Here is a 288358-nt window from a genome sequence, read left to right on the forward strand (position 1 = left end):
CTGTGGACTATTAAGGGTGGGCAGAGTTACCTAATGAGGCTGTTAAATTCATTAGCCGTGTGCTTTGTCTGTTTCCACCGTGCACGTGAACAAGGCCTCGAATAAGGTTGTCAGAGGTCATAACAGCAACGTGGTCACTCCGTCCTGAGCCTTCATGAAAGGCTGAAGTCTCCTCCTAAACCATTTCTTTGAAAATAGGATTGGATTAATTACCATCATTTGCATCCGTAGCTATGCAAACTATGGTAATGATGTGCTCTAATGAAACCTATGCCTCAGGCTATAAGCTGATGACCTGAGGGGTTGGGGGAGGACTGTCTCCCCCTGTGCACAGGGATTTCACAAGTCCTAAAGTCTGTTAGAAAAGTTGGGGAATGGTTCATAACTTGGGAAAAATTCCTAATGGTAGACCAGCTACCCCAGGTCTTATTTTCATAACTCTCAGAAATCTTCCCATGCCAGTTTGTTAATCTACATACATGTTGCCAAACACTGACAACATTTATTTGGGTGAAATACCATTTAATCATGATTAGATCTCAACCGATTTCAGGCTTTACCAAAACACATGCATCTAGGGCACCTTGATCCAAGTCTAGTTTTCCTATTACTAGGAAAAAAGCACCCCTCCTTTCTATACCTTTAAAAGTGTAATTTTAAAATAGGAAGAATCAGTCCCATTTAAGTCTGTTTCTGGCTTAAACAACACAGAAACACATGTTGATAAAAAAGACCTAGGCAGCAAAGAAAATGATGAACGTCAGTTATCCTAAAGACAAAAGACATTAAAACAAATGAAGATGAAAAACTGCCTTTCCCAGACATCATTTTAACCAACCAGAATATAATTGACTCCATGGTATTCTGTTTCTTAAATATGATATATTAAGGTCTTACTCTGTTCTTGGCAGAAGGCATAATGTTTATAGGAAATATGCTTAAAGATTGTAGGAGCTAGGTGATTCAGAAGTGACAATGCTGTATTTCTAGGCAGACGACCTAGACAGGATTGGTCTTAAGAAGAAATCTGGAGCTGTGTGGAAATGGAAACACTCCACGCACAGAGCTGAGGGACCACTAACAGAGACCATTTTATTTACCCTTCAAAGTATCCCTGACGTCTATCTCTATCAATTCCTTTCCCATTGCTATTGTCAGAGAAACAGTTTTCTGTGTGATGTAATGCTGAGTAAGCCCAACTGGAAGCACTAGGATTTGTCAGGGTCTTATATTCAGATTAAAAGTTTCTTCTGCTGTAATTATTATTCTAGAATCCTGTAAGCAGAACTGTCTTGAGAAGGAAAAACTGAGGTCACATTCACCTCAGACCTACACAGTGTTTGGAAAAAGATATGAGCCATGATGCTCTCCCAACCCATCCTTGGGAAAGTGCAACAGCCTCTGGTGTATAAACATGGGCCATTCCCCTCCCCATGTGACTTATAGAATGAGTGTTCTCGTAAATAACACATGAAAGATGCTGCAACTGCATTGTTTTGAAGCTGAAGGTCATCAGTATTCTTTCCAAATTATCACAGCAGCCACTCTGTTTTCCTAGAACTTGGCTGTTTAAAGAGGCTATTCCAAAATTGTTTGCATCTGTTAGGACACGGGGATCATGTCTGACCAACACAAACAACCAAAGGGCAGGTCATTTATTAGAGATAAAACCAGACTAGGGGAAAAACTCACAATATTTAATATAGGATATCTTCTCTATGTAACAATATGAAACAGAAGGCACTCTTGTTATAACATAGCAGCTCTAGGGAATCTAAAATCTGTGGCTCTTTCTGATTGACTTAGTTATTTAAATAACTGAGTGTGAAAAATAAAACTTCCTTTTCTTTCTTTAACTGTCTCTTTTTAATTCTTCAAAGTTCCAGTATGCCTGCTTATGACTCTCTAGGAAAGGCAATGACCATCTTACCATGAACTTGGCAACAAATTAGATCCTATGAGGTATAAAAAGATAAACAAAATATAATCCTTGTCCAGGCAGAGTTTACCCTTACACTCTAGCAGAGAACTGGACTACAAAACAGAAATAACTATACTACAGATTAGAATGTGGTCAGTGCCCACGGAGAGAAATAAATAGCTATGAGAACATACAAAAGGAAAAGTTTAATTTAGGGTTTCCAGAAAGATAGCTTCTGAGTCTTCGTAGTCGGTAGGATTTCATTTAGCAGGTTTGGGGGGAAAATAAAAATTCCAAATGTGCATCAGTCCAAAAGCACAGAAGTAATACATGGTGGGACAGGGTCACAAAATGGTTGTGGATAGAATGGCTCAGAAAGAATAGTAACGATAATTATGAGTATAGATTATAAATAACAGAGCGTCCATTGTGATAGACTTCTAGTCTGGTTTTTTGGAATTTTTTGTTGTTTAGTTTTTGTTCACCCAAGATCTGCTTATTTTGGCAACAGTACTGAGTTTTGTTTTTTTTTTCTCTAGAAAACAGTCTGTTGTGGTTCCAGTAGGGATAAAGGCAGTATAGTGTAGGAAGAAAAGAGGTCTAGGACGGAGCCTCAGTATATCCCGATATTTAATAATTGCATGAGAGAGGAAAACCCATAAAGGAGGCAAAGAAAAGATGGCAAAAAGTTGGAGTGGGCTGGCAAGAAGAAGGTGAGGAAATTGAGACTGCCAGAAAAGTCCATTTTTTCAAGTCTTTAAGGGAATTTGGCTGTAAAAGAAAGATGACTGATAAGGACACAGAGGGAAATGAGGAATCAGGTGAGGGTTTGTTTGTTTTTAATTGGATGTACTTAAGCATGATTAAAAATTGATGGGAAGAGTCTGAGAGAAGGGTGAAGATGCTTGAGAAAAAATAAATAATACTTTAGATCCTATATGTGATCCTATAAATTGCAGAAGTATCACTGACCATCTAGTAGGTTCTCAAATTTTCTCAAATCCAATCAATGAAAGCAAACAGCAGAACACTTTAATAATAAGTACATAGTGGTGTTTCTTTCCATTTTAATTGGCTCTTTGGTGTAAAAATAAATACGTAAATTAAAAGAGAATAGAGGGGCGCCTGGGTGGTTCAGTGGGTTAAGCCGCTGCCTTCGGCTCAGGTCATGATCTCAGGGTCCTGGGATCGAGTTCCGCATCGGGCTCTCAGCTCAGCAGGGAGCCTGCTTCCCTCTCTCTCTCTCTCTCTGCCTGCCTCTCCGTCTACTTGTGATCTCTCTCTGTCAAATAAATAAATAAAAATCTTTAAAAAAAATAAATAAAAGAGAATAGAAATAATAAACAAGGGTGCCTGGGTGCCTCAGTGGGTTAAGCCACTGCCTTCGGCTCGGGTCATGATCTCAAGGTCCTGGAATCGAACCCCGCATTGGGCTATCTGCTCGGCAGGGAACCTGCTTCCTCCTCTCTCTCTATCTGCCTCTCTGCCTACTTGTGATCTCTCTGTCAAATACATAAATAAAATCCTAAAAAAGAAAAGAAAGAAAGAAAGAAGGAAATAATAAACAGTTTGAAGTTCCTGGAAGGTGGGAGGTGATGTGATGTGCTCCAGAGTACAGAACTGGCAAGCCCTGGCATAGGATGGGAATAACAATGTGGTACAGAGGAAGAAACCCTCAACAGCTTGTTTGGTATCAAGAAAAGAGGGCCTTCTCGGACAATGAATATTTGCTGTCTATAGTAAGAGGCACACGCGTGATGTGAAGCCAGGGACCAAGGTGGACAACAGATAAAAGGGGGAAATAAAGTTGAAGGACAGGAATAAGGTGCAGCAAGTATGACTATAGGTTAATTTTTTAAACACAAGTATTTACTTGCACATTCACTTGGCACACCCACGAAAGCAGCTAAATGGAAGAAATAGATCTGCAAATACTTAAAAATGCCTCTTTCACTCTTGAAAATAGGTTAAGGGAATTACAAGTAAAATAATGCTCTTAAACCTCCAGCTTTAGACTGGATAAATGCAAGTTTTAAATGACAAACTAAAAATGAGTTTTGAAACCAACAACTGAAATCTGTGCTACCAATTGGTTAATATGCTCATCGTGAGAACCATTCATTTATATAAATTATGCAAACTACAGTTACTGATGACCACACCAAACATTCAAATTTAATCAGTATATGGATAAATGGATTGTTTAAATAAATAAATAAATAAATAAAATAATGGCTTTGTCTTTGCTGCTTGGTTATAAAAGCCTTATTCCATCACAAATATTTTAAAGGTATCATAAACAACAATCCACTAACATAAATCAGAGCATATACCTTGCAAAGCAATATCACTGATGTCTATTATCTGGCTGTGATTGACTATCTGCTTATCCCAAACTCATCTAAGTGCCAATCCAGATTGTACACAGAAAGCAGGTTTGGTTCTAAAAATAGAGGAAAAATTTTTTTCAAAGCCAATGCATTAGTGGTCTAGAATTTTTAATTACTCATCTTAAACATATTCACAATCTGGAATAAAAGTCATTGTTAAGTAGTAGAATCGAAGTAGCCAGAATAACATGGGAGATAGGCAAGATGCCTGCATGAGTCTTGAGAAGAAAGTTCCTGGTGTACAATTTTAAAGGCAGATTTGTTAAACCGGCATTTAGTAAAGGCCAAAAAGGGTCTATTGAGAATTCCAAGATCATATTTGTCTTTCTGTATATCTGTTTTTATCAAAGCAATCATTTTATCCCTAGTTTTAAAAAATGTGTCAATGATTATGTGCTATGTTTACGTGTTCTGACCTTTATTATCCTCTCGTTCAGATTCTTTAGTCTCCCTTCTCATTCATGATATAATTTCTTGTGCATATCTTCTCATCATCTGTCAAAATCTGGTTTAAAATGCCACCTCCTCAGTGAAGCCCTTCCAAACTGCAGTTAATAAATTAATCCCTCCACTCCTCACATGCCATTATATAGTTATACACCTACCTGTCTCTGTCGCTAGACCTTTTTGTATCCCTAGCACTGAGCACCGTTCCTAAAACTGTAAGCATTAGATTTCGAAAGTCACTAGAATATTGGTAGGCACTAAAATAACAGCAACAAGGGGCGCCTGGGGGGCTCGGTCAGTTAAGTGTCTGCCTTCAACTCAGATCATGATCCCAGGAGCCTGGGATGCAAGTCCCATGTCGGGCTCCCTGCTCAGTGAGGAGCCTGTTTCTCCCTCTCCCTCTGCCTGTCCCTCCACCTGCTTGTGCTCTCTATCTCTCTCTGTCAAATAAATAAATAAAATCTTTTGAAAAAATAAATTAAAAAAAATAACTATAACGACATCTCAAGCAGTTCCTTAACACCATCCAGGTTGTTCTCTGCAGACGACACTCCAAATGCAAGCCCTTCCACTCACCCATCCTGTCTCGGACTCCTCCTCAAACAATTCTGTATTTACTTGTACTCTCATACTTGCACGCATGTCCCAATCTCTCTCCCTCTCACCCCACTCTCTCACTCTCTTTTTCTCTCTCATCAGAATTTCTATCTCTGCAGTAGGAGACAATGAGAAATGTGTAGTCTCTCAGGTGATTTTTGCTATTTTCAGACTGTTCTTCTAGCACTTTTACCTGCAAAACTCTCTTCCCTGGAAGTTCATGCTACCTTATTTACTACTAGCTTCTCCATCTCCTTGTCCATTTCAATCACCTGTTTCAAGACCATTACCTAAAAGTCATTGATGACTCTGGCACCCAATTCACATGTTTCCTTTCATGTCTTACACTATTACAGGCAACTTCAACAATTATGTGGAACTGTTTTAAAACAGTAAAAATACTACCTATATTTTAAAGCACCTTCTATATGCTAAGCACTGTGTAAGTGCTTTCGAGAATTACCTTGTTTAATCCTCCCACTGATCCTATGAGGCATATGCTACCATTAAGCCCAAAGTTTTATAGATGAGAAAAGGGAAGCTTAGACACTCTTACTGACTCTTGGCCAAGATCACACAGGTAGTAAGTAGCAGAGTTGAGACAAAAACTCAGGCAGTCTGACCCCTGAGCTGCACTTTTTTTTTTTTAAGATTTAATTTATTTTTATTAGACAGAGGGAGAGAGATCACAAGTAGACAGAGCAGCAGGCAGAGAGAGAGAGGAGGAAGCAGGCTCCCTGCTGAGCAGAGAGCCTGATATGGGGATCAATCCCAGGACCCTGAGATCATGACCTGGGCTGAAGGCAGAGGCTTAACCCACTGAGCCACCCAGGTGCCCCCCTGAGCTGCACTTTAAACCACTAGCCTCGACTGTCCCTAGATGAATGGGAAAACCGCAGTTCCTTGATTTCCCAAATATGATAGCTTCTCCCTTCATAACTACAAACCTCAGTGCCAAACCAGGAGTTGTGGACACTGGAAACTGCTCCTATATGAAATCTTCCAAATTGCATTACATCTCCCTTCACTTCACCTGACTGCTTACTCCCCTCCCAAATGTTCCTCTGCCTCGTGGAGATTTCAGTCCTATTTGCCCCCCAGTAATCTCCCTTACTCACACTTTCTAGACTGTTAATAACCTTCTAGACAATTAATAAACATTTAATCTGCACTTCCAACAAGCTAACTCCCTGCTCGCCAGCCTTCCTGGTCCCCAAATTTCTCATCATGATCCACTTTAATCACATGCCTTTCCTGTCCTGTATCTAGCCCTCGCATTACTTAGACATTCAGCAGCACTGAACTGGGATGTTGTCTCCTTACCTTGTAGTGCTTGGGGTTGGGATTTCCTGGTTTCTCTACTTCCTGACCTCTTTCTAAGAATCTCTATTGGCTTTTCTGCTCAACCTTTTGATGTTGATTTCCAAGGATTTTCTCAATGGCTCTTCTATAACTTTATAATTTTAAATAACTTTTATTATGACATATTTTAAGAGCACAGAAAAGTATAAAGTGTAATATGACAAACAATAAAAAAAGTTTTGTCAGATTTTTTTTTTAAGATTTTATTTATTTATTTGTTAGAGAGAGAGAGAGAGAGAGCATGAGCACAGGCAGAGTGGTAGGCAGAGGCAGAGGGAGAAGCAGGCTCCCCGCTGAGCAAGGAGCCCGATGTGGGACTTGATCCCAGGACGCTGAGATCATGACCTGAGCCGAAGGCAGCCGCTTAACCAACTGAGCCACCCAGGCGTCCCTGTCAGATTTTTTTAAAGAAAGAAATTACAGGGCGCCTGGGTGGCTCAGTGGGTTAAGCCACTGCCTTGGGCTCAGGTCATGATCTCAGGGTCCTGGGATCGAGTCCCGCATCGGGCTCTCTGCTCAGCAGGGAGCCTGCTTCCCTCTCTCTCTCTCTCTCTGCCTGCCTCTCTGTCTACTTGTGATCTCTCTCTGTCAAATAAATAAATAAAAAATCTTTAAAAAAAAAAAAAAGAAAGAAATTACACATACAACAGAATCCCATTCTCACGCCTCACTTCTAGAAGTAAACATCATCCTGATTTGGGTATTCATCATTCTCATGCTTATTTCTTTAATATATGCCAATTTTTAATTATTTATATACACATATAATTTTGCAGTTTCCAAAATTTTATGATATTGGTGCTAAAAAAAAAATGAGCAAAAAAGTCCCAAAAAGACATGGAGGAACTTTAAATAAATACTAAGTGAATTTAAATAAATACTAAGTGAAAGAAACCAATCTGAAAAGACTACATACTGTTTGATTCTAACTATATGACATTCTGGGAAGGTAAAACTGTGGAGACAGTAAAAATATTAGTGGTTATCAGGGTTGGGGTGGAGAGAGAGGAAAGGTAGAGCACAGAGGATTTTTAGGACAATAAAAATATTCCATATGATACTATAATGGTGGATACATGTCATTATAAATTTGTCCAAATCCATAAAATATACAACACCAAGGGTGAGCCCTAATGTCAACAATGGACTTTGAGTGGTTATGATGCGTCCGTATAAGTTCAATTGTAACAAATGTACCATTCTGTGAGGAATGTCGATAAGGGGGAGAGGCTGTATATGTGTGGGGACAATAGGTATTAAAGTCTAAAAAAAGCTTTACGGTATAAGCTGTACATCTTTCTATAATTTTATCTTTCTAAAACTTGTTCTTTTCATTCAAATTTTCAACATTATTTTTGGAGATCTAAAACAATTCCTCTTTTCTCCTACTAGTGGACACTTAAGCTCTTCCCCACTTTTTACAACTGCAAATAATACTGTAGTAAGGATTCCTTTTTCTTGGTGCACATGAGAATTTCCCTAAGATTTTCAAAGTGGTTATAATCAGGACACTTTGACACCCTTTTTTTTTTAAAGATTTATTTATTTATTTATTTGACAGAGAGAGAGAGAGATCACAAGTAGGCAGAGCAGCAGGCAGAGAGAGGAGAGGAAGAAGGCTCCCCACTGAGCAAAGAGCCCGATGTGGGGCTCGATCCCAGGACCCTGAGATCATGACCTGAGCCGAAGGCAGAGGCTCAACCCACTGAGCCACCCAGGTGCCCCAACACTTTGACACTCTTAAAAATCACTGAGGACCCAAGGAACTTTTGTTTCTGTGGCCTATTTCTATCACTATTTGTCATATTGGAATTTCACACAGAAATATTAACAACACAAGACTTCACAAACACACAACACATTAGCCATCACAGCAATTGATGTTATCGTGCATACTGTAGTCTCTGGGAACGCCACCATACTTGAGGAGACTAGAGTAAAAATCGAATAATTTCATAGCATTATTATAAGACATTTTGACCTTCCAAAATCCCAAAGTGTTTCAGGGGCCACCAGGGGTCCCAGATCACATTTCAAGAGCCACTGCTTTTGGGTATATACAACATGTCAGCATTAATGTAGCCAAATTGCAATTGTATTTGGTATAAGAATACCAAATACACTCGCAGCATATTTTTGCCTAACTGGTGGGTATGATTTTTAAGGAGGTTGTTTATATATGTGTATGTGTAATAGATATATATATTTCCTTGCTGTCTTGATAGATCTCAAAGGCCTTCAAATGGCTCTTTAAATATTTAGTCAGGTTTTTCTAGTGAGCTCTGCAGAAGATTTTTTTCTATAAGAATGCCTATCATTATGAGGAAGTGGAGATGCAACATGGGGGGGTTGGGGGGTAGGAAAAGAATAAATGAAACAAGATGGGATCAGGAGGGAGACAAACCATAAGTGACTCTTAATCTCACAAAACAAACTGAGGGGTGCTGGGGGGAGGGGGGTCAGGAGAGGGGGGTGGAGTTATGGACATTGGGGAGGGTATGTGCTATGATGAGTGCTGTGAAGTGTGTAAACCTGGCGATTCACAGACCTGTTACCCCTGGGGATAAAAATACATTATATGTTTATAAAAAAATAAAAAATAAAATTTAAATTAAAAAAAAAAAGAATGCTGTTCTCCTTCTGAACAATAGAAGAACCTAAAAACACTTTAATACTCTTCCTATTGTAGCAGTTGTGTTTATTCAGAATTTTAGTATTAACTTATTTTTATGTTTTCTATTATCAGTCATAGTTGCATGTGTATATATACATATATATGTATACATACATAAATTACATATAATTTCTCTAGTTAGGGAAATCATATCTATAATAAATATACATTCTATTTTTATAATTATATATTTATATTATATAATTGTATTCTATTATTTATTTTATACATACATATATTTTATTTATCATATGTACATTACATATATAATGTATATAATTTCTCTAAACTGTTTCCTGGGTTATTTTCTCAAAAAGTATCTTCCACTTCACTAATTTTCTCTTCAGCTGTGGCTAATCTGTTATTTAACCCCTCAACTGAGTTTTCTATTCCATTGACTATATCTTTTATTCCTAGAAATTACTTTTTTCTTTTTCAATCTACCTGGTCTTTTCTTAGAGTGTCTTATCCTCCTTTACATTTTCAATAATTGATTTTATGAATTTAGTCTTTCCAAAAATTCTTATTTATGGTTTCTATCAAATTATTTCTTTATTCAAAGTTCTGTGGAGTAGAACCCTGAGTTTTTTGTGTCCAAGGACTTTACCTTTTGATGGTTCTTTTTTTGGAATTCCTTTGAAGTTTTTTTTTTTTTTTTGAGGTGTATTAAATGTTCTATATCTTGATTATTTTGGCAAGTATATAATTACATACATTTGTCAGAACTCATCAAACTTTTCACTTTAAAAGACTGAAATTTACAGTCAGTGAATTATACCTCAACGTGATTGAAATTTTTTTTTAAGATTTTATTTATTTATTTGACAGAGAGAGATCACAATAGACAGAGGCAGGCAGAGAGAGAGAGAGGGAAGCAGGCTCCCTGTTGAGCAGAGAGCCCGACGCGGGACTCGATCCCAGGATCCTGAGACCATGACCTGAGCCAAAGGCAGCCGCTTAACCCACTAAGCCACCCAGGCATCCCGACTGAAATTTTTTTGAACCCCAAACCACAATGATACAAATTTTTATTTAAAAATTCCCACATGGGACCTTTTTAAAAAAATCTCAAAGGCAGAGTGGAAGAGTTTACTTGTCTTCTTTCTGCGCCAGTGGGCATTTTGTTCTCTAGTCCACCATTTGAACTGCATATATCCATTCAGGGATCCCAAATGGATTTGAATTTTAGCACTCTACCTCACTGGGGACAAAAGCTTCATCTCTTGACCACATGTGTGTTACAACCCAACCTTCTAGGTTATTGAAAGTTACAACACCTCCACTTCATTCAAGCAGGCAGACAACATCTCAGCTTATTCATTAACAATTATGGTAATTCTGAGAGAGTCATAATTTAGAGGAAGTGAAGGAAGGTTTCTGCTCCTTCTTCATTTCTGACCCCTGAAAGTACCCATTACTTTCTGAGCATTAAGAGTTGCTACATTGTATCTTAAATTTGTATGTGTTTGCAGGGGGTGGGTCCTCAACTTTTCTGGTCTGTTGTATTTTCAGAACCAGAGGTGCCCTCCTTTTCTCTTATTCTATAAAAGTCAGTAAGGGGCACCTGGGTGGTTCAGTCGTTAAGAGTCTGCCTTTGCGGGGCGCCTGGGTGGCTCAGTGGGTTGGGCCGCTGCCTTCAGCTCGGGTCGTGGTCTCGGGGTCCTGGGATCGAGTCCCACATCGGGCTCTCTGCTCAGCAAGAAGCCTGCTTCCCTCTCTCTCTCTCTCTGCCTGCCTCTCCGTCTGCTTGTGATCTCTCTCTGTCAAATAAATAAATAAAATCTTTAAAAAAAAAAAAAAAGAGTCTGCCTTTGGCTCAGGTCATGATCCTAGGGTCCTGGGATCCAGCCCTGCATTGGGCTCCCTGCTTGGCAGGAAGCCTGCTTCTCCCCTTTCCATTCCCCGCTTGTGTTCTTTCTCTCCCTGTGTCTGTCTCTGTCTAATAAATAAATAAAATCTTTAAAAAAAATAAAAAATAAAAAAATAGAAGTCAGTGAGTAGTAGCATGTGTTCCCATTGTTTCAACTGTTATTTCTAGGCTGATTAACTCCCAAATGCATACTTCTAGCATGGACATCTCGTGTCAATTCCAGTAATATACTTCTAATTCACAAGCAGATATTCCCACGTGAATATCCCATAAAAATCTTGAACTCTATAATATGTTCATATTTAAACTCCCTCAAAACTGTATCTTCCCCCCCCAACTAATGGCATCACCATCCCATCAGTTTTCCCTGCCATACATCTGACATTTTTCCGCTCTCTTATTTCCTGTCAATACTACAATTCGATTCCTTAATGACCCCCAGACAAATTCCCTCCTCTCTGTTCTCAATGCCTTCATTCATACCTCTCTTTTTAGTCTCCCCAAAACTATCCTCTACAGTTAATCATTCATCTTTTGCATTTATACCAGAAAATGACAAACCCAAATGTCACTCTTCTCTTTAAAATCCCAAACTAGGGGCATCTGAGTGGCTCAGTGGGTTAAGCCTCTGCCTTCAGCTCAGGCCATGATCCCAGGGTCCTGGGATCGAGCCCCGCATCAGGCTCTCTGCTCAGTGTGGAGCCTGCTTCCCCCCTCTCCCTCTGCCTGCCTCTCTGCCTACTTGTGATCTCTGTCTGTCAAAAAAATAAATAAAATCTTTTAAAAATAAATAAATAAATAAAATCCAGAACTAAAAATAAATTAATTAATTAATTAAATAAAATAAAATCCAAAACTGAGCAAACAAAAAAATAAATAAACAAAATTAAATCCAAAACCATTCTCCCACTGCATATATAGGGAAGCCCATACTCCCTAATTTAACGTCACATCCTTTCATGACCTAGCTTCTTATTTCTTCCAGTGTCAACTCCTGTTAGCTCCCCCAAAAGCTCTAGCCTTGTTATATGTTTTACTTCCCCAAATGCAATGGGCTCTTTGACACTACCAAAACTTTGCACATAAGGATCAAGCTGCCTGGGCCTAGGAATTTTCCTGATATCTTTGTCATCCACGTCAGTTCGAAAAGCAAGCTCTCTGTGACACCTTCCCTAAGCTTTTAGAACCCTGCCCCAGCCATCACATTTACCCCTCCAAGCTCCCAGGGCATGAGATGCCAAATGCTACTTAGCACATTGTTTTGAAAAACTATTTAGACTTCTGTCTCCTCCACTATACCATCAGTTCCTTGAGGGAAGGGGGCCCTGTGTATTATTTATGTTACCACTCCTAATTCCTAGCAGTCCCTGGCCCATAGTAAATATTCTGCTGACTCATCAATAAAAATTGTCATACTTGCAATTTTGGAAAGACTACATGATCTCTTGGGTCTTTTCCAGATGTAAGATCTATGATCTTCTATCATCAGTCAAGAGTGAAAGTAATTTTGCCTAAACTATACAGGCAATATATGCCTATTCTCCTTCTATTTGTAAGCCTTATATTATAGGCATTTTGTAATGTACATGTCACTGTAAGCTGTCCCAGAGGCTGCCACTTCCAGCTTCAGTCTATTTCTTTTAGAATTCATAGGGATATGTGTACATTATCCTCTCTTAAAGCAAATGGCACTTCAGCTTGACCAAGTTTAATGTCCATATAAAAATCAGAAACGCTACAAATGGAGGCATATAGAAACATTTTTCATCTCTCCTTCAGGCTCTGTCTGCCATCTGCATCCTACGTCCCCACTGCTAACCTGCATCTGACCACTTTCAATCTAGAAACCTCATTCTCTGTGGAATACTTGAATCAGAACTAATTATAGCAATAACTAAAATGGTCCTATGAATGCAGGCACTGCACAACAAGAAGACTTTGACTGGGTTACTTAGCCGTGGCATGCTAGGTCTGCTAATGGGCTCTGCCTGGCTTCACTACAGACACACTTCACAAAATATAAGGCTGCAGTTAAAGTAATCGAAGGCCAAAGAAACCTGAAGAAATAAAGGATCAAATTCATCTCCTTGGGAATATGTTTTAAAACAATCTCCAAATAGGAATAAGGGACTTGAGAGGTTCGTTTCAGAGCAGATGTCAAAATGGAGCTGGGTCAGTTTTGTAGTGTTTGTTCACTAGGTGGCTTTCTGCTGCATCCTTCTTGATTGAGTTTGGAAGAGGCGCCAGAGACCGCGCTCAGAGCAAGAAGCTGAGCGGGGCTTTGTGATGCTCAAACTCCCTTCGAGCGCCCTGAGAAGGAAGGCATGGACCAGGCCATTCCCTGGTGTTCTCTCTCTCTCTCTCTCTCTCTCTCTCTCTCGTGCTAAACAAAAGGCTCTTGCTCCCTGAAGAACAAGTGGAAACTTAATTCAGTGTGGTACTGCCAAAGCATAAAAGCAATCAGCTTGGTCTTCCACCAATTCCATCAAAATGGAAGGAACTGGAATAAACAGGCAACAACTGGACAAAGTCTCAAGACAGAGGGCATACAGCTTGGCAGCTAGTACTTTGGAATCAAAAGGGACCTGGGCTTAAAATTTAGCTCTTCTGGGGCACCTGGGTGGCTCCGTGGGTTAAGCCTCTCTGCCTTTGGCTCAGGGTCCTGGGATCGAGCCCTGAATCAGGCTCTCTGCTCGGTGGGGAGCCTGCTTCCTCCTCTCTCTCTCTGCCTGCCTCTCTGCCTACTTGTGATCTCTGTCTGTCAAATAAACAAATAAAATCTTATAAAAAAACAAAAAACTTAGCTCTTCCTTTTATAGCTGTATGACTTACCCTCTCAGAGCCTTAAGGTTCCTTCCTATAAGAGAATAATGAAGATTTAACTAAGCTCCAAAAAATGATATTCACCATTATAAATTTAAATTATCTTAACACTTACTCCTCAGTAGTACAAGATAGCAAGTGGTATATGAAGAAGTTGGATCTATTATTTCCTTCTTTAATGGATACTACAGAAGAAATTTTAGATGTTGGCAACTTGTTCAATGACCAATGCAACAAACATCTAAGTAGGTTCCCTAGGCACTGTCCACCTCTTCCTCTGACTCATCACTTCACCTTCCACAGACCCTCAGTGAATGTAGTCTATGACAGGATTTTCCACTTTATACTATAATGATAATATATTTAAAGTGACATTTCAAATCTTCAAATACAAGATACCATCATGTATCAAATTACCATCACTGCTAAGCATGTAGAATGTTACAGAAAGCATTATAGCTATAAATGTCGAAGTCAGGAGCTCGAACCAAATTTAATTTAAGTTTGATTTGAAAACATTCTAGTGTTATGGTTCTGTGGTTTTAGAAAAAATACTCATGGCCGGTTCTGGTTTGAATAGGTTGACTAGGTTAAAACTAAAACATTTCTCCATTGGTTTGTGGTTAACCGATTAATTTATTGCTTCAGAAACTGAAGTTGGTTAGCCAGCCCCAGGTTTGGGTTCCTGGTTCAATTCAGTTCAAGTTCCCGGCAAATGTATACTCAGAAAACGGTACAATTCCTGAGTTACCATGTGCTAAATATGCCAACTTCCTCAAAAACCACAAGTCCCCCACAAACCACAAACTCTTTTACTCTCTGGTAAGATAACAAATGTGCTAGCAAAACACTGCACAGAGTACCAACCCAAAGTAGAGCAGAAGGCAGGCAACACTTCATCTGAGAACAGAGAGGATCCCTACAATGCTACTTAGAATGGTATCTGAACAAAAATGAGTGCCTTTCTTGTCTATTAGAAATCTTTATGTTGGCAACTCTCGACATGATATGTGGGCATAAAAGTGTAGCTCTTTCAGTTAGAAGACGTGTCGAGTCTTCATTTACAAATAATTGTTTAATTTTTTTTCAAATGGATATATTAATATGCAGACATGTGCATTCATATATATAATGATTGTGTGTATATATGTATGCATTAATGAATTATTCTCAGTCACATGCATTCTGATATGCTTTCTTGTCTAGGAGAAAAAGGCATGGGGCTACAGGAGGTACACATCTGGGAATGTCTTCGCATTTGGGCATAAATTGTATGTGGCAGCTGAAAAATGTGACAGCAGGTACTTTAGCCATTCCCTTATTTCTGTTCACACCATAGGATAAACTTGGTAATGAAGACATAAAAATTTGGACAATGGGCTAAGGGTTGAGGTATATCCACAGACATCACAGGTCCTGGATTCCCTGGAGCATTTGGAATGGCTTTGAGAGGATAAGTGAGGCCCATTAAAGCCAATCTGCACTGAGAATAACCAGCTCTAGCAATATGACGGGCACCTTGATGACATCAGTTGACCTTGGTTAGTGCAAATTTGCATGAACTTGGGCAATAAGTATCAAAACCAGAACCTTCTCAATATTCCAAATTTAAATTCTGGAATGTGCAACAGAGAGGGAATTTAGAAATCTCCTAATCCAGTGGTCCCTAAATTTAGCTGGCCATCAGAATCAGTTGCAGAGCTTTACAGAAAAGATCTATTGAATAAAAATTTCTAGTGCTGGAAACTGGAAATCTCAGATCTTAGGAAGCACCTCAGAAAATTCCGATGATCAGTCAGCTTTGGACACCACTGATCTAGTCCACCCCCTTTCTTCCATTTAGAATAATGTAACAGCAGACAACTCCTCAGTTGTAATAATCATGGCTAATGTGTAAAGTGCCTGCTGTGGACCCCTTTAACGTACCTTCCCTCTAATCCTTAAAACTACTCTTAAATTCATGCTGTGAGTAAACAATCTTTCTATGATCCCTTCTCTCTAGAAGTTCTGCACCCTTCCCATGCAGTTTATCTTTTCACATGCTTTTGATGGACATTATTAGGTTTCCATGTGGTGCTTCAGAAAGTCCTGCCATCTTGAACAAAGAAGATAAATTGGTTGAATGTCATTTTTCATCAACAGCAGGTTCTCAGGGATGTTTCCTAGGAACTTTAAAGTATACACTATACTCTTCTCAGGGTTATGGACTGTCAAAGCCCATAATGATCAGGGAGATTAAAAAACTCTTAGGAAATTAATGTCTTCATTTTTCACATGCAAGTATAAATTACCCAACACAAATCCATGGTGTTTGATCACCAGGCATTTCCAGGACCAGGACTCCCGGATTTCAACCTCTTCTTCCCACCTCTGGCCATTTTCATGTTGGACCAACATATGACTTAGATTGATGGGCCCACACAGAGCATTAAGACACTTGGCTACATGATTAGGTTTTCATACACAAAGTGGTTTGGCTTTTATTTAAAATATCCATGACAAAATAAGTTTAACTCCAAGAAATCTTTTGCTATGTTTCTACCACTGCTTATTTCCAAGATTTCTAGCAACAAACATTTTGACTTTAATCAAAATCCACATAAATGTTTCACTTTTGAAATGACTGTTTGGCATCCTATAGAGAATTTACCTGTTGAGCACAGTTTTGGATAAAATGAAATAAGATAGCATCTGACAGCATCTCTGGCAACACTGCCACCGGTTTGTGCCACTGGCCCTCAGCTGCCGTCCATCATTTCTGAACCCCAGTCAAAGCCTCCCAAAGGAAGATTTTGGAAGATATAGCTAATCCCCTTGAAATTAGTTTTTTTTCAGGGGGTGCCTGGTTGGCTCAGTGAGAAGAGCATGGGCCTCTTAATCTCAGGGTCATGATTTTGAGCCCCATATTGAGTGTGGCGATTATGTAAGTAAAAAAAATAAATAAATACTTAAAAAGAAAATAGTTATTTTTCTAAATTGCCAGAAAATTGAATGGATCATATCACAATTGAGCTAAAAAGTTAGAGCCTCCATAATAAATGGCAGTTACACTTATGATTATTTCATCTGCTTCAGTCAATCATGTAAATGATGTTACCTAAACTAACAGACGACACAGGAAGAAGATACAAGAGATTCTTCTACAAATTAAGAGCTTGAAGAGTTTCATTTACGGAAATACAGGTATTTGGGGAACTTCAGAGTCAGAGTCATTGGGTCTTAGCTCACTTTACAGTCTTCCAAATCCATTCATGGGCATTTTCAGGTGTGTCCCTCACAGAAATTACTGAAGGAAGCAGCCATGCATCAGTAGATGTGTCCTCTTCTCAAGGTAGTCTGAGTCCAGGTTCTCGACTTAACTAGCTGTCTGATAGTTATTGAAGCTATCTGAACCTCAATGTCATTACCTGCAAAATATGCCTGATGATAGCTACTTTCACCTGCTGAAAAGATTAAATGACATGAACACATAAAAATATCTACCTCAGTTTCCAACTTATGCCTTCTTTCCATGCGTATCCCAAAGAATATTTTTCATCTTGACAAAAACGGTTCTAAAATACCACAAATCTGCAGGAAGAGCCAGTTAGAGGTATTAAAAAAGAATAATGGAAGACTATCATGGTGGTACGTGAACTACATTAATGGATTCCATTTCTCTATCTTCTGCGTGATCTTGTTTGCAATGTGACTCTGCAGTTCCTTCTAGGAAAAGTGGAGTGTTTTTCCGTGCACCTCAGGTGTGAGGTCATTTGTGTGACTTGTTTTGGCCAATGACATGTTAGCAAACTTGCCTCAAGCAGAGATTTGAAAAAGTGCTTTTGCATTTGTTTCTTGTCTGCCCTCTGCACTTCACCATGGAACATGTCTGGGCTAGCCTCTGGTGGTCAAAAGGTATGTGGACCAATCTCATGCATCTCCTTAGTCCACAGCCAACAGACTACCAGACTTAAGAATGAGCCCAACTAAATCCAGAAAAACTGCCCAGCTTAGCCCACTCTAAATTACAAGCTGCAGATGCATGAGCTAAATAAACATTTATTGTTTTTAAGCTGTATTTTCTAGATGGGGTTTTCATAAGAAAATTAAGCCCTATAGAAAAAATATTTGACTATTTTCTCAATTCTCCCAAATGGTACGTAGTTAATTCGTTAATAAATGCCTTAGGGCATTAAGGCTTAAATATCTTCTGGAGTCCTACTAAGAAGGGATGTTTCAAGCCATTGCATTTTGGATGGTTGTTAGATACTCTAATTCTAACAACAGATAACTAATGCAACCATATATTAAAATGCTTTACAAAGTCATCATTCTTTTTTTTTTTTAAGATTTTATTTACTTTTTTATTTGAAAGAGAGAGAGCAAGTGAGAGAGAGAGCATGAGCAGGGGGAGAGGGAGAAGCAAGGAGCCTGATGTGGGGCTCAATCCCAGGACCCTGGGATCATGACTGGCCAAAGGCAGTCGCTTAACTGACTGAGCCACTCAGGTGCCCCTAAAGTCATCATTCTTAAAATAATGTGTCACCAAAATGATAGATCAATGGACCAAAATTAAATATTTAAAAAGTCTGAAAAATATGTAAGGTATAAAATAAAAGTGGGCATTTTAAGAAAGAAAGGGAGCATTCACTGTAGTCTGCTGGGACAAGTGGCTGCTGCATGGAAAACAGAAATCTCAGTACCTGACATCTTGCCCTCAAATACACTCCATATGGTTAAAAAGTTAACATTTTGTTAGAAAGAGCTATATTATTAAAAAATAGATAGTAATTCATATCATCTTCTATTAAGAAAAGCCTTTTCAAGCATGATTACCAATCAAAGAAGCTATAACAGAATGACTGATAGATCTATGTAAAATTTGTAAACACCAGTATATGTTTAAAAAGCAAAAACATTAACTTTGGCCCAAAAGTTTTACATCTTGATATACAGTTAAAAGGTAAATGAAAAATTAAATTTGGCAATAGCTAGATATATGTTTTCATAGCAAATATTTATTGAGCTTCTTCTGTAAGCCAGAACTGCACATCTGCAGATTAAAAAGAAAGCAGAAAAAAGAAAGTAGAAATGAGCACAACCCCTATTCTCATGGTACTCAAAGTTTAGTGAATGAGTCAATATATAAGCAAGTAAGTAAGTACAAGAGAGCATTCCACTAAAAGGAAACTTCAGGTGCAAGAATACTGGGGTAGGAGAGAATCTGGTGATTTAAGAGACTGGAATAAGGTCTAAGCAGCAAGAACACAACAAACAAATGAGAGACTGGCTCAAAATGAACTGAAAGGAAAACGGGGGCCAGAATTTGCAAGGCCTTATAAACCCTGAGGAATACATTTGATATTTATCTTAAGAATAAAGAAAGTTGGGGCGCCTGGGTGGCTCAGTGGGTTAAGCCGCTGCCTTCGGCTCAGGTCGTGGTCTCAGGGTCCTGGGATCGAGCCCCGCATCGGGCTCTCTGCTCAGCAGGGAGCCTGCTTCCCTTCCTCTCTCTCTCTGCCTGACTCTCTGCCTGCTTGTGATCTCTCTCTGTCAAATAAATAAATAAAAATCTTTAAAAAAATAAAAAGAATAAAGAAAGTTACTTGAAGTGAAGGGTTTTAATCTGGTGGGTGACATGATCCATATTTGGTTTTGCAAAAACCTTTTGAATAGATGAGTTGATATAGATGATATAGATAAATGTAGATGATTCAAACATTTGGTAATGAGTTACTCTATTGACACAGGCAAGAAGCACTAGGAATTTGCTCCAGAATAGTGGTAATGAAGATATTGCCAAGCAAATGGATTCAAAGATACTTTAGACACACACACACACACACACACTCACACACACACACATCCACACTGAAGCTTGATGATGGGTAGGATTAAGGAAGTAGAGGAAAGATAATAATCTATTATATCAGAATGTGGTAATAGCATTCACTAGAATAAGAAAAATTAGAGGGGCGCCTGGGTGGCTCAGTGGGTTAAGCCGCTGCCTTCGGCTCGGGTCATGATCTCAGGGTCCTGGGATCGAGTCCCGAATCAGGCTCTCTGCTCAGCAGGGAGCCTGCTTCCTCCTCTCTCTCTGCCTGCTTGTGATCTCTCTCTGTCAAATAAATAAATAAAATCTTTAAAAAAAAAAAAAGAAAAGAAAAATTAGAGAACCAGGTCGGGAAGACATGGATTATAAGTTTTATCTTAAACATTAAACATACTAAGGCTGAACTGCCTTTGAAACATTCACATAAAAGTGAAGTAAGCAAGGAAAGCCTGGGTGGCTCAGACCATTGTGTGCCTTTGGCTCAGGTCATGATCCCAGGGTCCTGGGATCAAGTCCCCCATCAGGCTCCTTGCTCGTCGGGGAGCCTGCTTCTCCCTCTGCCTGCTGCTCCCTCTCTGCTAGTGCTTTCTCTCTCTCTCTCATTCTGATAAATAAATAAACACAAAAATCTTGGGGGGGAAAAAAAGAAGTGAAGTAAGTGGTTAAATATGGAGTAGAGGTGTGAGCTAGAGAAGGAGACCTGGCTCTCATCAGCATTTAACAGATACCAGAAGCTACGAACGTGGATATTTGAAGCTGTGGGAAAGGCCCTCAGAACAGAGAAGTAAGATGACAACAGAGAAGTAAGTTAAGGTAAGTGCCCCTAAGACTTAGCGTTTAGAAGCTCCCAAGCTTGGGGAGCCTGGGTGGCTCAGTCATTAAGCACCTGACTCTTGATTTCCGCTCAAGTCATGATCTCAGGAACGTGCTATCAAGCCCCAGGGCAGGCACTGTGCTGGGAAGGGAGCCTGCCTAAGTTTCTCTCTCACTCCCTCCCATCCCTCCCTGAAATCAATACTCCCCCACCCCCTACCTCCCACCTACCCCCAACACCTCCACCCCTGCTCACGGGCACCTATGCTCTCTCTCTCAAAATAAAAATAAACAAACATTGGGGCACCTGGGTGGCTCAGTGGGTTAAAGCCTCTGCCTTCAGCTCAGGTCATGGTCCCAGGGTCCTGGGATCGAGCCCCGAGTTGGGCTCTCTGCTCCGCAGGGAGCCTGCTTCCTCCTCTCTCTCTGCCTGCCTCTCTGCTTACTTGTGATCTCTCTCTCTCTGTCAAATAAATAAATAATCTTTAAAAAAAAAAAATAAACAAACAAACAAAAAACCAACTCCCAAGATGGATGGCCAGCTGGTGAACAACAAAGATTTGTGACAGAATGATGACTGTGGAAGGAGAAAAGCACAGAAGGAGTAAGGTCGCCAAGGCCAGCAGAAGAGAGAACGTCAAGAAGTAGTGGTCAGCACATCCAACCCTGTAGAGAAGTCAAGTAAAAGAAAGACCTGACAAGGTGGTGTCCTGAGCAAGAGCTACTAAAGGTATTGAGACATGAGGAAATGAAGACATTGAGGACAGTTTTCTCCCCTTATCCATGGGGGATCCCTTCCAAGAACGCCCCATGGATGCTTGAAACCAAGGAGAGTCCTGAACCTTATCTATCGTATGCTTTTTCTATACATATGTACCTGTAATAAGGCTTACTTTATAAATTAGGCAGAGTAAGAGATTAACAACAACAACTAATAATACAATAGAACAGTTATACCAATATATTGAAATAAAAGTTACTTGAATATGACCTCTCCCTTTCTCTCAAGGTATTACACTGCACTCACCCTTCTTGTGACGGTGGGAGATGATGAAATGTCTGTGCAATGGGATGGAGTGAGGTGAATGAGGCAGGCCCCTTGCCATAGCTAGGCTACGATTGACCTTCTGATGATTCGTCAGAAGGAGCGTCATCTGCTTCCGGACCATGGTGCATAGCAGGGAAAACAAAACCATAGATAGGAAAACTGCGGATACGAGCTAGCTACTACATAGGCAATTCCTATAAGAAATCAGGCTGTAAAACAGAAGGATTATCAAGGGAGGTGGACAATCTTTCCCTGCTCTCTTCCCTTTTGGTTCGGTAAATTTTAAAGGTTATTGGGGTGCCTGGGTGGCTCAGTGGGTTAGGGCCTCTGCCTTCGGCTCAGGTCATGATCCCAGGGTCCTGGGATGAAGCCCCACATCGGGCTCTCTGTTCAGTGGGGAGCCTGCTTCCCCCTTCCTCTCTCTCTCTGCCTGCCTCTCTGCCTACTTGTGATCTCTGTCTGTCAAATAAATAAATAAAATCTTTAAAAAAAAATTTTAAAGGTTATTAATATTATCAAATTCAGTACTCCAAAATCTTTGTCAGTAAGCATAAAATACATAATAGTTTAAAATATACAATGATTTATATAGCAAGCAGTCTATAGTAGTCCTCTAATATAGTCCATACACTATTATGGTTTGTAAGAAATAAAAACAAGCAGAAAATGTAATTTAAATATCAAAACGAGATTAAATAATGTGTGCAAAGTTCTTACTTCAGTGCCTGACACAAATATACATTTTATTCTTTCTGCAATGCAACAAAATTTTATAGAAAGATTCTGTGTTTATTTTTCAGTCAAAAAATTTCTGTTTCCACATAATCCTCCTTTACCTTAGAAATCCCAGAGACATATAGATTAAATAAGAAACATATTCTATAAATTATCACATACTTTATACTTGCTATCTTAGTCCTGAAGTTAGTCCAATTTCTAGACTTTATTTCAGGGTAAAGGGAGAGAGAATCTTAAGCAAGCTCCATGCCCTGCATGTAGGCCAGTGTGGGGCTCAATTTCATGACCCTGAGATCATGACTTGAGCCAGAATCAAGACTCAGCCACTTAATCAACTGAGCTACCCAGGCACCCCCCCTCTTCTTTTAGATAAATAATGCTAAAATCTAAGACAATTGGAAGATATTGTGCAATTGATGTTGGATATTCTGCTTTATCAATATTAATTTTCATTGGACAAATTCTACTTATTTTTCCCCTTTCTTATTCTGTTAGTAGGTATATGCTTGTACTATAACTAATTAGGATTAAATTAATATAGATTTAATAAGCAACCAAATATTTTACAAAGTACTCTCCAATAGTTGTAGTTGTGGTGTTTTTTTAGAAAGATATGTAACGGTCCCTGTGTGGCTCCCTTGTTTTGAGTGTCCGACTCTTGGTTTTGGTGCAGATCATGATCTCAGGATTGTGAGATCAAGCCCCAAGGTGGGCTTGTGCTCAGCATGGAGTCCGCTTGTCTGTTTCCTTCCTTCTCTGAGTCTCCCCCCATGCATATGCATATGCAAGCTCTCTCTCTAAAATAAATAAATAAATAAAATCTTTTTTAAAAAATAAAAAAAATAGAACTTGAAAAAAAAATAGATATTTAGGACCCGATTTGTGAGTACATACGTGTTATAATTAAAGAAGGGTACACACACATATTTAACTTGTTAAAGATCAAGAATATTTGATTACATGAAGTAGTGAATAAATTCTTTTCTACCAAAAAATTCGCCTGAGCCTGAAAAGCACCAGGAATCAGCGGTTGGCCCTCTGGATGCCTTTTATCATGTGCCACAGGCCCATAAAAGTTGGATATTCCCGCTCTACTCATACATTGGACCTAAACCAACACCACCCTGCCGCAAGTTTGCCTACAGAAGGAACTCCGTCTAATCTCTTCCAAAACGTCCTAAATAAGAAAATAAAATAAGTAGAAGTGAAGCTGCACTACTCTAGGGCACATTTATATTTCTGACAACTATGGATTATTCAGTAATACCTCTCAGTGCACCAGTAAGCAGGGAGCATAGGAAGCTAATAAAAGTAATGAAGTCTTTGTAGTACATGAACTCACTGCTATTAAATCTCTTCTGAGAAATGGGATGAGCCTGCCAAGTTTGTTGGGAGGACAGCTGAATTTGTAAGCTGGTCAAGTGAAAATAAGTTGTGCCATGTGGCAACAGAGGCTGAAGATAATGGGCGTTCAGGCTCAGGAACTGAATGCTTTGTCTAGCCTTCAATTTCATTGAGGAGGGATGATGACATAAAGCTGGATTTATCACATCTGTACTTGTCAGCAAAATCTAGAGGGAAAAAATCACAGTTTTATAGTATGCAAAGCTTGAGCATATCACGTTGCTAACAATATTGAGCCACATAATGTAAACTTAACATTCTTCATCCGATGACTGATACCATTTGCCATCCCTGTGGCCTGTGGAAGCGCCTTAGTTATCCAGAGCTCCTGGAAAGCCATGATGATGTTGAGGTCTATGGGAAGGGCTACTCAGGTGGTCAGTCAGACAAAGACCCAGCAGGAGACAGCCCACTCTAATTTAGGAAAGCTTACTACATGAAGGTGCGGCCAAGGCCCACGGAATCCACAAAGATAGTGCAGCGCATACCCCGAGGTAGTATTGGTGGGTGCACTTATCACCCCTGGAACAGAAGCATCAAGTGTTACTAAAATCTAGATACAGAAAAGGCTGTGCAGAAAATGTCACCTTACAGCAACTCTGACTTTCGAAAAGGGACACAGCCTGCCTGAAGGCATCCTGCGGGAAGGGGATGGAGGAAAAATACCCCAGCGTCCTCTTCCCGTACTCTCCAGCAGGTGCCGCTCATTGACTGAACCCAACCAACAACCAGGTTTCTTCAAAAAGAACCCTTTGAAACTGTCTCTAGGACCCAGGGCAGGGTGGAGTAGCAGGTAGTGTGATCTAAAGGGGCAAATGGAAGACACCCAACGTCAGTGGAAAGACAGCATTATTGTCTCAAGTAACTTCTAGTTTTGCCTAAGTCTTTACCGGTAATTCCCTCGATGATATTATTTGCTTGCTTTCCTCTCCAGCACGAACAGGTCTAACATAAGAGTAGACGAAGGACATTAATCCCCAGTAGTCAATTTCCTTAAGCATGTCCAGGTAACATTATCTCCTGCCTCCCCACAAAAATCAAGAATTCTCACCTTAATCCCCAGGAGAATATTTATTTTCATTTTACAAAGAATGCCAGTTGTTGAGTGGTGACTGTTTTTAAAGAGAGTAATTAAAGCTCTCAGTTTTTCCTTTTACAAATCAGGTGAGCAATGTACTTACTCTGAACAATGACAGTTTTTTGGCTGCTTGTGAACTCTGGAAATATTGATCAGTTCAAAATATTCGGACGCTTGCATCTCCTGGATTTGCTTACCGCAGCCCTTCTTCCTGGTCGGTCAGGAGAGCACCAGCAATTTTGTTATCATGATAAATTATCCTCCCTGGTAGGTCACTCTTTTTTACCTAAAGTCACAATTTGCTCTTTCCTCTAGGTCACAACCTGATTTTTCAGGGTGACAGATTTATTGCTTGCTCTGTGCTCCAAAAAATCAACGTTGCTCAAAATACAGTACTGTCACAATAACTTTGGTATTTCCCAATGGGAATAAAACCCAGCATTTATATTCCTGTTTGAATATGGTAGAGAGAGAGAGAACATATCCCCATTTCTCCAAATCTGGGCTGGAGACTGTAGTTAGATTTAAGCCAAGCTGCCAATTTTAAACAACTGATGAGCAACTACTTGTTGGCATAGTCTTGGGGGAGCATTTCTTTTGAGGAAGCACAAAAAAGCAGAGCAAACAGGCTACTTCTGACCTCCAAAGCAAGCCTTTTCACTGATGGCACATTTCCTTCAGCTATCATAAAAGCCCAAGTCCCCCATAAAATTTCCCTAAAACATGACAATAAAGCTGTGATGTTAGGTAAGGTCATGTCACAGACCTCTCACGTTGGAATGGGCTAAAGTGATGAACAGCACTACCAGGACTGTTCATTAAAAAACCCCACACTCAGTCCTCAATGCTTCCTTCCCCAACCTGCCATCCGGATATGCTGCAAATCTCCAACCCTGCATCAGGCCCCGCTCCCACACTGTATGCTTCTAAATGCTGTGTGACCTTACAAATATTACTTAACCACTCTGCGCCTCCATTTCCTCATCTGTTGAATAGAAATAATTATAAAACATATTTTATAGGACTGTTGAGAGAAATAAGCTACTGCTTATAAAGCATGTAAAACAAGGCCTTCCAATGCAAGGATTAGAAAATTTTTATAAATTTAGTCTGGTGAAAATAAAGCGGTATCTTCTTTGCGGTTTTCATTCCCCAAGATGACTGCTCACATCTTTTGCCATTTTTCTACTCTGGTTGTTAATCTTTCTCTTTTCATTTGTTGAAATTCTCTATATATTCTGGGCTGAACATGTGCTATTTGTATGTTTTGCAAATATGGCTATTCTTTTTATCGGGGTGGGGGAGTGATTGGCAGAGACAGCTGAGGCTTTATTGGGGAACAGACACTTGAATTGGCTTTTAGTTGGGGGCAAGAGCAGGAGGTACCCAGCGCTGTAGGCTCCCCACCAAGGGTGGACTGAGGAATGGAGCTGAGTCTCAGGTGAGTCTCCTGTTTCTGACGCTGCCCTGCACAGCTCCTTCCCCCAAAGGCTGTATGGCAGCCACAGGAGTGGGGAGGCTGGGAGCAACCACACATGACTCCAACACCAGCTTCCCATCGCGGGTCTCTTGTCTTCTTCACAACCATAGCCTTGGAGGAGCTGACTCAGCTAAAGGAACTGGCGGCCACCCGAGGCTGGACTGGAAGAGCTCGGGCTAGTTGAGGCCAGCGCTCCTGAGCCACACCCCCAGTGGGCGGAGCTTGGCCCACCTGAGTAGCCGCGGGCAGTCCTCGTACGGAGACTTAGGTTTGGGTCCTGGACTCCAGCCGGCTCTCCCCTCCCTCCAGCAGTGTCCAGTAGGTGACATCCTCCATGTCCAGGGCCAGCGTCATGTTCATCAGCTCCCGAGGCCACTGTCGCGCCAAGTCCCACTCGGCTCCACGACAGCACCTCCAGCCCGGTCAGTTTGGCGTCAGCATCCTTAATGGCCTGCTGCCTACACTGCCCGGTACCAGCGAGGGCAGCCTCCAGGGAAGTCCCCTGGCCATTGAGGCCATCGAGCTCAGCCTGGAGTCGGCTCACGTTCCGGTTCATCTCACAGGTCTTCGTCTTCTGCGCTGGAGGTCATTCCGGTGCTCCCCAGCCAGTGTCAGCAGCTCTTATGCCTGATCTGGTACATGGTCTCAGCCACGGCCTGGCTGCGGTTAGTGATGTCCTTGTGCTGGGCCTTGACCTCCGTGGTGATGCCATCTGGCCCGGGGAGCAGCTGCTGTCTACCGAGGGGAGCGCGGAGGTCCTAGATCTGTGACTGCGGTTCCCGGTTCCCCTTTTCCCCGGGCGGCCAGAGGAAGCCCATCTCACCAGCCAGTCCTCGCAGCCGGACTCCAGCTCCGCCTCATTCATGTAAGCCTCACTCACAGCCTTCTTGACAAGGACAGATGCATTCTCCAGCTCTGCACGCTCTCTGATCTCCTCCACCTACTTTTTCTTGAAGTCCTGCGCAGCCTCTGCCTCTGGACAGACTCCACCTCCGGCCTCAGTGTCTTCTGGGCCAGTGCGATCAGCTGCCACCCAAAGTTTTGATATAGCCCTGAACATGCCCACGTTACTGCGAGCCGCTTCCACTACTGCAGGAGGCTCCATTTAGTCTCCAGAATCTCGTTCTACTGCTCCAGGGTCCGTACCTTGGGTATAAAGGACACAAACTTGCTGTTGGGAGTCTTGAACTGCTCCTTCTCCTGGCTGGGCACAGCCTGGATGTTGGAGTCCACCTCCAGCTTATGGGGGTTCAGCAGGTTCTGGTTCACTGAGACGGCTGCCATGCCCTCTCTACTCCCTACCCCCGCTCAGCCTCCAACCACATTCACAGTGCCCAGGCCGCTGGGGAAGCTGTCGCCGCTGTCCACCAGGGAGAAGGGTGCGCTCAGGTGCAAGATGCTGCTGAAGACCCAAGGGCTAGAGGTGGACACGCTCTAGGACTTTTGGGGCCACCCTGATGGACGTGGTTGGAGGCTGGTGTGGAGGCAAGTAGGCTGAATCAGAGATTGGTGAAGGAGCCAAGAAGCTGCTTCTAGGTGGGGTGTTCACTCTTTATTATATGTATAGTATAGATTTTAATCTCAGGAAGACAAGAATTTTCAAAATAGATCCCCCAAATACTTGAAAGTCAATGCCTTAATAATTGGAGTAAGCATTCCAAATAGACTGACAGCACCTTCATAAGACAATTGCCAAATCCTTCCCTTGCTTTTTGCTAAGTCAGACTGGCCTAAATGTTACAGCAAATTCTTAAATCAAAGTAAACTTACAGGGGCACCTGAGTGGCTCCGTCGGTTAAGCGTCCATTAAGCTTCCATTCTTGATTTCTGCTCAGGCCATGGTTTCACCGTGAGATGAGCTCTGCCTGGGACCGCACTCAGCAGAGAGTCTGCTTACGATTCTCTCTCTCCCTCTGCCCCTCCCTCGCTCACTCTCTCTCTAAAATAAATAAATAAATCTTTTTTTAAAAAGTAAACTTATAATTGATAATCATCAATGATTACATACTCAGGGGTACAGAGAATAATAAGCACAATTTCTGCTTTTATCAGGTTTAACATCTAGCTATGATGACAGAGTAAACATATTAAAAAATATTTAAGGGGTGACTGGGTGGCTCAGTTGGTTAGGCAGGTGGGGCTCCTGATTTTGGCTCAGGTCATGATCTCATGGTCAGGGGATGAGTCCCGCCTTGTCTCCCTGCTCATCCGAGAGTCTGCCTGAGATTCTCTCTCCTCCCTCTCCCTCTGCCCCCTCCCCCTGCGCACCCCCCTTAAATAAATAAGTAAATCTTTTTCAAAAAAAGTAAAAAAAATTTTTTTTAATTATAAGGTAAATATAAATTTCAGGTAGTACACACCACTGTATATATCACTATAATTCATTCCTATATTTGGAAAACTCATTTTCATAAGTCACACCAACAAAGATAACAAAATGGTGAAAACTCATTTTCTCCCTTGTTGATGGGAATCCTTGAAAAGTCACAGTTTATAGTGTTCAAACCATGAAAGAACAGGTTTTTGTTATTGGAATTAGTCCATGGATAGAAATATTGTCATAGGCTCAGTGTTTAAGAGGATGTTCAGGCTGCAATAATTCCCTGTTCTCTTTCTCTTATTCTCACCATCTGCCAGTTAGGTATGGTTTCAAACATATCATGCATATTGGGCAGCTCTTAGCCTTTAAAAAAATCTTATTATACCATTTCTGTAAACATTCTTGAGTTTTTTAAGGATCTTTCTACATAAGTCTCGAGTGATAAATGCAAGTTGGTTTTAATTATTCTTATTCTAATCATTTTGTGATCCAAATATGGCCTTTGTGTACTCAAAATATTTAAAGTCTAAGGCGTTTGTTTCAAATCAATCCAACTTCGGTCCTTAGCTCACTATCAGTCATCAGGGAACAAGAAATATTTTAAAACACAGTTCTCCCTGGATATTAAAAATATTATATTTTACGGGCACCTGGGTGGCTCAGTCAATTAAGTGTCCAACTCTTGATTTCAGCTCAGGTCATGATCTTGATGTCGTGAGATCGAGCCCTGCGTCAGGCTCTGCACTCAGTATGGAATCTGCTTGTCCCTCTCCATCTCCCTTCCCATTCTCATGCTCTCTCCCTCTTAAATAAATAAATAAATCTTTTGGGGCACCTGGGTGGCTCAGTTGGTTAAAAAATATGTATCTTTCATTTTAATCATCAAAATTTATTCTTAATTCTTAGAACTGTTACAAGTCAAAAGACCAGTTGGCAGAACAAGTATTTAAATTCTGATTTATTGTTTTAATTCAGTAAATGTTTATAATAATAATAATAAATGATAATTCATAGTAAATGAGTGTCTTAGTAAATAGTAAATAGTAAATGAGGCCTTCCAGGAAGCTCTATCTGAATTAGGGCTTATCTATTCAAGTCAATAAATGCTTCTTGAGTACCTGATATGTGCAAAGCACTGTCCTAGGCATTTGGGAGTCTATAAAGATTGCAACACAAGTGATTATGCTGCAAGATAGTATAGACCCATTAGGTATCATAGAAAAAAACACAATTGCTTTGGTAGCTCAAAGACAGGAGTTAGCCTATCTCTAAAGGAATCTGGAAAGGTTTCATGTGCAGATATTAGCACATTATGGCTTGAAAACCCAGAAAGCCCTCCCAGCCTCTGCACACAGACCACAGGGGCTGTCCTACAGGCATTAAGCAGAGGCTCCCGTGAACCAAAACACTGCCCACAACTCCATCCCCACTCCCAAACAGGTGTCCTAATCTCTACCGCCCTGTGGTTATGCTCCTTTCGACTCTGACATTGTGTTTCAATTCTGCTTGTTGGTGGTATCAGCTGCTCATGAAATTGGTTTGTGGTCATGGAGTATTCTAAACTCAGCCTGTCCCACACCCCCTGGAAAGATCTGTTAGGACCCAACAGATCATGTCCATTATCTCTTGAAGCTTTTCAGGGTATCATCCTAGATAAGGAAATGTATGGAGATTTAAAGGTATGTCATTATATTACTGAAACTATGTCATAAAAAATAGAGATAGCAAAAAATATGGGATTGTACTCAGCAGTAGTTAGGAACACACAAGCCATTTGGGGGAAATAACTCGGGCACTTAATGACACCCATGACTTCCACCTACCAGTATTTTTTCAATTTACATTTTGTAAGATGATCCGTAATGACATGCCATCAAAAAAATAAATACTTCCACAGGAATCAGCAGAATTTTCCAAGGTCCCATCCAAACCACTCTGTACACAGTCATAATCTGAATAACAGAATTCCTTTTCTTCTGTCAGTCACTGTGTTTGTTTTCTTTTTGTGGCCATCAGAAGCTACCAATGAGGTAACTCAGAAAATATCATGCACAGGGAGCTAATTGGAATGGACTTTGCTACTCCTTGGCTTGCTTGAAGAAGCTGATCAAGGGCAAGAAACTTCAGAGGATGGGGAGTAAATTCACAAGCCATGTGTCATAATTCCCTCTAACTCCATTCCCAACTCCCCCTCTTCTGTGCATGATGGACCCAGAGGGAAACAAAACCACAGCTGGGCCTTAATGGTGGGCACTGAGAGCTCTGTAATGAAAATATTCTTTCCTCGTCATCACTTCAGGAGACCAAGGAGTCTAACGGGAGATCCGGTGAACTTCAAGCAGAAAGATGGAGATCTATCTAATCTGCCATTGATTTATCATCAGTCCTCACCTATGTCAATCTTTCGGTTTCTTCTGCTGTAAAAGGGTGGGGAGTAAACTGACTGTTCTCTGAGATTCCCCATAGTTTCAATATTTTCTGATTCGATTGCTCCCCATTCTAGGCAAGCAGGTTTTCCCACACTAATCTGTCAAGTTAGTTTCCCTATATACAAAGGAAGGAATTCTTAGAAGTGGCAGAAGTTAGATTTCAGGTCAAAATTGTTGTTAAAGATTATAGAGGGTCACTCTGTGAACTAAGATAAAGCAGGCACCACCTCTCAATCTGACAGCAGCAAACTGACTCCCTCCATGACAAACTTAAGTCAAAAGCATAAAAACTTTGAAAGTTACATTTAAAGGTTTTTTGGTCAATCCTCTATGGGGGTGTCTGGCTGGCTCAGTAAAGCATGCAACTCTTGATCTCGGGGTTGTAGGTTCAAGCCCCACATTTGGCAGAGAGATTTCTTTAAAAAAATGAATTTATTTATTCATGTGACACAGAGAGAGAGCAAGCACACAGACCCTCTGCTCAGAAGAGATGTATGGCTTGATCCCAGGACCCTAGGATCATGATCTGAGCGGAAGGTAGATGCTTAACTGACTGAGCCACCCAGGCGCCCTAATAACAGGATTTTTTTAAGGATTGAAAAAGAATTTTAAGGATGCCTGGGTGGCTCAGTTGGTTAAAGCCTCTGCCTTCAGCTCAGGTCATGGTCTCAGGGTCCTGGGATCGAGCTCGGGGTCGGGCTCTCTGCTTAGCAGGGAGCCTGCTTCCCCCCACCACCACCCCACCCCCCTGCCTACTGTGATCTCGGTCTGTCAAATAAATAAAATCTTAAAAAGAAAAAAGGAAAAAAAAAAGAAAAAGAATTTTAGGAAATCTGTATAACCGGGGGATGCCTGGGTGGGTCTGGGATCCATCGGGGAATCAGGTTCTCTACTCAGTGGGGAGTCTGCTTCTCCTTCTCCCTCTGCCCCTCCCCCTGCTTATACTTTCTGTCTCTATCTCTCTGTCAAATAAATAAATAAATGAAATCTTAAGAAAAATCCTGTTATTGTATTATGGAGGCATTCAAATACTTAACAGTAAAATGTGTCAATAGGGTACCAGATAGAGATGCCTACTGCAAGACAGCCTGTACTTCCCATTTATTCTCAGCTTGCTTTTCCAGGTGGGGCCCTCCCCAGTCACCCTATCCAGAAACATACCCCAGAGGCTCTATCTTCACCCCGACTTGATTTTCTTCTTTAGTACTTATTGTCATCTAACATAAAATATATTTTATTTACTTAACTCCTTCTGTCCCTCTATGAAAGCAGAGTTTTGTCTATTTGATTCACTGCTGTATTTGTAACATCTAGAATAGCGCCTAGCACTGGATGAATGGACAGTCAGCACTCAACATTTTTTTGTTGAATGCCTAAATAAATGGTATTTACTATTATGATATAACAATTGCTACTTTCCTTTTTGTAAAGATTTTATTATTTATTTGACAGACAGAGATCACAAGTAGGTAGATGGGCAGGCTCCCCGCTGAGCAGAGAGCCCGATGCAAGGCTCGATCCCAGGACCCTGAGACCATGACCTGAGCTGAAGGGAGAGGCTTAACCCACTGAGCCACCTGGGCGCCCCAACAACAACTGCTACTTTCAGAAGAGTGATACATCTATCAGGCATGTAACGAGAATAAAAACCGCCTTGTTTTCAGGATGTTTTTTCCAGCTCTAGATTACAAGAAAGGTCCACTTTGGGTAGGTCCTCCCTACCAAAAATAATAAATAAATGAGCATTCCACATTGGCAATTATGACACAGTCTGCAGTCTGACCTAAATCAGGGGATTTAACTTCAGGATGACAAGAGGATCAGAGAAACACATTATTCTCAAGGGGTTTCAGCCTGGTGTTTGGGCAATCCACGGAATAAGCAAAGATCTTAAAGGCTTTTTTGCTGGAGTAGCACTAGTCTGAACGCAACTGGTCTTCTGCTTTTGCTTCTTAAGCACAAATTATAATGAATAGCTCTAGATAAAATATTACTCTGGTTCTAAACTACATTCCAGAAGAAACTCCAGAATCTCTCTCTTGGGACTTCTCCTGAATTACCCCGGAATTCCAGTGGATGTTGCAGGGTGAATGTGGGGACGGGAGAGCTGTCAGGGAGATGCCCACTCCAGAGCAGGAAGGGCTCTATAAGATCGGTTCTATAATTCACCTTCATGGACCAAAATCACTGTCTTGTTTTTCCTTCCAAAGATCAGAACTTTTTCCAACTATTGATATAGGATCTTTCTATGCCTCCTTCCCTTGTTTAGTCCTGGTTGATCACTTCCAGGAAACTTAGACTGAGAAACTCAAAGGTCCTGCGACCCACTTTCTCTCCCCATCCCCTAAGCCCACTAACACACACGCGCACGCGCACACACATACACACACACACACACACACACGGGTGCACTCATTTATTTCACAAGTTTCCTTTATTCCTATATCCCAAAACTGAAGTATTTTTGCTTGGCAGTTGTGTTAAGTTGGCTCTCAAGTAGCTCCACTTACCTGTTTGCTCTTTGGAACTAATGGTTTCTTGTCTCATTATCAATTTTTCACCTCCAGTGTTTCCCCACCCCACCCCCACCTCTAGGCTCATCCTTTTTGTTGGCAGAATTCAATGCCTTGCAATAGTAGGACTGAGGACCCCATGTCCTCCCTGGCTGTCAGCCAGTCTTGGCTGCTAGGGGTTGCACACATGCCTTGTGATGTAGCCCTCTCCTTTGTCAAGTCAACAAGAGTGCAAAAAATCCTCAGGTTTCCTGTGATTGGTAAGTGGCAATCAACCACAGCTTGCCTATGCCAAAAATTTGGCAATCTTTCCTAACTTTCAATTCTATCTCCATAATATGTATCAGATTTATTCAATTAGCCTCCTCCCAACTGTCCCTATTCTAGTCCAAGCTGCCATCATCTGCCACCTGATATTTTGCAACAGTTCCTTAACGATCCTCCTTGCTGTTCCACCTTCCTGTAATGGAGTCTCCTCACTGCATCCGGAATGGTTTTTCTAAATCTTAGATCTGGTATGATTTATTTTAATTGCTTTCCTAAATACAAATCAAAACCACACCTCACCAGTCCGAATGGCTAAAATTAACAAGTCAGGAAACGACACGTGCTGGCGATGATGCGGAGAAAGGGGAACTTCCTACACTACTGGTGGGAATGCAAGCTGGTGCAACCACTCTGGAAAACAGCATGGACGTTCCTCAAAAGGTGAAAATAGAGCTACCCTATGACCTAGCAATCGCACTAGTGGGTATTTACCCTAAAGATACAAATGTAGGGACCCAAAGGGGCACGTGCACCCAAATGTTTATAGCAGCAATGTCCACAATAGCCAAACTATGGAAAGAAACTAGATGTCCATCAACAGATGAATGGATAAAGACGTGGTATGTATACACACACACACACACACACACACACACACACATACACACACAATGGAATACTATACAGCCATCAAAAAGAAATGAAATCTTGCCATTTGCGACAACATGGATGGAACTAAAGGGTATTATGTTGAGCGAAATAACTCAATCAGAGAAAGACAATTATCATATGATCTCCTGATATGAGGAATTTGAGAGGCAGGGCGGGGGGTTTGGGGGTAGAAAGGAATGAATGAGAAAAGATGGGATCAGGAGGGAGACAAACCAGAAGAGACTCTTAAGCTCACAAAATAAACTGAGGGTTGTCAGGGGGAGGGGGGTAGGGAGAGGTTGGTTGTGTTATGGACATTGGGGAAGGTATGTGCTATGGTAAGTACTGTGAAGTGTGTAAACCTGGCGATTCACAGACCTTCACCCCTGGGGCTAATAATACATTATGTGTTAATTTTAAAATTTTTTAAAAATTAAATAATTGCCTTCCTAATTCCCTGTTATCCTCAGGATAAAGATCAAATTCCTTAACATAGTTTACAAATGGCATTCCTAATCTAGACCGTATGTATCTCTCTGATTTCATCTCTTGCTCCTCTCTCTACCAGATCCTCAACACAGAATAGAAGAAAATCCAGAATCTCCCTCTTGGGGCTTCTTCTAAATTATTCAAAAATTTTCTCCTTATTTCTCTGCCCCAGCCTTTCAGAACTCGTTTTTATTCACCCAACGTGCATTCCCACCCACCACCAAGCCTTTAGGCAGGCAATTTCATTTTCCTGGAAGATTATGTCCTCCCCATAGGCTTCCTTTGATATCACTTTAGAAATCGTGTCTTTAAGAAATCTTCCCTGACCTGTCAAAACCTTCACTAGTCCCATCATGTTGTCCTTATCCCACCAAACTGTTCATTATGTTCTGTTATCAATGCGCATCTACTTGTGTCTGCATCAGACTACAAGCCGTTTGAGGTAGGGACTATGTCTTGCTCTTTAGTACATCTCTAATATTTAGAAGCTGACAATGTCTCTGCCAGCTCAGCAGGGAGTAGAGAGCAAAGATTTCCCACGTTGGACAAAAAAGCTGGACCACATATGCCTTGCTTAGACATTGGTGGAGACCCCTCCAAGAAGAGTATGACCTCAGCTTGAAAGCTGAAGCCAACTCTGAACAAGCCAACAAGTGGGCTGTCAGGGCAGCACACCCCTGGCAGGCAGGTGACCAACAAGTCCTTTTTTGAAGGGGTATCCGAGCAGCACATCTCCCCAGCTATCATACCAATGAAGGTATTCAAAAGCTTGTTCCTTGGCTTTGAAAACAGTATAAAAAAAATAGGTTCTAGGGACACCTGGGTGGCTCAGTCGGTTAAGCATCTGCCTTCAGCTCTGGTCAAGCCACACATGGGGCTTTCTGCTCAGCAGGGAGTCTGCCTCTCCCTCTCCCTCTGCCCGTCCCCCTAGCTCATGCTCTCTCTTGCGCTCTCTCTCTCTCTCCCTCAAATAAGTAAACAAAAAAAGTTTTAAATGGGTCCTAAAAATAGTTTGAGATTGAATAACATCAATAACAGTATATATTAAGACAATACATATTAACATACGATCATCAATATATATTACCAATATTTATCAATAACGTCATGTATTAAGGATATATCTCCCAAGGTAATTCTTTTTGAGGAAAGGGTATTCGTTCTTTGAATATATCAGTTCTGGCTTGTTTGGTTTTCAAAAATTTAATCATATGACTTCGGAACCATTACTCCTACATATACAGGATATTGATTTATTTTTCATTTTATTAACATAAATTTTTAGAATTTCTAAATGGGCTGTTCTTAACACAATATTCCTTGTACAGGAATAGTAAAACGTAAGTCATTGTCCTAATATGCTAATATAATCTTATTTGAACTCGTGTAATCCAGACTCTGCAAAATGTCGATCACTTCATGGCACTTTTTGATAAACTCAGTAAAATGAACAAATTCCACTAGATAAAATGTGAAGGAAATGCTTGAATTTTTACTTTTAGCATTTCATGTGTATATTCAATTTGCTAACTATATATTTTAAAATGAGATTTGACAGACTCTAAAAACAAGTTTTGCCAAATTTTCACAAACTAGAGTAGTAGAAACAAGCACAAATGTTCAGGAAAATAGTCTATGTGAGGCAAGTTGTTTCATGAAGCCTAGATTAGAAAATTCCATTTTAAATATCTTATGCAGAGACACTGTGAGCGTACACATGCAATTTCAGTAGACTTCTTAATTTATGGAGCCAAATAGTTCAACTATCCCCAGAACTTTTTTCCCATATTAAATGTTTTGTGCTCCCCTTCCTAGATGGTCTTTATAATGTATTCATTTTTTTGAAATTTTAAATTCTTGACTTTTCTATATTCCATACTCATACTCAAACTTTGCTTCTAAAAGCACAAAGTCCATATCCTCCCTCACAAGGGAAGAGTTCAGTGGGTTACCAATAATATTTGGGAGACAAAAATTATTGATGAGAAAAAAATTATTGGTGGGGGTGTTGCCAAATTGATTCAATCCTGCAGGCACACACTGAACAATGACTGCATACAGAACTCTGTGCAAGGTGTTTGAGATATCGGGATGTACAAACTAGACTCTTGCCTCTGATAGTTTGCATTTTAGTGAAGAAGAAAAGGACATATGGAAACTTTACTGAGGGAGAAGCCCCACCGTGAAGAACGAATGTGGCGTGAGCATGACCTATCAGAAGTAAGAAAAGGAGATTCTAACAAAATGGGTTTACTTTGTGTATGTATGTGGTAAGAACACTTCTCATGAGATCCTCCCTGTTCCCAGATTTTTATGGGTGCAACGTAATGTTGTTATCTGTAGACGCAGTGTTGTACCGGCCTTGAAACACAAAGGCTATAAATTGCCTTTTGAAGTTGTGGTTGAAAAATGGATCTTATCATGGTCATCCTCTTCATCAAAAAATGATCGCTATGTTGCTATCAGTCCATGACTACCATGTCAGATTCCCTGGGATGTTCACACCTGTAGAAGTGTACAGGAGTCGAGTCACCTCTTTCAGATCCCTAACCTCTAGGTTTACACACTTCAAATAGTTCTCCACATAACAGTTAACTTCCTCCAGAGCCATGTGTATCAGGAGAGGAGTAGTCATGCAGTCAGCACTTACGGAGAGACTACTAGAGGTCAGGCTTCCAAGGGAAAAACAAAATCATAAAACTCTCAAGAAGTTCATCTTTTCCTCTAGAGCACAAATCCCAGTCTGCAATTAAATATGTGCTTGTATGATTATCTATTTGATAACTTCCTTGAGGCAATGTAATATATCGGCTAATATAGAGGACTGTGAAGTCACACTGCTGGGGTTCAAATCTTTGCTGTGCCTCTTACTTGCTGTGTGACCTTGGACCAATTACTCAACCTCTCTGCACCTGAGTTTCATTATCTGAAAAATACCTATCTTGTAGGGCTGTTGTGAATATTAAACAAAATAGGGTCCATAAAACCCCTAGTATATAGTCCTACCACATAGAAATGCTTGATAAATGTTACATATTTCTAGGGCAGGAGTCATTTCTCCTTTGCTAGCCAGTTCATTCCTTGTTCCTGATACCCACTGGTGCTCAATAAAACAAATTAGTTCATTTTCGTCCCATTAGTAGAACCCAGAGCACAGTTGAATTCTTTAATTCATTCAACAAAAATTTGAGTGCCTACTATGTGCCAGGCAGTGCCGATACTAGCAATCAATAGAACAGTGAAAAGAATCCCTGTTCTTTGAAGCTTATAATATAATGGAAGAAAGACATACCAAAAACATGATGTGTGTAGAAATGCTATACTATGTGTAAAGGTAGCAAGGCCTAGAGGACAAAATAGAACAGAAGGGAGATTGAGAGTGCAGAGAAATGGGTTGCATGTTTATACAGGGTAGTCAGGGTAATCCCCGTTGAAAAGTGACCATTTGAGAAAAGAGTTAAAGGAGTTGAAAAAATAAGTCACGTGGGGGCGCCTGGGTGGCTCAGAGGGTTAAAGCCTCTGCCTTCGGCTCAGGTCATGATCCCAGGGTCCTGGGATCGAGCCCCACACCGGGCTCTTTCCTTGGTGGGGAGCCTGCTTCCTCCTCTCTCTCTGCCTGCCTCTCTGCCTACTTGTGATCTCTCTCTGTCCAATAAACAAATAAAATCTTTAAAAAAAAAAATAAGTCACGCAATTATCAAGGTAGAGCACACCCCATGCAAAGGACCTGTGGCAGGAACATGCCTGGCCAAGGAACAGCAAAGGGACTGGTGGGATCGGAGCAGAGTGAGTAAGGGGGAGAAGCACAGCAGATGAGGTCAGAGAGTTAATGGCAGGACGGGAGGGGGCACAGATCATATGGACTCCATAGATACTGTGAGAAATTGGGCTTTCACTGAGTGAGATGGGAGCCAGTGTTGAACAGAATACGATCTGTCAGACAGACACAGGTGTCGATATAGATTTATTAATCAATCTGGGGGTGCCTGGGTGGCTCAGTCATTGAGTGTCTGCCTTGGGCTCAGGTCCTGATCCCAGGGTCCTGGGATGGAGCCCCTTATCGGGGTCACTGCTCCACGGGGAGCCTGCTTCTCCCTCTCCCACTCCCTCTGCTGTGTTCCCTCTCTCTCTGGGTCTCTCTCTGTCAAATAAATAAATAAAATTTTTAAAAAACCCAGAATCAATCTGGTCCAGGCACCTGGATGGCTCAGATAGTGCAGCGCCTGCCTTTGTCTCAGGTCATGATTCCAGAGTCCTAGGATGGAGTCCCATATCAGACTCCTTACTCATCGGGGAGACTGCTTCTCCCTCTATCTGCCACTCCCACTGCTAGTACTCTTTCTCTCTCTCTCTCATGAATAAATAAAATCTTAAAAAAAAAAAAAAAGCCTTTGGTCTGAGCAACTGAAAGGCTGAGGTTGTTATCGAGGCTGTGAGTGGGCAGAACTGGGGATATAAGGAACATCCAGAACTCAGTTTTGGATACACTAAGTTGGACTTTCAAGAAGAGAGGCTGAGTCGGCATTTCGGAATATAGGCATTTTGGCCCTCCTCTAGATGAGTAAATCTGAACTCTCTCAGGACTGTCTTCTCTGAAGGGAAAAAATCATATGGAGGACTTGGAAAACAGATGTCTTTTAGATCCTCTACTCAGCTGGTATTTATTTTATTGAGGGCCTTGTATGTGTCAGGCAGCCCTGAAGGTTCTGATACAAATGCAAAGAAGAAAACAAAACAAAACTCTGCCCTTACCAGACATGTCTCATCTTCTCCGACTCCATGATTCTGCAGAATGACCCATCCAAAGGGAGAGCTAAAAATCTGAGCCTTCCTAAGGGTTAGTCCTGGAATAAAATTAATCAGTGAGCTGTTACAAAGGTTTTTCCGGTATTCTGTTTGTTTGTTAACCATCCCATGGAGAATGAGAACCAGGTAGTCAGTATTCCTGCTTGCTAGAGCATCAACAGGGGAGAAATCAAGATGGAAGAAAATTGTCACCAAACTGTCTTTTCTAGGGAGCCCCCTGGAAGAAATTGCCAGAACGCGAGTTTTCTAGTTAAAAGGGAAAAATGTTGCAAACACTCAAATCAATACAGGGCTACCTCTATCTCTATCATCCCTGTGGCCACATATGTGGAAATCTCCTGGCAGCGCAGCCAGTATTTGTGCTAACATTAGCACACTCAAGGAAAATCAGAATGTGCTGTTTAAGGTGGTCAGGCCCTCTTAAAAGCCTCCCCCCTCCCACCACCTCTTAGATGAGATTGACATATTTGCTGGGTAATGGAGAGAAGGCAAAGCCCTTTTGCATCTGCAGGGACTATGGCTAAAACAAGTCTGTAGAATAAGCTCCCCAGATAATTGTATATCATGTCTGCCTGGATTAACAAATAGAAGATTGAGTAATGAGAGGAAACCCAGTAGAGGACACAGACAACCTTTCCGGATCTCAGGTCCTAAGTACTTGATGTTCCCTCCACCTGATTCCCCATTCCCTTAGATATTTACTTAGCTGGCTGCTTCTCACCAAAGCTCCAGAAGCTCTTTACCTCAGAAAGCCCTTCCCCAAGATGGCGTGGGTGGCTCAGTCTGTTAAGCGTCTGCCTTTAGCTCAGGTCCTAATCCCAGGGTCCTGGGATCAAGTCCCGGAATCGGGCTCTCCAATCAGCAGGGACTCTGCTTCTCCCTCTGACCCTCCCCGCTCTATGCTCGTGTGCACTCGTGCTCTCTCTCTGACAAATAAATAAATAAAATCTTTAAAAGGAAAAACAGAAGAAAAGAAAAGAAAGACCTTCCCTGATCATATCTTCTAAAGCAAGGATCTGACACCCAGCCTCCCAACAGTCCACAGTGACAGAGCCGCACTTCTGATATGACTGCATTTGTCACTCTGAAATGATCTTGATTATTCATTTTCTTTCAATCTCACTTGAATACAGGCTCCATGAGGGCAAGAGTGCCAGTCAGCCTGACTTTCCACGCAGGGCTGGGGCCCAGAACAGTGCCCAAGAAATATTTCTTATCCAGTGAGCAGATGTTTGACCGGGATTATCTGGGTGGGGGTCTACAGTGCCTGAAGCCTGAAGATCATTTTTCAGTTGCTCCATTTCCATGGGTTAAATCCCTCATAAGCAAGTCAAAAGTAAGAATTGTGGCAAATATCCAGAGAATTCAGGTGCAAAAACCCACTTTGACCTCAAATATCCATTTCAAGAGAAAGTGAATCTTCCCAGTTCCTTCAGTTCTCAACTTGACTTTGTATGTGTAAATCGGGCTATAAACAGGCTTTTCTCTTTCCTCAACAACTCAAAAGTTTCCAATTAGTGAAGCTGTAATGAATTATGGATTTGGGTGCAGATGGTTTTAGGTTTTGTTTTTGTTCTTTACTCTTTAAAAAAAAAAGAATCAGACCACAGAAATCTTGGTTCTAGACTCGATTCAGCTGATTCTCTGTTGTGAGATCCTGAGTTTTCTGCACCTCAGTTTCCAATGTTTTGAATTTGACAAGCTTTAATATGTATTCTAAATTCTAAAAATTCTAGGGGCGCCTGGGTGGCTCAGTGTGTTAAATCCTTTGCCTTCTGCTCAGGTCATGATCCCAGGGTCCTGGGACGGAGCCCCGCATCAGGCTCTCTGCTCAGCGGGGAGCCTGCTTCCTCCTCTCTCTCTGCCTGCCTCTCAGCCTACTTGTGATTGCTGTCTGTCGAATAAATAAATAAATAATCTTTTTAAAAAAAATTCTAAAATTCTAAAAATTACATATCTTTCTATAATGCTAAAATGATTTATGGGAAAGATTCTTTCTTATGGGGAGCGGGGGGGGGAGAATAGTTCTTTTAAAATCATTTATTAAGTACATTTACTCATCTGTTGAATTTTATTCACCACAAAGTATTGGAGATTTGTGTAAGCAATGACTTTAACTGAGAGGATGTTGTAATTATTATTTACAAACCAAAACGCCTCGATTGGATTAAAGAATTAAATATACAATAACAACAGCGAATATTTATTTGCATAGCATGTACTATGTGTTCCAAAGTATCTGAATCCCTACATCAGTTTCATAAAGTAAGTAATAATACAATCATTGTACAGATGAAGAAACTGAGGCACAAAAGTGGTTCATGATCTTGCTTCCAGTCACACAGCTTGGAAATGCCACGTGAAGATTTGAACCGTATGCATGGCTCCAGATCTCACCTACTTCATCACCCCATTATACCAACTCTGAGCACAGGATTTTTCCAAATCCCAAATGGAGAAAGATAATGCAAGTCTTAAAAAAAAAAAAAAAAGGAAGTAAACAAATGTTTTGATATGTGGATTCTTCTACTTAAAAATGAAAATGGCTCTATGTCAGAAAACAGCATACATATTAATTTAAAAGACAAATAATATCTTGGGAAAATCCTTGCAACATTTATGACAGACAGGCTAATATTCCTTTAGATAGGGCCTTTTAAGTAAGAAAAAGGCCAACACCAGAAAAAAAATTGGACAAGGAATATGAATGTACAATCCAAAAAGAATAAATACTCACTGCAAACAAAATCTGGAAGTATCTTCAAACTCTTGGCAATCAAATAAATGCAGAAAAAAAAACCACAACAAAACAATTTTTTGCCTATAAAATTTATGTGCTTCACATTAATATTTTTATGAAGGTAATACAAACAGGGACGCACACCTTTCTTGATTTTTTTTTTTTCAGGGACTACCTGGAAAAATAAAAGTAATCATTCATGAACGTGGGAAAATATTAATATTTGTGAAAATCTGGATGAATTTTGAAACTCAGTAACAGGAATGTGGGGGTTCATTTATTGGGCTCAATTTCTGTGTTTCAATTTTTTCATATAGAAATATTTTCAAGAGAAAGATTTTAATTTAAAAACATGTGATACTTTCTTTAAAAAAAATTTAATACTTGTAATGCAACAACTCAAATAGCTTTTGTACAGGATTACTCATCTTAGTCTTATTTATAATAGCTAAAAAAAAAAAAAACCAAAAACACATTTCTAACAATAGAAATGTGTTTTTAAAATAGTAGAACCAATTTGCTAAGATGGAATATTAAGGGACTTTCAAAAAACCGTATGTACAAAGAATGTTCCATGATACAGGAAGATATTCCTGGTAAAATATCAAGTAATAACAAACAGAAACCAAAATATTTTGTTTTTCAAAAACATATCTATGTCCCCAACAAAGCTGAAGAAAAACATTCTCAAGTTATGCACACATTTTCTTTGATGGTGGGATTATAATTTTTAAAAAATTTTACACTTTAAAAAACATTTTTATATTTTTTAGCAGTATTCATACAGTAATATTACAAGGAAGACAAAATAGAATCTAAACATTGAAGATAGAAAAAAAAGAGCAAGAAAGATCGAGAATTACAAATGAACAAGTAATTCTATTTGAATCCATTTAGTTGAGTTTCCCTCCAGGGGCTACTATCCTATAGAATATGTACCCTAAACATGATCACATCATGAGAGAAATCATTTAGAGTCCACAGATTTGGAAAGGACTCTCCCCTTTATCAAATTCTAGCATTTCAGAAGTCCTGGCATTTGAGAAAACAAAAACATTTCAGACACTGAGCTCAAAGGCCTTCGGGTCTACCATCTGAAAACAACATGTCAAGCCGGGCAGGAGAATGGAGTCAAATTGAGGCACAGGTGATGTAATCTAGCCTGAGCAGCCTTCCCAGATCTGAGGCCCAGGGAGACCACTGACCAGCAGCGCATGTGTGAGCCCAGCTGGCTTTTCCACTGAACACATTGCAAGATTATAGAACGTTCTCTGGAGGACCCGGGCTTTCTAAACTACAAAAATAATTTTGACAGCTGATGATAGAAATAATCATTCCTCCTTGTAGTTCATTAGTATCAATTCCCTCTCTCTCTCTCCCTCTCTCTCTCTTTTAACGTTCTTTCAAGATGGAAAATCTGCATGACCCAACTCAACAAGTATATGTTATGCTTTTTTCCCATGGTCAGCAACTGAAGGTTCCGGTTTGAAGATCGACAAGATGTTTGCAGTTGCCTGATACATACTGTGCTTCTCCAGATGGAAGAAATTTGAGAAAATTCAACAGGATGTCAAAATGTTTATGAGAAATACGAGATGAGAGAATTTTGTGATACAGAACAGGTAGACAAAATAAATGAATTTAGTCCTTTGCCACCTCTTGGTTCTCATTACAGATCTTTTAACTGCCTCAGCTGTGTGCCTGAATGTCTTCAACCAGCGGGAGAGTTGAGGTCTATCCAAAAGCATTCACAAAGAACGTAAAGGGGGCGCCTGGGTGGCTCAGTGGGTTAAGCCTCTGCTTTTGGCTCAGGTCATGATCTCAGGGTCGTGGGATCGAGCCTTGCATCAGGCTCTCTGCTGGGCGGGGAGCCTGCTCCCCACCCCCCTCAGTCTGCCTCTCTGCCTACTTGTGATCTCTCTCTTTCTCTGTGGAATAAATAAATAAAATCTTTAAAAAAAAAAAAAAAAGAACGTAAGGAAATCTTGTCCTGAATGATGTAAGACATAATTCTCCCTTCTGGTCCTGCACATCCCACTCCTGGGTGCCCAGGTGCTTCCTTCTGCACCATTTGCCAAGGGTAGTGCTGTAAATGCCCAGCTAGCAGGAGCTACAGCCTGTACCCTGCTTTGCAGCATCCAGCGACATAAACATGCATGACTGCTTGACAAATAGGACTTGGAGACTGAGGGGCTATATTTTAAGGCACATTTGAAGGGTGACCACCCAGTTGACTAATAATGGGAATGTAGTTTTTAGGATACAACCAGTCAAATTATTTCTGAGAGTGTAGCATTAAAGAAGCAGGGGGGCAGGGGAGAAGAAGAAGGGAGATTTTATTTTATTTTTAAAATATTTTATTTATTTATTTGGCAGACTGAGATCACAAGTAGGCAGAGAGGGAGGCAGAGAGAGAGGGGGAAGTAGGCTCCATGCTGAACAGAGAGCCCGATGCAGGGCTCGATCCCAGGACCCTGAGACCATGACCCGAGCAGAAGGCAGAGGCTTAACTCACTGAGCCATCCAGGCACCCACCCCCTTTTTTTAAACTCTCTCATGTTCTTCAAAATCTAAATGAACCCTTTGCTGTTACTCTAGCACAGAAAAATATTCCAAAATTCCAAATTTTTCTACAATGATATCTGGCATTCAGATTTAGAGCTCTTGAATATCAACTGATAAGTGAATAAACTTACTTTTCTTTATTACTTTGGCATTCAAGGCTGTTCATAATCAGACTCAAAGTTTTTCCCTCGAATCTCTTCTGTACCAGCCTGTCTTGTTCAGTCACTGCTTCCTCAGCACATTTTGTCCATTTAAATTCTATGCCTTTCTTTGGGCAGCCCTCACCTGAATGCTCTCCATTTTTCACTCATCATCCATCCATCCCTTCGGGACTCAGTTGTGTCCTACCTTGCCTAGGAAACTGCTACCGATTGCTCTTACCAGCAATGATTTTCTCCTTCTGAATGCTCACTCAGTGACTTTTCCATCATTGGACTCTTTTTCTAGTAAAAACTTGTTTTTCCTGCTGTTTTAAGGTTTTGTATGTGTAGGTCTTGTCTCCAAAACTGAATTGTAAACAGCTAAAACATAAGAGCTCTGTTTTCCCCTTAAAAGAAAGCAAAGTTTCATGAATAGAGATGCAGTTCACTTAACTCTTTGATTTTTTAAAAAATATTTTATTTATTTATTTGAGAGAGAGAGAGCATGAGAGAGGTCAGCAGGAGAAGCAGACTCCCTGCGGAGCAGGGAGCCCGGTGTGGGACTTGATCCCAGGACTCCAGGATCATGACCTGAGCCGAAGGTAGTCGCTCAACCAACTGAGCCACCCAGGCACCCCTAACTCTTTGATTTTTTTTTTAAGATTTTTATTTATTTATTTGACAGACAGAGATCACAAGTAGGCAGAGAGGCAGGCAGAGAGAGAGGAGGAAGCAGGCTCCCTGCTGAGCAGAGAGCCCGATGCGATGCGGGACTCGATCCCAGGACTCCAAGATCATGACCTGAGCCGAAGGCAGAGGCTTTACCCACTGAGCCACCCAGGCGCCCCTAACTCTTTGATTTTTGACTGAATGGCATCAAACCAAACCCATGGTGTTTCCATCATAAGAAAAATAGGTACGGTCAGAAGAGCCTAAAGGCCATCTCTTTATACTTCAATTGAACTAGAACAAAACCATAAACCTGGTTCAGTTCAATTCACTATGCTTCATCTAGATTTATCTCCAAGCAAAGTTTTCCAATCAAGAAAAAGGTAGACTGATTCCATGTTCACTAGATGATTAAATGATTTATAGCTAACCAGGCTAGCCTTCCCCCACACTCCACATCCAAATGGTTCACCACATTTTTTCACAGATAAGTGGAATTTGTGTGACAAATTATTAGCAGTAGTGTATATTTCCTCTGAAGCCAACCTGCCCTGATGTACCTTAATGAAATTCAGATCCTGGTCCTTCTGGAAAATAAAGTAATTTAAAATATTTTTGTACAAACAAATATATATTTTCAGCATAATTTCTCATGGAATTCTATAGATGTGGAAACAATTGTAACACAAAAGGACTAAATTGAGAAAGGTGTGTTTGTATAATGAGAATAACCTGTCTTGGTTGACATAAGGTTATTTTCTGCTTAAAAGCTGTTTTAGTGCTGTTGTAAGAATCCCCCAACACACCCTTTTCTTTTTCAAGTCCATCCCTTAGGAGAGAAGAAATATGGTTGGTGATCATTAGCCAGTTTTATTTTATTTACTAAGATAAGATTTATAGCTTTCAAGTAAGACTAAACTCCTGTACACTACCCACAATTACCTTGAGACACAGAATACGGTGACGAGTTTCTTTGTAAATGTTGGACTCTCCCAGGACAGTGAAAATTCCTGGAGACCATTTGCCCCACTAACCTCAAAGAAATGGTCAAATCACAGCTCATAACTAATTAGGACAGTCACATAACAGAAGGTACTGTGGGGAAAATAAGTTACCATAAGACAATGGAAAAAAGAAGATAATTTTTATGTAATATTAGGATAACTAGAGAACTCTACAGGCAGGAAAAAGGAGGCCAGACAGTGATTTATATTAATGCATGAAATCAAACACCAAAATAGAGTACAGTAAATTGTTTTCAAATCACTCAAAATTAGCAAATAGGTCTTTGGGAAAGTGACAATAATATGTTCCTAAGATTTGACATAACAGAAGAAATATAAACAAAGAGATAACAAGATGACATAAATAATATATTTAAATTTCTTTTTTTTTTAAGATTTTATTTATTTGTTTGATAGAGAGAGTGAGCAAGAGTAGGAACACAAGAAGGGGAAGTGGGAGAGGGAGAGGCAGGCTTCTTGCCCAGCAAGGTGTTCTAGGTGAGGCTTGGTCCCAGTCCCCAGGGATCATGACTTGAGCCCTAGGCAGACACTTAACGACTGAGCCATGCAGTTGTCCCAAAATATTTAAATTTCTGTGCAATAAAAAGATTAGAAAGGAAAACCAATATAAATATCAAAAAATTTGTATTATAAATACCTCATCTTAATGTTTAAGAATAACAAGACCCCAAAAAACAAAAAGACAAAAGAAAATCACACAAAAGAAAATGAAAATTATAAAATAGCACATGAAAAAATATTCAACTTGTTAGCAGTTAAGGAATTTAAAATAAATATTAATAACAACAGTAACAATAATGAGCATTTATTATGTAGTAGGCACTGGGCTAAACTGTAGATATTATCTTATTTAATCTTAACAATAAACACAGGAGTGTACATTCTCTTTCCATTTTATACATAATGACACTGAGGTTTAGAGATATTAACAACCTTTTCAAGGTGACATAACTAGTATTTCGTTATACAGAAATGTGAATCTGAAGATGTTGGATCTTCATATATTCAGGATAACTATGTACAACCAATTATTTGCAATATGGATGGATGGTGGTGAAACCAGTCAGCTTATATGCTGATGGGTACAAACTGATACAACTCTTATGAAAGAAATGGCAACATGTATTGAGCCATAATGATGTTCACACTATTTGTACTGATAATTTCATTTCTTGGGAATTCATCCTAAGAAAACATCAAACATCCTAAGAAAACTCATCCTAAGAAAACATCAAACATCCTAAGAAAACTCAAAAGACTAAAAGTAGAGGGTCACCTGGGTGGGTCTGTCGGTTGAGTGGCTGACCCTTGATTTTGGCTCAGGTCACAATCTTAGGGTCATGAGATTGAGCCCTGTGTGGGGCTCTGTGCTCATTGGGGAGTCTACTTGAGATTCTCTCTCACCCTCTCCCTCTGCCCCTCTCTTCCAAATAAATGAATACATCTTAAAAAAAAAAAAAAGAAAAAAAGATGTCATAAGAATGTCTATGCATATTAATTCAAAATAGCAAATAATTGAAAACTACTATACCTAGAAAGATAGAAATAATCAAATAAATACTGGCATAAAAACGTAGTGGACTATTAGGCAAATTTTAAAATATCTTTATAAATACAAAATAACATCATAGAACAAGACAGAAAAAAAGTTATAACACTTAAAGCTAAGTAAGTGTTAGTTTTGTTTATATTTAATTTTTAATGAGTATAATGACCTAAAATTCAAATGAAGATTGAAAGGGAATACAGAAAAAAAAAAATCTAGATTTGGGCGTTTCACAATAATCTGAAAGCAAATGTGTCCAGGTTGAATTTATAATCTTTATCCAAATTTTGCAAAGTAAAAGAAAAAATCTACATTAAAAAGTATTTTGAAAGTTTGCATAGAAACACAAATATGTATGATGTTAAATCCTAATCATCCCTGTTCCATTTGAGCCAGTGCATTTAAGAACTAGCTGGAATAGAGTTTGAAGGTCCCACAAAATGCCTTAAATTTAAGCAAAACCTCTACTAACAGCCAAAGCAATGCTAGTTTGAAGTACAAATTGCAGAGGACATTCTAGTCCACTCTTCCAAGCATAAGATTATTTGCAAAAAGCCAACATATTATTCTTCTACTGCCCTTTACAGGAAAATCTTGGCTTTGAATTTGCCATAAGAGAGGACATATAGTATCTAACATCACTTAATAGATCATTTTTTTTAATCACTTGATAGATAATTTATCCCTAGAATCCAGGAAAGGAAAAATGGCTGTAACAGTATAAACACAATATTTTCTTTTTTCCTTTTTTTTTTTTTTTTGCACAATATATTCAAATAGCCTCCAAAATTACTCCAAGAATTTCAAGACCAACAGCATTCAACAATCCAATCAAAGCCATCATATGTTAGATCTTCTTATACTGGAGGAACAATTCTCATCAGATTTGATTCAGGTTTTAGATATATAACTTGAGCAGAGTATATATATGTCTATCCAATGTATTGTTTCATAATAAGCTCTCTTGCTCACATTCTGGTATAGTACCTTGACCTCAGAATCTCTTATTCTGATATCATGATTCATCTTCATCAACGGAATTTATCTAATCCTTTAATATACTATTTTAGCAATGATATTAAGCAGATGCAATACATTCTCTGACTATTTCAGCTTGGTTCTCACTCATATTGGACTTTCTGCGATCACAGAAACATTCCACACCTGCATTGTCCATTAATGTAGCCACTAGCCATCATGGGATATTAAGTACTTGAAATGTGGCTAGTGCAACTCAGGAAATAAATCTAGTTTTAAATAATTTAAATTGAATTAGCTAGTGCTTACTGTATTGGACAGTACAATTTTAGAGAATCCTTGTCCTTTGTTAGATTGGTTATTTGTTATCTTTTCACACTTGCGCTTCTTATCTCTGGAATCAGAAAAGTCATCTTCAATATCAAACAAACTTATGTTAGAACAACCTCAGTTCCCATTTCAAAGACACAGCAGCAACTGCTTGAACCAAGGTTCCCAGATTAAGTTAATGATATTATATTAACTTCAGTTTCCTCCGAATTCTGTTGACTTGTTCAGTCTGCTGGAAGCACATTAATTTCGAGGGTAGCATCAAATTTAAAGTTTAGAAAGCCTTAGAATGATCATTGGAATACACAGAGAACTAACTTCAGCGTTAAATTAGTACTACCAACGTACCCGTCTCTACCTCACCATCAGAAGCCCCCATCTCTACTTCACTTCTGGCCACATACCACACTTAAATTAAGACAGTGGGTTTGCATAAGATTGGCATAGACTTGTAAGTTCCCCAGAGAAAGCTAATAAAACCGACATTAATAAAATTGGGAAAACTGCTTCTGACTAGAATCTAAAGTTTCTCTGGAAGTCAATAAAATGGGAATCTAAGACACGGAATGCAAAGCAAAGCTGTTTTCAGGTTTATGGGACGGCAATTCTCTAGAAATTCCAAATCTTATTGAATGCAATATTAGGACTTTGCTCTGGGAGCAGCCTTTGATTTGTAAATATTCTTAAAGTGCTATGGACAATCCAGGCAAATCCCATGGAGGGGGAAACATGTGGCCCAGTGCTCAGCTAGGTGCTTCCCCCATCGACTCCACTGAATTTCCCTCCTGCCTCCGTCTGTCCCTCTTTCCCCATCAGAGGAACAGAGGGCTCCTGGAGCTTGAGGCTAGTAGTCATGGGCCCGTGGGAGAAAAGAGATCCTGAGCACAACTGTAATTTGAATCTGTGTTTGTTTCCTGGCCCCTCCCCCGGGCTCTAAACTCCATTGCAAAAGGGACTATAGGTGGGTTCTTTACTGAAGCATTCCCATGTTTAAACTGTGTCTGCTTATAAACATTTTTTGGGAATTTTGCTCATTTACTCATGAATTTTAACTGATTAACGAACGACAACGTATGGTGGGGAGATTATGTGTGTTATTACATTTCTTCTTTTATGAAGTTATACTATTCTTACAGTGTTAAGATTGGAAGCTGGAATTCACTTGGGTAATATTTTTCTGGATAAAGCAACTACTATGAGAAAGAGATCACATTTTTCTCCTAGAAGCATTTATTGAGTGGCTGTCACTTACTAGGAACTGAATTCAGTAACAGAGGACACAGGGATAAATAAGACAAAAAAGTCCTTGCCCTCTAAGAGCTAGTGTTGGAGTAAGGGCAGGGGTGGGGTGGGGGGCGGGGAGACAGGGACACGCAGAACCTCTACAGGGCAGCCGCTGACAAGTTCTGTGAAAGAGGACAGAGGATTTACTTCCCTCGAGGGTTGCTGCATGTCTTCTACGGGATTCCATTTCCAGTGACCTCTCGTTTCTGATTAACTGCCTGTTAAATTGCTTGAATCTTATACTGAACTAGAAAAATACCTGGAAAATCAGGGTTTGTGCCTTATCTCCCATAGTATCTCCAAACCCAGCATACTGATTTAGAAGAAGCGCTCAATAAATATTTGTTAACTAAATAAATGAATGAACTGAAAGGCAACAAAGTAAAGTTTTTACTTTATATCCTCAGTCTTTGCCCCTCTCTTTTTCATGAATAGTCGTAGTGACTCCCCAGAATGATGACCAAACATGATCATTAAAGCCAGTTTAGGTTAGAAAATTCCATAATGAGGGGCACCTGGGTGGCTCAGTCAGTTAAGTGTCTGCCTTCCGCTCAGGTCATGATCCCAGGGTCCTGAGATCCAATCCCACACCGGGCTTCCTGCTCAGTAGGGAGCCTGCTTCTCTCTCTCCCTGCTGCTTGTGCTCTCTCTCTGTCTCTGTCTGTCTCTTGCTACTCTCTCTCTGTCAAATAAATAAACAAAATTTTTAAAAGGAAAAAAAAAGAAAAGAAAATTCCATAATGATCACAAACTCCAGTTTAACAAGAACAAAGCCAAATGTTTATGAAAAAATTTTTCAGAAAGAACTGAATGGCAAGAAAATATACCTCTGAGTGTCCCCCTGTGATAGCCAACTAAGCCAAAAATTCAACTTAAACAGGGTTGCTCTGGCCTGGAGGTATAAATGTCCCCAAGCTTTACAGCCAAAATGTAAATATCTTCAAGATAGTAGAGGAGTCAGTCTTCCTCCCGCAGATACCAATCCAGCCTTCAGAATAAAGAGTGAGATTTTAATCACTTGATTTTCACTTGACATATATTTAATTGTTTGGTGAACTCCCATCCAAGTTCTAACCAGGCTTCCGAGATCAGGCAAGATGGGGCGCGTTCAGGGTGGTATGTTTAGACTAAAACAAGAAGAGAGAGATGAAAATAGTGACTACACTAGTTCATTTCTATGTACACCAAAGGAGAATATGAGCTTCTGGAAAATTTCCACTTTAAGGAACCAATTGTGTACAATCTTTTACTCATTAAAATTAATATGAATAAAGTTACAATACTCATTTTCTACGTGGGTTTGGTATTCTGTACTTATTACAAACTTCTAGATATATTCTTTTTCTCAGAAATCAAAAGACAAAGAGAGATGGAATAATTTGTGAAGGAGTTAGTAGAAGAGGATTTCCATATAATACTCTTTTTTTTTTTTTAAGATTTGATTTACTTGACAGAGAGAGACAGTGAGAGAGAGAACACAAGCAGGGGCAGTGGGAGAGGAAGAAGCAGGCTTCCTGCTGAGCAGGGAGCCTGATGCGGGGCTCGATCACCAGACTGCGGGATCAGGACCTGAGTGCAAGGCAGACACTTAACCGACTGAGCCACCCAGGCATCCCTCCATATATATTCTTTTTTTTTTTTTTAAGATATTATTTATTTATTTGAGAGAGAGACAGTGAGAGAGAGCATGAGCGAGGAGAAGGTCAGAGAGAGAAGCAGACTCCCCGTGGAGCTGGGAGCCCGATGCGGAACTCGATCCCGGGACTCCAGAATCATGACCTGAGCCGAAGGCAGTCGTCCAACCAACTGAGCCACCCAGGCGTCCCACCTCCATGTATATTCTTGATCCTTCCAAATAGCTCTCTGCAAATGTAAAATTTCACAAATCACTGTCTTAGCAAAAACTGCTTGCCAGCATCGTGAAGATCCACAGTTAATAACAGCAACAGTTCTGGAAAGAACCACTGTGCCGGGTGCTTTAAATATATTCTTCCTAATCCATTTGGAATCCCACAAGGCGGGTATTATTATCCCCACTTTACAAATGAGGAAACTGAAGTTCAATTGGGGCAAGAAATTTTCCCCAGATGAGACAAGTAAGTGCCTGATTAGGATTTGAACCCACATCAGTATGACTCAAAAACCCATGCTCTCTGCTCAACTTTACTGTATAAAGGAAAAGTTTCATATGCATGACCAGCAGCTAGCGTCCATGTAAGAATAACATCAGTAGTGATGCCTCTGTTACCTGTGTTTCATCACCCTGGGTCTGGGGGTACCATCATCATCCCTTCCTCTGCACTTTTATCCCTCCTCTCTCCTGTCATTCATGAGGTGATTCCCTTGAGCCCTTCTCCCACAATACATTCAAGCTCTTCAAATCAAGAGAGGTCATGTCTAGTTATCTTTGTACTCCCATAGCTCTTAGTGTAGAGATAAACTCGTCGCATTCATTAGGGGCTGTTATATCTTGTAAGTATCTCAAAGAAAGAATCAGACATAAATGGAACCCTCTAAGCCCATGAATATCACCACAAATGTCATTTGCTTCCCATGCTGGTTTTCATACCAATGCCTATTGTTTCCAGGCATTGGAAGACAGCTAATATATATTTTTTAAAGTAATCTCTTCACCCAACATGGGGCTCAAATTCACAACCCTGAGATGAAGAGTCAGATGATCCAATGACTGAGCCAGCCAGGCGCCCCAAGAAGGGCTAACATTACTGACACCCACTGCGTGGCCATCACTTTGCTAAGTAATACTCATTGTCCGATGAATTTCTCACTGCAACCCCATGATGGGAGTTCTGTCACTGACCCATTTCATGAAGGAACTGGGACTGAAAGAAACATAAATGGTAAGGCTGCCATTTAAGTCCATATTCTTCCCCACAATGGTGGGCAGTGTGGACAGTGTGGACACGTCTCCCCAATGTTTCTCATCCGTCTACATCCTAACTAAACTTCAAGTCCCAATTCAAGACTTAGAGGCTGTTAACACCAAACTCACATCTCATAATGTTCATTATTGTTTGATGTGCTTAACTCCCCTCAAGTAGACTCTGAATTCCTTCAGGACAGGGTGCATGTCTCACCCAGCACACTTGGCATGGTGATAAATACACTGTAGGCACTCCACAGAATGAGATCAATGGCTACTTCTATTTTTTTTAACGAACTAATTTTTTTAAAGTAGGCTCTACAACCAATATGGGGCTCAAACTCAGAACCCCAAGATCAAGAGTTGCATGCTTTACCAACTGAGCCAACCAGGCACCTCTCGATTACTACTTTTAAGCACTCTGTGAGTCACACTGCTTTAAGTCAGGCAGTGCTGTGTAATGGGAAAAGAAACCAACAAACATACAGAAACTTTAGAGCTAGACATGTTTGGGAGTGACTCTGGCTCTCACTAATTGAGTAAACTTGAGAATTTACTTACATTCTCTGAGACTCAATATCTTCATTTGCAAATGAATGTAGATGCATGCCTTATTTGGGTCATTGTAAAATTAAATTATTAAATGAGAACATAATCCCAAATGCTTATCATGGTGCCTGACCCCTAACAGGTGCTCACTAGTATAGTTAATACAGATTCCTAAAGCCCATTTGTAATAATTAGGATAGGCTAGATTATGCTGCAGCACCAAATGAGGTTATAATCTTGGTGAATTAAAACAACGGTGATTTATTTCTCAGTCACTGAAATACCTGGTTAGTATCTCAGGGTCTGGATGACTTTCCATGGACAACTGTTCTCAATGCAGCACCTCAGCCATCCATGCTGAAGTCGCATCACCATCTTGTATCATCTGGAAAACACAGCCTCTTAGGTTAATGTGGAAAGGGAAGAGAGCTCTGGGAAGTCTCACACTGACAACTAAATAAATGTTTCATCTCAAAAGTATCACATGATTATCATTTCTGCTTGTATTTCATTGGTCAAAGAAATTCACATGGCCATGCTCAACTTCTAGAAGGTAGAGAAATACAATCTTCCTGTAGGCATGAAACACTTATAAAGAGTTGCCTTACCACTCTAGATAGGAAATTACTTCATGCTCAGACAGGAAATAAAATGGTACTTCCGGGCAGCGGGTGACTCATTTGGTTAAGCATCTGCCTTCGGCTCTGGTCATGGTTCCAGAGTCCTGGGATGGAGTCCTGCATCGGGCTCCCTGCTCAGTGGGGAGCCTACTTCTCCCTCTGCCTCTGCTGCTTTCCCTGCTTGTGTGTTCTCTCACTGTCTCTCATAAATAAATAGATAAATAAATAAATAGATAGATAGAGAGATAGATAGATAAAATCTTTTAAAAACAAAATAAAGCAATGGAATTAAATAAAATTAAATAGGATTTTCTATCAAGACAGAGGTAGCGCAAACACACCACAATGGACACTCTTGGCTAGTTTTAGGGTGGAAAAGGCACTGAAATGAGATAAAGGTGGTTTGGTTTTAGTGTCAGTTTACTTACTATCTGGGTGTCCATTGCTTGTGGATCACATTATTACTCTGTGCTTTGTTTCCTCCTACGTAAACAGAGGAATAGATAGATAGAGCCTCTCCCCGATGTTTTATTCAGATCAAATAGGTTTGGACACTTTAACCAAAATTTTAAGTGAAAAATTAGAGCAAATAAGTGAATTCACCTAATTGCCCTAAACACTTCAGGATGGACTTTTATTTATAGGAGTAGAAAACAAAAATGAAATAAAGAGAAGAGGAGAAAAACCCGATTCAAGTGGCAAGTTCTCATTATTATTTGCTAAGATTGAACAGTAACAGTCATGAGAAGACGAGTGCTCCGTGCTGATTGATTCCTTCCACTCTGCCACGTACTAGATTCCCATATCTGGAACTTTCATGCCCAGCTGAAATGGTCTTGCTACTTAATCATTTAGCTCTTTTTGTCTTCCCTGCCATCTCTGCTGGGCATAGGACCAGAAGTGGAACCAGAATCTCCTCCTTGGGTCATTTACTGATACTTCTAAGCAGCAAGAATTTTATTGCTAATAAAAAATATATTCTGGGGGCGCCTGGGTGGCTCAGTGGGTTAAAGCCTCTGCCTTGGGCTCAGGTCGTGATCCCGAGGTCCTGGGCTCGAGCCCCGCACTGGGATCTCTGCTCAGCGGGGAGCCTGCTTCCTCCTCTCTCTGCCTGCCTCTATGCCTACTTGTGATCTCTGTCTGTTAAGTAAATAAAATCTTAAATATATATATATTATATATATTCTGGAAAAACCCAATTTCTTTTTACCACGTGGCTTCATGTATCTTAAGGCTTACACTGAAAGAATATGTCATAGATAAAGGTCTTTCCCTCGACAAAATTCTAAGGACATTGAGAGTAGGACAAGTCTTATCTCTACTGTCAGCATCCCCATTCCCTATTTTCTCCTGAGGAGCTTTCTTCCCAGCAAGTAAAGCTCAGGTCCTGGAACCAAGCCATCTGATTTCTAGTTTTGTCATTTACTAGCAATGTGACCTTAGGTAAGTTGCTTAGAATCTCTGAGCTTTTGTTCCCTCTCATGTAAAACAGAGAAATAACTTGTACATACCTCATAGGGATATTGTGATATAAGGATGGAGTTAACAGTTGTGAACAATGTCTGGCACATAGTAATGATTGAGAAATGTCTATTCTCATAATTATCAATAACAGTAATGGTAGTAGGGGGTGCTTGGGTGGCTCAGTCAGTTAAGCCCCATGTTGGGTATAGAGATTACTTACATACACACATATATACATGTGTGTATAAATTACATAAATGCAATTTTAAATATATAATAATAAGTAACAACTCAAATGTTGAATGAAGAAAATAATAAATAACAATACAGGATGCTGGGGGAAAAAACAAAACCTTGGTACATTATATAATTAATTGTTAGAGGAAAGGCACATACACAATAAATTTTAAAAAGCACTGATTGATGAAGCCAATTAAATAATGTAATCAAAATCAGCACTGTGAGTCAGAGAATTCACTTTATTATTTTTTTTTTAAAGATTTTATTTATTTATTTATTTGACAGAGAGATCACAAGCAGGCAGAGAGGCAGGCAGAGAGAGAGGAGGAAGCAGGCTCCCTGCTGAGCAGAGAGCCCGACGCGGGGCTCGATCCCAGGACTCTGAGATCATGACCTGAGCCGAAGGCAGCGGCTTAACCCACTGAGCCACCCAGGCGCCCTGAGAATTCACTTTAAAAGTAATTACTCAGGCACTGCCGAGTGGCTCAGCAAGTGAAGTCAGGATTGGAACCAAGAGACTGTTTTGCCGACTCCTGGATCATGCTGAACTTAGTCTAACTGTGTTTCTATTTCTTGATCTGAAAATTGAGGCCAGTAGGTTGAACCAGCCTATAGATAGATTCTGAAAAATAATTAATCTACGAGAAGGATAGGAAAAGGCTTTTCTAATGTTATAAAAAAAAATTTACCCTATAGAATGAGTTGAAGTGATTCAAAACAGCATGTGGAATTTAAACCTCAATAAAAAAGCAAAAAGTGGAAACTATGGAAAACCCTAAATGAAGTCTTAGGTTACTAACAGTGTAGGTGCAATCCCAATAAGGTCCGTTTCACAACTCCAATGAGACAAGCCCTCTATTTTGCATGAAATATTATTAAAATTAATTAAATATTCCAACATTGCCAAATTGTATAGTTTTCTGGAAAGTTACCCATATTTTTTGATTATTGCTCAACTGAAAATAGAAGAAAAAAATTCATAAAGATAATTATGAACCTGTGGGGGCAAGACTTTGGTGAACATCTTCAGTCTTTTGGATCACATGAGAAAACAATGTATCCTTTGTAGTTTAGAACTTTCCAAGACCCACAAGGAAAGGCCCAGAAAAGAGATACTTAACATCAAATCATGCCTTGCTGGACACTAAGTATTGGCATAGATTAGGGGTTTTTCCTCAATGAATATGAGGCATTGCCACAATTTAACTTTATGCTCAACCAAACCAACTTTAAAAAGCCTTATGTTTTTCAGGGACACTGGAATGTCAGCTAAACAGTGTTATCTGACATGGTCAGGTCAAGGCAAATTATCTGCTCTGTCTAGGGACATCCTGACCATCAAGTCCTCATTCCTTAATAACCTAGTTCAACCTGAATCCTTTTCTTTGACACCCTAAGCAACCATTGGGAGCCTATATAATTGTCATCTTATAAAAGAATTCATTTAAAGGCGGTTTGAAAGTTAATGGTTAAACCCATTGTTTGTGGTTCCATGAATATAGGTCACAATAGTAACAAGCCTTTAGACAGAAGGTACATAAAGAGGCAGTGAGCAGTTCAGGACCTTATTACAACATGTCTGTCAAACCCAGAGGAACAAACAATGTGTCTGATTGATTAAAAAAAAAAAAAAAAAAAAAAAGTCTGGCAGACCTCACTCATTGTGCCATTAGCCCCAAACCTTGCCTCAAATTAAAACTGGAAGTTGAGGTCAGAGCTTTCCTGACTCCACTCTCCAGGACCAGCTCCCTTTAAGGCAAACCTTTCAGTTATATTCAAGATTCTCATCTTTCCCTTCACAGGTTCAGCTGCTGGTGACCCAGAAGTGTCCATGTGTAAACAATGGTCCCAAAGATGGAAAAATCTGTGGAGAACAAAACGAGACCCTCCCACCCTGCCCCCCAACAACACACCACAAAAAAGTTGCCTTTCACTTTTCACACTTCTGTTCTAGTTCATCTCCTGTCTCGCTGTGGGAAAGGACAAATACTAACGCTGCAAATGAACAATAGGAATGGCATTTTGAGAATAGTTCAGGGATAGGAATATAATGTCTGAATGGTCATTTTTATTTCTTAAACGAATATCACATCTACAGTCTCTCATTACCCGTTATTGGGGCTCTCTGAAGCCCATAGTTAATATGATGGTGGCTCTCAGCACACGACATTATTGTCCCTCACGTGACCATGAGACCAAAGACCATCTTTGCTCTTCTCATTACCAGCTCCTTATGCAGTGTGTGTTATTCAGGAGGCGCTCTGGGAAAGCTCTGTGGGCTACACTGGTTTCAACACAGCTAGTCAAGGTTTCAGATCAAAGATACAAAGCATGTAGCAGATTGTAACAGAAGATTTTAGATTAAAAAAAAAAAAATGAAGGGACTACAACTGGAAACTGTGAGAGCATAATTAAAAGACTATATAGGACAGTTCTAGCAATCACATTTAAGATTTATAAAGCCCAGACAACTGAATCACAAGAATTGGGTGTGGAATCCTGGAAATGCAAATCAAAACCACAGTGCGATATCACCTTATATCATCAGAATGGCTAGAATCCCAAATAACAGATGTTGGTAGGAATGTACATTGGTGAAGTCACTGTAGAAAACAGCATGGAGGCTCCTCAAAAAATTAAAAAATAGAAGTACCACAGGATCCAGTGCTTCCACTACTGGGTATTTATCCAAAGAAAATGAAAACCTTGAGTTGAAAAGATATATGCACCTCTATGTTTAATGCAGCATTATTTACAATAATCAAGGTATGGAAGTAACCCAAGAGGAGTCTATCCATAGACAAATGGATAAAGATGTGGGGTGTGTGCATGTGTGTGTAAAACAGAATATTGCTCAGCCATAGAAAAGAGTGAAATATTGCCACTTGTGAGAATGTGCAAGGACCTAAAAGGTATTATGCTAAGTGTGTGTGTTTTGAGGGGGGGGGAGTTCATTTGGTATTTAGGTAAACTCATTAATTCCTTTTGCATTCGGTCCGGACTCAGTGTGAAAAATAAAATTTAAGTACACTCGAATATACCATTTACTTATTCTTGTATCTCTGGTTTATAATCTTTTGACTCTTAAAGTATAATAACATGATTCTTCATATGAATAAGCATGAATACAGACCTTTCTTATACCATATAGACATATGTGGTATATTTATAAAACATATACGATTTCCACATTCTTTTTTTTTTTTTAATTTAAGTATAGTTAACACGATGTTACACATTAGTTTCAGGAGTACAATATAGTGATTCAATAAGTTTATACATTGTGCTATGCTCCCCTGGAGTGTCGATATCATCTGTCACCAAACAGCACTATTACAATATCATTGACTCTATTCCCTATACCATACCTTTTAACCGTATGACATTTAACTGGAAGCCTGTACTTCCCACTCATCTTCACCCATTTTGCCCATCCCTCCTTCCCTCTGACAACCATTAGTTCTTTGTATTTATAGTTCTGATTCTGCTTTTTGTTTGTTTCTTTATTCTGTTTTTGTTTTTGTTTTTTAGATTCTACATATAAGTAAAATCATATAGTATTTTTCTTAATTTTTCTGACTTATTTCACTTAGCATTGGAAATAATTGTTTTATGAGTAAATTTAATTATGCCAAATACATTTGTCTGTTTCTAAAGTAACAAGAAGGCTTTGATCTTAAAATATTCTAAATTTAGTTATAACTGTGCTCACTTATCTGCAGCACTAGGCTTTTTTTCTGTCTACATTCCAAAATAGATTATTCCTCAATAGCTTAAAAATTCTGGGTATTTTATCTATGCCTAACTTTTGACTTATGAGGTCAAAATTAAGATATTGTAAAGAATGAGACCAGGGCAGCAGGGGTTGTGGGGGCTGGGGGATGCCTGGGGGGCTCAGTCAGTTAAGCATCCTGTACTTGATTTTGGCTCAAGTCATGATCTCAGGGACATGAGATGGAGCTCCACATAGGGCTCCACTCTCAGTGGGGAGTCTGCATGAAATTCTCTCTTTCCCTCTCCCTCTGCTCCATCCCCTGCTCTCTCTCTCTCTTTCTCTAAAATGAGTAAATAATTTTTAAAAAGATTTTATTTATTCATTTAACAGAGAGAGAGATCACAAGTAGGCAGAGAGGCAGGCATAGTGAGAGGAGGAAGCAGGATCCCCGGCTGAGCAGAGAGCCTGATGTGGGGCTTGATCCAAGGACCCTGAGACCATGACTTGAGCCAAAGGCAGAGGCTCAACTCACTGAGCCACCCAGGCGCCCCTAAATAATTTTTTTAATGATTTTATTTATTTATCAGAGAGAGAGAGAGCACAAGCAGGAGAGTGGCAGGCAGAGGGAGAAGCAGACTCCTCACTGAGCAAGGAGCCTGATGAGGGAGGGACTGAATCCCAGGATCCTGGAATCATGGACCTGAGCCCAAGGCAGACACTTAACCAACTGAGCCAACCAGGCATCCGTAAAATGAATAAATAAATCTTTTTTAAAAAGGGGGAGTACCTGGGTGGCTCAGTTGGTTATGCAACTGCCTTTGGCTCAGGTCCCAGGATCGAGTCCTGCATGGGGCTCCCAGCTCTGCGGGGTGTCTGCTTCTTCCTCTGACCTTCTTCCCTCTCATGCTCTCTCTCACTGTTTCTCTCTCAAATAAATAAAAAAAAATATTAAAAAAAAAAAAAGAGGGGATTGAGACACAAGGTTCTGGATATGCTACTGTGCTCAGTTTTCTCTTCTGAACAGGCAACAAACATGGGCACTGGCCACCTCCCTCCAGCTTGGCCTTATCTCAGAGAGAAAATAGATCCTGCTGTTAGCCAGTCTCTCAGGTGCCAAAAGACTCACTTGGATCCTGAAGAACAAAGGCAGGCACAGATGGTCTCCTCTTGTTTTGGTTTCTTTTCATAATAGAAAAAGAAAAAGGAGAAATCTTAAACCAAATGGGACACCAGCTAATCTCTTGCTAAAATGATTGGAGGACTTTGGGACTATGGAGATGCCTTTAACAAGTCAGAGTAGTCTTTCTCAAAAGCCTAACACTTGATATCTCGAACAAAGATTCAAATCACAGGCACAACAGTGATGTTTTTACTAAGAGAGAAGTTGAATTGCTTAAACGTATTAGCGGTGCAGAGGAATTTTGTTTTTAGGGGGTAGTTCTGGAACAGGAGATTTGATGGAGTTTGCTTTTTGAAAGATGTTAGGAGAGGACCAGGATTCACTAGTTTTCAGATGCGAAACGAGGAAAGAGAATAACCAGATTCTTAACATTAAGCCAGTGTGAACATAGATCACATCGATTTCAGGCTATGGGCTTTCCATGAGGCAAGGCAGGTTTCTCTGGAAGGCCGTCCACCTGTGGATAGGCTGCCCCGGATCACAGAGGCGGCTGAATGTGCCCATTCCCCTTTGGGGTCATCACTTACGCAATCTCAGACCTGCTATTAATTTGTTACTCTGACTTTCACAACACAACCATTCATGCCTGAGTTTTTCCACCTCATTAAGTAATAATAGTAATAATATTTGTGTTTACCTCATGGAAGTGTAAGTGAATGGAAAGGAAGTGTTGAAATCTTCACCATCTGAAGAAAGATATTCTTCAAGTTCCTTAGAACACATCTCAGAAGAAAGGACAAACAATATATAGAAACCAAATCAACAAGCCATTCTGAGTAACAATAGGTGAAGTTTTTATTCCAAAATTAAAAATAGGGAAAAAAGGGGCGCCTGGGTGGCTCAGTGGGTGAGCCTTCGGCTCAGGTCATGATCTCAGAGTCCTGGGATCAAGCCCAGCATCAGGCTCTCTGCTCAGCAGGAGAGATGTGATGTCTGTCTCTCAAACAAATAAATAAAATCTTTAAAAAAAAAAAAAAGGAAAAAAAGCAATGATAAAAATTCAACACAAGCTAGTTTTCAAAATGATAAAAATGTAAAATTCCAAAAAGTGTTTTCAATACTTTCAGAGTGAGTCTGTAGCTATCAAATTATATTTTAAGCTAAATCAAAAAGAGTAAAATATTTAATGTAGATTACAGGAGCTATAAAGAAAAATTCCTTAAAGTTATGAAGTGTAACTTTTATGTTGAATGCAGAAAGGTAATGAAATAGTCCCCAGAGGGTTCTGGAATAATTTTTCTTTCTCATTTCTTCCAGCGGTCTGATAAGGCAGGTTTATAATTGCAACCAGTTTTTATAGATGAGAGAACTGAAGTTGAATAAAAGAAAAAAAAACACACACACAAGAAAGTTCAGATGTAAGATCTTAAAATTCTATTCCTCAGTATTTGGGTATAACAAAAGAATTTGTTTTCAAATTGACAGGTTTATTGCAAACTCAATTAAAGGTCTTTAGATGTTTAGATCAGAGTTCAGAAAGGTTTTAGAAAAGTATATTTCGGGGCGCCTGGGTGGCTCAGTGGTTAAAGCCTCTGCCTTGGGCTCAGGTCATGATCTCAGGGTCCTGGGATCGAGCCTCACATCGGGCTCTCTGCTCAGCAGGGAGCCTGCCTCCTCCTCCTCTCTCTCTCTGCCTGCCTCTGTGCCTACTTGTGATCTGTCAAATAAATAAAAATCTTTAAAAAAAAAAAAGAAAACTATATTTCTTTAAGAAGCTGCATGTGAAAAGTACATTTCAAATTATCTAATAAAACATTTAGAAAGTGTCAACATAATAGCAATTCCCATAAAACTTCAAAAGTTTTCAACACAATAGGTCCTTTGTACCTCTTAGTGACTTTAGGACTAAGGCAGATCCTTCTAGTAATTCAAAATTGTCCAATCACCTTCTTGAACAATGAGTTGTTCAGCTCAGGCTTAAGATGAGGTAAAAGTGTTGTGGATCCCTAAATTGGGCCAATGTTTTTTTGGGGGAGGGCATCTTTTGATGATGCTTTTACTCATATCAAATAAGAGAAAAACAAGAATGTTTATTTAGTTATTTGACAGAGATAGAGAGCAAGCACAAGCAGGGGGAGCACCAGGCAGAGGAAGAGGGAGAAAAAGAAGCAGGTTCCCCACTGAGCAGAGAGCCTGATGCGGGGCTTGATCCCAGGACTCTGGGATCATGACCTGAGTCAAAGGCAGTCGCCTACTGACTGGGCCACTCAGGCACCCCTGCCTTCTTCCACTTTTGAACTTACATAAATCTCACTTGCCTTTATTGATCAAATAATTAAGGATGGGTACTTTCTAGAGAAAATATACCATCAGTATTTATAGATATGAAATAGATGTATACTTCTAGGCTTTGGCAATCTCACTCAGTTCTCTCAAACTGAAGCCAGTCAGCAAAATCAATGACCCTACCCTCTCACCAAAAGAAAAAAAAGAAAAAGAAAAGAAAAGAAAGAAAGAAATTTCTAGCATACATTGCCCCACGTCACCAGACCACTTTCCATACTTCGTAGTATGCCAAAGCAACTCTGTTGTCAAAAGAAGGACCACAAAGCGGATTTTACCTAACTGAAAATGCCCAGCATTCTTCCCAAGGGAACAGTAGGGTTGTTTTTTCTATTAATATAGATGTAGAGTTCTTTTTTTTTTTTTAAGATTTGTTTATTTGAGATAGAGAGAGAGAGAGTGCACAAGTGAGAGGGGAGAGGAGCAGAGGGAGAAGGAGACAGAGAACTCCAAGCAGACTGCCTGCTTAGCACGGAGCCCAACGTGGGGCTCAATCATACGACCCTGAGATCATAACCTGAGCTGAAATCGAGGGTCAGAAGCCCAACAGCCTGAGCCACCCCAATAAATATGTAGGTTTAAGAAGAATAAATGATTTTTAGAATGAATTCCAATCAATATTTGATCATTATCTAGCTCCAATCAAAAACTTTCACCTTGGGAGACTTGAGTGCTGAGGAAACAATGGGAAGAGAGTAATAACTAAGATACATTGTTACTGGGGCATCTGGGTGGCTCAGTGGGTTAAAGTCTCTGCCTTTGGCTCAGGTCATGATCCCAGGGTCCTGGGATCAAGCCCCACATTGGGCTCTCTGCTCAGTGGGAAGCCTGCCTCCTCCTCTCTCTCTCTCTCTCTCTCTGCCTACTTGTGATCTCTGTCTGTAAAATAAATAATAAATGCTTTAAAAAAATACATTGTTACTATGTACCAGGTTTTCAGCATAATTAATTTATTTAATCCTCACGATAACCCTAGGACATAAGTATGACTAGTTTCTTTATTCCATAGATGAAGAAATTGAGGCACAGAGGGGTTAAGTAACTTGCCCAAAGTCAGTTGAGCTTAAATCAGTGTAGTTGGCCTTTGGGGCCTGCACCCTGAACCCCAGCACTCTACTGCCGACACACACACACACACACACACACACACACACACACATACACACACACTCACATACATACAAATATTTCTTTAACTCCAAATCTGCATCTTCTCTCCCATTTGGTACTAGGAATGTAGCTTCTGAGTGGATGTGCAAGGAACAATGTGACCTAATAACACACCGAACACAAGTAAGGAACTAAAACTGTGATGACCCTTCAGATCCAAAGTCCACTGTTTTACACTTCTGATTCTCTGTTTCCCCCACAAAGCCTAGGACAGTTATGGGAGGACATCACCTCAGTACTGATTATTACTTTGATTTTAATAATACTGAGGAATGGATGATGAATTTTTTTTTTTTTTTGACAGAGAGAGAGATCACAAGTAGGCAGAGAGGCAGGCAGAGAGAGGGGGAAAGCAGGCTCCCCACCGAGCAGAGAGCCCAATGCAGGGCTCGATCCCAGGACCCTGAGATCATGACCCGAGCTAAAGGCAGAGGCTTTAACCCACTGAACCACCCAGGCACCAGGATGATGGACCTTTTTTTAAAAAAAAAGCCCGACTGCTGAAATTTTGTGGCTGCTAGGAGTCCAGTCAGACGGTCCAGATAATAGTCACAGGGTGGACAGGATAATCTGGGAGCAAGGAAGTAGGATGTGATTGCAGGGTTGCTTTTGTTGGAGTTAAAAAAATTTTTATTAAAATTTTATTTTTATTGAAATTTTATTTTGTTAAAATTTTTTATTTTTTTATTTCTTAAGACTTTTTAAAAACAATTTTATTTATTTATTTGACAGAGAGAGCAAGAGAGGGAACAGAAGCAGGGGAGTGAGAGGGAGATACAGGTTTCCCACTGAGCAAGGAGCCTGATTTGGGGCTTGATACCAGAACCCTGGGATCAGGGTCTGTCCTGAGCCAAAGGCAGACACTTAATGATGGAACCACCCAGGCACCACTTATTTCTTAAGACTTAAAAATTTTTTTTCTTATTATTTATTTATGTTAGTAATCTCTGTACCCAATGTCGGGCTCGAACTCCTGGCCCCAGGATCAAGAGTCTCGTGCTCTTCCAAGTGAGCCAGGCAGACATCCCAATGAGGTGAAAAAATGTTAGACTATTGCCCAGTGGTCAGATTTATGACTATCGGTCTTACGGGAGTTATTCAGATATATACTTTGTGTGAATACGTGTGTGACTGAGCATGGAAGAAATAAGTTGGAAAGGGATGGCAAATGGGAGAAGAGACCGAGTAGAAAGGGTCTACACCACAGACTTGACATCCAAAATGGCAAACTTCAAAATGGATCAACTGGAGAATGGGTATCAACACTGCAAGAAGACTTACCATTTCACAAAAGGAATGTAGGTTTGTACTGAACAGCAAGTATAGCATTTTTGTTTTGCTAAATTTGGTTTGCATCTAATTTTTTAAAAAGATTTTATTTATTTGACAGATCACAAGTAGGCAGAGAGAGAGAAGGGAGGAAGCAGGCTCCCCACTGAGCAGAGAACCCGATGCAGGGCTTGATCCCAGGACCCTGAGATCATAACCTGAGCCGAAGGCAGAGGCTTTAACCCACTGAGCCACCCAGGCGCCCCTACATCTAATTCTTCTTTAAAGATTTATGTATGTATTTGAGAGACCACAAGTGAGTCTGCAGGTGCACACCCAGAGAGGAGCAGAGATAGAAAATCTTCAAGCAGACTCCCCTCTGAATGTGGAGCCCGACATGGGGTTCCTCTCAAGACCCGTGGGATTATGACCTGAGCCAAAATCAAGATTTGAACACTCAAATGGCTGAGCCACCCAGGTGCCCCTAAATTTTTTAAACAAATCTATCAAATAAAGCAAGGTATGCCGATATTTAATTACACTTGCAAGTTTTGATCTGCATCATTTCCAAAGTTTTTGGAATAAACACCCCAAGTTCCATGCTCTGGTTCAGTTTTATTGGTAGGTCATTAGGATGTTAAGATTGACCTTTTCTAATTAAACGTCTTTAGGATACAAGAATAAAGGGCCAGTTTGTGTGTTTAAGGGTATTCTAGGAAAACAGTGACTTAAGTTCTCAAATATAATCATCACTGCCTCTGTTATTCATTATCAGAGAGTACACACACACACACACACACACACACACACACACACAAAACGTGCAATGTATGATTTCTAGCTCTATATTTGAGGCGCTAACCAAAGTCTCTCTTGGATTTCCAATTTAAACTTAGGAGATATTGTGAGATGCAAAACAACTATCAAAACAAAACAAAACTGAAAACTACTAGTGAGAAAACCAATGGTCCAAACATTTTTTAATGTTCCCCTGTACGAAGGTTAAGTGAAACCACTTGATAAGGCAAAAATGTATCAAAGTGGCATCTGTGGCAGGTTTAAGCCTCCTGAGAGCAATAGGAGGGTGGAGTGGCCAAGGGCAAACACAGTGAAATCACTGTCTCTTCCGTTTGCAATGTCTTCAACCTTGTGCAAGTTACACAGCCGCACTGTGTGTCGGTGCTTGATCTTTAAAATGGGATAATCACACCTCGCAGGATTGTTGAACAAATGAGTGAACTCATTAAGTTCATGGCACAGTGTCTGGACATAGCAATTTGTACTTAAATGTTTGCTACTATTCGTACATTTGTTTTGGTTCTACTCTCTGCCAGTTTCCCCAGGGATATTCTGATGAGGCCAATTTTGTTTTCTCACTACAAGAATCTCTGAGCATCACAATGATGACTGCCCAGATCAATGAGTTGGCAGAAGTTGCTCATATACAATCTCTAAGGGAACAGGGAGTTTCTAAACTTCTGTATCTCTTTGGACTTGTCTTTGGTTCTCAGGATTTTTACCTCCTGTACAGCTTATTTTAATACAGTTGGGTAGGAAATAGGGGCTGATTGCCCGATGGGATCCACAGCTAACCCTCCCTCCGACCGGTGTACATTTCTTTCACCTCCTTGCCTGTGAGTTTCCTTTCTCCCTCAGGCTGTTAAATCCCCCCCACCCCTCCCCACCATTCTAACTTTGCAAACTCTGTCTTGTCTATGTATGTGAAATTAATGATTGCTAAAATGACATAGGTATTGGGGCACCTGGGAGACACAGTCAGTGAAGTGTCCAACTCTTGATTTCTGCCCAGGTCTGTGGGGAATTTGCTCTCCCTCCCCCAAAATAAATAAATAAACCTTTAAAATGATATGAGGGGGCAGAAGAGAACAAAATTTAAGGAACATGACAGACATTTTTTTTAAAGATTTTATTTATTTATTTGACAGAAAGAGATCACAAGTAGGCAGAAAGACAGGCAGAAGGAGAGGAGGAAGCAGGCTCCTCGCTGAGCAGAGAGCCCAATGAGGGCCTTGATCCCAGGACCCTGAGATCACAACCAGAGCCAAAGGCAGAGGCCCAACCCACTGAGCCACCCAGGCACCTGACAGACATTACTGATTGCTTATCCCAAACCATTCTCTGTTTCTTCCTACCAATAGAACCCTACTTTTTCCCCACGGAACAGATGATCTTATTGTGAGCTGACCTTGAGCCTAAATCCTGAATATTCTAACTAATTATGGTTATTCCATTTTCCTTCCCAGACTGGTTTAAGGACAGGCATGTGGCTAGGATCTCATCAATGATATAAAGAGGAATCTGCCAGGGTGTTACTGGGATGATTTCTTTTCTGATAAAAGGATAGAAAATGGGACACCCTCGGGGCGCCTGGGTGGCTCAGTGGGTTGAGCCGCTGCCTTCGGCTCAGGTCATGATCTCGGGGTCCTGGGATCGAGTCCCGCATCGGGCTCTCTGCTCAGCAGGGAGCCTGCTTCCCTTCCTCTCTCTCTGCCTGCCTCTCTGCCTACTTGTGATCTCTGTCTGTCAAATAAATAAATAAAATCTTTAAAAAAAAAAAAAAGAAAATGGGACACCCTCATTTCTTACACTGGACGTTATTGTGTTGTCTGATGTGATACCTAGAATTTCTGCAGCCACATGACAAAAGAGAAAGCTACCAGAGGCAAGTCAACATATTGGCAATGATGGGGACAGAAAAACTAGGGTCCTGATGATGTCACCAAACCATGAGTTAACCAGCCCCAGAGAGGCTCCATCTCTGACTCTCTTATGACGTCGGAGAGATTATATATTTCCTCATCACTGGAGCCGGTTCAGTCTGGGCTTTCTATTGTTTGCGGTTTAACTAAAACGAGGGGAAATCAATGTGGTCAAAAGGAAAATAACCTAAAGATATGCCTGGAGAAAAGGGAGTAGAGAAAGGAGGGAGAGGGAGGGGAGACCACGAGTTGCTTAATGATGGATTCAGGATATACTTTCATCTATTTTCCAATTATAAGAATAGCCTACCCTTTTACTTGCATAAAAGCTGATCAACTTTGAATGAAAAAACATTTAGTGCTGTACAGACTACAGGACTGTGGCCTTTATCTGCGGTGAAGACCAAAATCACTTCCTTTTTTTTTTTTTTTTTTTTGGTCAAATGCCTTAAATTTATTGGAGAGTCAAATTGGAAGTCCAATCTGGCATCTATCCCACATTACAAAGTATGGAGCTTACCTTAGGCATTATCACAAAAAGAAAAATCAATGCTAATTGTTTAAACCATTAGTTCCCATTAACTGACATTCCAAATCTCTGACACAATGATTAGCTGCAAACAACCTGAAGCAGCCATGGTAACTCCTCAGGAGACTGAATTTGGGAGAGAATGTAAGTGTATTTTTGCTTCTGATGAATGAAGGAGAAAACATTCCTCAAAACTTTTCCTAGCTGGGTGGGCTTTTGGGAATGATCTCAAGTCTAGTCGTATCAGAAATGGGAGGCTCCAAAGCTATGATAAATCCTTAAAAATTACATGTTCAACTCAGAATTCAGAACTAAGAGAGGCAGTATCAGGGCCAGTAAGAACACAGGAACGTGTAGTCATTGGTCGTTCTGGGGCAATTAGCCAGTCATTTACTGAGTACTTACTACGCGCCAAGCTTAGTTATAAGCAAACATGTCTTAGTCATTTTACTCACCAGAATTATCCTCTACTAAAACGACTCCATTTTACTGAGGAACAGAAGATTAATAAAGCCAGTTTATATTTGCATTTTTTAAGTTGTTTTAATCTCTTTATTTTATTTATATCCATATTCTCATGTATACAGATTTTTACATAAATGCATAATATGATTATATTCCCATACTTGTTTTCTTCATTTTTGCTTGGTTCTCCCACTCACATAAGTACCTTGCTTTGCTCGTGCAACAGTAAACGCTTCACACGAATCCCTCCAAGCCATCCAGTAAGGGTCTCCTTAGGCAGTTTTAATGGCTGCATTATACCCTACGAAGTGGAGAGAACTATAATTTACTCATTCCCCAGTCATTACCATTCCCCAATCATTGCCCAATCCCTCTATTTTTATTTCTTCCCATTCATTTGCCACTATCGAAGAAATGCTTCAAGGGTATATATACATTTTTTAAGATTTTATTTATTTATTTGAGAGAGAGAGAGAGAGACCGAGGGAGAGTGAGCATGAGCAGGGGAGGAGTAGAAGGAGAAGCAGACTTCCTGCTAAGCAGGGAGCCCGACATGGTGCTCAATGCTGGAACTCCTGGATCATGACCTAAGCAGAAGGCAGATACTTAACCAACTGAACTACCCAGGTGCCCCTCAGGGTATATTTTTAAACACAGTCCTGGGGGCACCTGGGTGGCTCAGTGGGTTAAGCCTCTGCCTTCAGCTCAGGTCATGATCTCAGGGTCCTGGGATCGAGCCCCGCATTGGGCTCTCTGCTCAGCAGGGAACCTGCTTCTCTCTCTCTCTCTCTCTCTCTCTCTCTCTCTATACCTCTCTGCCTACTGGTGATCTCTCAGCCAAATAAATAAATTAAATCTTAAATAAATAAATAAATAACATAAACACGGTCCTGGCTCAGCTCCAGTGGAATAAATGTGTTTAGGTCACTGCACATGCCTTGGCCCCTCGAGCTTCCATAGCTTTATAAGTGTGGCTTCCTCTCAGGAATGCCCTTGATCCTTGGCAAACTCTAATTTGCCTTCAAGGATGCTGAAGTACCATCTCCTCTGAGGTGTTCCTCTTACCATTCACAAAATGGATTAGTGACCCCCGGGTGCTCCCCAGCCTCCCAAGGTTAGCGCTGATAAACAACTGTCAGTCAATTGTCTCTTTTATCAAATTGAATGGCATGAGATTGACTCTACATCTCCAGGACCAACCATAGACTCCAGCACATTTTAGTTGCTGGAACAAATGGATGGTTGGATTAATGAGCAAATGAAGAGATAAACGAATAAACAGAGACATGACATGTTATGATGTTTTGAGGAGCTACAAATAGTATTTTTTAACTAGAGCATAGAATGAATATGGAAGATAATGCTTTTTTCTTTTTTGAAAGGTCAGATTGTAATGTGTTTTGTGTATCAAATTTAAAGAGTATGAGTTTTATCCTAAAGAGCATGACAAGCTATTGAAGAATTTTAAGCAGCAAATATCATGAATTTTTAAGAAACTCTTTGGGTTGAGTGTGGAAGATGGCCTAGATTAAGCCAGAAGAAAGACCAGGAACCATTAGAAGGCAACAAAGTGAGAAATGATGAAGGCTGTGTGTCGGCTGTTGCCCTAGACATGTCGCAGGTGTTTTCATTTAATTTTCCCATCATCCCAAGAGTCATGGTTCATGCTAGTCCCATGCTAAGGAAACAATGTTAAAGGGAAGAGCTCACCAAGGGTCACACTGTTAATCAGTGATGTGCCCTGACTGGACCTCAAGTTCCTCTGGCTCAAAGCCAGTAAGCTCTCCATGGTGACATTGCAAAGCAAAGGCACTGGCACTACTACAGAGGAGGGGATGCCAATTAAGACGTTAAGGATGAGGTTCTGGGTGGCTCAGTGGATTAAGTGTCTGCCTTTGGCTCAGGTCATGATCCTGGGGTCCTCGGATCAAGCCCTGTATCAGGCTCCCTACTTATCAGGGAGTCTACTTCTCCCTCTCCCTCAGCCACTCCCTCTCCCTCTGGCCCTTCCCCTCACTCATGCTTCTTTCGCTCTCTCTCAAATAAATAAATAAAAATCTTGAAAAAAAAAAAAAAGAAAGAAAGACGTTAAGGAAGCAGAATTTAGTGGTGTCATTCAACAAAATTTTAAAAAAGGGGGGCATTTGAAAAGGCAGATAAAAAGTTCCATTTGAGGGACGCCTGGGTGGCTCAGTTGGTTGGACGACTGCCTTCGGCTCAGGTCATGATCCCGGAGTCCCGGGATCGAGTCCCGCATCGGGCTCCCAGCTCCATGGGGAGTCTGCTTCTCCCTCTGACCTTCTCCTCACTCATGCTCTCTCTCACTGTCTCTCTCTCTCTCAAATAAATAAATAAAATCTTTTAAAAAAAAAAGTTCCATTTGGGACATGACAGAATTGAAAGGAACTCAAAAAATCTAAAAAATGTATTGGTATGTAAAAAATAATGCTTGAGGGAATAACCTGTTAGACTCATGGTAACAAATAAAGCAGGTAGAAAGTGAGCTTACCTTTGAAACTCATTTTTGATCTTCAATTTCATATAGTATTAAATGACCCTTCTAAGAGGCTTTAGCTTTTTTTTGAGTAATCCTTTCTTTTTTAGGTTTTATCCTTTCTCAAAACATAATGAAAAATATAACATATTTGCATTTATGCACTCTTTCCACTTTGTTATCTTTTTAAAAAAGAATTTAAAGGCAATCTCTATGCCTATAATGGGGCTTGAACTCACAACCCTAAGATCAAGAGTCATGTGCTCTACTGACTAAGCCATACAGGCACCCCTACTTTATTATTTTTGATTAAAAAATTTTCTTTTCCCACAAAAGGATTGAGAGGGCAAAAAACAGTGTCTATTAAAATAACTGTAACACAATCAAGCTAGGTTTATACAGCCACATAAAAGATTCAGCCATATAAAATATTTCATTTTAGGGGCACCTGGCTGGCTCAGTTGGTGGAGTACAACCCTTGCTCTCAAGGTTGTGAGTTTGAGCCCCACGGTGGTTGTAGAGATTACTTAAAAAAATAAAATATTTTTTTAAAATTTCCATTCCAGAAGAACAGTTATTGTTTGAAAAAAACACTTTATTCACATGATCTACTAGACAATGTGACGTGACAGATAACATTCGGTTTCATGAATTCAGATCTATTTTGTGGCTCCATATTTTAAAAATAGTTATGTGATTCCTAGGGAAATCACTTCGAATGCTCTACGTGTCCCTCTTTTGAAAATAGTTTAGATAATTGAGTTATTTGCTTAAAAGTTTTAAAAGGTTTTAAGTGGAAATAAAATGGTACTGAGTATATTTCTTTAAGTAAAGATATGAACCATAAGTCATCAGACATAGATTGCAGATTGTGATAAACGTGGGGAACTCAACATAAGCCTACAGAAGAGTAAAGTCTTAAACATTTCAATTGCCAAAAGATAGACTGAGGCTCTGTTTAATTATTAGTGCTATAAAAAGTGAGTAATATTTACCTGGCCATAATAGTATGGCATAAAGACCACTTATCTTTCCTGCCAGGTGCCACATTTCTCACAGTTATTAAAAATAATGAGAAGAAATCTTTAGTCACTTCTTTTCAAAATCTGACATCTCACCATCTTATATAATTTGGGGGTTAGAGGGTTGCTAAGGAAGCTGATTAAAAAAAAAAAAAATGCCCACCTAAGCCTAGGTCCTAAATCAGTGACAAATCAGTGACAAATGACTTTGTTAGCAAAGAGTTGAAGCAACGATGTTCCAGTAAGCTATCCTTTCACAGGAACTATCCCGTTTGGGATTTCTGTCTTCTGTAAACTCCCCAACACGCAGTGCCTCAATCAGTTTCAATGATGAGTAATTTAGGGTGCTGGTTCTTATTAAACCCAAAATATAAACAAACCTAAAGGGCTTTTCTGGTATATGTTCCTGTGCAGGGTTCCCCAGAAACCCCATTTTGCAAGAATCCCAGTTCCTAACAGACGTGTCATAATGTCTTGGTAGAGTATATTCAGGAAGTTTACAGAGACTGTAACTCATTAACTGAACTTTAACATCATCATGCAATATGGGTTCAGATGACATTGTTGAATGCCTTTTGGATTTTGGCAAAGATGCCTTGGGAGTCATTAGTTATCTGTCAATCATTTACAAATCCTTTCTGAAATCAGTTAGCAAATAATGTTTTATCATTATAAACATGTATCTTTGTAAATGTGAGTCATTATAAGTATGCCATGTGGGGTAGTATCTGCTGAGTTCAGTGGGATAGTGAGTTTAAAACAGAATGCCATAAGGGAAAATGCCCACATTTGCCAAAAGGAAATGGTTAGACTGAGACTTGATTGAGAAAAATAATGACCCAAAACTGAGGTTTTCGTTTGTTTTGTGTTCTTCCCCAGCATAGCTGGAATGTAAATTGCGTACTGTCACTAGGGCTGAGTTCTGAGCACCTGTTACTTGGGTCACATGTGAACGTTACTCCACTCCCTCTTTCACAAAAATATGTTCATTTCTCACAAAGTACTGAGTATTTATTTCTATTAAATTAACCAGATAGATAAGATTCAAAAGGCTAAAGTAACTCATTAATGTAATGTTTCCTCTGCATGCCAGTAAGTTCTACAGAAAAGAGAATGACAAATAGTAAATAGTATTTTTTTTTTTTCTGGAAGGTTTTTTAGGAGTTATTAGGAACCTAGTAATGCTATTCCTCTTCAACTTTTGGGGTGCATTATTTATTTGTTTATTTATTTAATTTTTTTAAAGATTTTTTAAATTTATTTTTATTTATTTGACAGGCAGAGATCACAAGTAGGCAGAGAGAGAGAGAGAGAGAGAGGAGGAGGCAGGCTTCCCACTGAGCAGAGAGCCCAATGCGGGGCTTGATCCCAGGACCCTGGGATCATGACCTGAGCCGAAGGCAGAGGCTTTAACCCACTGAGCCACCCAGGCGCCCCTTATTTATTTATTTATTTATTTATTTATTTATTTAAGATTTCACTTACTTATTTGAGAGAGAGCGTGTGCATGAGCAGGGGGAGGGGCAGTGGGAGAGGGAGAAGCAGGCTCCCCACTGAGCAGAGCCCAATGTGGTATCGGATCCCAGGACCCTGGGATCATGACCTGAGCCAAAGGCCGACAGTTAACTGACTGAGCCACCCAGGGGTCCTGACACTGAGCATTTCTCTATTATCTCATTTTCTCACAACAACACTATTGGATTCCATTGTCATTTTTACTTCTGAAGAACCCATAAGCCTTAAGGAAGTCAAGCATTACTTTGCCCCTGAGTAAAGGACAAAGCAGGGACAGGAGTTGTGAACTTTCTGATCCCAAATCTCAGTCTCTTAACTACTACCTTCATCTGTGCTATGTTCTCCTAATGTGTTCTCATGCTCAGGTGGTTCCATCACCAAACACAACTGCACGGTTTCTCAGGTAATCAATGAAATCTACAGCCAGAGAGTGAGGAGCTGATGGGAAATGCTATTTTATGGATTGAATAATATGCAAAACCTTAACAAATGTGTATCCCACATTTGGGCATGTATAAAAGAAGACCCATATATTTCAAAGTAGTTACAGGTATAAAATACGCCTATAAAAACATATGCTCTTTCTGAATTTTCATCTAAAATTAGTAGTCATTGGTTGAGGCGCCTGGCTGAGTCAGTTGGTATAGCATAGTAGGGCTTATGAGTTTGAGCCCTACGTTGGGTGTAGAAATTACTAAAAAATACATATATATATACTAAATAAACAAAATTAATAGTCATTGGTTTCAATAAAAATCATATTTTGAAATCTACCATATATTTAAAAGAAAAAATTAAATAATACCTACCACAGTGTTAATGCAAAGCAGACTGGGTTGGTTATGTGTACACAAGAGCTTAAATAAAGCTCAGAGGAAAAACAGCATATTTATCAAACGCCCTCCCCACTGGCAGCCAGAATGACCCGCTTCCTCACTTCATGTGAACCAGCACCAGATTTAAACTACCTACATTCCATGAGCAGGTCTCCTCCACAAAATCTCACCTTGATGAGGCTATGTGAATATTTAACTGAGGACATTTCCAACACCCATGAGGACCACAGTCATGGCCTTGGCCTCCTCTCACCCTCACTTCCAGGAGTCGCCCAGACCTCAAGTCACCCCATCCCAGACAGAGGTGAGTCTGCAGGGTTCAGAGCCAACAGCACAACTAAAAGGCAGGGGGACAGGCAGAGAGGATAAAGCCTTTCTTTATTCTTATTCCCTTCTATCCAGTCTCTCTCCATAAAGCATGTTTATCATTCTGAGGCTATATTCCAACATTTCAACTGAAATAAAGTAAGGCAAGAGGGAGAAACGAAAACATAACAGTAATCAGAATAAACAACAAAGAAAAAAAGGATCATAAATTCTGTAATGCGAAACTTCAGAAAATGACTGCTGAATCTATTCCATGATGTGTGAAATTATGTAACAACAAATGTCCATATATGAAGTTATAAATAACCTGCTGAATACATATACACTCCATTTACTTAATTCAAAGGAAGTGTCAGTGTTAATATTGTTTAAAACCACATGAAGGCTTGAAAGTATATATACAGGGGCTTTGACCACTGATAGCGGCAGATTCTCTACCAGAAACTTAAAAGAATAAAATGAAATTTAAAATTTAACAGTGAAACTAGCTAGAGGCATAAACTTATATTCTAATTGACCCAGTATCCTTATCTAATTGAAAGTTCAGAAAAGATCCCTTACCTCTTTACTAACAGCACAATGAGCGTATCGTGCCGATCCCTTCCTAATCGAGGCACTACTCTCTCAGTGTTAGCTGGAGATAATACGTGTCCGAATGAGCTTGCAAATAGCTTTTCCCTTTATAAAACTTCTTCCATAAGAGGCAAAATCTGGACTTTAGCCTCATTAACACTCTGATTTAAATAACTGATCTAATTAGATTATAATGTGATCATTAAGGGAACATATGTAGTCCCTTTATATATATGTGGGCACCTTTCTATTTACTTATCTTTTCCTCTTAAGTCCTGGGCCAGAGGTACAATTACTTGGGTACTACCCCTCCACAAACACCAAGTCTTTCTATCTAAAGAGTTTCAAAGTCTCGGGGAGACATCCTTGAGTTTACTAACGTTATGGCCATAAAGACAATGAATTAAACTGTTTATCCAGAGACCCGTCTTTTTTTTTTTTTTTAAGATTTTATTTATTTATTTGACAGACAGAGATCACAAGTAGGCAGAGAGGCAGGCAGAGAGAGGGGGAAGCAGGGTACGCACTGAGCAGAGAGCCCAATGCGGGGCTCGATCCCAGGACCCTGAGATCCCTGAAAGCATGTTTTTAAAACAGATGAAATTAACAGACCCTTTGTTTTATAAAAAATTCCTAATGTTGTATTCTGACCCTAGAACAAGTACTGTGTTGAACATAGGAAGTGCGTTATAAAAAGTAATTAACATGTTACTCTTCAAGAACACAGCTACTGGGGCGCCTGGGTGGCTCAGTGGGTTAAGACTCTGTCTTTGGCTCAGGTCACGATCTCAGGGTCCTGGGATCGAGCCCCACATTGGGCTCTCTGCTCAGCAGGGAGCCTGCTTCCCCATACCTGTGATCTCTCTCTCTCTCTGTCAAATAAATAAATAAAATCTTAAAAAAAAAAAAAACACAGCTACTTCATAAAGCAAAACATATCTCTAATCAAGCTGAGCCATATGACTTAAATTTCCCCCTTAATGTACTGCCCATAGTTTTTAAAGTTCTTCAAGTGTCTTTAAAGGCTTAAGTCAAAATATGATGGCTGATTCCAGGAAAAGCACTGATAGGATTATTCAGGTGGGGAGCTGAAATAGCTGCTTTTCTTTAATAAAATGCTATTTTTACATTTTAGGAATGTCAGAAGACACACTGCGTTTATTTAGACACGGTTATTTTGGGGAAAATTCTCAAATATGAAGTGAACCTGTTACTTCATGGAAAAAAACTGGTGGTACTTTTTTCCATTGATAAATTCAGGCTTACAAGTGAAAATTTGGATTTAAGAAAATTTGTATATTCCACTGTGAGTTTGACAGCTTCCCAGTATTTAAAGACTTCGGGTGATAAGTAATAATATTCTTAAATAGAATTTTTTTTTTTTAAAGATTTTATTTATTTATTTGACAGAGAGATCACAAGCAGGCAGAGAGGCAGACAGAGAGAGAGGAGGAAGCAGGCTCCCTGCTGAGCAGAGAGCCCGATGCGGGGCTTGATCCCAGGACTCTGAGATCATGACCCGAGCCGAAGGCAGCGGCTTAACCCACTGAGCCACCCAGGCGCCCCTTAAATAGAATTTTTGATACTATATAATGAAATGTGTCAACATTTGGCAAATTTGCCATATTTGATGAACTTACATTTTCCAAATTACCAATGTGAGATGCAACAAAATCATTCATAGGCAAAAGATATATTTTAATTATAAAATAAGCCAATGAATTTTTGTGTAATAGGGTACAAAAAGTTCACAGATATGGTTTTAGTTTCCACATTTCAACTAATCTTTTTTTTTTTTTTAAGATTGTATGTATTTATTTGCCAGAGATAGAGAGAGAGAGAGAGAGCGAGCACACCCACAAGCAGGAGAGCAGCAGGTAGAGGGAGAAGCACACCCCTGGCTGAGCACAAAGCCCAATGGGGGACTGGATCCCAGGATGACCACAGCCAAAGGTCAATGGTTATCTGACTGAGACACCCAGGTGCCCCTCAATTCATCTTGAAGAAGATAGTACTTGTGGAGTTTTGGTGTAGCATCAAAGAAAAAAATCCATAATTATTTGAAAATTTTATTAGGATATTCGTCCTTTTTCTACCTTCATATCATTTTTTTTTAAAGATTTTATTTATTTATTTGACAGAGAGAGATCACAAGTAGGCAGAGAGGCAGGCAGAGAGAGGAGGAAGCAGGCTTCCCGCTGAGCAGAGAGCCCGATTCGGGGCTCGATCCCAGGACCCTGAGATCATGACCTGAGCCGAAGGCAGAGGCTTTAACCCACTGAGCCACCCAGGCGCCCCTCTACCTTCATATCTTGAAAACCATATTTTCTTATATAGATTTCAGCTGAAACAATATATTGCTACAGAGGGAATGCAGAAAACAGATATGAGAATCTAGCTTTCTACAAGGCAGACATTAGGGGCGCCTTCGTGGCTCAGTTGGTTAAGCATCTGCATTTGGCTCAGGTTATGATCCCAGAGTCTTCATATCGAGCCCCATATCAGGCTCCCTGCTTCTCCCTCTCCCTCTGCTACTCCCCCCTGCTTGTGCACTCTCTCTCTCTGTCAAATAAATAAATAAAATCTTGGGGGGGGGAAAGTTAGACATTAAAAAGACTACTGAAAATGCTACTTTTTATGAATTATTTTGTTTTAGAAAATAGTTATCTTAATTAATTAATTTTTTTAAGATTTTATTTTATTTATTTATTTGACAGACAGATCACAAGTAGGCAGAGAGAGAGGAAGAGAAGCAAGCTCCCTGCTGTGCAGAGAGCCTGATGCGGGGCTCGATCCCAGAACCCTGGGATCATGACCTGAGCCGAAAGCAGAGGCTTTAACCCACTGAGCCACCCAGGCGTCCCTAGTTATTTCAATTTAAAATGCACTATGTATATTAACTTATTTTAATAAAAATAAATTGGTATATTTATAAATAAATAATAATTTTTTACTTTCTCAATTTTAATTTTGAATATAATAAATACTCATGGATATAATTCACAGAAGAGGGATGCCTGGGTGGCTCAGTGGTTAAGCGTCCACCTCTCGCCATCCTGGGATCAAGCCCTGCATTGGGCTCCCTGCTCCTCAGGAAGCCTGTTCTCTCTCTCCCACCCCCCCGCTTGTGTTCCCTCTCTTGCTGTATCTCTCTGTCAAATAAATAATTAAAATCCTTTTTAAAAAATCACAGAAGCAAATATATTTTGGGGTCCTCATGCTTTTTAAGAGAACAGCTGATTTGCAGAGTCTTATGTCCTTTAACACCTGTATTTGGTATATTTCTAGTATTCTGGCATATTATTGTTTGATTATTCATTATTTTTTATAAAATATTTTTAATTTTATTTTACTTTTTTTTTTTTAAAGTAAGCTCTACCCCCAACAATATCAAGAGTCACATGCTCTACTGATTAAGCAGCCAGGTGCCCTAGTTTCTGATTATTTAAAAAAATAACAGCAAGGGTGCCAGGAGTGGCTCAATCCGTTAAGTGGCAAACTCTTGGTTTCTGCTCAGGTCATGATCTCAGGGTCCCGTGATTGAGCCCTTGAGCCGAGTGGAGTCGAAGCTGGGGTCTGTGCCTAGAGTGGGGTCTGCTTGAGATTCTCTCCCTCTCCTTCTCCCCTTCCCCTGGCTCACTCTGTCTCTGTCTCTCTAAATATGTCTGTCTAAAATAATGAATAAAACCTTTAAAAAAATAAAAAGAAATAACAGCAAAGAACTGACATGGATGATTATAATCACCAAATTCTTTTTAGTTTGAATACTTGCCCATCTAAAGTACTTCACTTCCCAGCCTCCCCTGAAGCTGGGTAAGTATGTATCTAATTTCTGCATAGTGAGATATAAGCAACATGTTTATGTGGTACTTTTAGGAAATATCCTTAAAAAGAAGTATGTGTTCTCTGCCCTTCGTCCATACTGCTTCCTGGTATCGAAGGATGGCTGGAATTCTAGCAGCCGTTCTGAAATACACAGGCAAGAGATAAAGAATGGGAAAATGGAAGGAACCAGCTTCTGCTTAACTTTGTAGACCTATTGTACCATCCCTGGATTGTCTACATCTGAACTTCTAAGAGAAAAATAAAGGTTTTATTTAAACCACTGTTATTTTGACTTTTCTATTATATAGTGAAATCTAATCCAAGAAAATATAATTTTGATGGGTAAATGCTGTACATAAACATTTCGAGTTTTCTAAATAGAATCTCGGGGGGGGGGGGGGAGTTTGCTCCATTACAGAAATCAAAACAAACAACTAACTCACAACATGGGAAAAGATATGCATTATTGTAAGAATCCATAGTTTATTACTTTAAAGAACAACAGAGATACTTAAAAAGAACCTAAAACTACTGTTGGGTCATTTTAGTAATGGTTCTTTCATGGTGAAGAGTGATCCAGATTTTTCCCATGGATTCAGGCGAAGAATAATAACTTAAAGTTATGGAAAACGTATTATTCATCATTTTGCCAGCACTGACCTCAAAGCATAAGTTTTATTTTATTGGGGGTAAAGAGGTAGGGTGCCCTTTTAACCAACTAATGAACAAACAATTTAAGATTAACTTTGCAGCTAATGAATAGGCATGATTAAAAAGTTGGTTGACAACACATGAATAAATAAATGACCATAAGCTTGGAAATGCTACCATAGTATTTTAAAGTGTCAATCAAATCTCCCGTCATCATTTAAAGAATTAGTGTGTGCTAATGTTATCATGTAAAATATGTTTACAGAGGTCAGAAGAGTTTCGTCTGTTCTCCTCTATGCAAAGAGGAGATGACATCAAGGGGATATGTCACAAGCCTAAGTTTAGTTAGTAGATTTAAGTTGGTTTGGAGTTTTATCCACTAAGTATGATCTTCTGACCCCTCAGTTTTACAACTTTCCACTCTCTGTGCTGCATCGCACCTCTCCACTTCTGAGTTAATCATTTCTTTGCCATTATCTGCCAGGAGTTCTTATCTCTTTTTCTGTCACTTTATAACAGGGTCCTCTTATCAACTTGCATAGAGCCATGTGATCTGTCTAAACCTATCAAAAGTTTCCATTCTTCTGATTAGAAACCATCATGTAACTGGATACATGGTTTACAGCAGGCACTAATGCTGGAAAAAGTACAGAGTTCAGGGAAAGACTTAACTTGTAACTTTCTGCATTCTTGGATTTTTTTTTTTTTTTGCTATTTTTTTAACTTTCACTGAGGATTACTGTAGTCTCATGTGTCCTCCCAAGGGTCACAAAATTTGACAAGCTGTACTTTTTCTTGTGCTCAATGATTTCTGCTTTAAACCAAAGGACCACCTATAATTTTACTAAGAATGTCTTCTAATTCGGATACTGGAAATTTACAAGATTCTCTAAAGCACGGATTTACGCCTATTGGTAAGTAGGAGTTGCTCTATTTATCATCCATTTATTATTCTGCTAGTAGATTAAGTCACGTAATTTAATCTTATTGATGTCTTTTGCATAGTAAGTCATTGCTTCTCCTATTGCCTATTAAAAGCACAGAAGCCCATGTATCTATCACACATTTATCTTTCTTGAAGTTAAAAAAAAGCAAATGGATATTTCAGTATTATTCAATTATCCACTGTTTTTGGATGCCCATGCCTTAGTCTAAAACAGAATAAAAAATGTATAATGTATATATTTCATCACTAATATTTTCTGATAATTTCTAATCAGATATAATAAGCTAAAGTTGGACCAGCTTGAAACAAGTTAACCATATGGAGTCATCATTGATCAAACTTTAACAAAGAGCTTTAAAATATTTGTAAGCCACACCACAGGATGGTGTCTCTCATTCATTGCAGATACTGTAGAGTCTCTTTTATTTCTCTGATGAATAAAAGCCATGCAAAAAACCCATATATTTTGGGTTTAATATATATATTACACATATAATATATATACTAATATATTTAATAAATATATGTATGTATGTATGTATACACACACACACACACACCATGGTTAGTTAAGGATTACAATTTAAGGGTTACTGTCTGTTTTCCAAAATACTGAGCATGGCTTATTTTTATAAACAGGAGTAAATAAAGCTAATTTTCACTTCTAAAAAGAACAAAAAATGTTAGTGTTACAGCAAGAATACATGCAGTTATTCCTAAAAGTAAAGGACTAAAGGGAAGTGATTTCCAGTGGTCTGTAATTATTAGTCTGTTGGCAGTCATTTTTTTCCATTCCCGTAGTACTTGAAGGACCTGTGCCTTTCCTTGTAAGCACTTTCTTAGGCTTTCGAACTGGAATTTCCTTGAGAATTCGCAGAGGTGTGTCATGAGCTCTGCGTTCTAGCTTCGCTGGAACAAGAAGGAAAATCAAGGCTTGGGCTTTTCCTCTTTTTCCCTAGATAACCAGCTGACTCCACTGAGGGCAGTGATTGCTGTTTTATTGGGCCAACTACACCCTCTGGTATATCAATTGAGGAAATGATGACCTCACCCCCCCACCCCCAAAATCTGTACTTAGGAAAAGAAAACGAGGAAGGCAATCAGAGTGCAACAGAGAATCAATTGCTCTGCAGATAAAAATATGAGCACAGGAAAGAAGGTGAAAGAGAAGCACAAACGATTTCTAATTTTTTTTGCCTGCAAAACCGCGGCAGCGCGCTCAGGAGTCTTTCCAGGCAGCGACCGGCTGGGCGTCCCCTGGGCTCGGCGTCCCCTAGGCTCCCGGCGAGAGCGCGCTCAGCCGGGGACAGGGGCGGCGCGCGCGCGTGGCATAAGCCCGCGCTCCCGCCTCACCTCGGGTCGCGCGCAGCGCGCAGCGGGGACTGGGAGGCTGCGAATTAAGAAGGCGTGGGATCCCAAGAGCACACACGCCTCCCCCACCCCCCACCGCCTCCACGGCGTCCCTGAGACCCTTGGGGGTGAATTAAAGAGGGTAAGGTGGTAGAAGGAGACACCTTTGCATTTCTCTCTGCTATGTTTTACCCATGGTGGGGCGAAGGGGGTTGGTTCCATCCTGAGCATAAATGGAGATCTAACCACCCTCAGGTCTGGGATCAGTCAGGTTCTAGAGAGCCTGAACCGGCGGAACGTCTGTCTAGCCTGGGAAGGACTGCTAAAGACTGAGCCTCAAAAAAAAAAAAAAAAAAAAAAAGTACGGAAGGAGGCGCTCAGCTAATCTACCCCAACACCCTAAACCTCTCCAGGCACTTCCGGCGTCAGATTCCGGGATGGCAAAATTCCAGTCAATTTTCCGGTAAAAGAAACCTTTCCGGATCTCGTTCGAGGCCGCCCTTTCCTAGCCCTTGCTCTGCACTCTCCAGGTGGCTGGGAGATGTCCGTGTTTGCAACATCTTAGGCACCCAGAGGCCACTACTGGCACTGAGAGTTCCATCTCTTCATGGGGTAGCCTCTGAGGAGCGTGGAGAGTCATTCCTGGGGGGTTCTTGGCTAGACAAGTCACCCAAAGGGCTGGCAGAGGAAAGGGGGACATGTGAGCCTTCTGACCCTAACCCTGAAGGTGAGTTTCCTCTTGGATTGGATTCTGACTGCCCAGAGCACGCCCACTGAGAGAACCCATAGGTGGAGTGGAGAGTGTTAGGTCCTGGTGTGGCTTTGAGGGAGCAAATTGCAAGTTAGGATAGGAATGGGGAGTGGTTCACAAAACTGAGGCCAAGACTTGTAGAGATGGGTCAGGGTTTCCAACTTCACATTAATTCAGTTGTGTTGTACTAAGAAGTGTGCCTCTGTTTATTTTGAAAGCTGTTCCTATGGGTCCTAGGTGGGCATGACATTTTTCTTCTATGCACAATGGGGGTTACATGAAAATTGTGTATAAGTGTCTGTACTCACATAGAAAAGTGGAAATAAGATGACATTGTTCCTTCTGCCTACCTACAAGATAATCACACAGTGTGGTGTAAGAGCAGCAGACTTGGGATTATAACCAGATTGCTCCCTTAAAGTTAACTAGCTCTGGGACACTATCCTAATTCTTGGTTTCAGGCTTAGGTTTTTGTTTTGTTTTGTTTTGTTTCTCCCAAATGAGGCAATTCTACTGATGATATACAGTAGTAAGTAAGAGAGAAAGAGAAATAGAAAAAGAAAGAATTATTTGTCTGTATCTACAAAATAGCCAAATCTGTATGGAGGGAAGCATGTCCTATAACAAATATTCATTAACTCTTTTGCAATGTGCTCGACATCACTGCTTTGAGTTCTGTGAAATTTATGTAATTCTTTAAGTGCATTTATGGAATACATTATCCACATTCGATATATTATTGTCTATTACCCATAGGAAGTTATGTCTATTACCCACAGGAAGTTATGTCTGCATAGTTAGGGTACATAATATACAATGCAAACATTCTTGAGACACTATATATAGTTTGTTATCTAGTCTCCTTAGCACTCTTGGAGTCTGATTTTATTCCAGCAATAACCTCCAGTAAGCTCTGTGCCCATAAGGATCTCTGAAAGTAGACATAATGCAGTGGAAAATGAGATAGCCCCTTCTGTCACCCTAAATTCTGGCCAGCTTTATTGGCAGTGCAGTTTCGAATGCCAGTCACGCAAATCCATATTCTGATTTTTGGCTGCTGGGCTTAGGCGGCCAGATCCCTCCAGGAAGCTAAGCTCTGGTGCCTCTTCTCCTTCCCTGCCTCAGCCCAACTCCAGAAGAGTGCTTCTCAGACTTTCTTTACTGGTCTTGATCTACAAGTTCTGACTGGAGCTAGAGGATTTCTTTAATGCCTCTTTTAATAAACCAGGAGAGATTTATGGAGGAAGGGAGAACAGAGGCTTCGTAGTGTTTTTTGGTTGTTTTTTTTTCCCGCCCCTTTACTTAATGCCTCCACCCAGTCACAATGTATAGAGTTATCTTAGATTCAGCCTTGAACTTGGGATGAGCTAGAGAAGGGCTCTGGGACAGACTCCCACCTGGAAGCCCAGCTTCCCCCAAGCACAACTAGAGATATTTTATGAAATGCAGGAGTCAGACATCTTGTTCCCCAAGACTAGAACCTACCTCAGGATAAAGCTATTTTTTGGAGTTGCACTTCCTCACTCTTCACCTTATTGGAACAAAAATTTCCCTGAGAAATACTGTTGGCCTCAAGGAACTTTTGGAGTATGGGGGCCTTGAGGTCTGGGAAAACCCTGGGGAAGACTTGAAATATGACCAGTATGAACTTGAGAGTTTAAGCCTGGAAGAACCATGTGGACTGAACTTGACCGGACAAATTAATAAAGGCTGCCTCTGTTTTAGTCTTTTGGGAAGCTCTGATAGGTGTTTTGTGTAATAAGTAACAAAAGACACACTTAACTTTTAAACTCCAAATAATCTGAGTACAGATGAACATAAGCATTTTGGTGAGCAGTTTTTACCTGGGGGTATAATTAACTCCCTGAGGACTACGTCAAGCACTGTGAGATAGTCAAGTTAGCAAGTCCCTCCCTCCCACTGAAAGGATCTTATTTTTAGTGGTTCTAGAATGGTTAGTGATTCCCTTCCTAGTTATTTTCTTTACAGAAAGTTGAGTGTGGGTGCAGTTATGGGAAAAGAGATACAAAGGAGAACTGATATTAACGGTGTGATGTATTGCTTTACTAGTACTATCTCATGTAACTATAAAGTTGACTTTGTTCACCCTATTTTACTGATGACAAAATTGAATCAGAAAGGTCAAGTGATTCTCCCAAGATCACTCCCCTTGTCAAGAGAGTGAACTGTAAACAGAAACCCTGTTCTGTGATTCTGAAATCCGTGATCTTTCCTTAAAGTAGTGATTATTTGTTGCCTTTGTTGATATAAAGGAATTATGATTAAAAACAATGTTGATCTACTGACATTCTTCCCAAAGGCATTTTGGGATTAAGAAGACATTTGTAAATGGCTCTTTAATTCCTTTTCATTCCACAGTGGAATCAGATTTAGATCCCCGTAGAATTCAGAAGGGTGGGATGAGGAGAGGTGTAGGGGGCCGGGTGGGGACAGCACCCAGGAGCCTTGGAGGCAGAGCGAAGCAGGTAGGAAAAAGCACTTTGGGTCTTCGGCTCTGGTTTCCTTGAAAGGATCTCTGGAGTTTGGAGGGAGTTTTCGTTTGCAGTTATGGGGTGTATGCTGGCAACTGGCAGGACTACTGACAAGAATTGAGAGAAAATTCAGATCATGTGTTTGTTATGTGGGGTTGGTGGGTATGAGGAGGGCAGAGAAATCACCCAAAATGAGTGGCTGAATTTATTTTTTTAAAGATTTTATTTGTTTGACAGAAAGAGAGAGAGCACAAGCAAGGGGAGCAGCTGGCACAGGAGAGGGAGAAGCAGGCTCCCCCCTGAGCAAGGAGCCTCACATGGGGCTTGATCCCAGCCAAAGCAGAGGCTTAACCGACTGAGCCACCCAGGAGCCCCTGAGTGACGGATTTAGAGAGAAAAGGACCCTTTTTACCTTGAGGAACAAACATCTGTTGTCTTATAAAGGGAAGAGACAGAGAACGAGATAGTTTAAGCACAGGCACCCTTTTTAAAAAAGTCCTATTGACAAACCCTGGTGTGTTTCTAGTGAGATGCTGGTCCCACGACCAGCGCTGACATTTTTGACAGTAAATGCTGATTCCTTCCTCGTGATCTGGACGTCCCCAGCCAGCCTCAGCCCCATCAAGCTCCACCTGTTCCACCAACGGTCTATATTGGATTGAAAAGAAAATCGGTCGGAACCCTCCACCAGGTCACCGAAGCATCTACCCAGTTTCCAGAAAGGAAACCTTGGGGGAAAAGCAAAGAATTTGCTCCACGCCCATTGCGCTGGCTGGCCACCACCTCTTAATCTTAAAAGTTGTCTTTAGGTCGGAGGAGGAGCCGACACCCTGCCAAACTAGCGAACTGCGTAACCTCCCAGACCCTAACACTTTCCATACTTTCGCACCGCAAGCCGGAAGGTGACGGTATTATCGCCAAGGCCCGCTGGCGCCCCTACTTTCTTTTCTGTCCCAAAGGGGCCCAAATCGGCTGACAAACACAGCTCTGCGCGGCCCGGCACTCTTTGATCTTAAGAACAGAAACCCCTAGTGCGGGGGCTTTCCTAAGACAAGAGCCTCCTGACCACCCACCCCCGCGCTCCAAGAACAGAGGGATTCGAAGAGAGACGGCACGGAACCCCTTCTTCCCTCAGGACACTTCCAGTCTGGCCGGATTCTCGTGAAGGGCAGCCCAGAGTAATCTAGTGCTGAGGATTTAGCTCTAGTCTGGGTTGAGGAGGCGGGAGGGGATACAGGGAGTGGAATTGCCACTCAAGCGCTCTGCTGGTTCCACTAAGCTCTTGGTGGCCTGCTGGCGCCACGATCGTCCTCGAGAACGTCACTCACTGTTCCGGTTTGTCCCGAGGATGGGCAGGGGTGGTTCCGAGAGTGGAGTCTCCGTCTCCCAGTTTGGAGTTGGAGCTGACTCACATCTCCATTTCAATTACAGAGGAAGAGATAGATTAGATCGGACCACCTACCCAAGATTATTTCCCCTGCCCGCTCCTTTCTCAAGACCGGATCTCTCCGCCCACTTCGAGGAGGGCACCGGCTCTACCGAGGCGGGACGCGCCTGGACCCCCGGGTTGGGGCAGCCGTCTCCAAAGAAAATGAATCCAGAAAGCTCTACTGAGAAGCCTTTTTACAGAGATGCAGATTCCGATAATCCAGGCCAAACTCTCGGAAAACCTCACCTTTCCTTAGGGCAAGGGTGGGAGGTTGTTGGGGGAGGGGCTGGAGGAGCCTGGATTACCTGGATAATTACTTCATCCTGTATTTTCCTCCTTAGTAAAAACGGGGCCGTGATCTCTGAAGATACTCTTGTAGTGATTGTGCATCAACCCCCACTTGTGGCTACCCCGAGACACGAGACTTTCCGGAGTAGACTGTCTAAATTGATAGCAGTTTTCCCTCCTGCTCTACAGGCTGTGGTCGATGATGTCTGAAGTAGTTATTTACACAAGTAACGGTGATTTTTTTTTTTTTTTAAACGAGGCACGACTTCTCACCTATTCAAGTTTATTTTTTTCAAAGCTTCGGCCAGTACGGTGCTCCTTGGTAGTTCGTAAGTCAGTACTGAAATTTAACCCTTCTCATCTTAAAACAAAGTGGTTTGGAAGCCGGCTGGGGGAGCCTGGAGGTGCGGAACTCTGGAATTCTTGCTAAACTTAATTTTCAGAGAAAGGCAAACGGGGCTTCTGATGGGCTTTTTGAGTGGGAGGGGCTGAAAAATTAGGCAGAGCCTAGGCTGATAAACTTGCTTCCCTCTCCCCTCCGGCTATCGCGGCCGCTTGGTGGAGACTTGCTGGGAAAAGAAAATCTAGGTTTCTTCTGAGGCTGGGAACTGGACACGTGCTACGAGAAAAGTAGATTCTGTTTTCTTAAAAAACACCAAAGAGTAGAAATAGAGGAGGCGTTAGAAATTGTTTCCAAGAATGTAGATTTGCAAGTTTCTTGAGAGGTTGGGTGGGTCGTGTAAGGCTTCTCCCACCCAGGAGCGCGGGAGGGGTGGGTCTTCTACTTGGGGACCTGTGTTTTCCTGTGTTTTCCGACCTGTGTTTCCCAAAAAACTTGAACCAGTTCTAAAAATCTTGACATTTTCACTCCCTTTGCAGCCTGCATGCGTTAAGCGCGCGGGGCTGGCCAACAATTCTCAGGTCAGGTCAAGGGCAAGCTGTTCCCGGCGCGCTCTCTGAAATGCGGCGCGGAGCAGCGGAGAAGTGGAGGCGGGGGAGGAGAGGGAGGCAGTTACGTCCTCGCGGGTGGGGAGTGCCAGACCTCCTCAGCTGCAGCCCGCCGGGTGAGTGGGGCGCACGGCCCCGTAACGCTGAGCCTGGATAAAATATGCCAGGACTGCGCTCCTCGGGCTCATCAAGGCTGCGGGAGCCTCCCCGAGCCATCATCCTTTATAATTGCAACCGTCAATCAATGCTTTAAGACAAAGTCAGAACCGGGAAGGACGAGCCCTGGAGACCAGTCTCGTCGGAAAGAAGGTGGAGGCGTGGGGGAAGTGAGGGGAGAGGGGAGAGAAGTTTGCCAGAAGTTGGCAGAGGAATGCAGGGAAGAAATTGAGAACGAGCACGGTAGCTAATGCCTGAACTGCCTCCCTCTGCCTCCCGACTTGTGGTCTGTGGTCTTTGCCGCTAGTTAAGTTTCCCGCAGACGGGGTGGATTCCTAAGTGTGCATCCCCTAAGAGGCGGAGTGGCAATAGGTTAAGATGTCCCTGGCGGAGGATGGGATGCGTCTGCCCGCCTGCGGGGGCTTTATCGTTCCAAGACGATTCGGCATCTGTCAGACGACCACGGGCATCAACGTTTAGACCACACAGGTCCAGTTTCCCTACTCCTATCTCAATTGCCTCCCCCTTTCCGCGTCCACACTTGTCTTTCCTTCCTCACTGCTGCCTCTGCAACCTGGGACCATTCTCAGGTAACCGCCCCGAGTCACGGTGGGTGGCTCAGGCTCCTCCTCCCCCAGCTCTCTTTCGGATCCGGCGTTCTGGGCAACGCCCAGGCCGATCCCAGGTCACAGCGCTAGCAGGTTGTTGGATCCAATGAGGACCCTGGCCCGGCAGAATTGAAGATCAAGGAACCAGAACATTCGGAAGGAGGGAACACATAGGGTGGGGAATGGATGCACTTATGGGGTGCAAATGAGTGTAGCGCGTAGAAAGCCTTAGTGCCGCCGCCCCTCCCTCTGCGACTTCCCCAGGGTTGGGAACCCTTGCTGCTCCCCCTAAACTCCTTGAGGAGAAAAGGGGGAAAGATGAGTCTGTCATCCAGTCTCTGAAAAGAACCAATTCCAGTGGAAGATTTCCCACCTTGTCCATGGCTGGTAGGTGTCTCGGAGTCCCGGAGGGGATCTGGGATAGGATTGACCCTGAGGCACTCCTCTCTCCCTGGAGCACCAGTTTTCTCTCTGCTTGAGACCTCCTGTGTTTGCAGTGCCCCTTCCATTCCCTGAAGCCAGCCTGGACTAGAGCCTGAAAGCAGGGCAAAACGCCTGGGGCCTTTCTGTGATACAACCATGGTTCTTCTTCTTCTTCTTTTTTTTTTTTAAAGGGTGTTTTTTTGAAACCTGATCTCCAGCTCCTGTTTTCCCCTCACCACCTCCTCTGGTTTGGGGAGGAGATAAATGAATGTCAGCTGGCCCTCTGTCACCATCACTACTGGTTTAGGTTGTGTGAGGTGAAGGCAGACTGGCTTGGACTGAAAAGATGCTAGTGTGGTGTAAACAAGCCCTTTTGGGGTTGAAGCTGGGTTATGAATGTGATCACAAAGTTTGCCTTGGCCACATCAGGCTCTACCTCAAGTCCAGGCAAGGAGCAAGGATTTCTCTGTGCTACGAAGTATATGATCTGTCAGACCCTCTCTCTACTTCTTTCAATTCTCCTAACCTCTTCCTAAAGCTCTACCAACCAGAGGACCTTCCCTCTGGATCTGAGAGCTGGAAGGTCCCTCTGAGGACCAAGAGTCTGGAGTTCTCCATAGCAGCCAGCCTGGTGTTTGTAAAGGTGCCACAGAAGTGTCCCTACAAGCCCTTTGATTGTAGTGGAAGGACACTCCTAAATTAATACTTTGTAATAAACTGATTTTCAAAGTTCCATCTGAATCCATATAGCACTGCAAGACTGATTTGAGATTTAATTCCTTTCCTTTTCTGAACTATATATATATATATACATATATATATGTGCACTTATTCACGATGGTATTTAAAACAACTAGTAGTATTGAAAATGGATTGACAGTGTTGCATGATACTATCAGAAATCTGAGCATCTTTTTTTTAAAAAAGGTTTTATTTATTTATTTGTCAGAGAGAGAAGGAGAGCATGCACAGAGGGAGAAGCAGTCTCCCAGCACAAGCAAGGTGCCCAATACGTGACTCGATCCCAGGATGCTGGGATCATGATCCTGAGCTGAAGGGATATGATTAACCGATTAACCTAACCATCTGAGCCACCCAGATATCCCAAAATCTGAGCATCTTTAGGGTCACTAATTTGGGTAACCACAGCCCCCTGCACTTTCCAAACTAATGGACAGTCCCTCTCCCCTCAAGTTTAAACATTTCTATGAAATTTGATGATGCTACAAAACTGAGATTTAAATAACTTAGATTCTGAATGTATATTGAACAAAATGACAAAAAAGAACAGTTTAGAGAGCCAGCAGCCTCTGAATTGCCAGACATGGGTAGGCGATGAACAACCCGTTTCATGTAAAAGTGTAGATTAATCATGGCGATGATTGGAGTGTTTGTCAATTCATCAAATACTGGACTGGGTGGTTTAAATGTGTGATCTCCATGCCATTCAAATAGAATAAATTCAGATCTTTTGAGATTCAAATTCACCCCCTTGTGGGTGGACTCTGATAATTACCCAGTCTCACAGCAGACACTGAATATGAGGCATTTCATATGCAGTCATGAGGCTGGAAAAAATGTTTTTCATCTTGTTGGGATGAGATCTGAAAACTTTGAAGATGTGGCTGGGCTGGTGGCCGAAGAGCTTACATAACAGATGGTTCTTTAAAACTTTATACTGAAGTGCTGGGCCTCTGGGCCTCATGCGGATTGTCCCACCAGAGACACCAGAATGAAAGAGGAAAGCCTAGTACCCTCTTTGCATTCTACTTGCAGACGCAGTTCACTAAAATTTAGTAAGGCTGCCACCAATATAATCTTGGGCTGGAGGGGGTGGTGTGTTTATAACCGAGTGAAGGAACTGGTAGAGAGGGGAAAACAGTGATCGCTGTTTCTCAGATTTCCCCCAAGTGAGTGCACTTGAAGCGGCGTTATGGCTGTCCCTTGGGTGGGCTGGGACGCTCGGCCAGTCCCACACTCCCCGGGCCCACCATGGGACCTTTTCGGGCTGAATGCCGAGGGAGTAAAGGAAGCCAGGAGCCCCTTGAGAGCAGGCCAGCTCTTTAGAGAAGAGCGGTCAACTGAATTCACCATTTCTTTTCTCCTTCGTTTTGTTTAAGTGGGTGTCTAACCCCTCCACCCAGCCCCTGACCCAACACGCTCGTGGAGACACGCATGCACACCCATGCACACCCACACACTCCCGCGTCCCTTCTGGCTTCCCCCCAGCTCGCAGAAATAAATCGCCGACCTAGCCTCGCGTCCCCCGCCACCGCACTCAGACAGAGGTCGCCTCTCACTAGCTGGAGGACCCGGCAGCATTCACATCCCCCGCCCCAGGTCAGGGTGGGGTGGGAGGGGGTTAAGGCGGGGTGGGGAGGTTGGGGCTGGCCTGGGGACTGGAGCATGCGCCTCATCCTCATTGGCTGGCGGTTGGTGTCCGACAGATTCCGGAACCCGCGTTCCCATTCACTGTCATCACCTCTCATCCCAGCCTCCCCCTTACCCCCGTCTTACTTACCTCTCCTCTCCTCCCCGTCTTCCCCCTTTCCTTGCCAGTACAGTCACTCTCGGGGCTGGAAGGACCGCTCTCGGACACGCGGGAGGGGTAAACGAGGCAGGAGAGGGAGGTTGGAACTTCACAACTCCGCACTTGAGATAGTGAGCGCGAGGGAAGCAGAGACTGGGGAAGGGGCGGAGAGGAGAAGTGAGGCGAGAGAGAGAGAGAGAGAGAGAGACCGACCCCTGGCGATTCTGAGCCAGAGGGCGGGTGGAGGGAGGGGTAGAAGTCGCCCGAGCCGTCCGGGAGCAGCGGCTGCAGCGGCACCGCCGCGGCGGCAGCAGCAGCAGCTCCGCGGCCGCCTCCGCTGCCCTCCCGGAGCTCGGCCGCACACGGATCCGCGCCCCGGGCAGCTGCGCCCTCGCCACCGCCGCCGCCTCCGCCCTCGCCGAGCCGAACCAAGGCGCCGGGGCGCAGTCTTCACCGCATCTCTAGCCCGCTATCTCCTCCCAGCGGCTTGGGGAAGGCTCTGGAGTTGCGAGACTGGACGGGGCTCAGGGGTCCTGACCCGCGGCCCCGGGAGGAGGAGGAGGCGCGCTCCTGCGAGCGCGTGGGTGAGCAAGCACCCCAGTCGCCCCTCCCTTTTCCCCGCCGGAGTTGAATCTGTGCTGCGGGTGTCCAGGTGCTGGGCTTCCGGACGGACACGGACCCCCTATCCCCGTCCGCGGCCGCCCTGTCATGCTGCCCAAAGTGGAGACGGAAGCCCTGGGACTGGCTCGATCGCATGGGGAACAGGGGCAGATGCCGGAAAACATGCAAGGTAAGGAGACGCTGCGCGGCGCTCCGGCTCCCGCCGCCACGCCACCCCCGGGCTCGCCCTGCGGGCTTCAGTTGCCCACCCCCTCGCGGCCGCTGGGCTGTGGGGCAGCGCGCGGGCGACAGGCCCCCACCCCAGGGACGGGCATAAAAGTTTATGGTTCTTGAACAATGCGGGGCGGAGGTTTTCCAAGCAATGCCTAATTGGCCGCTTCTAATTAAGAAAAGAGAGGCTTCGAGCTCTATGGCAACCCGAGGAGGGGGCACAGCTTCAGGCTAAAGATACTTAAGAATAGTATGATCCTTCTCAGAAATGGAGTGCCTCACTGGAAACCGGAGCAGGTTCTCGGTCATTGAATCGGTGGGAACTTTAATCAGTGCTCTTGTGTGGAGGGAAAACACCCTGCCTAGCAAAGCCAACTACAGAAAGAGAAGATGACCCCGGAAAAGCTTGTCTTAGCGGCGTTAGAATGCATGTGGGCATCCCCCAAAGCCCATGCGGACCCTTGGAGCCGGCTCTAATTGGGACAGCTTCAGAACTGCGGGCAGAACTGAAGACATCCAAAGTTAGCCCAATCCCATCTTCCGCGCGGATATTGCAGAGTTAGCTGAGGGAGGGGGCAGCCGCGGTTTAGCTTAGCGACTCCGCTTGGGTCCGAGAGCTGGGAGTATGGAAGTCCTGTTTGCTTTCCCAGCCCTTGATTGCTGACCACAACAAAAAAAGCAAACTCTGCTGGCTTTTTTTTTTTTTTTTTTTTTTTTTTTTTTGCCGCGTTCCAAAACAGCGACTCTACATCTGGCTGTTTGAGCCCTTCAGAAGTTTATCGCAGTTGCTCTGGGCCGGGGAGGGAACAATGCTAGGAAAAGTCACCGGTGCTCTTCCATCCTCGCCCCTGCCAGAGCGCAGGATGTGCGGGCAGGCGGGCCTGTGATCCCGGGACGCTTCCTGCCATCCCCTTGAGCGAACTTGAAAGGGCCGGGGAGGTGTTGAGAGCAGAGTCTAAGCAGAGTTTGGGGTTGGTGCACGCCGCGGTGCGGGACAGGCGGCGCGCCTGCAGCACTCGGCCCCGGGGGCCCTGACGTCGCCCGGGTGGGCTGGGGGCAGGGGGGTGGCGGCAAAACGTGCGTTGTACCTGTGGGGTCGCTTACCCTCCATGATCCTGGGGTCCCTCCAAGCCTCCAGGAAGGGCTGTGGAAGTACCCTGGGGGCTGTGGCCCCTGAGACTAACTTGAGGGTTGGCTGCTGGAGGAACCCGGTTGGCCCAAAGAGGCATTCTCGCCGGCGCCTGGGATTCCCGCGAAGGCAGAACGTGGGGGACACCCGCCCCGGGAGCCGGATCTCGGAACCCTCCGCCTCCAGCTGCGGAGAGGGTCTACCCTTTGGGAAAGGAAAGTTTCTGCTGCTCGTTCCGGCGCGCGCGTTTCTGAGACTCGGGAAAAGATACTCAGAGAAACGCTGGATCAAGAAGTAGGGGAGGCAAGAATAAGGGTTCAGGGGGCGGGGGACATGGGAAGGAAATGCCACTGTAATATTTTCCCTGTAAAGTTCGGGAGGGGCGTTCTTGACACGATCTGCTGCCCCAAAGCAGAAAGTTAGCCCTCCGTTGTGCCCAGGGCTCAGGAGAAGCCGCCGGCTGCTCGATCAGCTCCGGGTTCGAAGACAGCGTGGGAAGGGCCAGGGCACTACTTCCCCCTAGGCCATGCGGCCTACACCTCGAGAGGAGCCCTTGGGAACTGGACCCCATTACCACGCTTGCTCTGGTCTCAGCGGGGGACGCGCCCTAGTCGCCCTAGTCCGATCAGAAAGAGGACCCGCCACTGGGTTTCGGGACAGCATAGCGTTTGCAACTTAGGGGGAATTTTTCCGCGTGCCTCTGCGGCCCTAGCTTTACAAGGCCCCGCCGTCCTCTTTACTTTCTTAAGACTGGGTCTTCTCTGCCCTAACGGACTCCGTTCTTCAAACGCCTACTTGAGTACAGCACCTGGGAAACTCTGAAAGGTGCCCCTGTCTTGCACAGAGGCGACTGTCTGCCCACACGGACCCTGTCTTTGTCCAAGAGGGTCTCCACGCCCAGCTCCGGTCTTTTAGGGGTTGGAATCCCGAGGTGGGCACCGAATCCTCCTGCAGACGTTTGCCTCGCAGTGCCTCTTAGGTGCGAAGTTTAGACTTGACTTTGTTGGGAGAGTAAAAACAGTCAAGTACAGTTTTTCCCAAAACACGCCACAAAACAATAGTTACAAGTTTGGGGGAGAGATGGGCTATAAACGAACTTCTCGAACCTTCAGTTCCCCCACACCCTCAGCTTCCCAAAACCTGAGCGCGGACCTCTTAGGGCTGGTACCGGTGGGAGGACTGCGCTCAGCATCTCTTTCCTTCTATTTTACGGAGCCCAGGCGCTAGCCTCTACGGGAACATCATTCACCGGGACCCCACCCACCCCCATCCCCAAACTCTGGCTAACTCACTCGGGTTTAAGCCCCAGAGCTCGGCTCTGTGGCTCGGGAGGAGAGGTCTCAAACTCAGACGGTCGGTGCTCGGCCCTCAGCCTCCAAGTGGTGAAAGTGACCTCACCTCCCCACGGCCCTTTCCGGGGGCCTGCAGAATCCATAAAGAGAAAAAGAACATTATTTTTTAAAAAGAATAAAGAAAAAGAACGAGTCATTGTCGAAGAGGCCGCAGTATGGTGATGGAGTGGCCGGGAACTTTGGGGATGCGGTGGGGGCTCTTTCTCTCTTTCCTTTTTGGTAAACAAATCAGAGGAAACTTCTGTCCGGCCATCGGTTCCCCATCCCCCCCCGCCCCGCCCCCTGCAAATGCCACTGATTAACTTAAACTCGACTCTGCTTTAGTGCGCCTGTAGCCGAGCAAGGGGCGAGAGGCGAGTGCACCCCGGGGTTTCACGGGAAAGTGCCCGCGAGGGTTAGGGTGCCGGGCTGCGCGGACCTGCCCCTTACCGCAGGTACTGCTGCGTCCGCCCTCCGAGACCTGGCCCCGCGCGAGTATCAGGAAGGGACTAGATCAGGTATTATCTGGGGTCTCCTGGCCGCTGTACTTCCTGCGCATGATTTATCCATCTTTTGGCTGCAAAGGCGCCTTCTCGGGGCTGCGTCCGGCGGAAGGCGGTTACTCGATCCCCGCAGTGAGCCGCGCGGACCCACGGCCTGATTTCTGTTTAACTTTAACAGGGCGATCCCGAGGTGTTTATATTTTGCACTGATTATCGGAAACATGTGAAGTTTATCACAGGACTTTAATACTTTGCGACGAAACCAAGCCCTCGTGGGTATCTTTTCCTTTTTCTCTCTCTGCCCGGCGTCCTCCCTCTTCTGCTTCTCTGTTTTTACAGGAGATTTCCAAGGGCGAAGAGATGAAAGTATCCAGAACAGGAGCCCTGTCGATACGGAGCTGAATGTTTCTATTAATCTAACAGATTTGCACGTAGGGAGCAGCAGGCTGTGGTTCAAGTGGGGCTGTTCTGAGAAGCAGGTTTCTGGGGCTTCACGTTCTCCGTCAAGTGTTTGCAAATCGCTGTTGCTCTTCTGCTGAGCGACGTGTACTTACAGCAAACTTGGTTCAGGAGTGGGAGAATGTGTGTACGTGTTCCTCTCTCCTGGGCAAAGGTGACATTTTTGGATCTTAACTTCAGGAAGTTTAAAAAGTTCTAAATTGTTACTTTCTGCAATTCGTGTTTCTGTTCTGACGTGCTGCCTTGCAGTTATGAGCTATGTGTTCAACAGTGGTCTGTTTAAAATTCTTAACAAAAGAAGTTGGAATTCTTTTTAAGTTAAAGTCTTTTTAAGTTAAAAAATAGGAAGTGCACGTTTGTGGAATCCAGAAGATCTTTTACTTTCATTGTTTAAAAATAGTTTTTCAGTACATCTGGAAAAAAAATACTTTTATTTTATATTTTACCTGCGATATTTGCCCACCAGTTACCAAAATGCTTTTCACTGCAGGTTTAAAAACCTACTGAGTGACTTAATTAGCTATGTATATACATTTCTTTTGTTTCAGTGTCTCAGTTTAAAATGGTGAATTACTCCTATGATGAAGATCTTGAAGAGCTCTGTCCAGTGTGTGGGGATAAAGTGTCTGGATACCATTACGGACTCCTCACCTGTGAAAGCTGCAAGGTTTGCTTACGCATTGCTACCTGACAAATAGAAGTTTCAGAACCAAAATAAACCATTGGAGTCCTTTTTAAAGCTAAATTAAGGCTGTCTTTTTTGGACTCAATTAAAAATGAGAGAAAGAATTAGTCTTAGGGAGATGATTCTTTGAAATATGTGTTTGATTTAATTCCAAAGGCAAAAAAATTTATGCTGTTTAGAAAACTTTGCCAGTCTCATGGCTTTAAAATATTTTATTGTAGTAAAGTGATGTATCTGTAGAAAGACTTCTATTTCTAACAGTCCTAAATATTGATTTTGCTTGACTTATATATATTTAAAGCATTGTTGTTCTTGAGAGAGAACATGATAGAGTATTTCCCAAATACATTTTAACTTCAGAGTATTCTGTGCTGCAAGTCTAAGCATTTTTTATCCACAGATAAAAGTCTAAATTCTCAACTGCGTGATTTTATCCTGATTTATTCCAAAAACAATTTTTAAGATTTTTTGAAATTTATATCATAAAGAATCAGAAACCACATCTCAGTTTATAGTAAGTGTGGCTTTTGTAAATAAATTATATAACCTATTTAAATGGAAGAAATTTTAATATGTAAAATGTACTCTATTGTTCCTAATAATCTCAACCATACATCAAGAATTTATCTCAGACTTTTTAAATATATTCCCCGTCAACTTGATACTTATTATTTTTCAACATTTTTTAGAGTAGAAAGCTTAGTTACAAATACTTAAACCACTGCCAGGAAAGCCCTTTCATTCTCTATAACAAAGTAAGATTGTCTCACTTTATGGCTAGTAGAATAAACATAAAGAATATACCATCTTGGTAAAGCTGGTACTGTATTATGAAGCTACAAAATTTGTTTTTGATGAATTCTTTTGGGTGCAGTATAAGAAAAGCACACTGTGCTGAAGTTCAGCTCTCTGCTACACATGCTTTTCTTTTCCATTAGTTTCACCTTTTTTTAAACTGAGTTCCCCAACTTGAATGTATTCCAATGGAATTATGAACACTTCCCCATTTTACTCTATAAATCCTTTTGCTCTTAACTGTCTAGTGCTGACGTTTGTAGAAAATGTGGGGTGTTTTGCTCTTCAGTTTTTCCACTGTTACTTTACCATAGTTTGCCACTAAAATTTTATCAGACTGCTTACAAACCGTGCAGATCTCCATGAGTACCTTATCTGGAATATGGGGTTAATAAGAAAACAGAGCTGCTTTTTCTTTCTTTATTTTATTATTATTATTTTTTAATACTGGTCAATATAGAATGTGTTTTTCTCTGACTGTTGAGATGAAATGATGTGTATCCAAATCTCCCTGAGATATGATATAATTCTAGGAATATAACTCAAATGCTAGAAAAATCTCCACTTTGGCCGGGTGCTGTTTTGGAGGGTTGATCTTGTTAAAATGTGAAACAAACCATAGAACCACGGAAGGGCTCATTGGTTCAACGAAAAGATTTATTGGTGATTTCCTTAAAATGAAACAATGGAAGAGACGGGTGTTAGATTTTTTAATATGCCTCACTATTTTCTCTGTCTTGTAGGGATTTTTTAAGCGAACAGTCCAAAATAATAAAAGGTACACATGTATAGAAAACCAGAACTGCCAAATTGATAAAACACAAAGAAAGCGTTGTCCTTACTGTCGATTTCAAAAATGTCTGAGTGTTGGAATGAAGCTAGAAGGTAAGTTTCTTCTAAAGACTACTCCTGTTAAAACTCTCCAAGGACATAGGATTTAAAATAACACTGTACTTAAAATATGGTAACATTATTTTCCTAGACGTAACACCGTGGACAGTAATGTAAGATCTTTTTTATGTTTTGTCAGCAGAGAAGCCTGAGTATCATTTAAACACGAGGAAAAAAAATTAAATAATCAGAGTTTCCCTCCTCCTACCTTTTTTTAAAGTTTGGGGAGCAGATGGATATGATGTTAAAAAGGCCAGGTTATATGAACACAAGACTACAATGATTCAACTGGGAGCAAGGTTTAAAAATTCGCAAAAATTAAAAAAAAATACTTTTTAGTTTTCAAATCAGGATGCTCTAGTAAAAGTCTGATTTTAATCGTTTAAGTTATTTACTTGTCACAATTGTTATGATTAATTTTGTGACTCCTGAGCAAGAGTTAAAGTTTTAATTGTGCAATGGAGTTACTCGTGTAGAGAGCATCATTTTGATAGTGTGGGAAAGCACATTTCTTTTTTTTTTTTTTTTTTTAAGATAATGACAAAGGCTATGAAATGAAGTTGAAAAGTAGGAAATGTGAAAAATAATGAACTATTAAATCAGTAGCATTGGCTTGACAGGAATAAGATAGTGGTTCCCCAGAAACCAGGTTAGAGTTTATGTTGTGAGAGTGGAGCTGCTACTTAAAACAATGTCCAGATTGGCAGGGAAGAAAGTTAATATGTAGCCGCTGGAGATAGTCTGTAGTTCATGGAGTTTCTGTTTCTTAACCTCCACAGATTAACGCTAGTGAAATTAAAGTAGTAATAAGGGTTATGTGTCACTGTTACATGACAGATACAGGAGTGCATTTTAATTGATCAACGAGGCACAGGCTAGTTGTGTGTAAAACTTTCTTGTTATGGGGCCCTCATACTTGATAAAAATGCTCCAAAGATTTCAAATAAATCTGCTGAGTTGCTAATAGATCTTTTCCAATAGAAGTAGCCACTTTGGTTATCATTAGAACTGTTAACTCTGTATTGTTTTTATTTTATTTATTTTTTAAGATTTTATTTATTACAGAGAGAGCAAGCATGGGCTGGGGGAGGGAAAAGCAGATTCCTTGCTGAGCAGAAAGCCCACCTGGAGCTCAATCCCAGGACCCTGGGTTATGACGTAGGTGAAGGCAGATGCTTAACTGACTGAGCCACCCAAGCGTCCCTCTGTATTGCTGTTAAGAAGAGATTGAGAAAGAAATGCTTACTAATTTCTTTATTATCAATCACTTTATTATTTTTCAAACAGCAAAATATTGTGGGAGATGCATACTGTAGTATGAGACTCAAAAGATAAAATGTCAGAGAGTAAATGTGGGATGCTTGGCTGGCTCAGTTAGTAGAGCACATGACTCTTGATGTCGGGGGTTGGGAGTTCAAGCCTCACGTTGGTCATGGAGCCTGCTTAAAAAAAAAACATAACACACACAAGTTAAATGTTGTGGTTTCATATGATGTCATTTTATTTCTTCTTTTTTTAATGAAAGGAGAAGGTTGCATTTCTTTACCTTAAAAAATATTACTAACTGTAAGTCACTTGTGGGGCATAACCATACTTCTTTAGCAGTGACATGAGAAAGTAAAAAATATTCAATAAATTATCATCCAGATAGAAAATTTGTGCAATATTCTAGATACCTAGCATTCACAATGAATGTTTAATCCTATACTAATCCTAAGATAAAAAGTTCAAAAACTTAACCTCCAGCAATTTCAACATGTCAGAAGCTATCAGGGGTCGCTGGTTTCTGTCTAATGGCCATGGCCACTATGGGCTTGGAGACAACTGCTAACTCACTTATTCCACATGGTCCCAGACTCCACACAGCACTGTGATGGTAGACTGTCTTGACAGCTTCTGAAATGAATTTGCTTAATTATGTCCAGTTCTGCTTAAATTAAAAACAATAATGAGTGGTTATCTGATGTGTGTTCATCAAGTCCAGGTGAAAATAATTTTCAGGAAGAGTATGTACCCTGTCCTTTGCAGCAAATTAGTCAAAACGACTTTGAGGGAGGAAGACACTGTAAGGGAAGATACTCAAAACAATTTAATCGAGAAATGGGTTGATTTTTTAATTTTTTCCTCTTAGCAGTCTGGGTTTCTGCAAAGAGAATTCCGACATAACTGGTGTAATAGAAAGTGATACCCTTTCTTAGCAATCTATAGTATGCCCTGTAGGTAGCAAAAATGACAAAACCCTCACCGTCTATCAAAGGATTACTGTGTCCCTATGCATCCAAAATATTTTTTTGATGACAAACATTTAAAGAGGAAAGAATTTAAAAATGGCTTTTTTTGGTGGTGGAGGGGGTGGGAATCTTTGTGGGCTGTTGTAACGAAAACAGCCACACACCTAACACTAGATACAGAGAATGCTAATAATTTGCATCTTATTTATACCCTTACTCCATTTTTTTTTTTTTTTTTTTTAAATTTCCCCACAGCGGTAAGGGCTGACCGAATGCGCGGGGGAAGGAATAAATTTGGGCCAATGTACAAGAGAGACAGGGCCCTAAAGCAACAGAAAAAAGCCCTCATCCGAGCCAATGGACTTAAGCTAGAAGCCATGTCTCAGGTGATCCAAGCAATGCCCTCTGAGCTCACCATCTCTTCTGCAATTCAGAACATCCATTCTGCCTCTAAAGGCCTACCTCTGAACCACGCTGCCTTGCCTCCTACAGACTATGACCGAAGTCCCTTTGTAACATCCCCCATTAGCATGACAATGCCACCTCACGGCAGCCTGCAAGGTTACCAAACATACAGTCACTTTCCCAGCCGGGCCATCAAGTCCGAGTACCCAGACCCCTACACCAGCTCACCAGAGTCGATCATGGGCTATTCCTACATGGATAGTTACCAGACGAGCTCCCCGGCAAGCATCCCACATCTGATAGTGGAACTTCTGAAGTGCGAGCCCGATGAGCCCCAAGTCCAGGCCAAAATCATGGCCTATTTGCAGCAAGAACAAGCTAACCGAAGCAAGCATGAAAAGCTGAGCACGTTTGGGCTTATGTGCAAAATGGCTGATCAGACCCTTTTCTCCATCGTTGAGTGGGCCAGGAGTAGTATCTTCTTCAGAGAACTTAAGGTATGTCATGAGCTATTACAGCTTAAAATCCTCCTTTCAAGAGAGACCTAACTCTAGTTCCTGATGAATAGATATTCTTGGTGTTGAAAATAGGTTTTCCTTCCTTCTTCGTATGATTTACAGAGTAGAAGAATCTTACGACCTTGACTTCAGGACTTTCGCCCCTTAACGTGATGGGGCTTTATTCTGTGTAGCTCTTAATTTGGGTGGGGGGGTTGGCATTTCATGGAAAGTGTAGGACATTTGTTTTTGTTTATGGTTTTGTTTTTCTGAATAACAGAATGTCTTCACTTACTTCCTTTAACTCAGTTGGTTTATGGCTAGAAAATTTAAGTCAGTGTGAACCAGCATCTTGTGAACGTCTTAAAAATACCAAATAATAAGGCTTTTATCTTACAGTGGTGCTAGTTTAAAAGAAAAAATGCCAGCGTTTAGTTGTGTTTAGACCCTAAAGAATGAAAATAATACCACTGGCTACTAGCGTCAAACAGGTATTTACTACCTGTTTACCTCGACATTAGGTTGGTAAAGCCTTTGTTTTCGGAGCAGATTCCAATAGGATGTTTACTGTCATTGGATGGGGATTGGGCAAATGGTGAGTGCTAGTCCACTTGGCTTGGGTTTAGTTCTCATAATCAGTGTCTGTCGTTGATTTTAATGGATTGGTACATTGTAAACACAGTACGTGTTTGTGTAAGGATCTCTGCTTAACTACATAATTATTTTATTTCCTGAGACTTAAGACTGAATTAATATGGGAGAGTGATATCGAAGTTCGGAATCCAAAAGTAGCTACCAAAGCACTTTTGGGAGTCATTGGTTTCATTCTCTGTTTTAAGAGCAAAGGTGAATCCTGGAATTTGATTTCCCAGTCTGTCTGTTGCAAAATCATTTTCTTCCTTTTACTGTCATGGGGGTAGACATGGCTTCTGAAGGACTGTGGCTTCTGAACACCTAGGACTTTTGGAGGAGGTTGAAAACTCTTTGAGAGAAGGACAGTACCAAGCAGACTTTCAGCGTAAAAGACGGCTGTTGAAAACTGTCTCTTTAGATGGAGCAGGGAATGTGAAAGCTGTGTGCGAATGGGAAATAGTGCTTTTCATAGCAGTCTTTACTGAGCACTGCGATTTCTACAGGGAAACAAAAAAAATGACCTGAGCAGATCCAAAGAAGTTGACAGAACACCACCACCAGGCTGTAAGGACTGTTGATGTATCCAACTCTTGACTCTCTTATCGTTTATCTCTCCATTTAAAGAGGCGAGAAAGTGGAGATAGATCCTAAGTGCAGAGGAGAAGCAGAATGCATTGAGTTAGCACAGTCTGGCCAGGTATTTTCTGGGTATGTAACAACCACTCTGTGATAAAGTGTTTTTCATGAAAAACAAAAACAAAGGAAACTTCCTGGTGTTCTTAAAGTCACAGCTTTGTTCTTCAGATGGCTGGTAAGGTATCTGAATGAAAATGAAAATGATTATTTTTTTAAAGACTTTATTTATTTATTCGACACAGAGAGATCACAAGTAGGCAGAGGCAGGCAGAGAGAGAGGGGGGAAGCAGGCTCCCCTCCAAGCAGAGAGCCCAGCGGGGCTCGATTCCAGGACCCTGAGATCATGACTTAAGCCAAAGACAGAGGTTCAACCCACTGAGCCACCTGGGCACCCCAAAAATGATAATTTTAGATACAACATTAAGAAATTAACAATGAGGAAAGCACGACTGACCTTTGCAGGCAGATGGACTCTCTTGGAGTTAGAGCTTTGTTTACTATGACTTAATAACTGTCTTCGTAGGCAGGATATTAATCTCTAGGCTTAGTTTCCCTGTCGGTTAAATTGTCCCTGTGGTGTTTATGTGCAGGGGTGGCACGGAGGGCATAACAGTACTTTCACTGAAGAGGTTTTGCAAGGAAGAAATGAGACTACGTGGGGAAAATACCTAGGACAGGGAGTCTGGCATATATTTTATATTCAGTAAATTAGTGTTCTTTTAAAATTACGATTACTGTGGTTTTATGACAAGTGTATGCAGGCGTTGCATAATACTATCTGATACTCAGCATAAAAGCAAGAAGTTCTGCTTTCTTCCTAGTTTGACATTGGGAAAAATATTACCTCGTATGTTACAGAGTAGACAGTAGTGCAATTCTATAATAAACAGTCCTAACTACGACTAATTGAGGATATAAAATTTGCCAGACAGTAAGTTGGGTGTACGATGAATACGAAGTTGAGTAAGACGAAAAATACTTCCTCTCAAAGATTTTATAAGACAGTTTCATAGGGGCACCTGGGTGACTCAGTGGGTTAAGCCTCTGCCTTCGGCTCAGGTTATGATGTCAGGGTCCTGAGATGGAGCCTCGCATTGGGCTCTCTCTGCTTGGCAGGGAGCCTGCTTCCCCCTCTCTCTGCCTGCCTCTCTGCCTACTTGTGATCTCTCTGTGTCAAATAAATAAATAAAATCTTAAAAAAAAAAAGACAGTTTCATAAATACCTATTTAAAAAAGACAGCTGAAGTTGCATTTCACAAATCCACAGGGGAAGAAATCATGCATATCATTTACTTGTCAAAAAAGGAAACATTATGAAGGGAATACAGACAGCCACAGGTAGGATTTTAAGAGTGCTGAGAAAGCACTCTTCCTCTCCAGATTACTCTTTTCCTACCCCTGCCGCTAAATTCTGCAAGATTCTTTTATAGGGTGTGCGGCTTCATATTTGCCTAAAACACAAATCCTTTGGGCATGGGGCATATTAAAGCATTATCAGTCATTTATACTATTGTTTAATGTATTTATCAGTCTTTCATAAGAAGATGCTTTGAAAAAAGGAAAAGGAAAGAAAGTACAAACATTGGGGGGTGTGGGCTTGCATTGAAGAGAGTAATTCAATGTAAGCATTTTTCAGAGAAGAAAAAGTGGAATTTAGAATAACTTGGGCAGTTTAAATACAGAGCTAGAAGGTGACTATTCACACTTGGAAGAATTCCTTTTCCTTTTGTTTATAAATTTGTCACAAAATAGAGCAGGATGTTGGAAGCCAACATTGAGACATGGGCATCACCATGTTATTTCTCCAGGACAGTGGCTTTCAAGTTTTTTTTTTTTTTTTTTAATTTAAGATTTTATTTATTTGACAGAGAGAGAGAGATCACAAGTAGGTGGAGAGGCAGGCAGAGAGAGAGAGAGAGAGAGGAGGAAGCAGGCTCCCCACTGAGCAGAGAGCCCGATACGGGGCTCGATCCCAGGACCCTGGGATCATGACCTGAGCTGAAGGCAGAGGCTTTAACCCACTGAGCCACCCAGGTGCCCCGGCTTTCAAGTTTTTAAACTACGACCGGCAGAAAAATTTTATTTTACATTGGAACTTGGTGTTGCAAAGCAGATCTCCCTCTCGCTCGCTCTCTCTTACACACAGGAAACAAACCAGAGTTTGACTGCACATTACATGACCTTCTCCATGCCATGCACTCTAATATTTTCTACTCTGTTCTGCTTTAATCTGATTTACTTCATGTTTTTAAAAATTTCTGGTCATCACCCACTGAATTGATTACAGGACCCACTGATGAGGCGGAACCTGCAGTTCAAGAAACGTTGCTCTGGGGAAGGTTCTGTAAGCCATCCGTTGGGTCTTGCCTACTTGGCATTGTTAAGTGCAAGTCCTGAAAAGTCCTCTTGCCTCTGGAATGGCCTCCAGCACATCCCCGGAGCCTACAGCCCAGTCCTCACCCTATCTTCCTGCAAAAGTTGTAATTTTTAAATAGTCCTTTGGGAAGATCAATCCCCCCCCTTTAAACCTTGTCTTTTTCTTGTTAAGTTCACAACAAATTACCCATCAAGTGATGATGGGGCAGATTGCTTATATCTCTGTGACCCCAAGATGAAAACTCACATATTTGTTTCTAGAGAGTAATAGGATAATAAGGCAGTTTTGCAAATGACCCCTTGCTCACTATCCCAGGACAAGTTACATCCTCTACCATGTATAAAAGGAGAGAAAACAGATTTCATTTGTTTACTGTTTAAGGGAACAGAAGGGCCAGAGGGAATTCGGTGGGTTGTTTTGTTTTTCTACAGGGTCACAAGATGCAAAAAAGATATTCTTGTTTCTGTTCAAAATACTGTAATGAGGAAGAGGAAATTAACAACTCCCAACCTCACAGTTCATGTAATATCTCATAAACGGCAAAAGAAAACAAAGACCGTATACTCATAGAAACTGTGCAATTTCAGAGTTGGAAGAGGATTGGGGAAGAAGGGATGTGGGACTCCTAAATGAGCTGGTTGGTTTTTCTATACACCTGTAAGGGACAGTTCTAATTCCAATCCAGAATACTGGCATGAGAACGATGAAATTAATACTGTGAAACCAGTACCTTTCAAAACCGCACAGGTGCATCAAAAGATATTCCAGGCCTAGAAACCAGATTTTCCAGAGTTCGAAGACATGGTGGAGATCATTTGACCCACCTCTCGCTTTGACAGAAGAAGAAACTGAGGCAGGAGTGGACTTGAGACTTGCTCAGGATGATACAGCTAGCAGATGTCAGAATTGGGACTGGCAGACTCAGGTTCAGAAAAGCAGTACTTTGTACAGACCCCTCCCCACCCCCAAGACACACACACAAATAGGCAGTGTAACCTTTGACTCTGAAAACACAGGTCTTTGCCAGTGAAGCTAAAGCAAATCTCTAGGTTATCAGAAGTCCATCACTACCATCCAATTACCAAATCACTAATAATCAGTGAGACAGATTTTCTCTGAGCCCAGACGACCCCCGGGGAGTGAATGAGTCACTTTAGAAAGCTACAATAATTCTTCCAGGCCACTGGGATCTCATTCAGTAGAGTGGATCTACCAGCTAGCACTTTTGAGCCTTGAAAGCATGTCCAGAACCTTCTTTCATACTTACCCTTCACAGATAGTGGACTCTGCTGGGAAAATCTGGTTCAGCAACAACACATGGGCTGTGCTCAGCAGTTAAAATGGCTAAATACAGTTACATCTTGGGTTCTACTTGATGCCCGGTATGTTCAGCATGGGTTCCGTTTTATGTACATTTGTGAAAAGACAGAGAATACAAGACTGCAGTCAGGTGATAGATGAGCCACTAATTATAAAAGGATTAGAAGTGTTTTCTGAGGTAATGTCCTAAATCCAACACACCTTCTAATCTTCAAACCCAATCTGTCGTATGACAGCCGATACTCTTTGACTTTTTTCCTCTTGTTTTTTTGAAACTAAGAGCAAATTCAGGACTTCCTCCCGCTGCTGAAAGACCTGTCTTTGTGAGTCAAGAAGATTGTATGTTTTCTTTGTTATTTTTCTCTCTTCTGGGTCTTAAATATCTCACAAACACAAGAGCAGTAAGAAACTAATTCCCACTTTGTTGAACAACTAATGAATCTGGAGGATCTATTTGATCTTCTAATGAGACCAGATGTCTTAAGAGGATTCTGGGAATGGATATATAAGAACTCGCCCTCGATGAATGATTCTGATCCATGTAGGAATAAAAAAAAAAATCTAAATTAATCCTGACTGAAACACATAACTAGCATTTCTGTGGAAAATAGGTCTCAGAGACTCAGGGAGTTTGTGCCAAAGGAATTCAGCCATGCCGAAGCCAGTTTCTAAGCGTGGTTTCGACTAAAGCGTGGAGGCTGGGGTAGGATTAAACCTTCCTTTTTTTTCTGGTCCATCATAGAAGCTTTCTTTTCTTTTCTCTTCTTTTCTTTTCTTTTCTTTCTTTCTTTTTTTTTTTTTTCAAAGATTTTATTTATTTATTTGACAGAGATCACAGTAGGCAGAGGGGGTGCGGGAAGCAGGCTCCCTGCTGAGCAGAGAGCCCAAGGCGGGGCTCGATTCCAGGACCCTGAGATCATGACCTGAGCCAAAGGCAGAGACCTTAACCCACTGAGCCACCCAGGCACCCTCATAGAAGCTTTCTGAGCAGAGTTTTATTTATTTGTTTTGAACATTCTAGATCCTTTTTCCCAAGCCTTTGTTCACCTCTCGTAACCAATACAGGTTTCTAGTCTGAGATTAAGCTGGATCTGCCCCATTTTCAAGCTATAGTCTTCAGGAAGCTTACTTAGTCCTTTTCTCTGTGTGTGTGTTGGTGAGGGGCGTGGGGGGGCAGTAGAGAAAGCACCTGCAGAGTGTCTCCCCACATTCCCCTGCTGTCCAGTCCCAGCATTCCCTCCACATGCTCCTGTGGCTTCCCAGAGTTACAGCCAGCTGTGTCATGTACCCTGGATGCAGAATGGTCACTCTGGAAGGAGATGGTATGCAGGACACAAACTTCAGCGTGATTTCCATTCCAGAAGAGAGAGTTTTTTTCTGAGGGTGAATTAAAACATTTAATACCAATTCAGTTACTTCACAAGGTATCAGAATAAAGTAAATCGGTCCTACACAGGTTTGCAAGGAAATGAGAAATCCAGCCTTTCTTTCTTCCACCAGAGGTGGGCATAGAACTTTTCGTCTGACCTTAGGAACTGGGAGAGAATTGGCAAGTTTGACTTGATGGCCTCTCAGGTCTCCTCAGGTGTCAGGCATCTGCTTCCGAGATTTCTTCCAGGCAGACCTGGTCTGGTTGATGGTGTTGAGATTTCTGTTACTCCAGCTTTCCTTGTTTATACATGTGCAGCGTGTAGGCTGCGTGTGTGCCTTTTATCAGTGAAGGAACCCATTATCTTCACCTTCTTGTTCCACGCTCCAGTAGATGAATCCACTCTTCTCAGTCAGTGCCAGTGACTGCTGTGGCTGGCTCTTTAGGTGGTCGCTGACAGTGTCCATCTGACTGCAGAAACATGTGTTCTTTACCGTCCCTATTTTTTTTTTTTTTTAAAGATTTTATTTGTTTATTTGACAGAGATCACAAGTAGGCAGAGCAGCCGTTGGGGGGGGAGGGGGGCAGGGGAGTGGGGAGAAGGGGAAGCAGGCTCCCTGCTGAGCAGAGAGCTGAATGTGGGGCTCCATCCCAGGACCCTGAGACCATGACCTGAGCCGAAGGCAGAGGCTTAAACCACTGAGCCACCCAGGTGCCCCTACCTTCCCTATTTTTTACAGGGATGTCATGAAAGTACACCAGGCACCTTGAAACTGCTCTGGGCTACTTTTTATTAAGGTATAATTTCTATCTTTAAACTCACTCTGTAGTGTACAGTCGAATATAGAACAATCTATCACTTGCTTAAATTCTCCTGTGCTCCTGGATGGTCCAAGCCTCTCCCTGCTTAGCTCCTGTCAATCTTTGTTTTTGCCCTTGTAGATTGTGGCTCCTTTTTTTTTTTTTTTTTTTTTTTTTTAAAGTCAGCTCTACACTCAACATGGGGCTCGAACTTACGACCCTGAGATCAAGAGTCACATTCTCTATTGACTGAACCAGCCAGGTGCCCCAGTATGTAGTTACTTTTTAAAAGTATTAACTTCTCTTTATTCTGTGAGTATACATCTATATAAGCCGCAGACTCAGTTTAGACTCTAACTTCCTGAAGCCTGGTTGCAGTGTGGTGGGGTACTGGTAGCTTCCGTGCAAACACAGCCTCCATGGGAAGCCGGGATATTTGGTAGGAGTGTTAGTAGTGACGATCATAGCTTTATACTGGCTTTGCTTGTTCACACACCGATAAGCTTCCTGTTCCTATTCATCTATTCGTTATCTCCTAGAATCACGGGGGAGAGCATGAGAATAGCCAACCACACCCACGAAATCCATGTTTAACTGGCTTGGCCATCATCAGGTGTTTGAATATGAGCAATGAGAATAGGAAGAAAATCGACGCTTTCCTTGCTGTGCTCAAGGTCAGATGGTGAAGGGAGAAGTCCCTTGGGTAGTCACTATTTGCCTGTTTAGTACTGGGGGCTTTCAGGCCATTTTCTGGTTTGATCAGGACAGCCCTGTGGAGTGAGCGTAGTATAAAGGTCTCCCTTAGGTGAGAGAGCTTGAGTAAAGGCTTGGAATATTGCTATCACACAGTATGTTTTTTACGGAGGGTATGTACGTCCCATCTTTGTCATGCTTGGGGGCTCAGTGGCCCACAGAAACACTGAGTTACTTGATTAGTAAAAGTTTGCCGCCATTTTATTTTTCTTTTATTTTGGGGGGAGGAGATGGGGGGAGAAGGAGAAAGAGAATCTTAAGCAGGTTCCATGCCCATTCTGGAGCCCAGTATGGGGCTCGATCTCACAACCCAGAGATCGTGACCTAAGCCAAAATCAAGAGTCAGATGCTTAACCAGCTTAGCCCTCCCGAGGCACCCTGCCGCCTCCTTTTTTAATCAAACAGTCCCTTCAGTCAGTTAATCTGTTAGTACCAGCAAAATTCATGAGGATACTTGAATCAGTTTGGTTTCCAAGAAGCAGAGATGAAAAGGGAGGGGGACAAAGATATGGGAAAAACCTGGGGGAGGTAATTTACATCCAAATCTTGGGGTAACATTAACAGGTGAGAGTTTAAGGAAGACTCAAGGTCACAGAAAGCACTTCCATTTTCCTTGACTACAGAGTGTGGACAATGGAGGATAATAATAGTTGACATTTATTGAGCTTTACAAAGAGTCAGACAGTTGTTAAGTGCTTTACATGTGTTCGCTTATTTAATACTCACCTGATCCCTGTGAGGTAGACATGATTATTCCCTGTATGCAGATGAGGATACCAAGACCTAGAGACCTGCCCCAGGCCGCATAGTTCATGATAGTAATGCTATCATTGAAACAGAAAATGTAGGGGTACCTGGGTGGCTTAGTCGGTTAAATGTCTGACTCTTGATTTCAGCTCAGGTGATGATCTCAGGGTTGCGGGACCGAGCCCCCTATTGGGCTTCATGCTCAGCACTGAGTCTGCTTGGGATTCTCTCTCCCTCTGCCCCCCACTTGCATGCTCTCTCTTTCTCTTAAAAAAAAAAAAGTTCATGGAAGTCTTTGGTAAACTGTAAAGTATTTGATTGTTGCCGATTTCACTGTGCCCATATCTGTATACTACGTTACAACAGGTCTTAAAGGACCTCTTTTACCCTTACACTGCATGGAGCAATTTACCTGAAATTGGCCCAAGGGTATGTGTAATCCCTACTCCTGACAAGGGGCTTGAACTCACAACCCCAAGATCAAGTCTCATGCTCCGCCAAGGAGGCCATCCAGGCCCTCCCCTCTCCTCCCTTCTTTCTTTCCCTTCCCTCCCCTTCTCATCCCTCCCCTTCCCTATGCCCCCCCCTTTTTTTTTAAGAGGAGGACATCATAGGAATGAAAGTACTGAACAGTTTCATACCATAGTATCAGAAGGGGGTCAGGGTTGCCACTGGCTGCACAGGCCTCCCCCTGAGTCTTCATTTGTGACCCCTGACTGTAACTGGAGGGTGTGTAGAATGAGGTGGACAGGCGGATAGCAGTGTGGTGCTCCCAATGGGGGAATACCTGGGTAGGCCTTCACCGTGCCCCCGCCCCTCCCATGTCCAGCAGGAGCTCCGACTGCATACTTCCTAGAAGCAGGTTCATTCATCTGCCTGCTCAGAAGCAGCTGCGTGCCTGCTCTCAGGGGGTCCCCAGGGTCCCTGCTCACTGCATCACCTGCACTTGCCCAGCAGGGTGCACAGATCGCTCACTGGTCTCGTGGTAAGTCTACTAGTGTTCCTCATTGTTGGGGAGCTGGAGCTCCCCCAGCCCCTGAGCCTGCTGGGTTCCTCTCTGCATGCGGCATCCACTGTCAGGCAAAGTCAGGTAATGGGTAAAAAAAACTCTGAAAACATGACTCATGTGTGACGCCCCTTAACACACTTTTGAAGGACTTTGCCCTCTGAACCTAGGAGGTAAAATAGGTCTTTTTATTTTCCAAGGTAAGTGAAGAATGACTTCTCTCTGACTTATTCTTCCACGGCTTGGAAGTAGATCATACAAATCTTGGAGGGCTCAACATCCATTTGCAGAATGGCTGCATAGAAATTGGGCATTTAAGCTATTCTTCACTTTAAAGACATTAATCTCTAACCCAAGAACACCACCCACACTCAGGAACTACGACGTGCAGTGCCTCAGCTAATCCAGCCACTGGGTCTTTCCTGAATGACTGGCACCAAAAACCTAATTGCGTCTGTACTTCTGTGTCATACAGGCACCGGGCTGAGCTCAGGCTGCTGGTGGCGTGGGGGGTCCTGGCCGGCCTCTCTGCAGACTCTCTGACTTTCTGTGTCCATGTCTTTGTTCTCCATTCCCTTCCACTTCCACCTCTCCTTTTCTTTCTGTCCAGACTCCCTTCCTCTTTTCCTTTTTAAAGATTTTACTCATTTATTTGAGAAAGAGAGAGAACGAGAGAGAGAGAGAGAGAGCACAAAACGGGGAGGGTCAGAGGGAGAGGGAGAAGCAGGCTCTCCAGTGAGCTGGGAGTTTCAGTTGGGACTTGATGCCAGGAATTCCAGGATCATGATTGGGTGACCTCTCTCTCACTCAACTTACTTTTCTTCCTTCTCTTCTTATGCCTCTGGCTGTTCAAATGTGCCTGTAGGCATCACTGTGATGCCCCCCGCCCCTTATCCACAGGGGATACGTTTTGAGACTCCCAGTGGGTGCCTATAACTCCAGATAGGACTGAACCCTAAACATTACTATTTTTTCCTACATACACATACCTATGATAAGATATAATTTGTAATTTAGGCACAGTAAAAGATTGACAACAACTAATAGTAAAAGAACAATTCTAACAAGATACTGTAATAAGTTTTGTGACGGTGGTCTCTACTTGTGATCTCTTAACTGTATTCTATCCACCATTCTTACTGTGATGTGAGAGGATAAAAGAGGCCTAGGTGATGAGATGAAGTGAGAGGAATGGCGTAAGCATCGTGACATGGTGGACACTGGGGAGGGCGAAACCGTGGTTGAGAGGGAACTACTGTATGTGGTATAGCATTGTGGCTCAGAGACCACATGGTTACTAAGCCCCTGTCCTGGGTTGTATCTCTCTTTTCCCTTCAAGTGAAATGTGGAGCAAGGAGGACAGTCTGAACTCCTGAGGTCCAAGGATGGATAGAGAAAGCAAGAGAAGTGGTTGGATAGATGGGTTCTAGGAATGGGGTGTAATCAGGGATAGCGGGTGGAACTTCTGTCCCGTCCTTCCAAGGTGCAAGGTGACTGCCATACAGTAGCGTCTTCTGCTGGGGGTAGCAGGTCTGCTTTCTCGATCCGAAGAGAATACTGTGGCTGCAGGCTCAGCAGAGGGACTGTGCATGAATCCCCTGTAATTCTCATACAGAGACACCTAGAAAATTCTACTTGTTGTCAAGTAGTAAGGGTTTCTGTGCCTGGCAAGGTTGTTTTAGTTAGCCAAATCTCCACCCGGTCCCACAGGTGGTTCCCAGTGTTTTCCTCACTTTTAACTTCCTCCTTGGAAATCAGCTTCAAATGCCATGCTCTTGACCTGCCATGACCGCAAGACTGAGAATTTTTCGTATGTGGTGTGCTCCAAAGGAATAGCCAGAGACTGCGATCTGAAGTCTGCTGGACGATGGGCCCTGCTGCTGTTGGTGTCTCTCAGAAGACTAAGGGAAAACCACAGGATCTTGAATTTTTAGAAATGTCACCAGGCTTACACAACATTCAGGATTAACTTTACAACCAGACTTGATCCAGCTTCTAATTCTGTAAGAATGCTTTTCTTTACATGACAGAAGAGTTGGCCAATAATAGGTCCAAAGTCTGTCCTTTATTGTGCAATTAGGGCGTTGCAGAAGCAGAATGTAACCTCACACCGGTGCCTTTAATGGTACTGGCCTCTGTCTTTCATTTTGGGAGCGTGGACGTAACTGGCCTTTCATCAGTGGTTCATAGTGTTGGTTTTTAAAGTCTACAGCAAGACCACCTCCTGTGAATTGACTATCACATTTCTAAATAACCCTGTTTACAGAATATTTTACTTGGTAGAGCAGTATAATTATTTCATTTAAATTAAAAACATTTTTATGGGAGGGAGATGCAGTAAAAACACAGGATACGTGCTGAATTAATGCACTCAAGACTGAGAGGGAGACAGACTCTTCAGTCGGAAAGGCAACACATATACATCTTGTCTATGAAGCAACATTAAATAATATATTTTTGGTAAGATGGCAGTCCTTATAGTGATTTAAATGATTTTAATTCGCATTACTGATTTTATACAGACACACCCACATTCATTTGCTAGAAAATAATTACATGTACCCAAGTGGTTCTCCTTAGCAGATCTTGTGTGTATGTATCCCAGAGTTTTGAGGGCATATCCTGTTTTCAGACATGTTCTCTGAAATGTTGGCTCATTCAAAGGCCCGTTGCTTTACTTTGACTGCTGTATCCTACCTACTCCGAAATCACTACAACTGCTGCTTGACTGCAGTACATCCGATCATCACAGTTGTGCTTTTTTGATCTAAAGTTACGATGAATAAGAGGCTTTGCTTGTTGGCTAATTAAAAAAAAAACACACTAAATACTACATTTCCCCTTGTAAAATAATGATATAGACTTAGTGTTTGTGCAGAAGTGTTGGCAATAGAATTCTTCAAAAGTTTTCCTTTGGGTGATGAAAAGCTGTTAGATTATTTTCACCAGCTAATCAAATGTAATTGGGTAGCTTGAAGTGCCTTAGCTTTTCCTTGTACAGTTATCAAAGTGGGAAATGTAACTCCGGGAGCTGATGAAAGGCGTCTCTCGTGGTTTTCTTTCAATTATAGATCTTAGAGAGTGAATGGAAGAACAGGTCTGCTGCTAAAAACTCCGAAGCCTGAAATGCCCCTTAATGTTAACTACTGTATTAGCTAGTTAACACGTTATTATATATTTTAATTGATTCTTGCTCTGGTTTTGGAGGAAAAATTCTAGATCTGTTTGGCAAGTAAAGTGCGGGGCTGGGGTGGGGGTGTGTTTGGGCACAGTAATGTTGTTTACGTCGGGTTCAAATCTTGTCAGATATTTACAGTGAAAACAATAGCTCTGGTTCACTTTCGTGGGGAATAACTTGCTTTAAAAGCATTCATATTTTGCACTCATGCCTCGGGATTCATGGTGATGAGTGTTTTTGCAGGCGTCTTATGTGAGCATTGAGAACTACTTTCACGGTTTTGTCAGTGAAATGTTGGAATCTTGGAAATATAACTTCAGTGCAGTCATATATTTGGATGGGTGCAAGTGAGTTGGTAGCTTTTTGAAAAGCACCAAAACACACTATGCATTTCCACCAGGATGTAGCATTTCTCTTTAGGGTTGAATCACATGCTCAAGCTGCCCCTCAAACACTTCTGGCATGAATAATTTGTCGTGATTTAGGATTAGGTCAGATTCATTTTTTTTTTTTTTTAAGATTTTTATTTATTTATTTGATGGACAGAGATCACAAGTAGGCAGAGAGGCAGGCAGAGAGAGAGAGGAGGGAAGCAGGCTCCCCGCTGAGCAGAGAGCCCGATGCGGGGCTCGATCCCAGGACCCTGAGCTGAAGGCAGAGGCTTTAACCCACTGAGCCACCCAGGCGCCCCCAGATTTGGTTTTGATACATTCGTTCATTCACTGTTTCGCTGGCTCATTCATTCGACATTCAGTGAGCCTCAACTGTGTGTCCATCTCTGTGCTGAATTGCTAGAGATAAGAATGAAAGATGTCCTCACGTGTTACACATCAAGCCCTCCAGGCACTTTTCTCTATTAAAGTAGAACTCACTGGCATTAATGCAGCACTAAAATACAGGGGCAAACCCTACCCTGGAAATCTTACGCAAGTACTTGTGATGGGCATGCAAAGGATCCTGACTGTGCTCACATTGATATTTAAGATTCTTTCTGAACTGAAAAATACAAGTTAATGCTCACAGACGACAGGACCCTTGAGAAACATGGCCTTAGTCCAGTAATGACACATGGGAGAGCTTTGCCCAGAACGTAGTGCAAGCTCTTTGGAGGACCTAAACCCAGCGTAGACCATAGTGACTGATGGACCTATGCGTACTGTGTTTTTTCATGATTTCCATTTTGGTATAGATTTTCCGTTGTTTCCCAGCATTTAGCCGGTACTGCATTCCAGTATTGTCTTTTTAGGTGCTTAGATTTTGTCACTGTTGTTGCAAAGAAGGCATATGGTTGGTATCTTTCACATACTTAATGTTCATTTGTCTTTCAAGTAGGGCCTTCCTTTTGCCTCTAGGTAAATTTCAGTTACTGGTGACATGTATGTATTTGAGGTCTTGGTCCTTGTTTTGTATTTAGTTTAAATAAACATGATATTTTAATATTTCTGCAGTATAACATACTTTTTTTTGATGATTTTTAAATGACAATTTAACCTCAGACTGATCTATTGCTGTTCATGTCGTATTCATTGATTTAATGGCATCAAATCAGCCTTCTAATTTATATCTGTATTGAAGGGGAGCTGTCTAGCCCAATGTGGGGCTGACCCTGAAGTGATCACACATGAGCTTTTAAAATTACTTGTTCTAGGCCCTAGGTCCAACCTGATGAATTATTCCTTCCTTCATTCAACATATGTTCATTAAATGCCCAGTATGTGCCCAGTCCTATTCTAGACCAGGGGATACTATAGTGAACCAGATCGACAAGGGCACTGCTTTTATTAGTATTCACACTCTCATGGAAGCAGATGATAAACAAGCCAATAAAAATAATGAGAACTGATAGCATAAAAGAGTAAGTAGGATATGGGGACGGAGGGAGCTCTTAATATCAGAGAAGTGATATGAAGATACTCGAGGTAAAATCTCGATATCAGTATAGAAGTAGGCTCGCTAAATCTGCAGATATAGGAAGAGCAAGTGCAACAGCGCTGAGGTAGAAATTAGCTTGACGTTTTCAGGAAATAATGAGGAAAGCCAGTGAGCATAGAGATTCGTGATTGAGGGAGGAAAGTGGGTCTTAATGAGTAGAAAAATTTCACATGGTCCAGCTCATGTAGGGCTTAGGTTTTATTCTGTTTGGAACAGGAAATTAGAGGAGGATCTTAAACAATGGAGTGACTCCATCAATCCTCATTATAAAAGTGTTGCTCAGGCCACAGGGAGGAAATGGGTTGAAAGAAAGTAGGAGAGCCAACAAGCTAGGAGAGATATCATGGTGGCTTAGATGAGGGCATGACAGTGGAGATAGGGAGAAGTGGATAGATTCAGGATACATATCGATATAAAGCTGACAGAATGTGCCAGAAAGGGCTTTGAGAGAAAAGGATGAGACAAGAAGACACAGGTTTTTGGCTTAAGCCATTGAGATCCATTTATTGAGAAGGGGGACTAGAATCTCTAGAAGCAAGGACTACAGATTTTCCAGAAAGCTCCCTGGACACATAGTTTCAGGTGCCAGAGTTGGTCCTTTGATGTCCTCTTTGAGAATGACTGGTTTATTGTGATCCCTCTTCTTATTCCAGAAAACACAGCTAAACTAACCTATGCGTATAAGAATTCAAGCGCTTCTGAAAGGGAGGGATTTTCTGCCATCCCCAGCAGTCCATTTCAGAGTTTAACAGAAGTCAAGACATTGGTTTGTATGCAATTTAAACCCTTTCTTCTGGGGTATATGTTACTCCCTCTGGGTCTGTCAATATAGCTGAAGCAGGAGGTCACTCTCCACTTGATCTTAACATCTTAACTTTTTATTTAATTACTTGTTGAGTAGCTGGCTCATGAAAACCTGAAAATATTCTATCATTAAGAGATCCAAACTTGTTTCAGTAATTCAGACAGACGTGTCTTGTTCTGTTTGTTTTGTTTTGTTTTAGAGTGAGTGAGTGAGCGAGCTTGTGGGAGTGGTGGCCAAGGTGTGGGGGCGGGGTGGGGAGGGCAGAGGGAGAGAGAATCTTAAGCAGGCTCCATGCTTAGTGCGGAGCCCGATGTAGGGCTCGGTCTCAACAACCCTGAGATCATGACCTGAGCCAAAACCAAGAGTCAGACACCTAACCGACTGAGCCACCCAGGGGGCCCCAAGACAGAAGAGTCTTGTTAAACCTAGGGTCACCTGGGTGGCTCCATCAGTTAAACGTCTGCCTTCTACTCAGGTCATGGTCCCAGGGTCCTGGGATCCAGCCCCACATTGGGCTCCCTGCTCCTCACAGAGTCCTCTTCTCCTTCTCCTTCTGCAACTCCTCCTGCTCTCGCTCTTGCTGGCTCACTCTCTTGCTGTCTCTCAAATAAATAAAATCTTCAAAAAAAAAAAATGATTCCTGTGCTTTCGAAATTCAAATATGCAAATTCAATCTGAATGGCATGCAAGGAAATTAATGGATGAGACCATGTGTCTCGTGTCTCATCCATGTGTTAGCCCCACATGACTTTTTTGTTCTAAGATGGGCTCCGACCTGAAGGAAGAGGGGAACTTTGGACCACTTGTTTTAAAAGTTATAGAATGCTTTCTTTAAAAGTATTTTTCATACTTCAGTATGGATTCTGTAGAAGAATTTGACCCAGAGGTTGAGTCAGTGTCTGGACAGAAGGCTCAGTTTGTTTTCCTCCATACTCCTTTTTAATGAGGATAAAATTCTTTCTAAGCATTAGCTCCAATCCTTTAGTTATCTTTGTTTTTCTTTTAAGTTTTTTCAACTTTTTTTCTATAGTAATACAAAATATCCAAGCTATAGTCTTTCCAGTGCTTCTCACTGGGCAGAGCAGTGGGCGGTGTGGGATTCTAAAACAAAACCAGGGACTCGTCTGTGAAATTATAGATGAGCATGAGTATGTCATACCAGAATTAGTAACCCTGTTCATAGTAGTGAGTGTTTTATCTATTAGAATTCTTCTGTTTCCTGATATTCCAAAAGGTCTTTGTTTCCCAATACATAGTACCTACCTTACTTACTTTACTTCTAGGCATTGAAAAAAAGTGGTTATTATTTTGTCGATATCTTTGCAGTTGCAAAAACTTCTTACCAGGTCACTTACCAACCCGAGTCAGTGGTCACTTGGAGAAAAGATAGGTCCCAGCTTTGTGGATCCTGGAGCTGACCGTTTAGGAAGGTCTTGATGAAAGAGAATGTATAAATATCTTTTGCACATATTGATAAAAACAGACCTTGTGTGTACAATTGCTTGGATCCGTAGAGAGTCTAGAAAGTGCCGGTACTTGGGAAGGTTTCGGAAGCTTAAGCTCTTTAGTTGCAGGTAGAAGCCTTCTGATTTGCCCACATATACATATACATGTACTTCTGCTGTACAGTATGTGTATGTCAACTCACCACAATATACGCTTTAAATATTTTATAATTCAGTGTCAGTTACACCTTAATAAAGCAATAAATAAGTGGTAGCTGGAACCAAAGGAATATATGTTAATTAAATGAATGGACAGCAGGATCCCTTTGTGGACTTCTGGTTTGAAAAGCAATGAGAGCAAGAAGGCAGTCTGAGAACTTCTATGCGCCAAGACAGATCTTTGAGCGTCTTACAGTTTTTATTTCTAAATAGTCCACAAATCAAGAATATCCTTTCAATAAAGTGATTAATTGGGAGATTTCATAGATAGTTTTTGCATAATAACACTTAATAGAAAGTCTGTTCTAAAAATTGGATGTATAAAGCAGTCTGAATTAGAGCTGATTTATGTTTCTGGCTTTGGCTCTGAGACTGCACCACACCTGATTATGCATGAACATGAGCAGAAATGACGTTAGCGGAGTGTCCGTCTTCGTGTGTTGGCCATCAAGCAAGTGGGAGAATTCTCAAAGAATTTGTAGGGAATAATCGAAAGATGTTGGTGTACTTTGTAACAGAGTGAAAATAAACTTACCTTTTGAGATAAGATCAAAACTACCAGCTTTTCCTAGAGAGATACCCTATCTTTCCTAGATAGACACCCTTTTATGCAGTGGACTTTTTGAGTCCTTTTCTTTGGTTAGGAATTACTTACCCAGATGGCTAACTGGTGAGAATTTATAGAGATCAGTCACCTTATAGGTAGAACAACTTTGATTAAGATTCTTTGATTTCTAAATTAAATATACCATACAGATCACTTTCAGAGAGAGGAACTCATATCCACAAAATATTATTTCAACTGCTTTTGAAGTTTCGGTGTTTCTACAGCTTTGAGCCCTATCCTCCTTCACTTGATGAGGGAGAAAAAAATCTTAACATACCAATAATTACCTTAGACCTGAAAGCACTTTGCTGCACAGATGTGATGTTTTACAAAGGTTTCTGAAGGAAGGAGTATTCATTTAGCTTTAACTTTACCAAAACAAAACATTAGGTAAAAACACAGTGAAAGGGCACTTAAACTAACAGTGGTGCCCAAACTATTGTTCTATTGCATTTGAGTGTAGGGCGCATCCACTTGTTAAATTATCCCTTATTGACAATTGGTGAGTAAACATCTACATAATTGCTCCCACTTTCCCTGACCCTCTTAGTTCGATCAGTTTTATAGCAGAAGAGTAAAAAAATATTTTTATTCAGTGAGAGCTTTTGAGATTGAATGCTATAATTAAATGCTGATTGTTTTTCTAAATAGACTATTTCAGTTTAAAAAAACCCTAATTATCTCCATTCTAGTAGGTTTTCAAGGTTGTGATGAAAAGCGGAGCTGATATTCAGTGAGACCACAAGAGCCTGTACCACCTGTGTTACTCAGCATCTCACTGCGCTGAGGGAGAGCCAATTATAATGTTCAACAGATTTTTCATTTCTGAAGATCTTAAAAGTTGATCAGTTTAGAAATAGAGGTACACAAGCCCTCTTCAGTTTAAATTTGTGATTAAAACAGTCTGTGCTGTGTAATCAAAGAGTCTGTGGATAGAGGATGCTGGCTGAGGGTGACAATATTCTTTTTGTCGTCCTAGATGGGGGAAAGATTTGATCCAGGTCTCTTAGAACTATCTTTTTTTTTTTTTTTTAAAGATTTTATTTATTTATTTGACAGAGAGACGAGAGAGGGAACACAAGCAGGGGGAGGGGCAGAGGGAGAAGCAGGCTTCCCTCTGAGCAGGGAGCCCGATGTGGGGCTGGATCCCAGGACCCCAAGATCATGACCTGAGGCGAAGGCATACACTCAACATCTGAGTCACCCAGGCGCACCTAGAACTGTCTTGATAAGGAAGTACTTACAGAGGGATAGGCTGTCACTCACTAATCAAAAATCAAGGAGTAGGAGTAGCAGAAGTAAATCTGGCAAAATTAATCCGTCCACTTTCGGATGCTTCTTATACCAGAAAACCCATTGGCTACAAAGCAGATTCCTAGGTGGGACCACTTCTAGAGACCCTGTATTCCAGAAAGCAATTTGGGGATGAGGGGAATGGAAGGATGCATTTTTTCAGTATTATATTTTCTAACCACATTATGTAGTAATCAGATACCTTTTAAAATTATAGTCTGTTGATTAATAAGTCAGTGGCGGGTTACCTATACTAGCAATTTTGCTTAATAGCAGGACAAAATTGGAGTGATTTAAGAATGTGTGATCTAGGACATATGTGAAAATCTTCTCATCAAAACACTGAAAGGTCAAAGAACAAGTTTTCAAAGTTTTCATATAAAATCTTGGAGAAAAAATGTTTTATCCCCCTTCCACCTCCCCCCACCCCCAAAATCTGTTTTTAGTTAATCCGGAAATGGGAGTAAAATATTTTATTGAGTCTAAATATAGGCTTTATTATATTAAAAGAAAATATATTAAAAGAAAAGCTATTTACAGGTAATTTGTTACTAAATAAAATCTTGGAGGAACACTTTAAATTACCAAAAAGGTAAGGTAACAATAAACACAGGAAATATAAATGAATAAAGTGTTCACAGAGTCATGCTGCTTTCTGGGCTATAAATAACCCCCCAACTCTGCCACTATTATTAGCATGTATGAACAAAAGAAGATGCCCGAAATAGAAAGGGGAAGAGCATCTCGGTGAGCCTTGTATTCCACAGGGTAGGAAATGTTTCTAGCAAGCTCATGAATTTAGGGGGTTAATTGATTTTTAAAAAGGACATTTCCATGCTGTCTCTTTGCCAAGGAAATTCTTTAACTGGCATGTTTGTAAAATTGGCAGGCTGATGTTTCCTCTGGGTGACACAAGGTGTGATGAAGAATTTTATCTTTACTTCCTTACTAAAATCAGCACTGAATGCTCGCTTTTTTGTGAACTTATTTGGTTATTATCAGATTACCTTTGTGGACGATCGGTCAGTGCAGTTGACGTTGGAAGGTGGGCAGGGGGAGTACCTAGTGGGCAGCCCTGGAAAGAAGCCAGGTCTCCGTTTCATCAGGGCCACCAGTGAGCTCTGTGGCTTTGGTCAGAGCATTTATATATAACTTTGAACCACAGTTTTCTGATTGACTAATGTGGCAAACATATTGATCTCCAATAATCCAGGCATCGTGCTAAGCAGTAGGGATACAAGGTAAATAAAAATATCTTGTCCCTGCTCACAAGCCGCCCGTGGCTGAAGGTACAGACTTGTGAACACATAATCAGAATTTACAAAGAATGTATCGTAGAGTTGATAGGTGTGAGAACACAGGGCAGAGGACCTCTGTCTATGTAAGGGGCACTGGGGAAACATTTCTGTTTTATTTTACTCTATATAACAAATGAACTCACATGCATGAATATGACAGATCTAATTTCTGATGGTCTGGTTATTTGTTTCTTTTTGACTATTAAATTATGAGTACAATTATTTGAGAGCCAATTAGAAAACTGTAGTTGAGAGTGAGAGAAACAAAATATCAAGTACTTTTTGTTTTGTTTTTAATCGGTATAGACCAGAATTAAATGAAGATGTATTTTTTTCAAATTTGAATATATTTTCCCATAAGTAGTAATGATACTGTTTTTTAAATAGTCCTGTTTTTGGTGGTTTGCAGGATATATAATTACAAAGAAGTGGTATTTAGTAATTTAAGATTTTTTAAAAAAAATCAGTTACTTAATCACAAACGATAGGTATATTTTGATGAAAGTGATCATCTTCTAAGCAAAATAAGTATTAGAATTGCATCTCTGCGGTAGGAACTTTTTATTTTCCTATGATCAGTAAGACAGCTCTGTGATTATTTTATTTAGCATTTTCTCCAATGGATATTTCTGTAGGCATGCTATGTGCAGTGTAACAAGATAAATAATATGTTATAGAATTATATGTTCCAATGTCTTTTTAGAATGAAACATTTAAAAAGATAAGTGAGGGGCCTCTGGGTGGCTCAGTGGGTTAAAGCCTCTGCCTTTGGCTCAGGTCATGATCTCGGGGTCCTGGGATCGAGTCCCGCATTGGGCTCTCTGCTCAGTGGGGAGCCCGCTTCCCCCACCCCCGTCCTCTGCCTGAGTCTCTGACTACTTGTGATCTCTGTCTATCAAATAAATAAATAAAATCTTAAAAAAAAAAAGATATGTGACCCCATTTTTAACCAGGAAATAAAGGGAAGCCTCTTTGCTTCAGCAATATGCAAATTAATTTTGAGTATGCAAATAATTTGAGCAGACATTGATTTAGAATTACTGTTGTGAATAATTTCCACTTTGATGATTGCTTTTGTTAAAACTAAATGCCAATCAGCGATAAAGTGTAAAATAAGAGCAATCTGTCCAGTGCACTTGAATGGTTACTGATGGGCTCTCATAAACCATTATTACCCTTACACATTGAACTGCAAAGGCAAAAGTCCCGTGTCTGTGTCCGGTGTCCACCTCTTCATTTATCCCATTCATATTAGCTTTTCTCTGGCTGCTCTTTGCTTTCCTCCTTTTATCATTTTGGACCAAGGTGAGGAGATACTAGTCAGGAGTCTTTCTGAGTCCTCTAGGCAGGTGTTCAGAAAACATAAGCATCGTAGTTCGAATTTAGAACAAGTACAAGTGTATATAAAAGCTCTTCTGGTTTCATTTGATTTTCTTTCCTTTTTTTGGTTAAGAAGCAGTAGTGTTTATTTATCATGTTTGGCTTAGAATTTCTTTGGTATTCAGTTTTTTTAATTTTAAAAAGAAACCAAACTCAATAACATCTTTAAGAAACAAAGTAGTTTGCAGTGAAGGGTGGGTGAGGAAGTTATATGAAGATTGAGTGGGAACCTCAACCCAAGGACATAATAGACAAGAAACAATTTTTTTCCCTCCCTTTTCTTCAGAAGTAGTCTTCCGCATGGTTTAATGTGCTAACATAACCCCGGTTCCAATATTTCAAAAGATACAGAACTTCCCAGCATGATGATAAAGTTTTCCTGTGTTCCAATAATAAAACCTCAACGTACCAGTGATTTCCAGTTCCTTTGTGGCTCAGCAACTTGTGAAGACCAACTAGCTCTTAAGTACTCAGCCTGCAGTATCAGTGTGGGAGTCGGAAACAGATGTTCACGGGACAATGCCATTTGTTGTCACTGTCGATACTATGTGGCAACTTTCCCAAACGAAATTGTTTGTGGATGGAAAAGAATGTAAGCAGTGATTCATGCCCAGGAATTTTTTTTTTTTTTTTTTTGGCTGCAGGCTAACCATATTTTATTTGCTCTAAATCATAGAACATTAGTGGATTAAAAGTTTTAGGATAACTTACTATTAGACTATCTTTTCCATTTTTTTGGTCCAGCATTTCCTTTTAAAAGGAGTCAGTAATTTAGGTGCCTTACTTTTGTCAGAGAATTCAGATAAATGAATGGCATGCCTTGATTAGTATTTTTATTCATGATTTGGAAGCATAGAGAATTCAAAATAATCAGACATTAAGTAGAAACATTTATTGGTTAAAAGAAGAAATATATTTATTGTTGAGAGTTGGCATTGCATTGGTTTGAAATTTTCATGAATATTACAAAGGCGTATCCACTAACTTGTAGTTACAATAAGAGACAATGGATTTATCTGTGCCAATTAAATATTAATTTATAGAGAGCCTTAAAAGGTGCTCACAATGAAATAGGCACAACAAAGATACTTAAAAATGAGGCCCACCATGTCATATGACACACACATAAGCCATCTTCTTGGAAAAAAAACCTAACAAGAATTCAAAGCATAATATCTATCATTCTGGTGCCGTTTTTATAAAAACAAATTCTAATCCACAAATGAAAGTCTTTTCATGTTTATTCATAACAACAGATGCCTAAGGCCATAATTATAAAATGTTTTATGTTCCTTTAAATAATAGGTATCTCTTATAATTAGGTTTCTACATCACAGAAAAATTATTTTAAGAGACATGAAACAAAATCTGACTTTTAAACAACAGCCAAAGGAAAGATTGGCATCACATGTCCTGGAAGGGTCCTAGACTAAGAAGCAAGAGTTTGGAGTTCTAGTTCCTCTAACCATCACTTCAATAAGTTGTGGTTGTATGCCCCTCTCTTGCTGGCCTTTCTTTGTCTCACCTGCAAGACGGTGGATCAAGCTGGACGACCTCTAGGATTTTTTTAGGCTCTCACGGTTTTTGATTCTAGTTTGGTAGTAAAACCTTTCGAGATCTCAAATTTTACTTTTTAGCAGTCACTGTTAGGGATTTCTTTGGACCACAAACACCTATGAGTATCTGATGGAAGCTATTATTAGTCTTTCCTGAAAAATGCATAAGCAAAATTTTGCATGCAAGCCTAGGGCTTCATAGACCCCCTCAGAGGCTAGGGGTGGTCCCAGGTTTAGAACCCTGTGGCTCCCTAACGGAGGTTGGTGTCCTTGTGTTTCTGTGAAGACTTAAGATGCATTTTAAAATTGTTCCAGACTTCAGCATCTGGACTTTAGTTATTTTTTAAGGTTGATGGTTTTTCCCTTCTAACATTTCTAAGGTAGAAATTTAATGTTGGTATCAGCATGGTTGAAGAACGAAAACACACGTTAGTTGGCCAACTAAAGATCTGTATAGTACTTGAAAGAAATACTATGTGTGCACAACTTAAGTATAGGGTTACAAAGGATGACACTATACCCTGGCTAGAGTCTTTGCTTTAGAACAGGAAATGAACGAACCGAGGTATGGTTACATCTCCCCATCAGCAAACCCAGACTGGTTATTGTTGTGATTGTTGTTGTTTTTAATTGGGGAAAAATGCAAAATTAAGTACTCCTAGCAAAGGAGATGATGGCCCTAGGGAATACTGGAATACTCAAAGTAACTGGAGAAAGTCATCATTTAAGTAAATAAATACAAACCAGAAATTAGTTCTAATTCAGATTTAGGAATATGTAAACTGCTAAATTCCCTCTAGTACACCTCTCTCTCTTTTTAAACCATTCATGGGCAGTTCTACCCTTTCCCTAAATTATCATTCGAAGAAAGCTTTGGACTTTTTTTTTTTTTTTAAAGATTTTATTTATTTATTTGACAGAGAGAGATCACAAGTAGACAGAGAGGCAGGCAGAGAGAGAGAGAGAGAGAGAGGGAAGCAGGCTCCCTGCTGAGCAGAGAGCCCGATGCGGGGCTCGATCCCAGGACCCTGAGATCATGACCTGAGCCGAAGGCAGCGGCTTAACCCACTGAGCCACCCAGGCGCCCCAGCTTTGGACTTTTAAAAGTACTTTCATACATGGGATCTCATTTGATCCTTTAGTTACTCTCTTTTTTTTTTAATGCTTAGTACATAACTAAACATGTGTGGTTCCTTTTAATAACTCGTGTTGCCTCAAATTCACTAAACCACTTATTTCACCTAGAAAAATGTGGATGCTTAAATAAAATTCCTTTCTGCCTTCATAACTAGAGCTTTTAAATTCTCAAACGGAAAATTCTTCATGGGCTCTCTTTTACATTGTTCGAATTTATTAATTTCTCTAGATTAAGGTCAAATTCGATAGATTTATGTCACCTGTCTCTGGCACTCACAGCACCTATCAGGCATGAGCCAGAAAACAAATTCTTATCCCGATGTTACAGGAAGGCCCCCAATTCTACTTGACAGAAATGATTTCAATTAGGGAGTCCCTGGCCTACTTTTTCTGTTGCACGAGAACAAATGTTATTGGTATAAGGGGAAATCCTTGGATACCAGATAACCCACTCACGCCGTAGAGCAGAGTTACTTAGAGCGCTCCGAATCCCATCTTTGATCTCTGGCGATATTTTTCTCTGTTATGTCACAGAGGTCACCTGGCTCATGTGTGACAAACTGCTTGCATAAGTCACTGTGCCAGTGGCAGAGATTTGTAACCATGCCCCTGGTCCATTGCCTTTGAATTATTTCACAGGCCCGCTGCTTTACATTTACACTCTGTCGGAAGATGAACAGGGGAAGGGAGTAAAATCAAGGGCAGGGTCTCATCCTGAAGGACAAGGGGAAACAGGTGGAAGGTTAATGGCCCTGGAGCGATTCCACAAGCCTCTCAGGCTTGATATATGGGCCTCGGGCCTAAAACGGGCATTGGCTTTCAAAGATATATTATTTCATTTGAGGAGAGACATTCTGGAGTTCCTGCATTTGTCTGCTGATAGATGATCCTCTGTCCACAATTGGTTATGGCGTGTGAGTTTTCCTTGGGCCTGCTCCCGTACATAAAAATTTTGCTGAGCTCTCCAACCTTTCACATGCCTTTAAGAATGGGACGTGTGCAAGCCCATTGGCAGGCTGTTGGATTTTTGTTGCTGCTATTTTAGTAGTTCCTTTTGAACCATGAGGCAAGTGCGGGATGAAAGACACTTCTGTTCATTCATACATAACTTGATAAGAGTGGCCTTGCCCCAAAAAAGGGGAGGGGGCGTGAAAGGGATCTTGGGAATCAGACGTGTGTCAGTTTGCTAAGATGAACTCAGGGCAATATTCAGTCATTTGGGTTTTCAGAAGTGGCTTCCATAAAAGATAGAAACCACTGAACAGCTCTTGAGTTTGTAACTCTTTTTTTTGCCCTCTCCTTAAGCTTTTAATAAATGGGTTACTCTATTTTAAGACTGTGTTCAGAAGGTTTGAGGTGATCTGGGGTAAGGGGGTGAACCGAGCGCTGGAAAAAAAAGATGCTTCATAGAGACTGATGATTGATTGGCCCTACAAGAACCGGTAGGCAACACTACCAAAAATCTGTCTAATGGCTCAAATGTTACAAATGCATTGAATTGATCACCCGATGAATGGAACCAGTCTCTTGAATAAACCTTGTGTGGCCTTTTTAAAAAGTTGCCCTACGGGGTCTAAGACTGCAAAAGTCACTTAGCCCCTGTCTCCAAATATCCATAGATTTAACAGTCCTTAAAATATTAGGAATTCAAAAATGCCTTAATTTATAAGTATTCTAAAATCAATTATTAACTATGGTTTTGGGTGTGTTTTTGTGAAATATTTGGCTTTATAATTTCTGGTAATTGTTGTACTAACCCTGTCAGAAAATGAATGTGTATTTTTTTGATAAATGTGAAGTCAAAATGAGCTCTGTCATTAACTATCTAAACAAAAGGTGAGTTTTCTTTCCAGTTCTTTTGTGTTCCACTGCCCTTATATTTGGTGAATACCCACACCACTGTATTAAAGTGTCAAAATTCTATTTGTGGACATTTTTCACCTGAATAGCTTTGTCAAAAGCAAATTCTCCCCTTGGAGAAACTTTTCCATTATCATTATAGATGCGTTGGTATTTATAATAAGTTAGTACTGGGCACCCAGTCTGATAATATATGAATACCAGTAGGAATTTGATTTTTGAATGTGGGACACTGATTGCAATCGATTATAGATACTTTCACTTATATTTTACAAGGTACCTTTATCACAGTCCTTTTCAGACAAAAGCCTAGCCCTTAGTAGAAAGGTATAGAAAGATGGACTATCTGACCATTGGCTCTGTTAAAGTGGGTTTTTAAAGATATTCTGTTCTTCTTTTTCTCTGGAATATTATAAAGCATGAGTTAGACCAGAAGTGGGGAGACTGAAGAGAGAGGCGTTTATTAGTACCTGCAGGAAGGAAACAGAAAAGCTTTTTTTTAAAGGAAGGCTTCAGAATCATTAATTCTACAGAGCGTTGAATGATGAGTGTTAGCAGTCAAGAGAATCTGCTTTCCACTTGTTGCTTGGGTAAATGGATAAAAGGCAGCCAAGAACTTCAGGCCCCCCGGTTGGGGGTACCATAGATAACAGAATCCTGGCAGAAGGGCAGGTCCCAAATCACACAGGCATGCTTTTCCATCACAGGAAGGTTGGTTCCATCACATCAAGGTTGTTTTAGTCCTTTTTGCCTGTGACCTAAACACCCCGTTTTTCATGTTTGAAAAGTTACCAACTTCATTTCAGTCCTACTTACCCTTCATCTGTGGTATTTCCCAGTCAGTAGACCACAGTCCTGTGGGTTATGTCAGTGCCTCAAGCAAAGATCAGATCAAAGGATCTGACATAATGGCAGCTCGTTCTGAATTAGTCAATAACCGGCCGTCTTCTGCATCTGTCGGAGGCCCCCAGCTCAGATGGACACCTCCATAAGCTGACCCATAGGAAGCCAAATACTTGCAAACAGTCTCTTAATTGCTCATTTGCAGTTGGACAAAATGCTAAATGCAGAAAGACTTCAAAGCCGATGGAATCTGCATTGAAAATGGGATCTCAATACACATAGTAGCTTATTGTTGCAAAATTAGAATAACAAATGTTCCCAGCATGAAGCCAACATAAACTTGCCTGAGTATTATTCAACCTGAGACTTATTCAACTTTTTCCTTTTTTAAAGGGCAATAGAAAAAGGCATACTACTGTTTGCTATTCTATACTGTTCGTGTTAATGATATATTTAGGTCTCCATCACACTTGGTATTTTTACGTGTAATTACCCGTATTAAAAAAAAACACTCATTAGTGTTCTGTTCCACTGACTTAATTATGCCCTTAATTAAATCTTGACTAACTGGGGGTCACTGCAGTGTCAGTGGGATTTGTCACTGTTCGTCAGCAGGTGTCTGGTTGTATCTATTTCTGGTTTTCCTATGGTTTCAGTCTATTTAAGAGCTCGCTTTTCTCCCGAATGCCCGAGAAGGAGCGTTCTCATTGGAGGGAAGGAATACCAGATACATGATGGGCAACTGTTTTCCAAAGCTTGTTTGTAAGAAGACATGTTCGTTATTAGTTTAGGAAAATCTCCTGGTTAGGGGAAAGATGTCAGAAACAGATTTGGGTACAACAGATGCACTTTTTAAAAAAATGAACGTGTTTACACTTCTAGAAATTATGATACGAGTGTATATAATTCTGAACGTTTCTTAAGGACCAAAAAATGGTTGTTTTGTTATGAGAATATAACATAAGATGTTTTCTAGGTTTCAGGGTACCTTGTGTTAGTTAATGATTTGGCTCACATTTGTCACTGTAAAAATAGAAAACAAATTACAAAATTAGGAAATCAGGCTGTCTTTTATGTGTCTCATGTACACAGAAAAGTCAGTTCATTATTTGGAAGGAGTTTTAATAATATATTAAGACTGCTATACATTCACATTTCATATTAGAATGTTTTAGAGTCATGATTTTAGCATTTACTTAAGGGAGGTATAATTCCCATGTTTATGTACATAATAGGCATCTAATGTTGATCTGAATAATTGATTAGTCCAGTAAGGCTTTTATAATTAGTTGTCAGCTTTTCAACATAAGCTCTCAAAACACCTGCTGTGAATCCAAAACTCTTACATTTATTAATCAGGTTTTTTTTAAAAGATTTTATTTATTTATTTGACAGAGAGAGATCACAAGTAGACAGAGAGGCAAGCAGAGAGAGTGAGGAGGAAGCAGGCTCCCTGCTGAGCAGAGAGCCCGATGCGGGACTCGATCCCAGGACCCTGAGATCATGACCTGAGCCGAAGGCAGCGGCTTAACCCACTGAGCCACCCAGGCGCCCTATTAATCAGTTTTTAATTTAAAAATGTATTCAAGCTACCTGAGAAGCATTTTTTTTTCTTGAGCCCCAAGAAACTCAACTCAGACTCTACGTCTCTGAGTTTTTCAGTCTAGAAAGTTTTGGACTCTGAAATCCTCATTTTAAAAATAATAACTTATTTTCATTTAAAGGTTAAAAAGTCACAGTTTTTCTATCAGTTAAGATGTTTTTCAGAACCCAGATTTCTAATGGTAACTTTAAATGAGACAGTAGGTTACAAATATCAGAATATCAAGTATTATGACCTTACTGTCATTTTATTCTGTCATTACATGAACAATTTAATTTTTACTGGTTTACCTACAAATACAGTAGGCCAGAGTCAGAGGAATTTTATTTATTTATTTTTTGGTAAAGATTTTATTTACTTATTTGGCAGAGAGAGAGAGAAATCACAAGTAGGCAGAGAGGCAGGCAGAGAGAGGGGGAAGCAGACTCCCCACTGAGCAGGGAGCCAACGTAGGGCTTGATCCCAGAACCCTGGGATCATGACCTGAGCCGAAGGCAAAGGATTAACCCACTGAGCCACCCAGGTGCACTGAGTCAGAGGAATTTTAAAAGAAATGTATATAATAGTTCAACTTACTATATTTCTGAAATTCAAATCAATTCATTTCATCCTAAAGCATTCATTCCAGCTCTCTTCCTCCCCCGTCCCCACCCCTTAAGAAAGGGAGAGGAGAGAGGGAGAGAGAGAATCCCAAGCAGGCTCCATGCCCAGCACAGAGCCCGACAAGGGCTTGATCCCAGAACCCTGAGATCATGACCTGAGCCAGAATCAAGAGTTAGACTATTAACTGACTGAGCCACCCAGGCGTCCCACCAGCCGTCTCTTCTTAAGTAACAAATGGTCTCATTTGTTAGCCTGGTAATTCTCAGTGTGATTCTCATATGACATTTCTTTTAGGTTTTCTTGTCATTTTTACGTAATTTAAAATTTAAATATGTGAGTATACTTGGTTTTTAAATGGACTCAGATGATGAGATGATAAGGATTTTTATGTATTCTGGGGATTCCCGTACAGTCTAATTGTCCCTGGATAATGAGACTAGAATATCCATGGAAGCAGCATGACCTCTAGATTTCCTTATATTTATACAATTGAAGTGATAAATGTACAATTTAATGACCATAGGATTGGTCAGGTATTTTTTTTTTTTTAAGATGTATTTATTTCTTTGAGAGAGAGAGAGAGAGAATGAGAGCACGAGGAGAGGCAGAGAGAGAATCTCAAGCAGACGCCTTGCCCAGCAAAAGCCCAACAGGGGCCTTGATCTCACAACCCTCAGATCATGACTTGAGCCGAAATCAACAGTAGGAGGCTTAACGGACTGAGCCACCCAGGCACCCCTGGTCAGGTAATTTTAAGGTGACTTCATCATCCAATAAAATTTATCAAGTGGTAGTTAGGGGCCGGTTAACATTTTAGGACTTGGAGATTGCACACAAAGAGGCTAGACAAAATCCCTTCTCTCAAGGAGTGTTCTTTGTTAGATATATTTTAGTGATTTGAATGTTTTTAGAATATTCACACTAACATATACAAAGCTTCTGTAATTTAGCAAACTAGCCTCATCAAGGATGAAACCTGCAGGGGATGGAATGTTTCTGTCCCTCCTGTGTTGGAGTCTCCAGGAAATGTCCCCAGTTCTCCGACACTGTGTCTGTCATGAGTTCAAGGACAGCCCCTGGATATAGTCAAGGGTTACTTTAATAGTTAGTTCCTTTCTGAAGCTCCGAGTCAAAGAAAAAAACAGAAGTGATTAAGGAGAATAATAATTTTTTCATAAACTTATAGTTAGTGACTTTGGGTAAATTAATCATGGAGAAGAGGTGGGAATCATAGGGATAAACAGTGATTTTTAAAGCTCAGTAGATGGGACTCCTGGGTGGCTCAGTCCATCAACTGTCTTGCCTTCGAGTCAGGTCATGATCCTGGAGTCCTAGGACCCAGTCCTGCATCAGGCTCCTTGCTCAGCGGGCTTGGGGAGGGGTCGTCTGCTTCTTCTGCTTGTGCTCTCTCTCTCTCTCACTCTGAGGAAAAAAAAAAAAAATTCGATAGAATCTCTAGAATATTTACTCAAAGCTCTTATTTGTAGATTTCATAGATCTGCCATTAATCTTAGAGAATAATGAGTTATATTGTGCAGTTTCATTAGAAAAAAAATGCATGAATCATCTTCTGGTAACTTCTCATTCATTGATCGATCCTGTAATAATAATAACAAACATTTTTGGCATAACACAATCAAGTCTCATAGTGTCCTATACCCCTAAATACAAAATGTAACAGGAAAGCAACTTACCAAAAGGGTTTTCTACCCACAAAATAATGCTGTGGTTTAACATGGCTAAAATCTGGTGTGTTAAGAATTCTGTCACAGGGCCACGTACTTGAGTGGTTTTACACCCGGTCGGATCACTTGAGGACGATGTGCAGACAGAGGTATCCAGGTTCTGCCCCGGAGGAGGCTCCAGTGTAAGTTACTGCTCCTGCCTCTTTTTTTTTTTTTTTTTAATATTTTTATTTATTCATTTGACAGAGACCACAAGTAGGCACAGCAACAGACAGAAAGAGAGGGAGAAGCAGGCGCCCTGCTGAGCAGAGAGCCGGATGTGGGGCTTGATCCCAGGACCCTGGGATCATGACCTGAGCCGAAGGCAGATGCTTAACTGATTGATCCACCGAGGTGTCCCATGCTCCTGCCTCTTTTGAGTTATCGCTGATCTGGGAGGAACAGTCCTGCCTTCTGGGGATGGGAGAAGGAGGGCCAGAGCCAGCAGGTCCCCCATCCATCCCTCCCAGTTGCAGGTTATTTACTTAGCTTCAGGAAACCTCAGTCTCCTCATCTGTAAAACATGTTACTTCTTGCAGAGGTTTTATGGGAGATTATAGGATTTAACACAAATCAAGTTTCTGGGGGTATATGTTCAGGAAATACCAGTTTCCTTTTTTCTTAATTGGTGCTTGAAAATCTCCAGTGCTAAATTAGATTCATTTGGCAAATACTTCCGGCATGGCGCGAGGGTAGTTCCCTCCCTCTTCCCAAAACAGCCTCCTGGGTGCCTGGGTGGCGCAGATCTGTGAAGCGGCTGGCTCCTGGTTTCCGCTCAGGTCCTGATCTCAGGGTCTCATGAGGTCGAGCCCCGTGTCAGGCTCTGCCCTCAGCGGGGAGTCTGCTTGAGATTGATTCCCTCGCCCTCTGCCTCTCCCACTCATGCTCTCTGTCTCTCTCTCAAGTAAACACATCTTTAAAACAAAACAAAACAGAGGCCTTCTGATACAGACATTAGATGGGATTTGGAGTCAAGCAAACTTGGCCTCAAATCCTAGCTTTGCCACTTGCTGGCCAGGTGCTCTTGGGAAAGTGCCTGAACTGTAGTGTCCTCATCTATAAAATAGGGATAATGTGCAGCCTATATGGTATTTTTAAAATAAAGTAATAGTTGCAGAGTGCATGGCCCTAGGATGTAGTCAAAGATGAATTAGAAGTGGTTTCTATCTGGGGGATCAGGTAGTTCAGTCACTTGAGTGTCGGACTCTTGATTTCTGCACAGGTCATGATCTTTTGGGGTTGTGAGATTGAGTCCCACGTGGGGCTTCGCACTGGGCATGGAACCTGCTCTGGGTTCTTTCTTTCCCTCTGCCTCTGGCCCCCTTCTCATCCTGATGTCTCACATGTGCTCACTCTCTCTGTCTCTCAAGTAAAAAATATGAAGAAGGTAACGATCACTACCCTCAAAGAGGAGGATACATGTGTTTGAAGATATGTGTGAATATGCTGTTTTGGGGGGAAGAGCTAAAATGCTGTTCCTGAACTTGGATTTCAACATGACCAAATTAAGAATCATATTTTGGAATTTCTACTTTAAAGAAACACCTGCTAAAGACCAACAGGATTTATTGTTTAACAAATAGGTTTATTCATGTGCATCTGATATTTGCTTTATAGTTAAATAGGATTTTATGAGAGTTTTCTTTTTCCTTTTTTTTTTTTTTCAAGATTTTATTTTTAAGTATCTCCACACCCAACACAGGGCTCGAACTGACAACTCAGATCTAGAATTCCGTGCTCCATCAACTGAGTCAGCCAGGCGCCCCAGGAGACAGTTTTCCTAAGTCTTTAGAACTCTCCCATTTCTCTTAGGTCTGAAGTAAGGCCTGGTTAGTCCCTCATCACTGCGGAAGGATGGAGGGAAGAGATTAGTTTGTGAGGTGATCAGCCTGTCTGCTCAGCAGTAAGGGTCCTGACATGCTGGTTGGAGTCAGGATGGAGAGGAAAAGACTAGGAGTCTGGTACGATTCTTCACTGTTGTTCATCTTTTATTAATGGGAAGGTATGAGGATGGAGAGAGAATGAGTTCCAGAAACTTCTTTAGAAATAAAAAAAAAACCTCAGATAATTACACTACAGTATGAGGAGTGCAATAATAGAGGTCCCAAAAGGAGAGTAAAATCTCCACCGTGTGACCTGGGCTGACATTTGGGACAAAGAGACAAATTTTAGGCAAATTTCAGCCCAGGTAAGGGTTATAGAGAGAAAAGGGGACTCACATTGCTGAGATTTTACTCAACAATTTTACTTGTTGAGTTTCTGAAGGAGCTGAAGAGTTAGTCAGGTGATTTCTTCCTTTGAGCTCTGACTCCGTTTGCCCTCTTTGCGCCACATGCATACCCTTTGTCTACCAACACGCACACCCATACACACCCATCTCAACACACATTCCATCTTGCACCAAGACATAGCACACGCATCCCTCCTCCATCAACACACTCCCTCCTGCAGCAACACATACACACTCCTCCCCTCCATCAACACGCACTCCCTCTTGCACCATCACATGTGCACGCACACACACACACACACACACACACACCCCTCCTCCAACAGCACACACTCCCTCCTGTAGCAATATGCAGGCACACACCCCTCTCAAGACCTATTCGCAAGAAAGCTTCAGATTTGTGCTGAGTTCACTGCCTCTTCGGACGGGCCTGCTTGGCTCCTTCACAAGGGCCCATGACTGTTGATCTCTGGGTCATTGAGTTCAAGCCCCACGTTGGGTGTAGAACCTACTTTTAAGAAAGAATGCCCCTTCTTTTTAGGAGCCTGAGGGTTTCCTTCTCTTCTAACTTTCCCACCTGAACTATTCTCTCACTTTCTCTCAATTCTACCAGTGTTTTCATGCCACGCTAGTATTTTAATCTTCGCTTGCCACTGGGTGCCATCAGTCACAGAAATGTGAAAGTCTCCCCTCATAAAAGGTTCAGAACAAACCAACTCTATAACTGGGTCTCCCCATCTTCCCCATACTGCTGTTTCCAACATGGTGCTCATGCCTTCTAACTCTGCCTCCTCCTCTTGGTGTCTCTGCAGCCAACTTTTTGTGTGGGAGGGGTGTGGGGAATGGGGGGGGGCTCTCAAGCTGGACCATTAGGAAGCCCTCACTCCCACTTTCTATGGGAAACGGCTCTCTCAATTCTCAAACATTACCAATGACCTCATCCATACCTTCTCTCTCCATTCTGCATCCCTGACATTCCTTCTGAAACAGAATTTTGGTCACTACTGTGTTTCTGGTTATTCCATGCAACAAGGCTCCCTCATTGACCCCTCTCCCTCTACCCAACTTCTATTTTTTAATTTTTTCTTTAGAGAGAGAGAGTGGGAGAGTCCTAAGCAGGCTCCGTGCCCAGCAAGGAGTCTGACGTGGGGCTCAGTCTCTCCACCCTGAGATCATTACCTGAGCCAAAATCAAGAGTAGGACGCTCAACCGACTGAGCCATTTAGGCCCCCTCTACCCAACTTTTAAATGGTGCTTTTCTCTAATTCAGGTGCTGTTGGTTTCCCTCTCTTCTCAGGCTACCCATTCTTCTTTGTGATTTCATCCACATACACTGTTAATGCCCTACCTTCTCTAGACTCCACAGTAGCATTCTAAATTGCTTGCCGAACACATGAATGTCCATCACTAGCATTACCAACAGTACCTCTAAGAGGCCTCCTTTCTTTTCCTGTATCCTCCTAGAACACACTCCTTCCCGCTGTTATCCTAGGCTTTCTGGTTTGATCGAGGCACTCAGCTTTTCACTGCATCTGCAGAAGAAGTTACAACTCTTCAGACGGTAACCCATCACCATTACCTTTTCATCTCCTGCTCCTTGACAGCAAACTGCTCATCTTTGCCCTTACTTCTTCGGTCATCTTTACACCTCTGTGCTTTGGCTCACCTTGTTATCTTTGCTTAGATACCCCTCACAACATTTATCACACATGGCTGAGCTCAAATACCAATTCCAAGAACCTTCCTCATTGCTTGAACAGGAATTAATCACTCTCTTTCCTATATTACTATAGTATTTTCTTCATTATTCCATTTTAACATATATTTATATATATGTGTATATTTCGTGAAAGATCCAGTCCACCACCACCAAACTCAAAGTCTATTGATTTGGAAGTCTAAAAGTAGTCATGGAATGACTTGGAATTAGGACTGTCCAAAAAAATCTGGGACATATACTGATGTTTTTACCCCATTTCCCCCATGTTGCTTGTTTATATGCCTGTCTCCCCAGTTCACCCTCCCCCTTACTTACCACTGTGTTCTTCCGTAAACCCTAGCACAGAGTCTTGAACTCAGTAGTCACTCCCTAAAATTGTTAACTTGTAAGAAATTCATTTATGTCAATATGAAATAATAATAGATTTTAAAGCAGTGGTTCTCAAACTTTGATCTCAGGACTCTGCCCACTTGAAAATGATTGAAGATTCTGAAGACCTTTGGTTTATGTGCATCGTAATGTAATAGGAGTTAAAAAGGAGAAGAGGGTAGAACACAAGTGTTCACAAACACGCGGTTCATTTGCTGCCACAGGGATGATGTCATTACATCCTGTAGTTTCTGTACGGTTTTGAGAGGTAGAGGGTCAAAAGGACAGATAGCAGTTTAGTATAATTGGGATGGTATTTTTAGTCTCTTGGAGCCTCTGGCCACACTTGTAAAACGACTGATTTAAAAATTGATACCTTCGTGGGTATTTAGTCTTTCATAGGGATTACAGCTTGGATGCCACCCAAATGCGGTTCCCAAAGTGGAATTTTCAAGTCAGCAAGTAATGGAGTGTTGAGACAGATGCATGGGATAGAAACCCTTCTCTGACTACCAGTGTTTGTGAAGTCACTTCCCTGGGCAGGGCTGAGGAGTCAGCGACGCTGGGTAGCACAGATGGGTGTGTACATAGGTGACTGACAAACAAGCACACATTTCCCCATGTGTGACGATTGCCCCCTTCACCGACATACATTCACACTCACACTGGTGCCATACTGGGCCTTGACCATGAAAGCCATGAAAGGGCAGCTGTATCATTGCGCTCATCTTTCGAAGGTCAAGATCTCTGGGCCTCCAGCAGCTAGTTTCTGTCTGGTCAGTCCCCAAGACAGGTAAGACAATGGGCAAGGAGGCCATGTCCAAACCAAAGCTTAGAGCTGTTGCTCTGATTATCATTTGGCATTGAACTCTTCCCAACCCCCCCCCCCCAAGATTTCTATTCATCTGAGAAAGAGAGTGTGCAGGCGCATGAGCTGGGGATGGTGCAGGGGGAAGAGAGACAGAGGGAGAGGGATTAAGCAGACTCCCCGCTGAGCAGGGAGCCTGATGTAGGGCTCGAACCCATGACCTGAGCCAAAGGCAGATGCTTAACAGACTAAGCCACCCAGGCACCCCTTGTTGAACTATTATTTGTTTCATAACACTTAATCTGACTTTTTATGGAAGAACAGTGATGTACTCTAATAATAGCTATTACTTACTGAACTCAAGCCTTGTTTTAAGTTCTTTGTGTGCCTTAGTTCAATTAACCCTGACAACAAGGTGTGAGAAGAGGAGGTGTCAGTGGTAATTAAAATAAAAAAAAAAGAAAGATTTATTTATTTTAGAGAGAGAGAGCTGGGGATAGGGGTGGGGAGTGGGCAAGAGAGAGAATCTCAAGCAGACTCCCTGCTGAGAGCAGAGCCCAGCACAGAGCCCGACATGGGGCTCCATCCCATGACCCAGAGATCAAGACCTGAGCTAAAATCAAGAGTCGGATGCTTAATGGACTTCAGTCACCCAGGTGCCCCAGTATTAATTAGAATTTGATTGAAGCTGGAATAAAGTAAGGCTCAAGCATTTAAGTCATTTGCCCAAAATTACATTCCGTCTGTTGGCCACTGGTGGGGCCTGGGTTTGCCTCAAATCTGATTCCAAAGCTCTTACTCTTTGCTTTTAGAGTGATTATTCTCATACCAAATTCCTGTGCCTGAAACATTGGTGCGTGAGTGAGATAATATGTGTGCACACATGCACATGTAGCAGGGAAGGGGAAGATACCAATTTACTGGAATTTTCTCAAGCTTTTTATTCAAAGGGTGGTATATTCAATGAGCCTCACTGTTCAGCTTGTTAGACGTGTAGTATCCCAGTCCCAGACCTGCTGAATCAGAACCTTCATTTTAACAAGATTCCCAGGTGACCTGTAGGTGTCTTCCAAGTTCGAGAAGCATAGATCTTGAGCACAGTTGTATCTCCCTAAATTCTTAAGAGAGGATGAAGTGAAGCCGTTACATTAGCAGGAGTCCGGCTTGGAAAGATACCCAGTGCTGTTAGTTTAAGAAAAAAAGGAGGGAGGGAACATGCGTTTTAAAAGTATACGCTTTGTTTTTAAAAGCATGCATTTATGCTGTCTCACTCCATAATTTCGAATGTAATACACTAATTCTGGAAGACCTCCTACTCCATAGACAAATGCACTGTAATTTTCGATAGTGTTCTTTGAGGTCTGCCTGCAGTGTGCTTTATTAAAAAGCAAGCCAAGACTGAAGGGCCCCATTCAAGAATGTGGTTTGTGGTGGAGTCTAATTTGTACCACTGGGCAAAGGTCACACAGAGGAGCTCGTTAATGCACTCACTCTGGGAGGAGATCAATCTCCATACTTCACCATATTGATCTGAGAGCTCATTGGCGCTTCCTCCTTGAACTGATTAGCTCATGTGTGGATGGAGATGGATAGCTTTCTGAGCGGCAGGTTTCTAGCAGGGATGGCAAAAGGTGGAGGCTCGAACACCCTCATTTAAGCAGTCCTGTTGGTTTCTCGTGTTAGGATCTTCTACGCGTGTGTCCGTTATTCTGAGAAAAGGGTTTAAAAGAAACAGGTTGCTTTTCTGCTATGAGAAGTGGTGTTTTCCTTCTGTAGTTTTTATAAATCATGTGTAGGAATTCAGTATTTGTGAACGTAGGCAGATGGCTTGCTTTAACGTGTAACAGTGATGTTACCAAGTTTATTACTGAATTAAAAGGCACCTACCTACTACCTGGGTGGCTCAGTGGGTTAAGCCTCTGCCTTGGGCTCAGGTCATGGTCTCAGGGTCCTGGGATTAAGCCTGAATCAGGCTTTCTGCTCAGCAGGGAGCCTGCTTCCCCCTCGACCTCTGCCTGCCTCTCTGCCTACTTGTGATCCCTCTCTCTGTCCAAAAAATAAATAAAATCTTTAAAAAAAAAAAAAAAAAGGCACCTACTCAGTGTGGTCTTAGGATCTGGAAATCACCCTGTGTCCCTTCTTGTCAGACTCACTGCCATTGCTTTATATATGGGATTCCTTTTTTGCAGAAAACCCGAGGAAGTAGTGATTCAGTGAATCTAGCTCGTCAAATGTTTATGTGACCTTGGTGTGCTTCCTCCTTCATGTAATGGGCCATGTGAATTCTAGAAGTGAGGTACAAGTAGGCTAACAGGCAACATTCGCATTTTTAAAAATTTTTTTAAATGTGTAGATTAAAAAAAAATCTACACAGATTCCAGATCGAGACTGGACAGAGGCACGCTCAGAGTCCTCCAGTGCCCAGCCATGGTTTCCAATAGAAACTGTGGGCATGTGGAAAACCACGGCCCCCATGGCTCCCAGCCTCATGATATTCATTACACTTGCTTACAAGCTCCTTGAGAAGTGTTGCCCTTTCATCCTTGAATCCCTTCCAGCCTCCAGCACAGGGCTCCTGTACAGCAATGAGAGTTGGCTTTGCACTCTGTGGACTTCCCCTAGACTTCATTTTCCTTCTTCTTTTTTTTTTTTTTAAAGATTCTATTTATTTATTTGACAGACAGAGATCACAAGGAGGCAGAGAGTCAGGCAGAGAGAGAGAGGAGGAAGCAGGCTCCCCGCTGAGCAGGGAGCCTGATGCGGGGATCGATCCCAGGACCCTGAGATCATGACCTGAGCTGAGGGCAGAGGCCCCAACCCAGTGAGCCACCCAGGCGCCCCTATTTTCCTTATTTTCAAACCATGTTTTGCCTTGAAAGAGCGAAGCTTGAGTCTGGGGCAAGAACACTTAGGCCAGACTTTTGCGAAATGGATTTAGGCTGCCTTCTTTGGATGGGTATCTCCAAAATTTATACCAATGAAGTACCACTTTGAATGTGAAAATACAGCCATTTTTCACATGAAAAATAGCCTCTTTAGATCTTAGTAAGATGACCCATCTTAGGCTATACCTCTGTGTCCCCGCACCTTTCTGAAGACACGTGGTCCCAGTAAGGGAGAGGCTGCAGTTTTACCCCCCTTTTGAGCAGTGAAATAGCAATGGGACATCCATGGGCCTCTGGACATGCCATGTTCAGGCTGTGAGTGAGAAATGAGCAGGCCGTACAGACAAAGGTGAATGGGGCCTTAGGGAACTTAGTACTGCAAATATTCAGCTAACCTTGAGCACTTGGCTAGATCCCCATGGGTGGGATGGTTTAGGAATATCCTATGAAGGAGTTATGATTATGATCTCGTATCTTCCAAGTTCTTTTTCTTTTTTCTAAGATTTTATTTATTTTAAGATTTTATTTATTTATTTGACAGAGGCACAGTGAGAGAGGGAACACAAGCAGGGGGAGTGGGGGAGGGAGAAGCAGACTCCCCGCTGAGCAGGGAGCCAAATGAGGGACTCGATCCCAGGACCCTGGAATCATGACCTGAGCAGAAGGCAGATGCGTAACAACTGAGCCACCCAGGCTCCCCTAGGTTCTGAATTATAGTCAAGAAAGATTTTAAAAATATTTTTTGGCAGGGAAAGGTCCTAATTGGTCATAAAGAAATAATAGGAAAACTGTGCACGTTGGACCTGGAAACCCTTTGCTTTCTCACTTGTGTGTAATGGCCAACATCATTAAGGACATGTGACGAACTAATTGAGAAAACGTATGCTCCTCTTGCTACATTTTTATTATTCCCATTATCAGGGCTCTACCCACACCATAATATGGCTGTCTTAATACTAAATGCGATACAGCACTAATTGTATGACCAGCTCTGTGAAAACAGAACTGTTGTATGATTGATGTGTTGTAATAACCCATGTCTAGGCCTTTGTCTGTCTATACAATCTGGAAACTGTTGGCCTGTTCAATTAAAAAATTAATGGACTTCATGAGTTGCTGAGACACTTGTTTGATATGAATCAACCAGCTTCCTACAACAGAATAGTCAACAAGCTCACTCCGTAGACACAGCATGTCCTTGACAGGGCAAGAATGCTCTGTACGAGCAGATACAGTTCTTCTTTTTCCAAAGAATACCCTCTCAGAGAACAGTGTTGTATGTGGAAAATGTAAATCATTTCTTGCTATAGATATCAGTAAATATTATGTCCCCTTGCTGTGTGATCCATACTTGGTACTCAATTTTAATAAATTAATTCTGCTTGTGTTGCAGTTTAACTTCTACTGTGTGAATCCCAGAGACAATGGAGATGAATAGGGTTCTCTCATTCTCTGTCTTTTGAGGATGCTTGCATCTCCACCCTCACTTTGGAACCTCCATTAGAGAAGCAGTTCTTTAGTCCAAAAGGTTTTCCTCCCATTTTACAATGAGAATAATGAGCACCATGGAATTCACTCCCTTGCATTTCACAGCTCAGTCATCTTGTCAGGAACTTCCCAATCCATTGGTCAGGATAGCTGTGCTAGGTATAAATTTCTCTCAGATCTCCATTTGCTAATAACTTTCATCATTATATTCAGATAGAAATCCCAGAGTTGTAGAGTTTACTAAGAGTGAATAAAGGAAACACTACCTAGAAATATTGAAGACATAAAGAGATTGGCTTGGGACTGATCTACAGAATCGTGGCCTCATGGGGACAGATGTAAAAGGGCAGTCCATCTGTCGTAGGGATGTTTGGGGTGGGGTCTGTTGGGTGGGTGGGAAGAGGGCAGTGCAGCATCATAGCTCACCTTTTTTTCTCTGAATCTGGAATAGAAAGAATATGAAAGTAGCAGTAATGGGCAATACATTGTAAGGCACACCCATTTCACACACCAGTGCAACAGAGCTAGATATGTTACTGTTAAAAATCTAGGTTATGTGATTTTGATTCCAGAATAATTTCCTTGGCAGCTTGTGTAGAACATTTACCCCTTTTGTTTATCTTTTGAAGATTTATCCATTTATTAGAGAGAGAGAGGGGGGACCCACACAGGTGCGAGATAGTTTGGGGAGGGGCAGAGGGAGAGACTCCCCAAGCAGACTGCCCATTGAGTGTCCTGAACCCCATGTGGGGATCTATCCCACGATCCATGAGACCATGACCTGAACTAAAACCAAGAGTCAGGTACTCAACCAATTGAGCCACATCCAGGTGCCCCAGATGTTTACCCCTTTTAAATGGCCCAATCTGGAGAATCAAAAAATTGGTCAAAACTTGTGCTGTACAGTATTGGCAAGTAGTGTTTCCATGATAGTAATGTTCCTTGTTTTTAGGTATGTGCTCTTCAGTGAGACTCAGAAGTCCTGTACTCCACGCTGCCAAGCTTCAGGCAGTTGTAGAAAAGGGCACCTTTGGGTCTCCTGGGACTGGGGCTAGGCCAAAAAGGGGCCACCCAGCCTTTTCACGGACACACACCGGCACTGAGAAGCCAAGTGTACCACTGTGTAGAGGTATAGGGCCAAAGGTTTTTGAGGAGAGGTGGTCCCAAATATGGCTCCAGCAGGCACAGCTGGGAGAAGGTAGTTTCCACAGACAGCTGGCAGATCGCCACTCATTCTATTGTAACCAAATGGACACATCCTGATAAAGTTATTTGTGGGCTACTAGGAAAAGGCCTCAGGATCAAATTAAGTTAATATTTGCCTAAATACTTTGAGAGAAAAATCTAATCTATCATATCATAAAATAATTTGTGGATTTTCAAAAATAATGAAGAGCATGTAATCTTGTTTCTCTCGGTTCCTTCTCCATCTTGATTCTAGTTTACCCAGAAGAATCTCGTTCTTATTTAAGTTGGGGCAGAAAACAGACCTCTTTGGAATTAAGTAAATGCCCGGTCTTAGTTCATCTCCCATCCAAGTCACCTTCATAGTCTTGCCCCCAAAATAGAAAAGATCATCTGTCTAGATTTTATATCTGAAATAATTCCAAGGTTCTGTCATTTGTTATCTGTGTCTTTTGTGTTTCCGGAAGCCTTTATTTTTCAAATCACAAACTTCTTTACCTTTGAAATAAAGGAACTAAATCACCGTTGATTTCTCTCCTTGCAAGAAAGAAACTGAGACAGTGTTATATTAAAAAAAAATCCAGAGGAAAAAAAGAAGATTGTTTTTTATTCCCATAGAAGAAAGCATAGTCATAGGGCACTGGGCTAGGATTCAGGATACCCGGGTCCCCCCTCTATTTCTGGCACCCGAGTAACCTTACATAAATCATAGCCCTCCACTCCCATCCTGGGTTTCCTCTTCTATAAAACGAGGTAGTTGAACTACAAGTGATTGCTAGGTCCTTTCAGCCCTGATCAGGCAGCTATTAACTAAACACCTACTGTCCTCCCAGGACCAGGGTGTGATGCAGGAAGTACCAGTATGGGGGTACCCTCAATTCGTACAGTGCAAGCGGATCCCGTTCACAGTGCCCCAGACAGGAAATTAGATAAGAACTATTAGCGTTGTTAACATGCCGAGTTTGGAGCACTGGAATGAATATTTCCCAGTATACCCTATTGAGGGATTTTTCACAAAGCAGAAATTATTTGGGCTACCTAGAAATAACCATCCCACCCTTGGGACTGACCCTTTGACTCTGGGAGGTCTTTCCTCAATTGTAACCATTTCCTGTGAATCCATTTCTGGGTATCTCTGAAGGCATGGATTGGCCTCACACTTAGCTCTGTGACCTGAAGGGAGAATGTAAATTGTATGAAGAGAGTACCTTGTCCATATGTCTCTGGGGAGCTGGGCAGAGGAATTCTCCCAGGAGCCTTTGTGCCCAGTGAATTCCCATCACTGGATGGACCTTAGGGACCTCTCCTTCGCCTCTGCCCTAATTTCAGTTGTATTTTTGGTGAGTGATATTTAGGCCACTTGGGTTCTTTCCTCCTTTCTTTGGCCAACTGCCTGATTGAAACAGCCAGCCAAAAAGGACCCAAGGACGTTTTAGCCTCTGACAACTCCTTCTCTGGCTTCGAAATGCAGTCTACAAACGGAAGAAGTCACATTAAGACCTTAAGGGTCATGAAGCATGTTCACTAGAATATCCTCATCTCCCTTTCTTCTCCACACTGGTGTTCCAAGGACTTAAACTCTGTGCCCAATTCCCAAGTCGCAAGGCAGCCAAAATGATCCTTAATTTATGCCTTAAGTCACTAATGTCCAGGTAACAGGTCCACTGCCCACCTGGAGTCCTGTGGCTGCTGGTATTGTTGCCTTTAAGGCAGTGTCTGGAAAATGAAGAACGTGAATATTCTGAAAATGATAATCATATTCACAAGTGCTTTCTGGACATTCCAGCCAAACTAACAGAAAATATATTCATCCTTCAAGGGTTTTGTCTTCATTGCTTGAAATACATCTGCCGGGTCGGACATGGGAGGAACATTGCCTTAATTATACAGAGGAGATTTCTAAGCTAGAGAACAGGAAACAGGTAATGGTCATAAATGAAACAATACCCAGCAAGAGATAGCACTGGAAAACATTTCACATTAATCTGCCTTAAAATATTTTTCTTTGCTCCTTCAGCAGCCTTTTCCATCACCTGAAATTTGTTTTGTACTTCAGTTTGCATCTCCTGTATTTTGCCTTTTTTGTATTTTCTTAAAGATTTTATTTATTTATTTATTTATTTGAGAGAGAGAGAGAGAGAGCGAGCGAGCATGAGTGGGGTGGTCAGAGGGAGAAGCAGATCCCGACTGAGCAGGGAGCCTGTGGGACTCCAGGATCAGGACTTGAGCCGAAGGCAGTTGCCCAACCAACTGAGCCACCCAAGCCTCCTACTTTCTTGTATTAAGAATCAGGTTTAACTACCATTATCTGGATGTCTGCCATGTGCCAGTCACTGAGCTGGGCACACCTTTTTTTTTTTTTTTTTTTAATATTTTATTTATTTATTTGACAGAAGGAGAGGTCACAAGTAGGCAGAGAGGGGGAAGCAGGCTCCCCGCTGAGCAAAGATCCCCGTGCGTGGCTCCATCCCAGGACCCCGAGACCAGGACCTGAACCAAAGGCAGAGGCTCAACCCACTGAGCCACCCAGGCATCCCTGAGCTGGGCACACTTATATTTGTATCATTTAACAAGAAGAACAGCTGTGAGAGCAGCTGAGGTTTAAGGAGTTTGAATTCTTTGCCCAAAGTTACATGTCTGGAGTGCCAAGATAGGAACCCACGTTTCTGAGCTGCACAGCCCCATACATTTCCTTTACAGTGTCTAATGGTCCTGAACTCTGCTGTTAATGAAAGGACCTAAAATATGTACATTTTCTCCCTTTCTGGATTGTTGCAGTTTATCTTTGGAAAACAGAAGGAAATTTGAGCTCCAGGACCACATTATCTTGTGGCCTCTTAACATTGCCATTTAAAAGGAACTTCAAATGGAGCTTTAAAAGGAACACCCTCTGTGGAGGTAAATATTGTGTGTATTGGAGGATATGGCCGGAGCCTCACTTACTGCCACTTCTAGAATTCTCCTTGGAAAACTCACAGAGCAATTTCTCTCAGGAGTCCAGTACAAAGATAGGGTATTTTGCAAGTAACTGATTTTATCGCATGCGTACTAGCAGTCGTATTAATAATGGTGCTCCACCTCAAGGAACCAGAGTGTGGCCCATTTCCGGTAACTGAACCAACCCTTATGAAACTGATTTTAGGGACTGAGCCTAGTCTTCAGCTTGTTATTCTACCTTATTTTTCCATGTATCTCATATGTACACATGTATATGTGTACATATAAACTGCTTCAAATATTTTAAGGATATGTCATTTTATACTTACGCCTATAAAATAACTCCGTTATTATAAATATAATATCATGTTTATTAAATATATTATGAGTTACTATATTTATAATAAATTATAAATATATTTATTAAATATGATGTATAACTTAGCTCTATATCTAAGATATACACACAGTATTTATATACATAAATATATAGAGAGATAAGTATTTCTTTCCTTTTTTTTTTAAAGATTTTATTTATTTATTTGACAGAGATCTCAAGTAGGCAGAGAGACAGGCAGAGAGAGAGGCGGAAGCAGGCTCCCTGCTGAGCAGAGAGCCGCATGTGGGGCTGGATCTCAGGACCTTAGGACCATGACCTGAGCCGAAGGCAGAGGCTTTAACTCACTGAGCCATCCAGGTGCCCCTAGATAAGTATTTCTATATATAGATACTTATTTTCAAATTACTGGTTCCACAGAGTTTAACACTTTATATGCTACCTTATACACTCAGTACTTGGCCTGGATACATCTTATTTGCTCAGTTCATCTGTAAGTTTCTGGAGGATAAGGGCTTGTATTCAGTCAGGTCTCAGTAACACCCAGCCATATGTTGTTTGATTTATTGTTGAGGGGACAGGTCCATAATCTGACAAGAAAAGTGACTCCTCTCTTAACCCTCCCCTCATCCAGACCATCCTTTATAATACTGGTCACACACAACTTGGGGCTGGGTTGGCCATGATGTTCATAGCTATTCTAATTCCTGTCTCCTTCACTTTGCAAAAGTCCATGGCCACGTGGAAGAATCACCCCATCGTGTTGAAGCAACCCTTAGGGGGAAGTATCAACAGAGGTACCGTTTCTGTGACTCGCCCTTTCCCCCATCTCTCTTTAGATATGTACATGCTTTGACTTCAAAGCAATGGAGTGTGATTGTATTCTGTAAACCAAAAGGAAAAATAGTCATTACCATTTTGTGTCCACCTTAATCAGACCACATCAATTCTATGTGGACGCATATGAAAACTTAAACAGGAACGACCACTGGTATTGCCGTGTGCACATTCCTGTTCGACCCCCCAATATGATGAACTTACTAGCTTAGAAGGGATTGATATTTCAACAAGAAGCTTTTTGAAGTGTGGATAAGAGGAGGGGTCAAAGGGGCCCTTGGGTGGCTCAGTTGGTTGAACATCCGACTCTTGTTTTCAGCTCAGGTCCTGATCATGGAATTGAGTCCCAAGTGGGGTTCCATGATCAGTGGGGAGTCTGCTTGGAATTCCCTCCCTTTCCCTCCCCCTTTGCCCTTTCCCCTGCTCATGCTCTCTCTCCCTCTGACTCTCAAAGAAATAAATAAATAAAATTTAAAAAGCAGGAGGGATAAAAGCTGGGAAACTTTGTCCTTTGGTTTGACAAATTCTGAGACTATAGCTACTGTTCCATGCAGAAGAAATGGGCCAAATTCCGTTACGTTGTCTGTGATACATAATCCAAGTGACATTTAACATGTATATGCAGTGTGCAGTATTCCCTCCAAACCTCAGTGATGTCTCCCACATATGTAATCGCCTCACATTTATATAAATGAAAAAGACTCACATTGATACTAGCACACCTTTGTATAAAATATTACTACATGTGGGCTCCAAAGGTAGTTCAGTTAGTTAGGTATCTGCCTTCGGCTCAGGTCATGATCCCAGGGTCCTGGGGTGGAGCCCCGCATCCAGGTTCCTTCTTCACCCTGCTCAGTAGGGAGTCTGCTGGTCCCTCTCCTTCTGCCTTCCCATGGCTCATGCTCTCTTTCAATCTATTCCTCCCTCCCCCACCTTTTTAAAGATTTTATTTATTTATTTGAGACCAAGAGAGAGTGGGGGAGTGAGCGAAAGGAAGAAGCAGACTTCTTGCTGAGCAGGGAGCCCAGCGTGGGACTCGATCCCAGGATGTGGGATCATGACCTGAGGCAAAATGCAGACACTTAACCAACTGAGCCACCCAGGTGTCCCAAGAAATTAAAAAATTTTTGGTAGGAGACCTCTGATCCAAACCACACCATTCTCCGACTTCTTAACTAGCAGATTTGTTGAGCCTGTTCCTGACGACTCATCATGGCTGTGAGTGGCTGCTGCTGGATCCTGGGTTACAGAGTGGTTGCCTTTGAGGTTCCTTGGTTTGGGGCCTCTGGCTGCCCTGCTGAGTGACTCTGGATTCAGTGTTGAAGGAGTAGAGGCTGGTCTGCTGTATTTTCTGTCATCTCCCTGTGCTGACAGCGATCTTACTCATTTCGCAACCACACTCCGCTCTTTCGCTCACCACCAACGATGTGGAAGTGGGGCAGGACGGAGGTGGCCCCGGTTCCTGGAGATTAAAGATGTCCTCTGTATGCCAGCCGTTGATTGACCTCAATTTAATTCCTCTTTCTCTGGCCACCCCAGGCCTCCCCAGGCTGAAGGATCAGCAGACACCATATACAGATATATATGCAGGGGGAGAAAACAATCCTTCGTTGCTGCTCTAGAGAAATACAGAGCGGGGCCAGAAGAGTTCAGTTCCCTGGTTCAGCATCCACAGGCTCGTCTTTGTGTTAGGAAGCAGCGGCCGGCAGTGATACCATACACTGACTGGAGGCCTTCAGTACCTCCGACCAGGGAAGAACCCCTCGTCATAAATCTCCGGGCCATTGCCACAATTGACAGGGGAGTTTTACTGGCTGTTACTTCTCTTGTACAGTATTGTTTTTAGTGCTTGTTTAATCGTTGTTAATGTGAAATCATTTTTTTCTTGGACTTTGTAGCACTTTATGACAGTGGTCGCAGGTATCAGCAGCGTTCTTTACAAAAACAGTACAGGATTAGAGATTAGAGTCATTGTGTGTCTGCCTTGCCCAGAGCAGGTTCTCACTCAGATGTGTAAAGTTGATTTTGATTTGTCTTGATTTTGATTTTTCTCTCCCTGCTTCTGAAGACCTCTTTATAAATGCCACCTTGGTCCCAAAAGGAAGTCTCAAAAAATGGACATCCATTTCATGGGTGGTTTTTTTTTTTTCTTTTTGCTAGAAAGGGGGGTGGGAAAGAATAGGTGGACTTTGTCATGATTGTGAAGAATCCTCACATCATTTTTGAATACTTGCTTCCAAGAGTTCTCATAGGAGCTACTGAGTTCCGTGAGTGATGCTACAAGGTTGAGTCCTGCATTTAAGTACTCTCTTCTCAGAAACTTCTGTGACCCCCTGGGAGGTGAAGCTGCGTAGAGTGGTCTCCAGCTTCTGCTGCATAGAGAATTTCAACAGCAGACTTCCTGTCTCCTCTCCCTGGACTGTGAGTTCCTCCAAGGGAGGGACTGTGTCCTAGTCACTTCCGTTCTCCCTCCCAAGTTTCTAAGGAGGCCTAGAACACCCAGATTGAATGATCAGAAGTAAGAAATGGGCTCATGTCCACTTCTAAGTTACAAGTCCGTGTCAGCAGAATGTGTTCCTTAAAATATCTTTCTTAAAGTGTAACCACAATGATCCGTGATGTCAACTGTCACATCCGCCTGCCAGAGGGAAAGTGAAATCATGGCGTGGTTACCAGACTCTTAAAAGGTAAAGGGGAGGGGACACCAGAAAGGTTCCCATAAGTTAAGGGCAGGCTCGAGGAAGTTCTACCCATTTTTCTTTTTCTAATCATGTGCCCGAATTCACTGTTCTTATGAGAAAGCATGTGTCTCTAATGATTAACATTCTGGGTTGTGGGAAGTGTGGTTCATTAACAATGTATGTCTTGTACTCCTTTACACACTCATCGGTAAGTCTGTGTAAATAGTTTCTGTGATGAGTAACTAGGTTTCTTTTTTTTTTTTCTTTTTTTCTTTTTTTTAAATTTTTTTATTTTTTCAGCATAACAGTATTCATTATTTTTGCACCACATCCAGTGCTCCATGCAATCTGTGCCCTCTACAATACCCACCACCTGGTGCCCCCAACCTCCCACCCCCCAGTAACTAGGTTTCTGAGATAAGTCCTTCCTTTTATTGCAGCTGATAACAGGTTTATATGAGGTGGTAGGCTAACTAGCCAGAGGTTTTGCTATATAATGGGAATTACTACACTCATTCAGTTCCCCTTCTGGGCTCCCCAGATTCCACCCTAAGTTGTTTATTGACAGTATTGGTACCTGGAGAATTTATTCAGAAGCAGTGGATCATTTTTCCCCTCTTCCCCACCCCCCAATTCACCTATAACTGTTTTCCAAAGGAAAAATACCTTCAAAATTGGCAGGTTTTCTTATCTAGAGATAAGGATCACATTGGTCATCAAATTTACCCTGTGTTTTTACTCACAGAGCTGCATAAAAACTTTGTCACCCAAAGCATCGTGAAGCTGCATACTCACCAATTTCCAGATAACATGAAATATTACATAATCAATTATGGAAAATAATGAAATGGAATGTTGGCATGGGAAGCCCCCTCAGAGAGTGTTAAAACAAGGAAATCAATGGCTCAGGAGGAGTGTTAAAATTACAATCAGTCAAGAAGTCCTTACGAAGGGGGCAGCCGTGGGTCCAGACCTGCCAACGCACGTGGGAAGGGTCCGAGGCAGATTCTCGGGTGTTCATTGTGGGATAAAGATGGTGGTTTATTCCACAAACATGGAAGGACAAGCAAGCAAGCTTATCTTGTGGGCTGGGTACCAAAGATACGTAGGTGCCAAGCAGAAACCTTGCAGAAGCTAATTTAGTCATTTGTTTTTTTCTCTGAACAAGCATTTATAAAATGCATCTTTTTTTTTTTGGCTGGGTGCTGCGCTGGGCACCGTGGGAGCTCCAGCCGCAGGTTTCGCCACTGTCCTCAAGGAGGGCGGACATGTGAACAAGCAGTTATGGTACTTGGGGAAAACAGGCAGAGCAAAGATCCTATGTTAGACACAAAGGAAGAAATGAGGACTTGAACAGTACAAAAAAGAAAAGCAAAAGTGAAGTGCTAATTATGGGAAATAGACATGTTCACCTGTTCTTGTAATTTCTGAAGCAGCAGAGGAACCAGGAAATCGCAGGTTTTTTTTTTTTTTAAAGATTTTATTTATTTATTTGAGAGAGAGACAGTGAGAGAGAGCATGAGCGAGGAGAAGGTCAGAAAGAGAAGCAGACTCCCCATGGAGCTGGGAGCCCGATGCGGGACCCGATTCCGGGACTCCCAGGATCGTGACCTGAGCTGAAGGCAGTCGTCCAACCAACTGAGCCACCCAGGCATCCCGAGGAAATCGCAGGTTTTAAAAGCCTGATTTCTTACTGCCTCTGTACGTAGGCAGCAGTGGCTGGAAGTGGGGATGAAAAAAATATCCATCCCCTTAGTAAGAAACTTACAGAGGATGAATCAGAGCAAAACTTTCATTTTTTTCCTTGGCCATTGGCTGGTGTGTGTGCGCGCTCTTTCTCTCTCACACACACACTCATACACACACACACACGTCTACACACACACACACACACACAGAGTTAGGCATAAGATCTGAAGACGATACACCTCATTCTTTTTCTGAACATGAGACAAAAATATATCTCTGTTTGGAAGTGTGTCTTCAATGTCCCAAAAGAAAAGAAGGCCCAGAGAAGTCAGATTGTCTTACGATTGGAACATGGTTTGATGCTGGACAACTGTTGACTATAGTATTTCTGTCCTGTTATGTATGAAAGTAAGGGACCATCATCTGCAGATGAAGAGGAAGAAGCCCTTAAAGAGAAAGCTCCCAAACTTCTGCTTCTTTTCATCTTCACTCCCTTTTCTCCCTTTCTGTGTGGCCAGCAGATAATCCCTTGGCTCTTTCATCTTTCAAAAATGGGGGCAATATGTGCACTTTAAGGGATCTCTGTTCCCCCACCCATTTTGAAATTATGTGCAACATTAACATGTGTAACAGTTGTTTCTGGGGAGACAGTCTCAGGGGGGAGTGTTTTAGGTTCCCCTGAAGAGTGAAAAATAACTAAAGCTTCATAGCTCGCTCGCCCTCTCTCACATACACACGCACCCCCAAAACCAAAAAACATACCGTGGATGGAACCAAATTGTCATCACAGACTCACAAATTTGAAATAAGATGCTGAGCATGATTTTGTTGAAATGAGAGTATAACAAAACCCAGGAGAGCATAGCATAGTACACCTTGTTTTGAAATCTCCAGAAGCATCTGGAGAGACAGTTCCTGGAATGTCCCCTGGATGCTACAACATGTATAGTTCTGGGACATTTGGCCACAGCTCCTTGTGACAGTAGTTTGTGAAGAACAGTTGAGGAGGGGTTTGCGTCAACCACCGCCCAGAGGGTGACGTGTCACAGCACACAACACTGGAGATTCTCGGGTAGAGAAGAACGTGACCTCCTCCTGTCACTAAACCACGGCAGTCATGTTTGGGTGGATATTGTCCACCCTGAGACTCATTTTCGCAAGGTAGAGACTGCATTTGTCCTGTCCACCATTATATCCCAGGTCTGGTATTCATACCTGCCAAATAATCAGCTCTTAAAAATTCCTATTCACTCGGATGAAGGAAGTTCTTTTTTTTTTTTTTAAGATTTATTCATTTATTTTCTTATTTTTAAGGAAGATTTTATTTACTTACTTGAGAGAAATAGAGAGCAGGAGCATGGGCTAGAAGCAGAGGGAGGAGAAGAAGCAGACTCCCTGCTTAGCAGGGAGCCCAACACTGGCCTCAATCCCAGGACCCTGGGATCATGACCTGAGCCGAAGGCAGAGGCTTCATCAACTGAGCCACCCAGGGGCCCTTCATTTATTTTACAGAGACAGAGAGTAGGGGCAGGGGAGAGGGGGAGAGGGAGAGAACCTTCAAGCAGACTCGCACCGAGCTCAGAGTCTGACTCAGGGATAGATCCCACAACGCATGAGATGACGACCTGAGCAAAACCCAGGAGTCGGCCCCTTACCCAGCCGAGCCACCCAGGCACCCAGGAATGAAATTCTTTTGGCCAGAACAGACTAAGTGGTTCCACATACTTGTGGTGGAGATGCTTGGGGATTGGTTTCCCTGACCAGAGCCTGATTATAGTTTTGTGTAGTTTCAGTGCTACTGCTTTTCTCCTCCACAGAATCAGTGGGGTCCATCAGGTGTGAGCCCTCTGTCATTTTCTTCATTTGTGTCTTATTTCATCCTCACAAAAAGAATCTCATATATTTTTAGGTGAGAAAGTAAGTCTGCGAGAATTAAGTAGTTTGACTAAGATTTCAACGCTGGGAAGTATAGAACTGAGTCTTCAGTCCATCTTTGTACCTTGGGTTCAGTGCGCCCTTGACTGTGTTCACTGTATCCTAGACTCATGCAAATAAAGTTCATCACAAGCTCACATCAGTACTAATGAATGTGTGAGTGGAAACTTCCTAAGAATCAGCCAGCTACCTGCAGTTCCTTTGAATGGCTACTTAAAAATGAATTTGTTAAAAGTAAGTCAAATTATCTTCAGTTAGGAGATTCTAGCACCTCCTGATGTAATTTGGAGACAGCCTAGAGCTTGACAGAGAGAAAAAGAATTTTTTAGGAATATCACTTAACCTCTCTGAGCCCTATTTTCTCATCTCTAAATTGAATATAATGATACCAGTTTGGGTAGCTTCAAAGGCATATTCTATTGATTAAATCCAAAGCAGTACACAAAAACTCTCCAAAACTACTACGGAGCATATCGATGTCAGGTGTTACTTTTATAAATACATAGTGTATAGTCTAAATATGGCCACCACATTCGGAAAAACTGGGTTTTTGGCTGGTAGATAGTACAGAAGGAAGATCCTGCTGTTACAAGTAGCCATCGCAGTGGATCAGTATGGTCTTTGCATTCAGACCATAGGTGGGTTTGTGAACTGTACGTGAAATAAGGATGGTTTTGTCACTGAAGAATGTCGTCCCCTGGAGGACAAGATGAAAGAAGAATAAAATGCCCACTGGGATTCAGCATCTTTCATTTTAATCCACATGGCAGTCCTATGAGGGAGGCAATGTTCTTGGCTCATTTTCCAGTTACAGAAGCCGAAGTTCGGAGAGTTTCTAGGAAAATCGTCCAGATCATAAAGCAAATGTAAATGAGTCTCAAGACCATGATTGGTCATTGTTCTGTTCAAACTCGGGCACAGTTTGGACTTCCAGTTAATCCCGATTCCAGATAATGGCAGTGTGTCTCTATCTTCCAAAGTCCTTTGTGCTGGCATGATAATTGTCTTTTTTTTTTTTTTTTTAATTTGTTTGACAGAGAGATCACAAGTAGGCAGAGAGGCAGGCAGAGAGAGAGGGGGAAGCAGGCTCCCCGCTGAGCAGGGAGCCTGATGCGGGGCTCAGTCCCAGGACCCTGAGATCATGACCTGAGCTGAAAGCAGAGGCTCAACCCACTGAGGCACCCAGGCGTCCCATGCTAATTGTCTTCTGAAGAAATCTTCTCAGTTTGGCAGCTTGCTACTATCAGTGCACTATTTTAGCTTTGTGTCAATGTAGTAAACTCTAGATACGTAAACACAGGCTATTTGGGGTCATTCTAATGGGGTCTACTGAGGACAGTGTAAGGCACCTGGACCTCCCACGAGCAAACTCTAATAGCTCTGTTAGCATTAGACAGCACTATCTAATGGAGGGCCTTTTCCTAGCAGCTCATTGATTATAAATACTACTCTTAAGTATTCATCTGTGGCCATAAAAAGTACTTGTCCAGATGAAAATAATGATTTTTGGAGCAGTGATGTAAATTCTGAGCATTTGCACCATGGCGGCCATTGGTGGAGGGAGACCTCTAGCTTATAGTGAGTTCTCTTATGTAGAAAATTAAATGAAAATAAAAAATGTAGTGACTAACAGTGTCAATTTTTTTTTCTATTTTATAGGTTGATGACCAAATGAAGCTGCTTCAGAATTGCTGGAGTGAGCTCTTAATTCTCGACCACATTTACCGACAAGTGGTACACGGAAAGGAAGGATCCATCTTCCTGGTTACTGGGCAACAAGTGAGTATAGAGACCCCCCCACCCCCCAAAAATGTGTTTTTATTAAGCATGTTCAGAATGGCAGGAATTTAACTAGGTCAGAAGCACTCTGGTGCTTTGAAAGGAAAAGATTGGCTGCAAATAATTTAGAAAAGCTGACTTGGTGCACTCTGTTCCTACACTGATGATTACGGTTAAACTTGTAAAAGCAAACATAATCACAGAGATTCTGCTGCTTTCACTCTGCTGGGATTTAAAGTTGTGCTTTGAAGGCTCAAAACAACTGTTAAATCAGAATTAATGATGAGTACCCAGCCATCTTTCCTCGGATTTCTGCATTCATCTACCACACTTGTTTTGTCCGTTATTAAAAAAAAAGCTTATACCTTGCGGAATCCTTACTATTTTGGCATCATAGTGGTAGAAGAGACTGATTCAGACATCATACATAAATATTGGCATAAAGGCATGCGAGGGAAAAGGGACAGGAGTTCCAGTTTTTAGGAGTTGCCATCATTCAAAAGGAAGATGGAAAAAATTACTGTTAGTCCCTAGTCCTTTCTGAATAGGTATTCGGTGGGTCAACAGATATTTGTTGGACATCCGACAGCGTGCCAGCCACTAGTGTAGGGGCAGTGGCATGCATTAGAGAGCAACACTGGAAAAAGACCCTGTCCTCATGACGCTTGACTTTGTAGCAGGGAGAAGCTGACCATAATGAATCTTCATGTAACATTTATGTATATGAGAAACGTATAATGTATTAGAGGTCAAAGTGCTGTTTGAATAAAAGAAGAAAGGAGAAAAGAGGACGTGCTACGCAAAGGGGAATGCACACATATCCAGGGGGTACGTGGCATCCTGACCCAAGGATTGCTGTGTTCAGTACGAGTGGTTGGGTTTGGTCTTTAATGAGAAGGTGATGTTTAGCAAAGACTCAAAAGGAGGAGAGATTGTTGTTGGCTTCACGGATATCTGGGGAACAGAAAGTACTTAATGGACCTAAGTCCAACTTTATAGGATTTTGGCATGTCCCTCCCAGTCCTTAGCCTTCCTTCAGTAACTGATGTGTTATTAAAATAAATGCATGGAACGCAGTGATTCCCTAAGTCCATTGGGTCATTCCTATTCAGGCCTCGCTGCAGCGTTCCGCAGTGCTTCCAGACTTCAGTGCCCAGGCCCCGTGATCTTTTACGTACAGCCATAAATGTTTATGTGCTGTGAAACCACAGCAGTGAGATTTGAAAATGAAAGGCTGTCTCCACGCCATTTGCTGTATTATTAATAAATCACCTTTTCCCAATCAAATTAAAGGCAAGCACTATTTCAGAGTTTTTGCAAATTGGATCAATTCAACCATCTCCATCACTATCTGGTCCCTGCTTTCTGTACATCTGGTGAGAAAAGCCTTCCAGGCGAGCACATAAAGTCTCAAGGGCTTGACTTTCTGGACTTTCAAATTTGTGTTTAACATTTTTGTCCGGGGACCCAAGGTTTTGGAGGAAACATACCCATTTCTAGAGTTTAATCACTGGGTAGGCCTCCCAGCCCTCTCTCCACCCCCTTCCCCATTTCCCCCTCCCATCCCTACCCAATGAGGAACTGCATTAGAAGGAACCTCAGCCCACAAATTAATTTGATTTCATTTCCTTCTGAGTTTCAGAAATCAAATGGGTTTGTGCTGCTCTTTTTCAAAGCACTTCCATTCTTGCTCTTTAGAAATACTCCTTATTTCACATTTCATTTTGCCTTAAGTGCTGCCCCTGGATAAAGGTAATTACCATTTAAAAAGTAGAGAAAGTACATTTCTTGTCTCTGATTTTCAAAACCAAGAACAGTCAGAAATAGATGGTATTTATCATCTTAAGTATCAGTTACTGCTGCTTCATGTTTTGCCCTCACAACAGAATACAGAACTCCCTGCCAAAGAACTAGTTCTTCCCCTCTCACCTTTCCTGCCACCCAGAGTCTTCTAGCTCCCTCCTCCGCCCTCGTGAAGTGAGTCACCTTTCTGTCAAAGCCCTCCCCTACCCCTTTGCATCCAATCAATGCAGACCTTTGTAATGATTCATTATAACCAAATACTCTTATTTAATTTGTGAAAATTATGGAACAAACCTTGTATTTTCTATCGTGGAATAGGCTAAACATTTTGAATCTATCTCTGGGCTTCCTGCAATTTCTTATTTATTTTTCTTAAGGATTTGATTGGCTTTATTAAGTGATTCATGAATTGGGTAGCATTCAGTTAGGAAGTAGAGACGCTCTGGCAGTTTCTTTCGTTCTTTCTTGGGCGGGGGGGGGGGGGGGGGGGGGGGGTGGTGGGAGGGAGGGAATCGTAAGCAGGCTAGGTCTTCTGACCCTGAGATCAAGACCTGAGCCTTTGTCAAGAGTTGAAAGCTTAACAACCACCCACACAGTCACCCAGGTGCCCCAACCTGCAATTTCTTAAAGCAAAAGAAGTGTTATGAAGGAAGACCCTTGCAAAGCGTGTGACCTTTGCAACAGAATGAGGAAGATATTTTAATGTGGAGTCATAGACAGATTTTTACATTTCTATAGCGCCTGTTTAGTGCTGAATATGTTAGGTGCCTGAAAAATATCAGCTGATGGTCCAGAGTAGAACTACCCTATCGTGACCTACGTGCTGAATTAAAACAAGTTAACTTGGACTCAACACCCAGAGTACGCTTCCCCATCATCTCATCTGTCTCTTCTTACCCCTTCCCATTTCCTGTCGTGGGGCTGAGACCCCAGTACTGGTCTGGCATTAAGAAGTTTTTCACGGCAGTGGGCATGTACTGCTTCCCACCCCGAGACACAGAGAGATAGGTGAAAATGTGAAGTATAATTTCCTTAGAACAGTAAATACTTCCCTGACTGCAAGTGTGGGAAAACCTAGATTTTTTTGTTAAAACAATAATAGATTATTTGGTGTACGCTAATTTTAGGAAGATTGTTACAATAATGATGAAAGGAAGGACTATAGGAAGCATAAGAGTAGAGCAATATTCTGAGGGGAGGGGAAATGATTTTTCTTTCAAGATTTTATTTATTTGAATAAATAAAAGAGCAAAAGAGCGGGAAGAGGAGCAGAGGGGGAGGGACAAGCAGACCACGCTGAGCATGGAGTCCAGCATGAGGCTTGATCTCAGGACCCCAAGATCATGACCTGAGCTGAAACCAGGAGTCGGACACCCAACAGACTGAGCCACCCAGGCACCCTCAGGGTGAACATGATTTTTTTTTTTAAGCATGATTTTAAAAAGAAAATGTATGGAGGTAGTTGAAGAAAGCAAAAAGAGGGAACTACCCTTTTTTAGTATATGATCTAGTAACAGTCAAGCTCCAGGCAGAGTATATTTTCATTACTAGTGCATTCTGTTTGCTGTCTGGTATGGAAATGTTGAGTGTGTGTATGTGTGTGAACACACATTAGTCTAGTTGAGAATTGAACTGACTGGTGTTTGAGTTCCTGTTCCAAAATTTACTAGCTATACCTTCTTGAGGAACTCCCCTTACCATTCAAGTTTCTTCACTTATCCAGGGGGGATTGTAGGGGAATCTGTGTCAGAAAATTGCAGTAGGAATTACAAGAAATAGTTCTGTAAAGTATGGACATGAAAATTACAGGGTATCAAAACTGTGTGAACGTGAAGCTGATAGGAGGTCAACAGCCCTGTGAAGAAAGTACTACTTAGTATTAATAGCATCCCCATTTTACGGATGAGTAACTGAGACAGAGAGAGGTAAAGTAGTTGATGCAAAGTCAAAGTACAACTAATAAAAGCAGTAGAATGTTCTGATCTAGGCAGTCTGGTGCCAAAGTTCGTGTTTTTTTTTGTTGTTGTTGTTCGTGTTCTTTTTTTTTTCCTTCTTTTTTCCTTTTAAGATTTTATTTATTTATTTTAGAGACAGAGAAAGAGTGAGGGGAGGAGCAGAGGGAGAGGGACCAGCAGACTCCATGCTGAGCACAGAGCCTGACACAGGGCTCGATCTCACGACCCTGAGATTGTGATCTGAGCAGAAATCAGAAGTTGACGATCAGTCAGCTGAGCCACCCAGGCGCCCCAGATTTTGTTCCTTTTTTTTTTTTTTCCTTTTCAGTGTTCCAGAATTCCAGAATTCATTGTTTATACACTGCACCATATCAGTGCTCCATGCAATATGTGCCCTCGTAATACCCACCCCCAGGCTCACCCAACCCCCCACGCCCCAAGAGTTTGTGTTCTTAACCAACATACCATACTGCTTTTCTGTATACCTAACAGATGCTACAAAGTCTTCGTGTATAATTTCTATGCATGACAGCTTCTGTGAAACTTCCAAGCAAGACACTCATTTCTTCTTTATGAGCCTAAATATATAAATGGCTTTGTTTTACTTATAAATTTCTTGGTGTGGCATTGTTATCACATTGTAAAAATAAATTTAGATCATCAGAAGCATTTTAATGTGATTATTATTTACCGTTCTAAAATTATTTCAGCATTAAGAAAATGCTAGAAAGAAGAAAAAGGGTCACTCAAAATGTTACCATCCTAAATCAACTGCTTTTGTTGAGTTTTCTTCCTAAATGCGGCGTTTTCTTAATTTTCTAAAGGAAACAATTCCTCTGCCACCAAAACACATTGACCTACTACCACAGATTTGTGCAGAAATGTGAACTTTGAAACAGTGATAGATGCCTCAAGTCATGATGTTGATATCATGGTGAAAAAAAATTAAACAGCATTCTTCCAAGGAAGTGTGTAAAATAACCCTATGGGCAGCTTAACACTCACCTACAGGAGTAGAACAGCTTGATTCACTTAATTTAAAAACATTCACAAAGACCTGATAATTGAAGGAAAATCAGAATGGGGGGGTGGAATTAGAGTCCCGCCCTCGCTGGTGATAAGAGGTGTAATTTATCGTCTAATGACACTGATCACTAAGCCCTGCAGGGTGCTTTGCACTGTGCACTTTCACAGGTAAGCCGCGTGACACGGGTTCAGATAAGATGGGAGGAAGGTTCAGAGGAGGAAGTGCAAAGGGAGTCAGATGGGCATGTGAAGCTGTCCAGATTCCACTTCTAGAAGGAAGTGCCTTAGTTCTCAAGTGACTGTATTTGACCAAACTCCTTCACAGGTTGAGACAGACACCTGCAAATCCTGCCAGGGTTAGAGGAGCAGTGACAAGGAATTTCTGGATAAAACTTTAACTAAACTAACTAAACTTTAACTAGCTAAAATCCATCACCTTTTTCAGCCTCAACTAGAAGAAATACGGTACTCCCGAATTATTCAGTAGAAAGTTCCAGGTTTGGGGCGCCTGGGTGGCTCAGTCAGTTTAGCGCCTGCCTTCAGTCCAGGTCTTGATCCAGGGGCCCTGGGATCGAGCCCCACAGCATGGGGTTCCTTGCTGGGGAGCTGCTTCTCCCTCTGCCTCTGCCTGCCGCTCCCCTGCTTGTGCATGGTCTCTCTCTCTGTCAAATAAGTACAATGAAAAAAAAAATTTTCCTGCTTTGCTTACAGAATTTTCTCAGCTGCTCCATGATGAGTTCTTCTAGAACAAATGAAAATGTTGATGCTGAGTATTTTAAGACTAATAAGTAGTAATAGTCAGTACGCCTCAGTGTGTACCACCAGGACTGTAGTCCTCACACACAAGCGACCGAGGCAGCAATTCTGTGTCAGCCTGAGCATGCATGTGGCATTTACACAATGCTTTATAGCATCTCTGCTAGACAGGCTAAGGAATGCAGGGCCCCACCTGCTCCTTGTTCCAATATTCTGGCATTTTCCTCCTGAACGCGGCTCACGGTAAATGCATTTGTTACAATAGAGAAGGAAGAAGAAGACTAGACTGGTTTTAAATGATAGGGATTCTCCAGGGAACCGGTGCTTGGAGCTTGAAGAGGGAAAGGAAAAAGTTGGATAAAATAGCACAACTTTTTCAAAAGTCCCATGGCTAACAAGTTACCTAGCACATTATGTTCACTAAATAAATGTCTGCAGAATTGAGTGCCTTTGCAGTTCCCTGAGAATTAGAGCAATTGAAAGAATTCGACTGCAGGGCGCCTGGGTGAAGGTTCAGTGTCTGCCTTCAGCTCAGGTCATGATCCCGGGGTCCTGGGATCAAGCCCCATGTCAGGCTCCCTGCTCAGTGAGGAGGCTGCTTCTCCTCTCCCTCTGCTGCTCCCTCTTCTCCGTCTACCACTCCCCTGCTTGTGCTCTCTCTGTCTCTCTCTCCCTCCGCTCTGTCTCTCTGTTTCTCAAATGAATAAATAAAATCTTTAAAACAATAATAGTAATAATAATAACAAAAAAGAATCCCACTGCAAAGAACAGCTCAGGGCACCACTACCTAGTATTGAAATGAGGATTTGGTGATTCACACCGAATTTCTTACTTAAACCTAGGGTCAGCTATCATGCATTCATTATGTCTTTTTAATCAGCCATCTATATAAGCATATGTTAAATCTTGTTAAGCAAAAAGGGAGTAATGATTATTGGTAATATTATTAATAATTTTAGTAACTTACATTAATAATTAGTGTTAATATTATCATAACATCTGGATTATAAAATGAATTCTATATCTTTTACATCTTAGAATTATGAGAAGAATTTGTTTCTATCCAGTATTTTAAAAATACATGTACATAAAACCTATCTGTGTATATATATACTTACATACAAATAAAATAACAATGGAGTACTTTGAAGTGGGATTGCTTTTAGTATTTGCATATTGTAGCTAATTAACAGCCACTGTAACATCATCCTAAGGGAAAGGTCTACTGGCAACTTATTCATTATCTTCTATTATTGTGTATCATATTAAAATGACAGGCATCTTACAATGTACAAGTCATCAAAAATTTCAGTTATTAGAACTAAAAGCAATTTAGCTAAAACTGTTTCTTCTTTCCTTCATGATGAGTGAAATTTATCCAAAGGGGACAGCAGCTTATAGTATTTCTTCAATATCTGCCTTGAATTTAATGGCACAAAGATTACATGTAAGAGAGCAATAAATTAATTTTACTAAGTACATAAAAGACAAGGCCAGCTGCTCCTGAAATGAGCACAAACTCTGCATTCAACAATGAAAATATAATTATGTTTGTAATAAAATGTAAGGAAGTTGCAGATCTGTGTGCTGTTCCAGGAATAAATCACCCATCCTCCTTCGGAGCCCCGCAATTTGATAAATTATCCTTGAAGGAAATGTTATCGGAGCTCCCATTTAATAAGCATGTTTGAGCTTTCAAATTAGCATGTAAATAAATGTATAGCTATAAAGTTGTTGGTATGCCAATTGATTTCCTGAAGTTCATCTCACTAAAGATCTCTCACTAAATAGAATCTTACGAAACAATTTCAGTTCGTTTCTGGTATAGTGCACTGTATTTTCAAGTATAAAGTTCTAGGAATTGAACTTAGTATTACACACCTGTTAGAACTGCACACATACCAAATTTTAATGAACCAGTCTTTTTTCAAAAAGTAGGTTCTGGTGAATAATGTACTACATTTTCAAGCACGATGTTCTAGCATTTGAACTTCTTGCAGACTTGTTAGAACTATGCACTTATCAAAGCTCTGTTAGCTTCATACTACAAAAAATTAATACCAGCATATTTGCAGTTTATTTTAGTGCACTTTCCTGGTTGAAGGCTTCACTCGAGATCTTGATCAAATGTGCTGTGTACATTCTATGCTGCAGCTTCAGTGCATTCAACAACCAATTCTCAGCTTAAATTGGTAGTATTATTCCAAGTACGCTCATTTCCTGATAATCACAGAAATGGGAGGCACCTTTACTATCCTCTAGCTTAACTGCTTTATTTAAAGGTGAGGGCACCAAGGGATGGGGACTCCATAGGACTTGCCCAAGATGCTTCATTTGTAAGTGGCCGTGTTGGCCCAGATCTCCTATCCTGTCCTGGTTTTCTTCCACTGTGTGACCCCACAGGGCCTTCCTGCTGTCATTCACGCACTGATCCTATTTGTCTCTGCAGGATTTCTTTTACTACCTGGGGGATAGGGAGAGCATGGATAAGTTGCTAAAGAATTGAGAGCTCAGGCACCACTTTAAGAAGAATTTCCCGGACCAGAAAGATGTCACAGAACTGGCAAAATGGTAGTTCAGACATCCCTTTGGGGGACCACACTGACCGTCATCGCATATTCCAATGTCCCAGCTGCTTGTCCTCTCCACGTCTGGCTCAGGTTTCAGGCTGCCTTGGTCCTGACCCTTTCACACACTCTGAAACAAACCAAAGGAGTTCTTAGAAACGCTTGATGTTTAAATTTAGTGGACAAATGCCAGCACATGGACGAAAAAGCAAGGAGGACAGTGCTGTGCTTGATACAACAGCAGACCTAGAACACACATTAACTGCGCCTTTTTCATGCATAGTTGACTTTATATGAACTGATTGACACCTTTGGGGGTCGTCTTTCCACTGACTCTTAATTTTTCTCACTCTTAAAAAAAGGTTTCTGTACACCCAGTATTCTCTAGTTAAAGCTGAAAATTCAACTCATCATATTTACACAATAAAAAAAAAATCCATTCTGCCTTGTTTTTAATTGCAAATTCTACTCCGGGGACTAGTTCTCCTGCTTAGGAGGCAGCCCTGTGCCTTCTCGTAGAGAAGCAAGTGCAGTCAATTATGGTAATGAAATGTCAATAAATATAAAAATTTAATACAGTCTGCTCCGGGTGAGTGGCAGATGAGGACTTGCCTCCCAGACAAATTTGCTGCTGCTGCAAATATTAAATGCACCTAAAAGAGTATCTGGTTGCATGAGAGCTCTCCAGTACAAAAAGGAGGGAGCATCAGATACCAACTGGGTTTTCCCATTATGCTGTAATTGCAGCCGCAAAGCCAGTACTGTCATTGACAGCCATCCCAACATCTTAACTTAATATTATAAGCTGAACTTTTTATGTCCCCATGAATAATCTACGATTGGTGCATTGCAGCACCTTTTTAAATTTTTTAATGGCGAAGAAAATAAGCCTTTTTTATGTTTTCCATATCCAGAAATGATTCTTCTTAAGATGATTGCTGTCTTTAGAGAGAAATATATTAATAATCATATGAATGAAAATAGTGGTCATTGCTTTTTAGGAAGTAACCTGAAGAAGAAGCTGAATGGGATTCTTTCCTCCTTCACAAGCCTGCATTCTTGGATAATGACTGCTTCCAAACATAGTCTCTTAATAAAATAAAAATGGAAACATACCTCTCTGTGCCTTCACTTTCTCATGCACCGGTGAATTCATCTTGAGCTCTTAGAAAGCTATTCTGGATTCACTTTTTAGGGGTAGTATAGTTTTCTTCAAACTTATTTGAGACCCAGTTAAAAATGTTAACCTTACATGAAGATGTAATTTCACAATAGAAAAAAGATGAAGGTAGACATTTAGGTAGCCAAGGTCTGTTCCCTACAAAGCTTATCAAAATGATTAGCTATATCAGAATAATCAGGATCCATCCCAGAGTCATAGTATGTGTCAAACTGTTTTTTCGGGGAATGTCCCCGCTGTTACAAATCTGAAATGCCATCTGATTTTACCCACGATTCCTAAAAGTTTCAGTAAAATACTTGTCTCAATTTTTGTTTGTTCGTGTGTTTCCGATTCTGACACACGGTTCTGTGTTGCAGGTGGACTATTCCATAATTGCCTCCCAGGCCGGGGCCACCCTCAACAATCTCATGAGTCACGCACAGGACTTAGTGGCAAAGCTACGCTCTCTGCAGTTTGATCAACGAGAGTTTGTGTGTCTGAAATTCTTGGTGCTCTTTAGTTTAGGTAAGGAATCCTTTTCTCATACCCGGTACAACCAGATGTGATTCGATGGTGCCGGACTCCGTGTGTGTTGAAGTCAGTAGATGCTTTTTTTCTACCAAGATACTGCCCTCCTTTTCAAGTGATGGAATTGTCAAATGTGAGTATATTACCTATATGTCTCTGCATGACTCCTCGCCTGTGAGTAGGTGGGTTGGGGCATGGAAAAGGCGTTCTTAGGCTGGAGTCCTGAAGTTTCTCCCATAGCGGACATAACAAGTAGGCAGCAGCTGTAGAAGGCTGTGTCAGAAGGCTGAATGGAGATCGCTTAGGAAAGACGTATGGGATCAAAGTGTAGGCACCCTTCTGGTGATCGTTTCTATGTGCCTTTCGTTAGAGCTTGCAGACTACTGCTGTTTTTATTGTAAAATATGGGTCGTAATTAAAAACCTGTTTCTTAAATCTCGATCAGGATTAGCCAGAGGATGTTTATAACTAGATGCATCACTATGCAAGTATAAAAGATGATGGTTGTCAAGGGGAGAGGATGCTTCTTTAGGAAAGCTTTGGGGAAGAAAGATAACTAAGCAAGACAGATTGGCTAAATCAAGGTTCTCAGTGAGTCAGTTGAGAAAAATCACCACTGCTTGGAATAAAAAAAGGATTAAGGAGATGGATTTTTATTGACTTCAAAGGAGCAGATTTTTCTGCCTGTCCCATACTTGATTTCTGTATTTTGTTGGCTTAATAAAGCCAACTTAAATAAACGTTTTGCCAAGTCCATTTATTACTTATTGGCAGACAGCTGAGGGAGGCAACTTCCCCTGAATGAAAAAAATGCAGAAATCAGATTTACCAACATATGTTTTTTCTTTAGTCTTTGGTTATAAGATAGTTGTGAATTCATAGCCTAAGAAATAAAACAATAAAACAAACTGCAAAGTAAAACAGATGTGTCTACTCTCCAGATTTGGTACTTTCTCTTTAAAATTCCTCTTGACAGCACTGCACAACTGTTGCTAATAAAGGGATAGTTTGAAGTAATAGCACCAGAGTTAATTTTTCACATGTAGTCAACATTTAACATAAAAAGAACGTTTTCATATTTTGGAAAATGTGATAAATATAGCAAAAAGAAATGTTACTGAAAATTTAAAAAGACAACAGAATTTCATAGATGTAGTGTTCAAAGGTTTACAATGCCAGGACTGGATGCTGTGTGGTTTCTGCATTAACCATTCTAAGTAGGAAAGTTCCATTCAAGTAAGTCGACATCTTTTACCCATGAACAGTTTTTAGAAAATCAAGAGGAAGATAGCACAGGCGTGCTTGCTCTAATCTCACAGGCCATTCTGGTGTTTGGCAAGATCTTAGTCTTTTCAACTGGCACATTTGATCAGTAATTAAATGGAAAAAGTGGCAGTATTTGTGTAAGGAATCTTAGAGCATTTTAGTGATAAAATATTTAAAGAGAGTCATCTCACTTCAGTGGTATTTTTATCTTATTTCAAGATTTTTTTTAAATTTATTTGCGAGAGAGAGCACGCATGAGAAAGGGGAGGGTCAGAGGGAGAAGCAGACTCCCTGCCAAGCAGAGAGCCTGGTAGGGGCGACTCAATCCCAGGACTCCAGGATCATGACCTGAGCTGAAGGCAGTCGCTTAACCAATTGAACCACCCAGGTGCCCCACTTCGGTGGTATTTTAAATTAGTTGAATAACTGCATTTCATTTGAAGATGTAGATATTAACTATGGGCCATGTTTTGTTTTCCACGCTTTTATTTTACCTTCATCTTTTTTCAAAATTACTGTGTTTTTTGCCAACACTAAGGAAGTAGGGGCTGGGGGTGGTGGTTCTGAAGTGCTTTCAGTCCTTGAACCTCACAAATTATCCTCCTGAACCATTGGGCCATCTATGTCCCAGAACCTCAGCCACACACACTCTGATTTGAGTGTGTTGATTATGTCTGGAATTTGGGGATCACTGAATGTCTAAACTTGCTGTTCCTTAAACTGCCTTGTTTGTTGTTTAAGGAAAAAAAGAAAGCTTAGCTTTCATATCAGAGGCAAATAGAGTTTTGGTCAAGTTTATTTATTTATTTACTTATTTATTTTTCAAGGGTTTATTTTTAAAGAAACAAGAAGATGGTAACTGGCAGTAACATTCTGGTAGTTTCCAATTTGCAGATGGAAAGTATTTCCCCCCGGAGAAACAATAAATTACCTTTTTTGTACAACTTTATTGTGGTATGTGGATAATCAACTTTTAGGTACCCAGGCCAGTCCTGGAACACCTGTTTCGCCGGTAATGGGGATGAAATCCTAGCAGAGCCCCCCCTTGAAAGCTGAGTCCAAGTCCAGAATCGGTACCTGCTGTGTCAAACCCTCATGAACTTCACGCACCCCTTCCCGTCCAAGTGTGAAAACCCATGCGTTCTGATCCCAGCCCAGCCTTGAGCCTCTCTGTGAGGCTCAAAGTGAAGTCAAAGTCAAAGTGAAAACTTTGTGAACGATCATAGGTTCGGGGCTGTGTGGGGATTGGACTGTAGCAGTATTCTCTTGGTGGATGATGAAACCGTGTTTACCAGGTGGAGCTGGTGAGCGAAAGTAGGATGTGAGCCCTAGCAGGTACAACAATCGAAGCCAGATTGGTTGGTGCTAAAGCATGGAGTTAAGGGAGAGCAAGATGAGTTTGGGAGCCAGTAGGAGATCAGTATGGCTTGAGGAAAGCCTCAGTTATGGCCCAGGGGTGGGCGAGAGCCTGGTCACTGAGGACCTTAAGGCATTCAACAAATGTTTACTGAGCACTTCTCTGTGTCAGGTGATGAGGTAGGCGCCCGGGATATGGTGGTAAACCAAAGTAGGTACCATGATCTTCATCCTGTAGGCCGTTAGGAAGTACCACTGGATTCTTTTAAAAAAGGGCTGAGGTGTGGGTAATGTAAGGGGATTCGCATTTCTGGTAGTGATGTGGAACGTGGACTGGAGACGAACAAGGCTGGAAACTCTGTTCAGAGGTGGTTTTAACACTCCATGGAGATAGGAATGCACCGACGTGAACAAGATAACAGGATGCAAACTGTGTGACAGAGTTAGGAGGAAGAAGGGCCGCATGAGTCTTAGGTTTCTGGGTGCTTGAACCAGAATAGAAGACTCTAGAGGAGCAGTAGCCTATTAGTGGAGTCAAATCAAATTCTGGTAGAAACCGTCCTCCTCCTAAACGTCATTCTTCACTAAAGCTGAGTCCTGATTCCATGAAAACCTAATGACATGACTAACCTAAATGTACCGTTGACTAGGAATTTTCCATTCCACTGCCTGATGTCTTTTTTTCTTGTGCAAGTTGTATCCATCCAGGAACAAACATCAATTAGTTAAGCTGTTGAAAAAAGAAGTTAAAGTAAAAAATGTCCCCTCTCTCAGAGTATTTCTGTATATAATATAGTAGGCTCTGGGGGCCCATTCTGCTAGTAATGTTTTCTTAAAATCCTGTTAAATTTATATATATATATAATTTTTAAAAAAATTTCCTTAACACTGAGATAACATAACTTGAGCCCATTGATAATTTGGCAAAAGAGGAGATACTCTACATGGGGCATTTAAAACTGATGACCCAAGAGAAGAGAAAATAAAATTTTTGATGTTGATCTGTTGGTGTGTACTTACACCTTCTAAAAAGGAACCCAAGTGACTGATGAAAGGAAATTTGCTGTCTGTCACCAACAATGCAGAAATAAAACTCGTAGAAATAGTATGTGGAATCATGACCCTCAGATAATGTCATTATTGCATGGGTTCCAGAGATGAGCAGAATTCCCACAGATGTGATCTGAAGACAAATGCAGAACTGGGAAACAGTCACCTGGTTTCGGACAGCATATCCTGAATAGTGTCCTTACATGTTCAAGTCCATCAGGAGTATCCGTGTGGCTTCAGTGCTCAAAGCGACTGGGTAATCAGAATGTGCCAACTGAGATGTTACTCTGGCCTTTGGATTTTCTTAGCCTCAAGACTTAATGGCTGGATGCTGCTGGACTCTTGTTATATCCCGGGTGGCAAGAGAAAGTACTAGAGGCATACTGCATGTTATTTCTCCTAATGAAGGCCCTTGATTTGTTGTAAATTATTCTCTTCTTTGCCCAGCCGGTGTTTCTCAAGGCACTGTTTTATATTCAGCTGAGTTAAAGAGATTGTTTTTCTCTTTGAGGGGATTTTCCCAGCCCCCAAAGCAGCTAAGGTTGCCCCAGGTATAGGCTGTCTGAGTGCACTGGAAGGGGTGAATGATTCTGCTCTGTTCTGCACTGCTTCTGTGCAGACCGTGCTCTAGACTGGGGCTCAGTTGGGGTTAGAAATTGTCCTTCACTTTTCTCTGTATTCCAGGTCTCTGGCACATTTCCTGGTACATGGTAGAGGCTTAACAAAATATTACTGATGAGAAAGGTCCATACACGGATTGATCTAATTTTAAATGCAAAACAAAGCCTTTACCAGAGTGGTTTGGTGACATGTCATCGGAGGTTGTCATGTCTCAAGGGCAGGATAGTTTTCTGAGAATAGTTTTTCCAGAGAATTCTCCAGTACCTCCTCAAAGTTAAATTATTTCTATTATCAGTTTGCATTCTCCCAGTGAATAAGGGGAGATGTTCATTTATTAGCTCCTGGGGAAGGTCAATTTGCAGAAAGACTAGAAAGAATACTATTCATGGCTAAAACTAGGTGATAAAGGCATGTCTCTTCCAAGCAAATGCAAGATCATAGGCTGTCAGCCCATGTTAACTAACAGTAGTTGAGGAATGTTGTACAGCTCCTTCTTGAATACTGATGGGAGCCTGTCTACGCTAACTTGGCTGAACAAAATCGTATCTTTGTTCATTGTGGTAGCTCTTTGCATCACACCACATTTCCAAATTTGGAATGAGACATTGACTATACCATCACACATCCCACACAAGATTCGTCCTCATGGCGGTAGACCTGGGGAACATGGGTTGTTGTTGCCTTGGGGAATGGCTCTCCTGGGAGAGCCACCGCCCTTTAGGTGCCGTCACCCAAACTGCCACCTGAGCCTTCTCGGTAGGAAAGCACTGAGAGTGCAGTGGGCACAGGTCAAGAACAAAGCTGTCTGCAGAGCTGTTTGATTGATCTCCAGGTTCGGTTCAGGCCTTCTTTAGTGACAGACCTTAATTTTAAGAGAGTTTTACACCTGTTACCTCTAATGCAGATTATCATCTAAGCAATGGGTGAAATGTCCCAGGAAAAACCAGTGTCTTTGTGACTTGACCTACAAAATGGAAGGTCTTTCAAAAATGGATGAGTAACATTTTCAGGTCTTTAAATGACCTTTGAAATCATAATTTGGAAGGGTTTAGGAGATAAGCTTCTTGGTGGGGAGAATTAGGAAATTCTGCCGTTAGGTAGAACTTTCCACTGTGCAGAAGGGCTCCACCTTCACTCCGCTCATTCATAATGCTATTGACATTGTTAGTAGTAAATAAAATTTGCACCATGTTTACTAGCTGGAAAATGTGGATGAGTTTAGTGTCTAGGTGAGGAAATTTATTCTCAGCAGTTGGCTTTCCAGTAGGCTTAGTCTTTTTTTTTTTTTTTTAAGATTTATTTATTTATTTATTGAACACAGAGAGACAGATCACAAATAGGCAGAACAGCAGGCAGAGAGAAAGGGGGAAGCAGGCTCCCTGTTGAGCAGGGAGGCCAATGTTTGGCTCTATCCCCGGACCCTGAGATCGTGACCTGAGCCGAAGGAAAAGGCTTAACCCACTGAGTCACCCAGGTGCCCTGTAGGCCTTGTTTTTGATATAATAGGTATTCTTTTCTTTTTTTAACTTCTACTCGTAATTCTGCTTTGCTGTTTAAATAAAGATCTATCCCTTGTTTCCCCTTTCCTAAGCATATAATTTCTTCTCCTGGTTTCTAGTGTCAACCTGGCCAAGTCACGATCTTGGTGTCTAGAGGTCGAGCCAGTGTTGGGTTTTATGTTTCATTGTGAGGTCTGCTTACGACTCTCTCTGTCCCCTGCTCTCTTCGTCCCCCACTCCTGCTTTCAAATAGAAAAATAAATTCTTAAAGCCCCCCTGTAGAGCAGTTGGTTAGGCAAAATGTCAACAGGGAAATGGGCTTCCTGTGACCCAAGCCCAAGTCAGCACCTCTGTGAGAGCTTAAGACTTGATCACAAACAATCCCATGTGGGAACTCTCATCTCTGGGAGGACTGGCACACATACACACTTCATTTGGAAAATGAAGGCTTTATACATGGGCAAAGCATTGCAGAGTGACTACTCATTTTACATCTCACTTAATAAGAGCCAACCGGGACCTGCAGGAACATTCCACTGCAGTCAGGAAGGTGGCATATAGAAGTTTCTGTGTTAGCACCGCCCAGAAAGCACGGCAGTTCAGTCGTGAGCCCTGGAGGGACGACTCTGCTATTTTGCTCAGTGAGAAAGACCATAATGAAGCTGCCACCAAAGCTGATGTGTCCCGTCCTGTGCTGAGCAAAGTCTGCTTGTGCATACCCTCCTCATCCCATCTGCGTGGTTGTTAGCTGCCCCTGGGAAGGCTATCGTAGTCATGCAGAGGAGGGCCAAAACTGGTTGCATAAACTACAGTTCCACCCTCGAACCCAGGTTCTGATCCAGAGCATGGCTTTGTGATGTAAATTACAACTGTGTTTTTCAAAATCCCATCTCCTGTGCAGAAGCACCTGATAATTTACGGGTTAGGAGGTGATCCTGAGAAAGAAAAGTCATCTGTGCTCTGGACTCCTGCACCCAACCTACCTGAGCTGCAGACCCCTAGCGGGAGTGTGCATGGATGGGGGGGCACGGTGGGCGCCCAGGTGCTTCCTCTGCTCAGCGCTTCCAGAGTAGCCTGGAGATGTTCTAGAACACACCGCGGGAGAAGGGAATGTAAGGTGTCACAAAAAGAAAGAGGGTACATTTCTTTTGCCCAGTTCTCCAGAGGCCCAGCAGTGTGTTGGGTCTGAGGGTTTTTTATTTGTTTGTTTGTTTTTTACTCTCAGACTGTGTCCCTGTTTGTGTAAGGGGTGGGAGTAGCAGAAGAAAGCCCAGCTCTAAGCAAAGCAACAGGAGCAAAGAGAAATATGAATTTGCCTTTTGCTTTTTTGCCACATTAAATCCAGTTCATGAAAAAGGTTTCCAAATCCAGCAGAGAAATCTGACCACGTTGACTAAACTCTGTTTGCAGTGCCTAAAGCAAAATGGACTAGTCACCGTATAAATCAGAGAATGAGGGCACAGGTACGGTTTGCTATAAAGCAAACCTACAGCTAACCTAGGAGAGGGAAACAGGAGTACCTGCTCCCATCCCTTCGTTGACTGCCTCCCTCCAGAAGCATCAGCAAAACTTCCGGAGGGCGGAAAACTCGTACAAGTTTCTATTTGTGTGCAGTCACAATGTGTGTCTGGATATTAATTCCGTTGTGAAAAAAGCACGGTAGTCTGCATATCCCGGGATTCTCTTGACCTGGTATCCGTGTAACAGATGGTCTTCAACCAGCAAAAACCAGTCTTCCTGTTACGGGGTCATCGTCCTTGCTGAGGTTGGTCCCAGGATTTGTTTTATGACAGCCTCCCTCTAAATATGATCAAACACCTACATCACATACCGCAGACGCTCCTTTTCCTACACGTGTGTGTTTGCGCGCGCGTGCCCTCGCCAACCAGCCTGCCTAGTGGTGCAGTGCATTCCTCTCACATCTTCACCCACGTGCATTGGTTAAATTGTTCCTCATGAAGTCAGATAAGCAAAAGAGATATCCCAGGGTTGTTCTGAAAATTAGCATTCAGCCTCGGCTTTTACCTTTTCATATATGATATTCTAATTTAGAAAAACACTCACTAGACACTTGTCAGATAACTATGCATATCTTCATAGTAATGCCTCGCTGATACGGACACAGCTGATGGTGATGCTGGCAAATAAGCGTGTCCTAAAATTTATGTAATCATTTGAAATTCAGAAAAGATTGATTAGCATTCAAGGGATGCCACCGTTCAATATTTACACCATAGAGATTTGGCAGAAGCAAATAATGGCACATAAAGTTGATGCTTGTCTTAATTAAATGCAGTATAATAGGTGTTGTGTGGATTTTTTTTTTTTCTTTCAGTGAGCAAAGCAGTTTAGCCATGACCAGATATAATTCATTTTGGAGTTCTAAGTTTGAACTTAATCAATACGTATTTACGGCCGTGGAAGAAGATTATCATTTGTTATCTGCTGGCACAAGGATATAATTGCCCAAATAGCATTTATTTAGGCATATTTCTGAATAGCTTATGCTTAAAAACATTTATTATTTTTTCGTTGTTAATGCTAATACTGTCATTTTGCTAACTACTGCTATTTAGTGAGATGATTTTTCAGAGATGTACTGGCCTGGCGTACTGGGACTAGCCAATAAGGAAAACGACACGAACGCTTGACTGCTCGGGTGGGCGCCTCTCCCTGCTTCAGCAATGCCAGCTGCCCTGTTACAATGGCAGAACGACGTCACTGTACTAGGCCACACTCAGAAGAGGCTCGTGGGCTGATGTGGTCCACGCAGATCCTACACACCAGTGCACTGGATACCCCAGGCCCTCGGGGTATTTTTCTGGAATGGAATTCTTTACTGCTCTAGTCCAGTCAGTCCAGTCTTGAGCTCTGGCTGTGTTTGGTTAAGAAGTTTAGATCCCGGGGGGCGCCCGGGTGGCTCAGTTGGTTAAGCGGCTGCCTTCGGCTCGGGTCATGATTCCAGGGTCCTGGGATCGAGCCCCGCATCGGGCTCCCTGCCCAGCAGAGAGCCTGCTTCTCTCTCTCCCTCTCCCTGCCGCTCTGCTTACTTGTGCTCTCTCTCTAGCTCTCTGTCAAATAAATAAAATATTAAAAAAAAAAAAAAGTTTAGATTCCGGGCGCCTGGGTGGCTCAGTGGGTTAAGCCTCTGCCTTTAGCTCAGGTGATGATCCCAGGTCATAGGATTGAGCCCTGCATCGGGCTTTCTGCTCAGCAGGGAGCCTGCTTCTTCCTTTCTCTGCCTGCCTCTCTGCCTACTTATGATCTCTCGCTCTGTCAAATAATTGAATAAAATCTTAAAAAAAAAAAAAAAAAGTTTAGATTCCAAGTCGAATGATTCAGGACAGGAACCAAGAATAAATTGGAAGTTTAGAGAGACCTTTCATAGGTTTGAAATAGTGAATTCCACAATATATATCAAGTGTCTACTAGGGGCAAAGCCACTGTACTGATCATTGTATGAAAGGGCAACATACGGTCTTTCCAAAGGGAGGGAAACTCCTCAATGTGGTACAGAGCCATACTTCAGACCCATGGGACACTTGTGAGAAAGGTGTAGGGCCTTAGGTGGAGAGTCTAAAACACAGCACACCGTTGCAACACTACGTGACTTCTCTTTGCTTCCTTTCTGTTCTGCTCTCCTTTCCACTGAACTAACACATGCCCCCCACACACATTAGTCTCACCCGTCCCATGTTGTCAGTGGGAAAGCCTTACTTAGGGCACCTGGCTGGCTTAGTCAGTAGAGAATGGGACTCTTGATCTCTGGGATGTAAGTTCGAGCCCCACATTGGGTGTAGAGATTACTTACACATAAAGAAAACCTCCAGGAAAAAAAAAATCCCTAAAACCCTTCTTGGTTCTCATGTTACACGAATCTGACAGTGATCAGGGGCATGAAAAGAGTTGGGTATCTGTACATGGGGTCACCTGGAGCCTCAATAGGAGATACCATACCTAAACCCCACACCCTGGGCAACCCAGGTTTTTGAGAGAAGTTTTGTTTGGCGTCAGCCTTGAACAGACACTGAATCCTAGAACTGTACCATAGAAAAGAAAAAATCCTAGAACTGTACCTTCTGAATAAGGAGATTGAGACTAACAGACACTGTGAGTCGTGCACAATCCTACAGAGTCGGGTTGTGCTGAAGGTTTTAGATTCAATGCCCAGGAAAAGAGCACAGGCATGGATGCATTTCGGTAATTACAGAAATCCCATTTGTGCATTATTTTCAAAATTAGATATAGTTGTGGGAGGGGGCATCCTTTTTAATGACATCTTAAACATGTTATCATTGTGGTGCATAAAAATAATTTCCCAGAAGAGCAAAGCATGCGCGTTAAATTTTATCACATCAGAGTTGTTGCGGGTGCCGTGCCTGGGAGCTTTGAACCTTGGAGGAAGACATCTGGCCCACAGTTGCTCATACTCTGATTCTCCCAGCTTTGCTGGGGGAACGTGGAGCTCTGTGCCGTTCATAAAGGTCGGAGTGACCTGGGTGACAATGCTGTCCCCAACTTGGATAGTTCCGCCTGATCCCTGTGGGGTGTGGCCACATTCTGGTTGTATATTCCTGTCTTGGAATAAATAAGAATAAAAAATAAGAATTGGTAGCACCCCTGAAATAATCATTTCTTTCTACTGTTTGTCCTAAGAGAAAAAAATGACTATTTTACCATTATTATTATCTATGTTGGACTTCTTTTCTAAGGTGCAGATTTTTAAAATTAATTTTTTTTAAATTGTAGTAGAATATATAGAGCACGAAATTTACCATTTTAACCATTTTTAAGTGTTCACTTCAGTGGCATTAAGTACATTCACATTGTTTTTGCAACCATCACTGTCATCCATCCCTAGCATTTCTCTCGTCTTCCAGCATTGAAATGGTATCCATTAAACAATGGATACCCTCCCCCTCCCCCTCCCCCTCCCCTCCCCTCCCCCACCCCTGCAACTGCCATTCCCTGATTTATGAGCCAAAGTTTTTGTATTTAGAAAGCACTTTAAAAAAAAAAAAAAAAAAAAGAAAGCACTTTTTATGTATTAGTATTAATATAATATAATATAATATTAAACGTTATAGTAATTTTGTGGAACTCAGTGACTAGATTCAGAACTTGGCTATGACACCTAAGGCATGGGTAGGAGTCAGAGCCCATGCTCCAAGTCAGGTTTTCTGGTTCCAGACTTGTCACTCTGTACCACACAGGAAAGACAGGCTTAGGATTTGGGTCTGGAAGAATAATACATAAAGTAGCGAGAGAAGAAGGGGAGGCATTCAGAACTAGTTTCCTACTGAAGTGGTATGGCTTAGTGATAAAGACTCCAGGCTTGAACTTAGGTTTTTTTTTTTTTTTTCTGTTTGCACCCTTGGGCTACTTAGATCACCTTAGTTTTCCCATAGGTAGCATTGAAATAGTAGTTTACTTAAAGATTGTTGGGAGAGGTTAAATGCAGTAATTACTGTGAAGAACTTAGCACTGCACCAGAGACATGGTATCAGTAAATTATTATCATTCAAAGCATCTCTATTTATGTCAGCTGAAGTCCTATAAGTGAGGGTCCTATATTGGAAAATGCCTCTTCTCAGTTACAATCTTCCGTGTACAGAATATATGAAGAAAGGCCTTCTTCATGTCAGCAGTAACTGCTAGATTCATTCAGTACCAAGTCATTGTTTAAAATCTTTGATCTACTAACCAAAGGAGCCATTATTACCTTTGCTACCTTGAAATATGTCAGAGGAAGCAGACTCCAGCCACTTCCCTTTGTTTCCTCTACCGCGAATCCCAAGATCAAACCAAAGTCACATAGTAAGTAATTAGTCTTCTTTCTGGCTGGGGAGGCCCTAGATAGGGATGATCTGGCAAATGGGAGTTACCAGGTAGACACCTGCTCCCTGGAGAATGCTTACGCCAGGAAATGCCTCAACTTTTCCCCTCTAAATTTCTGGAATTGTAAATGTTCTGTAGTTAACTTGACCTAAAAAAGTTGAAATTTTTATTTCAGACTAATACATAGGCTCTAAATCTAATGGCTAAATAGAAATTATGACTTCAAACATGCAAAACAGAAGATTTCACTTAGAGGAGCTATTTCTTTTGGAACTAACGTCCTAGGTAACTTTATCTTTCTAAGGAAATTGTTGTTTAATTTGAGAACTGAAAACTTTTAGAGAAATTAACTTTATACTTTATTTAACACGCTTTTAGCAAGATAACAGATGCCTTATTAATAATTAGTAATTGTTATTGTGTAGTAATAATAATAGTAGCAGATTCTCCCCTCCTTTATATTGCTGTCTTGAAACTCAAGGGACTAAGGAGGTGGGAGAGGAAGTAAAGACCGAAACGTGAACTTGTGCATGGTGTAAAACATTTTCACAGCTCAAAGATGTGGAACTTGGACATCCAGAGTTCTGGGCTCTGCTAAGAGGCATGGGGAGGGCTTGACCGATATCAGCAGCATCCCTAGGTCATAACAACATGCAAGTGTACCACGAGCTCCAGCTGCCCTGGCTGTAAAATGTAGACACCTGGATCTCTTCTGCAGGCTATTGTGTGAGGTGTGTCCTTCATGTCTTAGTTCAAAACAGCCTTCTCTGAGAAGTCTTCACAGACAGACTCACGCTTCTTTCTCTGAATTCCTGTTGCTTCTTAATACAGATCTCCACTTAAAGTTTTTTCCTAATTGTTTTGTATGTCCCACAGCCAGGATGCCTGGTCTGTTTTCATTCCGTATTCCTAAGCACTTAGCATCATGCCTCGAATATAGTTTATATTAAAAGCATTTCTTAAAAACAAACAAAATCAATATAATACTTGCTTACATAGTGTGTTCCATTTTTAAAAAAAGAGTTTATTTATTTATTTATTTATTTGCCGGGGTGGGGGGTGGAGCGGGGGGAGCAGGAGGCAGAGGGAGAAGCAGACTCCCCGCTGAACAAGGAGCCTGATGCAGGACTTGATCCCAAGACCCAAGGATTATGACCTGAGCCAAAGGCAGATGCTTAACCAACTGAGCCACCCAGGCGTCTCACTGTGCCTTTTTTTTTTAAGATTTTATTTATTTATTTGGCAGAGAAGTATGCAGAGAGAAAGGGGGGAAGCAGGCTCCCTGCAGAGCAGAGAGCCCAATGCAGGGCTCAATCCCAGGACCCTGAGATCATGACCTGAGCTGAAGGCAGAGGCTTTAACCCACTGAGCCACCCAGGTGGGTTTTTTTTAATTCACATTTAAATTAAATTAATTAACATATAACGTATTTTTTTAAATTTATTTGACAGATAGAGATCACAAGTAGGCAGAGAGGCAGGCAGAGAGAGAGGAGGAAGCAGGCTCCCCACTGAGCAGAGAGCCCGATGTGGGGCTCGATCCCAGGACCTTGGGATCATGACCTGAGCCTAAGGCAGAGGCTTTAACCCACTGAGCCACCTAGGCACCCCCTATTTTTTTGTTGTTGTTGTTCCATTCTAATAGCCACCTCTTATCGTCTTCTATGAACAGAGCACCTAATATGGGTTGTTTCTCATCCTCACAGTGCCAACCTTGGATAAGCAGTTAGCCGTTCCTATTTTACTCCCTTTTGCTGAGAACAGAGAAGTCAAATACCTACACAAAATCCCCCAGGTAGAAAGTAGAACAGAGACTTACATACTTCAGCCTCTGAATTCTAGATATTCTCCAGTAATCACTGCTGCTTTTTTGATGAAATAGTTAAGTCTGTACACCATAAAGCACTGTACAAATGCTTGGCATTTATGATGAAGACAACCCATTCTAAGTAGACCTGTTAGGAGTCTAGAAGAAATCTGATCCTTATAGATCTTGAAAGTCTCTTAATGGTTCACAGTGCCCCTTCACCAACATCCCACTCAAGACCACCAAGTGTGGTTACATCCAGGGCCACTTTCTCTTTGCCAGTTTTAAGAATGGGATTGCAAGGTTTATCACTGTGAATTCGGAAGAACTGTTGAAATTATAGGGTATTTAGCTTTCATGCTGATTCTGTGCAGATTTTCTTTTTAATGTGAAGAAGCATCTGGTGTCCAAATTCCCATCTTCTTGCAAATCTTTGTTGTGAACAGAATCTGATAATTTATCAGAGATTCTTAGCCTGGATTATTAACAGATTCTCTATTTTATAATACTTCTAGCTTCAAATTCAAAGGACTAGGCTTGGACTAGTGAAAGAACAGGAAACAGAACAGATTGAAAAATGAATTTGTGCATGTTTTTACGTATTCTAAGAATACCAAAATAAAAGCTTCAGCATGTCCTCTTTTAGTACAACATGGAAACTCAGTGGTCAGGATAGAGTTTTAGGACTAGCCGTTTCTTTTAAAATTACTTAGCAAGTTATTATTAGTCCTTGCCACAAGAAATTGTAGGACAAATTGGATAACCACATGTGCTGGCATTTCTCCAGGATGACCTGTGTCAAAAGGGATTGGGGTTCATGAATACTGTAACAGTATCACTTCTAATTATAACTTCAAGGAACTTCCTCTTTCAAAGAGGTAGCTGCAGAAACTTATCATACATAAGAATAAGGCTTTTTAGGATTGAAAGACATCTTAATTTACCTTTTTTGCTCCGCATTACATTTTCCAGATTTCTGTTTTGATTCATGTAGCTCTGAAATTCTTAAGAAATCTAGAGTATTTCATTATATGATGAACACTACAATTTATTGATTCATTCTCCAGTTGATGGATATTTATTTATAAACAATGCCAAGGGAACATTTTTCTACATGTCTTCCTGTACAAACGTTTCTGGGCAATCCCTTTTCAATTCTAGAAATAGCCAAATTGTTTTCAAAGGGGCTTTACCAAATTACGCATTCCTGTCCATGGTAACTAAGGGTTCCCAATATCCTCATCAAAACTATAATTGAATTTGTCATTATTCTGTCTTAATTTGCATTCTGATTACCAGTGAAATTAAGGGTTTTTTTTTGTTTCTCTGAAGTATCTATTCATGTCCATCGCCCATTGAGATACATGTGTCTTTCCTTATTGATTTGGTGGGACCTTTTCAGTAGATAGGTAGGGAGGGAGGGAGGGAGTTAGATAAAAAGAAAAAATAACTGGCTTTTCATTTCATTTTTTTTTCCAATTTGTTTAAAAGTTTTTATTTATTTATTTGAGAGGGAGAGAGAGAACGTGTGTGCATGTGTGTGCACAAGGTGGGGGGAGGGACAGAGGGCGAAGCAGACTCTCTGCTGAGCAGGGAGTCCAATGTGGAGCTTGATTCTAGAACCCTAGGATTATGACCCGAGCTATATGCAGACACTTAACATTTTATTTATGTATCTTTTCTATCTCAGAAATAGCTACATCTATCAATATTTTCCTGTTTGTTCCTTTTTGTAGCCTTTCTAAAAACTGAGATAATTGTATTAGTTTCAGGTGCACAACATAATGATTTGATATATGTATATATTGCAGAATGATCACAGTAAGTCCAGTTAACATCCATCACCATACATAGTTACCGTTTTTTTTCTTACAATGAGGACTTTTAAGGTCTGCTCTCTTAGCAGTTTTCAAATACACAGTACAGCATTATTAACTGTAGTTACGCTGCGTATTGTATCCCTAGGACTTATTTCTTTAAGGAATCTTCATCTTTGAGATCATAAAATAGGTCCTTCTATAGAATTTTTTCAAATATATTAAAACCTTCCTTTTCAGGGGCGCCTCGGTGGCTCAGTGGGTTAAAGCCTCTGCCTTCGGCTCAGGTCATGATCCCAGGGCCCTGGGATCGAGCCCTGTGTCGGGCTCTCTGCTCAGTGGGGAGCCTGCTTCCTCCTCTCTCTCTGTCTGCCTCTCCGCTTACTTGTGATCTCTGTCTGTCAAATAAATAAATAAAATATTTAAAACAAAACAAAACAAAAAAACCTTCCTTTTCAAATTTATCTCTTTACCGTGCCCACAATTTATTTTTGTGTATAAGAGATCTGGTTTTTATTTTATTTTCCTCATAGGTAGTCAGTTGTCCCTAAGCTTGTCATTTTTTTCCTCATAGGTAGTCAGTTGTCCCTAAACAGCTTGTCTTTCCCACTATTTTTAATGCCATGTTTCTTGTATACTCAAGATCTGTATATGTGGGTGTCTTCTTGCACACTCTGTTTTGTTCCATTTTTCTATTTGATTATCACTGTGCTAATTACACTTGTTTTAAGTATTCTTATTATAAATCTTGGTATCTGGTTGAGCAGTTTGCTCCACCTGATATTTTAAAATAGTCAAAATTATTTTTGTGCTTTTCCTTTTCCATATGAAGCTTAGGATTGGCTTGCTGTAATTCTAGAAAGAACCTAAATGAAATTCGAATAGAATTGCATTGTACTGAGATTAGTTTGGAGAACATGATTATCTTCATAGAATTGAGTTCTTCCCATCCATGAACATAGTTTGTCTTTCCTCCAGTTGTGTACTTCCGTGTATTTTCTTCAGTAATGCCTTGTCATTTTCTCCCAGAGATATCATTTGCTACTGATTTATTCTGGTTATAGAATTGGTTATTGTGAGTGCACACTTTTTCTATTACATTCCCTGATTGGTTAATACGCATAGAACTGATTTTTTAGTATATACATTTTAAAATATATATACATATATATTTTAAATATTTTATTTATTTTGGAGAGGGAGCATGAGGAAGAAACTACAACCAGTGGGAAGAAGCAAACGGAGAAGAAGAAGCAGGTTCCCCACTGAGCAAGGAGCCAGATACAGGACTAGATCCCACAATCGTGGGGTCATGACCCAAGCGAAAGGCAGGTGCTTAACTGACTGACCCAGCTGGGGAGTCCCTAAATACATACATTGAACTTCTGTTTAACAAACTTGCTGAATTCTCTCATTTAAACTAGTTTACCCAGACAGTCATACTCTGCAAATACAGATTTGTCTTTTTTTATTTCTGATTTCCTTTCCCTGTCTTATTTTATTAACTAGACATTATTGACTTGAAGCGGTGATAACAAGCACTCTTGCCGTACTCCAATCTTTAATGGGAATTCTTCTAAATTCTCACAATTTACTCTGAAATATTTTGTCTATTTTATTAGGTAGCTTTTTAAATAAAAAGGTATTAACCTTGGTAATCCTTTATTTTTTCTTTGCCTTTGATGTCAGTAAATGCTGCTCTTTATCACTTGGCTGTTCTCATTCTAGCTTCTTGAGTTAAATTCTGTTAGTCTATTTTCAGTCACACATTTCAGTTATTTTTCATGAAAACATTTAGTGTTAGACAGTTGCCACATGGCACAGCCATAGCTCTGTCTGCAGAAGTTTTGATGTGGGAAACTTTCTGTGACATGGCAGTGCTGCTGCAGCATTGTGCAAATCACTCTTCAAAACTCTAGGGACGCCACGAACATCATAGTCTCTGGTCAGTCATCCCCTAGAAATGCGTGGTTCACAACCTGAACAACGCTATCTGGTGACCCTATATTCAGTTCTAAATATTCTGTGATCTCTATTGTGATCTATTTTTTTAACCCAGGACTCATTTAGTGGTGGGTTTTAAAATTTCTAAACAAATGGGCAATTAGACTGTCTTCATTTTTGGATTCTACATTAATTGCATTATAAGGCTGTGCACATTATTGATTGTTAGAAATAATCATGTTAGAGCTTCCTTTGTGATGTTATCTTTATTTAATTTTTATAAATGTGGCATATGTACTAAATACAATTTCTGTTAGGTGCCAAGTTTTATTTACTTACATTATTCTTGATAATATACTATCTTCTTGGTGGATTATTTCTTAAATTACAATATGTTTCTTTTTTCCTTTTAATTTTCTTATCTTAAAATCTGCTTTGTCTGAAATTGAGAGTTTTAACAGATTTTTATAATGCATATTGGCATTATAAAATCTTCATTTTCAGGTATTCACTTGATTCAGTAGAGTTTCTTGGGTTTCTTGTGGGTTTCTTATAAGCAGCATATGACTAGGCTTTGTGTGGGTTTTTTTTTTAATCATCTATAATTTCTTTTTAACTTCTAATTTTGACATCATTACAGACTTACAGCAAGTGGCAAAAAAAAAAGAAAAGTTGTACAAGGAGGTTCCACATTCCTTTCGTCCAGTTTCCCCAGTTGTAATGTCTTAGATAACTATAGTTAATATAGAAACCAGGAAAACAACATTGGTATAGTCCATAGAGCTTACGCATTATTCAGTTTGCTTGTATCACAGTTTTACGTGCACTCATTTGTATGCTCATGTCTGTGTGTGGTTCTTGAGATTTTATGATTTTATAGATTTGTATAGCTAACCAACACAGTTGGCATACAGAATTTTTTTTCTACAAGACTCCTTGGTACTATCTCTTTATAGCCAAACCAGCCTTTTTGTCCTATCTTAATCCCTGGCAATCACAAATCTGTTCTCCATCTCTGGAATTTTGATATTTTGTGAACATGATATGATTATGATTATGAGGCTTGTAATCTTTTGGAACTGACTTTTTTCACTCAACCATATTCCCTTGAAATCCATCCATGAGTATATCAGTAGTGTGCTACTTTTTATGGCTGTATTGTATTCCATGGTACAGATCTTCATCTGTGGAAGGCTCTGTGGGTTGTTTCTAGTTTGGGGCTGTCACAAATAAAGGTTCTATGAAGATCATGTACAGGTTTTTGTATGAATGTAAGTTTTCATTTCTCTTGGGGTCAGTGCCCAAGAATGTGTGTATTTAGCTGTTTGACAAGTTCATGTAAATAATCTGTTTTTAAGAGGTGAGTTGATCTGTTTACTGCTAAGCCATTCTTTACTTTTATGAGAATCATTACAATTTGCCTCATTTTGAATGATAGTTTAGTTGGATGTAAAACTTCTCTGAACACTTGAGGTCTGTTGGATGTCTATTATCATTCTTCCTATGACTTTGAGGCTTTTCTTTTTATTGCTGGTATCTTATAATTTCACTACAAGCTGTGTAAGTACAGATTTATTTCAGAAGTACACATCTTACTGGAGGATACTGGAAAATTCTGTTACTCTCCTTTCATATATTCTGTGTAAACTGCTCAACTAACTCCTGTTAGACATGTTGAAGCCTCTCAATTTTTGGTGCCTTTTTAAAAAAATGCCTTCTACCCCACCACCCTCATCTTATTGTGCTCTTCTTTATGTTAATAACATCTCTAGAGCCACTTTGCTGACTCAGTTGGTATAGCTCACATGTGACTCTTGATCTCAAAGTTGTGAGTTCAAACCCTGCATAGGGTGTGGAGCCTACTTCAAAAAAAAAAACCAAAAACTTCTAGTTCACTTTTTAGCTACATCTAGCTTAGTATATATCTCATCAGTTAACTTTCTTATATGAATAGCTATTGTTTTGTTTTGAAGATTTCTCATGGGTTATTTTCCATATGTACCTATTAGTGTTTAATTTTTGCCTATGTTGGCACATAATTTATTTTTCTTTTTTAATGAATATTGTCCTTTTATTTATGCTTTGGACACTTTTTTAAAGATTTTATTTTCTTTATTTTTTTTAAGATTTTATTTATTTATTTGACAGACCGAGATCACAAGTAGGCAGAGAGAGAGAGAGAGAGAGAGGAGGAAGCAGGCTTCCCACTGAGCAGAGAGCCTGATGCAGGGCTCGATCCTAGAACCCTGGGATCATGACCTGAGCTGAAGGCAGAGGCTTTAACCCACTGAGCCACCCAGGCTTAAGATTTTATTTTTAAGTAATCTCTACACCCAACATGGGGCTCAAACTTAAAACCCAGAGATACAGAGTCACACGCTCTGCTGACCGAGCTACCCAGGGCCCTTATTTATCTCTTAAAGAATTTGAGCAGACTGATTTTGAAGTTTGCATCTGAATCTTCTATAGAAACAATTTCTTTTGGTGTAATTTGATGTTTTATTTTTTTTTTATTTTTTTTTAAAGATTTTATTTATTTATTTGACAGAGAGAGAGATCACAAGTAGGCAGAGAGGGAGACAGAGAGAGAGGAAGGGAAGCAGGCTCCCTGCCTAGCAGAGAGCCGGATGTGGGGCTCGATCCCAGGACCCCAGGATCATGACCTGAGCCAAAGGCAGAGGCTTTAAACCACTGAGCCACCCAGGTGCCCCTAATTTGATGTTTTAATTGTTCTGTTGGCATCCCCCCACCCCACGCTTTTTTTTTTTTTTTTTGTAGCCTCCTTTTACAAAAGGAGCAGAAGAATATAATTTCTGCAGTGGCCCTGTTCTGTGCCCTGACTTCATGCCAGTCCTACTTCTGGTTGCCTGGTGCATAACCTTTTATTTCCCATCATCCTCCAGAAGCTGGACTCCCGCTCCTGATCACTGTTTCAGCCCTGGCCACTGGTCTGCATTTCTCTTTTGTTTCTGACCCGGATGTTGATACTGTTCGGGGGCCTCACTTTCGTCATTTTCTCTCTCTCTTATTTTTCTGTCATCGATAAATGTTTAAAACATAAAGGATATGCCAGAATGTGAACTCACTGAGACAGCTTGACTAAAGTCCTCCAGATCTCCTTTCCTTCCAAAAATCCTGGCAAGCCCTCAGTCTTCCTACTATGACCCCCATTGCAATCATAAGCACACACACACGTGCACACGTATATAAAGAAGGACATATCAGCCAGGATCTCATATTGAAGCCCTATACAGTGAGACCCTGGACTGCCTTACCAGCTCATGTCCCACTGTCGTCTACTGCCTCCCCAGCATGCTGTTTTTTCCCAGCAAAATGGACACTTCGATGTTCCTAGAACCTGTGTTGCTCCTTACTAGCTTACACTTCCCATTTTCTAGAAATGTTATTCAGAGCTTTTCCCAATCTTTCAAGCTCTGAGAAACCCTTTCTTTTCTCACTTAGAGACTTTCCCAACCCCCTGTTTGGGAAATATTTTTCTCTCCTTTGCGTTTTTCAAACTCTACTAAGCTTTTGCCATAATCTAAAATAACATTATAAAACATCTTACCCAGACTTAAAGTAGCGTTAAAGTAATTTTTCTTAAACTACTCTCTGCCAGAGGCTGCCAGATGTACACTTTACTTACACTGCTATCACTTGTGATTCCTTCAGTGATTATGAAAGGAGGTAAAATCAGCCCATTTTACAGCTGAGGAAATTGAACTTGAGTAGGTTCCTTAGGACCAGCTAGTGTATGGTATGTCTGGGCTGGCTCACTCCATAGTCCAGGGTCTAGCCATTATCCCACTTTGTGAAACACATTTCCCATAGCTAGGACTTGTGTAAATGCTGTTCCTGTTAACTATGAGAGCCCTTTTGGCCACTGTTCACGGACCACGTACAATGGCATCACCTGGGTCCTTATGCAAATAGCAGATTCCAGGGACCCAAGAATCTGCATTTTAACCATCTCTTCACGTGATTCTCAAGCATGTCAGGTTTTAAAAGTAATTCCTAAACTTAGGTTGCTCATTAAAATCATCTGGGTTGGGGGTGGGGAGGGCTGGTAATGCACAGAATTTCCTGAGTAATGTCACTATTTTAACAACTTCTCAGGTGAGTCCGAAATAGATATTCCACCAATCTTGGTCTGAAAAATACTAACCTAGATAAATGTCTTAAACTGGTAGCTCATAAACGTTGGACTTATTCTTTTTTTTTTTTTTTAAAGAAGATCTAACTTTTAAAATTAAGAGAAGCAGGGACGCCTGGGTGGCTCAGTTGGTTGGACGACTGCCTTCGGCTCAGGTCATGATCCTGGAATCCTGGGATCGAGTCCCGCATCGGGCTCCCAGCTCCGCGGGGAGTGTGCTTCTCCCTCTGACCTTCTCCTCGCTCATGCTCTCTCTCACTGTCTCTCTCTCAAATAAATAAATAAAATCTTTAAAAAAAAATTAAGAGAAGCAGTATAAAATATGAATTTCAGGGGTGCCTGTGTGGCTCAGTGGGTTAAAGCCTCTGCCTTCAGCTCTGGTCGTGATCCCGGGGTCCTGAGATCGAGACCCGCATCGGGCTCTCTGCCTGGCAGGGAGCCCACATCCCTTCCCCTCTCTCTGCCTGCCTCTCTGCCTACTTGTGATCTCTATCCGTCAAATAAATAAATAAAATCTTAAAAAAAAAATACGAATTTCAGTTCCCTCTGAAAACTTAGGGCTTATCACACTAGGTCTTCCTGTTACAGGTTTCTGAGTGACTTGATGCCCCCAAATAATTGAATGACTTCAAGAAGGGCCTGAGCTTAAAAGAATTTATGTACGAGAAGAACATAGTTTACCATACATGTATGGATGTCTACCCTACATTCAGAAGTTTGAACTTTCAAAACACATTAAGTTTATGGGATAAGTATACTGCATAAATGATTATAAGCTTGAATAAAGATGATGATCAAATATAATTTTATTCTTCAGTAATTCATCGAATATATGATATGTAACCACACATACATCACCTCACTTTAATAAACAGTGCAGTAAAATATGAATGAGATAAAATTACAAATTCACTCAATTACAGATCTTAAGATTACTAAATATTAATAAGGTTGCTGTTTTTTTGTTTTTTTTTTTGTTTGTTTGTTTGTTTTTTTTTTAGAGGGGGGCAGGGGCAGAGAGAGAATCTTAAGCAGGCTCCACACCCAGCACAGAGTCTAACTCGGGGCTCGATCTCACAACCCTGTCATCATGACCTGAGTTGACATCCAAGTGTTGAAATCAAGAATCGTATTCCTGGGGCGCCTGGGTGGCTCAGTGGGTTTAAGCCTCTGCCTTCGGCTCAGGTCATGATCTCAGGGTCCTGAGATCGAGCCCTGCATCAGGCTTTCTGCTCAGCGGGGAGTCTGCTCCCCCCCCCCCCATCCTTTCTGTCTGCATCTCTGCCTACTTGTGATCTCTGTCTGTCAAATAAATAAATAAAATCTTAAAAAAAAAAAAAAGAATTGTATTCTTAAGTGATTGAGTCACCCAGGTGTACCAAGATGATTGAATATTAACAATAAATTTCTTGCATTCTTAATTTACTTACAGAAATCATCTGTGAGGTTTGCTCTGGTATACTGAGAATTCTTCAAAGTCAAGATGAGGTATCTGCAGTACTCCAGATATAAATAAGGAAAAAGAATAGTTTGGGTTTCTGAAATCCCTCCGTAGTGGATACTGTTGCTCTGGATTGCTTAGTTGAAACTGCTTTAGGAAATAATTCTGTCGGGAAAAGCATAAGACCATTTTGTGTGTTTCTTTGCTTTAACATGATCAGCTGTGATTTTAATAGTCTGTATAAATAGCGATCAGTAGGTATCATTCGAAACCACCTGCTATTCTTCATCTCTGTCCTGGTGAGTCCGAGAGCTTTTCTAAGGCAATTTATGATATATTTAAGATGTAATTTTTTTAATCATTAAAAAAGATCTTCATAGCTTTTAGGTATCAAATAAAATCAAATTGGGAATATTTATTAAATCACTGCCAGATGCAAATCACTACTGGATCTCTGAGAATCATGGTTCCCAAATTGGGACCAGAACTTTAAAAACATTTTTTTAACTTAAAATTAATGAACAAACTACTCAAAGGATTATTAATACTTTGAAAAAATCATTTAAAATTGCACCTGTGTCTACAATAAGGTGGTAAATGCTAAGTAACACAAAATTTATTTTGTCCTTACTTAACTGTTACATGTCAGTACACCTATCAGTAGTTTTCTCATGCTGACTCAGTGTCTGATTGGCAGTTATGTATGTTTTAATTGGATATGAAAAAGTGGAAAGTTGGTTAATTACTAGTTATTAATCACATTAGTTTATAAATCATGTTCAAAAATAGGGAGAGAAAATACTACTATGTAGTTGAAAGAAGATAGGGAAGCCCTGATCTGTAAGGGGAAAGGTCTGAATCAAAAATGGAGAAAATACACGTGCTGTAAAGTTGAGCAAAAGAAAACCTACAATTTTTAAAAATAAAAACCTGATAATGTTTATGAAAATCACAGTTTCTGGGGCACCTGGGTGGCTCAGTCTGTTAAGCATCTGCCTTTGGCTCAGGTCATGATCCCAGGGTCCTGGGATCAAGCCTTGAATCAGGCTCCCTGCTCAGTGGGGAGTCGGCTTCTCTCTCTCTCTGTCTAAAAAAATGAAATCTTTTTTTTTTTTAAAGATTTTATTTATTTATTTGACAGAGATCACAAGTAGGCAGAGAGGCAGGCAGAGAGAGAGAGAGGAGGAAACAGGCTCTCTGCTGATCAGAGAGCCTGATGCAGGACTCGTTCTCAGCACCCTGAGATCATGACCTGAGCTGAAGGCAGAGGCTTAACCCAGTGAGCCACCCAGGTGCCCCTAAAAAATGAAATCTTTAAAAAATATTAAAATAAAATCACTGTTTCTGTATGAGCAATTTCCCCCTTTTTTACACATTTTATTACCTCCATAAATAATCTGCAAAATGAAATAAAAATTGATCTTCAGGTATAAGAAAAAGTGAAAGGGATCCTTTGTGCATCTTCTGTACTCAAAAAGATGGAGACAGTTCTTCCTCATCTTTCTCTCTGTAGCTTCTGGCCCAGATCTTGGTACACCGCATGCTGATAGAGTTTACTTGGCCCTTCTAGGTGCTCAACATTTGCACCCTCATATGCAAAAAAGCAGCCGTGGTGGGAATGAGAGTGAGTTGCAGTAAGTAGTGGCTCACCGGGAGTAATTCCCACTCTAGTTGGCCGTGAGGACTCGGACGTGGCTGTGTGTCTTCAGCACCGGCGCCGGTGTGGCTAGGTTCACCTTCCAGGCTCTTGGAATGACGTGACCAGTACTGAAGCTAAGAGCCTCCTTATTTCTCATTATGACCCGTTAAGTCAGTCTGTCAGCCACTGAGTCACTGTGTGTGTTCACATCCAGGCCTCTCCCCTCCCTCAGCGCACCGACAAGTGCCATAGAGGGTATGAGGTTAGGGAGGAAGGACCTTTCTGCTAGGGAGAGGCCCATGCTCAGGGACTCTCACCCGAGGCCATTCATAGCAAGGTGGTGGTGCAGATTGAGAAAATCACATTCAGTGTTGCTATTACGTCCCAATTATACTTAGTGTAATACTAACCATGCGATAGTTACCCCTTCCTGTGTAACTTAACCTGTTTCTACCTGTGGACCGCAGTTGATCACTGGGGCGTGTTTAAATGTTGCCTCTTTGAAGATGCCTGCTTGACTTCCCTGTGTCATGTTCATGCTTACCTCCATGCAGTAATTGCCATGTTGTGATTATCTGTCCTAGGATTTGCACCATTGGTTTAACGTCCATAACCCCAAAACTTGGCTCGCAATAGGAATCAGGCAGCACAGGATGGTCAGGTGGATGGATGGAAGGAATAGTCATCGATTAGGAGTGATGTTAAGCAATTTGAAGACGGAATCTCTCACGCACTTTTTTGTTACAATTCATTCAGTTCCCAGAATGATACCTAAAAGGGAGCCAGAATCAAGAGGAAAACTAAGAACCAGCCCATATTTTGTCATCCTTGGTAGATACTTAGTGGAGAAAATACAAGAAGTTGTGCTATTCATACAGAGATAAACAGATAGATAAAACAAATAGATAAACAGTTTCTCCATCGCTCGCTTGTTTTTATAGCATCAGTCTCGTGTAAAGACAAAAACAATCCTGGACACTAGTAAGTATCATTTATATTTAATGCCTCTATGTTTATAGCAGTGAAACTCTAAATGATTATCAGCACCACTTAAAAATATGGCTCCTTGTTAAATAATTAATACATTTGATGGGGGTAAGCTTCAAGCAGTGCTGAAAGCTCCAGTAATTAATGGGCGGATTATAAGATGCTTGTAAAATGGCTTAAACACTAAAAGTATGGCATAGGTGTAATGGTTTCAGGGTTAACCCTGTGTATATAAATGTGGGGAAATGCTCGGTAAAGATGGCGGAGGGTGGGAGAAGAGAGAGCGAGATCACAGGGTATCACACCAGTTTTAGTTATTGATTTAAGATATTTTTAAAGGCTTTATAAAGGCAGAATGCGAGCATTCCTGACGCCCCATTTTTCAAGCATGCCTTTATCACATAAGAGCATCACCCTAGAGTCCTAGAGTCATAGACTCTGTTAACTTTGTAGGAGGCAGAAACTGCTGGGATGCAAGTCCTCCCAGCCCAGTTTGCTCATCTGACCCCATAACTAAAATACTCTTACAACCAATGCCCTCATTCTACTGGAGTTCTCTGTTTCATTCCAGGTCCTTGGGAGTTAAGAATTAATGGTAGCTCATTTTTTCCCCTCTTGTTTGCTGTTCTCAGAAATGACCTACGCTCTGAGCTTTCTTAGAGTCTATGACATTTCAGCTGTAGAAAGAGGAGGAGAAAGGGGAAATGGTCTTTTCCTGATTGCAAACCATCTAGCTGAAATGTCCCCCACACTCCCCCCACCCCCCGGTTTAAAAAAAAAAAAGAGCCTTCTTTAGAACATGAAACATTGTCTTGTGTCCTTTAGCACTATTTTGAGCAGTCAGTCTGTTAGGACATATCGGGCGATTATAGGACAGTCTTTTTAAGGAAAGCCATGGGTTTCAAGTTAGCAGTAACCATCTATCAACTCCTAAGATTATGCCATGATTTACTGTCAGAGCATCATGTATTCTCTGATTTTCTGCCTCCCATGAAACATTGTGCTTTCCTTTTCTATTGATGTATCAACTATAATAGTTACAAGCAGCTACAGAAAAATCAATAGCAAGCTTTCATCACTGTGTACATCAAGTAAAGAGCCCAGGCTGCAGGAGCACACCTTGTTAGATGCTCGGCAGGGAAGGTGCACACACACGACTGGCTCTTTCCAGACTAAATGAAAAATGGTGGAAATCGACAGATCAACTGGAGGGAATTCAAAAAAATACGACTATATGCGAAACAGAAGAGCACAGAGCCTAGGGCAGCCATCACAGAGCATGGACAAGAGACACAGTCATGTTTCAGAACGAAAGCAGCATAGCTCACTGAGCATCTATAGACGGGTTCCATGTGTTCTGTCTTGCTATGGCCTTCTTAAGGTCATCGGGAAGTGGGAGTAAGTTCCGGCTTAATATTTACTAGATCGACTGTACGCAGAGAGCCACCATGGCAGAAGGGAATGACGCTATCATCGTGCCCTCCCCACCTGGCCAGGCAGCAAGGTTGCTCAGAACCACATGATGGGACAGTAATTTGCCAAGATCTTTTTTTTTTTTTTTAAAGATTTTATTTATTTATTTGACAGACAGAGATCACAGGCAGGCAGAGAGAGAGGAGGAAGCAGGCTCCTTGCTGAGCAGAGAGCCCGATGTGGGGCTCGATTCCAGGACCCTGAGATCATGACCTGAGCCGAAGGCAGCGGCTTAACCCACTGAGCCACCCAGGCGCCCCAGTAATTTGCCAAGATCTTAATCAGACTCAAGAGTCCTAGACACGCAGATGTACAAAGTTTAATTCTCTTTCAGAGCACATGTTGGAGGAAAAAAACCCCAGGATTTTAAAGCAACAAATACCTTTATCTGCCTTTGGGAGCACATTAGCTCCCAATTAGCGCATGTAAATCAAGACTGCTGAAAAATAAAACTTTGAGTGGATAGTCTGGGGGCTGTTAAGGCCTTGGGACTTGTCTAGCATTTCAGCATCAATTGGGGTGACACCAAGCGGAGATTGCCAACACAGATCCTAACAAGTCTGAATCTGAACCGTGTGAGATCAGAAATCCCGCTGAATCCCCCGTCTCAAAATACATGTACGGAGAAAGGTACCCAGGTAATGTACTTATAGATAGTAATGATCGACATAGAGGCTTTTCATATTTTGCTCTTAAAATCCAACTCCAAACCCCAGTTATAAAAATTACCTTTAGACATGATATATTTAGCAAGAACGTGGAAACTTGGGCCTTGATAATTTTTGCAGTCCTAGGAGAGTCTTAACAAACTATAGAATTTTTGGAAATATCATAGCAATGTTAAACAGAGAAACAAACCTTGAACAGCAGACACACCTTCCCAAACCAGTTAAAAATACTGACAAATCTGGGGGCACCTGGGTGGCTCAGTGGGTTAAGCCGCTGCCTTCGGCTCAGGTCAGATCTCAGGGTCCTGGGATCGAGTCCCATGTCGGGCTCTCTGCTCAGCAGGGAGCCTGCTTCTGTCTCTCTCTCTCTCTCTCTCTCTCTCTCTCTCTGCCTGCCTCTCTGTCTACTTGTGATCTCTCTCTGTCAAATCAATAAATAAAATCTTAAAAAAAAAATACTGACAAATCTGAGCAAGTTTGATTTCTTTGGGTGTATTTGTTTTGGGGGGGAAAGAGGAATATTTCAATGATGAACTTCTCAAATACTCCGTTTCTTTTTCCCAATTAAAAAAAAGTTTTTCCTTCCATGTTTTCATGCAACCAGAAATGATGTAAGGATTTTTAATTTCCTCTTGCCATTCTGAGAAGAGGGAACTGTCATTCAGCTGTGGGCACTCCCTTCAGTGTTTGATGTTCAGAAAGGTTTGCTCTGTAGGATTGTGAAAAGATTAGATAGCCAGAGGACTCTGAGAAACTAGCAGTAGGCTCGCTCTCTCCTTCTGTACCACTCCCTCAGAGAAAGATTCACCTTTCCCCGGCAAATCAGTGAGCTGTTAGAACCACGAGGTTAGCCTTTTTTATTTGCCAGTATCCCCAATAATTAAAACTGTAAAGATAATTCCTATCATGCCAATCTCTAATTACATTCTTGCTTTCATTTCTTTTCCACTTTCCTGGTTGCTGTGTTGCGTATTATTTATGTGCAGTATTTCTTCTCTTCTTTGTTTCACCTGCTTTAGATGTGGTTATCTTAAATATAATTGGAGGTCTAAGAATAATGGAGTATCGTTTGAACGGTTTTCAGCCAGGCATGATTACAGAATCTCTGTGAACTAAGCAAACACTTCCCTGTGCGTCTCAGTCATGTTCTTTTTAATAATTTTGTCATCTGGCAGCAAAAGTGCATTCTTTCGACATACTTTGTCTTGCATAGTTAAAAAGAAATCCTTCCGTGACACATTGAACCTTAATACCAAACAACCCGGTGCTTTTCCTGAGCTGCCGTGGAGAACGTTTGCTCTGAATATTGCTGTGGCCCAGAACTGCCTTGATGCTTCACAGACTGAGAGTAGAACTCCAGCAGGAAAACCAAGGGCAGGATATTACTACGCATGGTAGGGGGCTTTCCAACCCAGCCATCCTAAGCCCTCTAGGGTCAAATTAATGGGGAAGTCCAGAAGGACAGCAAATTTGCCATCAACTCATACGGCTCCCTACCAAAGAGGTTGGCGGTACTCAGATCTATCTACACATGTCCTGGGTGTTTAATAATGCTCTTGAAATATGTGTGGCAAATGAATACATTTTTAAAAAAAGATTTTATTTATTTCACAGAGAGAGACCACAAGTAGGCAGAGAAGGAGCGGGAAGCAGGCTCCCTGCAGAGCAGAGAGCCCAATGCGGGGCTCGATCCCAGGACCTTGAGATCATGACCCGAGCCAAAGGCAGAGGCTTTAACCCACTAAACCACCCAGGCGTCCAAATGAATACATTTTAATCAAGAGTTGAGAATGTAGTTAAGAATGAGGTAGTGATGGAGGAGGAAATTAAAGAAAAAGAATAGAAGAAAAGAAAAATGAAGGGAGAGAAGGAGGAAGAGAGAAAAAGAAGAAAGAGTAATAGAAAATTATACACACTAAGCAAAGCAACTGTGATTATAGTTATTTCATTCTATAATCATATTCATAATAAGATTTGAATTTTCTTCCTAATTAAAAAATAAAAGAAGTTCATGAGTCAAAGGAACTATTCTAGAATTGCACTGGCATGAATATGATCATGTTGAATTCTGCGATCCATTTGAATTCTTAAATGTGTATGGTTATTTATGCAAATTATTAAAGAAAAAATAATTGTGGATACTTTGATATGATTCACAAGTATAATTACAACTTCCACTGCATTATTCCAGAAATGTCTCTGCATCCACAGGGGTTCCCTCTCAGCTCTTGCCTCATTCGGCTCCCCAGTGGATGTTCCCTTCAAATTGGTCTCAGCAGTCCTGAAGCTTTACGTGTGGAAGCATGATTAAGAGTCCTTATCAGTGTGGGAGTGTTCTGTTACCGGCCCCACAGGTGGTGGTATTTCCTGTGCTAGACTTCCCACTCACTTGTGGCTGGTAATGCTCACTTGACATACTCAGGAAAGGGACAGGTCTATACTCAGGCAGAGGTCATGGGCCCTCTCTTAACTGCTTTTTGTCCCCAACAAGTGAAGCTTTGCAGACCAGAAGGAACCTGCTGGCCTTGCATTGCTTCAACCAGTAGTAATAAACATTGGCCCTCGTGTCCCCACAGAACAGTGGGAGACACTCGAGAGCCAGAGGGACCCCCCACCACTTGGAAACAGATAAGTAGATCATTAAAGACATTGTAGGAATTCCATCAAAACATTTAGGAAGGGTCTTAGAAACAGTCGTGGACATACTGTGGGAAAGTTGCCTTGTTCATACACCGATGCCCAGTTTGGGTTGTCTCTGATCTTACCCACACTCTCACTTTGTAGGTATCTGCCTGAGAGGTTGGAAGCTTTTTCAGAACCTCAGAAAGATGTTTCATTTTACTGACTCATCCATGTTTCTGCATGTCCTTTGTAGACAGGGCTTTAGAAAGAAATACGTGTCTTCACAACTCCGGAACCAAGGCTCAGCAGAGGCTCGGGAGGGTGGAAGGAGATGTATCCTGTGAGCTTTCTTCCTCACCTCCACTCCCACCGGAAGTCTAGTCTCCAGAAAACAAAAAGCAGGTTGTAATAAAGGCATGGAGGGCACAACTTCAGAATCCGGTAGACCTGGATTCTAATCCAGTCTCCAGTTCTGCCGCCAACCAGCACGGAACTGAGAATAAAGAATAATAATAATAGCAGTGTCACCCCCACTGGGTTGTCTAATGTATTGAATGAGATGGCACTAATGCAGATGCTTAAAAAATGTTCATTGCTGGGGCACCTGGCTGGCTGAGCCCGTAGACCTGCAACTCTTGATCTCTAGGTCATGAGTTCAAGCCCCACATTGGGCATAGTTTACCTTAAAAACAAATTTCATTGCTGGGATTATTCTTACCAGTTAGTAGGCCATCAGTAATAAATATAAAAGGCTCATAATTCACAAACTTAAAATGCTTAGAAGCAGTTGAAAAATAATACATAGTTTTGCACATTGAACTCATTGCTTTCCGCCATGACTTTTGATTTAATCAGAAAAGTAAGATCTGTTCTTGATTACATATCTGTTGGATGATGAGGGATTTGTTTGCTTTGAAATAGTGTTAGAAAAGATAAACAGTTGTTCTCTTCACCTAATGCAATCTGATATTTATGCATCTTTAAAAGAAATAGTTCTATATCCAGATATTAGTAGAGTTTAAAATGAACCTCAAAAGATACTATTTTCACTTACTATTAATTATGCAGTAGACTGGGAGAAAGACAGCCAAGCATGTCAAGGATCATTTTTTTAAAGATTTGTTTAATGCTTTGAAGAAATATTTATTTTTAAATTTGGGAAATGGAAGCCCCTTTGTTTCTTTACAACTAAAAAGGAATTACACCATGGTCTGCTCAAGGAAGATCTCCCATAGAAATGGGTGGTTCTAAAGTCATCTCTGCCAGTTTGCTAATTTCCCTGTATTGGAACTTAAAACATTATCCCTGATTTTCTCTGCTAATGGAGGTATAAGGACAACACTGAATCCACAGATAAACAAAAATCAAGTTTTCAACATTTTTTTTTTAAATGCTCTACTTCGCAAGATGACAGCTGTTTAATTAAATATCAGCTGCAGTTTGGAGAAGTTGTAAGTGGTTCAGGACTGTCCTTGAGCCTGACATGGCTCTACTCACTAAGTCACCATGAGGCTCAGGTGAAGAGTAGACCGTAACAGTTCTCCAGGGCGAATTCCAGAGAGGGGCCCTGAGGTAGAGCAATGTCAGTGGACCTGAGTGCCCTCTCAGGGAAGGCGCAGTGAATTGCTCAGAGCAGTTTAGAGTGTTAACACTATTTCTGATGTCATAGACCAGAGCCACTGTCTGGAGAAGCTGGCAGACAGGCCTTGGGCTCAGGAAGAACCATATCTGAGCTTTCCTTTAGAGTAGCACTAAGTGGGTGGAAGTATTTCATGTTTAGCAAACTCAGCACTGTAGGAAGATGAAATGACTAATGCTGCTCTGTGAACTAGGCACACTGGCCTACTTCATGGTAATTATTGTTAAAATACCTTTTTTTATTTTAAGCTTAAAACCCCATTAAAAATTTTTTAAATTCAATTTAATTAATATATAGTGTGTTACTAATTTCAGGGGTAGAATTCAGTGATTCATCAGTGACATATAACACCCAGTGCTCCCTACATCAAGGGCCCTCCTTAATGTCCATCACCCAATTACCCAATTTCCCCCACTTCCCTCCTGTCCAGCAGCCCCCAGTGTGTTTCCTAGAGTTAAGAGTCTCTTAATTGGTTTGCCTTCCTGTTTTCATCTTATTTTTCCTTCCTCTATGATCATCAGTTTTGTTTCTTAAATTCCACAGATAAGTGAAATAATTTGGCATTTGTCTTTCTCTGACTGACTTATTTCGCTTAGCATAATACCCTCTAGTTCCATCCATGTTTTTGCAAATGGCAAGATTCGTTCTTTTTGATGGCTGAATAGTATTCCAGTGTGTGTGTGTGTGTGTGTGTGTGTGTGTGTGTGTGTGTGTACACTGTATCTTTATCCATTCATCTGTTGATGGACTTCTGGGCTCTTTCCATATTTTAGCTATTGTGGACATTGCTACTAGAAACACTGGGGTGCATGTGCCCCTTTGAACGATGATGTTTGTATCCTTTGGATAAATACCTAGTAGTATAATTATGGGTTGTAGTATAGTTCTGTTTTTAACTTTTTGAGGAAGTTCTGTAGTGTTTTCCAGAGTGGCTGCACCAGTTTGCGTTCCCACCAGCAGTGTAGGAGGGTTCCCCTTTCTCTGCATCCTTGGTCATCATCTGTTGCTTTCCTGACCTGTTAGTTTTAGGCATTCTGACCAGTGCGAGGTGGTATCTCATTGTGGGTTTGATTTGTATTTCCCTGGTGCCGAGTGATGTGGAGAATTTTTTCATTTGTTGGTCGGCCATTTGTATGTCTTCTTTGTAGAAATGTCTGTTCATGTCTTCTACCCAATTCTTGCCTGGATTTTTTGTTTTTTGAGTGTTGAGTTTGATAAATTCTTTATAGATTTTGGATACCAACCCTTAATCAGATAAGTCATTTGCAAGTATCTTCTCCCCTTCTGTAGGTTGTCTTTTCATTATGTTGACTATTTCCTCTGCCGTGCAGCCGCTTTTCATCCTGATAAGTCCCAGCAGTTCATTTTGCCCTCGCTTCCCTTGCCTTTGGAGACATGTCCGTGACCCCACCTCCCCAATACATTTTAAAAGATGAGGAAACTGAGACTTAACAGCAGTTTCCTCTTTCCAAGGCTAATTGGCTAGTACAGTATTCACAGATCTAAAATCACCTCATTTCATTTTTCCCAGCTGTGGAAATGCAAGGATCAATAATTCCGTAAATGATCAAGAGTTGGCTATAATGAAACTGCCAGAGGATAAGCATTTTCTGACTATTGAATTAATGATATCTGGGTGTGAAAAGGCACATGGTGAGCACACATTCATAGTTCCTTCCCTGTCTAGGGCTTAGAATTTGAGCATAGAATTTTCTAAAACAAATATGATCAAGGACCCTTAGGTGGCTCAGTCGGTTAAGCATCTGCCTTCAGCTCAGGTCATGACCAGAGAGGGTCCTGGGATCAAGCCCCGGATCAGGCTCTTTGCTCTGCAGGGAGCCTGGTTCTTTCTCTGCCTTCTGCTCCCCTTACTTGTGTTTTCTCTCTCTCTGCCTCTGACAAATAAATAAATAAACTCTTAAAAAAATAAGGTAAAGCAAGTACGATCAGATGTGAGATATTTTAGTATCATTACTATCTGTTTTAGCACTTCAGAAAATAATGATTGCTTCCTTTGCAAAAATGTTGGAAGCTCTTGAAAGTTCTTAGACTAATCTTTCCTGTTATTTCTCTGCCACATGGTTAAACAAATACAAAACAAATTGGTAATATGGATTTTCTGTCTTTCACATACAAATATATATCCCTGAGCAATTGGATGAATTACTAATTCATGTTCCCCAAATTGGTATTTGGTTTTAATGATTTTTGTTAGGTCGTCGGTTTCCCTTAAGTCTACTAGTTCTTCACCCCAGAGAGCTCTCTTTTCTTTTTATAGTCCCAGTAATTCAGAATAAGTATTGGTCATCTGAATGATTTTCCCCCCCTTCATTTCAACTTCTGATGTTACTGAGCAGCAGGATGTTGGTAAGCCAAGGGAAATGATGTATTAATAAGTAAGAAGTGTATCTAAGTCTTGAAGAGTAGTCTTGGATATTTAGAAGAGGTGTATATATAAACAATGGTTCTCAAATGGGCAGAAAGCTACAAGAATTTCAGTGCTTGTGATTCTACTTTTTAGTGCAGGTAGAAACAGAACACAATAAACCTCACTGATTAGGAACCATCCACCTTGGCGACAAAAAGCTGAATTTAACTTGTACTTAAAGAAAGGCAATTTTAATGACCAATGGTTTCTGTAAAATAATGCAGTTGATACAGTGTGGTGCAACTAAAAGGAGGTTGGGGACGTCAGATGGAACATCTAAAATACCTAATCTTTCTCCGAATTTTATCGCTAATTGATTGTGTGTCTCTCACAGAAAGGCTAATGCCAGACCTGCCAGAGTGTTGGGAGAACTTACATAAAATAGATGACAGGGTTTTGATAAAAGTTGAAGGAACCAAGAAAATAGTTTATTCTCAGAAATTGTAATGTACAAGAAGCCTCTATTTATATAGACCTTATAAAAGGTCTTAAAGCGTTTAAAACTTGGATTTTAGAATAATCACTTAAATAATACGCTCAATTTCCTGAATCTGCTTCTGCTGCTGGTTTTAGACAGCTCTTCTCATGAGTTAGGTACTCAGAGTATGAAACGGAAAGACATCTGTAAACTTCCTGTCAAAAAACAACACCTAAATACAGTGTCTGAATTTGCACCAGAGTTTGAGTTGCTGAGTCCGAATTACTGAACCAACAATAAACCCCACAGAACAGTGTGGTCATGTTTTCTAGATTCTGCATTTCTTGTGCGTGGGAAGCAGAGCTTCATACCCTGTCCTTGTATTGACTTGACTGTACCATGTTTAGTTCTTTTAAAACAATCAATACTTACTCTTTATTTTTTTTAAAGATTTTGTTTATTTGACAGACATAGATCACAAGTAGGCAGAGAGGCAGGCAGAGAGAGAGAAAGAGAAGCGGGCTCTCCGCCAAGCAGAGAGCCGGATGCGGGGCTCGATTCCAGGACCCCGGGATCATGATCTGAGCCGAAGGCAGAGGCTTTAACCCACTGAGCCACCCAGGTGCCCCCAATACTTGCTTTTTTTTTTTTTTTTTTAGATTTTATTTTTTTTTTATTTGACAGAGAGATCACAAGCAGGCAGAGAGGCAGGCAGAGAGAAAGGAGGAAGCAGGCTCCCTGCTGAGCAGAGAGCCCGATGCGGGGCTCGATCCCAGGACTCTGAGATCATGACCCGAGCTGAAGGCAGCGGCTTAACCCACTGCGCCACCCAGGCGCCCCCAATACTTGCTCTTTAAAATGACAAGTATTATTTATTCTCTAATGTTATATTCACACAATATATATCTATTCTATTCACATCTTGGTTTCAATGTTCTGTTGAAATGAGTGGGATTAGACCCAGGGAGGCAGTGGTTCTCTGGACATTTACCTTAATTCATATCTAATCATACCTGATGCAGGTCCATAGGAGGCATTGCAGGCAACTCATTGCAAAGATGCACCCCCCCACCCCACCCCCACCTCCGCAGAAGGCCACATTACCCAGGGGATTTGGGATAAGAAGTACAGCGGGACAGTGATGACCACATCTGTGTCAGACACAGAGACACCTACCATGCCCTAGCCTTGGAGCCAGAAATACTAAGCTCACCAAAAGATAGCATTGACGTTCCCTGTCCAGTCCACAATAGGCATTAAGGTAAGAGTAATACGAGCTAATTAAAACAAACTGATGCTTGGTATAGAGACTGTGGAATGCCTTTTCCCAACAATTGCATTTTGTTAAAGAGTGTCCTTCCATTTCACATAAACCTTTTCCCCAAGGTGCTCTCTTTCCCTTCCCATTCGTGCTCCTTTTCTGCATGAGCAGTATCCCTTGCTAACCCTCAGAGACCTGGAGGATAGAAACAACAGGTCCCAGCAGAAAGCTGCTCTTGGCAATGCAGCCGCACTGTGGGCTGTGGACTAACAGAAGTAGTTTTAAAGAAAAGGATTTATTTCAGATGCTGAATTATAAAGGAGTATTGATTGTATGAGTGGAAATATCTGGACGATTATATCTTTTTTCTTCTGGACTAATGCTGTAATGCGGAGAAAGGCTTCAACTACTTAAAATTTTGAATACAGTACCTTGTTTATTAAATGTGCATGTAAATTCTTAAATGTTACCTTTTACCTCTTAGAAATCATCTCTCTAAAAAAGTCAATGAGAAAGTTGTAGATCACCACTGAAGCTAAGTCAGTTGAACTGAACTGGGCTCTTAGCCACACTCACACAAAATAATATTTTAATTGGCTAAGCTAATATTTGATCCAAGTTCATAAAAGTTTGAAATCAGATAATTAAATGCAAATACAGTCTTCATCCCAAAGACGATAAGAATGCCTTTAAGCTAATATTTTTAACAAGAAGTGTTCGACAGCGTTCTCTTGTAAATTTTATCATACCTGAGGCAGTTTTCCTCATTCGATTAGCTGGAAAGCTGAATTTATCCCGAGGCAAACCAGACATCTAGTACAGGCTAAATTCAACAACTCGAGCTTAAATTTGGCTTAATATATCCCCACTTGGATCTGCCTGTTTAATTCTCTTTCATATGATAACGTTGGTTTATTCATAGTCTTGACTTACCACCTGAACAAACCAAACCTCATATCTTATTCTAAGAGAAGAAGAAAACTTTGCAAAACCCACAAAAGTTCCTGAATGAAAATCAGATGCAAAGTTATGAATCAAAAACTCTTTTGGGACGTGACTACAAGAATGGAGTGAAGAGCTTTTCTCTCAGGAACGGCTGCTTTTTCTGAATGTGGACATTTCGTATTCTGAGGGGGACAGATGGTCTTAAAACAAGACAAGGACTCTGACTTCCAAGGCTGGCCGGCCAGGGCAGCTGTAGTTTTGAGTGTCATGTGCCCTTGAAAAGTTACCTATCATCAGGCATCGTATGTATTTGCCCTTAGTTATTAGGTCTGTTCTGACGCACAGCTTTATTTGAAATTGAGGGGGAAACCAGAAAATGGCCTCATCCCAGGCCCCTTTAAATTTTCTTTCCCTGCCTCAAAATAGTCCGTCAGTTCCCAGCCAGAGACCTTATTTTTGCCTTTCATTCTCCAAGCATTTTAATGTGGTTTTTTGCTATCATCTGGTATGGGAGAGGTTGATGAAACATAGGATCTATTTTAATTCCTGTTTTTAAAATAATTCTTTAGGAAAACCTTCCTTCCTCATTTTTACCCCCAACACTTTAGGAAAACAAACTGCAAATTTACACGGAGAAGGAAAATGTGAGTGTTCTGTGTCCGTTGACGTTGTCCCTTAGCACGGTACAGCTTCAAAATCGATTTTTCCTCGTTGTACACAGATTACCAGTTCATAACATCAGACAAACCCAGTGTTTTCCCTTCTCCTAATTCACTGAACTCAGTTTCTTCCATTTTAAATCTGATTTGAATCCAATTATACTTTTTTAAGAGATAAATTATGGGAAATGTGTTCTGCTGTGATGTTTGAAATTGGTTATGAATTGAACAAGGTGAACTTTAAAACTGCTTAAGAGTTTAACAGCTGGGACTATTGGCATATAAAAGGTGCTCAGTATATTCTTAGGGAGTTGATTTGCATATGCTTTATGGGAGTTTAATTCAAATTAGCAAGTTTAATAGTATATGTATTGGGTGTCTTTTGTGTGTGTGGTGCTGTGTTTGGGCTGTGTGGAAGATAAGACAGGATCACTGCCTTTTGAGAGAACACAATCTAGTAGAGGAGGCAGGATACAGACCAGTGACTAGAAGATCAAGAAAAGGGGGGGGAGGCGGAGAGGGGTGTGGCCTGGCTGCACCTGGGTGGCTCAGTGGATTAAGTCACTGCTTTCAGCTCTGGGTCATGATATCGGGGTCCTGGGATCGAGCCCCGCATCGGGTTCTGCTCAGCAGGGAGCCTGCTTCCCCTTCTCTCTCTCTGCCTGCCTCTCTGCCTACTTGTGATCTCTTTCTCTGTCAAATAAATAAATAAAATCTTTAAAAAAAGAAAGAAAGAGGGGCGCCTGGGTGGCTCAGTGGGTTAAGCCACTGCCTTCGGCTCAGGTCATGATCTCAGGGTCCTGGGATCGAGCCCCGCATCAGGCTCTCTGCTCAGCAGGGAGCCTGCTTCCTCCTCTCTCTCTGCCTGCCTCTCTGCCTGCTTGTGATCTCTCTCTGTCAAATAAATTAAAAAAAAAAAAAAAAAAAGATGAAGTCTACCTTCCATCCTTAGAAAGTTCAAGAAAAAAAATTTAAAAAAAAAAAAGAAAGAATGAAAGAAAAGCTTGGCAGGGAAGATAGGACTGGAAATAATTCGGAAGATCTTTCAGGCACAAGCAAGGGGAAGATTGATGTATGAATTCGTGTGAAAGTACATTCTTTCGCTCAACCAGTGTGACACAGTCTTCTGCTTTGTCCAGGCGCTGTGCTAGGCCTGGGGAGGGAAGGGTAACCATTAACAAGGTAGGTCTATCCCTGTTCTCAATTGACAGATAACCACGTAGTACCCAATCATCTATGTGATGGGCAAATGGAACGTGCTAGAGGATCTGTAGAGATGGCTCGGGGGAGGCTCCCTGGTCGCAGTGACGTCTATACGTCCTAAGAGATATCAATCCAGTAATTGGTCTAGGGAAAACAAGAGAAGGAATAGACTCAGGAAAAACAAAACAAAACAGAGAGTGAGCTCAGTTTTAGTGTGAGTTTGAGATACCTGCAGTCCATTGGGGACGAGATGTCCATTAAGCAGCCGTAGCTACAGAACCTCAAGCCTTCAATATGGGTCATTGAGTGAGCTGGTAAATGTGTAAAACATGGCCAAGTAAAATGTTCTACACGTAGAAAAGTCCACATGATTCAAGAAAAACAGGCAGGCTTGGCACTACATTCAGAGCACCCAGCCAAAATTCCCTTTTGAATCTTTCCCAAGAAAACGCAATACATAATGGACTTCGTGCTTCTTGCTTACTGTTATGAAATAATTCTGCGTGAAACAAAAATAAAGTCTGCCGTGAATTTGATACGGAAGAATAGTAGTATGTCAGAGGCAAAAAAAAAGGAAAAGGTTTTGGTTTGGGGCAAAGCAGTGTTTAATCAAGAAATTTATTTGTTCATTCTTCACATATTTATAGTGGTCCCCGCACCCCCAATCTATGGGGGAAATGTTCCAAGACCCCTAGTCATGGATGCTTAAAACTGTGAATCATACTGAACCCATATATATATACATATATGTATATATATATATATCATATATATTATATATATTACATTTTTTCTATAAATGCATACCTGTGATAATGTTTCATTTCTAAATTAGGCACAGTAAGAGATAATCAACAATAACTAATAGTAAAATGGAACAATTCTAGCATTGTACTTTAATAAAAGTTACATGAATGTAGTTTTCCTCTCTCAAAACACCTTACCCTTCTCGTGATGACGTGAGGAGATAAAATGCCTACGTGATGAGGTGAAGTGAGGGGAATGGTGTGGACGCTGTGGTGTAGCGTTAGGCTCTGCTGACGTTCTGATGACACATCAGGGAGAAGGTCATCGGCTTCCAGGCCACAGTTGACTGCCCGTGTCTGAAACCATGGAAGGCCACGCCGTGGATAATAAGGGGGTCAGCTATAGTGAGGATCTTCTCTAAGCCGAGCATTGCCCTCTTAGATGCTAAGATACAGCTGCAGATTAGACCAAGTCTCTTCCTTCACAGCTTTCACTCTGATGAGGGTAGCAGGCAGTTTCAAAAATTAGACAAATACACGTATAATGTACACACAGTCCAACAAGCAACAGTAAGAATGTGTAGTCGAGGGATGTAGGGAAGGGTAAACACAAAATGGGGCAGTGGTCACTCTGTGGCATCAGGCGTTCGTTCATGGAAGGACCACGGGAGGATCCTGAAGGGATGTTGTTCCGTTTGATGTTCCTCGTAAGTGTTAAGTTCAGGAACGTTGAATGCATTTACCTTCTTGTCCAGCCAATCTCCAGAACTCTTTTCATCTTGCAAAACTCAAACTCTCTACTTACTCAACAAAAGCCCCCATTTCTTTCAGGCCCTGGTAATCACCATCCTACTTTCGTCTATGAATATCCTACTCTGGGTGCCTCATACGGTGTTTTTCTTTCAATGACTGGCTTATTGAATTTAGCACAGTGTCCTTGTAGCCTATGTCAGAATTTCCCTCCTTTTTAAGGCTGTTTAATATCCCAGTGGATGTGGGCGCCTGGGTGGCTCAGTGGGTTAAAACCTCTGCCTTAGGCTCAGATCGTGATCCCAGGGTACTGGGATCGAGTCCTGCATTGGGCTCTCTGCTCAGTGGGGAGTCTGCTTCCCCCTCTCTCTCTGCCTGCCTCTGTGCCTACTTGTGATCTTTCTCTCTGTGTGTGAAATAAATAAATAAAATTTTACAAAAAAAAATATTCCACTGGAATATTTTTTATTTATCTGTTCAGTGGTCAGCGGCCCCTTAGGTTGCTTTTACCTTTTGGCTTATTGTGAACAGTGCTGCTAGGAACAGACACGGGTATACAAATATCTCTGATACATGACATGTAGTTTAAAGAAAAATAAGGCAGAGTGAGGGCGCAGAGAGTGATTTGATAACGAGGCCGAGCCTATAGAAAGGGTAGTCAGCAAAGGCTTCTTTGAGTAGATGTTACTTGAGCTAAGGCTGAAGTGACGTGAGGAAGTGAATCTATACAACAGGGGAAGAACCATGCAGAACAAGGGCAGCAAGTACAAAAGGTCCGAAGGCAGAAGGAAGCTTCCATGTTGAAGAACAGCAAGGAGACCAGTGTGTCTAGAGAGGAGTGGGAAGGTAGACTATGATAAAGGATTTCCATTTTCTTCCAAGAAGACACTGTATGTGAACTCCTGGAATACTGTTTCATTAGAAGTATTTAAGCGATGCCATTTGTATTCAATTCTGTATTTTGTGTACTCAACAGAGAAGTTGCCCATCCTCGGCACACAGGAGCTATCTTTGAAACTTCTGCAAGCTCTGTGTGTGCACGCCAGGGCTCCATTTTTCCTTGTCAAGGAGGGAGCTACTTCAACATAAATGAATTCAGTGCCACTTTTCCTGGGGCACAGTGTGTCAGATCATAGCTGTGTACTAAACAAAGTTTGAAATGATTTGTAATTCAGGCCAAAAACCATCTTAGAGAATTGAAGCACTTTCCAGACAGTTAAGCAAAAAAACCCAGTGATAGTCCAATGGAATGATTGCAGAATTCTGCTTGTACCTGTATGTTGACAACCCAGTATCTCCCCTTTTTTGGGGTTTGTTTTTAAGATATTGTTTATTTATTTGACAGCGAGAGAGGGAACACAAGCAGGGGTAGTGGGTGAGGGAGAAGCAAGCTTCCTGCCGAGCAGAGAGCCTGACGCGGGGCTCGATCCCAGGACCCTGGGATCATGACCCCAATCGAAGCCAGAAGCTTAACAACTGACAACCCAGTATCTTCCTTTCCATACTTCAGTTCATAAGCATCCAGTAATGGACCATTAGGGCTGTGGATGACGATAGAGACCAAGTCCAACCTTGAAGTTCCCAGGTGAGGAAAACTTGAGGCCCCAAATAGTGAGGTGCTCATGATCTCACAGTTAGAATTGAGACTAAAATAAAGATATTTAATTAGTGAGGAATTAAATGTCCATTGCCTCTTAGGGATGACATTATGAACCAGAAATTGACAAAAGGGCAGGCACTGCTCCAGGTGACATTCTTTATGAGATGATATTTCTGAGCTGCACATCTCTGGCAACTGTGTTAGCCACTGGCTTCGAAGTAATGTTTTCGCAGACTGCTGTGTATAGTTGGGGGAACCGGGCTTCAAAATTAACACAATAGCATGTAAAGTCTTCACCTGAAACTTCAGAATTGGTCCCGTTTTCTGGAATATTCTTTGTGATCATGGATGGGATAAACTTTCAAGTATTCACTGTGCCTTAATTTTGGAAAACAGCGACATCTTTTTATTTATTTATTTATTTTGTTTTTTAAGATTTTATTTATTTGACAGGGAGAAAGAGATCACAAGTAGGCAGAGAGGCCGGCAGAGAGAGAGGGGGAAGTAGGCTCCCTGCTGAGCAGAGAGCCTGATGCTGGGCCCGATCCCAGGACCCTGAGATCATGACCTGAGCCAAAGGCAGAAGCTTAACCTGCTGAGCCACTCAGGCGCCCCTGCGACATCTTTTTAAAAGTTTATCATATTTAATGCATATTTTACTTTTCCAGGACCCTAAGAGACTAAGAGAGTGAGTTCCCATATTTTACAAATAGAACCACAGGCACAGAGGGAAGGAAAGATCTGCTAGACAGGACTGGTCAATGAAATTAAATCAGACCAAATTCCCTTTGAATGATGTTACTATAACCACAAAGTCAAGCGCTTTTCAAACTTCTTAAGTCAGTGGAACCCTTTTTCCTAAACTCCATATATGAAGCAGAGAGACACTGTTTTTTCCTTAGTCCTGCCACCTTATACTCCCAGTGGAAAGGGATGGTTGGGGATTGCTCAGAAAAGACCTTATGACACTAACTTGTACTCAGTCTCAGTTGTGACTGCTATTTATAATAATGATCTGTGGCATTTAAAATGTTTAAGTTCTTCAGAATCATCAACGATGAATTAAAGTATGCGTCATATCAGTATAAATATCAGTAGTATACTATTGCATTCAAATGCTCTGAAAACTCATGTATTTTGAGACCCCTTAGAAAAGGAACTGTTTTAAGGAGGACACCCCATTCTCCAACCCCAGCAGGTGGCAGAAACTTGCAGGCTGTGGCACTAGGGAGAAAACAAGTGCCAGGACCTGAAAGTCAGGAGCCCTTCAAGGTCCAGTTCCCAACTCTGCTCGGGGATGTCTTGGGGGCATTATTCAAGAACTCCAGAGCCAAAGAGCCTGTTAAAAACCAGGGTCCAGGGGCGCCTGGGTGGCTTAGTGGGTTAAGCCTCTGCCTTTGGCTCAGGTCATGATCTCAGGGTCCTGGGATCAAGCCCCGCATGGGGCTCTCTGCTCAGCAGGGAGCCTGCTTCCCCCCCCCTTTGCTTCCCCCTCTCTCTCTGCCTGCCCCTCTGCCTACTTGTGATCTCTCTCTCTCTCTGTCAAATTAAAACAAACAAACAAACAAACAAACCAGGGTCCATGCCTTAGTAGCTGAGGAGGTAGAGTTACATGACCCCTGGAAATCTGTTTCTTTATCTGGAGAATGAAGATAATAATATCTTCCCAATAAGATTCTTAACAGTATTAAATGAGAAAACGTGTAAAAAAATCCTTTGCACATTGACTAGTGCTTGGAAATGTTACCTTCTTCCTCCCTTGGTCTGGCTTACTTTGAGATCTTTCTTAGAAAAGCTATTTAATCTCTGAGTCTTAATTTCAAAATACCTATAATACCTTCTCAAGAAAGCATCCCTTAAAAGCTAGTCTTTTCCAGAGTCCCACCACTAGACCCCGTTTCTGTCTAAACATTCTCATGGAGCCTGGGGGCTCAGTCAACAGTCCATTGGTGAATCCCAATTCTGACCACCATCCATGCCTCTCTGCTGAGGTCTGGGCCTTCATTTCCTGCCATTTCCTCTGTATCTACTGAGTGTTCCACAAGCTCTTTAAATTCAACATGGCTACACCTAGACTTACTAAATCCTGCCCTCTCAGATACCCTCTTCCGCCTCTTGCTGAAAGGGTAGCCACCACCTTCCTCCCTTGACAGACACCCAGAAGTCATCCAGGATCTTCACTCTCTCCTACTCTCGATGAACACAGGGCCAAGAAGCCCTGTTGAACCAACGATCTTGATGCCTTTCAAGTTCATCCCACCCCCGTGGTCCACAGTACTTCTCACCTCTATTCCTGCGACAGCCTCCTGACTGTCCTCCCATGAGACTGCTCTCTTCTTCCCCTCCTTCAAATACCAGTCCCTTCTCCTCACTTCTGGTACTGGAGATCCACTTCTGGAGCTCCACTTCCGGTGCTCTTTCTAACTCAGAGAGCTGATCATTTCCTTCTTAAAACCTTTCAGTGCACCTGTATTGCTTTCAGACTGAAATCCAGACTCTTTCTGACAGGTGGTGTCCTTCACTCTTAAACTCGATGGCCCATCCTCCTCTTGCCCTCTGCCCTCCTTCTGCATGAAAGTGAAGCTGCTGATCCTGTGTGTGCCCTAGACATCCCTGCTTATCTCTGTAACATTAAATAAACTACTTCACACAGAGACTGTGTGTTTTATTCCTGTATCTTTAATACCTGGCACAGGGCTATCAGACTGAATGAATGAGTGGATGGATGGATGGATGGATGGATGGATGGATGGATGGGTTCATATACACATATACATAAAGGTGTAAATAATAAATAATGCATGTTATAATGCCTGGTAAGTTACAAAGCGTCAGTAGTTGTAAAGGCTTGTTATTTCTATGTACATAAATAATGCATATGCTGTTTGTCCACGTTTTTACATACTGCTCCTGCCAAAGAGTTTCATTTTCTTGTTAGTAATTTGCATATGAAGACACTGAATTGTGTGTCCTAGTTGCTAAAAATAGCTCATGGGTTAATAAGCCTATACACACAAGCACATTTTTGTAGGGGGCTTAACAGCGATGAATGTAAAATCTTGAGTTTGAAGTTTTGCTGCAAACCGGTTAGAATTTAATCTTCAACATCAGCACTAAAATATCTTGTCCTCCCATTTCCAACCCCTAAATAGCCCTCACTTTTTATTAAGTGAACTTTGTTCATATGAAAAGAAGTAGCAAGTTGCTCTCAAAGTTCTTACAAAATTATGTATATAAATTATTTAAATATAACCCTTTAAAAAATTTTTTTAATTAATTCCTTACAGAAAATTCTTCCCTTTCTCCTTTTCTGGCATATTAAAGCAAAGGGTCTTTTGAGGACAGATTGTGTACCAATTTACAGATCGCCATCCTTCCAAAAGCCTCAAGGAAAAGAAAGTGTTCTCTGGGTGCGAAATAGTACCTCTTTTTCCCACTTTCACCTCCTTTAAAGGGCAAGATGCAATTGTTTTTCCACATGCGGAAAATTAACAAAGGTAATTATCTTCTTAGGAAAAGACAGCACACTCCATTTGAGCCCCTAGCCCCCCAACTCCTAGCCCCCTTGCTCAGCCAAGGACCCATCACTGAAAAAAAGTGCTGAACGGGAAGATTTACAGACTGTGCCATGTGGCAGGTACCAGAGAGTCAGAAATCAGTATCTTCATCTTCAGAGAGAGTCTGAGTGTTGTGTATGACTGAGAAGCCAGTGCTGTAATATATTCAAGAAGACCTAAGGGTTTACTTTCCAATAAGGATGGAAAAAATCTGAGCATGCCACTGTGAGCTTATCGTAATGCTGCTTCATATAAAAAGTTGGTAATTAGTCCCTGAGTGAATAAAGTAGAATAGATGATAAGAGATTGATACTTAGAGGAGAAGCACAAAATGCTTTTGCCGGTCATCAAAATTTAAAGGCTATAGAGAAAGGGTTGGGGATGCCTCTGTCTGTTTACATGCAATTTCCAACTCCGAATTTGCAGTGGTAGAGTTCATTAACTTGTATTTTTAAACTGTATTAAAATGAAGCTTATATAAATTTCAAAGGGGAACATGGAGGGCCAAATGCAGGAGACTTTGAGATCCAGCATAAGACACCACAGAAGAACTGGTGGGAATTCTGGTCTCTTGTCAGTCTCTCCTCTTCCAGCTGAGTGTTTTTCTAGAATCCGAATATGGTACAGTGGTATTTAGATGGGAACTGAACACGTCTCGAAAACGTATTATTTCTGATGACTCCAGAATAGGTAATAATTTTTCCAGATTTTGTTTTCTCATGTAATTTAATAACAGTTCATTCAGAGGTTTTGGTGTTACAGGGCCCTGTTATTTAATTTAGACTACCATGTATGCCAGTTCCCATTCATTACTTAATATGGAATAGATTTCATATGTATTTCGTGTGTGAATTTTCACAAAAGGTCATGAATTCCGTGGGGCGCCTGGGAGACTCCGTCGGTTAAGCATCCAGCAGTTGATTTTCATTCAGGTCATGATGTTAGGGTTGTGAGATCACACCCTGCTTTTTTTGGATCCGTGCTCAGATCAGAATCTGTACGGGATTCTCTCCCTACCTCTTCTTCTGCGCCTCCCCCAACTCTCTCTCTCTCAAATAAAGAATAAAATCTTCAAAAAAAATTCCGTGAGTATTGTGGGAGCACATTAAGTTTCTGGACTCTTCCTAAGAGGTAAGTACAAATGAACTACATAAAAGAGAAAAATATGAGTCTTCTGAGAGGTGGTGTTATCAGTATTTTGGCACTTAATCTTCCCTGTTGCTTTTAGGTCTTTGTGAACCATCTCGACCATAGCAGAGAAACTATGGTCCACCTCTCAGGCTAGACATGCAAGAAATGTAGGAGCTCAGGGATCTTAACTCCAAATCCAAATGAGGATGTGGGTGCATTTCCCTTAAAGTAAAACTGTCCAAGGGAAATCCTCATTGGCAAAACATGTAAATTAAGACTTGATTATTCAGACCACAGGATTCACACAGGATTCTTTAGCCAGAAAATATTGTCACATTTTAAATATTTAATTTCAGGAAGAAATCTGTTGTATAAATCAATTTTTGAAAGCCAGTTTCGAATTAGAAAAAGAAAAGAAGTTGGCTTATAAGACAGTTAACAGTTGGGGGCGCCTGGGTGGCTCAGTGGGTTAAAGCCTCTGCCTTTGGCTCAGGTCATGGTCTCAGGGTCTTGGGATCAAGCCCTGTATCCGGCTCTCTGTTCAGCGGGGAGCCTGCTTCCTCCTCTCTCTCTGCCTGACTACTTGTGATCTCTATCAAATAAATAAATAAAATCTTTAAAAAAAAAAAAAAGACAGTTAACAGATGAATGTAATAGGTAATGTCACGTTGATATCAATCTTGGACAAATACATCAATAATATAAAGAAAACATTACTTGGAGAATTCTCTGGGGATGCTTTGGCTAATACTGAGTTCTCACGCCAAGGTGCGTACAGTTTACTAGGGAAACAGACGGTTACTAAAGCAGTGCAAATGCTGCTAGAGTAGAGTCAACCCGCAGAGCAGTGATCCAGGAACTACGTGGTCAATAAATGAGAGCAATCCCATAAAAATCTTGTTCTTTCTTTTTTCTTTTTTCCACCTTATATAGCTTAAATATAGGATCATTGACATCAAATTATAGATTGTCTCTGTAGACACAAACAAAACATACAATCAGTAAGTACCTTGGGGTCATTAGCAGCATAAGTTTTGTTAGATTTTGTGAGAAATTCTTAGAATTGGCTTAATGGGAAAATTCAGTCACGTGAATTCAACTCTGATGGACTTATATTATATATTTATTTATTTTTAGGATTTTATTTATTTAAGAGAGAGAGATCACAAGTATGCAGAGAGGCAGGCCGAGAAAGTGGTGGGGAAGCAGGCTCCCCACTGAGCAGAGAGCCCGATGCGGGGCTTGATCTCAGGACCCCGAGATCATGACCTGAGATGAAGGCAGAGGCTTAAGCCACTGAGCCACCCGGGCGTCCCAACTCTGATGGACTTTAGAGAAAAATTAGAGATATGGCCAAAGTACAGGAAAGCTGTATTTCTTCCTTCAGAAGGAAAATGGCATATATTTTTAAACGTTTGGAAGAAAGGTACCAATTCAGGTCAGTTTTTATAGAAATTATCCAGCACATGCTAATCTGGAGGCTTTAAATGATCATTCTGTGATATTAGTAAACACATAAGCCAGAGCTAATGCTCTATCCTTCATTTTATGTTTTTTAATAGATTTTTTTTTTCTTACCGGAGTGGCATAATTTATCACAGAAGGTAGAGCCTAGGTCTCAAAAAATACATTTATCAAAAAAAGAAGTTTCAACAACAACTTTCTAAAAAGACTATTATTCATTTATCTTACATTTTTAAACTGGGCAAATTCCTCTATCCTCCCTATTAATCTCTATGACTCTGGTTAGCTTTCCCTGCTTGTGAGAATATCTTTCACTGTAGCATAAAATAATGCTCCATTTCAGTTGTTTTGCTGTAATTGTGTTTAGATCACTGTAACACCTAAAGTGGCTTGTTTTCTTTTTCAACTTCCTACTCGTATGTAAAAGAGAAAGGTGAATTCTGTCTTCTTTAGGTTGGATGAAGGGTAAAAAGAAAAAACACCGAGAAATTTGCCAGTATTCAGAGGAACTATTTTTAAATGTCAGCTCTTTGCAGTGATCCTTTATGAAGGACCCATACACATCACCAGAGTGAGAGCCCTTGAAAGGAGAATGTGCACCACAGGGTCAAGGCTGACACGAATGTAAATTCTTCTGTCCCATAACGGGCTAGAGTGTATCAATGGCATTTCCATTTGTTGACATTTTGTAATTTTGAACCAAATGTAACTCAATGTATTGGTATTTTCAAATGATTTAAGATAGTTTTTTAAATATTTTAGATCAGCGCCTGGGTGGCTCAGTGGTTTAAGCATCTGCCTTTGGCTCAGGTCACCCCAGGGTGCTGGGTTTGCGCCCCGCATCTGGTTCCCTGCTCAGCAGGGAGTCTGCTTCTCTCTCCCTCTCTCTCTCCCTCCCCCCATGCTTCTGTTCTCTCGCTCACTCTCTCTCTCAGATAAATAAATATTATTATTTAAAATAAAGTATTTTAGATCAGATGAAAAATGCTTTTATTAACTGTGAAGCGGGACATCCATAAAATGTCAAGTGAGGAACAACTTGCCTGCCAGTTTCAATGTCACTAGAAGACACAAATCCTAATAGTGTAGCATTTGTCTGTTGGCACATCTCGCTAATAAATAATCAGATTTTTTTATTCTCCCATTTCACTTTGAAATAGATGTGGTACCCAATGCTCGCCCTACGTACCTATTTCAGTACTAATTCCTCACTGTTTCTAATTTGGGGCAGAGACTTGGGGGATGAGGAGGGGAAGCGTGTTGAATGCAAAGTTATGGCTCAAAATATAAACACGAAAATCATCCCAGACACATTTAAACAGCAGATGTAAGGTAACCTTTTTTTGTTGGTTTTGTTTTGTGTTGTTTTCGCTTGTTGTTACTTTTTTTATTTGAGTAGAATTGACACACAGTGTTTCATTGGTCTCAGCGATACATTATTGTGATTCAGCTTCTCTGTGTGCTGTGCTGTGCCCATCCCAAGTGCAGCTGTCATCTGTTCACCACGCAACGCTAGTACAGGGTCACTGACCACATTTCCTACGTTGTGCCCTTTATTTCCTTGACTCAGTCATGCCATAAGGGGCAGCCTGTATCTCCCACACCCCTTCCCCCATTCTGCCCATCTCCCACCCCCCTCCGAGGCAAGTGAGTAATTTTATTTTAAGAGGATTTAGAGATACCAAAATGGACATGCACATAAGTACAGGCTAAGTTTGACAGCCACGTTCAGTGCCAGATGTATTGGGTATGAGTTACTATGGTAACTAGTAACTGAGTTTAGTACATTTAACCTTTTAATCATAGTTTTATGTGGTTTTCTTCAGAATCATTGTTATTTATTTTTATCCAATTAGAAAATAAGACAGGGCTGGAGGGGTGCTGCATCTGTTTACTTTCTTAGCATGGATGTATGTAAACACACATATCTATATATTTTTTTCGAGAGACTTCTATATACACATTATATAAAAGTTGGAGTTAACGTCAATAAACTCCAGAAGAGGAATTCCAACAAAACCGTTTTCCCTTGTTCACTGTCTGTGCGTGTATGCATTTGTATGTCATGCTGTCTTTTTTTGATTCTGTGTTTCTCCCTTATTCAATATTTATAAAGACCGCTAAGGCAGATGCCTTAAAACAACTGGATGATCATCAGGAGTTAGGCTGCGTGAAATGCTTGTGTCCATCTTCTCTGTATAAGTGACCGAGGATCGGGGGGAAAGAAAAGGAAAGTAAAGTATCAGACTTTCAAACCACATTCAGGTTAAAGGGCACCGGCCATCGCGGTGCATATTCTGCCTAAAGGACAGGGCTTTCATTTGATAAAGATCATTAGTCACTGAGATATATATTTTAGAGAGCTCCAAGTAGCGAATAGTTCTGTTGGCAGTCACTGGAGTGTACCAGATGGTTCATTAGCATAGGCTAGACAAGTCAAAGGCTTTCAGAGTCATTTAGAAAATGTCAAACAGAAACAAGAACCCTGTCACTTTTTATTAGAATTAACTACATCATACCCTGGACACAGATTTCACCTTGGGTCAGAAAAATTAATACAGAATTATATGAATTGTGTAATATACTGGGTTAAGATAGGTCTTTCTCTAGGGACTCATTTGCCAGCAATATATTATGATCCCTCTACTTTAGGAATCCTCAAACCTTTCCTTTTGTAAGATATGAAAAGAGTTGACCTTGCTCAAAATCCATTGGTGTCTAATTGATTTGAGGTATATGCAGAATTTCAACAAGACATTCTTCTAAAGCTCTTTTGTGAGCCTTTTCCTGGGAAGCTTGGCGAGTGGGGCTTACTGAATATTCAGCAGCCTATAAAGTATGCTTTATGTCAGGAGGAAAATACATCCATTAATTGAACACACGGCTGTAGTAAACAGGAATTAAAATGCCATTAAAATAACGTCCCTTTTTTTTTTTTAATCCAGATGTCAAAAACCTTGAGAACTTCCAGCTGGTAGAAGGTGTCCAGGAACAAGTCAATGCCGCCCTGCTGGACTATACGATGTGCAACTACCCACAGCACACAGAGAAATTCGGGCAGCTGCTTCTTCGACTACCCGAAATCCGGGCCATCAGCATGCAGGCTGAGGAATATCTCTACTACAAGCACCTGAACGGGGATGTGCCCTACAATAACCTCCTTATTGAAATGTTGCATGCGAAAAGAGCTTAGGTTCCAGTCCCTAGAAGCTCTGCTTTCAAAACAAAAAGAGATTGGTGGGGGGGAAAAGACAGGAAGAAAGAAAAAAAAAAATACTCTGAACTGCTCTAAGCAACACTAATTAAAAACTTGGTTTAAAGATATTGAGTTTAAAACGGCATAATAATCAAATACTTACTAGCAAATAAATGATGTATCAGGGTATTTGTATTGCAAACTGTGAATCAAAGGCTTCACATCCCCAAAGGATTCCATATAAAGACACTGTAACGGAGTGGATTGAACTCCTGGATGGATACCAACACCATACTGGAATAAAAACGGACGGAACAATTCTTGTATAGTTAAACTGATCTCCGCTGTGAAGAAATTTAGAAACTGATCTGTGTTATTAATTAGGCTTCTACAGCAGGGGATTTGAGCTTATGGAATGCCTCCACGGTAAAGCTGAACTAAAACGACTCAAAAAAAAAAAAAAAAAATCCATCGGCTGCGCCTGTAATAGCCCTTCCCTCTTCCTTTCAAGGACCCAGCACCTTCTGTCCTGTGATCACGGAATCTGTCCTTATGGACTTGTGCTCAGCCACACCCACTAGTAGCTCCACCAAATCATGAAAAGCCTAATTTTGAATGTTTGTGTCTTAGACCTGCAAACAGTTGATAAGAACAGTCTGTAATATGTTAGCTTGCCATTTTAAATATGTTCTGGGTTGTTCTGTCATGTGTTCATGTAAAAAAAAGAAAAGCAGGCAGTATCCCTCTTCTGACCTTATATAAGCATTAATTAATATTAAGGGAAAGGACTACAAACTTAAAACAAATGCTCCATAGCTAAAGCACGCTAGACCTTATTTCTGCTTCTGTTACTGAAATGTGGCTTTGGCGTTGTCAGATTTCATGAAAATTTCTTGCCAAAAGGCTCGTTAGGGTACATCCATCTTTTGAACCATCAAAGTTTGTAGTTCGTTTGAAAATAAAACCTGAGACATATTTTAATCTGGGATGTCAAATAGTCACAGTGCTAAGTAGTTTAAAGTAAAACCGAAGCATGTTAAACTATGCAAAAAGAAAGGAAATGTGAGCTTGTCAATTGTCTCAAGTCTCCTATTTGTTGCAGTTGAACACCCCCTTAACATAGAATGGCAACAGTGATGCCTACAGATGGACTGGAAAGATACTAAAGCAATCCCAATCTTCCCCAAGAGGTGAAGGAAGAGAGTGATACTGACCTTTCTGAGTCATAGACCAAAGTCTGCTCTAGAACAAATATTGAAGGACAAAGACTTGCAAAACAAACTCTCCCAACAACGATAGCAGTATTATTGACATGTAATGCCACAGGTATGGAAGTCTTGCCTTATTTCACAATTCTGAGAGGTAGCTGTGCAGATGTGGATCAACATTTGTTTAAAATAAAGTATTAATACTCTCAAGTCAAAAGATAGTGTTTACATTCTTTAGGTCCTGTGGGGGGAGGGAGGGAAAACTGATATTACAAAATAGCTAAAGCAGTAATTTCCTTAATGTTATTTTTCTGATTGGTAATTATTTTTAACAGTACTTAATTATTGTATGTCGTGAGACACTAAAATCAACCACGGGAATCTCATTTAGACTTTGATTTTTTTTTTTTTTTTTGAGATTATCAGCGGCACAATCACTTGTAAAAACTGTAAAAACTGAAAAGTATCTCCTAGTCCCTTAATTTTTTTCATAAATGTTTCAGGCTTTTGAATAGTTTATTTATATTGTATATCATAGTTTCAACTGTAGACAATGATGATGCTAATTTATTGTTCCTTGGTTTCACCTTTGTATAAGATATAGCCAAGACTGAAGAAACCAAATATATGTGTTTACTGTAGCATGTCTTCAAGTTAGCAGAACATAGTTCAGGGACAGAGAAGGGTCTTAATGAATTAAAATCATCCACTTGATTAAATGTCTGTAAATCTACATAATTACCACTGTAGTTTATTTAATATCTATTGTAAATTATGTGACTTGTAGTTTCCTCTGTTTTCAAGTAAGTTTAACAAGGGTGGAGTCTTCCCTGGTTTCCTCTACAAGCATTGTAAGTTGTATACCAAAGATATGAGTTACTACTTCTGTGTGTACAAAAGGATTATTTTATTATTTTTTTAATCGCCTCTAATATTCGTCCACATGAAGGGTACACGTTCGCTAAGCGGAGTGTTCACAGCTCCTCAATGCAAAGTCTCAGTCACCTGTAATCACAGTTCAAAGGACAAAGAAAAAAGAGCTGATCAGAGTCCATGTCCAAAGCTTTAAGTGGACCGGCAGTATCCTTACTCTCCCCTGTTAAAAACCAACTTGGCTAGAAGACCTGTGGAGAGGAATGGATGTTGTCAACACTGAAATGGTTGCGTCCTGTATGTGGAACATGGGTGGCGGCAATTACGAGATTGGTGGGATAGTTATTTGGAGTGTCTTTAACATTGCAAAAACAAAAAACAAAGAACAAACCCCTAAGTACATTGATTCTGAAAGTCCATTTTCTCTTATTTTAAATAACACAGTAGTACTCTCCGCTGAAAATAAAACCTAGGAAATGTCAATTACTGGTATGTTGTTAAACTAGCAAATTCCATCCTAAGTGCAGTTAGAAAGAAAGACGGGCAACACAGAGAGTTAGGTCCACACTCGTGGTGACATCAAGAAAAGAAATTGAAAAAACAAAAACAAAAACAAAAAAACCCACACCAGAAATTGATAAACAAGAATGTACCCCAGCGGACTGTGGTCCATCCACGGTTGGCCAGGGATCTTTCTCTAGTGCTCGTTGTTAACCCGTCTGCCACGAGACATTTCCTTAGCAACTGCCTTACCAGTTACAGGATTCATTAGTAAAAGCAGACTCAGATATAAACTTTTTTTGGCTTAGCGTGGTTCATTAGAGTTGGTCTCTGTTTGTCAACAGACAATCTGTCATGTCTGAACATTTGTACTGCAGATCCACAGCTACCTTGGACCTGAATCCATGCAATGTTTCGAGTGTGAAGTCGGTTACTTGTTGGCGTTTTCTTACTGTATCGGTGAAATAACACAATGTCATGTCAGTTCTTGTCAGGAATTTCTGGACAAAATGGGTTTTTTTTTCAGTATTTCAATAAATATTGATATGCCCAGCCTGATAATTTTTAAAAGTTTTTTATGCTGTCCTCATTCTATTAGATTCTAAAGCTTCTGAGTAATTGAGATCCTTGACTGGGAGTGGAGTCTGAAGATTTCCACCCCGAGTAGATAACTTTCCCCTCTCCAGGTGGTATCTAGAATAGTCTTGTCCAGGTTGGGTAGCTGAAGCGTTAAATGATCTGTGCGTCCTCTCTCCACATGAAAAAAGCATTTTATATTATTGTTACAACACATTAGCAGAAATATCTTAAAGTGTCTTAACTTTTTGTCTACCCTGTCCGCTAATAAACTTAACAAGTACTTTGTGGATTCAAGTGACCTTCAGAACAGCTCCATTTGCTATTACTATGTTCCTCTTAAAGTTTCTTGCTTAGAGTGAGAAACTAGTGAGTGAAGGAGCAGGGATTTGAACCCAGGCAGTTTGGCTCTGCACTCTCTCTAAACCAGGGCGACACTAAGGATTTGCTTGAAAAGAAGAAGATATTATGGGGCTCCTGGGTGGGTCCGTTGGTCAGGCGACTGCCTTCAGCTCAGGTCATGATCCTGCATCAGGCTCCCTGCTCAGTCGGGGGGTGGGGGGGGTCTACTGCTCCCTCTGCCTGCTGTTCCCCTTGCTTGTGCTCTCTCCCTCTCTGATTCTCTCTCTCTCAAATAAAAAACCTTAAAAAAAAAACAGTGGATAAAATCAGGCATCAAATCACTACTACGTATACAAATGTCAATGATGTGAAACCCTAAAAAAGCCTTTTTATGTTTTCTGGAGTTTAACCCTAAACAGTAATGTGTATGTCCTAGAAATTAACCCTTTTCAGTACCACTGAGACTTTGGAGATGTTTAAAGCAAGGAAATATGTACAAAATCCATTTTGGAAATTAATAATTACCTCTATTACGAAATAACACAAGAGCAACAAAACAATATGCTTATGAAACATTGTGGTCTGGTGAAAGCTTTCTCCTTTCGCCCTGCCTCTGCCTTCCCAGGATAAGCAGGAGTCATAATCTCTCTGCCAATAAGGCACTGATTTTTCTTTGGATCCTTCAAAAAGACACCAAGGAATCAGATTCAAAATGCTGCATTTAAGTTCTAGTAGATCACGGAACTAAGATTTTTAAGCAACTGAAGAGTGGCCTACAAAAGACATCTCCCTCATCAACCTCTTACCAGGAAGAAATTTATTTAAAATAAAAAATTCCTTGACATTCCATGGAACATGGAAATAATGTATTCATATTTGATTGAACTGTAACTTACATACAGAAAAGTATGCAGCTAGATACATCCGTACATATGTATAACCCAGCTAAATCATCACATAAGTCCAGCAGGGTCCAGAACACCAATTTGTAAAATGTTTTGATAAGTGGTTATACACACTTTTTAAAAAATTTGGTGGAGAGGAGTTTTCTTCAAAGCCCAAACCAGCAGCCTGCAGAGGTCATTCTGATGAGACCAGAGGCTTCACTCCATCACCTAGAATGAGACAAAGTTGTTAAATGCGTCAGCATGATAGAGCCTCTAAGAAAAAAATGGCTCACACGGATGCGTGTTTGATTCTTACATTTGATATTCACAATAACTTTGAAGAGGTTTGTACCTTTAACGAAGTTTGACATTCAGTTTGAAACCATCTCTGATGTACATTTTTATGAGAAACATGTGGAGAATTTGCTCAACATAACACAGGTCAAAATGCTACGATACTTAGTGATCTTGACATTTCCCTGGAATAATAAAGACCAATTTTCCTTAACACTGAACAGGAAGTGTATAGTTGAGTCACTCAAATATTCTTGGAATACTTTAACTGCTTCACAGAGGTATTTGTTTTATGTTAGGGTAGGAATTAATAATTTGGTGACTGATAGCAGGCAGTTACTGGCTCGTTTGCAGAAAAACTTTGAGAACCCATCTCTGAAACATTGCATGTGTAATTGTTGCTAGAAAAGAGAAAAAGAGGCAAAAAGAAGTGTAATTAGTCTGACTGTCCCCAGTATGAGGGTTTTTTTTTTTTTTAAGATTTTTGTTTGTTTGTTGTCAGAGAGAGAGTACAAGCAGGCAGAGTGGCAGGCAGAGGCAGAGGGAGAAGCAAGGAGCCCAATGCGGGACTCGATTCCAGGACCCTAAGATCATGTCCCAAGCTGAAGGCAGCCACTAAACCGGCTGAGCCACCCAGGCGTCCCCCCAGTATGAGTCTGACACAAAATAACCAAGAAACCACTAGACTCGAGCATGCTGAACCCTCCACATTCCATTCCTGCGCTGAGACCAGCATCCATCAGACCCCAGGCTGCCCAGGATGTATTACGGATGCTGGGCCAGATTCCCTGGGACACTGGTTCTGAAACTGTGCTCAAGACCATGTCAGTCAGAACAGACCAAAAGGAGACAATGCATTGATACCTGATTTGCATCTAATTCTTGACCTTTATGGACCGCAGACCACAACACTCCTGTCGTACCTGATCCACCAGCAGCCCCCCTGTCCTTGGCCAGCTCTGTCAGCCCCACCTCCCAGGAAAAAGCCCAGCCCAGTGATCTCCGATTGTGCCAGAGCTTCCAGAAATTTCGCAAAAAGAAGTAAAGCCCCTCCAGATTTCCCACAACCTTGGGCCATCCCTGCTTTTCTTCATGCACCCACATCCCCCCACCCCCACATTACCTTGGTATCCAAGTCCTGCCCATTACTTTCTGTATCTCTCTCAAATCAGTCCTCCCTCTGCAGCTTCAGATCAGGCCCTTAGCATTTCTCACCTAAAACTATTCAACAGCCTCTGGGCTGATCTGCCATCAGTCTCAGACCACTCCAAGCCTCTCTCCCTGGAGCGGTCAGCGTGTCTTCCTACCCCAGAGCTGACCATCTCACTCCTTCAATTCCAGTCCTATGATGCTTAATAGCTGTAGGAAAAAGTTCCAACCTGCCCTCCTAGACCTCACACCTCAGACCTTTTAGGACACAGCATCTGCCCACCTTCCCAGACTCCACTCCTCAAAACATACCCACCACACTGAGCTACTTGCCACCTGAACATAACCTGTTCTTTCCTGCCTCTGAGCTTCTAGGCATGTTCCCCAGTGGCTCAGCAAACTGAGACTAGACTTGGAGAAATCTTCCTAGCTGCCCCCATCCCATACAAGACCCCCCCCAACCCGCCAAAGTCAACAGATCCCATTTCTAGACCATTGGCCTCTGATGTGAATGATACTCTGGTCTCATTGTGTTTCTCTCAGGGTTGCCCCTCTGAGCACAGGGCCAGGGCAGAGCCTGGAAGAGCCACTGGCCCAGCGCTGGTGAACCGAAAAGGCACAACACGGAAGCATAAGGACAGCGCTCCCCAGTGTCCTTGACTTTGGATGTTTTTGTGGGGCCAAAACTGAGATCATCTAGTGCTCACCCAGCATGCTCGTCCACTCCAAACTCAGTATCCCAAATGAATTTCCTGTTTCCTTCACGGACAGCTCACATGTGTGATGGCATCCTGACGCCCATCCTGAGCATGGGACTAATCCAAAGAACGAGACAGTGACAATGGCGTTACTTTATCGGTACAAGGTGCTCAGCATCTCTGCACACCATCCGAAGAAAGAGCTGCAGAAGGGAGAGGAAAGGTGCTTTGCGGCACCAGGAACAGAAACTGGTGGTAGTAAAAGAGGTGGGTGTCACAGAGAGAAAGAGTTCGGCACAATGTGAAGGAAAGAAACGTCTACAATCAAAGCTTTCCAAAAATTAAACCAACTTCTTAGCGGCTAGTAATTTCGCAGAAACTGTTCCACCTGAAGCTGGGGTTGACCTCAGCGTTGGGGATCTGATTCCTCCAGCAGGTGGCCGTTAATGGCCCTCTAGAATAGGAGGTCTAAGATTCCAGCATGGCCATGCAAGCAGATGAGTCCAAACCTTCAAGAAAGATCTTTTTCCTCACTTCTTCCCTTCCAGAAAAAAATGTGTCTTTGAAGTCTGCTAGCATGATGAGATACTGACAGCCAAGATCCAGCCAACTCCAGAGACCTCAGTGTCAAAGAGACGAATTTACAAAGCTCGTTTCGGTGTTTATGCATGAGGCGAGAGAGAAGTCACAGCCTGCCAGACACGTTAGACCGGCTCATCTTTACATCGGGCAGTAGTTAATGCTCCAAGAAAGAAAGTGTTTACTTTCTGAAAAATTCTAGCCATGCATCCAGAACTGCTCCTTCACCATCTGCTGTGTCGCAGGGGCGGGGGAGCTCAAGGTGGCGGACGTGCTGGTGCCCCACGTATAGCCCTCCGCTGTGAGGGGCAAGATGCCCCTTGGCTCAGTGAGGTAATCTTCATGCAGTTCCTGCTACTTGGCGTCCCCTCCCATCCCTCCAGCTCTCCCTGCCACCTGACAAAACAGCAAATTAAAGAGGCTACACCAGAAAGCCCAGGACGTCCATAAAAATATCTTAACTGAAGGAAGAAACAGTTTGATTTTTTTTTTTTAAAGATTTTATTTATCCACCTGACAGAGATCACAAGTAGGCAGAGAGGCAGGCAGAGAGAAAGGAAGGGAAGCAGGCTCCCCGCTGAGCAGAGAGCCCGATGTGGGGCTCGATCCCAGGACCCTGGGATCATGACCCGAGCCGAAGGCAGCGGCTTTAACCCACTGAGCCACCCAGGCGCCCCCAGTTTGATTTTTTTAAATTTAAATTCAATTACTTAACATAGAATGTATTATTAGTTTCAGAGGTAGAAGTCAGTGATTCATCAGTCTTCTATAACACCAGGGCTCATTACATCACATGCCCTCCTTAATGTCCTTCACCCAGTTACCCCATCTCCCCACCTCCTCCCAACAATTTGTTTATTAATCCAGTATTTCTCACCTGAAAAATATTAGTTGAGCCTCTACTATGTGCCAGGCAATGATCTAGTTAAGGAAATGCAGACTAGGGGCGCCTAGGTGTCTCACTCAATTAAGTCCAAACCTTTTTTTTTAAAAGATTTTATTTATTTATTTAACAGAGAGATTACAAGTAGGCAGAGAGGCAGGCAGTGAGAGAGGAAGGGAAGCAGGCTCCCCGACAAGCAGAGAGCCCGATGCGGAACTTGATCCCAGGACTCTGAGATCATGACCTGAGCCAAAGGCAGAGGCTTAACCCACTGAACCACCTGGGCGCCCCTAAGTGTCCAAATCTTGATTTTGGCTCAGATTATGATCTCAGGGTGGTGAAATTGAGCCCCATATCGGACTCCACACTCAGCAGGGAGTCCACTTCTCTCCGTCTCTCTTCCTCCCCTCCGCCCCTCCCCCCACTCACTTGCAGGTGCGTGCTCTCTCAGATAAATAAATAAATCTTAAAAAAAAATAAAGAACACATACCAGAAATAATTCATGAAAACAGCAACCTCTGTTTATGTGCTACGTAGTGTGACAGACTAGATAGCTATCGTGTCTCCCCAAAATCCATCCTCCCTTTTTCCCTAGACATATGGTTACCAGCTAAAGGCTACATTTTCGACCCTTTTTTACAGCGAGGTGTAACCATGTAAGATCGGACAGTGACAATGGAACATGAGCAGAAATGGTAAGAGCAGCTTCTCAGTTCTCTACAATTTTAGAGACAATCCACTTTACCTGGACTTTGGCTCTTCTCCCCTTCCCTGGCTGGACCCTGGGTGTGGCAGCAAGGTGGACGCCTAAGGACTGAGGACCTAGGGGACCACCAAATGGTGGAAGTACCTGGGTCCCTCGGTGACCTGGTGAGTAGTATCCCTGACTAGACTTAGGTAAGAGAGAAACAAACTGCTCTGGTTTAAGCCACTGTATTTTGGGGATTTCTTTGTTTCAAAAGCTTAACATTGACCCTAATATACAAAAATGATTTCATCTAATCCTCAAGACAACCTACTTATGACTAAAGGAACTGAAACTTATGGAAGCTAAATAACTTGCCCAAAGTGCAAAGCTAGTAAGTGACAGAGCAAGGGTTCAAACAGTTCTGTTTGAGTCCAAACCCACGCTTTTAACCACTCAGCTACAGCGCCCTCCTGATAGCACATACCAAAGCTTCCTGCAGGGCCAACATTTACCTCATTAAATGAACATTCTCTTTATAATTCAAAAGAAACAAAGGGGGCAAACATTTTTTTTTAAAGATTTTTATTTATTTATTTGACAGACAGAGATCAGAAGTAGGCAGAGAGGCAGGCAGAGAGAGAGAGGGAAGCAGGCTCCCCGCCGAGCAGAGAGCCCCATGCGGGGCTCGATCCCAGGACCCTGAGACCACGACCTGAGCCAAAGGCAGAGGCTTTAACCCACTGAGCCACCCAGGCGCCCCATTTTTTTTTTTAATTATGGCACCAAAATCACAAAGTTTTTCTCTACTTCAGCAAGAGTGCGAATAAGGTCGGTTCTACCCATGGACAGTTAAAACAGGCGTAGACTGCTCAATACCCTGGGAACATCCTCAACCCAAACATCTCTTCGAGTCTCATGTAAATGAGAGTTCGGGGTGACAACTTTTATTTGCACAGCATCTTGACAGAAAACATCATCATAATCACCACCCCTTGCCCAAATATTAGTCCTTACTATGTTGTAACTTTAAGAGCTACCCTAATTTCATGACCCAAAGGTTTGACTAGTAGTTTCCCTGTGTATTTGATCACAAAATTATTTGAAAAGCATCCTATGTGCATTCATGTTGGAGGACTGTGGGAATCCAAAGCAACAATGTTTGTGAAGAGAAAACATTTTGTGTTTGTCATTTCTACTCACACTGCACTGCCATTGGCCTAGTTACAAAAGTATTCGCTATTAAAAAAAGAAAAATCTTGTTCACCAAATTAAATTTAAAAAAAGGGGCGCCTGGGTGGCTCAGTGGGTTAAAACCTCTGCCTTCGGCTCGGGTCATGATCCTAGGGTCCTGGGATCGAGCCCCACGTCGGGCTCTCTGCTCCGAGGGGAGCCTGCTTTCTCCTCTCTCTCTGCCTGCCTCTCTGCCTGCTTGTGATCTCTGTCTGTCAAATAAATAAATAAAATCTTAAAAAAAAATTCAAAAACACTGCAAAGAAAAAATATCTTGGGGTGCCTGGGTGGCCCAGTCAGTTAAGCGTCTGACTCTTGGTTTCAGCTCTGCTCATGATCTTGGGGTCGTGAGACTGAGTCCTGTGACCGGCTCCATGCTGAGCATGGAGACTTATTTTTTTTAATTATTATTATTTTTTAATTAACTTCAATTAATTAACATACAGTGTATTATTAGTTTCAGAGTTAAAGTTCAATGATTCATCAGTTGCATAACACCCAGTGCTCATCACATCACGGGCCCTCCCTAATATCTGTCACCCAGTTACCCTTCCTCCCACCTCCTTCCCCTCCAGCAACCTTCCATTTGTTTCCGATGATTGAGAGTCTCTTATGGGGGCACCTGGGTGGCTCAGTGGGTTAAGCTTCTGCCTTCGGCTCATGTCATGGTCTCTGGTCCTGGGATCGAGCCCCACATCAGGCTCTCTACACAGCGGGGAGCCTGCTTCCCCCATTCTCTCTGCCTGCCTCTCTGCCTACTTGTGATCCCTCTCTGTCTCTGTCAAACAAATAAACAAAATCTTTAAAAAAAAAAAAAAGTCCTTTATGGTTTGTCTTCCTCTCTGATTTTATCTTGTTTTATTTGTCCCTCCCTTCCCCTGTGCTCCTGTTTTGTTTCTTCAACTCTACACATGAGTGAGATCATATGATAATTGTTTTTCTCTGGCTAAATTATTTCCCTCAGCATAATACTTTCTCGTTCAATGCATGGACCCTTCTTAAGGTTCTCTCTCTCCCTCTCTGTCTGCCCCTCCCCCTCCCCCCCAAAAAACAACAACAAAAATCTTGTCCTAAGGATTTTCCCCAGAAACAAATTAGGACTAGCCTAAGCTCTCTGCATGGAGGTGGACTGAGCTGCTATAAATAAATGTGGAAACACGTGTCCCGTTGCCCCTGAGTGTTGCTCTAATAGGCTTTATTCCCCCTCTGCTCTTGCCTTGTGGCCTTGTATTATCTGAGTGTCAAATGTTCCTATGACCATTGTGTGGCCTGGATTCAAGCCCAGCTCCCTGGGCAATGCCCGCCAGGTCTCACTCATCCTCCGAGCTCCCTTAAAGGAGCCTGAAAGGGGCGTGACCCCCCGTGGGAGAAAGAGGAGTCCTCGCGTCTCTTGACACGGGTGGGCAGCCAGACACACAGAACACGGGGGACTCTTCCACCCAACCAACACCCAGTGTCAGTTATGAAAACAGGGACAAGGATGACAATCAGAGATCGTACCCTTACAAGTGCTGAGCCCTTATTAGTTAAATTGTCCCCTTTTATTCACACCACAACCCTACAATGTGGGCATGAGAGGGCTGTTGTAGGACAAATACTGTGCATTTCCCAAGGTCACACAGCCCGGCCAGGAGGCCAACCCAGCTGCACTTGAACACAAAGCCCAGGCATTTCACCACAGGCTGTGTATTTCCTTTTGGATTCACACAGAATCTACGAAACAAAACGTGGAAGAGAAGGACCGTCAAACTTTGTGTCTACTTCTTCATTTCATCACCAGCCTGCCTGACTCTTTGGGACAAATCTCCCTTTTCTCAACTTCAGGTGAAATAGATACATAAAGAAAAAGCAAGGAAACACACCATGACCACATGATTATTTCACATCTTTAAAAATAATCACTTGGGGGGCCTGGGTGGCTCAGTGGGTTAAAGCCTCTGCCTTCAGCTTGGGTCATGATCCCAGAGTCCTGGGATCAAGCCCCGCTTCAGGCTATCTGCTCAGCAGGGAGCCTGCTTCCTCCTCTCTCTCTGCCTGCCTCTCTGCCTACTTGTGATTTCTCTCTGTCAAATAAATAAATAAAATCTTTTAAAAATAAAGAATAAAAATAAATAAAAATAATCACTTTGGGGAGGTGCCTGGGTGGCTCAAGTCTTGATCTTAGCTCAAGTCTCAATGTCTGGGTTGTGAGTTCAAGCCCCAGCTGGGCTCTGCACTGGGTGTGGAACCTACTTTAAAATAAATAAAATAAAATAAAATAAAATAAAATAAAATAAATCACTTTGTCATAACCAAGCAGAAAAATGAAAGTAGCTCAGTGGTTTCTGCTTCTTATCCTTGTTTTCTCTTTGTTTACTTTACTTCATTTCGTTCTAACTTAAAGGGAAGTCAGAGGAGGATCTGGTTTATTTTCAGGAATACAATGCAGACAACTTGTCCAGCCATATTGCTGCCTGAAATGTTACGAGTGGAGGAGAATTTCGTGGGAGGGGTGACACTGAAATGTGGATGCCCCTTACAAAGGTGTAAGAGGCTGAACAACAGAGGACCACGGACATCTGAGAAGCGGGAATTCATGAGCCAAAGGCGATTCACAGGGCAGATCAGAGACCAGCAGACAAGGGCCTGGAAGGGACAAAAAAGTATGAGGTCAAGACATGGAGGAATTTGGGGAAAAAAGGGGTGAAAGAAAAAAAAAGGAGGTGGGATGAGGCCATTACACTGAAGAAAGAAAAAACATGCTTTCTAGGATCAACCAGGTAACACTAAGAAGTGTCCTTTTTCCTAATATTAAAGCTGTTATTGTATTACCTCATTCTGTGGAAAACTCATGGCCAAATAAGGTATCAATGTGCTGGGAGTTGATACCGAGTGATTTTATATCTATGTGATTTTTTTTAGCTCTGCAGAAGCATCCTCAGAACTTCCTGCGTTTATTTTCACGAGAAGCAGCAAGAGCTTAGCTGGCACCCTGCGAGTCAAAAGAAGGGGGTTTCCATCCAACTTTGATTTATGGTCCACAAAGATGCCAATTTCCTGTTTTTGCAGCACTGCGGAAAACTTTCCCAAATATAATCTGATATGCAACAAAGCCTCCTAACAGATGTGAAGATACGGGGAAGGCTCCAAAGCAGACGGTGGGTAAGCACTGTTTTAATCTTAAGGAAGGGACTTCGGCAAAAATTGGGACTGCACGTATTTTTATGTTTGAACACACTTCATTATAATTACAGGGGAATAGGGAAACTCGAAGCCTGCTTGTCTTGTAATCGGTTCATGAAATACCGGTTATTAATTCTGTATGTTTGCTTCTGAGCTCTCCCAGCCGAATAACAGTGCGTTGTCTCCCTTCTGTCTCTCCGTCGGGGACTTCTCAAGGGGTTGGGGATGGACACTAGCTCCTGTCATCCCATCAGTGCCAACATGGGCATCTATGACTTCAGGGGCACGGGTTTTCAGGCTTCCTTTGGCCCCCCATTGAGAGTGTGGGTGAGGGGGAAGGGAACGGCAGTGGCTTTGTAAATATGGGGTAAGGAGCCCTTCTGACATTTGTATTTCTGGGGACATCCCAGAGAAACCCTCAGGCTCCCAGATATGGAGGGTGATGGGAGGGAGAGGGCAGCAAGGAAGGCTCTCATTCCTCCCCACGACCCGTCCTCACTTCCCACCATTGCCCACTACGCTTAAATCCAGTTACCACGCTCCCCAAACCAGCTAGGGTTTTGTCCCCAGGCTGGTAAATCTTGCTCTCCATCTTTTGCTTGGACGATTTCAGACATGTACTTTCTTGAGCAGAGGAGAATAAATACATAGGCTATTTATCTACCCCTGGTCGGGAGCTTAAGGGAGCAGAGATCCAGGTCCCCGCCCAGATGCCCAAAGGCAGAGATCTTTCCTTTTTCCCTCCTTCCTTCCTTCCTAGTGAATGGCTGTGCTCTCAGAGAGAAAACAAAGCTTATAAAAGATCAGTCACAAATCTCTCACAGGATAAACAAAACACACATCCAGTCCCCAGAATATAATGTGCTATCACATGGCTCTAATCACATGAAAAAGAATGAGAAGTCTCCTGAATGCCCCATGTTTCTTCCATCATGGAGTTTTGGGTGGCCAAGCTCTCCACCAGGGACCCAAGCCTGCTCACAACTTTAGCTTCTTTCAACTCAATACCTACTCACAGTAGGTGCTCAGTAAACATTTCTTGGACTGAGTCAACTATTTAATTGCTTTTCTTTCTTTTTTATTTTTTTTATTTTTTTTTTAATTGCTTTTCTTAGGTTTAACATATCTTTGAAAACACAAACAACTTGAAAAGCAGTATGAATGATCTATCTTTCCCCTTGAGAAAAGAATACACGTCCTGGGGCGCCTGGGTGGCTCAGTGGGTTAAAGCCTCTGCCTTCAGCTCGGGTCATGGTCTCAGGGCCCTGGGATCAAGCCCCACGTCGGGTTCTCTGCTCAGCAGGGAGCCTGCTTCCTCCTCTCCCTCTCTGTCTACCTCTCTACCTACTTGTGATCTCTGTCAAATAAATAAATAAAATCTTAAAAAAAAAAAAAAAAGAATACATGTCCTGATTTGTATGAAAATCTATCTCTTCATTTCTCTTATAACTGCTTTCAAAGAGAATCCAACAGTCAAAAATTGTCCTTTCATCGATAATTTCAGTATCAACAGATTCTTGATTATCCAAGATAAAGAAAATATGACTTAGAAAATGATTCTGGGAATGCCTGGGTGGCTCAGTCTTTTAAGCATCTGCATTAAGCTCAGGTCCTGATCCCAGGGTCCTGGGATGGAGTCCTGCATCAGTCTCCTTGCTCAGTGGGGAGCCTGCTTCTCCCTCTGTCTGCTGCTTCCTCTGCTTCTGGTCTCTCTCTCTCTCAATCTCTCTCTGATAAATAAATAAATAAGTAAATAAATAAATAAATAAAATGTTTTAAAAAAGAGAGAAAGAAAATGATTCTGAAAGCCATTACCTCTCCAAAGATGAAAACCTACTTGATTCTGTATTGTCTATTAATTCACCATGAATGTTCACATTGTTTGAAAATTAAAGCAAGCAACAGCCTTGCACTTAAGATACAAATGCTATTAGCTTCGTAAACAACATAGTTCTTATGTAAGTGAGTATGTTCTTTGGTCACTCTTTGACCTGAAGGTCCAAGTGAGAAATACCTGATTTTTTCAAATTTAATATCAATTCATCACACATAAATTGTGAGACATGCCATTATTTTATGTTCCGCTAAAAAGGAAACATGCTTCTGATATCATTGGAAGACATATCCTGACTCAAAAGAAGTTCAGTTGTGAAGAGGTATGTCTTAGAAGTCACTAGCCTGGCTACAGGTTTGTCATTCAAGTGCCAGAACCTCAAATCCTTGGACCATGGAAGAGTCAGCACCAAGCACTCCGCCTATGACTAGTTGCGTTCAATATGAAATTACCGATGGATTTGTCTGAGGGCCTCTATACTTATTTCTTATAATAATATATTTCTTACTGTATATAATATATAATATATTTTATATATTTATTATATATTATATATTATTATAATAAATATATATTATATATCACATATAATATATTTCTTATTATAATATATTTCTTATATATAATTATATATTTATAATATTAATATATTATTATATTTCTTATTATTAATTATTAATATATTTTCTTATTTATTTATTTAACAGACATTTCTTTGTACCTAATATATGTGTTAGACACAATTCCTGCCCTCAAGGACTTAGAGTCTAGAAATCTATGACTTTAGGTGAGGCCAGGGGTCAGCTCACTATGAGCCAAATACAGCAGACCTGCTTTTGTAAACTTCTGTTGCACCATAAGCACGCAAATTTAGGTATTGCTCGCTCTCACACTATAATGGCTGGGTAATTGCAACAAAGCACACAAAGCCTGAAATATTTGCCATCTTGTCTTTTAGAAAGCATTTGCTGATCTCTGGTTTAGGCTCATGGTTTGGTACCATACCTCTGTCATTTAAAAAAAAGCCTTCACATTTGAAACAAATATCCAATCAGTTCAGAGTGGCACAGACTTCCAAGTCTAAGAAAGAAAATGGGAGGGGCGCCTGGGTGGTTCAGTGGGTTGGGCCTCTCTCTTCAGCTTGGATCATGGTCTCAGGGTCCTGGGATTGAGCCCCACATTGGGCTCTCTGCTCAGCGGGGAGCCTGCTTCCCACCCCCCTCTCTCTGCCTGCTGCTCTGCCTACTTGTGATCTCTCTCTCTATATACAATAAATAAAATCTTAAAAAAAGAAAGAAAGAAAGAAAATGGGAGACAAAGCAAAAAAACACAGGATAGAATCATAGTAGAGAACAAACAGGAGTGATTAATTAAGAACTTTCTGTTCTCTCTTCTTCATGCTTCTATCATGTGGTCTTCTGAGTATTATATGAATATTGGTAAGGAAGGAAAGCTCTATGAAGATGACAACGTTGCAGGTTTCCTTTGTTTTTGTTTTATCTTTTTATTTTATTTTTATTATTTATTGTTTTTAATTAACATATAATGTAATTGTTTGAGGGGGATGTCGCAGTTTATTAGCAACTCTGGCATTCAGTTTTACAAAGAACGAGTTGAGCATGTGCAGGTACATCAGATTTAATGACAATGGACTTGAGCCGTTCCCCAATAATCTTTATCACCGATCCCCCTGTTCGTGCTGTCATTCATTCCTACACTCAGCCAAGATTTACTATGCAGTTACTTACTATATGCTAGCCTGTACTGGTGACTCGGGAATATAGCAGTGAACAAAAGAAATCCTTTACTTTCATGGAGTTTGAATTTGAGTGGGAAGAGACAAAAATAGGTAAAAATGATAAATATGTTCTACGTCAGGGAGGGGTGAAAAGGACCAAGATAAAACTAAGCAGAATGGGGTGATAGAAAAGGATAGTAGGTGGGAAAGGTGGGAGGTATGTGGTCAGGGAAGGACTCTGCCATGGGCGAGAAACCCAAAGAAAGCAGAATCAAGCCATCCGGGAAGTCTGCCCACAATGGGAATGATAGGGGCAAAGGCCCTGAGGCAGAAGCATTGCAGGCTGGGCTGGAGAAATGGTCCAGGCCTCTATGCAGGCACACAGCAGTGATCTGGGACAAGTGTGCCAGAAGGATGAAGTTGGAGAGGATGGGGGGTGGGGTGACGAAGACGTCAATGTCCTTCCAAGTGAGATTAGAAGCCATCAGAGGATGGCATGATCTGACAACGGAGTGGAGAAGAGACTGTTGGGGAGTAGAGTGGAGGTAGGAAGAAGTAAGGAGGCTCTTGTAATAATTCAGGCAAGATATGAAGGTGGCTTGGATTAGAACACTACTGGAAGGGGGACCTGGCTGGTTCAGCGGGTAAAACATGTGGCTCTTGATCTCAGGGGTCATGAGTTCAAGCCCCACATTACTTTAGAAAAAAAAAAATAATAATAATAAAGAGCAGTATTGGGAAAAGTGGTGAGATACGGTCAGGGCCTGGATACCTTCCAAAGGTAACGTCTAGAGGATTTACTGGTGGATTGGATGTGAAGTTTAAAACAAACAAAAAGAAAGAAGCAAGGAAGTTAACTCACTCCTCGTTATGAACAAATGGCATTTCCTCAATCCTTTATAAAATGTGGATAAATGTATCTTTAGAAATATTACATGTTAACTTGGTAACATAATCTAAGCAAAAGAATGTGTTGTCATGCAGATAAAATTTCAAGACAAATTGCCTAGCCTCCCTTTCCAAGCAGTGGTCTTCCTTATGCCCCTCCTAGGAGGAAACTTAGTTTATTAGTCATACTTCATTCATCCGTGTAGTCTCATGTCCTCTTTACAGAGAGAAATTTCTTGTATTTCCAATAGTATCAAATGTCAATGATAATTTATATTTTTCATTAAAAATTATTCCTACATTTAACATATGACAGTTTTAGTAAAAACTTTTTTACAAAATAGCTTAGAATAGTATACTCTTGTTTCAGATAAAGGGTTAAAAATCTAAATTCCAGAAGTATTTTAAAAGAAACAAAATCCCCATTGCTTTCAGTTGTCTCTGGCAGTGCTTTTCAAACCTCAAGGTGCAAAGAGTCACCTGGAGATCTTCATCAAATGCAGATTCCGATTCTCAGGTCTGGGATGGGGCTGACACTCAGCATTTCCAACAAGCTGTCAGCTGGTGTAGATGTTACTGTCCTGGGATCACACTTCAGGGAGTGGAGACCTATAAACTAAGAAACGAGGCTAAGAGTAAATTAACTAGAAGATGTCCTCTTTAGAACAAGTGTAGAAATAGATAGGAATGATATATTCAAGAAATACTTATTGAGTGCTTGTAAAGGATCACACTGTGTATTAGGTGCTGGGGTTCAGAGATGGAAGCCAGTCCCACTGGTGAGGAATCTTCTGGTTTGATAAGGAGAAACTAGATAAATAAACAATTACAGCAGGCCTGGGTGCAGTGACAGATCAGCTCTTTGGGGACCCAGAGGAAGGGTGGGGCACGAGGGGGTGAGGTGAGGAGACTTGTGAGTTTCATCTTGAAATACACAGAAGGAATAGGACACAGAAGGGAAAGACATCCCTGATGGAAAAAGTGCAGGGGCACAGACAGGCCCTGATGGCTCATAAATCCCTCTGTAATTGCAAATTCTTCGGTGTGACTGGAACGCAAGTGCGTGTGGGGGGAGGGTGGAAAATGAGGCAGAGGGTGGGCAGCAAGGAGGACCGGAAGGCTAGGGGAACCTGAAGGTGTTGAAGGGTATTCAAAGAGGATCAGGTTTGCATATTGAAGAGACCGCTAGAGCCTCAAGCCTTGGGATGGGGAGTGGGGGGGTTGGGCTGGTGGGAGGGCACGGAGCGGGGCAGGTAGGGGAGTGGGGGGACAGGAAACAGGCACAGGTGCTCTAAGGACCACTGAAACCCAGACAGATTCTTTCTAACTTGGGACTTAAAATGTACACATTTCCAAGCAAACAGTCCCTTTCTGTGAACTTGATAGCCTGAACAGTTCACACAGTGAAGGCTCGCTCTGGAATATAATTAGCATATCAGGGATCTGCAAATAGTCATCCACCTAGTGCTTGAAAGAAGTCTAATCTCCAAAGACAAATATTTTCAAGCAAACACAAGTAATAATTCAAGGTGATGGGGCGCCTGGGTGGCGCCAAGTGTCTGCCTTTGGCTCTGGTCATGGTCCCGGGGTCCTGGGATCGAGCCCCGCATCATCATCGCTTCATCATCGGGCTCCCTGCTCAGCGGGGAGCCTGCTTCTCCCTCTCGATGTCTCTGTCTCTGTCAAATAAATAAATAAAATCTTTAAAAAAAAATTCAAGTTGGTGTAAAACGATATCTTTCTGCCTGCCTTCTTCATAACGCTGGGTGGGCAGGAGGTGACCCTGTGGGTGATCAGGTACCAGCGGGTGGGGCCCCTTGGGGCTTGCGGTTGTGCGAGCACCAGCCACATCTGCTAAAAATGGCCCACAATTCAGCGAACCCGGCTTGGTGAAACCCCATTCGCACTTGAGTCACCATATGAATTCCTGTGAATTTTCCGTGCGATGCATGTGTAGGAGGGCAAAGAATTCCGATTTCCAAGACTGAAATCTGCCTCCCAAATTAGAAGTGAGAGAGAGACAAATTCGGCCTTTGTGCACAGAGGAGAGAATAAAATGAACCGGCAGGCCAGCGGTCAATATCCTGAGGCCGTGTAATTTGTCTGCCACAGGACAGGAGCAGCCTCGGGAGGGGGAGGCCAAGAGGCTCCATCAGAAACCACTGTGTGGCCCCTGTGTCAAGAAGCCTGGCCACCCCGGGCTTTCATCCAACAGGGTGAGACTCAGATTGTGGAGAGAAAGTCTAAATAAACATTCCACTGATGAAGAAATCAGATAGAGGCAAGTCGATGATAAGCTATTTTTAATATTTAATTAAATATTGAATATTAAATGTAATGTGGGAAGACCCACGCACTGCCCGCCCCCCACCTCGCATACTGTTTTCCCTTGTGTTGAGGCCACATTAAAATTCCAAGTTGCAGTTAGAGTCTCTAGTAAATAAGGAGAATGATAATAAAAATATCTCAGGGTTATAAGAACAGTCTGCATTAGCCAGGTATCCTCACCTCTCCTAATAAATTCAGGTTATCTGTTCATTTGACCTGCTTCTCAGAATAATCTGGAATGACTCAGGAAGCAGTAATCTTCCATCCCGTTTATAGAGAAGAAAACTGAGGTCCAAAAGGCAAGACACATGTACCAAATCACACAAAGCTAGGACTTTCTTACTCCCTATTCCTGGGTCTGGCAGTTCTAGATACGTCTTAGGGCAAACATCCACTTCTAAACACGTCTGTGCTTTCAAAGTATAAACATATTCAGAGCACCAAAAATACTGGCAATTTTTACTTATGTTTTCCCACAGGTGGCAGTTCCTGCTTAGACCGATTGGCTTCCACACTCCTGAAAGCCATTTCCTTTCTGAATCATAGCATAGTTGGCAATAGTTAACAAACAATTTAGAGAGTCTCTGTAAAAACACAGCCGTCTGTGCTAGGAAATAAGTATCCAGAAATATAAAGAGCATAGACCAATGGAAATGACTAGAACATTGGGAGATAAGGGCGGCCCAGCATAGGGCCTTATGCCACTGCCATGCCAACATATTCTAGTTTCCTCCATCCAAACCCGGAGGAGGGGTCCCTGAAGACAGCCCAGATCTTAGAGGAGCGGAGCTGGGCTCCGGCTCACCTGCGGTTATGAGCAAGAAGACGGGAGCCTGCATTGCCTAGGTTCCTCCAGAGCAATAGGACATTTTGGGGCAGCTTCTTTTCATTCTCGGGCCACAGTCTTCTCTGAGTTCACAAATTCTTCTAGACCTTCTAGAAAGGCCAGTCCCTACACAACACACTCCCTGAGTCTTCAGACTTAGCAGGACACTCCTTCCTCCCGTTTGTCTTTGAAACCTTGAGGTCCCAGGACCCCACCCCTCCCGTGGTTTCCAATCTTGGCAAGGGGCAGTTCTATGTGTCCACCTGGCTCAGCGGTAGCCAGTTACTTAAGTAGATATTGATCTGGGTGTTGCTGTAGTGAACATCCACCATCTGCTGACTTGAAGTAAACAGATCATCCTTAATAATATGGGTGGGTGGGGCGCCTGGGTGGATCAGTGGGTTAAGCCTCTGCCTTTGGCTCAGGTCATGATCTCAGAATCTTGGGATCAAGCCCCCTGTCGGACTCTCTGCTCAGCAGGGAGCCTGCTTCCCCTCCCCCTCTCTCTGCCCACTTATTTGTGATCTCTCTCAGTCAATAAATAAACAAAAGCTTAAAAAATAATAATATGGGTGGGTTTCCTTCAATTCACTGAAAGACCTTAACAGCAAAAACTAAGGTTCCCGGGAAAAAGAAGAAATTCTGGCTCAAGACTGTTGTATCAACTCCGGCCTGAGCTCCCGGACTGCCAGGCAGCTCTACACATTCCAGACTTGCCGCCGCTACAATGGGATCAACTTCTTAAAATAAATCTTCTCTTATGTGTGCAGGTGCGCATGCGTGTTTGCGTGTCCCACAATGCAAGTACCGTGGTGCTGGGAGGAAGGTTATCCTGCTGCTCTTCGTTGTCACCTTCAGACCTTACTCATCCATGCAAAGACATCAAGGAAGCTAGCGGGACAAAACCTGTGTCCCTCTGACACTCATCCTTCAGCTCTGCCACAGCCCCCTGCCTGAAGGGTGCAGTCCTCTACTGATGTCTCAGCCACTCCCCCCACTCCATGGAGACAGACCCTGGGGCTGAATCACAGGCTTCTTCATCCACAGCCACAGCCGTGAGCACCACCACCCCCAACCCACCCCACGTCCTCCGTACACAAGTCTCTCACCCTGCCTGGCCTCATATCCAGGGCCTACTTGCCTCCCTTCCTGTGGTTAGCTCTAGAGGGTCTCACACTCAGTGTGTACAAATCCAATGCACACAGTCCTCCCTCTATGCTCAGTTGTCATCAAGAGTCCCCAAGTTCCATGTATGGCACATCCCTCCATCGAGTCATGCCACCAAAACTTAAAAACAAAGAAACAAAAAAACCTTTCCACCCCCTTTCCCTCATCTCCTTATTTCTGCCTCATTACCAGGATTTTCATAAATATTTCTCCAATGTGCCCATACATCTTCATCTCCCCCAACCCCGGACCCAATGTGGACCACCACTAACTCTCATGTAGACTATTCCAAACTGTGTCCTTTGTTACAAAGATGCCAGAATAATCTTTAAAATGCAAATCTGATCATCCTCTCCGATTAAAAAACTTTAGCGGGTATTATTGAAAGGAAAAGACCCTGTCTCCTCTTCTGGGTCACCCCACACACCATGATTCCCCTCCACTCTGCCCCAGACATGCTGGCATCTCCCAGCCCCTTGAACCTGCCGTACTATCCACTCTACCTGAAAGCCTCTATCTTCCTGTTTGGGTTAGGAAACCCCTATTCCTGTCCTATAGGTCTGCCGCTTTAGACCCTGGGGGAGGCAGGTTCCCAGATGGATTCAGAAGTGAGGAGATTTACCAGGGAAAGTTCTGTTTATAGAGAAAGTCTCAGCCAGGTCATGAGGATAAGCAGTCTGGGGAGAACGTGGCCTTGGCACGAATATTATGTTGGATCCTAAAGGTGCAGCCGCTAGAGGATGTCAGCCAACTGCTCTTCTTACAACAAGCTCTCTCTTGAAAGGAGAGCTCCGTGACACGCCTCCAAGACAGCCACAGATCTCAGGGCAAACTCTGCTCATTTTTCAGCAAAAACATTTTCCTGTACTTAAAGTTGATTCCTTAGATTACTAGAGATTACTAGAGCAAGATATAGCAACATTTTAAAGATTCTTGATTCATCACAATTCCCAATCACTGCAAAAAGACTAAATTACTTTCATTATGCTGTGTTTAATAAGATATGAAAATGTACCAACATATTTTATAACATTTTGAAGAATAAAATTAAAAAGGATGTTGGGGGAGGGGAGGCTTTGGAGGTAACAGTAAATTGAGAAAAAGAAAATTTTGTTACATTCCGTTTTCTAAAAATTCTATAAAATATCAGTTTTATTACAGAAGGAAAAGAGCTATAAATATGTGTGCTCACTGTTAAACAGAATTCCTCTTTTTTCTATTCAATTTTCCTTATAAATAACAAGCTCCAAACTGGAGATTGAAATGGACTCAGAATACTTTTGTTTTTTCAAAAAAAAAAAAAAAAAAGCCTTAATTTTATGTTCCCTGCAAAGGTGAGGAGATAAGTATAATATAGTTCCTACCCTGGGGAAGTTCACATCCTAGCTAGAGAAAAAAGACATGTAATAACTAACCATATACCACAACAAAATGAGCATAATAATAAAGTGACTGGAGATGAGAGAGGAATTTATTCAGCCAACATGGAGAGAAAAGAGAGAAAGAAGAAACAGGGATTCAAGGAACTGGCATACAAATTGGACTTTGAGGGATGAATAGGAGTTTTCCAAGCAGAGGTATTAACCAATACAGAATTTGTGCATGCAAAGGCATGGAGATATGACAAGTGTGGACAATGTTAGAGGGCGTGACTGCAAATGAGGTATTAAAGACAGGGTGTATCAGGTTTTGTTCTGGTATGCTAAGGTGTTGCATTCTCCTCTGTAAACAATGCAAATGTTGAAAAGGATTTGAGGTGCTTTTTTTTTTTTTTAGTTGAAATAAAGTTACATTCGTTTCAGATATATAACAAGGATTCAACAATTACATACTTTACAACATGCCCATCGCAGTAAGTGTAGTTACCATCCGTGACCATATAAAATTATTACAATACTTTTGACTATACTTCCTGTGCTGTACTTTTTCATTCCTGTCTGTACCACACATTTCATAAGCAGAAGTTTGTACCTCTGAATCCCCTTCACGTCTTTTACCCATCGTCCACCTTCTTCCTTTTGGCACCCACCAGTTTGCTCTCTATATTTATAAGTCTGATTTGTTGTTGGTAGTTTGTTTGTTTGTTTGTTTTGTCATTCATTCACTCATTCATTCATTTATGTTTACATGGAGCCCAACACAGGGCCTGAACTCATGACACTGAGATCAAGACTTGAGTTGAGATCAAGAGTCAAACATTTAACCGTCTAAGCCACCCAGTTGCCCATAGATTCCACATATAAATAAAGTAATATGGTATTTGTCTTTCTCTGTATGGCTTTTTTCACTTATCATTATGCCCTCTATGTCCGTCCATGTTGTCACGAGTGACAAAATTTCATTATTCTTATGGCTGAGTAATATTCCATTGTGTATATACATTACATCTTTTTTATCCATTCATCTATCGATGGATACTTAGGTTGTTTCCCTATTTTAGCTATTACAAATAATGTTGAAAGGTTTTTGAGTAGGAAAGTGTCATATTCAGAGCTGTATTTTAGAAAGATCATGATGCCAGCAAGGAGGAGGGATTGGAGATTAGACTAGAGACAGAGAAGCCAGTGAATTGTCCAGGTCAAGAAGCGTCAAGAAGATTGAATTGAACAATGGGGAAATATGAAAAATGGACAGAATCAAGAAACTTTTGGGATATAAGGTTAGGTCTTAAGAATCATCAGAAGGTCTAAGTCTGGTCTCTAGATTCAGTGGTTCAGTCTTTAAGTGGAGTACACATAGCAAATGTCCCTGGAAACAAAACCTTAAGAAGAATCATCTTTCCAAGTTACCATGAAAGCATTTTATGGCTTGTCATCAGCTAATTCAAATACGAAGGCCTTAAAAGAGTTGTTACTGTAATCTTCCCGGTTGACACTCAGATCTTTTTTTTTTTTTAAAGATTTTTTATTTATTTATTTGACAGAGAGAGATCACAAGTAGATGGAGAGGCAGGCAGAGAGAGAGAGAGAGGGAAGCAGGCTTCTTGCTGAGCAGAGAGCCCGATGTGGGACTCGATCCCAGGACCCTGAGATCATGACCTGAGCCGAAGGCAGCGGCTTAACCCACTGAGCCACCCAGGCGCCCGACACTCAGATCTTACAATGATTCATTGAACACTGGGTTCATAGTGTGAAATCTTTTTAATGACTTGGAATAAGATTCTTGTCATTTTCATAAACAGTCATCTGAGGGATGTTGTAATAGGAAGAGTGAGAAGTGGACATGATCATTCCCAAATGTGGACCACCTGGCTCTCAAACCAAAGTTATTCTTTATACTCCCTTTTTTGTTCAAAAGATGTCATTTCCTTCTCATTTAGTCATACAATTGAGATTCAACCACTCTGCTATCTTCAAAAGAACAAAATTAATCAACTTACTCCAAGAAAGGAATCCCAGAATGAAATTATGATCTAGCAGTTATGGTCCAAAACCATGTGTGCCTGCGGAGCTCAGTTAAATATATTGTATGGTCATTAGCATTAAATGGATTGTATGGCTGGCAGTGACTCTTGTCAAGAGATGGCTTTTTAGGAAGCTCAACAAAAATGGGAGACTCAAACGAATGGTTTGAATACCACTAATGGTTTTAAACCCACCCTTGGCTTTGAGGAGCTTTTTATGGTTTAGAAACACGTGCCATTTTACCACACATTCACGTATGTGATTGTCTGACAGACACCTCTACCTTGGATGTCCCACTGACCTCCCAAAGTCGACATGTAATCATTTTGCTCCTAAGGTCAACCCTTCCTGTCATGTCTCCATGACTACTGACAGCCCACCACTGGCAGCCCTCATCCATCTGTGATTTTTTTCCTTCCTTACCGTACTCACAAGTCAGTTGCCCTGCTACCCCATTAATTCTGCCTCTTCCGTGGCTCTTCTTTTGTCTTCATACTGTCACCACGAGGTTTTTGTTCCCAGTTCCTCTCCCCTGGAGTAGAGCCCTCTAACAAGCTTTAACCTTCAAATTTCTTCATATTCCTGTCCGTTCTGTACATGAGCCCCACACTAACCTTTCTAAAGCAGAGCTTTAGAATGTTCAAAAATGGTTTAATGGGGCGCCTGGATGGCTCAGTGGGTTAAGCCTCTGCCTTCAGCTCAGATCATGATCTCAGGGTCCTGGAATGGAGGCCCGCATTGGGCTTTCTGCTCAGCAGGGAGCCTGCTTCCCCCTCTCTCTCTGCCTGCCTCTCTGCCTACTTGTGACCTCTCTCTCCCTGTCAAATAAATAAATAAAATCTTAAAATAAAACGTTTAATGGTTTTACCTTTTCTATCAAATAAATTTCATATTCTTTAGTCTGATACTTTCAGACCCTGCAGATCTGGCTCCAACACCGTCCTCACCCTAAATGTGAACCCAAAGTGTACAACTACTTATGAGTCAGATCTTACAATCCTTTCTGGATCCATGATCCTGTTAAACCTTGACTCTGCTGAAAACATCTCTGCCCTCCCCACCCACCAAAATCTATGAACTCCTTCCGTAATGTCATGTTAAGCAAACAAACAAAAACAATACACTGGTACACTGATGTAGTCATGCTCATTCTTCTTTCTCTCTCCATTTCTCTACCCATCAATTTATCTAGAAAAAGGAAGTTAGGTTTTATTTATTTATTTGACAGAGAAAGAGAGAGAGAGAGCACAAGCAGGATGAGGGAGAGGGGGAAAATTGTAGAAAACTTCCCTGCTGAGCAGAGAGCCCATTGTAGGGCTTAATCCCAGGACCCTGGGATCATGATCTGGGCCAAAGGCAGACACTTAACTGACTGAGCCACCCAGCGCCCCAGGAAATTAGGTTTTAAAAGATATACATCAAGTTGTTGTTAAAAGAAGATTTCTCTTGGCTGTCCCACAATTCTAGGTGCGTTTTTTTTTTTTTCTTAATTCTCTCTCATTTTTCTGCAGAGGACATGTATTATTTTTATGAGAAAAAATATTAAGTTTTAAAACAATAATTACAATTTAAATTAAAAAAAAAAAAGGCCTGTCCATATTTCAAGGCTCTACTCACATCTAACCTCTTTTCTAAACTTTCCTCCATGATTAAAGATATAAAGACCTCTTGGTTCAACTTCCTAAGTAGCTTTGTGCACACACACAGAGTTATGGTTAAGAAAGAGCATAAGCTTTGAAATCAGAAAAAAAATGCAAAATCACTTTTTTCTGGTGTGGGCAGAGGTTAAGAAAGTTCCATGCCCAGCATGGAACCCAAGGCAGGGCTTGAACTCACAACCCTGAGATCAAGACCTGAGCTGAGATCAAGGGGCAGATGCTTAACCAACTGAGGCACACAGGTACCCCAAAATCACCTTTGACTGTTACTTGTGCTCCATACCTGACTCCACCATTCCACACTGCAACACCACCAATGGTCATTCTTCCTGATTGATCTCATCATCACCATATGCAACACTCGTGACACATTGGTTTTTAGTTTTACAACGGTATACTTTTTAAATGGATGGTTATTGATCAAAAAAATCATTTAAGAACAAACTTCTGTATACACTTCCAGTTAAATTCTAGTACCCTGCCACTGTACTCCAGACTTTAAAAAAGAAAAGAAAGCTTGCAAAAGAGAGAAGAGCATACATTTCCCTTAGTAAGGGTCCCCTGGAAATCCGACCTATCACCTTGTTTGCTTTGACTCACCTGACAGTACTTAATTCCCTTCTGGCTTTACCCCTATTCATTGTTTGGTATTCAAAGCTATCAGTATTTGGGGTCTCCCCATTGTCTTCAGTCAGTGATAGGTCTCCGTTGTCAGGATCCTCATAAATCTGGCCATTGGGAATTTTTGGAGGGGGAGAGTAACTGAAAGAAATATTTCTACTATTTTTTCTTAAATTCGGTAGGTGGAAACATTCTTCCTCACCACAATTCCCAGGTCAGCAACTTAGTCTTTGTTGCTCTATCCGTAAGGTGGTGGGCTCAGACACAGCCTCAGCCTAAGCTTTTTCATTTGAAATCAGCTTTCCTGAATACTGTATTAAAAATATCCCCTATTTGCCACCATTTTCATAGAAAGTTAACTTCTGAAAGCAAGAACATTTTTATTAGTATTTTAAAAAGCTAGTTCCAAATTGCATTTAGCTGAAGCCAAAGGTACAATTCAATTTATTTAAATGCAATTTCTTATGAATGTTCTTGGAGAGGTCAATAAAGGAGTGCTGGGAGAATTTCCCTCGTATCCATTATGCTCCACTTTGCCTACACAGAAGTCAAGAAATTTCAAGTATTAGGACAGAATGTTCAGCATTTCAATAATTAGCTGAACATAACCTGGAAATAAAAAAAGGAAAAAAAAAAACCCCTACTCTTTCAAAAAACAGAAATAGTGCACTTAGTTCCCTCAGTACACATTTCCAGCTGAACCACAGTTGAGCTGCAATTTCGGCTGAAAAAAAAAATTACATACCAAAGCACTTTCTATTAATTATACATTTAAAATACACACATATCTTATTTCTTATTTCTTATTCCTATATTTGAATTTCACTTTTTTTTTCCTTCCTAATATGGATGACTGGGTTATAGGTAGCTGAAGTATCGAATTGTCAGTCGTTTTTGTCTTATTCCATCCTTTCTTCAAAATCAGGTCCTTTCCATCCACTGGAAAATGATATCAATAGCTTTGCAGTTGATAGATTATAAGTTCTTTATATTTAAAAACATTAGGTTAAGAAGAGAAGACCAAGAAACATCTAAACTATAAGGCTACCAGAAAGTTTTATTTCTTCAGTACAAGGAAAAAACCCACAGCTATATAGTGGAACCAGTGGAGGCTGAGACCCATGTACTTAGGGTTCTTTAGGTTAAAGCGTATGCCAGACCAATCCTTGTCTTTAAATTCTCCTAATGATAAACTCAGATTTTAGTAATTATTTAAAAGTCTTAAAAAGGAATATAAAAAAAGATAAATTTCTGAATCCAAGCTGGAAATTAAGTGGGTACAACGTCGTGAGGAATTTGGGATAGCTCTACGAAGAGAAGAACACATTATGGCGTTTTAGGACGTTCTGTTCCTGTGATGATTTCACTGTATTGAACAATTCATGAAAACTATAAGAGAAGGCAGGAGGGAGACTACTGATTTTTCCCACTTGACGTGTCTTGAGCTGGTGTCAACTGAATGACAGGAGCTCCCCTTCTCTGAGCTAGTCACCGACACGTAGCAAGTTCTGCTGCCATGCTTCAACAAAGGTTTAGCGCACTCCACAAACAACCCGTCTCCAGATTGCTGAACGGTGACAAAATACGCCATTAAGTGAAAAATTGGATGGAGACGCTGGCTCATTGGGTTGGTGGTTACAGTCATAAGAAACTCTTCAGGACATTAATAGATTACCAGGAGCGGTTTAAATTTCTACAACTGACCTCTCAATGTTGTCAGCAGCAGAATAAAAACCCAAGCAATTCCTCAGACAGAATGTGTTCTGGTGTTGACCTGGTCTCTAATCTTGGATAATGAATTTTGCTTCTATAGACCTCAGTTTCTTCATCTGGAAATGAGGCTGTATCATGGAGTGATCTCGGGAGTCCCACCAGCTCTGACATTCTGGGATTCAGTGAATAGTGAATCTACAAGTATCATATTCCAGAAGCAGGATTAAGTGAGCGATAAAGGGAAAAATACACTAAGAAGTAATCTAACCACTAATATTTTCATGTGTGTAGAAAGAACAGATTTTAAGTTCACAGAAATTAAATAGACATGGCTAAACAGATTAAGAGATGCTCAACTTCATTTCCAATTTTAAGATGCAAATAAAAACAACAGTATACGTTTTCACCAGTCAGATTAGCAAAGATGAAATGTTTTGATACCCAGTGTGACCAAGTGTCGGGAAACCGGCACTCTTAATGCTGTTGGTATGAATGAACCCTGGTATGCCTTCTCAGAAGTCACTTTGTTAATATCTGTCCGAAGTTACGTGTATATACTCATTGAGCAAACAATTTCACTTCTAAGGATGTAGCTTACATATGTACTTGCATATGTACACACTCAACTATGTGTACAGGAATGTTCATGGCAGAACTGTTTGAAATACAACCATGAGTGTAACAGAAATATCTATTAACAGGAAAATGGTTAAATAGATCATACACAATGCATCCCTGTTATGGGATATTATGCATCTCTAAAAAAAATCTGTGTACGTAATGGAAAGATGCTAAGAATATTATTAAGTGAAAAAAAGCAAGTTGGAGAGCAATATGCATAATATACAACTTGTTTAAAAATAAAGAAAATAGGGGCGCCTGGGTGGCTCAGTCATTAAGCATCTGCCTTTGGCTCGGTCATGATCCCAGGGTCCTAGGATCCAGCCCTGCATCAGGCTCCCTTCTCTTTGGGAAGCCTGCTTCCTCCTCTCCCGCTTCCCCTGCTTGTGTTCCCTCTCTTGCTGTCTCTCTCTCTCTCTCTCTCTGCGTCAAATAAATAAATAAAATCTTTTAAAAAAATAAAGAAAAGAAAAATTGGATATTTGTTTATTTACTTTCTAGAAATTTTCTAGAATCCCATACAATTTGGGTCATCTTAAGGACAAGGGATTGGTGGTTAGGGGATGAAGGAGAGATCTTTCCTTCTATTTTATAATTTTTCTTTTACCATGATCATTTACATTTATAATTTAAAAAAAGGAAAACCTACTTAAAACAAGAAACAGCCTTGAGAAACTGTAGGGAAGAAATATCACAGAACAAGTGTGTAGCCTGATGCCTGGGGGATGGTGCCCCGTGGCCAGTCCGTACCTCGGCTGTAGGTATAGAGATGATAGGATTTGTGGACATGAGGAATCTGGTGCACAAATGTTATTTTCACCTTCCCAGTATCCCTTTCACCTTCTTTTGGCAACAGGACTCATTCTTCGGGGTAGGGGGACCAGCCCTTCGCCTCCAGTTCCAAGTGTGGGCACTGACCTTGGCTTGGCCAAAGCACACAGAATTGTCATGATTGCTTCCCTGGCCAAGCATGCACGATGAGAGCATCCCCCAAGCTTCTGCTAGGATTCTTGGGGAGGGACCCCTTCCATGAGCAAGTGCAGAGCTGCTGGAATATATGTCTCTAACTGCTGTGGCCATTGCTGTCACCACCTGGGTAGAGATTTGCCTGAAAATGAAACAAAAACAGTGGAAATCAGAACTCATGTAATGAGAGACAGGTTCCTGTGGACAGGGAGCACCGGGACCAGCCATGCAGAAGCCTTTTCTAATACTTTTCTGATATCTTACACTTTCCATTGAGCTAATACATTCCATTCCCCCTTATGCTAATTTGAGTTGGGCTTCTAACAGTTTCCACCCAAAGTCCCGGCAGCTAGAAGCACCTTGGGACTCTCTTTCAAGCTGGCGGTGCCCATACCGACTTCACAAGCCTATGCCCAGCAGTGGCGACGTCCAAGGAGCAGTACTTCTATATTTTACCATTCTCCTGCCTGTGGTTTCCTTATCGTCTGACCTCTGTCCGAGCAGGGAGTAGAAGTTCAGTAACGTTTCTGCTGCATGAGGCAAGGGTCTCTTCAATGGTTAAGACTTGGGGATGGAAGACTTGAAACCACAGATTCCTAAGCCCCAACTCTTCACGATATGGCAGCTGTTGCAAAACCCAGAAGACTTGGGGCGCCTGGGTGGTATGATTGGCTAAGTGGCCCACTCTTGGTTTTGGCTCAGGTCATGATCTCGGGGTCCCGGGATTGAGCCCCGTGCTTGTGCTCAGTGCTCATTGCTCAGCGTGGAGTCTCCTTCAGGATTCTCTCTCTCCCTCTGCCCCTGCTCCCACTCATTCCAGCTCTCTCTTCCTCTATCTCTCTCTCTCATAAATGGAAAGATCTTAAAAAAATTTTTTTTAAATTGAAAAAAAAAAAACAAAAACAAAAACAAAAGATCAAGGTCAGACCTCTACCTCAGAATCACATAGACCCTTACTAAAATCTGTCATGCAAATACTTGTTTTTTTGTGGTTACTGAGAGGCTCAGTTGGTTGAGCCTCTGCCTTCAGCTCTGGTTATGATTCTGGGGAACTGGGATTGAGCCCTGAGTCAGGCTCCCGGCTCAGCGGAGAGTCTGCTTCTCCCTCTGATCCTTCCCCTGCTCATGTTCTCCTCCCACCGCCCCCCAAATAAATAAATAAATAAATAAAATGTTAAAAAAAAAAGAAATGTATACCAAAAAAAATTAAAACGAACATTTGATTTTTTAAATATTTACTAGAATAAGGCAGGCATTCTTTTTTTTTCTCTCTCTTTTAGATTTTATTTACTCATTAGAGAGAGAGAGACAGAGAGACCACAGGCATAGAGAGAGGGAAAAGCAGACTCCCTGCTGAGCTGGGAGCCTGATATGGGCTCCATCCCAGAACCTGGAGATCAGGACCCCAGTGGAAGGCAGACGCTTAACCATCTGAGCCACCCAGGCACCCCTAAGGCAGGCATTCTAAGGATGAAAGAAATCTTTTAAGTCATCAGCCCCATTTTTTTTTCTTTTATTTCCCTTGTTCTTCATTTTTAAAAAAAATTTGTTAATAAATTCTTGAACGACTTCACCTTAAGAGTTTTAGAAATTTAAGCAAGTGCAAATGGCTTGTCCTCTCAAGGTTTCTTTTTCTGTTCTTAGTTCTAAGAGCTGTTCCACATCTTCTCTCAGACACACAGCAAATATGCTTCTAGGTATACAAACTCAGATGCCATTTTGTGGTCACCAACCACTAACTGGTGTCTAATGAGACAGGAATCTGTAGTCAGGGATGTGGAAATTCTGTAACTGGGCGTACATCTCTCTCACTGCACCTGAAACACCGTATTTAGGACTACTCATCGCTCCTTGTGAATTTATTTTCTTTTTTTTTTTTAAGATTTAATTTATTCACCTGACAGAGATCACAAGAAGGCAGAGAGGCAGGCAGAAAGAGAGGAAGGGAAGCAGGCTCCCTCCTGAGCAGAGAGCCCAACTCAGGGCTCGATCCCAAGACCCTGGGATCATGACCCAGGCCGAAGGCAGAGGCTTTAACCCACTGAGCCACCCAGGCTCAGTGTGAATTTCTTCCATGTGAATTTCTAACCCATTTGCAAACACAGCCACCCCAGAAATGCTTCTGGAGGAGGAAATGTCAGAGACCACTGGACGATGTCCACATTTGTCTCCTTACAGGTGTCAGATCACATGCCCAGCTTCATGACACACTGGCTGCTCAGTGACAGGCTCAGTGATCAGTTCAGTGACACATTGCCCACCACATTCAGTCACCAGGGCCAGCGTGGCTCAGGCCCGAACCTGCTCCTCGCTCTCTCTCTCTCTCTCTCTCTCTCTATCTATGCTTCCACTGCTGGCCCCCCTCCTCCCAACCATTCACAAACCTTGGGAAACTTGGAAGCTCTGCTTGGGAACCCCCTCCCCCCGCACCCCGAGGAGTCTCCCTTGCCATACCTACCACAGACTCGGAGCCATCAACAAGACCTGACACAGCAAGTGACAGTGACAACAAGACACCTTGCAGGCAGTGTGCACAGATCAAAGAGAACGGCAAAGAGGCATCTGTGAGTTCTGAACACACCCCCTGTCACTTCACCCACAGTGACAGGCTGGCTGTGACCCATAGCAGCTATGGCTTCTAGCAGTGCCCCGACCGTGTCTTGCTGTCAAGACCAGCAGGGCTCCTGGGGACCACAGAGGCTGCAGGTTTTGTGGTTCAGGGTTGGACTTTTGGGTCTGAATAAATTCAAAGGCAGGTGCAAAATGAAGGAACTGGAAAACCCAAAAGAAAAATACCACTAGCTGACTGTACTCCTGCTCGCCTTGCTCCGCGACGTTTATGCAAGGCCAGTGCTGGGCGTGGTGGCAGCCCCGTGGGCTCTGGTGGTCTATGACCAGTAATTGCTGGAAGAACTTTGCAGCCCAGGGCAATGATGAACCACTGTCGAGGGTGGTCTGCAAGGAGGAACTGCTGGCGATTGTGTCTTGATCTTGTGTTCAGGTTACTGAAAAGTGCCACAGAATTCCAAGTTCCGTTTCCCTGGATTCTCTACACGTCAGCTCCGAGTCCACTGCCCTCTCCCCTCACTGGCAGTGTTGCCCTCGCTCTTGGCGGCCGGTTCGTCCTTCTTTCAGTCCACCCCGCACCACCTCCTTCCTGAACAGTCACTCACCTGAATACATGGGATTTGGAATCAAGCAGATCTGGAATCCATCACGTAATTTTCCTCAAAAGATAAAATACATGCTTAGCATGATGGGCAAAGGTGCGAGAACACAAAAAAGAACATATATATTCATATTATTTGAATGATTCCTTATTGTCTACAGGATTAAAAAAAAAAAAAAAGGACTAGAAACCCCTTAGCCATCCCCTTCCTTGTACTGTAGTTTGTACTATTCCATTTTCTGGAAAGCTTCCTCTACTTCTATTTATATCACTATTAGATTGAAAGCATCTTGAAGGCAGAAAACTTTTTCTATTATTCTTGCCCGATGCTAGATAAAATACAAACATATAATGTATAAAATAGTAGGTGGTGAATAACTCCTTGAATTGATTACCCCTCTTCAGTCCTGTGAGACACAACTCAAAACCTGTCACTTCCGTAGAGCCTCCCAGCCCTCTCTCCTACAGAAATCCTCTCCATCCATGAACACTTCTAGCATCTACTATCTGCATAATTCTTTTAGCAACCAGCCATGAGATACAATTTTTTTTTCCAGTTTTCTCGTGCTTTTGCTTCTTTCTCCGTGGGTTTATACCTTATCTCTTCAGGAATCATGAAATGTGCTTACTTGCCACAATCTCTGAGCTCCTAAATAGTCCCCTCAAAAAGCACAAATAATTATCCAAAGTGAATTCTTCTTGTAAATATTGTTTAGTTACAAACAATTACTATTCCTTGTTAATTGAGGCCGGCTAGGTTTTTCAGAGCACACCAGAACTTTGCGACCCTGCCTGATTTTACAATGAAGTCAAGCTCTTTCCCTACATCTTGCAACAATTGTGAATGACACATAAAACATGACCGTTTGAACATGACCAGTACTACATGGGGAAATTGAAGTGGGACTCCTAAAAACATAATATTTAAAAGGAAAACATGTAAGTTGTCTAATCACACTTTCCGTGCCTGTGTATGTGTGTTCACATTATGTTTCTCACCTCATAGAGCTACCAATTTCCAAGATGGCCCCCAATGATTCTTACCCTTGGGCCTTCCAGCTCCAGAGAGACTCTGGTCTCCTCCCACACTGACAGGGCTGGACTGTGCAATCAGTAGGTTATTGTAGGAATATATCGTAGAAACAAAGAAGTGTGGCTTCCAAGGCTAAATGATAAGACACTGCATCTACCCTTTGTTCTCTTGGGCCATTCACTTTGGGGGAAGCCAGGCACCATGTTGTATAGACACTCTAGCCACTCCTCAGAGTGGTCTGTGTAACCAAGGACAAAGGCCTCCTGACAACAACCAGCACTGACTTGCCAACTGAATGGATGCATCACCTCGAGAGCCGCTTCTCCAGCCTCAGTCAAGCCTTCAGCTACTGTAGCCCCACTGACATCTTGACTTTCATTCCTTGAGAGAATTTGAGCCAGGACCTCAGTGTCTCCCATGTTCCTGATCCACAGAAACTGTGTGACGTATAACAAATGTTCCCTATTATTTTAAACTACCAAGTTTTGGGGTGATTTGTTATGTGTCACCATGTGTAACTAATACATCTTAACATGGACATTTTTACATCGTATCAGCAATAGAAAGAGAGTTTCTATGACAAACCGGGCTATTTTAAGTACAAATTAAAAGACTGGGTATTGTGTAGAGAAAAGCCAAGTGTCCTCTAGGGAGATAAATTAAATGAACTTCAAAATATGGAGGAAATACTTTAAAACTTAACCAGTATTGAAGTCCTCATTATGTTAGGTCTTATTGACTGTCAGGTTTATGGAAGGACGCATATCAACATGGCGACATGTAACAGAAGGAAGAGAAAGGGGTTGTCTGCGTCACCTTTCTGTTCCAAGCCAGTGTCGTCTCTCACCTAAACTACAATAAGAGCTTCCAACTAGTCTCCCTATAACATCTCTGCCCCGTGTATGTTTGGACTGGACCTGGAACTACCTTTTTAATATTCAAATCACATTATATCATCATTGCTTTAAAACTCTTCACAAAATATCCCTTTGTTCCTAAGATGAATCCCCAAGTCTTGAACGCTCATGCCCTGTCTAATCTCCAGCCCCCATCCACAATAGTCACCAGGCTCTCTGTGTCTTCCAGCTACACAGACTCTTCTTGAAGTCTCCATGTTTGCCATGCCTGCTCCCAACTCTGGGCCTTTGCACATTCTGTTCCCTCTGTCTTGTATACTTCTCAAGTATCCAAGTGTGGCTTCTGGCTACACTTCCAGAATGTTACTGATACAGTATATTCTCAGAGGTATTTGTGGTTAGAACAATCCTCAAGGGATCACACCTCATCTTTGAGCCCTCTCACCCAATAGTTGTCTTCCCGATTGGTCTACACTTCCAGCTACCCCAGACCTGCCCTCCTCTCCCTTTTGACTCCCCCTTTCTCATCCTTCAAGTCTCAGGGCCAGGGTCAGCCCTTCAGGGAGCCCTTACTGATGCCCAGGTCCAGGCAAGGTTCTTAGCCATATGCTAGTAGAAACCTCCATCTTTTCCTCCAAGCCTTGGTTCCATGTATAGTTGTTTGAGTCACGTGTCTTTCATAGCTGTGAACAGAGCTACCACTACCGTGTTTGTGTTCTGCACAAAGGGACCTGCCCCAGAACCCCTGTCAAATAAAATCTCATCTGGGCTCTGCCTGCCAAGACGTGTCTAGGTCTGCATTATAGACCTTTTGGTCCTTCATCTGCAGGTGGGTAGAGGGGGGTGGTAAATTACATTATGGGCTCCGTGAGAATAGAGATGCGGCTTCAGACATGAATCACCATTAAATCTCCAACAGTTAGCACGTGGAAGACACTCAACAAATATTGGCTCAGTTACTTAATTTACTAATTAAGAGCCAGTTCAGTCAGGACCTACCTTAATTTGAGGGCTGTCTGAGTGCTTCTTGCATTCCCCTTCGAATGTCATCCCTTGAGGGTTGCTTGAACCACAAATACCTTTGGGAATATACTGTATCAGTAACAACTTGTGTGAATTAATTTATCCGAGATTAAAAAGCCAATTGCTTTACAAGGAAGGCCCCAAGAAAACAGGACAAGGAACAGATGACTTGTAAAGGGGAAGAAAGTTCCAGAAACTTCTCATTTTTTCACAGACTCTGAGCTCTTTCTCTAACAAGAAATAGTTACAATAAATTACAAGCAACAATTCCTTTCCATTGTAAAATGAAAGGATTACTTGACATTAATTCATCTTGTACCATCTGGACTGATCAAGATACCAGGATCCAACCATACTCTTTTTCCCCATGCTAACTTTTCTATTATATACTTGCAGCCAGAGATGGATCTTGGTTTTGGGAGCCTGAAGCTAATACAATCTAGGGGATCTTATTTAAAAGAAACATGTAAACACATAAATGCAAAATGCCCCCTGGTGCTTATGAATATGAAATATCTACATCTACCCCAACATCCCCCAACGTGAGAAGTGTGAGAGTGTTTGCAGTTAAAATTTCTCACTTTTCCAAAGTCTGCACAAATATATGACCATCTGCACACAATGTGGTGTAATCCCATGTGACACTGTGACTCACCCTTCCAGAGGCATGGGATGGGTCATGCAGGAGAAGCACTGCACTTTGGTGGAAACTCTGCCTTGGCCTTCACCAAACACTAATCCTACTTGCTCTCCTAACTCCTGTAGACAGGGCCCATTTCTTGGTTGACCTTGGCTGTTTCAGTGGTCTTTCTCAGGCCCTCTATATACTGTTATGATCTACTTCTTTTTCCTTTAGCTCCATAACACCTCATCTTTGAGCCCTCTCACCCAACAGTTGACTTCTCTGTTGGTCCATCCATCAATAACACAGTCTTTGGCTCTAGTCTTTGTTATTGAACACTTCTTCTATGCCAAGCTCTGTCCTAGGCTCTGGGGATATAGCCACGAACACAAGAAACAAGATCCAGTCTTTCTCCGCTGGGGGGTTCCAGGAGGGAGACAATAAACAGATAAGTAAACAATCAAATAATGGGGTGTGATGCGACATGAACTGTAGGGAAATATGGTAAAGGGTGACAGAGTGATCCGGGACAGCTTCTCTGAGAAAGTGGCATCGAAGGTGGCAGCTGACAAGAAAGAACCAGCCATTGCAAGTTGGTTAAGCTCATTGATCCATATAAAAACCCTAAGACAACACCAAACCCATCCAAGGAGAGAAAGAAGATCAGTGCAGTGTCCCAAGAATCAGGGCTTCGGGGGCTGGGGCAAAGAGTTCAGATTTTATTCTAAAAGTGGGGGAAGCCTCTGAAGAGAACTGAGTAAAATGGTGACACGATAGACTTTACATTTTTCAATAATCATTCTGGCTGCTGTGTCAAGGGTAGGTTTGTAGTGGGAGCAAGAGGGGAAGCATGGAAGCTGGGGAGGAGGCAGTTGAGTAGAATGAAGGGGTGAACCGAAGCTTTCGGTCACTAGCAGAGCCGCTCTTTTAGGGCCATTCCTCCTTCAGCCATGGCTCAGGCATTTGACAGGACCCCGAGGAAAAAAGACAGCTGCTAAATGTATATCTAGCCTTACCTAAGCCTTTCCAGATCTGCTTTCCAAATGCTTTCTCTTGAAACTGTATAGACAGGGCGATGGAGGGTAAGCAGTATGAAAGGGGAAGATGGCAAGAGAGCTCATTCTCGAATTTCCCTTTAGATATAGAAAAAAGTAATTCTCCTAAACCGAGGGCACCAAATCAGAATGAACCCACCCACCCCAGCTCTAGAGTTAGGCGGACATGGGCTCACATCCCGGCTCAGCCACCTCCTACCTGTGTGACCTCAGTTTACTTCTCTAACCTCAGTTTCCTGATCTCTAAAATCAAGTTAATAATATCTTATAGCATTTCAGTGGGGATTAAATGAGATTATGCAACGAAAGCACATGGTTTGTTGCTAGGCAAAACATAGGCATGTTCCTCTTTCCCCATGTGAAAACTTGGCCCCGGGCACAGGTTTCTAATGCAGTCAGAGCAGATGTCTTTGTTGCCCTTCACTTGCAATTCAACCCCACCACTCTTGAGTGAGGCTTTGAAGCCTATCCAATCTTACAGAACTGCTTTTGTGGGTGAGACATCTCTGAGAAGTTCAATTGTGTTTTGGTCCAAAATCATTTGCCATTCTCCTGTCCCTAACACACAGGTCCCTGTGTGTTGATCTAACCAATTGGTAGTGTTTTGAGTAATACATCATGGGGCCAATGGCGCCTTAACGATGTATTACATTAATATATCATCAAAGCCATGGCATTGTTATGATATATTACTTTAATACATCATTGGAGTGCCATGGCTTTAATGATGTATGACTCAAAACCATAGCAACAGCTAGAAAGATCAGGATAAGTTTTGTATTTTTTAACTTATTCTCAGTAAATACGGTTTTTTTAAGTTTCCACAATAAAATATGTGTTTAGAGGAAATAGGAGGATGCAAGTTCTTCTGATAAGCCTCAAGATGTTTCCTTGGTCGTCCTTTTCCCACTATTTACTATATACCCTGCTCCTAAGTTAATTTTAAAATGTCTTATTCAAATCTCATAAAAAATAGTGTCACTGCTGAATGTACAATTCTGTAAGTTTTCCAGGAATCTCCAGTTTAATGTTACAATGCACATTTGTAGAGTGGGTTTTTTTTTCTCCCTAATGGTCATTCAAGCATTTTCTATCCAACTTTCCAAAGAATCCTAGACTGACCCTTGTACTTTGCTGACCTTCAGTAAACTGATGGTCAAGTTCACTTTATTGAACATGATGTCTGAACTGCCTATATCTTTGCCTTCTCCTCCTCCTGTGTGTGTGTGTGTGCATGTGTGTTTGTTTGTGTATTGTTGTTGTTGTATATAAGAGGTAGATTCTCCATGAGAGGGTTCCAACATGTCAGAGGGATTGAAATTCAAATCTCAAATCTCCTACCTGGCAGCCTTGCCAGTCTTCACTATTTTTAGCACAATGAGATTGGCAAAGAAATGAGAGTAGCATAAGTGTGCCAATTGTGACAATCACTGTATCAATAACAAGAAAAATCCTTTAATCCAGAGCCTCATGGCAAATCTCAACTATCTAACAAGAGTTCTACTTACTTGGGAGTGTTCTGAAGAGAAAACATGCACTTAGGATGTGAACACACACACACACACACACACACACACACACAAACACACTCAAAGTGGGAGAATAAGACATTGGAGCCAAAGAGCGGACCCCAAAGCAGATCTCCTTAAGTAGACCCTAATATTCTAATAACCACAGCCCCTTGAATTCAACATTGAAAATTCAGTTCTTAAGAAATTCCAGAATCAATGTCATTTAGAGACGGGTAACACTGTTCTGGGCAGACAGGGGACATGTTTCTGAAATTTCTCAAATACACTTCTATACCCTTAGTGTTTGGCGTGCTGTAAAATCTAGAAGCATCCAGTCACCTACTCTGCAACACAGAGATGTCTGCAGAGGGGAGCTCTTGTCCTTTACACAGCATGGGCTAAAATCTGTCATGTCAGACCCCTCGGAACACCTCTCCGGGCAGGAAAGCATTCTCTCATTTCGAGTGCCTGACTTGGGGTTTGAATGCTCTTTCCCTCTTTCTCTCTTCATCTAGGTTGAAGGACTGCGAGGGAGCCAGCTGTGTGAGAATAGATTAGGCCAGAAACGATGACTCAGCAGCCGCCGCTTCCTGCCATGTGCTAAATGATCAGTTTAGTCTCAATCAGCAGATAGAGAAAGAAAAAGCCTGGAGAAGAGACAAGAAGATTCACACCGGAAAAGGGAAGAATGACAGAGATCCGCCACTCAGAAATGTGAGATTTGTGATAAGAGGACGCTGAACAAAAACTGGACCAAATGTTGTTGTAGTTTGCCCTAGAGAAAGGGATGCTTACAAACCACAATTAACCACAGAGCTTCCAGGAGCCTCAGAGGTTAGAGTCCGAGCCCTAGCTTTTGCAAATGAGGCACACAAGAGGTGCTCAGCGGTGCCCGCAATTCCGAGAGCACTCTGGGAGGGGTTCGTGATTACATTCTGGGGCACTCAGATAGCGGGAAGTCCTCCGCTGCCGACCACGGCTACCCCTTCATCTTGTCCAGTTGGTCCAAGTCCTTCTGCTCCTTTAAAAGCCAACCCAAGTCCCACCTCCTCCAAGAAGCCTTCCTGACCTCCAGCAGCTGCAGCTGCTGTGATTTTCCCCTGAAACTGATTATCCATTCGCTTTTGTCATTTGCTGCTTTGTATTATCACTCGCCCTTTCTAAGAGATGCCCAATAACTTCAACTTTCAGAACTTCAGGAAGAGCCCCCTTGGAGGCCATCTGACTCTAGTCTGGGCTGGGTTGGGAGTGCTGGGGAGAGTGGGACAGCAGAGCTCTCGGAGCAGAGGATCAGGCCTGCCACCTGCTATTAGGGGCTTCTCTTGCACAAATGTCCACAAAGCAGCTGATGAATACAGAGTTCTAGAAAGGTGGAAAACAAAATGTTATTCAATCCTTTGTAAAGATTGAAGTATTCTCAATGCCATTATGGGTATTTGCCTGTTTGTTAACTTCACAGACAACCTATACTGGTTATTTGTGAAGAGGAAGGGAGCTCTGCTGTAAGTCCTTTAATCAGGGGACAAAATAAAACTTCTGTGCCTTTCTTTTCACTATTATACAATAATCATTTCTTCTAACGTTTTAAACTGAATTGGTACCGTAACAGTATTCTTTTTTTAATATAGTTAGATATATGAAGCTATAGTTACATGTAGAAAGATATATGTAATTTCTTTACCATAAAGAAAAACTACATACAATTTGATTTTTTTTTAAAGATTTTATTTATTTATTCGAGAGAGATGAGCACCAGCAGGAGGGGCAGAGAGGGGGGGGAGGCAGACTCCTCTACTGAGCACAGACCCTGACGTGGGGCTTGATCCCAGGACCCTGAGATCATGACCCAAGTTGAAGGCAGACGCTTAACTGACTGAGCCACCCAGGCACCCCAAAATCACACACAGTTTGAAACACACACAAATAACAACTACAAAATCCTTGATAATTTTTTTCTGAATTTTTCAAAAAATTATAGAAATCAATGACTATGAGAATTTGTATTAAGAAACATTAATATACAGTCTCCTTTGTATACATACCCAAACTAATAATTGCTTCAAGTAACCAACAGTTGCTCAGACTCATTCAAAAAAGACTCTTCATTAATTCTTCACAAACTATTCCCCAAACCACCCAGAGAGCCCTTGAGAATCAACTGAATTTTCATGATACAAGAAAAGGCACATGTGATGCAAAGTATTCATCTTACAAACGTGTGAAACATGTCCCCGTGAGATGACATCTTGGAATAGATTGTGCCAGCTACTCAACCACAGTATGTCCCACATTACTAGAAGGTTAAACACCCTGGTTTACCAGTCTAGCAAGACCTCACCATGAAGAGCTTTCCCTGAATCTAACGTCATCAAGCACACTGAACTTGTGCCTTCTTCCCTCAGAGTATCCAAATGCCCTCAAATGCTTAACAAGAACAACAAGCTTCCCGTCAGGGTCAGGATGTAGCCTTTTTGCTTCAAATACAATGGACAGATTCCCTTCCTTTCTCACTTTCCAGTGATCGTGTGTTGGACAGATACAAACAATAGAACTCTGTACTTCCGAAATCCCAGCTTCGGCACATAACTTGAATGGAACAAAGTGATAGCCATGTGACCCTTTTCTGAGGCAAAACATTTCTCCCCAGGAAAAAAAAAAATGTGGTCAGGCGTTATACGTTTCCCCCCAGTAATGCTAGTCTCTTCTTGACCTTCCTTCCTGCTGGTGTTATATCCTTTGTTACCAAGATAACTTGTTTATAAAAGTGCTTTTATCAGTTACTGAAAACAAGTGAAACATACTTTACCTGGGGGTGTGCTCCAGAAGCAAATGCCAGGACGGAGCAAGTTACAAAAGCAGACCCTCCTTTCTGAATCCTGAGTTCCGCTATAAAGGGAATTTGAACTTACGAAATTGTCATTTGGATACAAGAATTCCCCCAGAATAAAAGTTCTGCTCTGAAAACTACAGATACTTTAAATTTCTTTCCATTATATATTCTTTTTTTTTTTTAAGATTTTATTTGTTTATTTGACAGAGAGAGATCACACGTAGACAGAGAGGCAGGCAGAGAGAGAGAGAGGGAAGCAGGCTCCCCGCTGAGCAGAGAGCCCGACTCGGGACTCGACCCCAGGACCCTGAGATCATGACCTGAGCTGAAGGCAGCGGCTTAACCCACTGAGCCACCCAGGCGCCCTCCATTATATATTCTTTAATCTTTCATAACATTACATTGTTCCCTGAAATTTAAAAATGTATTCCCGCATTCGAGTGTGGTGACGAATAGTAACAAGACTTTGGACATTGGTCATTTTGCAATATATACAAATATCAAGTCATTATGTTGCATGCCTGAAGCTGATGTTATATGTCAGTTATACCTCACTTTAAAAAAAAAAAAGATTTTATTTATTCATTTGACAGAGAGGGGTGGGAGAGAGAGAGAATGCACATGAGCAGGGGCAGAGGGAGAGGGAGAAGCAGGCGCCCCGCTGAGCCAGGAGCCCGATGCAGGACTCGATCCCAGGACCCCGGGATCATGACCTGAGCCGAAGGCAGACGCTTAACTGACTGAGCCACCCAGGCACCCCCTCACTTTTTAAAAAAAATGTATTCATGCATTGCTTTATCACGTACATTTGGCACATCTTGCAAAACCCCTCCCCTCCTCAATATTTGCTCTAGGCAGACGGTGATGTGCAATTCCCAAACAAGCCTCATTCTCCTGCGATTCCTGACTCTTCAGTGAATCCTTGTACCTAGAACGCCCTTCCCGTCCTTTGCCTGGCCAATGACGACTTGTACCTCAAATCTCAAATTAGGCTCCATCAACCCATGAAGCCGCCTCTGGTGGCCTCACGTTTTATTAGGACAGATGTGTTTCCTCTGTGTTCCCGCCGCCCGCTGCACCTCCCCATACCATACCACGTATCGCGCCGCATTGTAAATGTCTGTTTCCCTCTCAAGCGCCCTCCCAAGACCGAGACAGGAACTGCACCTTCTTCATCACTAGACACCCAGCACCCAACAGTGCTTGGCACACGGTAGATGTACTCCCTACGCGTTTATGGAATGAGTAGGTGAATATGACCTCTAAACGTCTACAGATTCTAGATTGTACAAGGAAGAGGCTATATTCCCACACAGAAAGCTGAATGTTCATTAAAATTTGCTTGCTCTTGTCCATTACATTCCAGTCCACTGCCCTCTCCCCATGGCTTGGCTCTTTCCTGCCTAAAACGCTCTCCTCTGGATCACGTGGATAGAGGCTCCTTGTCATTCATATCTCAGCCCAAAGGTCATCTCTTCAGAGTGGCCTCCCCTAGCCACTCAGGCTAAATGAATTACCTAGCACTTAGAATCACTTTACCTGTTACATTTCTCTGCATAGTTCATATCATTAACCTGATATTTTAATTCTGTATTTGTTTATTTTGCTGCTCTCCCACCATCAGAACATGAGCCCACTGGGACACCTGAGTGGCTCAGTGAGTTAAGTGTCTGAATCTCGGGTTTGGCTCAGGTCATGATTTCAGGGTCATGAGATTGAGCCCCACATCCGGCTCCAGGCTCTGCACTGAGCTGAGTGTGGAGTCGGCTTTGGGCTCTCTCTCTCCTCTCGCTCTGCCCGCCCCCTGCCTCTGCTCGTTCTCTCTCCCCCTCTCTCTTTCAAAAAATAAATAAATGACATTTTAAAAAATTATTTAAAAAAAAAAGAATGTAAGCCTAGTGAGAGTGGAAACCTTATCTGTCTTATTTGCAGCTGTAGCCTCAGAGCCTAAAACCACCCTGGCACATAGGAGATGAGGAAGGAATGAATTAGTGAAGGAAGACGTGTTTAAAAGATCTAAAAGTTCTCGGATCTAAGTCAAAAATCATCATGAAAATATTCAGAAAATGCTTCAAAATGAACTAAAAAAAACCCCACTAGGCTTACATGCTAATATCGATACTAACATCATTCACTCTGTATTCTTTGTACCCCGGGGTCACCCTGAAATATACCAGGGCGTGATGCTCTGAAAGGAAGAAACAAATTCTAAGTGATACTCAGCACGTGTACAGGTGATCGTTCAGGAGCTGGTCTGACGAAGGAGGAGCATTCCTTGGAGAAAGGATTTTGTACCTGTACCTGAACCCATAAAGACCCAACAGTCTGTCCAAGTTGGCATTAAGAAATTCCAACTTCTAAAGAAGATCAGTGTCTAGAATAGGCAAGAAATTCTTGGCAAAAACTGAGTTCTTAGAAGACCCAAAGGGACTTGAATTTTAACAAGCAAGTTCAGATATTGGCCGTCCTAGGCATTTCCTGGATCTAATGAGGCAGAAACCTGCATAAAGATGCCTCCCACTAGGGAGACATGAGGAACCCCAGGATTATCTGGGAGTTCTAAGCCCCAGGAGAGGCACTGAGCAGACTCATTGGTATAAAGCCCCCGCTTTCAGGACAACCTTTGATCAAAGGTACAAAACACATTCCTTTTAGAGCTTAGGAGGCATCCTGCCTTTATCCTTCCAGGAACATGCAGTACCCCTGAGAGCTACAAGGTACAGGGGAAATCACAGTCACACGGAGCCCCCAGACTAGTAACGGCACAATTGGCCACCCCAGACAAAGAGAACACTGCACAGGCCAACCTAGATTTGAATCCAGGTTCCTCCACTATTAATTGTGTGACCTTGGTCAAGTTCTTTAACCTCTGTTAGCTACCGGTTTTCCATGTGTTATAAAATAATGAACTAATACCATCTCAGAATTATTGGCAGGGCTAAATGAGCTATGGCATATAAAGCACTGAGGTTCGATAATTGTAGGCTATTGTCATTATCATTGTCATTAATAAGAAAAGTGGTTGTCACAGGATACAAAAGTCACCGAATAGGGAATCGTGGCTCAGAATTTCTAGTTATGTGGATCCATTTACAAAAGAGTTACCAAAGAATAGTTCAAAGTCCAAGGCTCAGATTGCTACATGCTGGTTCTTTGCCATGCCCCCTTTTAAGAAATCTCTTTGAAATTTTAGGTACATAAGCTAATATGGCATGGTATTAACAACATGTTATTGCTTTTCTAAAAGGAATTATATTGTATATCCGCAGGATGAGACTCACCACTCTTGGGCTATAATTAGTTCATGTCCATTAAATAGTGGTTGCACAACTTCCTAGTAATTTACTGGTATCCTAAATTATAAGGCTGCTTTCTGAAAATGTTTTTGCCTGCCATCATTTTTCCCTCTTGGTCTCATTCAGGTCCAGGTTTCTTAAACCAGAATGGGAACTAGCTGCTTTGTGTATATCAGAGAAAAGAATCTAACATCATCCATCTAATTCTTTCATAAAGTTCATCAACAAGTGAAAGGGAAAATTCATGTGGCAATTGAGAAAATAATCAGGCAAATGAACTCACATGGAATTAATTCTAATGTTAAAATCTATCTTTTCCGTACCTCTTCAGAAACACAGTGGTGAGGAATTTCATTAGTTTGTGCATGATATTCCGTGATGTTCAATTGATTATAAACAGATTGATGAAGTGGAGTGTGCACTGTTGAACAAGAAAATTTAAATCAATGGCAGATAGTATCCAAAGGTCTTTAAAGAGATGATCACTTTTTAATAATAATGATGATGATGATGATGTTAGGGTTGGTATCATTTCCAAAGCTACTGTATGAAAATAGACTCTGAAAATCTTAAATTAAGATATATTATGAAAGTCAAAAGGCAGAGTCATCATTTAAGAGATAGCGTCTCACATAAAAATGAAATAAATTTGCATTCATTTAGAAAATTTAAAGTAAATCAATATTACATAAATTACTGGAAACTGAACAGCTGATTTTCAAAAAAAAGATAATCTACGCTATCCTTTATTTTGGTATTAAACAACATAATCCAAAACACAGCCTGGAAATGGAGGCAGAGGCAAAGTGTCCTGATTGTCCTATCTTATCTGCTTTCCTAAAATGTATCTGATCAACTTAAATGGCATTCAAATAACTAATGGCTAACAGAATGTATTCAGTCCTCAGGGATAAGGGGTTGACCAGAGGGTCAGCTGTCCATTTAGGAAAATGCCACACGGATGGTGAAGGGGAGACTCCTTCTCATTATTCTCCCATTATCTCCGCTGCACCATACAAGTTTCATTCCCATTTTCTTATCCAATTACATCTTGCTCCGTTCCTCACGGAGGAAAATTTATAGCAAACTTTGCAAAGCTTTTGACCTGTATCATCTTATTAAACTTTTATGAAAAATCAATGGAGTTCCATCCTATCATGGGGCCGTTCCTCACACAGTTGTCAGTGGTGAGTGGAGAAGTCTGCTTATCCCCAAATCTGATGAGAGAGATTTGAACCGCAAGAAGTTCTCATTTTATAAGCCCAGGTGCAATAAATAGGAAATTCTCCTATTTTTCTAAAATATGGCGTTTCAAGAATCGCCATCTTTTGAAAAGCAGCCTGGAAGGAACACCCAAAAAGGGTGAGTTTTTAATCATTTGTCTTGTTGTTATTGTTGTTGTTCTCATTGGCTTTGCCCCAGAATGATGCATCAATCTCTGGACCGCAGAGAACCCAGGACACCAACCTGCGTAAGCCGCTGAGCAGCTCGAGAGAAAGAGACAGGCCTGCACAGCTGTGCCGGGCAGAGAAGGAGCCGTCCTGGTGCCCGAGTGACAAGACCCCCTCTTAGAGTTCAGACACACGTGTTCCTAACCTCCTCACCCACCACCTCCTATGCAGGGCTTTCATCACAATTCACATTTTTAAAGAAATGCCCGATGGTCTCTCACGCTGCCCAGCCACAACGCAATCCATTCTCTTCTTCTGCTTACTCCCCAAGGTTCCAGAAATTTTTGAATGAAAACCTCAAACCCAGTTGGAGAACTGAGCAGGAACTAGTGTCAGAGAACGCCTCATCCCACTCTGATTCACTGTCTAGGAAGCCCTATGCACCTATATATCTGGCCACCTACAAGACTCTGCCCCTTGGCTGCCCTGTGGGTTCTTCCTGCTCAGTGTGTTGAAACTCGACCTTAGCCTTGTCTTGCCCTACAGCTATCTAAATCTTGTTAGGTCACGTGTTCATGATAATTAGCATTTGCTGAGCTTTTGCTCTCTGCTGGGTTCCGTGTCAGGTTCTCCTGCAGACTTCCCAGTAACCCCTGTGATGGTGAGCACCGCATGGACAGCTGAGGAGGCGAAGGCTCCCTGAGATTAAATATGTAGCAAGGCTTCATGCTTAGCAAGTGGCCCAGGGGGACTTGAACCTGTCTATCTGCCACCAATACGTCTGCCACCAAGACCTGTTCCGAAACACTACTCCTCAGCATTCCTGAGGTAGGAAGAGGCCCATTACTTAGGATCTCTTGCATCTTACTAACTCTGATTTCTTCGGAAACTTTGCCTTCAGCCAACTTGAAGGTACTTAGGTTGATGATTACCTGTTGGTGGACTTGTTAGGCATTCTTCTTTTTGGTGCAGCTGTTTCTTCCTCAGACAGGTCATAACAGCCCTTAAAGTCAAAGGGGAGAGAGAAACCATTGCCAAAAGAAGGATGGTGTGCGGGTTTCAGAGTTTGTCATTTGTTACCTTATTTTCAATCATAACAAAAACCAAACTCAAGTTGCCTAATACCAGAATTCTTTTCCTTTTTCTTTTAAGATTTTATTTAATTATTTGAGAATGAGAATGTATGAGAGAGAGCACAAGCTTCGGGGAGGAACAGAAGGAGAGGGAATGCAGACTCCCTACCGAGTAGGGGGCCTGATGGGACTCCGTCTCAGGACCCTGGGACCATGACCCGAGCAGAAGGCAGATGCTTAACCAACTGAGCCACCCAGGTGTCCCAGACACCAAATTCTTTGAGGGAGATATTTTTGTAAGAAGTCTGTGAATCCACATGTTTGACTGGCATTTTATGTGGAAAAAAGCAAAACCCATGGTTTTGGACATACAGAGTGCTCAGAAAATGGCAGCTGAATAAAGCTGTGACTGAAGAGAAAGTTAAGCTTCTGTCATATAGAGTAGCTGGGCCTTATTCTGAAGGTGACTGAGAGAGTCCCAGAAGGACTTTATTAGAGAAGAACATGTAGTCAGAATTTTTTTGAGGGGTGCGGGTGTAGAGTTTATCCTTTTCCTAACAGAATGCCTATTCTTGTTCAAATACCCATCTCTCCCTCACATACTTCTAGAACAATGGCTCCACACCAAACTCCAGAGATGGCCCCAAACTCTTCAGGTAAATGGACTACAGAGTTCTGGGGAAGGCTTCTGTGCCTTCTTCTTTTAAAAGAGTCACTTCAGAATGGTTTGTCTGGGATGTCTGAGTGGCTCAGTCAGGTAAACAACTGCCTTCATCTTGGATCATGGTCCCAGGGTTCTGGGATGGAACCCCATGTTGGGATCCCTGCTCAGCGGGAGCCTGCTTCCTCCTCTACCTCTCCTGCTGCTCCCCTTGCTTGTACTCCAGCTGTCAAATAAACAAATAAAATCTTTAAAAAGGTAAAGAACAAAATGGTTTGTCTCCTTTTGGACATTGCTGAATGTACCCATGAACGAGGCCTGGAGCTGATGGAGCCATTGGCCATTAGCTCTCCCCATTAGCGTCTCCCCACAGGGGAGATGACTATGCAGAAACAGGCAGAGTCTAGAGTATGTCAGAGAAGTAAGATTGGAGCCTCATGTGAAACATCATCATCACCCTTCCTCTGGGCTTTTCTATTTCTCCCAGCTAATAAATCTCTGATTTTCTGCATCATTTTGAGTTGGATTTCTGCCGTTACTTGCAGCCCAAAGTATTTGAATTTATCTGTGTGCCTTCAGTTACCACCTATAAGCTGATGAGCTCAAACTGATATCTTTTTTTAAGATTTTATTTATTTTTTGAGAGATTGAGAGAGAGAAGAGCACAAGCCAGGTGGAGAGGAAGAGGAAGAGGGAGAAACAGACTCCCTGCTGAGCAAGGAACCCAACCCAGGACTCCATCCCAGGACCCTGAGATCATGACCTGAGCCAAAGTTAGACGCATAACTGATTGGGCCGCCCAGGTGCCTCTCAAATTGATATCTTTAGCAAGAAACTTCTTCCTAAGCTTAGATCCATATGTCTGGATACTTAATGATACACCACCAACTTTTCAAATGTAAATCGAACTCACTGTCTTCCCTCAAACACCTGTTCCCCCTCCTATATTCTCTATCTCAGTTGATTAAAGTTGCTTAACATCACTATTAATCCAAACACACTTGCCAGAATTCTGAGACCATCCTTGTCCCCTCCCTCTCTTCCAGGATATCCTTGCCTTATTTCTACCTTGTCCAGTGGGTCACCATATCCTGTTGCTTGTTCCTTCCAGATCCCCATAATGGAAACCTCTTCCTTCCCCATTTCCACTGTCTTAGTTCATACTTCCATCATTTATCCCATGGATTAACATAAAAGAGTGGTTTGCTTCCCTGACCCAGGCTGTTACCATCCAATCCAGAGTTATAACAATGACAACTACTGAGCATTTACTGAGCACGTGCGCAAGGAGCTATTAAAGCACTTCACATGTATTAACTCCTTTAATCCTTATGACAACCTTTTGAGTCAGTTATTCCTAGACGGGAAAACAGAGGCATTCAAGGTAACAAGGAAAGGATTCAAATCCACAGAGTTTAGTTCTTAACTATTAAACTACACCATTCTAAGCATGTCACATGATCACCTAAAACCCTATAGGAGCTATGCATTTTGCCTAACTAGTCTTCATTGTCCAAGGCATGCCATGCTGGTTGACCCCTTTCTCCCTCCTCTCCCACATGCACCGTGCTTAGTTCCTTAAACTGCCCTCTTACCTTCGTACATTTTATAGGCTGTTCCCCCCACCAGGAACTTTCGTTCCATATTGTGCACATCCAAATGACCAACTCCTATTCACCCTAACGCTCAGCCAAGTTTCACTTTCTCCCCGACTTTTCCAGATATTAAAAGCCACCCTTTCTCGCTAAATCATCTTGCTTTTCACACTATAATGTGAATGTTTGCTGCCTCCCTTATGAAACACTAGGCTCCCTAAACTGTGACTTACTCCACCTTATCCTTAGTGAATGGCACAGAGTAGGTCTAAATAAACACTTGAGGACTGAATGAATTGATCATATTTGTGGCTATCCAAAGGCCAAAGAGTGCCCAGTGTTACCAGCAAGAATAGGAGAACTTAGAGGTGCCTGGGTGTCTCAGTGGGTTAAAACCTCTGCCTTCGGCTCAGGTCATGATCCTGGCGTCCCAGGATCAAGCCCTACATTGGGCTCTCTGCTCAGCAAGGAGCCTGCTTCTCCCTCTATCTCTCTGCCTGCCTCTCTGCCTACTTGCAATCTCTGTCTATCAAATAAATAAATAAAATCTTAAAAAAAAAAATAGGAGAACTGAGGTGCCTCAGTGGCTCAGTGGGTTAAGTCTCTGCCTTCGGCTCAGGTCGTGATCTCAGGGTCCTGGGATCAAGCACCACATTGGGCTCTCTGCTCAGTGGGGAGCCTGCTTCCCCCACTCTCTCTCTGCCTACTTGTGATCTCTGTCAAATAAATAAATAAAATCTTAAAAAAAAAAAAATAGGAGAACTGACCATTCTTAAGAATTGACCTCTGAAAGCTAAAATTATTTTACAGTTTCTAACACATTTACCAAAAGTCTGTTGGAACTGTGAGGACTGAACCAACTAAATCCTGTAACAGTCTTTAAAACAGGCAACTGAGAAAAGATGAAGTATAGTAACAAAAGCAGTAGTAGACTCCTGCCTCCATGCAAAAGTTACCCGAAGTCAAGATTTTCTCAAGAAAAGAGTCAACAAACATCTTGGCAGTGAATCGGGGAAGTCAAATTTAGTTAGAGTGATATTATCATAGAAAGGAATTGATCCAGTAAGTTCCTCTTCTAAAACTATTCAGCTCATCTTTGTACCCGCTGAAGGGAATATAATTTTTCCCTGACTTCAACCTTGATTACCATGGGGAAAAGCCTTAAATGGGATGTTTTTTCAGTGATAGATAAAACATGTGTGCTGATGCGTCACACAATGCGAGCACAATTCTCCAGGGATTTAAGTGTTTAGTCATTCTATGGCCAACGGAATATCAGGCCATATTTTTATGAAGCTGTGTTTATAAATATAGCTGATTGTGAAGCACTTGCTTGGATCCTGAATTTTTACTGCCTTTTCATCCATTAGCCATATAACACGGAACTGAAACAATTCATGAAAATTTTCATTAAGAAAAAGGGGGGGGGCAGCATAGGATAGGCAGGATTGTCTAGTATGTAAACATAGTTTCAAGCTGTTGCTAATGGGAAAAACTTCGTCCAATAAGGACACGTGGAATGAGACTGTGTATATCTAAAGATGAGGCAGAGGAAATTTGAGAAAGTAACCAAACCATGCAATGCTAGAACTAGAAGACCCCTTACAGATCTCAAGATTTTGATTGCTATGTTCCCAGGGCCCAGTAAAATCCACGATTACGTGAAATAATATTCCAGCTACAGGCTTTTCAATCCTATAAAATCTTACATTTAAGATTTGGATGTGTTTCAGCCCTAATCAGATAAGTAAGTGCTGTATTTTAAATTCTTTACACAACCACGAAGTCTTGGGGGGTTTTTTTGTTTTGTTTTGTTTTGATTTTTTTTTTGAAATTACACCGGGATATACTCCCTTGACTTTTTATTACATGTTTACTGGTATCACACCATATATCAGGTATGTTATAGGGAAACCTAGTGTCAGATTAATCCAATCTTCCCAACTTTAATCTTGTGCTCTTTTATAAATCAGAGTGCAATGTACTGAAAGATTTCTCCTTCAATTACTGTAACAGAAAATTATTTCTCTTAGTGCATAATTAAGGCGGAAGCTACAAATAACAATTGCAAATGGTATAAAATCAAAAGCATTCGTAAATAATAACCTCCACCCAGAATGTTCATTTTTATCAGCTTTTCAATAAGAGCTATCACCATTTATTTTACATATTTTATACTTTTATTCCCCAAATGCTTGAGTGACATTCGATGCCCAGGACACTCATGGACTGCTGATAAGTGTAAATGAATGGAGGAAATTTGGAAACTTGACACCATTTAAGTTTTTTGCTTAAAAACAGGGACTTCTTCAAAAGTCAATAAAATTTAAAACAATATAAATTCATAAAAGTGGTATTGTGACATTAAAAAATGTTGGAAATGATAGTGTGTTTTAGGAGGAATAAGTTAAGAAAATGAAAATAAGATGCCCTTTCTGTTGTGATAGAATTAAGAAATAAGGTCTCCAGATTTACTGAGGAAAAAATAGACTTCTTCGTACAGAACTCTAAACTTTGTGTCTAAAGTTGAATTTTTTAAAAAAGTATACTACACTATTTGATAAATAAATAAATAGATCTGGCTGTGTCTAGATCTGGCTGTGGAGAAACAGTGTTTCTGTAGACATGATTACAGGGGCACTGGGAAGTTTCTGGGTGCCCCCAGAAATATCTCTTCCACCAAGTTACCTGAAGCCTAAAATTCCATAGCTTAGAGTTTTATTTTACTTTAAAGTACAAATAGCCCTAGGAAAGACTGACTATTAAGCAAACGGTCGTTTATACTGGAGTGTGAACAAGTTTACTGTCACACTAGAAGTGCTGATGAGGCATGGGGAGAAATAGTGAAGATTCTGGACAAGGATGGGGTAGAAGGAAGCAAAACCAATGAGGAGGACGCGAGCTTGACTTCAGCCTCCTCAGTATTTGGCTGAAGCTAACAAGATCTCTAAATTTTGACCAGTTTAGTAAAGATAAAGTGCCAGAATGTCTTCAAATAACTAGGCAGGTTTTAAATGTTGTTAACCTCAGGCCTGCAAGGTAATCCACTTGGCGTCCATCTTTCCTATTTCATAGCTCCCTGACCAGTTCTGTTTTGCAGAGGTCACTTAATTAGTACCCTGGGTAACAGTCATAAGTTAACATTACCTTCTCTTGGATAATGATAGCATTTTGCATGTGCTAAGTAAAACAGGAATTAACGAAATTCCAATGGCTTACTTAAATGATAAATAATGAGCCATTTTAAGGAAAAGATCTCCTGGGGTGTGCGGAAAAACCTGCCGCTGGAGGCAAGCTCCCGGATGTGGAACTCTGCACAGGCATAAACAGGAAATGGAGCAGCTTGCCTCTGGACCGACAGGCAGGCCTGGAATGGCTCGTTGAGAGTGGGCATCGTGGTTGACCCTTGGCAAAGCTGAGCTCTGGTTTGGTTACATTTTATTTTCACATCTGTATGATCCATATTTTTTCAAAATCCTATCGAGTTGCTCCCAGACAGCCACAAAAAACACCATCTATGCCAACAAGGATAAAATGATCTTCGAACTCCAAATGACAGACTCACAGGTGATTTTTGTTGTTGTTGTTCTCATGCTGCCTTCTTGACATAGCATTTAGCAAAACTATTGTCAGCAAAAAGTTTCAAACTCTTCAAAGCTTGCAAGGGAGGGCCTTCACATGTCTTGTGTACTTGTGTCCTCACGTACGCAAAATATACTGTTCCACATTAACTTTTTATGGGCAATATATTTTCCTTTCCACTTAGACATGGGAGCAAAAACTTTGAATTTCATGTGATTGTGCAAAGGAAGTCTATAACCCTATAAAAATGCAGGAGATCAAAACTTATCAAATTGTTCCTTATCAAATTGATTGAAATGATCTGATTTACCAAGACAATCGCGGAGAGAAAGTGTTTCCAAGCAGCAGAGGTGAACCCGTCTTTGCTGTGTAATAATGGCCCCATATCAATCTTTCTTTGAGGATGTTACATGCCATCAGTAAAATTCAGTTCTGTGTCATGCCATATGACATCATTTGAAACTCATTTTGATCTTAATTTCTGAAGGAAATAGGCCAACAAGTCATATTTCCTTGAACACTTGAGTTTAATCATTTATGAGCTCACTCATCTTTAAAAATACATCAGAAAATTTGAGGCACGGACACTTACAGATGATACAACAAATGATGTTTAGTTACTTTTTAAATGTACAAAATTGAACCCAAATGTGATATAAAATTATGCTAAAATAATCTACTTACATAAAAATGATCACTTAAATTAATTGCTGAACTTGCACACGTGAGGGTCTTTTTTGTTCTTTCTACACTTTGAATTTTAAGGCAAATTAATAAACAGTATGTTTTTAGTATTTACTTATTTTTTAGGCATGTCATGACAGAAGAAACTGGTAGTGATGAACAAACCTAAATACAGGGGCAGTTTTTCTAGATTCTTCTTTAACAAGAAATAAACTGGACATGCTTCTTATTAGTACTATTAATAGCAACACGACAAATCTTTTAAGGATGCAGGCAGTGTGTCTGGAATTTGTAAAGGAGATGCCATAAAGAGGTCAAAGGAAGAAGACAGAAAAACATAGGTTTATCGCTCATGTATATTAATCCCCAATAAGACAGGACCTGATATCACAGCATCTCAGAGGAAGAAAACAAAACCATTGAATGCGTAAACATCCCCAGTGAGGAGCCAACGAGGTTCAGAGGCCCTGTCTGCAGAGGCAGATAGTGGGCACCCATCCATCCATCCACCCATGACACACTCCCGCCAGAGAAGAGGGTCTGCTTCGTGTTGGGTCTGGGGCCGAGGCTGCACCAGACGATCCATAAAACAGAATTGGGGGCAAGTCACTGAAAACGTCTGAAATTGCACGACCGCTTGACATTGTTCAATTTCCTAACTCACCCTCCAACGTCACTTTCCACTAGATGCGGACAGCACGAGCAACAGGCGTTTGTAAAAGGCTGGTCCCCGCCACGGCCGCAGTGACACGATATAAACTTCACTACATGAAATCCTGGAAGTTGATGTAAACAGCTTTTAATAGCAGTGAACATTTGTTCGCTTTGTTTAGGCCATCTGGATGTTCCATTGTGTTCCGTTCAGCACTGACTGCCGCTGGGTGACAGTTGATATATGTTAAGTACAAGCAGAGTGCCTCGGCCCACTCTGGGGACCTTAGAGAGAACTTTGGAGTGTTTTGTGGAATATTCTGTCAGATCGCAGCCGGGTCGCCTGCATCCTTAATGGCTACGTGCCAAAGTCCTCCGGCTTTTTTTTTTTTATCAAAGGAGAGTTTTGCTTTTACTGTTTGAAAGGTTAGGGAAACTATGCCAAAGTTCTCCCGGGCAGCTTGGAGACCACGGGCTGACAGCAATGATTTCAACACGGAGGAGAGAATAAAGGACACCGCAGCTCCTAGGAGATGGCAGGCTTTGCTTGTTTAATATGCAATATGTCTGACAAACAAGCCATTAAAACACCACCAAGGCAAACCTGGCCGATAAACAGAGGGCGGCCAGGGTCCTGAAAAAGGAGAGGTTCCTCCCTTAGAAGCTATTCTCCTCCACCTGCACGGACGGGCGGGCAAGTGCATCCGTGCGCACTCAGGCTACCTTCTCACGCAGCGCGGCCTCCCCGCGGCCCACCTGACGATGCGGGAAACCCGGGTAGTCCCGAGTGAGAGAGGCCGCCCTGGAAAGAGAGAACTAAACGAGTCAACACGACTCTGTGTGAAACGTACGCCAGCGCAGTTGGTGCCCTGCGGGGCGAAGAAAGGGCAGAGAAATCTGCCCTGGCTCACTTACCAGCTGGTCTGGCTGCCTCCGGACATCTGGGAGATGCTACATCTGCACATCTGGAGTCCGCAGCACCCACGGCGGTCACTGCCGCCTGGGCGAAAGCGCAGGGTGCCAGGCCAGTGGAGTCGGGAGGGCCAGAGATAAAGATACTGCTTCACCCCTGGTGGTGGTGTTTGTACTATGCGGATTAAAAACCGTTTGATTAGTAGAATTTCACTTCACTGTGGATGACACAGAAACTCGGTAATGTAGGTGTGATGACTCGATCTCTGATTGTTCGCATCAGAAACGTAACCGTGGCCTCTAGAGTGCGGAGTACGGCCAGATCTCAATGAACAGTCCAAATGAGGAGCAGAAATTTTATGCATAAGTGATATTGACGATTTATGGAATCCTGGACACATGATCTAGGTAACCTGTGGTTCTAGCAAGTTTCACAGAGGTTGCATTTTCCTTCCTTATCTGGGGTGGGGTAACATAGGTAGGAAAAAGCCTATGGCAAAAGAAGAGCTGATGAGCAGAGATAGGCTGACCTGTAAAATGGGGAGAAGACAGATCAGCACAGGTTTCGTCTAAGGATTAACCAACATGGTGCCCACAAAGATGCCTGCCACCAGGTAATGTATTTCAACAAATGGTGGTTGGAAATGATCGTTTGAAAATCTATTCTAAACATTGATTAAGGCATGCCTGGGTGGTTCAGTTGGTTAAGCCACTGCCTTTGGCTCAGGTCATAATCCTGGAGTCCTGGGATTGAGTCCGGCATTGGGCTCCCTGCTCTGTGGGGAGTCTGCTTCTCCCTCTGACCCTCCCCCGACCCCAATGCTCTCTCTCTCCCATTATCTCTCTCAAATAAATAAAAAAAGGTTATTATCTAAAAAATTGATTCTATGAGGTGGTTATATTGGCTAACAAGGATCCACAGCAGAGTTTTTTTTAAATGCATTATTAAATGGCTAAATACACTATTTTTTTTGGAAAGATATCACTGTTTCATTGAACAAATTATACCAAGCATTCCAAGTTCCCTTATGGATTAATTAGGCACCCAAGAGCAAGATAAACCTTCCAATAGCTTCTAAAAATTGCCTTTACCTCCTAATTCTTTTCATGATTACAAATTAAACAGAGGCACCCTTTTCAATAGTTCAAAAGAAAAACATCACAGAGAAATGTATTACATCAGTTAAATAAAATTTAAAATTTAAAAATAAAATTTATTAAAATAAAATTTACATAATTGTGTACATCGCAAGTAACAGTCTGAGGAAAAAAAAAAAAAAACTTAAAGTGCCTAGAAAAGTGCCTGGCACATTATGAAAGCACAGAAAGTACTCACTGAATGAAGGAGAGAACTCTTGAAGATCCAAATACATCATTCTACAATACAGCAATCTCAGCTTTCAGAAACATCAAATATGATTGCCACAGTAAATGACACTATGAGTTTCTAAGCAAACAATATACAACAGCAACAACGAGAACTGTCCAAAGAGCTAGAGTTTTCTGAAACAGTGGGGCTCATTTTCATTAGAACTTAACTGATTCTCAAAGGATGGTGAGGCACATATTAACTAAACAATTGTGATTATTTGTTATTATTTTTTAATCCATGGTTTCTATTTTTCATTGTCTTACATTGTAGATTTGTAGACTGTAGATTTCATAGTGCTTTCATACTCATTATCTCATTAAAAAGCATCCTTCTTGAGACACCAGGTGGCTTCTTCTGTTGAGCATCTGACTCTGGATTTCGGTTCAGGTCATGATTTCGGGGTCATGACATTGAGCCCCATGTAGGACTTCACACTCAGCGTGGAGTCTGCTTGAGTTTCTCTCTCTCCCTCTCACTCTCTCCTCCCCCTTACTCTCTCTTTCTCTAAAATAAATAAATAAGTAAAATCTTCTAAAAAATTATCCTTCTTTATGTCTTTTTCTCTGAAATAAAACACAACTTACAGCATATTGTTTAAAGAGTAACTGCAGATGAATTATTGGAATCATACTGGATTTTCCATTCACTTCTTGTCTCTCAAATTAAACCATATGCAAAATAATATCTGTCATAAAAAGAGACTGAACAAGTGGTTTCCGTGGCAAACTGTTATCACCCAAAGATGGCCACATTTCTCAGCCCACAAGCTCTTTGGACACTCTTGGTGTTTTTCCTTTCAAGGGAACCTACGCAAACCTCTCCTTGAACTTAAGCAGACTTTTAGGACACCTCAACCAAGAGGAGAGTGTAAGTCATGCTTCTAAGGCTAGAGTCTTTAAATGCCATGTACTTCTGCCTTATTCTCTCAGGACATTTGCCCTTGGAACCCAGCTACCTTGCTGGAAGGTAATCCCAGTAGGCTATGGGAAGGCCCACATGAGAAGACTTTGGCCCACAGCCCCGACTGAGTTCCTTAGATGGCAGCTAGTCCCAACTCCCAAACCGCCATTTTGAAAGCAGTTCCTCTAGCTCCTAGGCCAGCTGTCCCAGCAGATGAACCCACCCCTCCCAAACTGAAGATTCATGAACAAAATCAATAATTTCTTTGTTTGAGACCACTGAGTTTGGGAATGGCTTATTATGCAGAAATAAGCAGATATATTTTCTAACTTAGAATGCTAAGACCTGTGAAGCTATTCTACTTTTATTCTTTATAATATTTTGCTTAAATGGTGGATATAGTTACTATTTGTAGGACTTGATTGAAATAATGGGTTGCTTTTTAGTCCTAACGAACTATATTGAAGCTCTTACGAAAGAACTTCGTCTTTCCTCCACCTACAAAATACAAGGAATAGCTTAGGGTTTATTTATGCTTTCCAGAAGCTATCCATAACAGAGGCTATGAAACAACAACAGAGCTTCAAAGAATTAGAGCATATAAATATTATTAAGTCCGTTGAGTAAACTGAGCCAAAGATTTATTAAAAAAATTATAAAACATTTGCCTGAGATATAAAACTCGGTTGTTGATCAAATGAGAAAATATAAACAGAAAAGCACTTTGTAAACCCTGAGACATTCTATGACAAGAAGTCGAGATTTAAAAGGGGGGAAAAAAAAAAACCCAGATCATTTCAAAGTCTAACAGTTAGCTCCAGTTAGATATACATGATCAGAACACTTTAAATAATACATTTATAAATTCATTAATCCTTTTTAAAATTCCAGACTAATGAAAAATAGTGCATTTTTTAACAGCTACTTTGGCTGCAGGGGATTGGATTAGATGACCTTTTAAAGTTCTTTTCAGGGTCTGTGATTCGGAGAAATACAAGCTGCGGTGCTCTATATAGACACCAGATCACAGAGTATCTGAGATCTAATTTCAATGACTTAAATTCTGTGCCTTACAACAAAAATGAACAAACTCCACCTCAATGCCTGTATTGATGGAATAATAATAATTAAATCAAGCTTCATAACAAATAGCAGTAATGCAGAGATCATCTGTTCCTAAAAAACACGAATATTATTTGCCTCAGTTTTATAAATTATCATTGAGTATTTTTAATTTTTAAAATATAGCAATCTCATAACAGCAATTACAAATTAACAGGCTGTAGTCTTCAAGAGAGCCCATTCTTAAATATCACTATTTCATAGGGGTTCCCAAAAACAAGTAGTAAAATATTTCTTAAAATCCTGTCGAAGATATCTTACTGAGGGGATTTCTAAAGTGTTAAATGGAATCATATTAATATTCATGACTTCATCTGCATAAGCACTGGAAGAGCCTTATTTGACTCCTCAATTTTCCGTGTAAATGTGTTTAAGTATTTGCTACCTCGGAAACACAAACAACAACTCATTAGACACTGAAAACAAAAAATCAAAGCAAAACATAAGAAGCAAATTTTGATCAAATGTGGTGGTAGGAGGGAGCCCGTAATTCCAAAGCATCTGTCCTGTAACACGGAATGTCACCTAGTTTTTTAAAAAGTGAAATGCTAATTCTGCTGATGAAGATATTGTTTTTCCCCTCTTGTGCCCTATTCATTATGCAAGGCTGCAGAATATGAAGTGTAGACGTGTGATCCGGGCGATCTAATGATCTCCCACACCTGCTCATCTGGTACAATTTTAATTAACACTCCAAGGAGGTTTGTCAAGAGTAATCAAAAACATTGTCGCTTATAAAGCTGTGGCAAGAAATCAATAGTTTTCATCAGAAAAGGTAAGGTCTGGCATAACTGAACCATTTAATTGCTTCATTCCAATAAACAAAAACTGCACATTTTAATGACTTGATTCGGCAGATCAATATCTAACCACATATTGCATTAAACAGCAACATGTGGTGGGATATTCGCAGTCATTTCCATTCCGAAAGCAGCATTCCTCTTTTTTATTTCATCCCAAGTGGCAATAGGTTGCTGCGTCTACGTGGTGCTATGATTTATATCAAATGAGTGACCTCTAGGGCCGTAAGACTAGAACGGGTGACTAGTTCTCAATGGTAAGCTACTGGCACTTGACAAAGTGCCTGAAGCAGAATGAATTTACTTCTCTTTTCCTCAATCATCAACAGGCTCTGCCCTGACCCCCGTTCTGACTCCTATAACAAGATCTCCTGTCGCTGCCTGAAAAATTTACTGTCGCCTCTAGTTCTCATTGAGCTCGAGTGAGTACTTCTGTCACCTTCAGTGAACTGAGACTGCAGGAGATTTAACTAAACACCAGTCCTAGTTTAAAAACTAAATAAGGGAGTTTCCTCTAAAGCGGGAGGCATTCAAAGCTATCGGTTTCCAAGGGGCATAATTTTCTACAGAGTTAAATCTTTCTTTGTGCTACATTTCATTCAAACCCCACATTTGGGTGCCCAGAACTCATTTGTTTGTGTGGGGCCGTGAATGCAAAGCTCTCGTTAAAACTACGGACCTTAAGAACTGTCCGTTGACCGTGGGCTGCCGTTAGAAGGCCATGCCCAGGCCGCGTGGGAGTCATTTTCAAGGCTGCTGGAAAATGGAAATTCTCAACTGTTGAGAAATAGCGTATGTGATACCCGTCCACTGAATATCCTCATGTTCCACTCGGTAAATGCACAGGTATGCAGGAGGAGATAAAGACATCAGATTAAACATTTTGAGCACTCATGCACCAGGCGTTCTTCTTCACAGAAATATCTTAAAATATATCATCGATAGAGCTTTCAACATATGCCGTCAATAGACTTTTCAACAATGACTTCGATAACCCCCGATGTTAAGTATCAGCCTATTAGAGCCCTCGCTGGTAAAACATATACATAAAGCATAAACCCACATGTATGTAATGTACATGATTTTAATAATCACCTTCAAATAATTAAGCACCCCAAACGAACGGTCGCGAACGCCCGTGTCAACGAGGCAATTAAAAGTCTGACGTCTGATGCTTTATTCCATCTCGCTAAAGCCTTACGCAAAATTTCCACTCCCTCTTTAATTTTCAATTCTTCTACCCTCCCTGCTTCACAGATTCTGGCTATTGGCTTTTACAATCTGTCCCTAGGGAGTGAGGAGTTATTACCCCTGTCGATGGAAGAGAAAGGGATGTTATTCCCTTGTCACCCTCTTCGGCTCCGGCAGATTCCGAGCGCTGATGTATAGCCTTCATTGGAGAGAGGCGGCTGAGATGCTGTTAGTCCTGGGGCCTGTCAGATCCATCTACCTGTGCCACTGGCATTACTTACTGGAGTCAGAGTGACACTCGGTGTCCCCAGAGTCGACCGAAAAAACTCAGGGGGAAACGCTGTGCGGGCCATTCTGCTACTGTGGAGTGAATAGCAAGACAGACGTACAAGACTCTTAGCAGAAAGGATGCTGTACCCTTCCTTGCACCTTGGGCATCATGGCAAAGGCAGAAGTTGACTGGCAAAATCCTTCAGAATGGTACCAAGTTTACTTCTTAGGGTGCTGAGTATGAAATATTGGGATTACTTATGAAAAAGCTGAGGGAAGCTCTTTTAAACGTTTTGGGGATGCTGTACCACGTGTTCACGCTCTTCTTCAATCACTGGATTCTTCTTGTTGTGATTTCATCTTTACATCATGTCCGTTAAGAGACTGGAAATCTTTACTTAATCCGTAGTTTTCAGACCTACATTTCTCTCCCTCTTTCTCGTATTCAATATATGACTCACTGCTTTCGTTAATTTTCAAACAATCATTATTTAAAACGTGATTTTTATTTATTTAAAAAAACCCTTTTTTAAAAATAAATACCCCCAGTTTAGGCTCAAACTCAGGACCCCAAGATCGAGAGTCACATACTCTGCAGACTGAGTCAGGCAGATACTCCTAAAACATGATTTTTTAATTTTAATGATAAAGAATATATATTTTATGTGGCTAAAAAGTAAATATTAATTTCTAAAATTCCGCCTTGAGCTCCCCATCCTAAGAAATGCCTAATTGAGCTCTAGGCCAAGAGATTTTTCTTACAAAGATACACAGAACCTTTTATTCTTTTTGTCTTTGGTTTGTACATCTCATTTGTCCTTCTCCCTACCTATCTTTAACCTAAGGTGGTGATCAAGTTTTCTCAGTAAAAATCTCCCCAAGAGGAACCTGCCCTGCCCTGCCTCATGAGTTAGGAAGCCCACATCCTGACAAGGCCAATGTCAGAGTCACTATGGCCTGATGCAGGGGACTCCAAGGTCCTCTGCTCACAAGCTTTTGTCAGGAAAAAACTTTTGCACCTAAACCCTCAACTTATGTATATTTATTCATCTATAAATTATATACAACTACAGCTCCCAAGTCCTCATCCAAAATTCTCAGAACCAAATATGCTTCTGAGTTTTTCTAATTTTGGCAAGGTAATAAAGTACATACACCATACATTATGCAACATTCCCAGTGGAGGGTCTGGGGCAGCTCCCCATGGTGGAACACAAGACTTCAGCAGAGATGTCTGATTTTCTGATGACTCGTGCTCATTGTGCTAAATAAGAACTGTAAAGAGCACATCTCAAATTAGGTCAGTTCAGTCTGAGTCACCAAATTAATCACAAAATAACTTCTGGACATCAGAGATGTGGATAAGGGATGGTGAAACTTTGCTACATAGTATTTATACTATGCTATGTTAGGCATAGTATAAAATATGCTCAAAAAAATAGATAAAAGGAGGATGAGATAAAAATAGAAAAAGAACCTCATGTTGTCTTTCCTAGGTCCACAGCTGCACACAATTCATTTTGGAGACCAGTAGATGCTAGCAGACTCACTGTCGTTGAGTAAGGCTACAAGTTACATGCACAGTTGAAAACTACCCAAGCAGAATGACTTAGCTTCAGGACACTGGGTTACAGAACGAGTTGCATAGTTCTTCCTCTGCCTATAGAAAATGCAAAACACGACATTGTCTACAGCTATCAGCCAACGCTCAAGCCAGCCCTTCCAGTCCTCTGCCTCCTTAAGAATACCCAGAGTCTTTGTAGGTGGTTGACTTACTCTCAGGAAGAAAGAAAAGAGGTCACGACTTGCACAGAAGCACAGTGAGTGGAAGAAAACTATTTATTTGCCAAAGGCATTTGCTTATTAGTGATTAGGGAATGCATTAACATTGTTTAAATTTTGTGTTTGTGAAAACTCTTCCAAGGGACTAGGATTCACACAAATCTTATTTCACTGGAGCTGACCCAGTCTGACCATTCTTGGTAGCAATATTTTAGTACGAGTCAATAATCTATTTCTCAGAGTGACCTCTGTTACCCCCAAGGGGACAGGTGAATTGAGGAGTAAAAAAGGCTGGAGCCCATGGAAGAATGTGTGTTGTGTGCCTGAAATCCTCAGTGAAGGAAGTTTAAAATTGTAACATAAAGCACTTTCCACAAAGAGCTACCATTCATCATAAATGGTTCTGCCCTCAGTCTGATGGTCGCTCTTCTTCTCATTTTCTTTTAATGAGAAGACCCATAAGGAGGCCAAATGAATGATTAGTGATGTCAGGGAACACCTAGCCAACTCCTAAGTGTTATAATTTCTTTTCCTCTAAATTTTTCTTTTGGCTTATACTTATCGCATTTCCACTGGGACCCTAAGGACAGAGCTTTCCCCATCAACAATCGCCATCCCGGAGACAACACTAAGAATTGAAGCACACAGCAGACTCTACCCACCCTCCACCCCTCACCCCTTGTCCCCCATCCCTCCAGTTTCCACCCCATGTAGGGCTCTGCGCCAGATGGGACAAAGAAAGAATTTTTGTGGATTAATGCAGAAAGTTTTAGAAGTTCACACCAGCTGTGTTCTTATTCATAAGTACCTCAGTTTGACCCTCGCAAGTACCAATTAAAGTAGCGATATTACCAAAGCTGTTTTAACTATAGTCAATATTACATGCCCGGAGGAATTCTACTTGCATATAATTTGTGCTTACTTAATGTCAGCATTTATAAAAATGTCCTGAGCCTCTTTTTCTTTTCAACAAAGAAAGGCTTTTTACACCCAGAACTTTGAGATTCCTTGGAGCCCTGATCAAAGTCAGGCTCAAGTACAAAAACTGCCCAAAATATAAACTGTCCTAAACAGCGATGAATATGGAGATCTAAATTCTCCAACAAAAATGTCTCCTAAAAAACAGTGAGATCGACTGATATCTATCTTTGCCTACACTGTGAAATGTATTTCTTAACTTAGGTTTTTGTCTCTCATTCATGTCACAGATTAAAAAATTCCTCACAGCCTAAAGACAATGTCTGATTTAAACTGGATGGCCCAGGAGAATCGGAATTAGCGGGGCCTCCTCAAAATGTCAGACACATTCCAGCCATATTTCCAATAAGTAATTCAGTCCCTTTCACTAACAGACAGATGTACAAATAACAGATAAGTCATCTTATCTGTGGTGGTGCCTTGAGTTCTGGGGTCACACTGTCCAATAGAAATACACCAGCCACGTACATAATTTTAAATTTTCTTATAGCCACATTAAAAAAAAAGTCAAAAGAAACAGATGAAATTTTACCACTGTATTTTATTGAATCCAAAATATTATTTCAACATGGGATTTATATTAAAAATTATTCATGAAATATTTTGTTTTTTTTATCCTAAGTCTTGAAAATCTGTTGTGTGTTTTACACTCACAGCCTGTCTTGATTTGAACTATAAATTTTCATCAGAAATGATGAATATGTATTTAAGTTTCATAAAACTTAAAGTTGAAAATGTAGACTCACAAACTCAAGTTGTTCTGAACCATACGTGAAAGTAAATTTTAACATTAACTTTTAAAAATCTTTTATTTACATTCAATTTAATTAGTATATAGTGTGCTATTAGTTTCAGGAGGAGAATTTAGTGATTCATCAGTTGCGCGTAACACCCAGCGCTCGTTACATCCCAAGCCTCCTTAATGCCCATCACCCAGTTACCCCATCCTCCCACCCACCTCCCCCCACCAGCAACCCTGTTTGTTTCCTATAGTTGAGTCTCTTGTGGTTTGTCTCCTTCTCTGATTTCATCTTGTTTTATTTTTCCCTCCCTTTTCCTATGCTCCTCTGTTTTGTTTCTTAAAATCCACAAATGCGTGAAATCATATGATATTTGTCTTTCTCTGACTGACTTATTTCATTTAACATAATACCCTCTAGTTCCACCCATGTCACTGCGAATGGCAAGATTTCATCCTTTCTGATGGTTGAGTGATATCCCATTGTGTATATATACCACATTTTCTTTATCCATTAATTAAAACTTAAAATTCCATTTTCTAGTCACAACAACTACTTTTCAAGTGCCCCATGATCTCATGTGACTAGCAGGTTCTCGTTGAACATAGCAGTTCCAGAGGAATCCATGATAGATGGGCAGGCCGGTGGGCAACATCAATCTTCTCCTTCACCTTAAGGCTCTTCACCCGGGCAGCCACCCCCGGGGTTGCTCATGTCCTTCACTCTGTGAAAGAAATCCCCAGCGATCATGTTCACTGGGGGCGATATTTGTAGGGATACCCTTCCAACAGCACCACACAATGTCTCCTCAGCAGACACCTTCTTGGTCAGGGTTAGATCAGGGAGCAGAACCACAGTGAGTGTTATAGATGGAGGGATTTATTACAGGACATAAACATTACGCCGCTGGGGTGGGCAGTGAAAGACCAGGGAGATTTCACTAACCAGCCCTCCTGCGGCACTGACGGGGGTGGGGGGCAGTCGGGGCTCACAGGGCACTCTAGAAAACCAGACACCTCTAGTTCCTAGAGTCGGATGTAAAGGGGTGCTGGTGGAGAATCCCAGAAGCCCACTGTCACTGCCCCTGTGGTGGACCTGGACCTGTTCTTGTCTTCATAGCTGGTTGGAGGACACAGGAGCTAGACTTGGAATGGAGGAGGACAGGCATGAGCTCCATCTTTCCCTCACTGCATCGGACTCTGCTGACCTATTGAGAGTAAAAGCCGTTGGTTCATTTCTATTTTGTAAATCATGCCCCACTTTCTTTCAGCCAGTTACAAGCTGGAGAATCTAGGGAAGGGGATGCTGGGAATCAAAGGTCCAGCTTAGCCAAGATGATACAGCACAAAACCATCACAGACCCCATGACGTTTTTCTCAACTCCCAAGACAGAGTAAAGTATTTCTTCTAAGGAAATAGTTTGCTTTTATCTCATGCACACCATGAATCATTGAAGTGATCCCCTTTTCTCTCTTAGACTGCTAGGAAGCAGACTCAGTTTGCTGAGCTCAGTTTGCAGACTACTTCTCGCAAGTGTGTGGGTGTATGACACAAGCATTTGCTTGGTTTTATTTTTCTAGTCTCCCCCCTCTTCCTTCATTTATTCATTTTATACCATGGTGGATATCTGAACAAGTTGTCCCAAATGATTTTTGACAGGGAAAATATGGAAATAAATGGATGGGTGGGTAAGGACAGAGGGACAGACAGATGAATGGCTGGATCTGACTGTAGCCTCCTCTCACTTCATGACCCCTGGGGCTGCAGGTCTCCTTCTGGAAGCATGGCTAGCTCCCTTGGGTGCTTCAGGACTGCTGTGTCTGAAATGGGGCCCTCCCACCTCCCACCAGCCCAGTTACTCTCTATTATATCCTGCTGTTTCCTTCACAGCTCTTACCACAACCCCAACAGTATGTTCAATTATCGCCTATTACTTATGGATCTCTCCCACCTCGGAAGCATGGAAACTCCCTGAAGGCAGACACCTTGCCTGTCTTGTTGACTGCTGACACCCCAGAACTAGCACAAAGTTGGTTCTCAATACCTATGTGATGAACGAGTTAATGAATGAAGGAGCAACCGGTCAATTAATACATAGATATCGAATGTTTCTTTTAAAATAACCTATACTTTGATGTTCTAACTCAAATGATTTACCACTAATAATTTTATAGAAAGGAGCTTGGGGACAGGGGATGGGTTTTGGGAGGAGGGAGAGGACCATTTTCAGTCTATTTTACTTTTTTTTAAAAGATTTTATTTTTAAGTAATCACTACACCCAACAAAGGGCTCAAACTCACCATCCCGAGATCAAGAGTCACATGCTCTACCAACTGAGCCAGCCAGGTGCCCCCAATCTATTTTTTTTTTAATTAGTTCAGGCAAATAGTTTTCCTTACATCCTCTCACCAGACAAAGAATTGTCAGGGTTTTCGTGAACATAGATGCTTATACCATTATTCCATTCTACTGAGTGTGCAGAATGCCGGATTTATGGGGGGGTTTATTTTAGAGTTACTTGTCCCAAGCCTGTATTGTTGGGGCCAATCCCATCCCCATTCAATTCTTCTAACAAAGAAGTCAACAGTGGAATATGAGGAACCTGGAAATGCTTTCATGAATAGTGTATGCCATTCACATCAATCTTTTTTTAAGGAAATTTTAATATTACTTTTCTTTATTGGAATGATAGAAGTCAAGGTCTCTAGAAGTTTCCAGCAACTCTCCCAAGAAGGTTAGCGCCTGTTTTTAATTGCATCTAACTCTCACATTAGATGTTGCCCTGACCCATGTGTATACCACAAAATAGTCTGAGAATATTTGTACCAAGATCAACAGGCTTAAAAAATAATTTAAAAATGCATGTGTAAAAGCATTTTAAAAATTGTGTGATTTTATTCACATGAGGTTCCTAGAATGGACAAATTAAAGAGACAGAAATTAGAATGGTAGTTGTCAGGGGCTGGGGGGAAGAGAGAATAGAAGTTAGTGTTTAATGAGGACAGAGCTTCGGTTTGGGACTGAGAAAGTTCTGGAGGTGGGCAGTGGTGATGGTTGTATAACAATGTGAGTGTACTTCGTGCCACTGAACTTACAACACCTAAAAATGGCTGAAAAGGTAAATCTATGTAATGCATATTTTAACCACAAAAAAAGTGGGTAGTTAGTGTGTCTGCCTCAGTACACAAATGTACTACTCGATGGCATGAGACAGTACTGCCTTATACTCCTGGATACTGGATAGTTGCCCCAGATAGACATCCAGGTCCCGATCCCAGGAACTTGTGCATGTGACTGTACATTGGGAAAAGGGACTTTACCGATGTGACTAAATGAAGGATGTTCAGATGATAATCCTGTGTGCACTCGAAATGTAATAGCAAGCATTCTTACAAAAGGAAGGTATAGGGAAATTTGACACAGAGAAGAGAAGAAAGCCATGAGACCGAAGAAGAAGGAACCAAAGTCAGAGACAGTGGATGCTTTCCTGCTGGTTTTGAAGATGGAGGAAGGGGACATGAGCCAAGGAATGCAGCTCTAAAAGCTGGAAAAGGCAAGGAAATGCATTTTGCCTTGGAGCCCTGGGGAGAGCAGATCTCTGCTGGCTCCTTGATTTTGGTCCAGTGAAACTGATTTCAGACTGTGACCACCCCCGAACTGAAAGAGAATAAATATGTATTGTTTTCAAAACACCCAACTTGTGGTACTTTGTTATAGTACCTGTAAGAAACTAATCCATATATAAATGACACCCATATGTTTATATAATAAATGTCTTTTTTGGCAATACAGTATTATTAACCGGGGCACCTGGGTGGCTCAGTGGGTTAAGCCTCTGCCTTCAGCTCAAGTCATGATCTCAGGGTCCTGGGATCAAACCCTGCATTGGCTCTCTGCTCAGTAGGGAGCCTGCTTCCCCCTCTCTCTTTGCCTGCCTTTCTGCCTACTCATGACCTCTCTCTCTGTCAAATAAGTAAATATTTTAAAAAATACAGTATTATTAACCACAATCACCGTGCTATATGTACCATACATCCCATGACTTATTTATTTTACAGCTGGAAGGTTATAACTCATATTTTAATTATAAACTGCTTTAAGAGTAAAACTATATTTTCGACACAAAATGCCTTATATATCAGGCACATTACCATTTTCTACCTTCAAAAGCTTTTTTTAAAGGTATTATCTTAAATGGTATTGGTATCTCTGAATTACAATGAGA

At 41.5% G+C, this 288358-nt stretch overlaps 1 protein-coding gene and 1 pseudogene across 5 annotated transcripts; one reads left to right on the plus strand and one right to left on the minus strand.

The window, feature by feature from the left end:
• Nucleotides 1-26414: 26414 nt before the first annotated feature.
• On the minus strand, nucleotides 26415-27741 carry LOC125085580 (keratin, type II cytoskeletal 8-like; annotated as a pseudogene).
• Nucleotides 27742-82172: 54431 nt separating this feature from the next.
• NR5A2 (nuclear receptor subfamily 5 group A member 2) lies at nucleotides 82173-221337 on the plus strand. Of its 5 annotated transcripts, XM_047705486.1 has the most exons (8): nucleotides 82173-82454; nucleotides 94114-94251; nucleotides 98263-98381; nucleotides 99938-100079; nucleotides 102572-103218; nucleotides 157104-157223; nucleotides 166870-167017; nucleotides 217947-221337. In XM_047705486.1, the coding sequence occupies exons 1-8, from the start codon at nucleotides 82391-82393 to the stop codon at nucleotides 218192-218194; spliced, it is 1626 nt and encodes a 541-aa protein (XP_047561442.1). In that variant the 5' UTR covers nucleotides 82173-82390; the 3' UTR covers nucleotides 218195-221337. The 5 variants fall into 5 exon arrangements, with proteins under 5 accessions (XP_047561442.1, XP_047561443.1, XP_047561444.1 ...); XM_047705487.1 differs by lacking the exon at nucleotides 94114-94251; XM_047705488.1 differs by lacking the exons at nucleotides 82173-82454; nucleotides 94114-94251 and adding an exon at nucleotides 96839-97243.
• The last annotated feature ends 67021 nt before the right edge of the window (nucleotides 221338-288358 follow it).

The sequence above is a fragment of the Lutra lutra genome, chromosome 15 (genome assembly GCF_902655055.1).
Source record: "Lutra lutra chromosome 15, mLutLut1.2, whole genome shotgun sequence".
NCBI classification, from domain to species: domain Eukaryota; kingdom Metazoa; phylum Chordata; class Mammalia; order Carnivora; family Mustelidae; genus Lutra; species Lutra lutra.

Excerpts from the sequence above, each read along its gene's own strand:
- NR5A2 (XM_047705486.1), top strand. The coding sequence starts at position 82,391 with ATGTCTTCTAATTCGGATACTGGAAATTTACAAGATTCTCTAAAGCAC. Across the intron at positions 94,252-98,262 it reads GATGCCGGAAAACATGCAAG|TGTCTCAGTTTAAAATGGTG; the intron begins GTAAGGAGACGC and ends CTTTTGTTTCAG. Across the intron at positions 167,018-217,946 it reads CTTGGTGCTCTTTAGTTTAG|ATGTCAAAAACCTTGAGAAC; the intron begins GTAAGGAATCCT and ends TTTTTAATCCAG.